Source organism: Saccoglossus kowalevskii, chromosome 17, assembly GCF_978046115.1.
Source record: "Saccoglossus kowalevskii chromosome 17, keSacKowa6.1, whole genome shotgun sequence".
NCBI classification, from domain to species: Eukaryota; Metazoa; Hemichordata; class Enteropneusta; family Harrimaniidae; genus Saccoglossus; species Saccoglossus kowalevskii.
Genome location: NC_140657.1, coordinates 9,304,528 through 9,592,885, shown reverse-complemented (window position 1 = coordinate 9,592,885; position 288,358 = coordinate 9,304,528). Strand labels below are relative to the sequence as shown.

The following is a 288,358-nucleotide window of genomic DNA, read 5'->3' as shown; positions in this document are numbered from 1 at the left end:
AACTATTTAATAATCTACGCTGATTGTTCTGTTATCACTTACACATTATTTGAAATTATCTTGCTTGTCCATTGGAATCATGCATTTCCCAAAAAATATTTCTAATTTAAAGCACTAGTACTCCAAAAGAATGTTCATTTTTTGGTTACACCACGTGACAACATTAACATTATTTTGATCGACACTTATCCTACAATTTGTCTTATTTTCTGTACAAATTATGAAATATTATTTTTTGAATATTTTCTTATACCTTCACCGATTGAGACATGATGATTAAGTTCAATCAACACTATCATCAATTATTGAACATAACCTTGTTCAGATTAACAAAACCTTGATATATTATGTCATCACATATCCAGTTATAAGATGTGGTGATAGGAATATAACTTAATTGGTCATCAGTTTTATATCGGATGCGAGTGCGAGTGAATCCTACATTGGGGGCGCTTTGTTTACCATTGTTCGCAAGATTGTTTGGCTGATCTGAATTATGATTGGTGGTCCCATACATCGTATCCATATAAAGCCAGTTTGTCCTGATGCTTGGCGTTCAGTTGCAGATTCTACAAAGTCGTCGCCCTGAACACGTGACAAGGGTATATTTGGCTGCTGTATCTCCCGCTCTTTACAGGTTTCAAGATTTGAAAGATTGCGAATTTCAAGATCTTAAAGACCCAAAGCGTGGTGTGTCCCAGTTCTGGTCCTCATTGCATCCCTCAAGGCATTGCCTGGTGCAGTCTGCCAGCATTTTCTTTTATTTCTTTTTTTTCGTTTTCATACCATGTGTTTTAGACAATTGACCTTTATTAAACTGCCTACATTGATGGATATCAGTCCAGCATTTGCAAATCTAGTGTTCTACAATATAACGTAACTATTTAATAATCTACACTGATTGTTCTGTTTTTACTTACACATTATTTGAAATTATCTTGCTTGTCCATTGGAATCATGCATTTCCCAAAAAATATTCCTAATTGAAAGCACGATTACTCCATAAGAATGTTCATTTTTTGGTTACACCACGTGACAACATTAACATTATTTTGATCGACACTTATCTTTCAATTTGTCTTATTTTCGTACAAATTATGAAATATGAATTTTTGAATATTTTCTTATACCTTCACCGATTGAGACATGATGATTAAGTCCAATAAACACTATCATCAATTATTGAACATAACCTTGTTCAGATTAACAAAACCTTGATATATTATGTCATCACATATCCTGTTATAAGATGTGGTGATAGGAATATAACTTAATTGGTCATCAGTTTTATATCGGATGCGAGTGCGAGTGAATTGTACCTTGGGGCGATTTGTCTACCATTGATCGCAAGTTTGTTTGGCTGATCTGAATTATGATTGGTGTTCCCGTACATCGTATCCATATAAAGCCAGTTTCTCCTGATGCTTGGCGCTCATGATCAGTTGCAGATTCTACAAAGTCACCGCCCTGAACACGTGACAAGGGTATTTTTGGCTGCTGTATCTCCCCCTCTCTACCGGTGTCATGATTTGAAAGATTGCGAATTTCAAGATCCTAAAGACCCAAAGCGTGGTGTGTCCCAGTTCTGGACCTAATTGCATCCCTCAATGCAATGCCTGGTGCAGCCTGCTAGCATTTTTATGTTATTTCTTCTTGTTTTTTTTTTTCATACCATGCGTTTTAGACAATTGACCTTTATTATACTGCCTACATTGATGAATATCAGTCCACCATTTGCAAATCAAGTGTTTTACAATATAACGTAACTATTTAATAATCTACACTGATTGTTCTGTTTTTACTTACACATTATTTGAAATTATCTTGCTTGTCCATTGCAATCATGCATTTCCCAAAAAATATTCCTAATTTAAAGAACGATTATTCCAAAAGAATGTTCATTTTTTGGTTACACCACGTGCCAACATAAACATTATTTTGATTGACACTTATCCTTCAATTTGTCTTATTTTCTGTACTAATTATGAAATCTTTATTTTTGAATAATTGCTCATACTTTCTCCGACTGAGACATGATGATTAAGTCCAATCAACACTATCATCAATTATTGAACATAACCTTGTTCAGATTAACAAAACCTTGATATATTATGTCATCACATATCCTGTTATAAGATGTGGTGATAGGAATATAACTTAATTGGTCATCAGTTTTATATCGGATGCGAGGGCGAGTGAATCGTACCTTGGGGGCGCTTTGTCTACCATTGATCGCAAGATTGTTTGGCTGATCTGAATTATGATTGGTGTTCCCGTACATCGTATCCATATAAAGCCAGTTTGTCCTGATGCTTGGCGCTCAGTTGCAGATCCTACAAAGTCGCCGCCCTGGACACGTGACAAGGGTATATTTGGCTGCTGTATCTCCCCCTCTCTACAGGTTTCAAGATTTGAAAGATTGCGAATTTCTAGATCCTAAAGACCCAAAGCGTGGTGTGTCCCAGTTCTGGTCCTAATTGCATCCCTCAATGCATTGCCTGGTGCAGCCTGCTAGCATTTTTCTGTTATTTCTTCTTCTTCTTTTTTTATTTTCATACTATGTGTTTTAGACAATTGACCTTTATTAAACTGCCTACATTGATGAATATCAGTCCACCATTTGCAAATCTAGTGTTCTACAATATAACGTAACTATTTAATAATCTACACTGATTGTTCTGTTTTTACTTACACATTATTTGAAATTATCTTGCTTGTCCATTGCAACCATGCATTTCCCAAAAAATATTCCTAATTTAAAGCACGATTACTTCAAAAGAATGTTCCTTTTTTGGTTACACCACGTGACAACATTAACATAATTTTGATCGACACTTATGCTTCAATTTGTGTTATTTTCCGTACAAATTATGAAATATTTATTTCCGAATATTTGCTTACACCTTCACCGACTGAGACATGATGATTAAGTCCAATCAACACTGTCATCAATTATTGAACTTAGCCTTGTTCGGATAAACGAAACCTTGATATATTATGTCACCACATATCCAGTTATAAGATGTGGTGATAAGAATATAACTTAATTAGTCATCAGTTTTATATCGGCTGCGAGTGTGAGTGAATCCTACATTGGGGGCGCTTTGTCTATCATTGATCGCAAGATTGTTTGGCTGATCTGAATTATGATTGGTGTTGCCAGCATAATTTACCCGTACATCGTATCCATATAAAGCCAGTTTCTCCTGATGCTTGGCGCTCAGTTGCAGATTCTACAAAGTCGCCGCCCTGAACACGTGACAAGGGTATATTTGGCTGCTGTATCTCCCGCTCTTTACAGGTTTCAAGATTTGAAAGATTGCGAATTTCAAGATCCTAAAGACTCAAAGCGTGGTGTGTCCCAGTTCTGGTCCTAATTGCATCCCTCAATGCAATGCCTGGTGCAGCCTGCTAGCATTTTTATGTTATTTCTTCTTCTTTTTTTTATTTTCATACCATGTGTTTTAGACAATTGACCTTTATTATACTGCCTACATTGATGAATATCAGTCCACCATTAGCAAATCTAGTGTTTTACAATATAACGTTACTATTTAATAATCTACACTGATTGTTCTGTTTTCACTTACACATTATTTGAAATTATCTTGCTTGTCCATTGGAATCATGCATTTCCCAAAAAATATTCCTAATTTAAAGCACGATTACTCCAAAAGAATGTTCATTTTTTGGTTACACCACTTGACAACATTAACATAATTTTGATCGACACTTATGCTTCAATTTGTGTTATTTTCCGTACTAATTATGAAATATTTATTTCCGAATATTTGCTTACACCTTCACCGACTGAGACATGATGATTAAGTCCAATCAACACTGTCATCAATTATTGAACTTAGCCTTGTTCGGATAAACGAAACCTTGATATATTATGTCACCACATATCCAGTTATAAGATGTGGTGATAAGAATATAACTTAATTAGTCATCAGTTTTATATCGGCTGCGAGTGTGAGTGAATCCTACATTGGGGGCGCTTTGTCTATCATTGATCGCAAGATTGTTTGGCTGATCTGAATTATGATTGGTGTTGCCAGCATAATTTACCCGTACATCGTATCCATATAAAGCCAGTTTCTCCTGATGCTTGGCGCTCAGTTGCAGATTCTACAAAGTCGCCGCCCTGAACACGTGACAAGGGTATATTTGGCTGCTGTATCTCCCGCTCTTTACAGGTTTCAAGATTTGAAAGATTGCGAATTTCAAGATCCTAAAGACTCAAAGCGTGGTGTGTCCCAGTTCTGGTCCTAATTGCATCCCTCAATGCAATGCCTGGTGCAGCCTGCTAGCATTTTTATGTTATTTCTTCTTCTTTTTTTTATTTTCATACCATGTGTTTTAGACAATTGACCTTTATTATACTGCCTACATTGATGAATATCAGTCCACCATTAGCAAATCTAGTGTTTTACAATATAACGTTACTATTTAATAATCTACACTGATTGTTCTGTTTTCACTTACACATTATTTGAAATTATCTTGCTTGTCCATTGGAATCATGCATTTCCCAAAAAATATTCCTAATTTAAAGCACGATTACTCCAAAAGAATGTTCATTTTTTGGTTACACCACTTGACAACATTAACATAATTTTGATCGACACTTATGCTTCAATTTGTGTTATTTTCCGTACTAATTATGAAATATTTATTTCCGAATATTTGCTTACACCTTCACCGACTGAGACATGATGATTAAGTCCAATCAACACTGTCATCAATTATTGAACTTAGCCTTGTTCGGATAAACGAAACCTTGATATATTATGTCACCACATATCCAGTTATAAGATGTGGTGATAAGAATATAACTTAATTAGTCATCAGTTTTATATCGGATGCGAGTGTGATTGAATCCTACATTGGGGGCGCTTTGTCTATCATTGATCGCAAGATTGTTTGGCTGATCTGAATTATGATTGGTGTTGCCAGCCAAATTTACCCGTACATCGTATCCATATAACTTGCTTGTCCATTGGAATTATGCATTTCCCAAAAAATATTCCTAATTTAAAGCACGATTATTCCAAAACAATGTTCATTTTTTGGTTACAGCACGTGACTACATAAACTTTATTTTGATTGACACTTATTCTTTCATTTGTCTTATTATCCGTACTAATTATGAAATCATTCTGTTTTCACTTACACATTGTTTGAAATTATCTTGCTTGTTCATTGTAATCATGCATTTCCCAAAAAATATTTCTAATTTTAAGCACGATTACTCTAACTGAATGTTCATTTTTTGGTTACACCACGTGACAACATCAACTTTATTTTCATTGACACTTATCCTTCAATTTGTCCTATTTTCTGTACTAATTATGAAATCTTTATTTTTGAATATTTGCTTATACCTTCACCGACTGAGATATGATGATTAAGTCCAATCAACACTGTCATCAATTATTGAGCATAGCCTTGTTCAGATAAACGAAACCTTGATATATTATGTCATCACATATCCAGTTATAAGATGTGGTGATAGGAATATAACTTAAATAGTCATCAGTTTTATATCGGAGGCGAGTGCGAGTGAATCCTACCTTGGGTGCGCTTTGTCTATCATTGATCGCAAGTTTGTTTGGCTGATCTGAATTATGATTGGTGTTCCCAGCAAAATTTAGCCGTACATCGTATCCATATAAAGCAAGTTTCTCCTGATGCTTGGCGTTCAGTTGCAGATTCTACAAAGTCACCTCCCTGAACACGTGACATGGGTATATTTGGCTGCTGTATCTCCCCTCTCTACAGGTTTCAAGATTTGAAATATTGCGAATTTCAAGATCCCAAAGAGTGGTGTGTCCCAGTTCAAAGCATTGCCTGGTGCACTGCATGAAAAATCGAATTTCCGTCGTAGCCGCTTGCCGGATTAGCAACGCGTTTTGCAGTAAATCCGTTGTTTATATTTGGGTGCGTAAACGTTCGAATTTCCCTCGCGTAACCGTCGAAACTGAAACGACGTAAATTTAGAAATTGCGCGTTTGATATGCCCAATGTAAACAGCGGAAATTCCCAAATTTGCTGTCGTTTTACGCTGAACTTAAAGAACTGATATACTACGTTGCCCGTTGTATATTTTCAACGTAAATTGACGGGCAACTCTGAGTTTGTCGTTGTTTTACGTTCAACTTATTAAGCGGAAATCACGCAGCTTGAACTGCTGCACTACTGGCTTGACATGGTAGAAATCATTCACTTTTCATATAAACCTGCTTAGGTGGCCAGGTCTAAAGACTATAGAAATATATTTCTAACTAATTCGTTTATAATTTACTAATTTATCGTCAACTATAATTTTTTTGTTTTACAATGGTATTGTTTGAACTAATACTCAATGATTCGATTGTGGCGAAGTGCTTAACTAGCGACTGTAACTGTACATTACATAAATATGCTATTATAGCGACATATAATAATTTATTACATACGAATCCGCAGTGACTAATAATAATATTACTTCTGTTATTGCGCCCTCGCCGATCTCAAATCCAGTTGAACTTTACAATTCATGCTAAGCAAAATAGCTCCTTATCATGGCTTATGCGATGGTTGTGCGCCCTCTGTAAATTGTGTATGTTTATCTATGGAATTAACACTTTAGCGACTATTGACATTTTGTGAAGTGGCCTTGGACCTTACATGGATATTGGTTTAACCCGCACCATCGCTAATCCTACGAGCACGAAATGTGTTTTGAGGTTAACCTGAATTCGAGATTTACTGGATTCCGGCAGAGCAAGATCCCGGCGGACATTATCTCAGAAAATATGTGTTTAGATAATGTAATTTTTAAGTTACTGCCAACACATTACAATAGAACAGGGTCGACGATGAACGTTGATGTACTGTGAAATACTTTATTTTAGCTGGAATTATTGTTTGCTGAAAAGTGTTTTTGAGTGTTTTGCATGGATTTTTTTTACTGATTTCTGACGAGTTGAATGTGACATATAGGAAAAAGGTATATTCGCGAAAATAAAGTATTTCACAGTAGATCTAAAAGGTCACCAATTTCAATCTTTATTTTAAAATACAAATAGTCCTATTGTTGCTTTATAAATCATAATATATAATATACAGCTAAAAAATAGGTGGTTTAACAATTAACGGATTATGGTACGCTCACATTAAATGCCATTGTCTCCATGCGATGTACTGTCTGGGAGTTTGTTCTACCCTGATTGTGTCTACAGGGAATGTTTTCTGTATCATCACTTATATTACAATTTTTAAACAAAATTCTATATTACTATGTAGTGTATTCCAATACTTGATGACCATGTAATTTTCAGGGAAAATGTTATGATCTTTTTTTATGAAGATGATGTCTACTCATGAGTTACTGTAGCACAATAATCTACAGGAGTGCTTTTTGTGAACGGCAGGTCGGCCCTGGGATTCTGGCCCGGATTCACGCGACTAATTGACGTAATTTTAAAACATACGACAATTCGTTCCACGCAAATAGCGTTATTTCAAACAACACCACTTAGCATTAAGTAGTAATTAACGAGGCGTTATATTCGGACAACTTGAAGCGGGTGAGCCAACAACCAACAGCCAACACAGCGACAGGCGTATTTATAACTGTTGTGACGTTGCTTCTCTTTCAAGGGCTAAAAATCGTTCTACGATTGCATCACTTCCGCTTTAGTATCTTGTAATCATGACAAGCACTACGGTTGACGCTGTGACATCACGTCTATTCAGTCTTCCTACTTAGAATTCATAATTGTGATTGTTCTAGCATTTACTAATATTTTACAAGATATTTTTTTTATTAGACGCATAAAATCCTTAGGAAAGGATAAAAAGGGTCTTACAGAAAGAAATTAAAAAAAACTACAATCTAAAAAATAAAACAAAAAATAAAAACTTTTCTAAAAAAAATAAAACAAGTCAAAAACAAAAAAAGACAATTTGCAGCCAATGGTGAATACAGAATATAGAATGAACACAGAATGTGGCCTAATACACTGATAGTTGTTGCTGTTTTGTTCCATAGCTGTTTTTTAAGAAGACAGCTAAGGCTGGTGCTAGAGTATGGTTTGCCATAATCAAAATGAATTTATTCTGACTATTTTCTTTATCAAAATTTGGAATTTTATTTTGTGCAGTCAGGAATAATTTGTCCCTATGGTGACTGCAAGCTGGACATTTCATTACAAAATGTTGCTCATCCTCAACTATATTTTAGCTGCACATATCACATGTTCTTTTATCCAGCGGCACATTATTATGTCTGCCTTTCTCAATTTTAAGGTCATGGTTGCTTGTCCTGAATTTTGCAATTAACCTTCTAAGACCATGGTTCTGCATATTAATTAGGTAATTTTCAATCTTTAAATCTGTATGTTCTTAGTTTGTTTTTAGCCAAAGTTTGTTTTCTATTATCATTATGCATATCTAAGATCCATTGGTTCTCAAATGATTTGTTTATTTTTTTATGAATAAAGTCTAAGTTTTTTTTAATTATTTTTTCACTTGAGTTTACAATGGTGACAACATCTAAATCTTGCATGAGGGTTTCTACACTTGTAGACCATTTACTTTTTACATTCTTATTTACTAAGTAGGCTTCTCTTAGTAATGTGTCATCAGTGTTTGTTACCCGGTTGAAATATTTAAGTTGTTGTTTCTTGATAAAACAGTCAATGGGGTACCTTCCTAGCTCACCATAAACAGCCATTTTTGGTGTGAATTTTGAGAGACCAAGAATGAACCGACAAAATGAAAGATGGACATCCTCAATTGCAGACTTAGTTGTGCTTTCATCACCCCAAACATCACTACCATATACAATAATTGGTCTTATCAGTTTGTCAAATAAAGATAGTTGGAGGGGTATGTTTAATGAGTTGTCATAACCGAGTTTGCATTTCAAAGCAAAAAGAGCTTTATTTTTTAAATTATTGATACCCTCTTTATGTTTGCCATTAGCACTTATAGTTATACCCAGGTAATTAATTTGCTTAACTATGGCAATTTCTTTTTCAGCGAAGAAGAATATATTATTGCTCAGGGCTCTGTTTGATTTATTGAATACAATAACCTTTGTTTTCTCTGTATTAACAGCAAGGCGCCATTTTGACGTATATATTTTTAAGTTGCCTAAACAGTTTTGTAGCCCCCTAGCAGATTTAGATAAAATGACAACATCATCTGCATATAGGAGACAACTTACTTTTAAATTATCAAGAACCGGGGAGTCACACTTTTCAGAGTTGAAACAGTCAGGTAGATCATTTAAGAAAATGTTAAAAAGAGTAGGGCTAAGATTGCACCCTTGTCTGACTCCAACTGTTGATTTAAAGCTCTCAGTTAAACCCTCTTTTGTTTTAATTCTGTACCTGTTGTTTTCGTACATGTTTTTTATTATATCAAACATTTTACCTGATATGCCATTTTTATGGAGTTTGAAATAGAGACCATTATGCCACACACTGTCAAACGCCTTTCTAAAATTTATGAAGCAAGCATAGATTTTGTTAGACTTTGAGGTTATGATATCTTTTGAATGGCTATTATTATAGAGATATTTTTGTACAATTGTTTTTAATATAAAGAGATTGTCTGTGGTCCTGCAGTTTTTCCTAAAACCGAATTGATGCTTTGAAATAGTATTTTGTTTGTCCAAGTATGCTATTAGCCTAGTGTTCAGGATACTGGTAAACAGTTTACCTAAGCAGCTAGATACTGCAATCCCTCTGTAGTTATTAGGAATTGTCTTGGACCCTGACTTGTGAATAGGAACGACTAAGCTCGTGTTCCTACTGGCTGGAAAAATGCCTGACTTATATATATGACTAAACAATTTTTGAAACCATTCAAGAATGTAGAATTCACCATATTTAAACATTTCATTACAGAGCTCGTCCTCCCCTGATGTTTTATTTAGTTTAAGTTGATTAATTGCTTTTTTTGATTTCAGGTATAGTGATTTGGGCATTTAAATCATTTTTGCTGTTTGTTTTGTTTTCAACAGTCCAATCAGTTTGACTAGTTTCATTTAAATTGTTTTTATTAAGGCGATTTGTTTCTAAATCAGTTGATAGACTGTTATTGTTTAAAAGCTTTTTAAAGTAAGACAGCCATTCATTGGGCTCAATTGAATTGTTGTTGTTATCTAAACAATCTGAGTTTAAGTCTCGTAACAGCTTCCAAAATTTTGATGGTTCACCTTCCGAATCACTTAGCTTTGATAACTGGTGCTGTTTTAAGTCATATTTTTTCCTTTTAATTAATTTTTTATATTTTTTTTTATGACAAAGTATTTCCCCTGGTGAACGGATCAAGGGGATATTGCTGAAACAATTTGCTAGCAGATTTAAGTTCATTTCGAATTTGCCAGCATTCTCTATCAAACCATAATTTGGTTTCTCTTTTTTTCTTTTTTCTAATTTTGGGTGTTATTTTTTTGACAGTTTTGTCCGCGACTGATGACAGCAAAGCACTAAATTCTGTAACAACATCATCACAATTGTTTGAATCAATTTTGTTTATAATGTCGCTAATTTCGTTTTCTTTAGCAATTTCAAGAAATTGCCTATATTTTAGTTTTGCTTCACTGTCCCAGATGTATTTTGCTGGTAGTGGTTTCATGTCCATTTTGACTTCACGTTTTTTTATGTTAATATTGTTAATATCAATTTTAAAAGACAGAGACAGTGATATGGGGCAGTGGTCTGAGATGCAGGTTAGGTCATGCACTTTGAGATACTGAACATTTTCAAAAATAAAAGTAGATGTGATTGCATAATCAACGGTACTGCACCCATTTGCTGTGTAGCAGGTGTATTTACCAGATGAATCACCAATGGTGCGCCCATTGAGAATAATCAAGTTACTGTCCATGCAAAGCTCAATTAATTTTTTACCAAATTTGTTAGTGTTTGTTTTTGCTTTGTTATCCTTGCTACGTCTTTCTCTAAAGTTGTCAGCGATATAGTTAAGAGGGAGGGGAATATGTTTATTATTTTCTTCATTTACTAAATCATTAATTAAGCCAACTCTAGAGTTGAAATCACCTAACAGGATAACATCTCCTTTAGCAGAGACATGTGCTATATCCCTCTCAAGCAGTAAGAATTTATCACTTTCATTATTTTTATAAATAGAAGAGTTTTCTGGAGGTATATATATGCAGCCAATATATAAATCACTGCTACGGTTAAATAGCTTTTTATCAATTTTACACCAGAGAATATCATTCATATTATTTTCTGTGTTAATTCTAGTGATGAAATGTTTAAATTTGTCCTTGAACAAAACAGCAACTCCACCTCTCCTACATTTTGATGTGTTATTTCCAGACTGTCTATCTTTACGGATTATTTCATAATTATCTAAGACAGCTGGGAGAGAAACTTGGGTTATATCACTATTCAACCAGGTCTCCTGAATACAAATAAAATCTAATGGAGAAATAAATTTAATAAACTCATGATCCTGGCTCTTATTTTGGATGCCATTTACATTCCAACTACCTAACTTAAAGTAGGGCAGTGCGTTGCTATGAAAATTTCTCATACTTTTTAAATCGAATTCAGGGGGACTAAAAGGAAAAAAAGCTTTAGTATATATAAAAAAAAATATTTCGGAAAACAATATTCAATGAGTGTTAGTATAGATATCAAAAAAAAATAGATAATACTAATAAAAAAACGCTAAGGACACAAGAGTATGTGAACTTGTTGTAGCAGTCAATAAAAAAAACTAAAGTGCAATCAAATGCATAAAAAAAAACTATTGGCGTGACAACTACACAGTCAGTTGTATATTGTTGACGTTTATTATTTGGGCTTAAATGTAATATTCAAGATAATAAATGTTGTTGGATATCGATAATAAGGTGGTTTCACATTGCAAAATAATGGAGGCTTTTGTGGAGGGGCTGTGGCTTAACTCAATTTCAAATCAAAATATTCGAGCGGTATAAATAAATCATAGCTTAGAAGAGGCCTTTGATGAAAGGGCGGTGGTCTTTGCCCAGTGCGTGTTTGAATTTTATGTAAGTAAACAATTACGTGTTGTATTACGTCGCTATGAGTCCATATCAAACACGACGCGGCGCGACAACCATTGTATTTTAATCCCAAGGTTATGTGGCCCATTGAGGTAAAAAGAGCCTCCATGGGTGGCCTAACTACAGTATGATCAAGTGCTAGATTGCGTAACCGCAACTATCATTGACCATGGAGGTATAAACAGATACCTCCATGCATTGACTAAATTAGGTTCGTGAAATTTGATTTTACAATTGCAACCAGGATGGCTGTGAGAGATGTCAATTAGCCTGCCGAGGAAACAAAACCAATGGTTGGTATATATTAAAGGAAAACTAATTTCTCAATGGTTATTCCAAAGACAGCATTGTAGAAACATAAAGCAGAGACTTCAATTTAAGACACTATTCCGATAATGCAGACTACCTTTTCGTCGAAATGTGCTACGTACATAAAGGAAAACACCGAGAAACAACGCGCTGAGGTCCGGCGTGTTGGACACTTCTGACGTAACCAAACTACGGCCTAAATAATAATGTGTGAAAGCGAAAAAAATAACTGACGTCGAGACACCGTATCCACTTCCTGTTATACTGTTATCTGCATTTTCTGAATTTGCTTTGGCATCGATTTATAACTATATATCGAACATGTATACCTTCCTTGTTACTTTACTGAGTAATTATATTTAAAATGACAGAAAATTGGGTTTGGGCGTTCCGGTGGACGGACGTTTCGGCCAAGGGTTTCAATATTTGAAATTTGCACCTATCGTTATGTGTAGGTATCAGGAACTAATATTTCAAACAATAAGTATGATTTTTGTGCCATTGAAAAAATAGTATATGCTTGTATTTTGTGCATGTATTTATGACCAGTTTCAAGAATAAGAGTCGTAACTTTCGTAGGTACAAGTATCGTGACTCTTCCATACATTTCACTTACGTTCATTACACTTGAATGAAGTCGCCGCTTGAAAAGAATGCTGTTTACGAAGTTTAAAATAGCCAAGCCTTCCGGATTCGAGCCTCTTGATTGATTCGACAACGGTAGCTATCATTTATTCTAAAAAGTTGAAGATCGGTAAACATAAAACTAATCTAAAATATCTCCTGCTTTTCACGTGCGACATGTTTATTAAAAAACGGAGTTAAGCGAATTTATTTAGATATTAATGCGTGAACTCTGGAGGTCATTGCCCATTGCTGCACATAATTCAAACACGTTGTAATAGAGTTCATATTCATATTCACTCCATTTCAAATAAACTAATTCACCATTGAAACATCGCCCAACAAAGATGTCGCTGATCACTCAGTTGTCGCAGCTTGTGTTGTACCATGATACACCCAGTTTCGACTTTTGTAAAATGCGATAGTAAAAATATACGTTTCACTTGGTATCACCATGGAGGTAACCTCCATGGTATCACATTAGGGTAAAGCTGTGGATGAGGCGCTAAACGGCGGGATTTTCGGTACCCTTGAACATGCAATAGAAATTACGTGTATACAGTACATTCTAATTATTCTTCGCAAATAAAACATCAATACAAATAAGAACTTTTCATTATCTAATTTACATAATACTGAACATAATAATGACCGAGAAGACTGGTTGTTACAGTTGTTGTCTATTGCACGATATAAGTGATCAGTTGTTCACAGAAATATTTAATACATAGTCAATTACGTGATATCGGTGATCAGTTGTTCACAGAAATGATGTCGTCATTCAGTTTACAAAAATATTACAACATACTAGTAGTCTATTCCGTTATTTCGGCGTACATGTTTAGTTGTTTACATAGATATTTAGTGTATAACCACTTTTAAAAGTTGAAAAGTTATTTTCCAAACTAAAGAACGCCAACGTCCTTTAAAATAGTATGATACAGGTACAAATTTGAAGAGCGCTGGTCGTTGCGCAGCGCGTTTTCGTACTTCATGTAATGAAGCAATGATTACACGTGTTGTATACGTCGCTATGAGTCCCCTATCCAACGGGACGCGATGACCACCGCCCTTTGAACAAAATATTTTTTTTATTTTATATGCTGACCAAAAGATATCAGAATAACAATGTTTTAAACGTTTGTAAAATTAACATCGCTAATTTTGAGAATGTGTTTAAGAGATGCCGCGGTGTAAATAAACATTGCAAACAGGGTCTGTTTCGTTCGTAGAATTTTTGTTTTGTTTATTTTGGCTCATAAAAAAACGTGCTGCATTTGTTTCTGTCTTTGACATATTTCAGAATGATAGATATTGTCCGGTCGTATTTTTACGTATTTAAGGATCTGTTTATACCAACCGAGTGCACAGTATTAATTTCACCCAACCTGTCTAATTTCCGCTTTATTTTGAAAATATCGCCCGCTGCGCGCATTTTAATTCGTGGTTTTGGCATCGTTATTTTTGGGAAAACACATTTTCTTCGTTTCTTTGCCCTAGGGAGTTAGCGTTGTCTTTATCAAGTAACTGTCTCGACAATCATTGATGAAAGGAGAGAGCAGTCCTGGATTCAAACGGAACACAGTTCGGCTCCTTCAGCATGTTAAACAAAAGGTCGTAGTTCAAGTTGCGTGCGCGAATGATACAAGAGGGCAAGGAGGGTTATTTTCGTTCAACGTAATTGCAATATTTTTTTGTTCGTACAACGGAAATTGGAAAAATAAATTCCGTAATTGTGTAATCACAGGCTAGACGTACGACGTAACCAATCAAATATTTTTTATCGTACACTGTAAAAATGTGTCATTTTTCTCGGTATGTACAAGAATTTACATCCAAATTAAAAAAAAAGTCGTAAAGAATAATCCAGCAAAATTACATTTTCAAAACTGTGAAATGACTAGATGACACAATTCATTGCAAAATTCAATTATCACTGTAAATTGTAAAAACGTATTTTTTTCCTTGTAAATTGTAAAAGGCCCTTTTTATTTCCCGTAAAACTGTACCAGCTACCCCTTTTGCCCCCCTCCATACCATGGAAGGTACTAACGGAAGGAGCCACGACGCCTATCAAGTGGCCACTTAAGCCTCTTAATTGGCTTATTTCCTTTTGTTTCAACCCAAATTAATCCTGATAAGGCCATTGTCTAGCTCATCTTTGATGTCCATGATAGTTTGCGATTGTTTACACAAGTAACGAGTTAGCGGAGTATGATACAACCCTGCCATTTTTTTAATGTGACTATGAAATATATGCGTATTAAGAAACTACGGTCATCACACATGCGCACTGGGTTTGTTTAGGTGTAAAAGGTCAAAATACGTATTTCACAACCGGAAATTCAACAGATGAACGTTTGACTACACAAATTTCCATGTTTTAAATATTAGCAACTGTAACTAGAACAAGATTTCGAGTGCATACAACAACAATTCCTAAGGACTCCTAAGAAATATTATCACAGATAAAGTGTCGAGGCATGCTCTTCTTTCGATACTATCTTTTCTGTTGGTGTTCGCCGATGTCCGGTGGTCAAACATTTCGACAGTTTCGGGCGCCAAACCCACTCACTGACAATGAATGGTACCATTGAATAATGCAATCGTCACAAGCAATCATTGATTAAGTCTCATTACCATTACAAATACAAAATTCACGATATTTCATCAGTTCTTCTTCAATCAATGTTATATCTGACAATTTTCCATTAAAGTTCGCCATTTTCAATATTGTAAATGCGAGGTACTATCGCTTCCGAACATGCTCCGAATATTACCGAATGCTCGAGATTAGCATAACCCATTGTACGAAGGTGTTAAAAGCTAACAAGAACAATGTTTGTGAACAAACATTGACAAACGATCATGGGGTAAAGCTAAAACAATAGCGTCGTGGCTCCTTCCGTTAGTACCTTCCATGTCCATACAAACACAGTCCCTCTATCCCCGGTCTGGAAACGACTAGCGTTTTTTTGTCTCGATCCGCGGTGCGGGTAAACAAACAGTTCACACCCAGGCCGAGGGAGTCAAGAAGTCAGACAGATTACATTACCGTCAAAATATTCATTAAAATCGGAAAATTTACCGTCATGCAAAGCGATACCTCATTGTATGACTTCACATTGACTTCAAAATCGGGCAACCACAACGTAAATAAACATGTAAATAAAATTATCACTATGAAATTTGAGTTTTTTTAACGGCGATGCGCATCAAAACTAGCCTACCAGCTCATAAACATCCAGTTCCTACAATGTAAAGATTAATATCGGGAATTATTTTCATCTTCAAGTTTTAATAGGGAAAAAACTTTGCGTGCCAATATGCTGACATCGCTAAACAAATCATGTCAAAATGGTGTCGTTCATGTTAACGTGAACGATCGAAAAACCTGTGATATTTCTGATTCTTGGGGGTTCATAACAGTTCAAGTCAACTATACAACAACTAATGACTTTATTCTATGCAAAAGTATATAACAATGCTTCAATGCTTGTATATAAATGATTTTTTTAGCACAGAATTGAGTACATTGTCATTTCAAAACGTCGCAATTTGCATTTACGATCTAAAAAGCATCCATAAAAGTCGCTCAATTTAACATTAATAAAATGCGGTGTGACAAATAACAAACCAGCCCACCAATTTTTAATGATATGTTTCGATCATAAAATGTCAAAATCGAAGACAAATTTAATTGGTTTCGCGCCGAGAAGTATGGTAAATAAAATAGAGTTCATTTCAATCACGCCAAAATCAGGGCTAATCTGCACTGGCTCGGAAGGTTGTAAATGATTAGCTAGTTTGAATTTGCATAACAATACTGACAATGAACGTGCATTCAACGCCACAAGTTTTTTTGTTTTTGTAGCCAATCAGAATTCATCTTCCGAGCCAGTGCAGATCAGCCGCAAAATCAAAAACGACAAAAATCTGCGTAAAAGTATGAAAATTTGTTGCGAAAATGTGTCGCTGCTGGTAAAATAAATGAATTGGAGAACTACTCGCCGGCTAAAATATGACCTTATACAGATATCCTGATTATAAAATTATGTAAAAAAGCACGAATTCTGGAATAAACAACTAAGTTGTAAAAAAATACATAACACTGACGATATAAAAGTAGTGGTCGGTTGCGTACTGATCACGTGACAATGCTTTGCCCAACCCCGCAATGCGCCTTTGCAAGGGAAGGAGGCCAATTCACACCTAATACAACGACCGTTTCCAGACCGGGGATAGAGGGACTGTGATACAAAGTATCATAGATTGTCGTTCGTCTGTATCGTGTCGTTCGGATTTTAATAGTAATTAATACTCTATTACTCGTTGTATCCGTAAACTTTACCATTGAAACAACAAATTCAACCACTCGTGTACCAGTGATCAGTGTTTGAGCCAGCGATTGGTGTTTTAAATAAGCGAGCGAGAAAAGAAAGTGATATAAATGTGGTAGTTTTTTCGGTCGGAAAAGATCCCGTTGTCGGATATTATGTGATAATTGGTTGCTTAAAACCGATAAAAGCGGGTGATTGGGCGAAATTAGTAGCGTGGCAAGTTTATAAACTGAGAAACGTCACCAAGTAAGGACACGGTAGAAAGAGTTGATAGTAAACGCGGGGGTTTACAGCGGGGGAGCAGCCACCACCCCTTTACCGTGAAAGCGTGAAATCGCGACAGATTTGTTTCGTTCTTATATATGCTGAGTCAAAAAAAGACTAAATGATCCAAAAAGAACGCGTTGGAGACATATGCTTATGCAGAATTTGGTTTGCCAGTACATAATCCATTTTAACACCTAGGCTACTCTATTGACAATGGCTGTTTATCCTGATTTGGCACTTGGGGTGACCGGTAATCAGTGTCCACAACGTGCTGTGCATGTTTTCGGCACGAATTCAGTTGTAAGCTGAAATTTTCATATGCGTGTTTGGTAGTCGTTAGCTAAACATTTTGGGGTTTTGTTTGCAAAGTTACTGAGTTTCGTCTAACTGTTTTTGCTGAAATACATTGTATACTGTATATATTTTTGTCTTATTCTCTCAAATGTGATGTGGTATTTAATCTGATAGGACTACAACTCTTAATTTAGCAAATCTTTGGAATGTTATTTTTATTGTTATAATCAAGAATATAAATTTGCCAAAAGTCGGGAGTTGTGAACAAATAAACTGTTAATAAAGAGCTTTGGTTATGTAAGATCCATGGTAAGATCTCCGTGATAAAGGGTGGATAGAAACGCAGTCTCTCAACCCCCGGTTGGGAAACGATAATACTTCTTTTGTCTCAATGCGTGTTACACGTTCGTCAAATTGTTTATTCGTTAACCCATGGAGGTCTCTTTTTACCTCCATGGTTAACCCAAGTGAACGCAAGCCTACTTTTCTATTACCATAAAATTAGCATATGGTATGACATATGACAACAGAAGCCTTCTTGAATCACATCTACGCATGCGTATACACTTCGTTTCGATTTTTGGCACAACGCGAGAGACTGTACATTATTTACCGAAATGTGGGAAAACAACGAGGATTTTGTCGATTTCGATATCGATTGGAATGATATATTGCAAGAGGACCCAGAGAATGTTGCTGCTGAATGCACGAAAGAAGGCTACGGAAACAGAGACATCGACGCAGCCATCCATTCTGTCAGGGCCGCAAAAAACGTATCGAACGTAGTTTATGTGTTAAAACACGATCTAAGTTTGATCGAAACAAACAGAACAGCCATTAAAACAGCATTGGGCACTTTTTGTAACTTCCACCTCAATATTAATAAAATAATAGCTCAAGTCGGAAAAGTGTGTTTGTTAAAATCAGACACTGTCACTATAACATCGAATTTGGTCATTCGAATCGCCATCTTGATATAACCATAGCTCCATGATATAACCATGGAGATAAATGATCAATCTGATTAAAATCTGATGTAGTGTACGGGCTTTAATTATTTTGGCTATAAACTTATTTTGATTTTATTTGTTATTACTTTTGTTATTAATGCATTTTTATTTTATTATTATTTTACTTTGATTTTGATTTTGTGTTGTTGTTTTTTTTTTAATTCCGCCCTACATACATCTGACCCGATGCCTATGTAACGAGATTTCAACGAGACCCACTATCGACGATTTTAGTCAACGAATCACATACCTCCTTCTATAGCGCACATGATGACGTCACCGGACAGAGTCATGTGGCAAACACACTCAATTAAAATGGCGGATTATACCGACGTTAGCAACCGAGAATAACACGGCTTTTCGGTAAGTTTATCATTGTCAAATGCAACGAAATTCATTTTTATGTTAATATTGTGGCTCGAATGGTTCGAGTTTAGATCTTTATTCCGCATCGTTATTCTGGGAGTGTTGATTTTGTTTCCACCGGTTAGACCGAACACCGGTGTCTTTTTCCAGTCGCTTTCCCTGGAGACGGTGATATTTTGTTGACGATCGGGCCAAAATCGTCCACGGTATTGAAACCGTAGCTGTAAATATTCATCAAAATGTATCAACATTTTGTACATTATACAATAACTCTTTATTAAAGTAATTGAGCTGATTTGGAACACATCAGAAATATTTGTTGGCTCCAATTTTCTGCGTCGATGCCGTGGGCCGGTGACCGTTATACAATTTAAAATCAGTTTGCATTGTTTACTTTAGCTGTTTGCAGTGTTCTAATCTTTACGATTTACTTATTTTTTTGCTTCCATTCTAGATAATTATGCTCAGTGTTTCATGTAAAATTGAAGCGATGACTGAATGAACGAACCTTGGCTGGCGAAGATGTATCAGCAAGTGTACACATTTGTTGGAAGTGAAAAAATATTCTATGTAATGACAAAAATTGTAAAATTCTGTGGAATTTCTTTTGTAAATAAAAAATATACTAGCAATTTTCTATTAATGGTTTATTCAAGTGGGCAAAATACTGTAAAATGACTAATTTTCACTGGGTTTAAATTTCACTGATTTACCATTTCAGGCATATTCAGTGGGTTTTAAATTCACGGTTTTATCATTTAGATAATGTGTTCTATGCTAAATTTTACATATTCACTGTGTTTTAATTTAGCGCATTTTTCCAGTCAGCGAAATAAGCTAAATTAAAACCCAATGAATAATTACCCCCTTTACAGTATAATGTACAGAAAGATTGCCTGTATACACTGAAAAGTAAGCAGCCGACAGCCTGTATAAAAGGGGGGCTGTGATTGGCTGTTACTTACGCGAGATTTGAACGGGACTTACATAGGCGTCGGATCAGATGTAGGTAGGGCGGAATTAAAATAAATCACACAATCAAAATCAAAGTAAAATAATAAAATATAAAAAGGCATTAATAACAAATATAATAGAAAATAAAATTAAAATAAGTTTTTAGCCAAAATAATTCAAGCCCGTACACTACATCAGATTTTAATCAGATTGATAAATGATATAACATGAACAAATTTTGTACACTCTAAATCAGGGAGCTGTTTAATTCAGTGATTTTCTGAGAAGAATATCGGAATCTGACTACACCAACATAATTCGGATATTTCTAAGATATATTTCAACGGTTCTTCAAAATTTTAGGCATCAATATAAAAAAAAACTTCGAACAGTCGTTTTCTTCGAACGATACTCGACGACCATCTTGGTTCGTGGGCGGATACAAGTATCTACGGGGGCAAAACTAACGGTAAAATGATCGACTGAAATGAACCCTTTAATACTGCTTCTACACAAAATAATCTATGTTGGGGAATAATTAAAATATTAAACAAAAATATGACGACTGTGATCGTTTTAGATGTAGGGACGCATTTTGATAGGGTGAAAACTTTTTGTACAGCGTCACCGTAACAAGGCACCCTGCAATGAACAGTGCTGGCTGTGATGGTCTGAAATTCTGGATTTTTGTTATGTCAATTAAATGAACATATCTTTTAAATTACACGTGCCTTATCAGGAAGCTTTTACGGACACAAATTACACACGCAACTCGGAATAATTTCGAAATAAGCTGTATAAAATGACAAAGATTCACAGGCGCAGAGCGGAAGACAGTGTAAATCTAGTCACCGGTTTCACTCCACAAGCATAACGCACACTATTACCAGCGATCGGGGGGGGGGGGATTAACATCTTAGAACAAAGGCGTTTCCCAACCGGGTGTTGAGGGACTGTGGTAGAAATAAGTACAGTCTCTTTAGAGTGGGACTATGTAGAGAGAAAAAGGAGTGCATTTTTTTAATAATTTCACTCGAGCGATGTCACAACTTTGGCGTCCCGGTCAGTTTGTATTGCTCATTGTCGCAGTGCCAGGGGTTGTTTTAGAGTTCCGATCTGTTTATAAATATTCATGAAGCAATCGCAGCTGTTCTGAGAATTATTCGGACAGTCATTTAATCCCCCCCACTCAGGATTCATAGGGGGCCGCATGCGCGTTCCCATTTTCTCGGGAAAGGGCGTACTTTTTGACGATCTGTCTCGGGAACATTTTCCCGAGAAAATCGTAGGAAAGGGGGTATTTTTTGCTTGTTTTCCCGAGATTCTCAAAATAGGGGGTGTATTTCAAAACACTTCCCGAGATATACAAAAAAAGGGGGGTTTAAAAGGAGTTCTATACTGAAAAGTTCCCTAGATAGGGGGCGAAATTCATCGGAAAAGCCCGTGAAAAGGGGGGGGGGGGTTAAATTTTCTTCTTTTCCCTAGATGGGGGGGGGGTCAAAAAAATGAGGGAACAAGCATAGCCCCCCCTTAATATAGGGAGTGGGGGGGGCATTTAACAATATATCTTGGAACTTTGCAAAACACTTGAGTCTTTTCCAATCTAGTCTTGATGGCGCCGTTGTGTTGGCACGCCCACAATTGGGACCATTTCATAATCTTGCTAGATGCGGGTAAAACGTTGTTTTCAAAACGTCACGCCTGATTACAATAAAATAACAGGTTATATGTTGCATATGCGTTCAAGTGTTATATTTTAATTTTAAATTGTTATAACTATATGAGTCCACTTGACATAACACAATTTACAAATCAACTCCCTAGTGTTGAGTAACCCCAGGTATTAATGAACTCATTGGCACCGCTGTAAAATTAGGTGCGTTCGGACGTTTAAACTCACACATTCACAAGATAATAACGGTGTGAAATATGTCTGTTTTTTTTTTTAGAAAATACTTTGTCACAGAATAATAGTCTGTGGAATAGTATGAAATAGTTATGGGACAAAAACAACAAACCTGCTTTGAAATCGAAAAAAAATGTTTTTTTTTTTATTTCCGGGGACACATTTCAATGAACTTAATCACGGGAAATGCATGGCGCAAATTTCAAGCGGAAATTCCGCTGTGAGCTCTCGCAATCGCGTCATTTTTACAAGGTTCGCCATTTTTTGTCACGTGGTAACAATGACTGTCTGGTTAGTGCGAACTTGTCCCTCTATATTTAGGCTTTTGAATCATAAATTCTAAAGTATGGTTCTGAATGAAACAACAGGCAGAGAACTCTTTATTCAAAAACGTCGTCAAACCCTTCTCACTACCTTAACGTTACCATGGAAGGTACTCCTTCCATGTCGTGACAATAGCATAACCCCAGACTAGTCATATTACGAGTCTGATGCATAACGGTCCAGTGGCCGACATCCTGTGTGTATTGCAAACAAATAGCATAGCGCCGGTCGGCAATTTTTTATTCTGGTCGGAAATTCTGAATGGCGGTTTCTAGCAGCGAGCGTGGGCAGATTTTTGAAAAACTAACGATAAAAGGTAAAAAGTTGTTTGAGTAATATTCTCAAACATAAAACGCAACTAGATGAGTTTTCAGTAGACCAATACACTCACGTTAAATACTGGGAAATGATAAATGAATTGAAAGGCAAGCAACAGGAAATAAATAACTCTGAAAATATTGAGGACCAAAAATGGTATGAACATTTCAAAAATCTAAATGAATCTAAATCTGACAACAGATACATTGAAGAAACTAGTTGCCTTCCAGACTACACATCATCCTCTGTAGACAGCCTGGATGGATTTATCTCTGAACTAGAAATCCAAAGGGCAATTAACAACTTAAAAAATGGTAAAGCTACAGGTACAGACAGGATTAAAAATGAAATGATTAAAACAGGGCGCAATGCATTAATTAAACCCCTGCAAAAACTATTCAATTTAATCTTAGCAAGTGGCAATTTTCCTACCAACTGGAACCATAGACCCTACTGGAGGGTCTATGCTGGAACATAGGTATTATCACACCTATACACAAAAAAGGTGACAAAGCCAACCCAGACAACTATAGGGGTATAACTCTGCTCAATACTCTGAGCAAACTGTTTACATCCATCATGAAACAAAGGCTTACAGTTTATCTACAAGAAAAGAACTATATAATTAAAGAACAAATTGGATTCATGCCAAAATTTGGCACAAGAGACCACATTTTTGTTCTTAAACAGCTGCTAACTAAATATCTTCAAAATAAAAAATATATATTTGCCTGTTTCATAGACTTCCAAAAGGCCTTTGATTCAGTTTGGCACCATGGCCTATTATACAAACTAAGACAAATTGGCATTTCTGGCAATTTCTATCAAGTAATTAAAAACATCTATCAAAACTCAACAAGTACAGTCAAAACCAAAAATGGCATGACTAAATGTTTCCCTGTTCAAAGAGGCATCAGACAAGGGGATGGCCTTAGCCCTCTCCTTTTTAATATATTCGTGAACGATATTAAATCACACATTGAATCTGGCAAAAATGACCCACCAATGTTACTAAACAATAGGCTCTCTTGCTTACTTTATGCTGATGACTTGGTTCTTTTGTCAGAAACAAGTAGTGGTTTACAAAACGCTATTAACAATCTACAGGATTACTGCAAACAATGGATGCTACATATAAACATTTCTAAATCTAAATCAATGATCTTCAATAAATCAGTCAAGCTTCTAAATAATTTCAAATTCCAAATCAATGGCTCTGAATTAGAGAGAGTCTCAGCATATAAATATCTTGGAATGAAACTAAATTTAACAGGGAAATTTGATGTAGCACAACAGGATCTGAAAAATAGGGCACTGAAGGCATGTTTCAAAATTAAACAGCTACTATATTCAGAAACATTAATCCCAATTAAAATATACTTAAAAATGTTTGACTCAATGATCAAACCAATTCTTTTATACTGTTGTGAAATTTGGGCGGGTGACATTGTGAATAATAAAAAATACTTTATGAATCTCATGTCACCCATGGAAAAAATGCACATTAAATATTGCAAATTCCTACTCAAGGTCAATAGTAGAGCAACAAACATTGCATGCTTAATTGAATTAGGGAGATACCCATTAATTATCACTGGCATCAAACAAATGTTAAAATATTGGCTTAGAATTAAAAAAATGCCTGATAATACACTAATATATGATGCGTACAAGCTTGGCATCGCTCTAGACAATTCTGGCACTCAAAACTGGGTATCCAGCATAAAAAATTGCCTAGAGTATACAAGCATGGAAAGTGCATGGAGTGATAAAAACATAGAAGATAACTTTATTGAACAAATAACTGACAAACTAATAACCAAATTTAAAGTACATGCCAGGAACACTCTAAACAACGATAATAAAGGCATCAACCACAAAAATAAACTTCGTACCTATAGGCAGCTAAAAAAGGACTTTACATTTGAAAAATACTTAGATATAATAAAAAACCCGCATCATCGATCTTCATTATCAAAATTTAGACTAAGTGCTCATGTTTTGCAGATTGAAATGGGAAGATACAGTAATGTAGAAATAAGTGACAGAAAATGTCCAGTCTGTGATGAAAATGAAATAGAGGATGAAGAACACTTCCTGCTCAAATGTAAACTCTACACAAATGTGAGAGAACCCCTAATTACCATGACAAAACATCTTAATAATATTACATCAAATGAAGAAAAAATGATAGCCATAATGACTAGTGATAATGAGTCAATTATAATAGAACTGTCGAAATATATTTACAACTGTTTCAATCTGAGAGAAGAAAATATTAAAAAAAACAGTATGTCATCTGCCTCAAAATCTAAATAGTTACATGTATTTTAATTTTATTTAATGTGTTTAATCTGATTTTTTTATTTTTACTTCTTTTTTTTTTCTATACTTTATTGTACACTTTTGTCAAGATCCTAATAAGGATACGATTACAATAAAGATTATTATTTACTCACGTGACACTACTTTCCCGAATTAGGTTCGTGCAGGGAGCTGGTTCGTGTAAACTACTTCCTTGGGGAAGCCCCTTTTGTTTTCGCACCCCAGGCCACGACACCAGATCTATTCACACTACCTGCCTAGACTTCGTACTTGATATGGTTGCACATTTGTCGTTATTTTGCGCAAAGTAATGACAAACGAAACAGCGTTAATTTTTGACATAGAACAAAGGGAGATAGAACAGTGGTGGACTAATCAGAATATCGGAATCAATCCTCGGTACTGACATTTTTGTGGTTCTTTGCTAAGACCGATATAAAAAATAAATGTAGTAGTCCAGATAATCGTGGTGTCGTAATTATTCAATATATACGTTAAGACAAAACATCCTTTCCCATTTATACTTGATATACATATATATAATTATATATTGTGCGTGGACGTTTTTGGACGAGGTGAACCTTTACATTCTCCTGATTGAATAGTGTAACGAAAGAGACGCTGGAAGCAATGTCAGAGTTGCTTCGTTCACTCGAAATGAGTTTGAGAACCTTCAAATCGTTTGGGTCCGCTTCTTGGCATATGCCAAGTTATGCCCGTCTAATCGTTTAACAGGGTTAAGAATTTACAAAAAAAGAATAGAAGACTGCATATAAAGTTGAAAAAAAACACGATTTTTTTCTCGATGTCAAACCGGTTGCTATGTTGTAACTGTATGGAACAATGCATTCTGGTTGTCCAACTATGGAATGCGGCCCAGATATACTATAAATACGGTCCTAAACAATAGGGATTATTTCCTTGCTTGTCACGCTGTAGTAAACAGCTCCAGCCAAGCCCCGGTAATAGCGCGTTTTCTCGAACTTACAGGTCGATTATGTCATGCCAAAGTGGATGCATGCGACTATGAATATCACAGCAGTGACTGTGTGTAGTATTTATGACAATAAATAGTGTACGAGCTGAGATTTTGGCGAATAAAAGTCAAAAACTCGAACCGGGGAAAGGGACGCGCTACTAATCTTGAATAATTAACTACTGTCAATCAAAGTCACGTGATGTTGGACCGCTGAAACAGGATGCGTCATAGGCTATGCAAGTGATTAACAACACTCATTAGCATAATCACACCTCCAATTCACACTTGCCCGGGGCAAGTGAATTGGGCCTTTAACTCTAGCTACTGTACACTATTGTCCGAGACTCATTCTCGCCGCCAGAGTTTATTTCCGCTTCGAGACTCGACGGAATAAATCTATTTAGGCTTGGCGTAAAAGAGGCCGGGCCATGGCGTACGATGATGTGGCGACTTGGATTCAGTAATACTCCACTATTTGCCTCAAACAGGCCTGTAAGGCTCCATGGAGCTCCATGGTTAAACGTACGATGTATAAAACGCGTCGACGTGCTCACAATACTAACTATTATCAGCTCATTACCGACTGTCACCGAACCAATTCTGTCTTCGTATAGCTTATTTGGAATAAAAGACTTGTTTTAAGAGCAGGTCAAAACTTCCACCAGTATTCGACTAAAGTCTGTCACATTGTATTGCTTAACTGAAAAATGACACCTCTTGTGTGTGTGAATTGAGTCTTATCCATTTAACATCAACAAACCACCAACTATTAATTGCAGCGAATTTCTTAATTTGTAATATTACAATAAATGCGGAGCAAAAAATGATATTATTATGGGGAGGGTGCTGCCAATTCACATCATACTTTTGACGAAATGGTCTCTCGACGAAATATGCATCGGGATAAAGCATTCTGTATGTAGTTTCTACCAACGAACATTTTAATTACAATTTTTCTATTCGTTTTTATCCTCAGACGGAAGTGGAATAGTCTCTCTCTTTCGGTTATAATTTGGTATAGTATACTGTTCTAGGCCAATCAGATCTTGGTTAGACCACACATATTTCATAGCAACAAACGTAGTTGACACTTGCATGTAGATCCACATCCTCTGATGGACCATTTTAGTTTTTATCAAGGTATCGGATGATTTTGAGCAGACTCATTACACTGACATTACAACAAATACACATTTTAAATTTAAATATTTTATTATATTATTAAGAGTTCCATAATGTCTCTCACACGGGCATAGCTGTGCCAAGGCAAGTATACAAACCAGTGCCGCTACACATTCATTGTGCATTTAATCAAAGTCCCTCTTCACTATACCGTGAAATATTTTCGCTGGAATTAATTTTCGCTGAAAAGGCTTTTTGGGCGTTTTGCTTGGAATTTATTTTCACTGATTTTTTCATGAGTTTAATGTGAAATATAGGAAAAAAAGTATATTCACTGGATTTTATTTTCAAGCGAAAATAAAATAGTTGTGCACTAGATATGAACTTCGAATATAATTTATTCCAGGGACGTAACGACCAACGTATTTTATTTACGAATTGTACAGCTACCAGTCTACAGCCTTTTCAACATCAGAATCCGTTACGTGCACATGTTGGAATCTCGGCACGTGCCGATATTTTAAGCCTTCATGTTTGGAGAGAATTACAGCACTGGGTTTACGTTTGTCCGGACCCACATCGGGACCCACTCGGCTCGTGCAGAAATCACGCTATCATTCGTGGATCTGTTAGTTGACCCAAACATGGAAAGCGATACACATATGATGAAAACAATAATTGATATATTGAAATTAATTCCTTTTGTTATAATAGTATTTATTACGAGTCATCATGCAATGTACGGCTTAGAAGATTCGATTTTTTTGTTTACGTCAATGTAGCATTGCAAGAAAATACCGGTTGCACCACATGAATATTCGTCGTCGACGACAGTTTGCATTCATTTCATTCATTACTATCCGATCATATATATATAGTTATGTGTTCTCTGAAAATTCACCACTGATTTCGGTTCGTGCCGAGCGTTCAAGTAGATCTCTCATGTGAACGCCACTAATGTGTACTCGAAAGTGACTTGGCTGAGAAATGATTACGTACTACAATATACTAACACTTACACTGTTTTTCTAACTTTCGAAAATAATGGTTTTAAGAAACATTCATTGTGTGTTTTAATCATAGGTTAATCAACAGTATGTTTATAAGTTCAGTCACGGTTTTAGTAACCGTGGTTCAGTCACATCAGACAACACAAATATCACTTGATGCCACTGTGACAGTGGTAACACCTCTTTTGTTGTAGAAGTAACACACGTGATTATAAACAATGTATTAACAAACAAGTGTGAGCTGTCTTGGCTGAGTTCAAGTGCAGCCCCTTACACGTTTTTTTTTCCAAAACGTAAAATATGACGGAACTTCGTTCTATCATACTAGACTTTTCTTTAGATTTTTGAAATGTCATGAAATTGAACTGATAAAGACGTACAAGAAGCGTTATACACACCATGTAAGGATAAATATTATAAGGCAGTTCCCGGAAAACGTCAAAATAAATGTAATTTACAATGGGCGTACTCTGCGTACATGACGTGGAAGAACACAAGAATACGCCGGAAACCGTTCACGTAATGATCGGTTACCCAGCTGTATATGTTGTTTCAGTTTCAACGTAAATTGGCGTATATTTTTGCATTTACGTTTCTTCCGTCCAACTTAATCAGCGGTTATTTAAAAGTATACGTTATAAACGTTGAACGGAAATCTGCGGTTTTTCAGAGATTACCGTTGATTTACGTTGGACTGAATGGACGACAAACGCAGCATTTCCGGCTGACGGTTACGCGACGGATATGCCACCCCCATAGTCCGACGGTTACGCGACGGTTACGCGGCGGATTTACTGCATAACCGCCATGTAACCGTTGTGTAACCGTACCGGAAACACGCGATTTCATGCCGTGATTGATCGCAAGATTGTTTGGCTGATCTGAATTATGATTGGCGTTCCCAGCAAAATTACCCGTACATCGTATCCATATAAAGCCAGTTTCTCCTGATGCTTGGCGCTCAGTTGCAGATTCCACAAAGTCACTGCCCTGAACACGTGACATGGGTATATTTGGCTGCTGTGTCTCCCCTCTCTACAGGTTTCAAGATTTGAAAGATTGGGAATTTCAAGATCCTAAAAACCCAAAGAGTGGTGTGTCCCAGTTCTGCTCCTAATTGCATACAACAAGGCATTGCCTGGTGCAGCTTGCTGGCATTTTTCTTTTTTCTTCTTCTTTTTTATTCATTTTCATACCATGTGTTTTAGACAATTGACCATTATTAAACTGCCTACATTGATGGATATCAATCCACCATTTGCAGATCTAGTGTTTTTACAATATAACGTAACTTTTTAATAATCTACACTGATTGTTCTGTTTTCATTTACACATTCTTTGAAATTATCTTGCTTGTCCATTGGAATCATGCATTTCCCAAAAAATATTCCTAATTTAAAGCACGATTACTCTAAAAAAATGTTCATTTTTTGGTTACACGTGACAACATAAACTTTATTTTGATTGACACTTATCCTTCAATTTGTCCTATTTTCTGTACTAATTATGAAATCTTTATTTTTGAATAATTGCTTATACCTTCACCGACTGAGACATGATGATTAAGTCCAATCAACACTATCATCAATTATTGAACATAACCTTGTTCAGATTAAAGAAACCTTGATATATTATGTCACCACATATCCAGTTATAAGATGTGGCGATAGGAATATAACTTAAATAGTCATCAGTTTTAGATTGGATGCGAGTGCGAGTGAATCCTACCTTGGGGGCGCTTTGTCTATCATTGATCACAATATTGTTTGGCAGATCTGAATTATGATTGGTGTTCCCAGCAAAATTACCCGTACATCGTATCCATATGAAGCCAGTTTCTCCTGATGCTTGGCGCTCCGTTGCAGATTCTACAAAGTCCCCGCGCTGAACACGTGACATGGTTATATTTGGCTGCTGTATCTCCTCTCTCTACAGGTTTCAAGATTTGAAAGATTGCGAATTTCAAGATCCTAAAGACCCAAAGATTGGTGTGTCCCAGTTCTGGTAGTAATTTCATCCATCAAGGCATTGCCTGGTAGCATTTTTCTTTTATTTCTTCTTTTTTTTCATTTCCATACCATGTGTTTTGAGCAATCGACCTTTATTAAACTGCCTACGTTGATGGATATCAGTCCACCATTTGCAGATCTAGTGTTTTACAATATAACGTAACGTTTTTATAATCTACACTGATTGTTCTGTTTTCATTCACACATTGTTTGATATTATCTTGCTTGTCCATTGTATTCATGCATTTCCCAAAAAATATTCCTAACTCTAAGCCCGATTACTCCAAAAGAATGTTCAGTTTTTGGTTACACCACGTTACAACATAAACTTTATTTTGATTGACACTTATCCTTCAATTTGTCCTATTTTCTGTACTAATTATGAAATCTTTATTTTTGAATAATTGCTTATAATTTCACCGACTGAGACATGATGATTAAGTCCAATCAACACTATCATCAATTATTGAACATAACCTTGTTCTGATTAACGAAACTTTGACATATTATGTCCCCACATTTCCAGTTATAAGATGTGGCGATAGGAATATAACTTAAATAGTCATCAGTTTTAGATCGAATGCGAGTGGGAGTGAATCCTACGTTGGGGGCTCTTTGTCTATCTTTGATTGCAAGATTGTTTGGCTGATCTGAATTATGATTAGTGTTACCAGCAAAATTATCCGTACATCGTATCCATATAAACCCAGTTTCTCCTGATGCTTTGCGTTTAGTTGTAGATTCTACAAAGTCACCGCCCTGAACATGTGACATGGGTATATTTGGCTGCTGTATCTCCTCTCTCTACAGATTTCAAGATTTGAAAGATTGCGAATTTCAATATCCTCAAGACCCAAAAAGTGGTGTGTCCCAGTTCTCGTCCTAATTATATCAATCAAGGCATTGCCTGGTGCAGCCTGCTAGCAGATTTCTTTTTTTCCTTCTTCTTTTTTTTCATTTTCATTTTCATACCATGTGTTTTAGACAATTGACCTTTATGAAACTGCCTACATTGATGGATATCAGTCCACCATTTGCAAATATAGTGTTTTACAATATAAATTAACTTTTTTAATAATCTACACTGATTGTCCTGTTTTCACTTATACATTGTTTGAAACAATCTTGCTTGACCATTGGAATCCTGAATTTCCCAAAAAATATTCCTAATTTAAAGCACGATTACTCCAAAAGAATGTTCATTTTTTGGTTACAACACGTGACAACATTAACATTATTTTGATCGACACTGATACTTCAATTTGTCTTATTTTCTGTACTAATTATGAAATCACTATTTTTGAATATTTGCTTATAACTCCACCGACTGAGACATGATGATTAAGTCCAATCATCACTATCATCAATTATTGAACATAGCCTTGTTCAGATAAACGAAACCTTGATATATTATGTCACCACATGTCCAGTTATAAGATGTGGTGATAGGAATATAACTTAAATAGTCATCTGTTTTATATCGGATGCGTGTGCGAGTGAATCCTACCTTGGGGGCGCTTTGTCTATCATTGATCGCAAGATTGTTTGGCTGATCTGAATTATGATTGGTGTTCCCAGCAAAATTTACCCGTACATCGTATCCATATAAAGCCAGTTTCTCCTGATGCTTGGCGCTCAGTTGCAGATTCTACAAAGTCACCGCCCTGAACACGTGACAAGGCTATATTTGGCTGCTGTATCTCCCCCTCTCTACAGGTTTCAAGATTTGAAAGATTGCGAATTTCAAGATCCTGAAGACCCAAAAGCGTGGTGTGTCCCAGTTCTGGTCCTAATTGCATCCCTCAATGCAATGCCTGGTGCAGCCTGCTAGCATTTTTATGTTATTTCTTCTTCTTTTTTTGTTTTCATACCATGTGTTTTAGACAATTGAGCTTCATTAAACTGCCTACATTGATGGATATCGTTCCACCATTTGGTAATCTAGTGTTTTACAATATAACGTAACTATTTAATAATCTACACTGATTGTTCTGTTTTCACTTACACATTATTTGAAATTATCTTGCTTGTCCATTGGAATCATGCATTTCCCAATAAATATTCCTAATTTAAAGCACTAGTACTCCAAAAGAATGTTCATTTTTTGGTTACACCACGTGACAACATTAACATTATTTTGATAGACACTTATCCTTCAATTTGTCTTATTTTCTGTACTAATTATGAAATCTTTATTTTTGAATAATTGCTTATACTTTCGCCGACTGAGACATGATGATTAAGTCCAATCATCACTATCATCAATTATTGAACATAGCATTGTTCAGATAAACGAAACCTTGATATATTATGTCACCACATGTCCAGTTATAAGATGTGGTGATAGGAATATAACTTAAATAGTCATCTGTTTTATATCGGATGCGTGTGCGAGTGAATCCTACCTTGGCGGCGCTTTGTCTATCATTGATCGCAAGATTGGTTGGCTGATCTGAATTATGATTGGTGTTCCCAGCAAAATTTACCCGTACATCGTATCCATATAAAGCCAGTTTCTCCTGATGCATGGCGCTCAGTTGCAGATTCTACAAAGTCACTGCCCTGAACACGTGACAAGGGTATATTTGGCTGCTGTATCTCCCCCTCTCTACAGGTTTCAAGATTTGAAAGATTGCGAATTTCAAGATCCTAAAGACCCAAAAGCGTGGTGTGTCCCAGTTCTGTTCCTCATTGCATCCTTCAAGGCATTGCCTGGTGCAGTCTGCCAGCATTTTCTTTTATTTCTTTTTTTTGTTTTCATACCATGTGTTTTAGACAATTGAGCTTCATTAAACTGCCTACATTGATGGATATCAGTCCACCATTTGGTAATCTAGTGTTTTACAATATAACGTAACTATTTAATAATCTACACTGATTGTTCTGTTTTCACTTACACATTATTTGAAATTATCTTGCTTGTCCATTGGAATCATGCATTTCCCAATAAATATTCCTAATTTAAAGCACTAGTACTCCAAAAGAATGTTCATTTTTTGGTTACACCACGTGACAACATTAACATTATTTTGATCGACACTTATCCTTCAATTTGTCTTATTTTCTGTACTAATTATGAAATCTTTATTTTTGAATAATTGCTTATACTTTCACCGACTGAGACATGATGATTAAGTCCAATCATCACTATCATCAATTATTGAACATAGCCTTGTTCAGATAAACGAAACCTTGATATATTATGTCACCACATGTCCAATTATAAGATGTGGTGATAGGAATATAACTTAAATAGTCATCTGTTTTATATCGGATGCGAGTGCGAGTGAATCCTACCTTGGCGGCGCTTTGTCTATCATTGATCGCAAGATTGGTTGGCTGATCTGAATTATGATTGGTGTTCCCAGCAAAATTTACCCGTACATCGTATCCATCTAAAGCCAGTTTCTCCTGATGCTTGGCGCTCAGTTGCAGATTCTACAAAGTCACTGCCCTGAACACGTGACAAGGGTATATTTGGCTGCTGTATCTCCCCCTCTCTACAGGTTTCAAGATTTGAAAGATTGCGAATTTCAAGATCCTAAAGACCCAAAAGCGTGGTGTGTCCCAGTTCTGGTCCTCATTGCATCCCTCAAGGCATTGCCTGGTGCAGTCTGCCAGCATTTTCTTTTATTTCTTTTTTTTGTTTTCATACCATGCGTTTTAGACAATTGACCTTTATTAAACTGCCTACATTGATGGATATCAGGCCACCATTTGATAATCTAGTGTTTTACAATATAACGTAACTATTTAATAATCTACACTGATTGTTCTGTTTTCACTTACACATTATTTGAAATTATCTTGCTTGTCCATTGGAATCATGCATTTCCCAAAAAATATTCCTAATTTAAAGCACTAGTACTCCAAAAGAATGTTCATTTTTTGATTACACCACGTGACAACATTAACATTATTTTGATAGACACTTATCCTTCAATTTGTCTTATTTTCTGTACTAATTATGAAATCTTTATTTTTGAATAATTGCTTATACTTTCGCCGACTGAGACATGATGATTAAGTCCAATCATCACTATCATCAATTATTGAACATAGCATTGTTCAGATAAACGAAACCTTGATATATTATGTCACCACATGTCCAGTTATAAGATGTGGTGATAGGAATATAACTTAAATAGTCATCTGTTTTATATCGGATGCGTGTGCGAGTGAATCCTACCTTGGCGGCGCTTTGTCTATCATTGATCGCAAGATTGGTTGGCTGATCTGAATTATGATTGGTGTTCCCAGCAAAATTTACCCGTACATCGTATCCATATAAAGCCAGTTGCTCCTGATGCATGGCGCTCAGTTGCAGATTCTACAAAGTCACTGCCCTGAACACGTGACAAGGGTATATTTGGCTGCTGTATCTCCCCCTCTCTACAGGTTTCAAGATTTGAAAGATTGCGAATTTCAAGATCCTAAAGACCCAAAAGCGTGGTGTGTCCCAGTTCTGGTCCTCATTGCATCCCTCAAGGCATTGCCTGGTGCAGTCTGCCAGCATTTTCTTTTATTTCTTTTTTTTGTTTTCATACCATGTGTTTTAGACAATTGAGCTTCATTAAACTGCCTACATTGATGGATATCAGTCCACCATTTGGTAATCTAGTGTTTTACAATATAACGTAACTATTTAATAATCTACACTGATTGTTCTGTTTTCACTTACACATTATTTGAAATTATCTTGCTTGTCCATTGGAATCATGCATTTCCCAATAAATATTCCTAATTTAAAGCACTAGTACTCCAAAAGAATGTTCATTTTTTGGTTACACCACGTGACAACATTAACATTATTTTGATCGACACTTATCCTTCAATTTGTCTTATTTTCTGTACTAATTATGAAATCTTTATTTTTGAATAATTGCTTATACTTTCACCGACTGAGACATGATGATTAAGTCCAATCATCACTATCATCAATTATTGAACATAGCCTTGTTCAGATAAACGAAACCTTGATATATTATGTCACCACATGTCCAGTTAAAAGATGTGGTGATAGGAATATAACTTAAATAGTCATCTGTTTTATATCGGATGCGTGTGCGAGTGAATCCTACCTTGGCGGCGCTTTGTCTATCATTGATCGCAAGATTGGTTGGCTGATCTGAATTATGATTGGTGTTCCCAGCAAAATTTACCCGTACATCGTATCCATCTAAAGCCAGTTTCTCCTGATGCTTGGCGCTCAGTTGCAGATTCTACAAAGTCACTGCCCTGAACACGTGACAAGGGTATATTTGCCTGCTGTATCTCCCCCTCTCTACAGGTTTCAAGATTTGAAAGATTGCGAATTTCAAGATCCTAAAGACCCAAAAGCGTGGTGTGTCCCAGTTTTGGTCCTCATTGCATCCCTCAAGGCATTGCCTGGTGCAGTCTGCCAGCAGTTTCTTTTATTTCTTTTTTTTTTGTTTTCATACCATGCGTTTTAGACAATTGACCTTTATTAAACTGCCTACATTGATGGATATCAGTCCACCATTTGGTAATCTAGTGTTTTACAATATAACGTAACTATTTAATAATCTACACTGATTGTTCTGTTTTCACTTACACATTATTTGAAATTATCTTGCTTGTTCATTGGAATCATGCATTTCCCAAAAAATATTCCTAATTTAAAGCACGATTATTCCAAAAGAATGTTCATTTTTTGGATACACCACGTGACAACATAAACTTTATTTTGATTGACACTTATCCTTCAATTTGTCTTATTTTCTGTACTAATTATGAAATCTTTATTTTTGAATAATTGCTTATACTTTCACCGACTGAGACATGATGATTAAGTCCAATCATCACTATCATCAATTATTGAACATAGCCTTGTTCAGATAAACGAAACCTTGATATATTATGTCACCACATGTCCAGTTATAAGATGTGGTGATAGGAATATAACTTAAATAGTCATCTATTTTATATCGGATGCGAGTGCGAGTGAATCCTACCTTGGGGCGCTTTGTCTATCATTGATCGCAAGATTGCTTGGCTGATCTGAATTATGATTGGTGTTCCCAGCAAAATTTACCCGTACATCGGATCTATATAAAGCCAGTTTTTCCTGAAGCTTGGCGCTCATGATCAGTTGCAGATTCTACAAAGTCACCGCCCTGAACACGTGACAAGGGTATATTTGGCTGCTGTATCTCCCCCTCTCTACAGGTTTCAAGATTTGAAAGATTGCGAATTTCAAGATCCTAAAGACCCAAAGCGTGGTGTGCCCCATTTCTGGTCCTCATTGCATCCCTCAAGGCATTGCCTGGTGCAGTCTGCCAGCATTTTCTTTTATTTCTTTTTTTTGTTTTCATACCATGTGTTTTAGACAATTGAGCTTCATTAAACTGCCTACATTGATGGATATCGCTCCACCATTTGGTAATCTAGTGTTTTACAATATAACGTAACTATTTAATAATCTACACTGATTGTTCTGTTTTCACTTACACATTATTTGAAATTATCTTGCTTGTCCATTGGAATCATGCATTTCCCAATAAATATTCCTCATTTAAAGCACTAGTACTCCAAAAGAATGTTCATTTTTTGGTTACACCACGTGACAACATTAACATTATTTTGATCGACACTTATCTTTCAATTTGTCTTATTTTCTGTACAAATTATGAAATATTAATTTTTGAATATTTTCTTATACCTTCACCGATTGAGACATGATGATTAAGTCCAATCAACACTATCATCAATTATTGAACATAACCTTGTTCAGATAAATGAAACCTTGATATATTATGTCACCACATGTCCAGTTATAAGATGTGGTGATAGGAATATAACTTAAATAGTCATCTGTTTTATATCGGATGCGTGTGCGAGTGAATCCTACCTTGGGGGCGCTTTGTCTATCATTGATCGCAAGATTGTTTGGCTGATCTGAATTATGATTGGTGTTCCCAGCAAAATTTACCCGTACATCGTATCCATATAAAGCCAGTTTCTCCTGATGCTTGGCGCTCAGTTGCAGATTCTACAAAGTCACCGCCCTGAACACGTGACAAGGCTATATTTGGCTGCTGTATTTCCGCCTCTCTACAGGTTTCAAGATTTGAAAGATTGCGAATTTCAAGATCCTAAAGACCCAAATGCGTGGTGTGTCCCGATTCTGGTCCTCATTGCATCCTTCAAGGCATTGCCTGGTGCAGTCTGCCAGCATTTTCTTTTATTTCTTTTTTTTGTTTTCATACCATGCGTTTTAGACAATTGACCTTTATTAAACTGCCTACATTGATGGATATCAGGCCACCATTTGATAATCTAGTGTTTTACAATATAACGTAACTATTTAATAATCTACACTGATTGTTCTGTTTTCACTTACACATTATTTGAAATTATCTTGCTTGTCCATTGGAATCATGCATTTCCCAATAAATATTCCTAATTTAAAGCACTAGTACTCCAAAAGAATGTTCATTTTTTGGTTACACCACGTGACAACATTAACATTATTTTGATCGACACTTATCCTTCAATTTGTCTTATTTTCTGTACTAATTATGAAATCTTTATTTTTGAATAATTGCTTATACTTTCACCGACTGAGACATGATGATTAAGTCCAATCATCACTATCATCAATTATTGAACATAGCCTTGTTCAGATAAACGAAACCTTGATATATTATGTCACCACATGTCCAGTTAAAAGATGTGGTGATAGGAATATAACTTAAATAGTCATCTGTTTTATATCGGATGCGTGTGCGAGTGAATCCTACCTTGGCGGCGCTTTGTCTATCATTGATCGCAAGATTGGTTGGCTGATCTGAATTATGATTGGTGTTCTCAGCAAAATTTACCCGTACATCGTATCCATCTAAAGCCAGTTTCTCCTGATGCTTGGCGCTCAGTTGCAGATTCTACAAAGTCACTGCCCTGAACACGTGACAAGGGTATATTTGGCTGCTGTATCTCCCCCTCTCTACAGGTTTCAAGATTTGAAAGATTGCGAATTTCAAGATCCTAAAGACCCAAAAGCGTGGTGTGTCCCAGTTTTGGTCCTCATTGCATCCCTCAAGGCATTGCCTGGTGCAGTCTGCCAGCAGTTTCTTTTATTTCTTTTTTTTTGTTTTCATACCATGCGTTTTAGACAATTGACCTTTATTAAACTGCCTACATTGATGGATATCAGTCCACCATTTGGTAATCTAGTGTTTTACAATATAACGTAACTATTTAATAATCTACACTGATTGTTCTGTTTTCACTTACACATTATTTGAAATTATCTTGCTTGTTCATTGGAATCATGCATTTCCCAAAAAATATTCCTAATTTAAAGCACGATTATTCCAAAAGAATGTTCATTTTTTGGATACACCACGTGACAACATAAACTTTATTTTGATTGACACTTATCCTTCAATTTGTCTTATTTTCTGTACTAATTATGAAATCTTTATTTTTGAATAATTGCTTATACTTTCACCGACTGAGACATGATGATTAAGTCCAATCATCACTATCATCAATTATTGAACATAGCCTTGTTCAGATAAACGAAACCTTGATATATTATGTCACCACATGTCCAGTTATAAGATGTGGTGATAGGAATATAACTTAAATAGTCATCTATTTTATATCGGATGCGAGTGCGAGTGAATCCTACCTTGGGGCGCTTTGTCTATCATTGATCGCAAGATTGTTTGGCTGATCTGAATTATGATTGGTGTTCCCAGCAAAATTTACCCGTACATCGGATCTATATAAAGCCAGTTTTTCCTGAAGCTTGGCGCTCATGATCAGTTGCAGATTCTACAAAGTCACCGCCCTGAACACGTGACAAGGGTATATTTGGCTGCTGTATCTCCCCCTCTCTACAGGTTTCAAGATTTGAAAGATTGCGAATTTCAAGATCCTAAAGACCCAAAGCGTGGTGTGCCCCATTTCTGGTCCTCATTGCATCCCTCAAGGCATTGCCTGGTGCAGTCTGCCAGCATTTTCTTTTATTTCTTTTTTTTGTTTTCATACCATGTGTTTTAGACAATTGAGCTTCATTAAACTGCCTACATTGATGGATATCGCTCCACCATTTGGTAATCTAGTGTTTTACAATATAACGTAACTATTTAATAATCTACACTGATTGTTCTGTTTTCACTTACACATTATTTGAAATTATCTTGCTTGTCCATTGGAATCATGCATTTCCCAATTAATATTCCTCATTTAAAGCACTAGTACTCCAAAAGAATGTTCATTTTTTGGTTACACCACGTGACAACATTAACATTATTTTGATCGACACTTATCTTTCAATTTGTCTTATTTTCTGTACAAATTATGAAATATTAATTTTTGAATATTTTCTTATACCTTCACCGATTGAGACATGATGATTAAGTCCAATCAACACTATCATCAATTATTGAACATAACCTTGTTCAGATAAATGAAACCTTGATATATTATGTCACCACATGTCCAGTTATAAGATGTGGTGATAGGAATATAACTTAAATAGTCATCTGTTTTATATCGGATGCGTGTGCGAGTGAATCCTACCTTGGGGGCGCTTTGTCTATCATTGATCGCAAGATTGTTTGGCTGATCTGAATTATGATTGGTGTTCCCAGCAAAATTTACCCGTACATCGTATCCATATAAAGCCAGTTTCTCCTGATGCTTGGCGCTCAGTTGCAGATTCTACAAAGTCACCGCCCTGAACACGTGACAAGGCTATATTTGGCTGCTGTATTTCCGCCTCTCTACAGGTTTCAAGATTTGAAAGATTGCGAATTTCAAGATCCTAAAGACCCAAATGCGTGGTGTGTCCCGATTCTGGTCCTCATTGCATCCTTCAAGGCATTGCCTGGTGCAGTCTGCCAGCATTTTCTTTTATTTCTTTTTTTTGTTTTCATACCATGCGTTTTAGACAATTGACCTTTATTAAACTGCCTACATTGATGGATATCAGGCCACCATTTGATAATCTAGTGTTTTACAATATAACGTAACTATTTAATAATCTACACTGATTGTTCTGTTTTCACTTACACATTATTTGAAATTATCTTGCTTGTCCATTGGAATCATGCATTTCCCAAAAAATATTCCTAATTTAAAGCACTAGTACTCCAAAAGAATGTTCATTTTTTGGTTACACCACGTGACAACATTAACATTATTTTGATAGACACTTATCCTTCAATTTGTCTTATTTTCTGTACTAATTATGAAATCTTTATTTTTGAATAATTGCTTATACTTTCGCCGACTGAGACATGATGATTAAGTCCAATCATCACTATCATCAATTATTGAACATAGCCTTGTTCAGATAAACGAAACCTTGATATATTATGTCACCACATGTCCAGTTATAAGATGTGGTGATAGGAATATAACTTAAATAGTCATCTGTTTTATATCGGATGCGTGTGCGAGTGAATCCTACCTTGGCGGCGCTTTGTCTATCATTGATCGCAAGATTGGTTGGCTGATCTGAATTATGATTTGTGTTCCCAGCAAAATTTACTCGTACATCGTATCCATATAAAGCCAGTTTCTCCTGATGCATGGCGCTCAGTTGCAGATTCTACAAAGTCACTGCCCTGAACACGTGACAAGGGTATATTTGGCTGCTGTATCTCCCCCTCTCTACAGGTTTCAAGATTTGAAAGATTGCGAATTTCAAGATCCTAAAGACCCAAAAGCGTGGTGTGTCCCAGTTCTGGTCCTCATTGCATCCCTCAAGGCATTGCCTGGTGCAGTCTGCCAGCATTTTCTTTTATTTCTTTTTTTTGTTTTCATACCATGTGTTTTAGACAATTGAGCTTCATTAAACTGCCTACATTGATGGATATCAGTCCACCATTTGGTAATCTAGTGTTTTACAATATAACGTAACTATTTAATAATCTACACTGATTGTTCTGTTTTCACTTACACATTATTTGAAATTATCTTGCTTGTCCATTGGAATCATGCATTTCCCAAAAAATATTCCTAATTTAAAGCACTAGTACTCCAAAAGAATGTTCATTTTTTGGTTACACCACGTGACAACATTAACATTATTTTGATAGACACTTATCCTTCAATTTGTCTTATTTTCTGTACTAATTATGAAATCTTTATTTTTGAATAATTGCTTATACTTTCGCCGACTGAGACATGATGATTAAGTCCAATCATCACTATCATCAATTATTGAACATAGCATTGTTCAGATAAACGAAACCTTGATATATTATGTCACCACATGTCCAGTTATAAGATGTGGTGATAGGAATATAACTTAAATAGTCATCTGTTTTATATCGGATGCGTGTGCGAGTGAATCCTACCTTGGCGGCGCTTTGTCTATCATTGATCGCAAGATTGGTTGGCTGATCTGAATTATGATTGGTGTTCCCAGCAAAATTTACCCGTACATCGTATCCATATAAAGCCAGTTTCTCCTGATGCATGGCGCTCAGTTGCAGATTCTACAAAGTCACTGCCCTGAACACGTGACAAGGGTATATTTGGCTGCTGTATCTCCCCCTCTCTACAGGTTTCAAGATTTGAAAGATTGCGAATTTCAAGATCCTAAAGACTCAAAAGCGTGGTGTGTCCCAGTTCTGGTCCTCATTGCATCCCTCAAGGCATTGCCTGGTGCAGTCTGCCAGCATTTTCTTTTATTTCTTTTTTTTGTTTTCATACCATGTGTTTTAGACAATTGAGCTTCATTAAACTGCCTACATTGATGGATATCAGTCCACCATTTGGTAATCTAGTGTTTTACAATATAACGTAACTATTTAATAATCTACACTGATTGTTCTGTTTTCACTTACACATTATTTGAAATTATCTTGCTTGTCCATTGGAATCATGCATTTCCCAATAAATATTCCTAATTTAAAGCACTAGTACTCCAAAAGAATGTTCATTTTTTGGTTACACCACGTGACAACATTAACATTATTTTGATAGACACTTATCCTTCAATTTGTCTTATTTTCTGTACTAATTATGAAATCTTTATTTTTGAATAATTGCTTATACTTTCGCCGACTGAGACATGATGATTAAGTCCAATCATCACTATCATCAATTATTGAACATAGCCTTGTTCAGATAAACGAAACCTTGATATATTATGTCACCACATTGACAGTTATAAGATGTGGTGATAGGAATATAACTTAAATAGTCATCTGTTTTATATCGGATGCGTGTGCGAGTGAATCCTACCTTGGGGGCGCTTTGTCTATCATTGATCGCAAGATTGTTTGGCTGATCTGAATTATGATTGGGTGTTCCCAGCAAAATTTACCCGTACATCGTATCCATATAAAGCCAGTTTCTCCTGATGCTTGGCGCTCAGTTGCAGATTCTACAAAGTCACCGCCCTGAACACGTGACAAGGGTATATTTGGCTGCTGTATCTCCCCCTCTCTACAGGTTTCAAGATTTGAAAGATTGCGAATTTCAAGATCCTAAAGACCCAAAAGCGTGGTGTGTCCCAGTTCTGGTCCTCATTGCATCCCTCAAGGCATTGCCTGGTGCAGTCTGCCAGCATTTTCTTTTATTTCTTTTTTTTCATTTTCATACCATGCGTTTTAGACAATTGACCTTTATTAAACTGCCTACATTGATGGATATCAGTCCACCATTTGGTAATCTAGTGTTTTACAATATAACGTAACTATTTAATAATCTACACTGATTGTTCTGTTTTCACTTACACATTATTTGAAATTATCTTGCTTGTCCATTGGAATCATGCATTTCCCAATAAATATTCCTAATTTAAAGCACTAGTACTCCAAAAGAATGTTCATTTTTTGGTTACACCACGTGACAACATTAACATTATTTTGATCGACACTTATCCTTCAATTTGTCTTATTTTCTGTACTAATTATAAAATCTTTATTTTTGAATAATTGCTTATACTTTCACCGACTGAGACATGATGATTAAGTCCAATCATCACTATCATCAATTATTGAACATAACCTTGTTCAGATTAACGAAACCTTGATATATTATTTCACCACATATCCAGTTATAGGATGTGGCGATAGGAATATAACTTAAATAGTCATCAGTTTTATATCGGATGCGAGTGCGAGTGAATCCTACCTTGGGGGCGCTTTGTCTATCATTGATCGCAAGATTGTTAGGCTGATCGGAATTGTGATTGGTGTTCCCAGCGAAATTTACCCATACATCGTATCCATATAAAGCCAGTTTCTCCTGATGCTTGGCGCTCAGTTGCAGATTCTACAATGTCACCTCACTGAACACGTGACAAGGGTATATTTGGCTCCTGTATCTCCCCTCTCTACAGGTTTCAAGATTTGAAAGATTGCGAATTTCAAGATCCTTAAGACCCAAAGCGTGGTGTGTCCCAGTTCTGGTCCTAATTGCATCCCTCAAGGCATTACCTGGTGCAGTCTGCCAGCATTTTCTTTCATTTCTTTTTTTTCGTTTTCATACCATGTGTTTTAGACAATTGACCTTTATTAAACTGCCTATATTGATGAATATCAGTCCACCATTTGTAAATCTAGTGTTTTACAATATAACGTAACTATTTAATAATCTACACTGATTGTTCTGTTTTCACTTACACATTATTTGAAATTATCTTGCTTGTCCATTGGAACCATGCATTTCCCAAAAAATATTCCTAATTTAAAGCACGATTACTCCAAAAGAATGTTCATTTTTTGGTTACACCACGTGACAACATTAACATTATTTTGATCGACACTTATCTTTCAATTTGTCTTATTTTCTGTACAAATTATGAAATATTAATTTTTGAATATTTTCTTATACCTTCACCGATTGAGACATGATGATTAAGTCCAATCAACACTATCATCAATTATTGAACATAACCTTGTTCAGATTAACAAAACCTTGATATATTATGTCATCACATATCCTGTTATAAGATGTGGTGATAGAAATATAACTTAATTGGTCATCAGTTTTAGATCGGATGAGAGTGCGAGTGAATCCTACCTTGGGGGCGCTTTGTCAACCATTGATCGCAAGATTGTTTGGCTGATCTGAATTATGATTGGTGTTCCCGTTCATCGTATCCATATAAAGCCAGTTTCTCCTGATGCTTGGCGCACAGTTGCAGATTCTACAAAGTCACCGCCCTGAACACGTGAGATGGGTATATTTGGCTCCTGTATCTCCCCTCTCTACAGGTTTCAAGATTTGAAAGATTGCGAATTTCAAGATACTAAAGACCCAAAGAGTGGTGTGTCCCAGTTCTGTTCCTAATTACATCCATCAAGGCATTGCCTGGTGCGGCCTGCTCGCATTTTCTTTTATTTCTTCTTCTTTTTTTTCATTTTTATTCCATGTGTTTTAAACAATTGACCTTTATTAAACTGCCTACATTGATGAATGTCCACCATTTGCAAATCTAGTGTTTTACAATATAACGTAACTTTTTTAATAATCTACACTGATCATTCTGTTTTCACTTACACATTGTTTGAAACTATCTTGCTTGTCCATTGTAATCATGCATTTCCCAAAGAATATTTCTAATTTTAAGCATGATTACTCCAAAAGAATGTTCATTTTTTGGTTACACCACGTGACAACATAAACTTTATTTTGATTGACACTTATCCTTCAATTTGCCCTATTTTCTGTACTAATTATGAAATCTTTACTTTTGAATAATTGTTTATACCTTCACCGACTGAGACATGATGATTAAGTCCAATCAACACTATCATCAATTATTGAACATAACCTTGTTCAGATTAACGAAACCTTGATATATTATTTCACCACATATCCAGTTATAGGATGTGGTGATAGGAATATAACTTAAATAGTCATCAGTTTTATATCGGATGCGAGTGTGAGTGAATCCTACCTTGGGGGCGCTTTGTCTATCATTGATCGCAAGATTGTTTGGCTGATCGGAATTGTGATTGGTGTTCCCAGCGAAATTTACCCGTACATCGTATCCATATAAAGCCAGTTTCTTCTGATGCTTGGCGCACAGTTGCAGATTCTACAATGTCACCTCACTGAACACGTGACAAGGGTATATTTGGCTCCTGTATCTCCCCTCTCTACAGGTTTCAAGATTTGAAAGATTGCGAATTTCAAGATCCTAAAGACCCAACAAGTGGTGTGTCCCAGTTCTGTTCCTAATTGCATCCATCAAAGCATTGCCTGGTGCAGCCTGCTAGCATTTTTCTTTTATTTCTTTTTTTTGTTTTCATACCATGCGTTTTAGACAATTGACCTTTATTAAACTGCCTACATTGATGGATATCAGGCCACCATTTGGTAATCTAGTGTTTTACAATATAACGTAACTATTTAATAATCTACACTGATTGTTCTGTTTTCACTTACACATTATTTGAAATTATCTTGCTTGTCCATTGGAATCATGCATTTCCCAAAAAATATTCCTAATTTAAAGCACTAGTACTCCAAAAGAATGTTCATTTTTTGGTTACTCCACGTGACAACATTAACATTATTTTGATAGACACTTATCCTTCAATTTGTCTTATTTTCTGTACTAATTATGACATCTTTATTTTTGAATAATTGCTTATACTTTCGCCGACTGAGACATGATGATTAAGTCCAATCATCACTATCATCAATTATTGAACATAGCCTTGTTCAGATAAACGAAACCTTGATATATTATGTCACCACATGTCCAGTTATAAGATGTGGTGATAGGAATATAACTTAAATAGTCATCTGTTTTATATCGGATGCGTGTGCGAGTGAATCCTACCTTGGGGGCGCTTTGTCAACCATTGATCGCAAGAATGTTTGGCTGATCTGAATTATGATTGGTGTTCCCGTACATCGTATCCATATAAAGCCAGTTTCTCCTGATGCTTGGCGCACAGTTGCAGATTCTACAAAGTCACCACCCTGAACACGTGAGATGGGTATATTTGGCTCCTGTATCTCCCCTCTCTACAGGTTTCAAGATTTGAAAGATTGCGAATTTCAAGATCCTAAAGACCCAAAGGGTGGTGTGTCCCAGTTCTGTTCCTAATTACATCCATCAAGGCATTGCCTGGTGCGGCCTGCTCGCATTTTTCTTTTATTTCTTCTTTTTTTTCATTTTTATTCCATGTGTTTTAAACAATTGACCTTTATTAAACTGCCTACATTGATGAATATCAGTCCACCATTTGCAAATCTAGTGTTTTACAATATAACGTAACTTTTTTAATAATCTACACTGATCATTCTGTTTTCACTTACACATTGTTTGAAACTATCTTGCTTGTCCATTGTAATCATGCATTTCCCAAAGAATATTTCTAATTTTAAGCATGATTACTCCAAAAGAATGTTCATTTTTTGGTTACACCACGTGACAACATAAACTTTATTTTGATTGACACTTATCCTTCAATTTGCCCTATTTTCTGTACTAATTATGAAATCTTTACTTTTGAATAATTGTTTATACCTTCACCGACTGAGACATGATGATTAAGACACTATCATCAATTATTGAACATAACCTTGTTCAGATTAACGAAACCTTGATATATTATTTCACCACATATCCAGTTATAGGATGTGGTGATAGGAATATAACTTAAATAGTCATCAGTTTTATATCGGATGCGAGTGTGAGTGAATCCTACCTTGGGGGCGCTTTGTCTATCATTGATCGCAAGATTGTTTGGCTGATCGGAATTGTGATTGGTGTTCCCAGCGAAATTTACCCGTACATCGTATCCATATAAAGCCAGTTTCTTCTGATGCTTGGCGCACAGTTGCAGATTCTACAATGTCACCTCACTGAACACGTGACAAGGGTATATTTGGCTCCTGTATCTCCCCTCTCTACAGGTTTCAAGATTTGAAAGATTGCGAATTTCAAGATCCTAAAGACCCAACAAGTGGTGTGTCCCAGTTCTGTTCCTAATTGCATCCATCAAAGCATTGCCTGGTGCAGCCTGCTAGCATTTTTCTTTTATTTCTTTTTTTTGTTTTCATACCATGCGTTTTAGACAATTGACCTTTATTAAACTGCCTACATTGATGGATATCAGGCCACCATTTGGTAATCTAGTGTTTTACAATATAACGTAACTATTTAATAATCTACACTGATTGTTCTGTTTTCACTTACACATTATTTGAAATTATCTTGCTTGTCCATTGGAATCATGCATTTCCCAAAAAATATTCCTAATTTAAAGCACTAGTACTCCAAAAGAATGTTCATTTTTTGGTTACACCACGTGACAACATTAACATTATTTTGATAGACACTTATCCTTCAATTTGTCTTATTTTCTGTACTAATTATGAAATCTTTATTTTTGAATAATTGCTTATACTTTCGCCGACTGAGACATGATGATTAAGTCCAATCATCACTATCATCAATTATTGAACATAGCCTTGTTCAGATAAACGAAACCTTGATATATTATGTCACCATATGTCCAGTTATAAGATGTGGTGATAGGAATATAACTTAAATAGTCATCTGTTTTATATCGGATGCGTGTGCGAGTGAATCCTACCTTGGGGGCGCTTTGTCTATCATTGATCGCAAGATTGTTTGGCTGATCTGAATTATGATTGGGTGTTCCCAGCAAAATTTACCCGTACATCGTATCAATATAAAGCCAGTTTCTCCTGATGCTTGGCGCTCAGTTGCAGATTCTACAAAGTCACCGCCCTGAACACGTGACAAGGGTATATTTGGCTGCTGTATCTCCCCCTCTCTACAGGTTTCAAGATTTGAAAGATTGCGAATTTCAAGATCCTAAAGACCCAAAAGCGTGGTGTGTCCCAGTTCTGGTCCTCATTGCATCCCTCAAGGCATTGCCTGGTGCAGTCTGCCAGCATTTTCTTTTATTTCTTTTTTTTGTTTTCATACCATGCGTTTTAGACAATTGACCTTTATTAAACTGCCTACATTGATGGATATCAGTCCACCATTTGGTAATCTAGTGTTTTACAATATAACGTAACTATTTAATAATCTACACTGATTGTTCTGTTTTCACTTACACATTATTTGAAATTATCTTGCTTGTCCATTGGAATCATGCATTTCCCAATAAATATTCCTAATTTAAAGCACTAGTACTCCAAAAGAATGTTCATTTTTTGGTTACACCACGTGACAACATTAACATTATTTTGATCGACACTTATCCTTCAATTTGTCTTATTTTCTGTACTAATTATAAAATCTTTATTTTTGAATAATTGCTTATACTTTCACCGACTGAGACATGATGATTAAGTCCAATCATCACTATCATCAATTATTGAACATAACCTTGTTCAGATTAACGAAACCTTGATATATTATTTCACCACATATCCAGTTATAGGATGTGGTGATAGAAATATAACTTAAATAGTCATCAGTTTTATATCGGATGCGAGTGCGAGTGAATCCTACCTTGGGGGCGCTTTGTCTATCATTGATCGCAAGATTGTTAGGCTGATCGGAATTGTGATTGGTGTTCCCAGCGAAATTTACCCGTACATCGTATCCATATAAAGCCAGTTTCTCCTGATGCTTGGCGCTCAGTTGCAGATTCTACAATGTCACCTCACTGAACACGTGACAAGGGTATATTTGGCTCCTGTATCTCCCCTCTCTACAGGTTTCAAGATTTAAAAGATTGCGAATTTCAAGATCCTAAAGACCCAAAGCGTGGTGTGTCCCAGTTCTGGTCCTAATTGCATCCCTCAAGGCATTGCCTGGTGCAGTCTGCCAGCATTTTCTTTCATTTCTTTTTTTTCGTTTTCATACCATGTGTTTTAGACAATTGACCTTTATTAAACTGCCTATATTGATGAATATCAGTCCACCATTTGTAAATCTAGTGTTTTACAATATAACGTAACTATTTAATAATCTACACTGATTGTTCTGTTTTCACTTACACATTATTTGAAATTATCTTGCTTGTCCATTGGAACCATGCATTTCCCAAAAAATATTCCTAATTTAAAGCACGATTACTCCAAAAGAATGTTCATTTTTTGGTTACACCACGTGACAACATTAACATTATTTTGATCGACACTTATCTTTCAATTTGTCTTATTTTCTGTACAAATTATGAAATATTAATTTTTGAATATTTTCTTATACCTTCACCGATTGAGACATGATGATTAAGTCCAATCAACACTATCATCAATTATTGAACATAACCTTGTTCAGATTAACAAAACCTTGATATATTATGTCATCACATATCCTGTTATAAGATGTGGTGATAGAAATATAACTTAATTGGTCATCAGTTTTAGATCGGATGAGAGTGCGAGTGAATCCTACCTTGGGGGCGCTTTGTCAACCATTGATCGCAAGATTGTTTGGCTGATCTGAATTATGATTGGTGTTCCCGTACATCGTATCCATATAAAGCCAGTTTCTCCTGATGCTTGGCGCACAGATGCAGATTCTACAAAGTCACCGCCCTGAACACGTGAGATGGGTATATTTGGCTCCTGTATCTCCCCTCTCTACAGGTTTCAAGATTTGAAAGATTGCGAATTTCAAGATCCTAAAGACCCAAAGAGTGGTGTGTCCCAGTTCTGTTCCTAATTACATCCATCAAGGCATTTCCTGGTGCGGCCTGCTCGCATTTTTCTTTTATTTCTTCTTCTTTTTTTTCATTTTTATTCCATGTGTTTTAAACAATTGACCTTTATTAAACTGCCTACATTGATGAATATCAGTCCACCATTTGCAAATCTAGTGTTTTACAATATAACGTAACTTTTTTAATAATCTACACTGATCATTCTGTTTTCACTTACACATTGTTTGAAACTATCTTGCTTGTCCATTGTAATCATGCATTTCCCAAAGAATATTTCTAATTTTAAGCATGATTACTCCAAAAGAATGTTCATTTTTTGGTTACACCACGTGACAACATAAACTTTATTTTGATTGACACTTATCCTTCAATTTGCCCTATTTTCTGTACTAATTATGAAATCTTTACTTTTGAATAATTGTTTATACCTTCACCGACTGAGACATGATGATTAAGTCCAATCAACACTATCATCAATTATTGAACATAACCTTGTTCAGATTAACGAAACCTTGATATATTATTTCACCACATATCCAGTTGTAGGATGTGGTGATAGGAATATAACTTAAATAGTCATCAGTTTTATATCGGATGCGAGTGTGAGTGAATCCTACCTTGGGGGCGCTTTGTCTATCATTGATCGCAAGATTGTTTGGCTGATCGGAATTGTGATTGGTGTTCCCAGCGAAATTTAATCGTACATCGTATCCATATAAAGCCAGTTTCTTCTGATGCTTGGCGCACAGTTGCAGATTCTACAATGTCACCTCACTGACCATGTGACAAGGGTATATTTGGCTCCTGTATCTCCCTTCTCTACAGGTTTCAAGATTTGAAAGATTGCGAATTTCAAGATCCTAAAGACCCAACAAGTGGTGTGTCCCAGTTCTGTTCCTAATTGCATCCATCAAAGCATTGCCTGGTGCAGCCTGCTAGCATTTTTCTTTTATTTCTTTTTTTTTTTTCATACCATGCGTTTTAGACAATTGACCTTTATTAAACTGCCTACATTGGTGGATATCAGGCCACCATTTGGTAATCTAGTGTTTTACAATATAACGTAACTATTTAATAATCTACACTGATTGTTCTGTTTTCACTTACACATTATTTGAAATTATCTTGCTTGTCCATTGGAATCATGCATTTCCCAAAAAATATTCCTAATTTAAAGCACAAGTACTCCAAAAGAATGTTCATTTTTTGGTTACACCACCTGACAACATTAACATTATTTTGATAGACACTTATCCTTCAATTTGTCTTATTTTCTGTACTAATTATGAAATCTTTATTTTTGAATAATTGCTTATACTTTCGCCGACTGAGACATGATGATTAAGTCCAATCATCACTATCATCAATTATTGAACATAGCCTTGTTCAGATAAACGAAACCTTGATATATTATGTCACCACATGTCCAGTTATAAGATGTGGTGATAGGAATATAACTTAAATAGTCATCTGTTTTATATCGGATGCGTGTGCGAGTGAATCCTACCTTGGGGGCGCTTTGTCTATCATTGATCGCAAGATTGTTTGGCTGATCTGAATTATGATTGGTGTTCCCAGCAAAATTTACCCGTACATCGTATCCATATAAAGCCAGTTTCTCCTGATGCTTGGCGCTCAGTTGCAGATTCTACAAAGTCACCGCCCTGAACACGTGACAAGGGTATATTTGGCTGCTGTATCTCCCCCCTCTCTACAGGTTTCAAGATTTGAAAGATTGCGAATTTCAAGATCCTAAAGACCCAAAAGCGTGGTGTGTCCCAGTTCTGGTCCTCATTGCATCCCTCAAGGCATTGCCTGGTGCAGTCTGCCAGCATTTTCTTTTATTTCTTTTTTTTTGTTTTCATACCATGCGTTTTAGACAATTGACCTTTATTAAACTGCCTACATTGATGGATATCAGTCCACCATTTGGTAATCTAGTGTTTTACAATATAACGTAACTATTTAATAATCTACACTGATTGTTCTGTTTTCACTTACACATTATTTGAAATTATCTTGCTTGTCCATTGGAATCATGCATTTCCCAATAAATATTCCTAATTTAAAGCACTAGTACTCCAAAAGAATGTTCATTTTTTGGTTTCACCACGTGACAACATTAACATTATTTTGATCGACACTTATCCTTCAATTTGTCTTATTTTCTGTACTAATTATAAAATCTTTATTTTTGAATAATTGCTTATACTTTCACCGACTGAGACATGATGATTAAGTCCAATCATCACTATCATCAATTATTGAACATAGCCTTGTTCAGATAAGCGAAACCTTGATATATTATGTCACCACATGTCCAGTTATAAGATGTGGTGATAGGAATATAACTTAAATAGTCATCTGTTTTATATCGTATGCGTGTGCGAGTGAATCCTACCTTGGGGGCGCTTTGTCTATCATTGATCGCAAGATTGTTTGGCTGATCTGAATTATGATTGGTGTTCCCAGCAAAATTTACCCGTACATCGTATCCATATTAAGCCAGTTTCTCCTGATGCTTGGCGCTCAGTTGCAGATTCTACAAAGTCACCGCCCTGAACACGTGACAAGGCTATATTTGGCTGCTCTATCTTCCCCCTCTCTACAGGTTTCAAGATTTGAAAGATTGCGAATTTCAAGATCCTAAAGACCCAAAAGCGTGGTGTGTCCCAGTTCTGGTCCTCATTGCATCCCTCAAGGCATTGCCTGGTGCAGTCTGCCAGCATTTTCTTTTATTTCTTTTTTTTGTTTTCATACCATGCGTTTTAGACAATTGACCTTTATTAAACTGCCTACATTGATGGATATCAGTCCACCATTTGGTAATCTGGTGTTTTACAATATAACGTAACTATTTAATAATCTACACTGATTGTTCTGTTTTCACTTACACATTATTTGAAATTATCTTGCTTGTCCATTGGAATCATGCATTTCCCAATAAATATTCCTAATTTAAAGCACTAGTACTCCAAAAGAATGTTCATTTTTTGGTTACACCACGTGACAACATTAACATTATTTTGATCGACACTTATCCTTCAATTTGTCTTATTTTCTGTACTAATTATAAAATCTTTATTTTTGAATAATTGCTTATACTTTCACCGACTGAGACATGATGATTAAGTCCAATCATCACTATCATCAATTATTGAACATAGCCTTGTTCAGATAAACGAAACCTTGATATATTATGTCACCACATGTCCAGTTATAAGATGTGGTGATAGGAATATAACTTAAATAGTCATCTGTTTTATATCGGATGCGTGTGCGAGTGAATCCTACCTTGGGGGCGCTTTGTCTATCATTGATCGCAAGATTGTTTGGCTGATCTGAATTATGATTTGTGTTCCCAGCAAAATTTACCCGTACATCGTATCCATATAAAGCCAGTTTCTCCTGATGCTTGGCGCTCAGTTGCAGATTCTACAAAGTCACCGCCCTGAACACGTGACAAGGCTATATTTGGCTGCTCTATCTCCCCCTCTCTACAGGTTTCAAGATTTGAAAGATTGCGAATTTCAAGATCCTAAAGACCCAAAAGCGTGGTGTGTCCCAGTTCTGGTCCTCATTGCATCCCTCAAGGCATTGCCTGGTGCAGTCTGCCAGCATTTTCTTTTATTTCTTTTTTTTTGTTTTCATACCATGCGTTTTAGACAATTGACCTTTATTAAACTGCCTACATTGATGGATATCAGTCCACCATTTGGTAATCTAGTGTTTTACAATATAACGTAACTATTTAATAATCTACACTGATTGTTCTGTTTTCACTTACACATTATTTGAAATTATCTTGCTTGTTCATTGGAATCATGCATTTCCCAAAAAATATTCCTAATTTAAAGCACGATTATTCCAAAAGAATGTTCATTTTTTGGTTACACCACGTGACAACATTAACATTATTTTGATCGACACTTATCTTTCAATTTGTCTTATTTTCTGTACAAATTATGAAATATTAATTTTTGAATATTTTCTTATACCTTCACCGATTGAGACATGATGATTAAGTCCAATCAACACTATCATCAATTATTGAACATAACCTTGTTCAGATTAACAAAACCTTGATATATTATGTCATCACATATCCTGTTATAAGATGTGGTGATAGAAATATAACTTAATTGGTCATCAGTTTTAGATCGGATGAGAGTGCGAGTGAATCCTACCTTGGGGGCGCTTTGTCAACCATTGATCGCAAGATTGTTTGGCTGATCTGAATTATGATTGGTGTTCCCGTACATCGTATCCATATAAAGCCAGTTTCTCCTGATGCTTGGCGCACAGATGCAGATTCTACAAAGTCACCGCCCTGAACACGTGAGATGGGTATATTTGGCTCCTGTATCTCCCCTCTCTACAGGTTTCAAGATTTGAAAGATTGCGAATTTCAAGATCCTAAAGACCCAAAGAGTGGTGTGTCCCAGTTCTGTTCCTAATTGCATCCCTCAAGGCATTGCCTGGTGCGGCCTGCTCGCATTTTTCTTTTATTTCTTCTTCTTTTTTTCATTTTTATTCCATGTGTTTTAAACAATTGACCTTTATTAAACTGCCTACATTGATGAATATCAGTCCACCATTTGCAAATCTAGTGTTTTACAATATAACGTAACTTTTTTAATAATCTACACTGATCATTCTGTTTTCACTTACACATTGTTTGAAACTATCTTGCTTGTCCATTGTAATCATGCATTTCCCAAAGAATATTTCTAATTTTAAGCATGATTACTCCAAAAGAATGTTCATTTTTTGGTTACACCACGTGACAACATAAACTTTATTTTGATTGACACTTATCCTTCAATTTGCCATATTTTCTGTACTAATTATGAAATCTTTACTTTTGAATAATTGTTTATACCTTCACCGACTGAGACATGATGATTAAGTCCAATCAACACTATCATCAATTATTGAACATAACCTTGTTCAGATTAACGAAACCTTGATATATTATTTCACCACATATCCAGTTATAGGATGTGGTGATAGGAATATAACTTAAATAGTCATCAGTTTTATATCGGATGCGAGTGTGAGTGAATCCTACCTTGGGGGCGCTTTGTCTATCATTGATCGCAAGATTGTTTGGCTGATCGGAATTGTGATTGGTGTTCCCAGCGAAATTTAATCGTACATCGTATCCATATAAAGCCAGTTTCTTCTGATGCTTGGCGCACAGTTGCAGATTCTACAATGTCACCTCACTGAACACGTGACAAGGGTATATTTGGCTCCTGTATCTCCCCTCTCTACAGGTTTCAAGATTTGAAAGATTGCGAATTTCAAGATCCTAAAGACCCAACAAGTGGTGTGTCCCAGTTCTGTTCCTAATTGCATCCATCAAAGCATTGCCTGGTGCAGCCTGCTAGCATTTTTCTTTTATTTCTTTTTTTTGTTTTCATACCATGCGTTTTAGACAATTGACCTTTATTAAACTGCCTACATTGATGGATATCAGGCCACCATTTGGTAATCTAGTGTTTTACAATATAACGTAACTATTTAATAATCTACACTGATTGTTCTGTTTTCACTTACACATTATTTGAAATTATCTTGCTTGTCCATTGGAATCATGCATTTCCCAAAAAATATTCCTAATTTAAAGCACTAGTACTCCAAAAGAATGTTCATTTTTTGGTTACACCACGTGACAACATTAACATTATTTTGATAGACACTTATCCTTCAATTTGTCTTATTTTCTGTACTAATTATGAAATCTTTATTTTTGAATAATTGCTTATACTTTCGCCGACTGAGACATGATGATTAAGTCCAATCATCACTATCATCAATTATTGAACATAGCCTTGTTCAGATAAACGAAACCTTGATATATTATGTCACCACATGTCCAGTTATAAGATGTGGTGATAGGAATATAACTTAAATAGTCATCTGTTTTATATCGGATGCGTGTGCTAGTGAATCCTACCTTGGGGGCGCTTTGTCTATCATTGATCGCAAGATTGTTTGGCTGATCTGAATTATGATTGGTGTTCCCAGCAAAATTTACCCGTACATCGTATCCATATCAAGCCAGTTTCTCCTGATGCTTGGCGCTCAGTTGCAGATTCTACAAAGTCACCGCTCTGAACACGTGACAAGGGTATATTTGTTTGCTGTATCTCCCCCTCTCTACAGGTTTCAAGATTTGAAAGATTGCGAATTTCAAGATCCTAAAGACCCAAAAGCGTGGTGTGTCCCAGTTCTGGTCCTCATTGCATCCCTCAAGGCATTGCCTGGTGCAGTCTGCCAGCATTTTCTGTTATTTCTTTTTTTTTTTCATACCATGCGTTTTAGACAATTGACCTTTATTAAACTGCCTACATTGATGGATATCAGTCCACCATTTGGTAATCTAGTGTTTTACAATATAACGTAACTATTTAATAATCTACACTGATTGTTCTGTTTTCACTTACACATTATTTGAAATTATCTTGCTTGTCCATTGGAATCATGCATTTCCCAATAAATATTCCTAATTTAAAGCACTAGTACTCCAAAAGAATGTTCATTTTTTGGTTACACCACGTGACAACATTAACATTATTTTGATCGACACTTATCCTTCAATTTGTCTTATTTTCTGTACTAATTATAAAATCTTTATTTTTGAATAATTGCTTATACTTTAACCGACTGAGACATGATGATTAAGTCCAATCATCACTATCATCAATTATTGAACATAGCCTTGTTCAGATAAACGAAACCTTGATATATTATGTCACCACATGTCCAGTTATAAGATGTGGTGATAGGAATATAACTTAAATAGTCATCTGTTTTATATCGGATGCGTGTGCGAGTGAATCCTACCTTGGGGGCGCTTTGTCTATCATTAATCGCAAGATTGTTTGGCTGATCTGAATTATGATTGGTGTTCCCAGCAAAATTTACCCGTACATCGTATCCATATAAAGCCAGTTTCTCCTGATGCTTGGCGCTCAGTTGCAGATTCTACAAAGTCACCGCCCTGAACACGTGACAAGGCTATATTTGGCTGCTCTATCTCCCCCTCTCTACAGGTTTCAAGATTTGAAAGATTGCGAATTTCAAGATCCTAAAGACCCAAAAGCGTGGTGTGTCCCAGTTCTGGTCCTCATTGCATCCCTCAAGGCATTGCCTGGTGCAGTCTGCCAGCATTTTCTTTTATTTCTTTTTTTTTGTTTTCATACCATGCGTTTTAGACAATTGACCTTTATTAAACTGCCTACATTGATGGATATCAGTCCACCATTTGGTAATCTAGTGTTTTACAATATAACGTAACTATTTAATAATCTACACTGATTGTTCTGTTTTCACTTACACATTATTTGAAATTATCTTGCTTCTTCATTGGAATCATGCATTTCCCAAAAAATATTCCTAATTTAAAGCACTAGTACTCCAAAAGAATGTTCATTTTTTGGTTACACCACGTGACAACATTAACATTATTTTGATAGACACTTATCCTTCAATTTGTCTTATTTTCTGTACTAATTATGAAATCTTTATTTTTGAATAATTGCTTATACTTTCGCCGACTGAGACATGATGATTAAGTCCAATCATCACTATCATCAATTATTGAACATAGCCTTGTTCAGATAAACGAAACCTTGATATATTATGTCACCACATGTCCAGTTATAAGATGTGGTGATAGGAATATAACTTAAATGGTCATCTGTTTTATATCGGATGCGTGTGCGAGTGAATCCTACCTTGGGGGCGCTTTGTCTATCATTGATCGCAAGATTGTTTGGCTGATCTGAATTATGATTGGTGTTCCCAGCAAAATTTACCCGTACATCGTATCCATATAAAGCCAGTTTCTCCTGATGCTTGGCGCTCAGTTGCAGATTCTACAAAGTCACCGCTCTGAACACGTGACAAGGGTATATTTGTTTGCTGTATCTCCCCCTCTCTACAGGTTTCAAGATTTGAAAGATTGCGAATTTCAAGATCCTAAAGACCCAAAAGCGTGGTGTGTCCCAGTTCTGGTCCTCATTGCATCCCTCAAGGCATTGCCTGGTGCAGTCTGCCAGCATTTTCTTTTATTTCTTTTTTTTGTTTTCATACCATGCGTTTTAGACAATTGACCTTTATTAAACTGCCTACATTGATGGATATCAGTCCACCATTTGGTAATCTGGTGTTTTACAATATAACGTAACTATTTAATAATCTACACTGATTGTTCTGTTTTCACTTACACATTATTTGAAATTATCTTGCTTGTCCATTGGAATCATGCATTTCCCAATAAATATTCCTAATTTAAAGCACTAGTACTCCAAAAGAATGTTCATTTTTTGGTTACACCACGTGACAACATTAACATTATTTTGATCGACACTTATCCTTCAATTTGTCTTATTTTCTGTACTAATTATAAAATCTTTATTTTTGAATAATTGCTTATACTTTCACCGACTGAGACATGATGATTAAGTCCAATCATCACTATCATCAATTATTGAACATAGCCTTGTTCAGATAAACGAAACCTTGATATATTATGTCACCACATGTCCAGTTATAAGATGTGGTGATAGGAATATAACTTAAATAGTCATCTGTTTTATATCGGATGCGTGTGCGAGTGAATCCTACCTTGGGGGCGCTTTGTCTATCATTGATCGCAAGATTGTTTGGCTGATCTGAATTATGATTGGTGTTCCCAGCAAAATTTACCCGTACATCGTATCCATATAAAGCCAGTTTCTCCTGATGCTTGGCGCTCAGTTGCAGATTCTACAAAGTCACCGCCCTGAACACGTGACAAGGCTATATTTGGCTGCTCTATCTCCCCCTCTCTACAGGTTTCAAGATTTGAAAGATTGCGAATTTCAAGATCCTAAAGACCCAAAAGCGTGGTGTGTCCCAGTTCTGGTCCTCATTGCATCCCTCAAGGCATTGCCTGGTGCAGTCTGCCAGCATTTTCTTTTATTTCTTTTTTTTGTTTTCATACCATGCGTTTTAGACAATTGACCTTTATTAAACTGCCTACATTGATGGATATCAGTCCACCATTTGGTAATCTAGTGTTTTACAATATAACGTAACTATTTAATAATCTACACTGATTGTTCTGTTTTCACTTACACATTATTTGAAATTATCTTGCTTGTCCATTGGAATCATGCATTTCCCAAAAAATATTCCTAATTTAAAGCACTAGTACTCCAAAAGAATGTTCATTTTTTGGTTACACCACGTGACAACATTAACATTATTTTGATAGACACTTATCCTTCAATTTGTCTTATTTTCTGTACTAATTATGAAATCTTTATTTTTGAATAATTGCTTATACTTTCGCCGACTGAGACATGATGATTAAGTCCAATCATCACTATCATCAATTATTGAACATAGCCTTGTTCAGATAAACGAAACCTTGATATATTATGTCACCCAATGTCCAGTTATAAGATGTGGTGATAGGAATATAACTTAAATAGTCATCTGTTTTATATCGGATGCGTGTGCGAGTGAATCCTACCTTGGGGGCGCTTTGTCTATCATTGATCGCAAGATTGTTTGGCTGATCTGAATTATGATTGGTGTTCCCAGCAAAATTTACCCGGACATCGTATCCATATAAAGCCAGTTTCTCCTGATGCTTGGCGCTCAGTTGCAGATTCTACAAAGTCACCGCCCTGAACACGTGACAAGGCTATATTTGGCTGCTCTATCTCCCCCTCTCTACAGGTTTCAAGATTTGAAAGATTGCGAATTTCAAGATCCTAAATACCCAAAAGCGTGGTGTGTCCCAGTTCTGGTCCTCATTGCATCCCTCAAGGCATTGCCTGGTGCAGTCTGCCAGCATTTTCTTTTATTTCTTTTTTTTTGTTTTCATACCATGCGTTTTAAACAATTGACCTTTATTAAACTGCCTACATTGATGGATATCAGTCCACCATTTGGTAATCTAGTGTTTTACAATATAACGTAACTATTTAATAATCTACACTGATTGTTCTGTTTTCACTTACACATTATTTGAAATTATCTTGCTTGTTCATTGGAATCATGCATTTCCCAAAAAATATTCCTAATTTAAAGCACGATTATTCCAAAAGAATGTTCATTTTTTGGTTACACCACGTGACAACATTAACATTATTTTGATCGACACTTATCTTTCAATTTGTCTTATTTTCTGTACAAATTATGAAATATTAATTTTTGAATATTTTCTTATACCTTCACCGATTGAGACATGATGATTAAGTCCAATCAACACTATCATCAATTATTGAACATAACCTTGTTCAGATTAACAAAACCTTGATATATTATGTCATCACATATCCTGTTATAAGATGTGGTGATAGAAATATAACTTAATTGGTCATCAGTTTTAGATCGGATGAGAGTGCGAGTGAATCCTACCTTGGGGGCGCTTTGTCAACCATTGATCGCAAGATTGTTTGGCTGATCTGAATTATGATTGGTGTTCCCGTACATCGTATCCATATAAAGCCAGTTTCTCCTGATGCTTGGCGCACAGATGCAGATTCTACAAAGTCACCGCCCTGAACACGTGAGATGGGTATATTTGGCTCCTGTATCTCCCCTCTCTACAGGTTTCAAGATTTGAAAGATTGCGAATTTCAAGATCCTAAAGACCCAAAGAGTGGTGTGTCCCAGTTCTGTTCCTAATTGCATCCCTCAAGGCATTGCCTGGTGCGGCCTGCTCGCATTTTTCTTTTATTTCTTCTTTTTTTTTCATTTTTATTTCATGTGTTTTAAACAATTGACCTTTATTAAACTGCCTACATTGATGAATATCAGTCCACCATTTGCAAATCTAGTGTTTTACAATATAACGTAACTTTTTTAATAATCTACACTGATCATTCTGTTTTCACTTACACATTGTTTGAAACTATCTTGCTTGTCCATTGTAATCATGCATTTCCCAAAGAATATTTCTAATTTTAAGCATGATTACTCCAAAAGAATGTTCATTTTTTGGTTACACCACGTGACAACATAAACTTTATTTTGATTGACACTTATCCTTCAATTTGCCCTATTTTCTGTACTAATTATGAAATCTTTACTTTTGAATAATTGTTTATACCTTCACCGACTGAGACATGATGATTAAGTCCAATCAACACTATCATCAATTATTGAACATAACCTTGTTCAGATTAACGAAACCTTGATATATTATTTCACCACATATCCAGTTATAGGATGTGGTGATAGGAATATAACTTAAATAGTCATCAGTTTTATATCGGATGCGAGTGTGAGTGAATCCTACCTTGGGGGCGCTTTGTCTATCATTGATCGCAAGATTGTTTGGCTGATCGGAATTGTGATTGGTGTTCCCAGCGAAATTTAATCGTACATCGTATCCATATAAAGCCAGTTTCTTCTGATGCTTGGCGCACAGTTGCAGATTCTACAATGTCACCTCACTGAACACGTGACAAGGGTATATTTGGCTCCTGTATCTCCCCTCTCTACAGGTTTCAAGATTTGAAAGATTGCGAATTTCAAGATCCTAAAGACCCAACAAGTGGTGTGTCCCAGTTCTGTTCCTAATTGCATCCATCAAAGCATTGCCTGGTGCAGCCTGCTAGCATTTTTCTTTTATTTCTTTTTTTTGTTTTCATACCATGCGTTTTAGACAATTGACCTTTATTAAACTGCCTACATTGATGGATATCAGGCCACCATTTGGTAATCTAGTGTTTTACAATATAACGTAACTATTTAATAATCTACACTGATTGTTCTGTTTTCACTTACACATTATTTGAAATTATCTTGCTTGTCCATTGGAATCATGCATTTCCCAAAAAATATTCCTAATTTAAAGCGCTAGTACTCCAATAGAATGTTCATTTTTTGGTTACACCACGTGACAACATTAACATTATTTTGATAGACACTTATCCTTCAATTTGTCTTATTTTCTGTACTAATTATGAAATCTTTATTTTTGAATAATTGCTTATACTTTCGCCGACTGAGACATGATGATTAAGTCCAATCATCACTATCATCAATTATTGAACATAGCCTTGTTCAGATAAACGAAACCTTGATATATTATGTCACCACATGTCCAGTTATAAGATGTGGTGATAGGAATATAACTTAAATAGTCATCTGTTTTATATCGGATGCGTGTGCGAGTGAATCCTACCTTGGGGGCGCTTTGTCTATCATTGATCGCAAGATTGTTTGGCTGATCTGAATTATGATTGGTGTTCCCAGCAAAATTTACCCGTACATCGTATCCATATAAAGCCAGTTTCTCCTGATGCTTGGCGCTCAGTTGCAGATTCTACAAAGTCACCGCTCTGAACACGTGACAAGGGTATATTTGTTTGCTGTATCTCCCCCTCTATACAGGTTTCAAGATTTGAAAGATTGCGAATTTCAAGATCCTAAAGACCCAAAAGCGTGGTGTGTCCCAGTTCTGGTCCTCATTGCATCCCTCAAGGCATTGCCTAGTGCAGTCTGCCAGCATTTTCTGTTATTTCTTTTTTTTGTTTTCATACCATGCGTTTTAGACAATTGACCTTTATTAAACTGCCTACATTGATGGATATCAGTCCACCATTTGGTAATCTAGTGTTTTACAATATAACGTAACTATTTAATAATCTACACTGATTGTTCTGTTTTCACTTACACATTATTTGAAATTATCTTGCTTGTCCATTGGAATCATGCATTTCCCAATAAATATTCCTAATTTAAAGCACTAGTACTCCAAAAGAATGTTCATTTTTTGGTTACACCACGTGACAACATTAACATTATTTTGATCGACACTTATCCTTCAATTTGTCTTATTTTCTGTACTAATTATAAAATCTTTATTTTTGAATAATTGCTTATACTTTCACCGACTGAGACATGATGATTAAGTCCAATCATCACTACCATCAATTATTGAACATAGCCTTGTTCAGATAAACGAAACCTTGATATATTATGTCACCACATGTCCAGTTATAAGATGTGGTGATAGGAATATAACTTAAATAGTCATCTGTTTTATATCGGATGCGTGTGCGAGTGAATCCTACCTTGGGGGCGCTTTGTCTATCATTGATCGCAAGATTGTTTGGCTGATCTGAATTATGATTGGTGTTCCCAGCAAAATTTACCCGTACATCGTATCCATATAAAGCCAGTTTCTCCTGATGCTTGGCGCTCAGTTGCAGATTCTACAAAGTCACCGCCCTGAACACGTGACAAGGCTATATTTGGCTGCTCTATCTCCCCCTCTCTACAGGTTTCAAGATTTGAAAGATTGCGAATTTCAAGATCCTAAAGACCCAAAAGCGTTGTGTGTCCCAGTTCTGGTCCTCATTGCATCCCTCAAGGCATTGCCTGGTGCAGTCTGCCAGCATTTTCTTTTATTTCTTTTTTTTTGTTTTCATACCATGCGTTTTAGACAATTGACCTTTATTAAACTGCCTACATTGATGGATATCAGTCCACCATTTGGTAATCTAGTGTTTTACAATATAACGTAACTATTTAATAATCTACACTGATTATTCTGTTTTCACTTACACATTATTTGAAATTATCTTGCTTGTCCATTGGAATCATGCATTTCCCAATAAATATTCCTAATTTAAAGCACTAGTACTCCAAAAGAATGTTCATTTTTTGGTTACACCACGTGACAACATTAACATTATTTTGATCGACACTTATCCTTCAATTTGTCTTATTTTCTGTACTAATTATAAAATCTTTATTTTTGAATAATTGCTTATACTTTCACCGACTGAGACATGATGATTAAGTCCAATCATCACTATCATCAATTATTGAACATAGCCTTGTTCAGATAAACGAAACCTTGATATATTATGTCACCACATGTCCAGTTATAAGATGTGGTGATAGGAATATAACTTAAATAGTCATCTGTTTTATATCGGATGCGTGTGCGAGTGAATCCTACCTTGGGGGCGCTTTGTCTATCATTGATCGCAAGATTGTTTGGCTGATCTGAATTATGATTGGTGTTCCCAGCAAAATTTACCCGTACATCGTATCCATATAAAGCCAGTTTCTCCTGATGCTTGGCGCTCAGTTGCAGATTCTACAAAGTCACCGCCCTGAACACGTGACAAGGCTATATTTGGCTGCTCTATCTCCCCCTCTCTACAGGTTTCAAGATTTGAAAGATTGCGAATTTCAAGATCCTAGAGACCCAAAAGCGTGGTGTGTCCCAGTTCTGGTCCTCATTGCATCCCTCAAGGCATTGCCTGGTGCAGTCTGCCAGCATTTTCTTTTATTTCTTTTTTTGTTTTCATACCATGCGTTTTAGACAATTGACCTTTATTAAACTCCCTACATTGATGGATATCAGTCCACCATTTGGTAATCTAGTGTTTTACAATATAACGTAACTATTTAATAATCTACACTGATTGTTCTGTTTTCACTTACACATTATTTGAAATTATCTTGCTTCTTCATTGGAATCATGCATTTCCCAAAAAATATTCCTAATTTAAAGCACGCTTATTCCAAAAGAATGTTCATTTTTTGGTTACACCACGTGACAACATTAACATTATTTTGATCGACACTTATCTTTCAATTTGTCTTATTTTCTGTACAAATTATGAAATATTAATTTTTGAATATTTTCTTATACCTTCACCGATTGAGACATGATGAATTAAGTCCAATCAACACTATCATCAATTATTGAACATAACCTTGTTCAGATTAACAAAACCTTGATATATTATGTCATCACATATCCTGTTATAAGATGTGGTGATAGAAATATAACTTAATTGGTCATCAGTTTTAGATCGGATGAGTGTGCGGGTGAATCCTACCTTGGGGGCGCTTTGTCAACCATTGATCGCAAGATTGTTTGGCTGATCTGAATTATGATTGGTGTTCCCGTACATCGTATCCATATAAAGCCAGTTTCTCCTGATGCTTGGCGCACAGTTGCAGATTCTACAAAGTCACCGCCCTGAACACGTGAGATGGGTATATTTGGCTCCTGTATCTCCCCTCTCTACAGGTTTCAAGATTTGAAAGATTGCGAATTTCAAGATCCTAAAGACCCAAAGAGTGGTGTGTCCCAGTTCTGTTCCTAATTACATCCATCAAGGCATTGCCTGGTGCGGCCTGCTCGCATTTTTCTTTTATTTCTTCTTCTTTTTTTTCATTTTTATTCCATGTGTTTTAAACAATTGACCTTTATTAAACTGCCTACATTGATGAATATCAGTCCACCATTTGCAAATCTAGTGTTTTACAATATAACGTAACTTTTTTAATAATCTACACTGATCATTCTGTTTTCACTTACACATTGTTTGAAACTATCTTGCTTGTCCATTGTAATCATGCATTTCCCAAAGAATATTTCTAATTTTAAGCATGATTACTCCAAAAGAATGTACATTTTTTGGTTACACCACGTGACAACATAAACTTTATTTTGATTGACACTTATCCTTCAATTTGTCCTATTTTCTGTACTAATTATGAAATCTTTACTTTTGAATAATTGTTTGTACCTTCACCGACTGAGACATGATGATTAAGTCCAATCAACACAATCATCAATTATTGAACATAACCTTGTTCAGATTAACGAAACCTTGATATATTATTTCACCACATATCCAGTTATAGGATGTGGTGATAGGAATATAACTTAAATAGTCATCAGTTTTATATCGGATGCGAGTGCGAGTGAATCCTACCTTGGGGGCGCTTTGTCTATAATTGATCGCAAGATTGTTTGGCTGATCGGAATTGTGATTGGTGTTCCCAGCGAAATTTACCCGTACATCGTATCCATATTAAGCCAGTTTCTCCTGATGCTTGGCGCTCAGTTGCAGATTCTACAATGTCACCTCACTGAACACGTGACAAGGGTATATTTGGCTCCTGTATCTCCCCTCTCTACAGGTTTCAAGATTTGAAAGATTGCGAATTTCAACATCCTAAAGACCCAAAGCGTGGTGTGTCCCAGTTCTGGTCCTAATTGCATCCCTCAAGGCATTGCCTGGTGCAGTCTGCCAGCATTTTCTTTCATTTCTTTTTTTTCGTTTTCATACCATGTGTTTTAGACAATTGACCTTTATTAAACTGCCTATATTGATGAATATCAGTCCACCATTTGTAAATCTAGTGTTTTACAATATAACGTAACTATTTAATAATCTACACTGATTGTTCTGTTTTCACTTACACATTATTTGAAATTATCTTGCTTGTCCATTGGAACCATGTATTTCCCAAAAAAAATTCCTAATTTAAAGCACGATTACTCCAAAAGAATGTTCATTTTTTGGTTACACCACGTGACAACATTAACATTATTTTGATCGACACTTATCTTTCAATTTGTCTTATTTTCTGTACAAATTATGCAATATTAATTTTTGAATATTTTCTTATACCTTCACCGATTGAGACATGATGATTAAGTCCAATCAACACTATCATCAATTATTGAACATAACCTTGTTCAGATTAACAAAACCTTGATATATTATGTCATCACATATCCTGTTATAAGATGTGGTGATAGAAATATAACTTAATTGGTCATCAGTTTTAGATCGGATGAGAGTGAGAGTGAATCCTACCTTGGGGGCGCTTTGTCAACCATTGATCGCAAGATTGTTTGGCTGATCTGAATTATGATTGGTGTTCCCGTACATCGTATCCATATAAAGCCAGTTTCTCCTGATGCTTGGCGCACAGTTGCAGATTCTACAAAGTCACCGCCCTGAACACGTGAGATGGGTATATTTGGCTCCTGTATCTCCCCTCTCTACAGGTTTCAAGATTTGAAAGATTGCGAATTTCAAGATCCTAAAGACCCAAAGAGTGGTGTGTCCCATTTCTGTTCCTAATTACATCCATCAAGGCATTGCCTGGTGCGGCCTGCTCGCATTTTTCTTTTATTTCTTCTTCTTTTTTTCATTTTTATTCCATGTGTTTTAAACAATTGACCTTTATTAAACTGCCTACATTGATGAATATCAGTCCACCATTTGCAAATCTAGTGTTTTACAATATAACGTAACTTTTTTAATAATCTACACTGATCATTCTGTTTTCACTTACACATTGTTTGAAACTATCTTGCTTGTCCATTGTAATCATGCATTTCCCAAAGAAAATTTCTAATATTAAGCATGATTACTCCAAAAGAATGTTCATTTTTTGGTTACACCACGTGACAACATAAACTTTATTTTGATTGACACTTATCCTTCAATTTGTTTTAGACAATTGACCTTTATTAAACTGCCTACATTGATGGATATCAGGCCACCATTTGGTAATCTAGTGTTTTACAATATAACGTAACTATTTAATAATCTACACTGATTGTTCTGTTTTCACTTACACATTATTTGAAATTATCTTGCTTGTCCATTGGAATCATGCATTTCCCAATAAATATTCCTAATTTAAAGCACTAGTACTCCAAAAGAATGTTCATTTTTTGGTTACACCACGTGACAACATTAACATTATTTTGATCGACACTTATCCTTCAATTTGTCTTATTTTCTGTACTAATTATAAAATCTTTATTTTTGAATAATTGCTTATACTTTCACCGACTGAGACATGATGATTAAGTCCAATCATCACTATCATCAATTATTGAACATAGCCTTGTTCAGATAAACGAAACCTTGATATATTATGTCACCACATGTCCAGTTATAAGATGTGGTGATAGGAATATAACTTAAATAGTCATCTGTTTTATATCGGATGCGTGTGCAAGTGAATACTACCTTGGGGGCGCTTTGTCTATCATTGATCGCAAGATTGTTTGGCTGATCTGAATTATGATTGGTGTTCCCAGCAAAATTTACCCGTACATCGTATCCATCTAAAGCCAGTTTCTCCTGATGCTTGGCACTCAGTTGCAGATTCTACAAAGTCACCGCCCTGAACACGTGACAAGGGTATATTTGGCTGCTGTATCTCCCCCTCTCTACAGGTTTCAAGATTTGAAAGATTGCGAATTTCAAGATCCTAAAGACCCAAAAGCGTGGTGTGTCCCAGTTCTGGTCCTCATTGCATCCCTCAAGGCATTGCCTGGTGCAGTCTGCCAGCATTTTCTTTCATTTCTTTTTTTTTGTTTTCATACCATGCGTTTTAAACAATTGACCTTTATTAAACTGCCTACATTGATGGATATCAGTCCACCATTTGGTAATCTAGTGTTTTACAATATAACGTAACTATTTAATAATCTACACTGATTGTTCTGTTTTCACTTACACATTATTTGAAATTATCTTGCTTGTTCATTGGAATCATGCATTTCCCAAAAAATATTCCTAATTTAAAGCACGATTATTCCAAAAGAATGTTCATTTTTTGGATACACCACGTGACAACATAAACTTTATTTTGATTGACACTTATCCTTCAATTTGTCTTATTTTCTGTACTAATTATGAAATCTTTATTTTTGAATAATTGCTTATACTTTCACCGACTGAGACATGATGATTAAGTCCAATCATCACTATCATCAATTATTGAACATAGCCTTGTTCAGATAAACGAAACCTTGATATATTATGTCACCACATGTCCAGTTATAAGATGTGGTGATAGGAATATAACTTAAATACTGTAGTCATCTGTTTTATATTGGATGCGTGTGCGAGTGAATCCTACCTTGGGGGCGCTTTGTCTATCATTGATCACAAGATTGTTTGGCTGATCTGAATTATGATTGGTGTTCCCAGCAAAATTTACCCGTACATCGTATCCATATAAAGCCAGTTTCTCCTGATGCTTGGCGCACAGTTGCAGATTCTACAAAGTCACCGCCCTGAACACGTGAGATGGGTATATTTGGCTCCTGTATCTCCCCTCTCTACAGGTTTCAAGATTTGAAAGATTGCGAATTTCAAGATCTTAAAGACCCAAAGAGTGGTGTGTCCCAGTTCTGTTCCTAATTACATCCCTCAAGGCATTGCCTGGTGCGGCCTGCTCGCATTTTTCTTTTATTTCTTCTTCTTTTTTTCATTTTTATTCCATGTGTTTTAAACAATTGACCTTTATTAAACTGCCTACATTGATGAATATCAGTCCACCATTTGCAAATCTAGTGTTTTACAATATAACGTAACTTTTTTAATAATCTACACTGATCATTCTGTTTTCACTTACACATTGTTTGAAACTATTTTGCTTGTCCATTGTAATCATGCATTTCCCAAAGAATATTTCTAATTTTAAGCATGATTACTCCAAAAGAATGTTCATTTTTTGGTTACACCACGTGACAACATAAACTTTATTTTGATTGACACTTATCCTTCAATTTGTCCTATTTTCTGTACTAATTATGAAATCTTTACTTTTGAATAATTGTTTATACCTTCACCGACTGAGACATGATGATTAAGTCCAATCAACACTATCATCAATTATTGAACATAACCTTGTTCAGATTAACGAAACCTTGATATATTATTTCACCACATATCCAGTTATAGGATGTGGTGATAGTAATATAACTTAAATAGTCATCAGTTTTATATCGGATGCGAGTGCGAGTGAATCCTACCTTGGGGGCGCTTTGTCTATCATTGATCGCAAGATTCTTTGGCTGATCGGAATTGTGACTGGTGTTCCCAGCGAAATTTACACGTACATCGTATCCATATAAAGCCAGTTTCTCCTGATGCTTGGCGCACAGTTGCAGATTCTACAATGTCACCTCACTGAACACGTGACAAGGGTATATTTGGCTCCTGTATCTCCCCTCTCTACAGGTTTCAAGATTTGAAAGATTGCGAATTTCAAGATCCTAAAGAACCAAAGCGTGGTGTGTCCCAGTTCTGTTCCTAATTGCATCCATCAAAGCATTGCCTGGTGCAGCCTGCTAGCATTTTTCTTTTATTTCTTCTTTTTTTTTCATTTTCATACCATGTGTTTTAGACAATTGACCTTTATTAAACTGCCTAAATTGATGGATATCAGTCCACCATTTGCAGATCTAGTATTTTTACAATATAACGTAACTTTTTAATAATCTACACTGATTGTTCTGTTTTCATTTACACATTGTTTGAAATTATCTTGCTTGTCCATTGGAATCATGCATCTCCCAAAAATATTCCTAATTGAATGCACGATTACTCTAAAAGAATGTTCATTTTTTGGTTACACCACGTGACAACATGAACTATATTTTGATTGACACTTATCCTTCAATTTGTCCTATTTTCTGTACTAATGAAATCTTTATTTTTGAATAATTGCTTATACCTTCACCGACTGAGACATGATGATTAAGTCCAATCAACACTATCATCAATTATTGAACATAACCTTGTTCAGATTAACGAAATCTTGATATATTATGTCACCACATATCCAGTTATAAGATGTAGTGATAGGAATATAACTTAAATAGTCATCTGGTTTATATCGGTGTCACACGCAACGTAATATTACCGAAATTGGTATAGTACAGGTGTGATGGTTCAAATACCAAAATGGCAACAGTAACAAAGACTTCCCTGGCGGCGATGATAACATACGAACACGGAGTCAACAGATGAGGTTTCAACTGGTACTGGTATTATTATACTCTGCAAACATCAAGTACAATAACTCGGTAAAACTCCAAACCTCCAATAACTAGATACTTAAACTCCAATACAATTCAACGAGATCTCCGATCTGATCTCAGTGCTGAACAACTCCCCTATATATACCCACACTGTCTATAAATAGACCATTACATCAGCATACATAATGAGTCTGGAACTTACTACAAATTTCTAGAATGTCCCATTACCTATTCAACCAGTTTCTAAAAATTCCACCCAGACACAGTACGGTTCCAGAACATTCTCAGTCACACGGAAGTGGTAAACAAGTCGTATGCGACAATCTGATGCGTGTGCGAGTGAATTCTACCTTGGGGGCGCTTTGTCTATCATTGATCGCAAGATTGCTTGGCTGATCTGAATTATGATTGGTGCTCCCGTACATCGTATCCATATAAAGCAAGTTTCTCCTGATGCTTGGCGTTCAGTTGCAGATTCTACAAAGTTACCGCCCTGAACACGTGACAAGGGCATATTTGGCTGCTGTATCTCCCCTTCTCTACAGGTTTCAAGATTTGAAAGATTGCGAATTTCAAGATTCCAAAGAGTGGTGTGTCCCAGTTCTGGTCCTAATTGCATCCATCAAAGCATTGCCTGGTGCACTGCATGAAAATTCGAATTTCTGTCGTAGCCGCTTGCCGGATTAGCAACGTGTTTTGCAGTAAATCCGTTGTTTATATTTGGGAACTCATAGTTGCTGTCGACATAGGAAGTAAAGTAAGCAAATAACACCGAATAAACGGCAAGGTAAAGACTATGTCTAATTATCACGCACGCAGTACGTATTTACTATAATTAGACATATAATTACTATAATTAGATGCTTAGTTTATATTTGGGTGCGTAAACGTTCGAATTTCCCTCGCGTAACCGTCGAAACTGAAACGACGTAAATTTAGAAATTGCGCGTTTGATATGCCCAATGTAAACAGCGGAAATTCCCAAATTTGCTGTCGTTTTACGCTGAACTTAAAGAACTGATATACTACGTTGCCCGTTGTATATTTTCAACGTAAATTGACGGGCAACTCTGAGTTTGTCGTTGTTTTACGTTCAACTTATTAAGCGGAAATCACGCAGCTTGAACTGCTGCACTACTGGCTTGACATGGTAGAAATCATTCACTTTTCATATAAACCTGCTTAGGTGGCCAGGTCTAAAGACTATAGAAATATATTTCTAACTAATCCGTTTATAATTTACTAATTTATCGTCAACTATAATTTTTTTGTTTTACAATGGTATTGTTTGAACTAATACTCAATGATTCGATTGTGGCGAAGTGCTTAACTAGCGACTGTAACTGTACATTACATAAATATGCTATTATAGCGACATATAATAATTTATTACATACGAATCCGCAGTGACTAATAATAATATTACTTCTGTTATTGCGCCCTCGCCGATCTCAAATCCAGTTGAACTTTACAATTCATGCTAAGCAAAATAGCTCCTTATCATGGCTTATGCGATGGTTGTGCGCCCTCTGTAAATTGTGTATGTTTATCTATGGAATTAACACTTTAGCGACTATTGACATTTTGTGAAGTGGCCTTGGACCATACATGGATATTGGTTTAACCCGCACCATCGCTAATCCTACGAGCACGAAATGTGTTTTGAGGTTAACCTGAATTCGAGATTTACTGGATTCCGGCAGAGCAAGATCCCGGCGGACATTATCTCAGAAAACATGTGTTTAGATAATGTAATTTTTAAGTTACTGCCAACACATTACAATAGAACAGGGTCGACGATGAACGTTGATGTACTGTGAAATACTTTATTTTAGCTGGAATTATTGTTTGCTGAAAAGTGTTTTTGAGTGTTTTGCATGGATTTTTTTTACTGATTTCTGACGAGTTGAATGTGACATATAGGAAAAAGGTATATTCGCGAAAATAAAGTATTTCACAGTAGATCTAAAAGGTCACCAATTTCAATCTTTATTTTAAAATACAAATAGTCCTATTGTTGCTTTATAAATCATAATATATAATATACAGCTAAAAAATAGGTGGTTTAACAATTAACGGATTATGGTACGCTCACATTAAATGCCATTGTCTCCATGCGATGTACTGTCTGGGAGTTTGTTCTACCCTGATTGTGTCTACAGGGAATGTTTTCTGTATCATCACTTATATTACAATTTTTAAACAAAATTCTATATTACTATGTAGTGTATTCCAATACTTGATGACCATGTAATTTTCAGGGAAAATGTTATGATCTTTTTTTATGAAGATGATGTCTACTCATGAGTTACTGTAGCACAATAATCTACAGGAGTGCTTTTTGTGAACGGCAGGTCGGCCCTGGGATTCTGGCCCGGATTCACGCGACTAATTGACGTAATTTTAAAACATACGACAATTCGTTCCACGCAAATAGCGTTATTTCAAACAACACCACTTAGCATTAAGTAGTAATTAACGAGGCGTTATATTCGGACAACTTGAAGCGGGTGAGCCAACAACCAACAGCCAACACAGCGACAGGCGTATTTATAACTGTTGTGACGTTGCTTCTCTTTCAAGGGCTAAAAATCGTTCTACGATTGCATCACTTCCGCTTTAGTATCTTGTAATCATGACAAGCACTACGGTTGACGCTGTGACATCACGTCTATTCAGTCTTCCTACTTAGAATTCATAATTGTGATTGTTCTAGCATTTACTAATATTTTACAAGATATTTTTTTTATTAGACGCATAAAATCCTTAGGAAAGGATAAAAAGGGTCTTACAGAAAGAAATTAAAAAAACAAACTACAATCTAAAAAAGAAAACAAAAAATAAAAACTTTTCTAAAAAAAAATAAAACAAGTCAAAAACAAAAAAAGACAATTTGCAGCCAATGGTGAATACAGAATATAGAATGAACACAGAATGTGGCCTAATACACTGATAGTTGTTGCTGTTTTGTTCCATAGCTGTTTTTTAAGAAGACAGCTAAGGCTGGTGCTAGAGTATGGTTTGCCATAATCAAAATGAATTTATTCTGACTATTTTCTTTATCAAAATTTGGAATTTTATTTTGTGCAGTCAGGAATAATTTGTCCCTATGGTGACTGCAAGCTGGACATTTCATTACAAAATGTTGCTCATCCTCAACTATATTTTGGCTGCACATATCATATGTTCTTTTATCCAGCGGCACATTATTATGTCTGCCTTTCTCAATTTTAAGGTCATGGGTGTTTGTCCTGAATTTTGCAATTAACCTTCTAAGACCATGGTTCTGCATATTAATTAGGTAATTTTCAATTTTTAAATCTTGTTTGAAAAGTCTGTATGTTCTTAGTTTGTTTTTAGCCAAAGTTTGTTTTCTATTATCATTATGCATATCTAAGATCCATTGGTTCTCAAATGATTTGTTTATTTTTTTATGAATAAAGTCTAAGTTTTTCTTAATTATTTTTTCACTTGAGTTTACAATGGTGACAACATCTAAATCTTGCATGAGGGTTTCTACACTTGTAAACCATTTACTTTTTACATTCTTATTTACTAAGTAGGCTTCTCTTAGTAATGTGTTATCAGAGTTTGTTACCCGGTTGAAATATTTAAGTTGTTGTTTCTTGATAAAACAGTCAATGGGGTACCTTCCTAGCTCACCATAAACAGCCATTTTTGGTGTGAATTTTGAGAGACCAAGAATGAACCGACAAAATGAAAGATGGACATCCTCAATTGCAGACTTAGTTGTGCTTTCATCACCCCAAACATCACTACCATATACAATAATTGGTCTTATCAGTTTGTCAAATAAAGATAGTTGGAGGGGTATGTTTAATGAGTTGTCATAACCGAGTTTGCATTTCAAAGCAAAAAGAGCTTTATTTTTTAAATTATTGATACTCTCTTTATGTTTGCCATTAGCACTTATAGTTATACCCAGGTAATTAATTTGCTTAACTATGGCAATTTCTTTTTCAGCGAAGAAGAATATATTATTGCTCAGGGCTCTGTTTGATTTATTGAATACAATAATCTTTGTTTTCTCTGTATTAACAGCAAGGCGCCATTTTGACGTATATATTTTTAAGTTGTCTAAACAGTTTTGTAGCCCCCAAGCAGATTTAGATAAAATGACAACATCATCTGCATATAGGAGACAACTTACTTTTAAATTATCAAGAACCGGGGAGTCACACTTTTCAGAGTTGAAACAGTCAGGTAGATCATTTAAGAAAATGTTAAAAAGAGTAGGGCTAAGATTGCACCCTTGTCTGACTCCAACTGTTGATTTAAAGCTCTCAGTTAAACCCTCTTTTGTTTTAATTCTGTACCTGTTGTTTTCGTACATGTTTTTTATTATATCAAACATTTTACCTGATATGCCATTTTTATGGAGTTTGAAATAGAGACCATTATGCCACACACTGTCAAACGCCTTTCTAAAATTTATGAAGCAAGCATAGATTTTGTTAGACTTTGAGGTTATGATATCTTTTGAATGGCTATTATTATAGAGATATTTTTGTACAATTGTTTTTATTATAAAGAGATTGTCTGTGGTCCTGCAGTTTTTCCTAAAACCGAATTGATGCTTTGAAATAATATTTTGTTTGTCCAAGTATGCTATTAGCCTAGTGTTCAGGATACTGGTAAACAGTTTACCTAAGCAGCTAGATACTGCAATCCCTCTGTAGTTATTAGGAATTGTCTTGGACCCTGACTTGTGAATAGGAACGACTAAGCTCGTGTTCCAACTGGCTGGAAAAATGCCTGACTTATATATATGACTAAACAATTTTTGAAACCATTCAAGAATGTAGAATTCACCATATTTAAACATTTCATTACAGAGCTCGTCCTCCCCTGATGTTTTATTTAGTTTAAGTTGATTAATTGCTTTTTTGATTTCAGGTATAGTGATTTGGGCATTTAAAGCATTTTTGCTGTTTGTTTTGTTTTCAACAGTCCAATCAGTTTGACTAGTTTCATTTAAATTGTTTTTATTAAGGCGATTTGTTTCTAAATCAGTTGATAGACTGTTATTGTTTAAAAGCTTTTTAAAGTAAGACAGCCATTCATTGGGCTCAATTGAATTGTTGTTGTTATCTAAACAATCTGAGTTTAAGTCTCGTAACAGCTTCCAAAATTTTGATGGTTCACCTTCCGAATCACTTAGCTTTGATAACTGGTGCTGTTTTAAGTCATATTTTTTCCTTTTAATTAATTTTTTATATTTTTTTTATGACAAAGTATTTTCCCCTGGTGAACGGATCAAGGGGATATTGCTGAAACAATTTGCTAGCAGATTTAAGTTCATTTCGAATTTGCCAGCATTCTCTATCAAACCATAATTTGGTTTCTCTTTTTTTCTTTTTTCTAATTTTGGGTGTTATTTTTTTGACAGTTTTGTCCGCGACTGATGACAGCAAAGCACTAAATTCTGTAACAACATCATCACAATTGTTTGAATCAATTTTGTTTATAATGTCGCTAATTTCGTTTTCTTTAGCAATTTCAAGAAATTGCCTATATTTTAGTTTTGCTTCACTGTCCCAGATGTATTTTGCTGGTAGTGGTTTCATGTCCATTTTGACTTCACGTTTGTTTATGTTAATATTGTTAATATCAATTTTAAAAGACAGAGACAGTGATATGGGGCAGTGGTCTGAGATGCAGGTTAGGTCATGCACTTTGAGATACTGAACATTTTCAAAAATAAAAGTAGATGTGATTGCATAATCAACGGTACTGCACCCATTTGCTGTGTAGCAGGTGTATTTACCAGATGAATCACCAATGGTGCGCCCATTGAGAATAATCAAGTTACTGTCCATGCAAAGCTCAATTAATTTTTTACCAAATTTGTTAGTGTTTGTTTTTGCTTTGTTATCCTTGCTACGTCTTTCTCTAAAGTTGTCAGCGATATAGTTAAGAGGGAGGGGAATATGTTTATTATTTTCTTCATTTACTAAATCATTAATTAAGCAAACTCTAGAGTTGAAATCACCTAACAGGATAACATCTCCTTTAGCAGAGACATGTGCTATATCCCTCTCAAGCAGTAAGAATTTATCACTTTCATTATTTTTATAAATAGAAGAGTTTTCTGGAGGTATATATATGCAGCCAATATATAAATCACTGCTACGGTTAAATAGCTTTTTATCAATTTTACACCAGAGAATATCATTCATATTATTTTCTGTGTTAATTCTAGTGATGAAATGTTTAAATTTGTCCTTGAACAAAACAGCAACTCCACCTCTCCTACATTTTGATGTGTTATTTCCAGACTGTCTATCTTTACGGATTATTTCATAATTATCTAAGACAGCTGGGAGAGAAACTTGGGTTATATCACTATTCAACCAGGTCTCCTGAATACAAATAAAATCTAATGGAGAAATAAATTTAATAAACTCATGATCCTGGCTCTTATTTTGGATGCCATTTACATTCCAACTACCTAACTTAAAGTAGGGCAGTGCGTTGCTATGAAAATTTCTCATACTTTTTAAATCGAATTCAGGGGGACTAAAAGGAAAAAAAGCTTTAGTATATATAAAAAAAAATATTTCGGAAAACAATATTCAATGAGTGTTAGTATAGATATTAAAAAAAAATAGATAATACTAATAAAAAAAATGCTAAGGACACAAGAGTATGTGAACTTGTCGTAGCAGTCAATAAAAAAACTAAAGTGCAATCAAATGCATAAAAAAAACTATTGGCGTGACAACTACACAGTCAGTTGTATATTGTTGACGTTTATTATTTGGGCTTAAATGTAATATTCAAGATAATAAATGTTGTTGGATATCGATAATAAGGTGGTTTCACATTGCAAAATAATGGAGGCTTTTGTGGAGGGGCTGTGGCTTAACTCAATTTCAAATCAAAATATTCGGGCGGTATAAATAAATCATAGCTTAGAAGAGGCCTTTGATGAAAGGGCGGTGGTCTTTGCCCAGTGCGTGTTTGAATTTTATGTAAGTAAACAATTACGTGTTGTATTACGTCGCTATGAGTCCATATCAAACACGACGCGGCGCGACAACCATTGTATTTTAATCCCAAGGTTATGTGGCCCATTGAGGTAAAAAGAGCCTCCACGGGTGGCCTAACTACAGTATGATCAAGTGCTAGATTGCGTAACCGCAACTATCATTGACCATGGAGGTATAAACAGATACCTCCATGCATTGACTAAATTAGGTTCGTGAAATTTGATTTTACAATTGCAACCAGGATGGCTGTGAGAGATGTCAATTAGCCTGCCGAGGAAACAAAACCAATGGTTGGTATATATTAAAGGAAAACTAATTTCTCAATGGTTATTCCAAAGACAGCATTGTAGAAACATAAAGCAGAGACTTCAATTTAAGACACTATTCCGATAATGCAGACTACCTTTTCGTCGAAATGTGCTACGTACATAAAGGAAAACACCGAGAAACAACGCGCTGAGGTCCGGCGTGTTGGACACTTCTGACGTAACCAAACTACGGCCTAAATAATAATGTGTGAAAGCGAAAAAAATAACTGACGTCGAGACACCGTATCCACTTCCTGTTATACTGTTATCTGCATTTTCTGAATTTGCTTTGGCATCGATTTATAACTATATATCAAACATGTATACCTTCCTTGTTACTTTACTGAGTAATTATATTTAAAATGACAGAAAATTGGGTTTGGGCGTTCCGGTGGACGGACGTTTCGGCCAAGGGTTTCAATATTTGAAATTTGCACCTATCGTTATGTGTAGGTATCAGTTACTAATATTTCAAACAATAAGTATGATTTTTGTGCCATTGAAAAAATAGTATATGCTTGTATTTTGTGCATGTATTTATGACCAATTTCAAGAATAAGAGTCGTAACTTTCGTAGGTACAAGTATCGTGACTCTTCCATACATTTCACTTACGTTCATTACACTTGAATGAAGTCGCCGCTTGAAAAGAATGCTGTTTACGAAGTTTAAAATAGCCAAGCCTTCCGGATTCGAGCCTCTTGATTGATTCGACAACGGTAGCTATCATTTATTCTAAAAAGTTGAAGATCGGTAAACATAAAACTAATCTAAAATATCTCCTGCTTTTCACGTGCGACATGTTTATTAAAAAACGGAGTTAAGCGAATTTATTTAGATATTAATGCGTGAACTCTGGAGGTCATTGCCCATTGCTGCACATAATTCAAACACGTTGTAATAGAGTTCATATTCATATTCACTCCATTTCAAATAAACTAATTCAACATTGAAACATCGCCCAACAAAGATGTCGCTGATCACTCAGTTGTCGCAGCGTGTGTTGTACCATGATACACCCAGTTTCGACTTTTGTAAAATGCGATAGTAAAAATATACGTTTCACTTGGTATCACCATGGAGGTAACCTCCATGGTATCACATTAGGGTAAAGCTGTGGATGAGGCGCTAAACGGCGGGATTTTCGGTACCCTTGAACATGCAATAGAAATTACGTGTATACAGTACATTCTAATTATTCTTCGCAAATAAAACATCAATACAAATAAGAACTTTTCATTATCTAATTTACATAATACTGAACATAATAATGACCGAGAAGACTGGTTGTTACAGTTGTTGTCTATTGTACGATATAAGTGATCAGTTGTTCACAGAAATATTTAATACATACTCTATTACGTGATATCGGTGATCAGTTGTTCACAGAAATGATGTCGTCATTCAGTTTACAAAAATATTACAACATACTAGTAGTCTATTCCGTTATTTCGGCGTACATGTTTAGTTGTTTACATAGATATTTAGTGTATAACCACTTTTAAAAGTTGAAAAGTTATTTTCCAAACTAAAGAACGCCAACGTCCTTTAAAATAGTATGATACAGGTACAAATTTGAAGAGCGCTGGTCGTTGCGCAGCGCGTTTTCGTACTTCATGTAATGAAGCAATGATTACACGTGTTGTATACGTCGCTATGAGTCCCCTATCCAACGGGACGCGATGACCACCGCCCTTTGAACAAAATATTTTTTTTATTTTATATGCTGACCAAAAAATATCAGAATAACAATGTTTTAAACGTTTGTAAAATTAACATCGCTAATTTTGAGAATGTGTTTAAGAGATGCCGCGGTGTAAATAAACATTGCAAACAGGGTCTGTTTCGTTCGTAGAATTTTTGTTTTGTTTATTTTAGCTCATAAAAAAACGTGCTGCATTTGTTTCTGTCTTTGACATATTTCAGAATGATAGATATTGTCCGGTCGTATTTTTACGTATTTAAGGATCTGTTTATACCAACCGAGTGCACAGTATTAATTTCACCCAACCTGTCTAATTTCCGCTTTATTTTGAAAATATCGCCCGCTGCGCGCATTTTAATTCGTGGTTTTGGCATCGTTATTTTTGGGAAAACACATCAATATTTTCTTCGTTTCTTTGCCCTAGGGAGTTAGCGTTGTCTTTATCAAGTAACTGTCTCGACAATCATTGATGAAAGGAGAGAGCAGTCCTGGATTCAAACGGAACACAGTTCGGCTCCTTCAGCATGTTAAACAAAAGGTCGTAGTTCAAGTTGCGTGCGCGAATGATACAAGAGGGCAAGGAGGGTTATTTTCGTTCAACGTAATTGCAATATTTTTTTGTTCGTACAACGGAAATTGGAAAAATAAATTCCGTAATTGTGTAATCACAGGCTAGACGTACGACGTAACCAATCAAATATTTTTATCGTACACTGTAAAAATGTGTCATTTTTCTCGGTACGTACAAGAATTTACATCCAAATTAAAAAAAAAGTCGTAAAGAATAATCCAGCAAAATTACATTTTCAAAACTGTGAAATGACTAGATGACACAATTCATTGCAAAATTCAATTATCACTGTAAATTGTAAAAACGTATTTTTTTACTTGTAAATTGTAAAAGGCCTTTTTTATTTCCCGTAAAACTGTACCAGCTACCCCTTTTGCCCCCCTCCATACCATGGAAGGTACTAACGGAAGGAGCCACGACGCCTATCAAGTGGCCACTTAAGCCTCTTAATTGGCTTATTTCCTTTTGTTTCAACCCAAATTAATCCTGATAAGGCCATTGTCTAGCTCATCTTTGATGTCCATGATAGTTTGCGATTGTTTACACAAGTAACGAGTTAGCGGAGTATGATACAACCCTGCCATTTTTTTAATGTGACTATGAAATATATGCGTATTAAGAAACTACGGTCATCACACATGCGCACTGGGTTTGTTTAGGTGTAAAAGGTCAAAATACGTATTTCACAACCGGAAATTCAACAGATGAACGTTTGACTACACAAATTTCCATGTTTTAAATATTAGCAACTGTAACTAGAACAAGATTTCGAGTGCATACAACAACAATTCCTAAGGACTCCTAAGAAATATTATCACAGATAAAGTGTCGAGGCATGCTCTTCTTTCGATACTATCTTACAAATACAAAATTCACGATATTTCATCAGTTCTTCTTCAATCAATGTTATATCTGACAATTTTCCATTAAAGTTCGCCATTTTCAATATTGTAAATGCGAGGTACTATCGCTTCCGAACATGCTCCGAATATTACCGAATGCTCGAGATTAGCATAACCCATTGTACGAAGGTGTTAAAAGCTAACAAGAACAATGTTTGTGAACAAACATTGACAAACGATCATGGAGTAAAGCTAAAACAATAGCGTCGTGGCTCCTTCCGTTAGTACCTTCTATGTCCATACAAACACAGTCCCTCTATCCCCGGTCTGGAAACGACTAGCGTTTTTTTGTCTCGATCCGCGGTGCGGGTAAACAAACAGTTCACACCCAGGCCGAGGGAGTCAGGAAGTCAGACAGATTACATTACCGTCAAAATATTCATTAAAATCGGAAAATTTACCGTCATGCAAAGCGATACCTCATTGTATGACTTCACATTGACTTCAAAATCGGGCAACCACAACAAACATGTAAACAAAATTATCACTATAAAATCTGAGTTTTTTTTAACGGTGATGCGCATCAAAACTAGCCTACCAGCTCATAAACATCCAGTTCCTACAATGTAAAGATTAATATCGGGAATTATTTTCATCTTCAAGTTTTAATAGGGAAAAAACTTCGCGTGCCAACATGCTGACATCGCTAAACAAATCTTGTCAAAATGACGTCGTTCATGTTAACGTGAACGATCGAAAAACCTGTGATATTTCTGATTCTTGGGGGTTCATAACAGTTCAAGTCAACTATACAACAACTAATGACTTTATTCTATGCAAAAGTATATAACAATGCTTCAATGCTTGTATATAAATGATTTTTTTAGCACAGAATTGAGTACATTGTCATTTCAAAACGTCGCAATTTGCATTTACGATCTAAAAAGCATCCATAAAAGTCGCTCAATTTAACATTAATAAAATCCGGTGTGACAAATAACAAACCAGCCCACCAATTTTTAATGATATGTTTCGATCATAAAATGTCAAAATCGAAGACAAATATAATTGGTTTCGCGCCGAGAAGTATGGTAAATAAAATAGAGTTCATTTCAATCACCCCAAAATCAGGGCTAATCTGCACTGGCTCGGAAGGTTGTAAATGATTAGCTAGTTTGAATTTGCATAACAATACTGACAATGAACGTGCATTCAACGCCACAAGTTTTTTTGTTTTTGTAGCCAATCAGAATTCATCTTCCCAGCCAGTGCAGATCAGCCGCAAAATCAAAAACGACAAAAATCTGGGTAAAAGTATGAAAATTTGTTGCGAAAATGTGTCGCTGCTGGTAAAATAAATGAATTGGAGAACTACTCGCCGGCTAAAATATGACCTTATACAGATATCCTGATTATAAAATTATGTAAAAAAGCACGAATTCTGGAATAAACAACTAAGTTGTAAAAAAATACATAACACTGACGATGTAAAAGTAGTGGTCGGTTGCGTACTGATCACGTGACAATGCTTTGCCCAACCCCGCAATGCGCCTTTGCCAGGGAAGGAAGCCAATTCACACCTAATACAACGACCGTTTCCAGACCGGGGATAGAGGGACTGTGATACAAAGTATCATAGATTGTCGTTCGTCCGTATCGTGTCGTTCGGATTTTAATAGTAATTAATACTCTATTACTCGTTGTATCCGTAAACTTTACCATTGAAACAACAAATTCAACCACTCGTGTACCAGTGATCAGTGTTTGAGCCAGCGATTGGTGTTTTAAATAAGCGAGCGAGAAAAGAAAGTGATATAAATGTGGTAGTTTTTTCGGTCGGAAAAGATCCCGTGGTCGGATATTATGTGATAATTGGTTGCTTAAAACCGATAAAAGCGGGTGATTGGGCGAAATTAGTAGCGTGGCAAGTTTATAAATTGAGAAACGTCACCAAGTAAGGACACGGTAGAAAGAGTTGATAGTAAACGCGGGGGTTTACAGCGGGGGAGCAGCCACCACCCCTTTACCGTGAAAGCGTAAAATCGCGACAGATTTGTTTCGTTCTTATATATGCTGAGTCAAAAAAAAGACTAAATGATCCAAAAAGAACGCGTTGGAGACATATGCCTATGCAGAATTTGGTTTGCCAGTACATAATCCATTTTAACACCTAGGCTACTCTATTGACAATGGCTGTTTATCCTGATTTGGCACTTGGGGTGACCGGTAATCAGTGTCCACAACGTGCTGTGCATGTTTTCGGCACGAATTCAGTTGTAAGCTGAAATTTTCATATGCGTGTTTGGTAGTCGTTAGCTAAACATTTTGGGGTTTCGTTTGCAAAGTTACAGAGTTTCGTCTAACTGTTTTTGCTGAAATACATTGTATACTGTATATATTTTTGTCTTATTCTCTCAACTGTGATGTGGTATTTAATCTGATAGGACTACAACTCTTAATTTAGCAAATCTTTGGAATGTTATTTTTATTGTTATAATCAAGAATATAAATTTGCCAAAAGTCGGGAGTTGTGAACAAATAAACTGTTAATAAAGAGCTTTGGTTATGTAAGATCCATGGTAAGATCTCCGTGATAGCAATTTAGCAATTTCAAGTTGTTTAGGTAAATTATTTAATAGTATTTTAAACACAAGACTAGTTTCATATCTAGAAAAAAATAATATCCTCTCTAATAAACAATTTGGATTCAGGAAAGACTGTCGGACAACAGACAATCTGTTTATCCTGAAAACTATTATTAATAAATACCTCCATCAGGACAAGGAGATCATCCATCAGGCAAATGATAAAAATAAATTGAAAACATCAAATAAAATTTATGCCTGCTTTGTAGACCTCAAAAAAGCCTTTGATAGTGTTTGGCATGAAGGTCTTTTTTATAAATTGTTGAAAAATGGTGTAAATGGTAATATGTACAAAATTATAAAAGATATGTATGGTGATGTGAAATATAAGGTAAAAACAAGAAATGGTTTAACAGAATCATTTTGTTCAAATATAGGAGTAAAACAAGGATGCAACCTTAGCCCAAGTCTGTTTAATTTATTTATTAATGACCTGCCTGATATTTTTGATAATGATCATTGTGACCCTACACTGTTACACAACACACCCATTAATTGCCTTCTTTATGCAGATGATATTGTGATTCTTTCAAAATCCAAAAGGGGATTACAAAACTGTTTGGATAAACTATCAGCCTACACATCAAAATGGCAGTTGTCTGTCAACACAGATAAAACAAAAATAATGATATTCAATAAGTGTAACAGACTCCTTAACAAGGAAATATTCTTTTATGAAGGAAAAGAAATCAATATAGTTAAAGATTTCAATTATCTTGGCTTAACTATGAGTCCAAATGGTAAATTTAAAGATACAATGAAAAACCTAAAAAGAAAAGGAATAAAAGCCTTATTCTCATTAAAGACCAAAATTGGATCTGGTAATCTGGACATGTCCATACTACTGTCACTATTTGATAAACTTATCAGACCAGTTATTGTGTATGGGAGTGACATTTGGGGAGAAGAAAGCTCTACAAAATCAATTGTAGAGGATGTTCAGCTTACATACTATCGGTACATTCTTGGTATCTCAAAAAATACACCAATCATGGCAATATATAGTGAATTGGGAAAATTACCTCTTGACTCTTTTATTAAGAAACAAATGATAAAATATGCCAATCGTATTGCAAATTCCACAAATACTCTACTTCAAGAAGCATACTATGTCAATAAAATTATTAAAAGTAAATGGTTTAAAAAACTTGATCTGATATTAAATAATATTAACCATTCTTATCTTTTAAATGAAACAAATATTATCTCATTATCAAAATTAAAAACAATTGATGAGAAATTAAAAGAAGAGTTTACAACTGAGTGGAAAAATGAAATAAATAATGACAATAGGAAAAAATCAAATTCTAAAAATAAACTAAGAACCTACAAACTTTTTAAAACCAAAATAGAACAAGAAAACTACTTAACAATTATGAAAAACAGTGAACTTCGCAAATCCTTAACAAAATTTAGACTTGGCAACCACTGTCTGAAAATTGAAACAGGCCGGCATACAGGATTGGATTTTAAAGACAGAGTCTGCAATATGTGCGACAATGACCATGTTGAAGATGAACAACATTTTGTCACAAATTGTCCTCATTACAATGAAATAAGATCAAAACTTTACATTGTAGCTAATGAACGTATACCAAATTTTGACAAATTTAGTAATGAAAATAAATTCATATCATTACTAAGTGACGAGAAAATGTCAATTCCTTTAGCGCAATATTTAAAAAACTGTTTTAATACAAGACAGCAGCACCTGCATAAACTAAGCCAGTAATACATTCCTTGTATTCAACTTATTATCTTTTTTTTTTTTTTATGCCTTTTTGTTCCCTTACTCTTTATGTGGTTATTTTTCTTTTACTAATATCTGATTTGTAACCCTTTTCATCCCCTCCGGGGGATGTTGTGTGTTAATAAATAAATAAATAAATAAATAAATAAAAGATAAGGGGTGGATAGAAACGCAGTCTCTCAACCCCCGGTTGGGAAACGATAATACTTCTTTTGTCTCAATGCGTGTTACACGTTCGTCAAATTGTTTATTCGTTAACCCATGGAGGTCTCTTTTTACCTCCATGGTTAACCCAAGTGAACGCAAGCCTACTTTTCTATTAACATAAAATTAGCATATGGTATGACATATGACAACAGAAGCCTTCTTGAATCACATCTACGCATGCGTATACACTTCGTTTCGATTTTTGGCACAACGCGAGAGACGGTACATTATTTACCGAAATGTGGGAAAACTACGAGGATTTTGTCGATTTCGATATCGATTGGAATGATATATTGCAAGAGGGCCCAGAGAATGTTGCTGCTGAATGCACGAAAGAAGGCTACGGAAACAGAGACATCGACGCAGCCATCCATTCTGTCAGGGCCGCAAAAAACGTATCGAACGTAGTTTATGTGTTAAAACACGATCTAAGTTTGATCGAAACAAACAGAACAGCCATTAAAACAGCATTGGGCACTTTTTGTAACTTCCACCTCAATATTAATAAAATAATAGCTCAAGTCGGAAAAGTGTGTTTGTTAAAATCAGATACTGTCACTATAACATCGAATTTGGTCATTCGAATCGCCATCTTGATATAACCATAGCTCCATGATATAACCATGGAGATAAATGATATAACATGAACAAATTTTGTACACTCTAAATCAGGGAGCTGTTTAATTCAGTGATTTTCTGAGAAGAATATCAGAAACTGACTACACCAACATAATTCGGATATTTCTAAGATATATTTCAACGGTTCTTCAAAATTTTAGGCATCAATATAAAAAAAAACTTCGAACAGTCGTTTTCTTCGAACGATACTCGACGACCATCTTGGTTCGTGGGCGGATACAAGTATCTACGGGGGCAAAACTAACGGTAAAATGATTGACTGAAATGAACACTTTAATACTGCTTCTACACAAAATAATCTATGTTGGGGAATAATTAAAATATTAAACAAAAATATGACGACTGTGATCGTTTTAGATGTAGGGACGCATTTTCATAGGGTGAAAACTTTTTGTACAGCGTCACCGTAACAAAGCACCCTGCAATGAACAGTGCTGGCTGTGATGGTCTGAAATTCTGGATTTTTGTTATGTCAATTAAATGAACATATCTTTTAAATTACACGTGCCTTATCAGGAAGCTTTTACGGACACAAATTACACACGCAACTCGGAATAATTTCGAAATAAGCTGTATAAAATGACAAAGATTCACAGGCGCAGAGCGGAAGACAGTGTAAATCTAGTCACCGGTTTCACTCCACAAGCATAACGCGCACTATTACCAGCGATCGGGGGGGGGGGGGATTAACATCTTAGAACAAAGGCGTTTCCCAACCGGGTGTTGAGGGACTGTGGTAGAAATAAGTACAGTCTCTTTAGAGTGGAACTATGTAGAGAGAAAAAGGAGTGCATTTTTTTAATAATTTCACTCGAGTGATGTCACAACTTTGGCGTCCCGGTCAGTTTGTATTGCTCATTGTCGCAGTGCCAGGGGTTGTTTTAGAGTTCCGATCTGTTTATAAATATTCATGAAGCAATCGCAGCTGTTCTGAGAATTATTCGGACAGTCATTTAACCCCCCCCCCCACTCAGGATTCATAGGGGGCCGCATGCGCATTCCCATTTTCTCGGGAAAAGGGGTACTTTTTGACGATCTGTCTCGGGAACATTTTCCCGAGAAAATCGTAGGAAAGGGGGTATTTTTTGCTTGTTTTCCCGAGATTCTCAAAATAGGGGGTGTATTTCAAAACACTTCCCGAGATATACAAAAAAGGGGGGTTTAAAAGGAGTTCTAGACTGAAAAGTTCCCTAGATAGGGGGTGAAATTCATCGGAAAAGCCCGTGAAAGGGGGGGTTAAATTTTCTTCTTTTCCCTAGATAGGGGGGGGGCAAAAAAATGAGGGAACAAGCATAGCCCCCCCCCCCCCTTAATATAGGGAGTGGGGGGCATTTAACAATATATCTTGGAACTTTGCAAAACACTTGAGTCTTTTCCAATCTAGTCTTAATGGCGCCGTTGTGTTGGCACGCCCACAATTGGGACCATTTCATAATCTTGCTAGATGCGGGTAAAACGTTGTTTTCAAAACGTCACGCCTGATTACAATAAAATAACAGGTTATATGTTGCATATGCGTTCAAGTGTTATATTTTAATTTTAAATTGTTATAACTATATGAGTCCACTTGACATAACACAATTTACAAATCAACTCCCTAGTGTTGAGTAACCCCAGGTATTAATGAACTCATTGGCACCGCTGTAAAATTAGGTGCGTTCGGACGTTTAAACTCACACATTCACAAGATAATAACGGTGTGAAATATGTCTGTTTTTTTTTTTTTAGAAAATGCTTTGTCACAGAATAATAGTCTGTGGAATAGTATGAAATAGTTATGGGACAAAAACAACAAACCTGCTTTGAAATCGAAAAAAAAATGTTTTTTTTTTATTTCCGGGGACACATTTCAATGAACTTAATCACGGGAAATGCATGGCGCAAATTTCAAGCGGAAATTCCGCTGTGAGCTCTCGCAATCGCGTCATTTTTACAAGGTTCGCCATTTTTTGTCACGTGGTAATAATGACTGTCTGGTTGGTGCGAACTTGTCCCTCTATATTTAGGCTTTTGAATCATAAATTCTAAAGTATGGTTCTGAATGAAACAACAGGCAGAGAACTCTTTATTCAAAAACGTCGTCAAACCCTTTTCACTACCTTAACGTTACCATGGAAGGTACTCCTTCCATGTCGTGACAATAGCATAACCCCAGACTAGTAATATTACGAGTCTGATGCATAACGGTCCAGTGGCCGACACCCTGTGTGTATTGCAAACAAATAGCATAGCGCCGGTCGGCATTTTTTTATTCTGGTCGGAAATTCTGAATGGCGGTTTCTAGCAGCGAGCGTGGGCAGATTTTTGAAAAAATAACGATAAAAGGTAAAAAGTTGTTTGAGTAATATTCTCAAACATAAAACGCAACTAGATGAGTTTTCAGTAGACCAATACACTCACGTGACACTACTTTCCCGAATGCAGGGAGCTGATTCGTGTAAACTACTTCCTTGGGGAAGCCCCTTTCGAATTCGTTTTCGCACCCCAGGCCACGACACCAGATCTATTCACACTACCTGCCTAACTTCGTACTTGATATGGTTGCACATTTGTCGTTATTTTGTGCAAAGTAATAACAAACGAAACAGCGTTAATTTTTGACATAGAACAAAGGGAGATAGAACAGTGGTGGACTAATCAGAATATCGGAATCAATCCTCGGTACTGACATTTTTGTGGTTCTTTGCTAAGACCGATATAAAAAATAAATGTAGTAGTCCAGATAATCGTGGTGTCGTAATTATTCAATATATACGTTAAGACAAAACATCCTTTCCCATTTATACTTGATATACATATATATAATTATATATTGTGCGTGTACGTTTTTGGACGAGGTGAAACTTCACATTCTCCTGATTGAATAGTGTAACGAAAGAGACGCTGGAAGCAATGTCAGAGTTGCTTCGTTCACTCGAAATGAGTTTGAGAACCTTCAAATCGTTTGGGTCCGCTTCTTGGCATATGCCAAGTTATGCCCGTCTAATCGTTTAACAGGGTTAAGAATTTACAAAAAAAAGAATAGAAGACTGAATAGAGAGTTGAAAAAAAAAAAGATTTTTTTCTCGATGTCAAGCCGGTTGCTATGTTGTAACTGTATGGAACAATGCATTCTTGTTGTCCAACTATGGAATGCGGCCCAGATATACTATAAATACGGTCCTAAACAATAGGGATTATTTCCTTGCTTGTCACGCTGTAGTAAACAGCTCCAGCCAAGCCCCGGTAATAGCGCGTTTTCTCGAACTTACAGGTCGATTATGTCATGCCAAAGTGGATGCATGCGACTATGAATATCACAGCAGTGACTGTGTGTAGTATTTATGACAATAAATAGTGTACGAGCTGAGATTTTGGCGGATAAAAGTCAAAAACTCGAACCGGGAAAAGGGACGCGCTACTAATCTTGAATAATTAACTACTGTCAATCAAAGTCACGTGATGTTGGACCGCTGAAACAGGATGCGTCATAGGCTATGCAAGTGATTAACAACACTCATTAGCATAATCACACCTCCAATTCACACTTGCCCGGGGCAAGTGAATTGGGCCTTTAACTCTAGCTACTGTACACTATTGTCCGAGACTCATTCTCGCCGCCACAGTTTATTTCCGCTTCGAGACTCGACGGAATAAATCTATTTAGGCTTGGCGTAAAAGAGGCCGGGCCATGGCGTACGATGATGTGGCGACTTGGATTCAGTAATACTCCACTATTTGGCTCAAACAGGCCTGTAAGGCTCCATGGAGCTCCATGGTTAAACGTACGATGTATAAAACGCGTCGACGTGCTCACAATACTAACTATTATCAGCTCATTACCGACTGTCACCGAACCAATTCTGTCTTCGTATAGCTTATTTGGAATAAAAGACTTGTTTTAAGAGCAGTTCAAAACTTCCACCAGTATTCGACTGAAGTTTGTCACATTGTATTGCTTAACTGAAAAATGACACCTCTTGTGTGTGTGAATTGAGTCTTATCCATTTAACATCAACAAACCACCAACTATTAATTGCAGCGAATTTCTTAATTTGTAATATTACAATAAATGCGGAGCAAAAAATGATATTATTATGGAGAGGTTGCTGCCAATTCACACCACACTTTTGACGAAATGGTCTCTCGACGAAATATGCATCGGGATAAAGCATTCTGTATGTAGTTTCTACCAACGAACATTTTAATTACAATTTTTCTATTCGTTTTTATCATCAGACGGAAGTGGAATAGTCTCTCTCTTTCGGTTATAATTTGGTATAGTATACTGTTCTAGGCCAATCAGATCTTGGTTAGACCACACATATTTCATAGCAACAAACGTAGTTGACACTTGCATGTAGATCCACATCCTCTGATGGACCATTATAGTTTTTATCAAGGTATCGGATGATTTTGAGCAGACACATTACACTGACATTACAACAAATACACATTTTAAATTTAAATATTTTATTATATTATTAAGAGTTCCATAATGTCTCTCACACGGGCATAGCTGTGCCAAGGCAAGTATACAAACCAGTGCCGCTACACATTCATTGTGCATTTAATCAAAGTCCCTCTTCACTATACTGTGAAATACTTTATTTTCGCTGGAATTAATTTTCGCTGAAAAGGCTTTTTGGGCGTTTTGCTTGGAATTTATTTTCACTGATTTTTTCATGAGTTTAATGTGAAATATAGGAAAAAAAGTATATTCACTGGATTTTATTTTCAAGCGAAAATAAAATAGTTGTGCACTAGATATGAACTTCGAATATAATTTATTCCAGGGACGTAACGACCAACGTATTTTATTTACGAATTGTACAGCTACCAGTCTACAGCCTTTTCAACATCAGCATCCGTTACGTGCACATGTTGGGATCTCAGCACGTGCCGATATTTTAAGCCTTCATGTTTGGAGAGAATTACAGCACTGGGTTTACGTTTGTCCGGACCCACATCGGGACCCACTCGGCTCGTGCAGAAATCACGCTATCATTCGTCGATCTGTTAGTTGACCCAAACATGGAAAGCGATAAACATATGATGAAAACAATAATTGATATATTGAAATTAATTCCTTTTGTTATTATAGTATTTATTACGAGTCATCATGCAATTTACGGCTTAGAAGATTCGATTTTTTTGTTTACGTCAATGTAGCATTGCAAGAAAATACCGGTTGCAGCACATGAATATTCGTCGCCGACGACAGTTTGCATTCATTTCATTCATTACTATCCGATCATATATATATAGTTATGTATTCTCTGAAAATTCACCACTGATTTCGGTTCGTGCCGAGCGTTCAAGTAGATCTCTAATGTGAACGCCACTAATGTGTACTCGAAAGTGACTTGGCTGAGAAATGATTACGTACTACAATATACTAACACTTACACTGTTTTTCTAACTTTCGAAAATAATGGTTTTAAGAAACATTCATTGTGTGTTTTAATCATAGGTTAATCAACAGTATGTTTATAAGTTCAGTCACGGTTTTACTAGTAACCCTGGTTCAGTCACATCAGACAAAACAAATATCACTTGATGCCACAGTGGTAACACCTCTTTTGTTGTAGAAGTAACACACGTGATTATAAACAATGTATTAACAAACAAGTGTGAGCTGTTTTGGCTGAGTTCAAGTGCAGCCCCTTACACGTTTTTTTTCCAAAACGTAAAATATGACGGAACTTCGTTCTATCATACTAGACTTTTCTTTAGATTTTTGAAATGTCATGAAATTGAACTGATAAAGACGTACAAGAAGCGTTATTCACACCATGTAAGGATAAATATTATAAGGCAGTTCCTGGAAAACGTCAAAATAAATGTAATTTACAATGGGCGTACTCTGCGTACATGACGTGGAAGAACACAAGAATACGCCGGAAACCGTTCACGTAATGATCGGTTACCCAGCTGTATATGTTGTTTCAGTTTCAACGTAAATTGGCGTATATTTTTGCATTTACGTTTCTTCCGTCCAACTTAATCAGCGGTTATTTAAAAGTATACGTTATAAACGTTGAACGGAAATCTGCGGTTTTTCAGAGATTACCGTTGATTTACGTTGGACTGAATGGACGACAAACGTAGCATTTCCGGCTGACGGTTACGCGACGGATATGCCACCCCCATAGTCCGACGGTTACGCGACGGTTACGCGGCGGATTTACTGCATAACCGCCATGTAACCGTTGTGTAACCGTACCGGAAACACGCGATTTCATGCCGTGATTGATCGCAAGATTGTTTGGCTGATCTAAATTATGATTGGTGTTCCCAGCAAAATTCCCCGTACATCGTATCCATATAAAGCCAGTTTCTCCTGATGCTTGGCGCTCAGTTGCAGATTCTACAAAGTCACTGCCCTGAACACGTGACATGGGTATATTTGGCTGCTGTATCTCCCCTCTCTACAGGTTTCAAGATTTGAAAGATTGCGAATTACAAGATCCTAAAGACCCAAAGCGTGGTGTGTCCCAGTTCTGGTCCTAATTGCATCCATCAAGGCATTGCCTGGTGCAGCCTGCTGGCATTTTTTTCTTTTTTTCTTCCTCTTTTTTTTCATTTTTATTCCATGTGTTTTAGACAATTGACCTTTATTAAACTGCCTACATTGATGAATATCAGTCCACCATTTGCAAATCTACTGTTTTACAATATAACGTAAATTTTTAATAATCTACACTGATTGTTCATTTTGCATTTACACATTGTTTGAAATTATCTTGCCTATCCTTTGGAATCATGCATATCCCAAACAAATTCCTAATTTAAAGCACGATTACTCCAAAAGAATGTTCATTTTTTTGGTTACACCACGTGACAACATAAACTTTATTTTGATTGACACTTATTCTTTAATTTGTCTTATTTTCCGTGCTAATTATGAAATCTTTATTTTCGAATATTTGCTTATACCTTCACCGACTGAGACATGATGATTAAGTTAAATCAACACTGTGATCAATTATTGAACATAGCCTTGTTCAGATAAACGAAACCTTGATATATTATGTCACCACATATTCAGTTATAAGATGTGGTGATAGGAATATAACTTAATTAGTCATCAGTTTTATAACGGATGCGAGTGCGAGTGTGAGTGAATCCTACCTTGGGGCGCTTTGTCTATCATTGATCGCAAGATTGTTTGGCTGATCTGAATTATGATTGGTGTTCCCAGCAAAATTTACCCGTACATCGTATCCATATAAAGCCAGATTCATTCTCATGCTTGGCGCTCAGTTGCAGATTCTACAAAGTTATCGCCCTGATCACGTGACAAGGGTATATTTGGCTCCTGTATCTCCCCTTCTCTACAGGTTTCAAGATTTGAAAGATTGCGAATTTCAAGATCCTAAAGACCCAACGAGTGGTGTGTCCCAGTTCTGTTCCTAATTGCACCATCACGGCATTGTCTGGCGCAGCCTGCTAGCATTTTTTCTTTTATTTCTACTTTTTTTTATTTTCATACCATGTGTTTTAGACAATTGACCTTTATTAAACTGCCTACATTGATGAATATCAGTCCACCATTTGCAAATCTAGTGTTTTACAATATAACGTAACTATTTAATAATCTACACTGATTGTTCTGTTTTCATTTATACATTGTGTGAAATGATCTTGCTTGTCCATTGAAATCATGCATTTCCCAAAAAATATTCCTAATTTGAAGCACGATTACTCCAAAAGAATGTTCATTTTTTGGTTACACCACGTGACAACATAAACATAATTTTGATCGACACTTATCCTCCAATTTGTCTTATTTTCTGTACAAATTATGAAATCTTTACTTTTGAATATTTGCTTATACCTCCACCGACTGAGACATGATGATTAAGTGCAATCGACACTATCATCAATTATTGAACATAACCTTGTTCAGATTAACAAAAACATGATATATTATGTCACCACATATCCAGTTATAAGATGTGGTGATAGGAATATAACTTAAATAGTCATCAGTTTAATATCGGATGCGAGTGCGAGTGAATCCTGCCTTGGGGGCGCTTTGTCTATCATTGATCGCAAGATTGTTTGACTGATCTGAATTATGATTGGTGTTCCCAGCAAAATTACCCGTACATCGTATCCATATAAAGCCAGTTTCTCCTGATGCTTGGCGCTCAGTTGCAGATTCTACAATGTCACCGCCCTGAACACGTGACAAGGATATATTTGGCTGCTGTATCTCCCCTCTCTACAGGTTTGAAAGATTGCGAATTTCAAGATCCTAAAGACCCAAAGAGTGGTGTGTCCCAGTTCTGGTCCTAATTACATCCATCAAAGCATTGCCTGGCGCAGCCTGCTAGCATTTTTCTTTTTTCTTCTTCTTTTTTTTTTATTTTCATACCATGTGTTTTGGAAAATTGACCTTTAATAAACTGCCTACATTGATGGATATCAGTCCACCATTTGGTAATCTAGTGTTTTACAATATAACGTAACTATTTAATAATCTACACTGATTGTTCTGTTTTCACTTACACATTATTTGAAATTATCTTGCTTGTCCATTGGAATCATGCATTTCCCAAAAAATATTCCTAATTTTAAGCACGATTACTCCAAAAGAATGTTCATTTTTTTGGGTTACACCACGTGACAACATAAACTTTATATTGATTGACACTTATCCTTCAATTTGTCCTATTTTCTGTACTAATTATGAAATCTTTATTTTTGAATAATTGCTTATTCCTTCACCGACTGAGACATGATGATTAAGTCCAATCAACACTATCATCAATTATTGAACATTAGCTTGTTCAGATTAACGGAACCTTGATATATTATGTCACCACATATCCAGTTATAAGATGTGGTGATAGGAATATAACTTAAATTGTCATCAGTTTTAGATCTGATGCGTGTACGAGTGAATCCTACCTTGGGGCGCTTTGTCTATCATTGATCGCAAGATTGTTTGGCTGATCTGAATTATGATTGGTGTTCCCAGCAAAATTACCCGTACATCGTATTTATATAAAGCCAGTTTCTCCTGATGCTTGGCGCTCAGTTGCAGATTCTACAAAGTCACCGCCCTGAACACGTGACATGGGTATATTTGGTTGCTGTGTCTCCCCTCTCTACAGGTTTGAAGATTTGAATGATTAAGAATTTCAAGATCCTAAAGACAAAATGAGTGGTGTGTCCCAGTTCTGGTCCAAATTCCATCCATCAAGGCATTGCCTGGTGCAGCCTGTTAGAATTTTTGTTTTATTTCTTCTTCTTTTTTTCATTTTTATTCCATGTGTTTTGGACAATTGACCTTTATTAAACTGCCTACACTGATGGATACCAGTCCACATTTTGCAAATCTAGTGTTTTACAATATAACGTAACTTTTTTAATAATCTACACTAATTGTTCTGTTTTCACTTACACATTGTTTGAAATTATCTTGCTTGTCCGTTGTATTCATACATTTCCCAAAAAATATTCCTAATTCTAAGCACGATTACTCCAAAAGAATGTTCATTTTTGGATACACCACGTAACAACATGAACTTTATTTTGATTAACACTTATCCTTCAATTTGTCCTATTTTCTGTACTAATTATGAAATCTTTATTTTTGAATAATTGCTTATAACGTCACCGACTGAGACATGATGATTAAGTCCAATCAACACTATCATCAATTATTGAACATAGCCTTGTTCAGATTAACGGAAGCTTGATATATTATGTCACCACATATCCAGTTATAAGATGTGGTGATAGGAATATAAATTAAATAGTCATCAGTTTTAGATCTGATGCGAGTGCGAGTAAATCCTGCCATGGGGCGCTTTGTGTATCATTGATCGCAAGATTGTTTGGCTGATCTGAATTATGATTGGTGTTCCCAGCAAAATTATCCGTACATCGTATCCATATACAACCAGTTTCTCGTGATGCTTGGCGCTCAGTTGCAGATTCTACAAATTCACCGCCTTGAACACGTGACATGAGTATATTCTGCTGCTGTATCTGCCCTCTCTGCAGTTTTCAAGATTTGAAAATTTGCGAATTTCAAGATCCTAAAGACCCAAAGAGGGGTGTGTCCCAGTTCTGGTTCTAATTGCATCCCTCAAGGCATTGCCAGGTGCAGCCTGCTAGCATTTTTCTGTTATTTCTTCTTCTTTTTATTTTCATACCATGACTTTTAGACAATTGACCTTTATTATACTGCCTACATTGATGAATATCAGTCCACCATTTGCAAATCTAGTGTTTTACAATATAACGTAACTATTTAATTATCTACATTGATTGTTCTGTTTTCACTTACACATTATTTGAAATTATCTTGCTTGTCCATTGGAATCATGCATTTCCCAAAAATATTCCTAATTTAAAGTACGATTATTCCAAAAGAATGTTCATTTTTGGTTACACCACGTGACAACATAAACTTTATTTTGATTAACACTTATCCTTCAATTTGTCCTATTTTCTGTACTAATTATGAAATCTTTATTTTTTGAATAATTGCTTATACTTTCACCGACTGAGACATGATGATTAAGTCCAATCAACACTATCATCAATTATTGGACACAACCTTGTTCGGATAAACGAAACCTTAATATATTATGTCACCACATATCCAGTTATAAGATGTGGTGATAGGAATATAACTTAAATCGTCAGCAGTTTTATATCGGATGCGAGTGCGTGTGAATCTTACCTTGGGGGCGCTTTGTCTTTCATTGATCGCAAGATTGTTTGGCTGATTTGAATTATGATTGGTGTTCCCAGCAAAATTTACCCGTACATCGTATCTATATAAAGCCAGTTTCTCCTGATGCTTGGCGCTCAGTTGCAGATTCTACAAATTCACCGCCATGAACACGTGACAAGGGTATAATTGGCTGCTGTATCTCCCCCTCTCTACAGGTTTCAAGATTTGAAAGATTGCGAATTTCAAGATCCTAAAGACCCAAAGCGTGGTGTGTCCCAGTTCTGGTCCTCATTGCATCCCTCAAGGCATTGCCTGGTGCAGTCTGCCAGCATTTCCTTTTATTTCTTTTTTTTTCGTTTTCATACCATGTGTTTTAGACAATTGACCTTTATTATCTGCCTACATTGATGGATATCAGACCACCATTTGGTAATGTAGTGTTTTACAATATAACGTAACTATTTAATAATCTACACTGATTGTTCTGTTTTAACTTACACATTATTTAAAATTATCTTGCTTGTCCATTGGAATCATGCATTTCCCAAAAAATATTCCTAATTTAAAGCAGATTACTCCAAAAGAATGTTCATTTTTTGGTTACAATACGTGAAAACATTAACATTATTTTGATCGACACTTATCTTTCAATTTGTCTTATTTTCTGTACAAATTATGAAATATTAATTTTTGAATATTTTCTTATACCTTCACCGATTGAGACATGATGATTAAGTCCAATCAACACTATCATCAATTATTGACCATAACCTTGTTCAGATTAACAAAACCTTGATATATTATGACATCACATATCTTGTTATAAGATGTGGTGATAGGAATATAACTTAATTGGTCATCAGTTTTATATCGGATGCGTGTGCGAGTGAATCCTACATTGGGAGCGCTTTGTCTACCATTGATCGCAAGATTGTTTGGCTGATCTGAATTATGATTGGTGTTCCCGTACATCGTATCCATATAAAGCCAGTTTCGCCTGATGCTTGGCGCTCAGTTGCAGATTCTACAAAGTCACCGCCCTGAACACGTGACAAGGGTATATTTGGCTGCTTATTCCCCCTCTCTACAGGTTTCAAGATTTGAAAGATTGCGAATTTCATGATCCTAAAGACCCAAAGCGTGGTGTGTCCCAGTTCTGGTCCTCATTGCATCCCTCAAGGCATTGCCTGGTGCAGTCTGCCAGCATTTTCTTTTATTTCTTTTTTTTTTCGTTTTCATACCATGTGTTTTAGACAATTGACCTTTATTATACTGCCTACATTGATGAATATCAGTCCACCATTTGGTAATCTAGTGTTTTACAATATAACGTAACTATTTAATAATCTACACTGATTGTTCTGTTTTCACTTACACATTATTTGAAATTATCTTGCTTGTCCATTGGAATCATGCATTTCCCAAAAAATATTCCTAATTTAAAGTAGATTACTCCAAAAGAATGTTCATTTTTTGGTTACAATACGTGAAAACATTAACATTATTTTGATCGACACTTATCTTTCAATTTGTCTTATTTTCTGTACAAATTATGAAATATTAATTTTTGAATATTTTCTTATACCTTCACCGATTGAGACATGATGATTAAGTCCAATCAACACTATCATCAATTATTGACCATAACCTTGTTCAGATTAACAAAACCTTGATATATTATGTCATCACATATCCTGTTATAAGATGTGGTGATAGGAATATAACATAATTGGTCATCAGTTTTATATCGGATGCCAGTGCGAGTGAATCGTACCTTGGAGGCGCATTGTCTACCATTGATCGCAAGATTGATTGGCTGATCTGAATTATGATTGGTGTTCCCGTACATCGTATCCATATAAAGCCAGTTTCTCCTGATGCTTGGCGCTCAGTTGCAGATTCTACAAAGTCACTGCCCTGAACACGTGACAAGGGTGTATTTGGCTGCTGTATCTCCCCCTCTTTACAGGTTTCAAGATTTGAAAGATTGCGAATTTCAAGATCCAAAAGACCCAAAGCGTGATGTGTCCCAGTTCTGGTCCTAATTGCATCCCTCAAGGCAATGCCTGGTGCAGCCTGCTAGCATTTTTCTGTTATTTCTTCTACTTTTTTATTTTCATACCATGTGTTTTAGACAATTGACCTTTATTATACTGCCTACATTGATGAATATCAGTCCACCATTTGCAAATCTAGTGTTTTACAATATAACGTAACTATTTAATTATCTACACTGATTGTTCTGTTTTCACTTACACATTATTTGAAATTATCTTGCTTGTCCATTGGAATCATGCATTTCCCAAAAATATTCCTAATTTAAAGTACGATTATTCCAAAAGAATGTTCATTTTTGGTTACACCACGTGACAACATAAACTTTATTTTGATTAACACTTATCCTTCAATTTGTCCTATTTTCTGTACTAATTATGAAATCTTTATTTTTTGAATAATTGCTTATATTTCACCGACTGAGACATGATGATTAAGTCCAATCAACACTATCATCAATTTTTGAACACAGCCTTTTTCAGATAAACGAAACCTTGATATATTATGTCACCACATATCCAGTTATAAGATGTGGTGATAGGAATATAAGTTAAATAGTCATCAGCTTTAGATCGGATGCGAGTGCGAGTGAATCCTACCTTGGGGCGCTTTGTCTTTCATTGATCGCAAGATTGTTTGGCTGATCTGAATTATGATTGGTGTTCCCAGCAAAATTTACCCGTACATCGTATCCATGTCAAGCCAGTTTCTCCTGATGCTTGGCGCTCAGTTGCAGATTCTACAAAGTCACCGCCCTGAACACGTGACAAGGGTATATTTGGCTGCTGTATCTCCCCCTCTCTACAGGTTTCAAGATTTGAAAGATTGCGAATTTCAAGATCCTAACGACCCAAAGCGTGGTGTGTCCCAGTTCTGGTCTCATTGCATCCCTCAAGGCATCGCCTGGTGCAGTCTGCCAGCATTTTCTTTTATTTCTTTTTTTTCTTTTTCATACCATGTGTTTTAGACAATTGACCTTTATTAATCTGCCTACATTGATGGATATCAGTCCACCATTTGGTAATGTAGTGTTTTACAATATAACGTAACTATTTAATAATCTACACTGATTGTTCTGTTTTCACTTACACATTATTTGAAATTATCGTGCTTGTCCATTGGAATCATGCATTTCCCAAAAAATATTCCTAATTTAAAGCAGATTACTCCAAAAGAATGTTCATTTTTTGGTTACAATACGTGAAAACATTAACATTATTTTGATCGACACTTATCTTTCAATTTGTCTTATTTTCTGTACAAATTATGAAATATTAATTTTTGAATATTTTCTTATACCTTCACCGATTGAGACATGATGATTAAGTCCAATCAACACTATCATCAATTATTGACCATAACCTTGTTCAGATTAACAAAACCTTGATATATTATGACATCACATATCCTGTTATAAGATGTGGTGATAGGAATATAACTTAATTGGTCATCAGTTTTATATCGGATGCGTGTGCGAGTGAATCCTACATTGGGGGCGCTTTGTCTACCATTGATCGCAAGATTGTTTGGCTGATCTGAATTATGATTGGTGTTCCCAGCAAAATTTACCCGTACATCGTATCCATATAAAGCCAGTTTCTCCTGATGCTTGGCGCTCAGTTGCAGATTCTACAAAGTCACCGCCCTGAACACGTGACAATGTTATATTTGGCTGCTGTATCTCCCCCTCTCTACAGGTTTCAAGATTTGAAAGATTGCGAATTTCAAGATCCTAAAGACCCAAAGCGTGGTGTGTCCCAGTTCTGGCCCTCATTGCATCCCTCAAGGCATTGCCTGGTGCAGTCTGCCAGCATTTTCTTTTATTTTATTTTTTTTTTCGTTTTCATACCATGTGTTTTAGACAATTGACCTTTATTATACTGCCTACATTGACGAATATCAGTCCACCATTTGCAAATCTAGTGTTTTACAATATAACGTAACTATTTAATAATCTACACTGATTGTTCTGTTTTCACTTACACATTATTTGAAATTATCTTGCTTGTCCATTGGAATCATGCATTTCCCAAAAAAATATTCCTAATTTAAAGTAGATTACTCCAAAAGAATGTTCATTTTTTGGTTACAATACGTGAAAACATTAACATTATTTTGATCGACACTTATCTTTCAATTTGTCTTATTTTCTGTACTAATTATGAAATCTTTATTTTTGAATAATTGCTTATAATTTCACCGACCGAGACATGATGATTAAGTCCAATCATCACTATCATCAATTATTGAACATAGCCTTGTTCAGATAAACGAAACCTTGATATATTATGTCACCACATGTCCAGTTATAAGATGTGGTGATAGGAATATAAATTAAATAGTCATCTGTTTTATATCGGATGCGTGTGCGAGTGAATCCTACCTTGGGGCGCCTTGTCTATCATTGATCGCAAGATTGTTTGGCTGATCTGAATTATGATTGGTGTTCCCAGCAAAATTTACCCGTACATCGTATCCATATAAAACCATTTTCTCCTGATGCTTGGCGCTCAGTTGCAGATTCTACAAAGTCACCGCCTTGAACACGTGACAATGGTATATTTGGCTGCTGTATCTCCCCCTCTCTACAGGTTTCAAGATTTGAAAGATTGCGAATTTAAAGATCCTAAAGACCCAAAAGCGTGGTGTGTCCCAGTTCTGGTCCTCATTGCATCCTTCAAGGCATTGCCTGGTGCAGTCTGCCAGCATTTTCTTTTATTTCTTTTTTTTGTTTTCATACCATGTGTTTTAGACAATTGACCTTTATTAAACTGCCTACATTGATGGATATCAGTCCACCATTTGCTAATCTAGTGTTTTACAATATAACGTAACTATTTAATAATCTACAATGATTGTTCTGTTTTCACTTACACATTATTTGAAATTATCTTGCTTGTCCATTGGAATCATGCATTTCCCAAAAAATATTCCTAATTTAAAGCTCTAGTACTCCAAAAGAATGTTCATTTTTTGGTTACACCACGTGACAACATTAACATTATTTTGATCGACACTTATCCTTCAATTTGTCTTATTTTCTGTACTAATTATGAAATCTTTATTTTTGAATATTTTCTTATACATTCACCGATTGAGACATGATGATTAAGTCCAATCAACACTATCATCAATTACTGAACATAGCCTTGTTCGGATAAACGAAACCTTGATATATTATGTCACCACTTATCCAGTTATAAGATGTGGTGATAGGAATATAACTTAATTGGTCATCAGTTTTATATCTGATGCGAGGTCGAGTGAATCCTACATTGGGGGCGCTTTGTCTGCCATTGTTCGCAAGATTGTTTGGCTGATCTGAATTATGATTGGTGTTCCCGTACATCGTATCCATATAAATCCAGGTTCTCCTGACGCTTGGCGCTCAGTTGCAGATTCTACAAAATCACCGCCCTGAACACGTGACAAGGGTATATTTGGCTGCTGTATCTCCCCCTCTTTACAGGTTTCAAGATTTGAAAGATTGCGAAATTCAAGATCCTAAAGACCCAAAGCGTGGTGTGTCCCAGTTCTGGTCCTAATTGATTCCCTCAAGGCAATGCCTGGCGCAGCCTGCTAGCATTTTTCTGTTATTTCTTCTTCTTTTTTTATTTTCATACCGTGTGTTTTAGACAATTGACCTTTATTATACTGCCTACATTGATGAATATCAGTCCACCATTTGCAAATCTAGTGTTTTACAATATAACGTAACTATTTAATAATCTACACTGATTGTTCTGTTTTCACTTACACATTATTTGAAATTATCTTGCTTGTCCATTGGAATCATGCATTTCCCAAAAAATATTCCTAATTTAAAGCAGATTACTCCAAAAGAATGTTCATTTTTTGGTTACAATACGTGAAAACATTAACATTATATTGATCGACACTTATCTTTCAATTTGTCTTATTTTCTGTACAAATTATGAAATATTAATTTTTGAATATTTTCTTATACCTTCACCGATTGAGACATGATGATTAAGTCCAATCAACACTATCATCAATTATTGACCATAACCTTGTTCAGATTAACAAAACCTTGATATATTATGACATCACATATCCTGTTATAAGATGTGGTGATAGGAATATAACTTAATTGGTCATCAGTTTTATATCGGATGCGTGTGCGAGTGAATCCTACATTGGGGGCGCTTTGTCTACCATTGATCGCAAGATTGTTTGGCTGATCTGAATTATGATTGGTGTTCCCAGCAAAATTTACCCGTACATCGTATCCATATAAAGCCAGTTTCTCCTGATGCTTGGCGCTCAGTTGCAGATTCTACAAAGTCACCGCCCTGAACACGTGACAATGGTATATTTGGCTGCTGTATCTCCCCCTCTCTACAGGTTTCAAGATTTGAAAGATTGCGAATTTCAAGATCCTAAAGACCCAAAGCGTGGTGTGTCCCAGTTCTGGCCCTCATTGCATCCCTCAAGGCATTGCCTGGTGCAGTCTGCCAGCATTTTCTTTTATTTTATTTTTTTTTCGTTTTCATACCATGTGTTTTAGACAATTGACCTTTATTATACTGCCTACATTGACGAATATCAGTCCACCATTTGCAAATCTAGTGTTTTACAATATAACGTAACTATTTAATAATCTACACTGATTGTTCTGTTTTCACTTACACATTATTTGAAATTATCTTGCTTGTCCATTGGAATCATGCATTTCCCAAAAAATATTCCTAATTTAAAGTAGATTACTCCAAAAGAATGTTCATTTTTTGGTTACAATACGTGAAAACATTAACATTATTTTGATCGACACTTATCTTTCAATATGTCTTATTTTCTGTACTAATTATGAAATCTTTATTTTTGAATAATTGCTTATAATTTCACCGACCGAGACATGATGATTAAGTCCAATCATCACTATCATCAATTATTGAACATAGCCTTGTTCAGATAAACGAAACCTTGATATATTATGTCACCACATGTCCAGTTATAAGATGTGGTGATAGGAATATAAATTAAATAGTCATCTGTTTTATATCGGATGCGTGTGCGAGTGAATCCTACCTTGGGGCGCCTTGTCTATCATTGATCGCAAGATTGTTTGGCTGATCTGAATTATGATTGGTGTTCCCAGTAAAATTTACCCGTACATCGTATCCATATAAAACCATTTTCTCCTGATGCTTGGCGCTCAGTTGCAGATTCTACAAAGTCACCGCCTTGAACACGTGACAATGGTATATTTGGCTGCTGTATCTCCCCCTCTCTACAGGTTTCAAGATTTGAAAGATTGCGAATTTAAAGATCCTAAAGACCCAAAAGCGTGGTGTGTCCCAGTTCTGGTCCTCATTGCATCCTTCAAGGCATTGCCTGGTGCAGTCTGCCAGCATTTTCTTTTATTTCTTTTTTTGTTTTCATACCATGTGTTTTAGACAATTGACCTTTATTAAACTGCCTACATTGATGGATATCAGTCCACCATTTGCTAATCTAGTGTTTTACAATATAACGTAACTATTTAATAATCTACAATGATTGTTCTGTTTTCACTTACACATTATTTGAAATTATCTTGCTTGTCCATTGGAATCATGCATTTCCCAAAAAATATTCCTAATTTAAAGCTCTAGTACTCCAAAAGAATGTTCATTTTTTGGTTACACCACGTGACAACATTAACATTATTTTGATCGACACTTATCCTTCAATTTGTCTTATTTTCTGTACTAATTATGAAATCTTTATTTTTGAATATTTTCTTATACCTTCACCGATTGAGACATGATGATTAAGTCCAATCAACACTATCATCAATTATTGAACATAGCCTTGTTCAGATAAACGAAACCTTGATATATTATGTCACCACTTATCCAGTTATAAGATGTGGTGATAGGAATATAACTTAATTGGTCATCAGTTTTATATCGGATGCGAGTGCGAGTGAATCCTACACTGGGGGCGCTTTGTCTGCCATTGTTCGCAAGATTGTTTGGCTGATCTGAATTATGATTGGTGTTCCCGTACATCGTATCCATATAAAGCCAGGTTCTCCTGACGCTTGGCGCTCAGTTGCAGATTCTACAAAATCACCGCCCTGAACACGTGACAAGGGTATATTTGGCTGCTGTATCTCCCCCACTTTACAGGTTTCAAGATTTGAAAGATTGCGAATTTCCAGATCCTAAAGACCCAAAACGTGGTGTGTCCCAGTTCTGGTCCTAATTGATTCCCTCAAGGCAATGCCTGGCGCAGCCTGCTAGCATTTTTCTGTTATTTCTTCTTCTTTTTTTATTTTCATACCGTGTGTTTTAGACAATTGACCTTTATTATACTGCCTACATTGATGAATATCAGTCCACCATTTGCAAATCTAGTGTTTTACAATATAACGTAACTATTTAATAATCTACACTGATTGTTCTGTTTTCACTTACACATTATTTGAAATTATCTTGCTTGTCCATTGGAATCATGCATTTCCCAAAAAATATTCCTAATTTAAAGCACGATTATTCCAAAAGAATGTTCATTTTTTGGATACACCACGTGACAACATAAACTTTGTTTTGATTGACACTTATCCTTCAATTTGTCTTATTTTCTGTACTAATTATGAAATCTTTATTTTTGAATAATTGCTTATACTTTCACCGACTGAGACATGATGATTAAGTCCAATCATCACTATCATCAATTATTGAACATAGCCTTGTTCAGATAAACGAAACCTTGATATATTATGTCACCACATGTCCAGTTATAAGATGTGGCGATAGGAATATAACTTAAATAGTCATCTGTTTTATATCGGATGCGTGTGCGAGTGAATCCTACCTTGGGGGCGCCTTGTCTATCATTGATCGCAGAATTGTTTGGCTGATCTGAATTATGATTGGTGTTCCCAGCAAAATTTATCCGTACATCGTATCCATATAAAGCCAGTTTCTCCTGATGCTTGGCGCTCAGTTGCAGATTCTACAAAGTCACCGCCCTGAACACATGACAAGGGCATATTTGGCTGCTGTATCTCCCCCTCTTTACAGGTTTCAAGATTTGAAAGATTGCGAATTTCAATATCCTAAAGACCCAAAAGCGTGGTGTGTTCCAGTTCTGGTTCTCATTGCATCCCTCAAGGCATTGCCTGGTGCAGTCTGCCAGCATTTTCTTTTATTTCTTTTTTTGTTTTCATACCATGTGTTTTAGACAATTGACCTTCATTAAACAGCCTACATTGATGGATATCAGTCCACCATTTGGTAATCTAGTGTTTTACAATATAACGTAACTATTTAATAATCTACACTGATTGTTCTGTTTTCACTTACACATTATTTGAAATTATCTTGCTTGTCCATTGGAATCATGCATTTCCCAAAAAATATTCCTAATTTAAAGTTCTAGTACTCCAAAAGAATGTTCATTTGTTGGTTACACCACGTGACAACATTAACATTATTTTGATCGACACTTATCCTTCAATTTGTCTTATTTTCTGTACTAATTATGAAATCTTTATTTTTGAATATTTTCTTATACCTTCACCGATTGAGACATGATGATTAAGTCCAATCAACACTATCATCAATTATAGAACATAACCTTGTTCAGATTAACAAAACCTTGATATATTATGTCATCACATATCCAGATATAAGATGTGGTGATAGGAATATAACTTAATTGGTCATCAGTTTTATATCGGATGCGATTGCGAGTGAATCCTACATTGGGGGCGCTTTGTGTACCATTGTTCGCAAGATTGTTTGGCTGATCTGAATTATGATTGGTGTTCTCGTACATCGTATCCATATAAAGCCAGTTTCTCCTGATGCTTGGCGCTCAGTTGCAGATTCTACAAACTCACCGCCCTGAACACGTGACAAGGGTATATTTGGCTTCTGTATCTTCTCCTCTTTACAGGTTTCAAGATTTGAAAGATTGCGAATTTCAAGATCCTAAAGACCCAAAAGCGTGGTGTGTCCCAGTTCTGGTCCTCATTGCATCCTTCAAGGCATTGCCTGGTGCAGTCTGCCAGCATTTTCTTTTATTTCTTTTTTTTGTTTTCATACCATGTGTTTTAGACAATTGACCTTTATTAAACTGCCTACATTGATGGATATCAGTCCACCATTTGGTAATCTAGTGTTTTACAATATAACGTAACTATTTAATAATCTACACTGATTGTTCTGTTTTCACTTACACATTATTTGAAATTATCTTGCTTGTCCATTGGAATCATGCATTTCCCAAAAAATATTCCTAATTTAAAGCACGATTATTCCAAAAGAATGTTCATTTTTTGGATACACCACGTGACAACATAATCTTTATTTTGATTGACACTTATCCTTCAATTTGTCTTATTTTCTGTACTAATTATGAAATCTTTATTTTTGAATAATTGCTTATACTTTCACCGACTGAGACATGATGATTAAGTCCAATCAACACTATCATCAATTATAGAACATAACCTTGTTCAGATTAACAAAACCTTGATATATTATGTCATCACATATCCAGATATAAGATGCTGTGATAGGAATATAACTTAATTGGTCATCAGTTTTATATCGGATGCGAGTGCGAGTGAATCCTACATTGGGGGCGCTTTGTGTACCATTGTTCGCAAGATTGTTTGGCTGATCTGAATTATGATTGGTGTTCCCGTACATCGTATCCATATAAAGCCAGTTTCTCCTGATGCTTGGCGCTCAGTTGCAGATTCTACAAAGTCACCGCCCTGAACACGTGACAAGGGTATATTTGGCTGCTGTATCTTCTCCTCTTTACAGATTTCAAGATTTGAAAGATTGCGAATTTCAAGATCCTAAAGACCCAAAGCGTGGTGTGTCCCAGTTCTGGTCCTAATTGCATCCCTCAAGGCAATGCCTGGTGCAGCCTGCTAGCATTTTTCTGTTATTTCTTCTTCTTTTTTATTTTCATACCATGTGTTTTAGACAATTGACCTTTATTATACTGCCTACATTGATGAATATCAGTCCACCATTTGCAAATCTAGTGTTTTACAATATAACGTAACTATTTAATAATCTACACTGATTGATCTGTTTTCACTTACACATTATTTGAAATTATCTTGCTTGTCCATTGGAATCATGCATTTCCCAAAAAATATTCCTAATTTAAAGCACGATTATTCCATAAGAATGTTCATATTTTGGATACACCACGTGACAACATAAACTTTATTTTGATTGACACTTATCCTTCAATTTGTCTTATTTTCTGTACTAATTATGAAATCTTTATTTTTGAATAATTGCTTATACTTTCACCGACTGAGACATGATGATTAAGTCCAATCATCACTATCATCAATTATTGAACATAGCCTTGTTCAGATAAACGAAACCTTGATATATTATGTCACCACATGTCCAGTTATAAGATGTGGTGATAGGAATATAACTTAAATAGTCATCTGTTTTATACTGGATGCGTGTGCTAGTGAATCCTACCTTGGCGGCGCTTTGTCTATCATTGATCGCAAGATTGTTTGGCTGATCTGAATTATGATTGGTGTTCCCAGCAAAATTTACCCGTACATCGTATCCATATAAAGCCAGTTTCTCCTGATGCTTGGCGCTCAGTTGCAGATTCTACAAAGTCACTGCCCTGAACACGTGACAAGGGTATATTTGGCTGCTGTATCTCCCCCTCTCTACAGGTTTCAAGATTTGAAAGATTGCGAATTTCAAGATCCTAAAGACCCAAAAGCGTGGTGTGTCCCAGTTCTGGTCCTCAAGGCATTGCCTGGTGCAGTCTGCCAGCATTTTCTTTTATTTCTTTTTTTGTTTTCATACCATGTGTTTTAGACAATTGACCTTCATTAAACTGCCTACATTGATGGATATCAGTCCACCATTTGGTAATCTAGTGTTTTACAATATAACGTAACTATTTAATAATCTACACTGATTGTTTTGTTTTCACTTACACATTATTTGAAATTATCTTGCTTGTCCATTGGAATCATGCATTTCCCAAAAAATATTCCTAATTTAAAGCACTAGTACTCCAAAAGAATGTTCATTTTTTGGTTACACCACGTGACAACATTAACATTATTTTGATAGACACTTATCCTTCAATTTGTCTTATTTTCTGTACTAATTATGAAATCTTTATTTTTGAATAATTGCTTATACTTTCACCGACTGAGACATGATGATTAAGTCCAATCATCACTATCATCAATTATTGAACATAGCCTTGTTCAGATAAACGAAACCTTGATATATTATGTCACCACATGTCCAGTTATAAGATGTGGTGATAGGAATATAACTTAAATAGTCATCTGTTTTATGGCGGATGCGTGTGCGAGTGAATTCTACCTTGGGGGCGCTTTGTCTATCATTGATCGCAAGATTGTTTGGCTGATCTGAATTATGATTGGTGTTCCCAGCAAAATTACCCGTACATCGTATCCATATAAAGTCAGTTTCTCCTGATGCTTGGCGCTCAGTTGCAGATTCTACAAAGTCACCACCCTGAACACGTGACAAGGGTATATTTGGCTGCTGTATCTCCCCCTCTCTACAGGTTTCAAGATTTGAAAGATTGCGAAATTCAAGATCCTAAAGACCCAAAAGCGTGGTGTGTCCCAGTTCTGGTCCTCAGCGCATCCCTCAAGGCATTGCCTGGTGCAGTCTGCCAGCATTTTCTTTTATTTCTTTTTTTTGTTTTCATACCATGTGTTTTAGACAATTGACCTTTATTAAACTGCCTACATTGATGGATATCAGTCCACCATTTGGTAATCTAGTGTTTTACAATATAACGTAACTATTTAATAATCTACACTGATTGTTCAGTTTTCACTTACACATTATTTGAAATTATCTTGCTTGTCTATTGGAATCATGCATTTCCCAAAACATATTCCTAATTTAAAGCACTAGTACTCCAAAAGAATGTTCATTTTTTGGTTACACCACGTGACAACATTAACATTATTTTGATCGACACTTATCCTTCAATTTGTCTTATTTTCTGTACTAATTATGAAATCTTTATTTTTGAATATTTTCTTATACCTTCACGGATTGAGACATGATGATGAAGTCCAATCAACACTGTCATCAATTATAGAACATAACCTTGTTCAGATTAACAAAACCTTGATATATTATGTCATCACATATCCAGTTATAAGATGTGGTGATAGGAATATAGCTTAATTGGTCATCAGTTTTATATCGGATGCGAGTGCGAGTGAATCCTACATTGGGGGCGCTTTGTGTACCATTGTTCGCAAGATTGTTTGGCTGATCTGAATTATGATTGGTGTTCCCGTACATCGTATCCATATAAAGCCAGTTTCTCCTGGCGCTCAGTTGCAGACTCTACAAAGTCACCGCCCTGAACACGTGACAAGGGTATATTTGGCTGCTGTATCTTCTCCTCTTTACAGATTTCAAGATTTGAAAGATTGCGAATTTCAAGATCCTAAAGATCCAAAGCGTGGTGTGTCCCAGTTCTGGTCCTAATTGCATCCCTCAAGGCAATGCCTGGTGCAGCCTGCTAGCATTTTTCTGTTATTTCTTCTTCTTTTTTATTTTCATACCATGTGTTTTAGACAATTGACCTTTATTATACTGCCTACATTGATGAATATCAGTCCACCATTTGCAAATCTAGTGTTTTACAATATAACGTAACTATTTAATAATCTACACTGATTGTTCTGTTTTCACTTACACATTATTTGAAATTATCTTGCTTGTCCATTGGAATCATGCATTTCCCAAAAATATTCCTAATTTAAAGCACGATTATTCCATAAGAATGTTCATATTTTGGATACACCACGTGACAACATAAACTTTATTTTGATTGACACTTATCCTTCAATTTGTCTTATTTTCTGTACTAATTATGAAATCTTTATTTTTGAATAATTGCTTATACTTTCACCGACTGAGACATGATGATTAAGTCCAATCATCACTATCATCAATTATTGAACATAGCCTTGTTCAGATAAACGAAACCTTGATATATTATGTCACCACATGTCCAGTTATAAGATGTGGTGATAGGAATGTAACTTAAATAGTCATCTGTTTTATACTGGATGCGTGTGCTAGTGAATCCTACCGTGGGGGCGCTTTGTCTATCATTGATCGCAAGATTGTTTGGCTGATCTGAATTATGATTGGTGTTCCCAGCATAATTTACCCGTACATCGTATCCATATAAAGCCAGTTTATCCTGATGCTTGGCGCTCAGTTGCAGATTCTACAAAGTCACTGCCCTGAACACGTGACAAGGGTATATTTGGCTGCTGTATCTCCCCCTCTCTATAGGTTTCAAGATTTGAAAGATTGCGAATTTCAAGATCATAAAGACCCAAACGCGTGGTGTGTCCCAGTTCTGGTCCTCAGTGCATCCCTCAAGGCATTGCCTGGTGCAGTCTGCCAGCATTTTCGTTTATTTCTTTTTTTGTTTTCATACCATGTGTTTTAGAAAATTGACCTTCATTAAACTGCCTACATTGATGGATATCAGTCCACCATTTGGTAATCTAGTGTTTTACAATATAACGTAACTATTTAATAATCTACACTGATTGTTCTGTTTTCACTTACACATTATTTGAAATTATCTTGCTTGTCCATTGGAATCATGCATTTCCCAAAAAATATTCCTAATTTAATGCACTAGTACTCCAAAAGAATGTTCATTTTTTGGTTACACCACGTGACAACATTAACATTATTTTGATTGACACTTATCCTTCAATTTGTCTTATTTTCTGTACTAATTATGAAATCTTTATTTTTGAATAATTGCTTATACTTTCACCGACTGAGACATGATGATTAAGTCCAATCATCACTATCATCAATTATTGAACATAGCCTTGTTCAGATAAACGAAACCTTGATATATTATGTCACCACATGTCCAGTTATAAGATGTGGTGATAGGAATATAACTTAAATAGTCATCAGTTTAATATCGGATGCGAGTGCCAGTGAATCCTACCTTGGGGGCGCTTTATCTATCATTGATCGCAAGATTGTTTGGCTGATCTGAATTTTGATTGGTGTTCCCAGCAAAATTTACCCGTACATCGTATCCATATAAAGCCAGTTTCTCCTGATGCTTGGCGCTCAGTTGCAGATTCTACAAAGTCACCGCCCTGAACACGTGACAAGGCTATATTTGGCTGCTGTATCTCCCCCTCTCTACAGGTTTCAAGATTTGAAAGATTGCGAATTTCAAGATCCTAAAGACCCAAAAGCGTGGTGTGTCCCAGTTCTGGTCCTCATTGCATCCCCCAAGGCATTGCCTGGTGCAGTCTGCCAGCATTTTCTTTTATTTATTTTTTTGTTTTCATACCATGCGTTTTAGACAATTGACCTTTATTAAACTGCCTACATTGATGGATATCAGTCCACCATTTGGTAATCTAGTGTTTTACAATATAACGTAACTATTTAATAATCTACACTGATTGTTCTGTTTTCACTTACACATTATTTGAAATTATCTTGCTTGTCCATTGGAATCATGCATTTCCCAAAAAATATTCCTAATTTAAAGCACTAGTACTCCAAAAGAATGTTCATTTTTTGGTTAACCCACGTGACAACATTAACATTATTTTGATAGACACTTATCCTTCAATTTGTCTTATTTTCTGTACTAATTATGAAATCTTTATTTTTGAATAATTGCTTATACTTTCACCGACTGAGACATGATGATTAAGTCCAATCATCACTATCATCAATTATTGAACATAGCCTTGTTCAGATAAACGAAACCTTGATATATTATGTCACCACATGTCCAGTTATAAGATGTGGTGATAGGAATATAACTTAAATAGTCATCTGTTTTATTTCGGATGCGTGTGCGAGTGAATCCTACCTTGGGGGCGCTTTGTCTATCATTGATCGCAAGATTGTTTGGCTGGTCTGAATTATGATTGGAGTTCCCAGCAAAATTTACCCGTATATCGTATCCATATAAAGCCAGTTTCTCCTGATGCTTGGCATTCAGTTGCAGATTCTACAAAGTCACCGCCCTGAACACGTGACAAGGGTATATTTGGCTGCTGTATCTCCCCCTCTCTACAGGTTTCAAGATTTGAAAGATTGCGAATTTCAAGATCCTAAAGACCCAAAAGCGTGGTGTGTCCCAGTTCTGGTCCTCATTGCATCCCTCAAGGCATTGCCTGGTGCAGTCTGCCAGCATTTTCTTTTATTTCTTTTTTTGTTTTCATACCATGTGTTTTAGACAATTGACCTTCATTAAACTGCCTACATTGATGGATATCAGTCCACCATTTGGTAATCTAGTGTTTTACAATATAACGTAACTATTTAATAATCTACACTGATTGTTCTGTTTTCACTTACACATTATTTGAAATTATCTTGCTTGTCCATTGGAATCATGCATTTCCCAAAAAATATTCCTAATTTAAAGCACTCGTACTCCAAAAGAATGTTCATTTTTTGGTTACACCACGTGACAACATTAACATTATTTTGATAGACACTTATCCTTCAATTTGTCTTATTTTCTGTACTAATTATGAAATCTTTATTTTTGAATAATTGCTTATACTTTCACCGACTGAGACATGATGATTAAGTCCAATCATCACTGTCATCAATTATTGAACATAGCCTTGTTCAGATAAACGAAACCTTGATATATTATGTCACCACATGTCCAGTTATAAGATGTGGTGATAGGAATATAACTTAAATAGTCATCAGTTTTATATCGGATGCGAGTGCCAGTGAATCCTACCTTGGGGGCGCTTTATCTATCATTGATCGCAAGATCGTTTGGCTGATCTGAATTATGATTGGTGTTCCCGTACATCGTATCCGTATAAAGCCAGTTTCTCCTGACGCTTGGCGCTCAGTTGCAGGTTCTACAAAGTCACCGCCCTGAACACGTGACAAGGGTATATTTGGCTGCTGTATCTTCTCCTCTTTACAGATTTCAAGATTTGAAAGATTGCGAATTTCAAGATCCTAAAGACCCAAAGCGTGGTGTGTCCCAGTTCTGGTCCTAATTGCATCCCTCAAGGCAATGCCTGGTGCAGCCTGCTAGCATTTTTCTGTTATTTCTTCTTCTTTTTCATTTTCATACCATGTGTTTTAGACAATTGACCTTTATTATACTGCCTACATTGATGAATATCAGTCCACCATTTGCAAATCTAGTGTTTTACAATATAACGTAACTATTTAATAATCTACACTGATTGTTCTGTTTTCACTTACGCATTATTTGAAATTATCTTGCTTGTCCATTGCAATCATGCATTTCCCAAAAAATATTCCTAATTTAAAGCACTAGTACTCCAAAAGAATGTTCATTTTTTGGTTACACCACGTGACAACATTAACATTATTTTGATAGACACTTATCCTTCAATTTGTCTTATTTTCTGTACTAATTATGAAATCTTTATTTTTGAATATTTTCTTATACCTTCATCGATTGAGACATGATGATTAAGTCCAATCAACACTATCATCAATTATAGAACATAACCTTGTTCAGATTAACAAAACCTTGATATATTATGTCATCACATATCCAGATATAAGATGTGGTGATAGGAATATAACTTAATTGGTCATCAGTTTTATATCGGATGCGAGTGCGAGTGAATCCTACATTGGGGGCGCTTTGTGTACCATTGTTCGCAAGATTGTTTGGCTGATCTGAATTATGATTGGTGTTCCCGTACATCGTATCCATATAAAGCCAGTTTCTCCTGATGCTTGGCGCTCAGTTGCAGATTCTACAAAGTCACCGCCCTGAACACGTGACAAGGGTATATTTGGCTTCTGTATCTTCTCCTCTTTACAGGTTTCAAGATTTGAAAGATTGCGAATTTCAAGATCCTAAAGACCCAAAAGCGTGGTGTGTCCCAGTTCTGGTCCTAATTGCATCCCTCAAGGCAATGCCTGGTGCAGCCTGCTAGCATTTTTCTGTTATTTCTTCTTCTTTTTCATTTTCATACCATGTGTTTTAGACAATTGACCTTTATTATACTGCCTACATTGATGAATATCAGTCCACCATTTGCAAATCTAGTGTTTTACAATATAACGTAACTATTTAATAATCTACACTGATTGTTCTGTTTTCACTTACGCATTATTTGAAATTATCTTGCTTGTCCATTGCAATCATGCATTTCCCAAAAAATATTCCTAATTTAAAGCACTAGTACTCCAAAAGAATGTTCATTTTTTGGTTACACCACGTGACAACATTAACATTATTTTGATAGACACTTATCCTTCAATTTGTCTTATTTTCTGTACTAATTATGAAATCTTTATTTTTGAATAATTGCTTATACTTTCACCGACTGAGACATGATGATTAAGTCCAATCATCACTATCGTCAATTATTGAACATAGCCTTGTTCAGATAAACGAAACCTTGATATATTATGTCACCACATGTCCAGTTATAAGATGTGGTGATAGGAATATAACTTAAATAGTCATCTGCTTTATGTCGGATGTGTGTGCGAGTGAATCATACCTTGGGGGCGCTTTGTCTATCATTGATCGCAAGATTGTTTGGCTTGTCTGAATTATGATTGGTGTTCCCAGCAAAATTTACCCGTATATCGTATCCATATAAAGCCAGTTTCTCCTGATTCTTGGCATTCAGTTGCAGATTCTACAAAGTCACCGCCCTGAACACGTGACAAGGGTATATTTGGCTGCTGTATCTCCCCCTCTCTACAGGTTTCAAGATTTGAAAGATTGCGAATTTCAAGATCCTAAAGACCCAAAAGCGTGGTGTGTCCCAGTTCTGGTCCCCATTGCATCCCTCAAGGCATTGCCTGGTGCAGTCTGCCAGCATTTTCTTTTAATTCTTTTTTTGTTTTCATACCATGTGTTTTAGACAATTGACCTTCATTAAACTGCCTACATTGATGGATATCAGTCCACCATTTGGTAATCTAGTGTTTTACAATATAACGTAACTATTTAATAATCTACACTGATTGTTCTGTTTTCACTTACACATTATTTGAAATTATCTTGCTTGTCCATTGGAATCATGCATTTCCCAAAAAATATTCCTAATTTAAAGCACTAGTACTCCAAAAGAATGTTCATTTTTTGGTTACACCACGTGACAACATTAACATTATTTTGATAGACACTTATCCTTCAATTTGTCTTATTTTCTGTACTAATTATGAAATCTTTATTTTTGAATAATTGCTTATACTTTCACCGACTGAGACATGATGATTAAGTCCAATCATCACTATCATCAATTATTGAACATAGCCTTGTTCAGATAAACGAAACCTTGATATATTATGTCACCACATGTCCAGTTATAAGATGTGGTGATAGGAATATAACTTAAATAGTCATCTGGTTTATGTCGGATGCGTGTGCGAGTGAATCCTACCTTGGGGGCGCTTTGTCTATCATTGATCGCAAGATTGTTTGGCTGATCTGAATTATGATTGGTGTTCCCGTACATCGTATCCGTATAAAGCCAGTTTCTCCTGACGCTTGGCGCTCAGTTGCAGATTCTACAAAGTCACCGCCCTGAACACGTGACAAGGGTATATTTGGCTGCTGTATCTTCTCCTCTTTACAGATTTCAACATTTGAAAGATTGCGAATTTCAAGATCCTAAAGACCCAAAGCGTGGTGTGTCCCAGTTCTGGTAATAATTGCATCCATCAAATCATTGCCTGGTGCATCCTGCAAGGATTTTTCATTTTATTTCTTCTTTATTTTCATTTTCATACCAAGAGTTTTAGACAATTGACCTTTATTAAACTGCCTGCATTGATGGATATCAGTCCACCATTTGTAAATCTAGTGTTTTACAATATAACGTAACTTTTTAATAATCTACATTGATTGTTCTGTTTTCACTTACACATTATTTGAAATTATCTTGCTTGCCCATTGAAATCATGCATTTCCCTAAAAATATTCCTAATTGTAAGCACGATTACTCCAAAAGAATGTTCATTTTTAGGTTACACCACGTGACAACATGAACTGTATTTTGATTGACACTTATCCTTCAATTTGTCCTATTTTCTGTACTAATTATGAAATCTTTATTTTTGAATAATTGCTTATACCTTCACCGACTGAGACATGATGATTAAGTCCAATCAACACTATCATCAATTATTGAACATAACCTTGTTCAGATTAACGAAACATTGATATATTATGTCACCACGTATCCAGTTATAAGATGTGGTGATAGGAATATAACTTAAATAGTCATCAGTTTTAGATCGGATGCTAGTGCGAGTGAATCCTACCTTGGGCCGCTTTGTCTATCATTGATCGCAATATTGTTTGGCTGATCTGAATTATGATTGGTGTTCCCAGCAAAATTACCCGTACATCGTATTCATATAAAGCCAGTTTCTCCGGACGCTTGGCGCTCAGTTGCAGATTCTACAAAGTCACCGCCCTGAACACGTGACATGGGTATATTTGGCTGCTGTATTTTCCCCACTCTACAGGTTTCAAGATTTGAAAGATTGCGAATTTCAAGATAATAATGACCCAAAGAGTGGTGTGTCCCTGTTCTGGTCCTAATTACATCCATCAAGGCATTGCCTGGTGCAGCCTGCTAGCATTTTTCTTTTATTTCTTCTTCTTATTTTTTCATTTTTATTCCATGTGTTTTAGACAATTGACTTTTATTAAACTGCCTACATTGATGAATATCAGTCCACCATTTTCAAATCTAGTGTTTTACAATATAACGTAACTCTTTAATAATCTACACTGATTGTTCATTTTGCATTTACACATTGTTTGAAATTATCTTGCTTGTCCATTGGAATCATGCATCTCCCAAAAAATATTCCTAATTTAAAGCACGATTACTCCAAAAGAATGTTCATTTTTTTGGTTACACCTCGTGACAACATAAACTTTATTTTGATTGACACTTATTCTTTAATTTGTCTTATTTTCCGTACTAATTATGAAATCTTTATTTTCGAATATTTGCTTATACCTTCACCGACTGAGACATGATGATTAAGTCTAATCAACACTGTCATCAATTATTGAACATAGCCTTGTTTGGATAAACGAATCCTTGATATATTATGTCACCACATATCCAGTTATAAGATGTGGTGATAAGAATATAACTTAATTAGTCATCAGTTTTATATCGGATGCGAGTGCGAGTGAATCCTTCGTTGGGGGCGCTTTGTCTATCATTGATCGCAAGATTGTTTGGCTGATCTGAATTATGATTGGTGTTCCCAGCAAAATTACCCGTACATCGTATCCATATAAAGCCAGTTTCTCCTGATGCTTGGCGCTCAGTTGCAGATTCTACAAAGTCACCGCCCTGAACACGTGACAAGGGTATGTTTGGCTGCTGTATCTCTCCTCTCTACAGGTTTCAAGATCCTAAAGACCCAAAGAGTGGTGTGTCCCAGTTCTGGTCCTAATTACATCCATCAAGGCATTGCCTGGTGCAGCCTGCTAGCAATTTTCTTTTATTTCTTCTTCTTATTTTTCATTTTTATTCCATGTGTTTTAGAGAATTGACCTTTATTATACTGCCTACTATGATGGATATCAGTTCACCATTTGCAAATCTAGTGTTTTACAATATAACGTAACTTTTTTAATAATCTACACTGATCATTCTGTTTTCACTTACACATTGTTTCAAATTATCTTGCTTATCCATTGTAGTCATGCATTTCCCAAAAAACATTCCTAATTTAAAGCACAATTATTCCAAAGAAATGTTAATTTTTTTGTTACACCACGTGATAACATAAACTTTATTTTGATTGACACTTATCCTTCAATTTGACCTATTTCCGTACTAATTATGAAATGTTTACTTTTGAATAATTGCTTATACCTTCATCGACTGAGACATGTTGATTACGTCCAATCAACACTGTTATCAATTACTGAACATAGCCTTGTTCAGATTAACGAAACCTTGATATATTATTTCACCACATATCCAGATAAAAGATGTGGTGATAGGAATATAACTTAAATAGTCATCAGTTTTAGATCGGATGCGAGTGCGAGTGAATCCTACCTTGTGGCGCTTTGACTATCATTGATTGCAAGATTGTTCGGCTTATCTGAATTAGGATTGGTGTTCCCAGCAAAATTACCCGTACATCTTATCCCGTATAAAGCCAGTTTCTCCTGACGCTTGGCGCTCAGTTGAAGATTCTGCAAAGTCACCGCCCTGAACACGTGACATGGGTATATTTGGCTGCTGTATTTCCCCACTCTACAGGTTTCAAGATTTGAAAGATTGCGAATTTCAAGATCCTAAAGACCCAAAGAGTGGTGTGTCCCAGTTATGGTGCTAATTACATCCATCAAGGCATTGCCTGGTGCAGCTTGCTAGCATTTTTGTTTTATTTCTTCTTCTTTTTTTATTTTCATACCATGTGTTTTAGACAATTGACCTTTATTAAACTGCCTACATTGATGAATATCAGTCCACCATTTGCAAATCTAGTGTTTTACAATATAAAGTAACTATTTAATAATCTACACTGATTGATCTGTTTTCACTTACACATTATTTGAAATTATCTTGCTTGTCCATTGAAATCATGCATTTCCCTAAAAATATTCCTAATTTAAAGCACGATTACTCCAAAAGAATGTCCATTTTTTGGTTACACTACGTGACAACATTAACATTATTTTGATCGACACTTATCCTTCAATTTGTCTTATTTTCTGTACAAGTTATGAAATCTTAATTTTTGAATATTTGCTTATACCTCCAACGACTGAGACATGATGATTAAGTGCAATCAACACTGTCATCAATTATTGAACATAAACTTGTTCAGATTAACAAAACCTTGATATATTATGTCACCACATATCCAGTTATAAGATGTGGTGATAGGAATATAACTTAAATAGTCATCAGTTTTATATCGGATGCGAGTGCGAGTGAATCCTACCTTGGGGGCGCTTTGACTATCATTGATCGCAAGATTGTTTGGCTGATCTGAATTGTGATTGGTGTTCCCAGCGAAATTTACCCGTACATCGTATCCATATAAAGCCAGTTTCTCCTGATGCTTGGCGCTCAGTTGCAGATTCTACAATGTCACCGCCCTGAACACGTGACAAGGGTGTATCTGGCTGCTGTATTTCCCCTCTCTACAGGTTTGAAAGATTGCGAATTTCAAGATCCTAAAAACCCAAAGAGTGGTGTGTCCCAGTTCTGGTCCTAATTGCATCCATCAAAGCATTGCCTGGTGCAGCCTGCTTGCATTTTTCTTTTATTTCTTCTTCTTTTTTTCATTTTTATTCCATGTGTTTTAGACAATTGACCTTTATTAAACTGCCTACATTGATGAATATCAGTCCACCATTTGCAAATCTAGTGTTTTACAATATAACGTAACTTTTTAATAATCTACACTGATTGTTCATTTTGCATTTACACATTGTTTCAAATTATCTTGCTTGTCCATTGGAGTCATGCATCTCCCAAAAAATATTCCTAATTTAAAGCACGATTACTCCAAAAGAATGTTCATTTTTTTGGTTACACCACGTGACAACATGAACTTTATTTTGATTGACACATAGTCTTTAATTTGTTTTATTTTCCGTACTCATTATGAAATCTTTATTTTCGAATATTTGCTTATACCTTCACAACTGAGACATAATGATTAAGTCCAATCAACACTGTCATCAATTATTGAACATAGCCTTGTTCGGATAAACGAAACCTTGATATATTATGTCACCACTTATCCAGTTATAAGATGTGGTGATAAGAATATAACTTAATTAGTCATCAGTTTTATATCGGATGCGAGTGTGAGTGAATCCTACGTTGGGGGCGCTTTGTCTATCATTGATCGCAAGATTGTTTGGCTGATCTGAATTATGATTGGTGTTCCCAGCAAAATTTACCCGTACATTGTATCCATATAAAGCCAGTTTCTCCTGATGCTTGGCGCTCAGTTGCAGATTCTACAAAGTCACCTCCCTGAACACGTGACATGGGTATATTTGGCTGCTGTATCTCCACTCTCTACAAGTTTCAAGATTTGAAAGATTGCGAATTTCAAGATCTTAAAGACCCAAAGAGTGGTGTGTTCTTGTTCTGGTCCTAATTGCATCCATCAAGGCATTGCCTGGTGCAGCCTGCTAGCATTTTTCTTTTATTTCTTCTTTTTTTTGATTTTCATACCATGTGTTTTAGACAATTGTCCTTTATTAAACTGCCTACATTGATGGATATCAGTCCACCATTTGCAAATCTACTGTTTTACAATATAACGTAAATTTTTAATAATCTACACTGATTGTTTATTTTGCATTTACACATTGTTTGAAATTATCTTGCTTGTCCATTCTAATCGTGCATTTCCCAAAAAATATTTCTAATTTTATGCACGATTACTCCAAAAGAATGCTCATTTTTGGATTACACCACGTGACAACATCAACTTTATTTTGATTGACACTTATCCTTCAATTTGTCATATTTTCCGTACTAATTATGAAATCTTTATTTTGAATATTTGCTTATACCTTCACCTACTGAGACATGATGATTAAGTCCAATCAACACTATCATCAATTATTGAACATAACCTTGTTCAGATTAACGAAACCTTGATATATTATGTCACCACATATCCAGTTATAAGATGTGGTGATAGGAATATAACTTAAATAGTCATCAGTTTTATATCGGATGCGAGTGCGAGTGAATCTTACCTTGGGGGCGCTTTGACTATCATTGATCGCAAGATTGTTTGGCTGATCTGAATTATGATTGGTGTTCCCAGCAAAATTACCCGTACCTCGTATCCATATAAAGCCAGTTTCTCCTGATGCTTGGCGCTCAGTTGCAGATTCTACAAAGTCACCTCCCTGAACACGTGACATGAGTATATTTGGCTGCTGTATCTCCACTCTCTACAAGTTTCAAGATTTGAAAGATTGCGAATTTCAAGATCTTAAAGACCCAAAGAGTGGTGTGTTCTTGTTCTGGTCCTAATGGCATCCATCAAGGCATTGCCTGGTGCAGCCTGCTAGCATTTTTTCTTTTATTTCTTCTTCTTTTTTTCGTTGTCATATCAAGTGTTTTAGACAATTGACCTTTATTAAACTGCCTACCTTGATGGATATCAGTCCACCATTTGCAAATCTAGTGTTTTACAATATAACGTAACTTTTTAATAATCTACACTGATTGTTCATTTTGCATTTACACATTGTTTGAAATTATCTTGCTTGTCCATTGGAATCATGCATCTCCCAAAAAATATTCCTAATTTAAAGCACGATTACTCCAAAAGAATGTTCATTTTTTGGTTATACCACGTGACAACATTAACATTATTTTGATCGACACTTATCCTTCAATTTGTCTTATTTTCTGTACAAATTATGAAATCTTTACTTTTGAATATTTGCTTATACCTCCACCGACTGAGACATGATGATTAAGTGCAATCGACACTATCATCAATTATTGAACATAACCTTGTTCAGATTAACAAAACCTTGATATATTATGTCACCACATACCCAGTTATAAGATGTGGTGATAGGAATATAACTTAAATAGTCGTCAGTTTTATATCGGATGCGAGTGCGAGCGAATCCTACTTTGGGGGCGCTTTGTCTGTCATTGATCACAAGATTGTTTGGCTGATCTGAATTATGATTGGTGTTCCCAGCAAAATTTACCCGTACATCGTATCCATATAAAGCCAGTTTCTCCTGATGCTTGACGCTCAGTTGCAGATTCTACAATGTCACCGCTCTGAACAAGAGACATGGGTATATTTGGCTGCTGTATCTCCCCTCTCTACAGGTTTCAAGATTTGAAAGATTGCGAATTTCAAGATCCTGAAGACCAACGAGTGGTGTGTTATTGTTCTGGTCCTAATTGCATCCATCAAAGCATTGCCTGGCGCAGCCTGCTAGCATTTTTCCTTTTTCTTCTTCTTTTTTTTTATTTTCATACCATGTGTTTTGGACAATTGACCTTTATTAAACTGCCTACATTGATGGATATCAGTCCACCATTTGCAAATCTAGTGTTTTACAATATAACGTAACTTTTCAATTATCTACACTGATTGTTCTGTTATCACTTACACATTGTTTGAAATTATCTTGCTTGTCCATTGTAATCATGCATTTCCCAAAAAATATTTCTAATTTTAAGCACGATTACTCCAACAGAATGTTCATTTTTTGGTTACACCGCGTGACAACATAAACTTTATTTTGACTGACACTTATTCTTCAATTTGTCTTATTTTCCGTACTAATTATGAAATCTTTATTTTGAATATTTGCTTATACCTTCACAGACTGAGACATGATGATTAAATCCAATCAACACTATCATCAATTATTGAACATAACCTTCTTCAGATTAAGAAAACCTTGATATATTATGTCACCACATATCCAGTTATAAGATGTGGTGATAGGAATATAACTTAAATAGTCATCAGTTTAATATCGGATGCGAGTGCGAGTGAATCCTGCCTTGGGGGCGCTTTGTCTATCATTGATCGCAAGATTGTTTGGCTGATCTGAATTATGATTGGTGTTCCCAGCAAAATTTACCCGTACATTGTATCCATATAAAGCCAGTTTCTCCTGATGCTTGGCGCTCAATTGCAGATTCTACAAAGTCACCTCCCTGAACACGTGACATGGGTATATTTGGCTGCTGTATCTCCACTCTCTACAAGTTTCAAGATTTGAAAGATTGCGAATTTCAAGATCTTAAAGACCTAAAGAGCGGTGTGTCCCAGTTCAGGTCCTAATTGCATCAAGCTGCCTGGTGCAGCCTGCTAGCATTTTTTCTTTTATTTCTTCTTTCTATCATTTTCATACCATGTGTTTTAGCCAATTGACATTTATTAAACTGCCTACATTGATGGATATCAGTCCACCATTTGCAGATCTAGTGTTTTACAATATAACGTAACGTTTTTATAATCTACACTAATTGTTCTGTTTTCATTTACACATTGTTTGAAATTATATTGCTTGTCCAGTGTATTCATGCATTTCCCAAAAAATATTCCTAATTCTAAGCACGATTACTCCAAAAGAATGTTCATTTTTTGGTTACACCACGTGACAACATGAACTTTATTTTGATTAACACTTATCCTTCATATTTTCCTATTTTCTGTACTAATTATGAAATCTTTATTTTTGAATAATTGCTTATACCTACACCGACTGAGACATGATGATTAAGTCCAATCAACACTATCATCAATTATTGAACATAACCTTGTTCAGATTAACGAAACCTTGATATATTATGTCACCACATATCCAGTTATAAGATGTGGTGATAGGAATATAAATTAAATAGTCATCAGTTTAATATCGGATGCGAGTGCGAGTGAATCCTGCCTTGGGGGCGCTTTGTCTATCATTGATCGCAAGATTGTTTGGCTGATCTGAATTATGATTGGTGTTCCCAGCAAAATTTACCCGTACATTGTATCCATATAAAGCCAGTTTCTCCTGATGCTTGGCGCTCAGTTGCAGATTCTACAAAGTCACCGCCCTGAACACGAGACATGGGTATATTTGGCTGCTGTATATCCCCTCTCTACAGGTTTCAAGATTTGAAAGATTGTGAATTTCAAGATCCCAAAGAGTGGTGTGTCCCAGTTCTGGTCCTAGTTACATCCATCAAGGCATTGCCTGGAGCAGCCTGCTAGAATTTTTCTTTTATTTCTTCTTTTTTTTTCATTTTCATACCATCTGTTTTAGACATCGACCTTTATTAAACTGCCTACATTGATGGATATCAGTCCACCATTTGCACATCTAGTGTTTTACAATATAATGTAACGTTTTTATAATCTACACTGATTGTTCTGTTTTCATTTATACATTGTTTGAAATTATCTTGCTTGTCCATTGTATTCATGCATTTCCCAAAAAATATTCCTAATTCTAAGCACGATTACTCCAAAAGAATGTTCATTTTTGGTTACACTACGTGACAACATGAACTTTATTTTGATTAACACTTAACCTTCATATTTTCCTATTTTCTGTACTAATTATGAAATCCTTATTTTTGAATAATTGCTTATACCTACACCGACTGAGACATGATGATTAAGTCCAATCAACACTGTCATCAATTATTGAACATAACCTTGTTCAGATTAACGAAACCTTGATATATTATGTCACCACATATCCAGTTATAAGATGTGGTGATAGGAATATAACTTTAATAGTCATCAGTTTTAGATCGGATGCGAGTGCGAGTGAATCCTACCTTGGGGTGCTTTGTCTATCATTGATCGCAAGATTGTTTGGCTGATCTGAATTATGATTGGTGTTCCCGTACATCGTATCCATATAAAGCCAGTTTCTCCTGATGCATGGCGCTCAGTTGCAGATTCTACAAAGTCACTGCCCTGAACACGTGACATGGGTATATTTGGCTGCTGTATCTCCCCTCTCCACAGGTTTCAAGATTTGAAAGATTGCAAATTTCAAGATCTTAAAGACCCAAGGAGTGGTGTGTCCCAGTTCTGGTCCTAATTGCATCCATCAAGGCATTGCCTGGTGCAGCCTGCTAGCATTTTTCTTTTTTCTTTCTTCTTTTTTTTTATTTTTATTCCATGTATTTTGGACAATTGACCTTTATTAAACTGCGTACATTAATGGATATCAGTCCACCTTTTGCAAATCTAGTGTTTTATAATATAACATAACTAATTCTAAGCACGATTACTCCAAAAGAATGTACATTTTTGGTTACACCACGTGACAACATAAACTTTATTTTGATTGACACTTATCCTTCAATTTGTCCTATTTTCTGTACTAATTATGAAATCTTTATTTTTGAATTGCTTATACCTTCACAGACTGAGACATGATGATTAAGTCCAATCAACACTATCATCAATTATTGAACGTAACCTTGTTCAGATTAACGAAGCCTTGATATATTATGTCACCACATATCCAGTTATAAGATGTGGTGATAGGAATATAACTTAAATAGTCATCAGTTTTAGATCGGATGCGAGTGCGAGTGAATCCTGCCTTGGGGCGCTTTGTCTATCATTGATCGCAAGATTGTTTGGCTGATCTGAATTATGATTGGTGTTCCCTGCAAAATTACCCGTACATCGTATCCATATAAAGCCAGTTTCTCCTGATGCTTGGCGCTCAGTTGCAGATTCTACAAAGTCACCGCCCTGAACACGTGACAAGGCTATATTTGGCTGCTGTATCTCCCCCTCTCTACAGGTTTCAAGATTTGAAAGATTGCGAATTTCAAGATCCTAAAGACCCAAAGAGTGGTGTGTCCCAGTTCTTGTCATAATTACATCCATCAATGCATTGCCTGATGCAGCCTGCTAGCATTTTTCTTTTATTTCTTCTTTTTTTCATTTTCATACCATCTGTTTTAGACAATCGACCTTTATTATACTGCCTACATTGATGGATATCAGTCCACTATTTGCAGATCTAGTGTTTTACAATATAACGTAACGTTTTAATAATCTACACTGATTGTTCTTTTTTCATTTACACATTGTTTGAAATTATCTTGCTTGTCCCTTGGAATCATATCATGCATTTCCCAAAAAAAATATTCCTAATTTAAAGCACGATTACTCCAAAAGAATGTTCATTTTTTGTTACACAACGTGACAACATCAACTTTATTTTGATTGACACTTATTCTTCAATTTGTCTTATTTTCCGTACTAATTATGAAATCTTTATTTTGAATATTTGCTTATACCTTCACCTACTGAGACATGATGATTAAGTCCAATCAACACTATCATCAATTATTGAACATAACCTTGTTCAGATTAACAAAACCTTGATATATTATGTCACCACATATCCAGTTATAAGATGTGGTGATAGGAATATAACTTAAATAGTCATCAGTTTTAGATCAGATGCGTGTGTGAGTGAATCCTACCTTGGGGCGCTTTGTCTATCATTGATCGGAAGATTGTTTGGCTCATCTGAATTATGATTGGTGTTCCCAGCAAAATTACCCGTACATCGTATCCATATAAAGCCAGTTTCTCCTGATGCTTGGCGCTCAGTTGCAGATTCTTTAAAGTCACCGCCCTGAACACGTGACATGGGTATATTTGGCTGCTGTATCTTCCCTCTCTACAGGTATCAAGATTTGAAAGATTGCAAATTTCAAGATCCTAAAGACCCAAAGAGTGGTGTGTCCCAGTTCTGGTCCTAATTGCATCCATTAAGGCATTGCCTGGTTCAGCCTGCTAGCATTTGTCTTTTATTTCTTCTCTTTTTTTTCATTTTCATACCATGTGTTTTAGACAATTGACCTTTATTAAACTGCCTACATTGGTGGATATCAGTCCACCACTTGCAAATCTAGTGTTTTATAATATAACGCACATAAGTTGTTCTATAAAATTAATACACTACATGTTCCGCAATACATTCCCTGAAATTAATCCCCCACTAATCTCGAAAAATTACATAAAATCACCAAAATAAAATATCCCACCGTAAGAATATGTTATGGCCTGAAAAAAGGAGATGAACAAGCACGACTTGTAAATGCATAAAATAAAATAACATGAAAAAAATGCCTGTTACTACTTTCTTAATAATAATAGGAAGGTATACTATGATATTTCATGTAAGGTGTATATCATTAGTATTTAGGTATATATCTTTAGTATTGTGGTGTATATCACATGTATTGAGGTGTATGTCATGGGTATTGAGGTGTATATCATGAATATTGGGGTCACAAAAACCCTTGTCTGAACTATGCAAATGTTCATCTCATAATAGGCTAAAAACAATTAAAGAGAAATATTTGTTGTAAAATGCTGTGACTTTTTATTATAGAAATAAACAATCTATAAACAATAAACAGTTTGACACCATGTGAAACATTATCAATAAATAGTTAATGAATAATCAATATGATAAATGAACTAAAAATATTTATTAAATATTACATCTAGTGATATGAAGCAATTGACAATCAATTCAATCATTTCCTTTCTGGGAAAATATTTCTGTAATATTAAGTGACAGAATTTAAAACTGTGCACGATTTGTTTTGTTCATCCATATATATATATATATATATATATATATATCTATTCCTTAGTTGAAATGACTTGCATACACATAATGAAATTGGCAGGGCATCAAATAATCTAGTCTGAATGAAAGTATTTTTGGCTAGTCAATGCAAGTTGCAAATAGCTGTCATTGACTAATCAATGGGGGGTACATACAAACTCATCTGCTGAATGGCTAATTAAGACATGGTGATTCATTTAAATATTTGTCTGTTTGTCATCTCCATCGATGAGAAACAGAATTCAAATGTAAGACAGTGATTGGAAAATTTAGGCACAAATAGAATAGACCGAAGTATGTGCCATTAAAATAAACACTGAGTTTATATGAAATTTAACACTTTAACTTTGATGAACGCTTTTGATAAAAGGATTTCCTGAAATGTTGTCAATTAATGGATATTTTTAATTTTGAAACTACTAGATTGTTCAATTCTGAACTTCAGTTGGATTTACAATTCAAAAAAATGGTGTAAATTGTCAAAAATTTAGTAAAAAAATCTAATTTCTATATATTTAATAGCATGACAGGTTGCATGATTATACGAAAAATGCTTCTTAAATGACGATGCTAGTATGGTTGCTCAGCAACCTAAAAAACAAATAATGAGAGTATGATAAAGTGCCTATGTGAAAAAGATAATTTAGTTATGAAACAATAACCTGATATCACCAAATGTCAAGTAATGAAAAACACTGACTTGGGTTTATGCTCAACAAATAATACAAAAACCAGTACAAAAAATGTACAGTTATAATAAAAATTTAAAAAGTGTTTGATAAATAAGTAAAAAATATAAGCAGACGAGTACGACCTGAATGAAAGACACTGTATACATAATAAATATCATTTACATACAAAAATGTCTCTAAAAACTAAACAAATTATCAAAATATTGCACATGTAGTATGAGGAAGTTGTCAAAAAACATGAAATCATTGTTTTTATCAATCACAACCAATTAAATATTATCAATAATTTGTACTACGAACCTACTGTCTTTTGGAAAAATATAAATTGTTGTCGATCTCAGTTGAATTTTGAACATGGCTGATCATATTTCAAATCAATTTTTGCCTTTACATGATAGTTTGTTTACAGTAATCAATATTATAAATTACTTCCCTGCTCTTCATAATATTATATATATATATATATATAATAGCACATATAACAAATACTATTACAGTTATTAATATCAAGGACATTTAAAAACTGACAAAACACAAAGACGTTGAGTTGAATAGTACAAAACAGCAAAACCATTCATATTCTGGTTGCAGTTATTTTTGTAATTAGTGCAATTAAATTTGGCAAAAATATATACAATCATTTTTGTATTCCGTGACTTGTAAATCGTATAAATATTAAAAATACATCAAGAGGTTGCCACAGAGTTTATTACATTGTCATTCAGATTTATGCTAATTATTACAGAAATGTGGTCATCACATAGCGTGTGTTCAAATTTTATGTGAACAAATGATGTATTTTACACACATTGTATATACCACTATTAGAACAAATGATGTATTTTTCACACATTGCATATACCACTATGTGAACAAATGATGTATTTTTCACACATTGTATATACCACTATGTGAACAAATGATGTATTTTTCACACATTGTATATACCACTATGTGAACAAATGATGTATTTTTCATTCATTGTATATACCACTATGAAAACAAATGATGTATTTTACACACATTGTATATACCACTATGTGAACAAATGATGTATTTTTCACACATTGAATATACCACTATTGGAACAAATGATGTATTTTACACACATTATATACACCACTACAGTGTATGTGAATAAATAATGTATTTTACACACATTTTATGTACCACTATGTGAACAAATGATGTATTTTTCACACATTGTATATACCACTATGTGAACAAATGATGTATTTTTCACACATTGAATATACCACTATGTGAACAAATGATGTACTTTTCACACATTGTATATACCACTGTGTGAACAAATGATGTATTTTACACACATTGTATATACCGCTATGTGAACAAATGATGTATTTTACACACATCGTATATACCACTGTGAACAAATGATGTATTTTTCACACATTGAATATACCACTATGTGAACAAATGATGTATTTTACACACATTGTATATACCACTATGTGAACAAATGATGTATTTTACACACATTGTATATACCACTGTGAACAAACGATGTATTTTTCACACATTGTATATACCACTATGTGAACAAATGATGTATTTTACACACATTGTATATACCACTGTGAACAAACGATGTATTTTTCACACATTGTATATACCACTATGTGAACAAATGATGTATTTTACACACATTGTATATATCACTATGGGATCCACATCAAACACAATGTGGTATTCATGAGACTCATTTTCTTTTAGTGTAGACTGCGACATCACTCTTACATTGTCTCTTTCAGAAAGATGTTATCACATGATTACTAAAGAAACTAACTAATTAGATTAGATTCCATCACTTGGGTTACAAGATGTTAGTCCCAAATAGTCCATCACATGGTTGTTAAGAAACTGAATAAGAATCACCTATGGCAAGTTAATAATCATTTTCATAAAATCAACTCATCTGAACTGTTATTTTAAAGTCACTTAGGGATACTCAAATGGACTGTTATTTTAAAGTCACTTGGCGATACTAAAATGAACTGTTATTTTATAGTCACTTGGGGGTACTCAAATGAACTGTTATTTTCAAGTCACTTGGAGTTACTCAAATTCACTGTTATTTTAAAGTCACTTAGGGATACTCAAATGAACTGTTATTTTAAAGTTACTTAGGGATGCTCAAATCAATTGATATTTTAAAGTCACCCAAAAATACTCATGCAACTTTATATCTATATAAAAGTTTGATAAACAGTTTCATTGGCATGTTAATACATTTTAAGTTTTTTTGTGTGTGTAAATATCCATCAATTTATCATTCTAAATGTGGATTATTATAATATTACGATACAAATCAAATGATCCTTGTAAACAAGTTGGTTTGACAGAAATAGTTTTAAACTCACATACAAAATTGAATCCAACTATTCTTCATTCATGATTAACAAAACACCCCATAAAAAGAAAATCATGATTCATGGCTTTGTGGTTTCTATGACAGTGTTGCCCCCTCACATACCCCTGCATTCATGCAATAATGGTAAAACCCATTAATTGGTAGAAATCTTTAACAATATGAAGGGCAATTATATCATGATTCGTGTATTTTCACGATATGCTTCTATATACTGGGCTTTACAGTTTAGTATCCATGCTTCCTGGTGGATCCTCTCTCTTTTCACCCTCAGTTTTAGGTCTTCTAGTGCTGTATTTACGCCTAGGAGGCATTGGAGATGAAGCATTTGGTCCACCAGCTGGTCGAATAATAAAACTACAAATTAAACAAAAGTGTTAATTGGTAAAAAAAAAAAGACATAGTTTGATACAAATAATGTTATAAATATTTTAGGCGTCAGTGTCAAAGTGTTCTCTAGAACTGCTACATCAACCAATGCAAACTGTGATTAATTGTCAATGACATGGCATCGTCAAGACTAGATTGGACAAAACCCAAGTGTTTTGCAAAGTTGCAGCCGTCTTGCTAACTGACTTTCCAAAATACTCTCAGAATGGCTGTAAAAAAAGCTTGTGATGCAGCGACTACTTCCCACATAGCAGAGTTACCAGGAATCCTTCCATGCATAGAAGTGGTGCTGTGACTACTTCCACACATAGCAGAGTTCCCTGGAATTCTTCTATGCATAGAAGTGGTGCTGCGACTACTTCCACACATAGCAGAGTTCCCTGGAATTCTTCTATGCATAGAAGTGGTGCTGCGACTACTTCCACACATAGCAGAGTTCCCTGGAATTCTTCTATGCATAGAAGTGGTGCTGCGACTACTTCCACACATAGCAGAGTTCCCTGGAATTCTTCTATGCATAGAAGTGGTGCTGCGACTTCTTCCACACATAGCAGAGTTCCCTGGAATTCTTCTATGCATAGAAGTGGTGCTGCGACTACTTCCACACATAGCAGAGTTCCCTGGAATTCTTCTATGCATAGAAGTGGTGCTGCGACTACTTCCACACATAGCAGAGTTCCCTGGAATTCTTCTATGCATAGAAGTGGTGCTGCGACTACTTCCACACATAGCAGAGTTCCCTGGAATTCTTCCATGCATAGAAGTGGTGCTGCGACTACTTCCACACATAGCAGAGTTACCAGGAATCCGTCCATGCATAGAAGTGGTGCTGTGACTACTTCCACACATAACAGAGTTCCCTGGAATTCTTCTATGCATAGAAGTGGTGCTGCGACTACTTCCACACATAGCAGAGTTCCTTGGAATTCTTCCATGCAAGAAGTGGTGCTGCGACTACTTCCACACATAGCAGAGTTCTCTGGAATTCTTCTATGCATAGAAGTGGTGCTGCAACTTTTTCCACATAAGGCAGGGATTCTGTGAAGTCTTTCATGCATAGAAGTGGTGTTGCGACTACTTCCACACATAGCAGAGTTCCCTGGAATTCTTCCATGCATAGAAGTGGTGCTGCAACTTTTTCCACATAAGGCAGGGGTTCTGTGAAGTCTTCCATGCATAGAAGTGGTGCTGTGACTACTTCCACACATAGCAGAGTTCCCTGGAATTCTTCCATGCATAGAAGTGGTGCTGCGACTACTTCCACACATAACAGAGTTCCCTGGAATTCTTCCATGCATAGAAGTGGTGCTGCAACTTTTTCCACATAAGGCAGGGGTTCTGTGAAGTCTTCCATGCATAGAAGTGGTGCTGCGACGACTTCCACACATAGCAGAGTTCCCTGGAATTCTTCCATGCATAGAAGTTGTGCTGCGACTTCTTCCACACATAGCAGAGTTCCCTGGAATTCTTCCATGCATAGAAGTGGTGCTGCGACTTCTTCCACACATAGCAGAGTTCCCTGGAATTCTTCCATGCATAGAAGTGGTGCTGCAACTTTTTCCACATAAGGCAGGGGTTCTGTGAAGTCTTCCATGCATAGAAGTGGTGCTGCGACTACTTCCACACATAGCAGAGTTCCCTGGAATTCTTCCATGCATAGAAGTGGTGCTGCGACTACTTCCACACATAGCAGAGTTCCCTGGAATTCTTCCATGCATAGAAGTGGTGCTGCAACTTTTTCCACATAAGGCAGGGGTTCTGTGAAGTCTTTCATGCATAGAAGTGGTGCTGCAACTACTTCCACACATAGCAGAGTTCCCTGGAATTCTTCCATGCATAGAAGTGGTGCTGCAACTTTTTCCACATCAGGCAGGGGTTCTGTGAAGTCTTCCATGCATACAAGTGGTGCTGTGACTACTTCCAAATATGGCAAGGGTTCTGTGAAGTCTTCCATGCATAGAAGTGGTGCTGTGACTACTTCCAAATATGGCAGGGGTTCTGTGAAGTCTTCCATGCATAGAAGTGGTGCTGTGACTACTTCCAAATATGGCAGGGGTTCTGTGAAGTCTTCCATGCATAGAAGTGGTGCTGTGACTACTTCCAAATATGGCAGTGGTTCTGTGAAGTCTTTCATGCATAGAAGTGGTGCTGTGACTACTTCCAAATATGGCAGGGGTTCTGTGAAGTCTTCCATGCATAGAAGTGGTGCTGTGACTACTTTCAAATATGGCAGGGGTTCTGTGAAGTCTTCCATGCATAGAAGTGGTGCTGTGACTACTTCCAAATATGGCAAGGGTTCTGTGAAGTCTTCCTTGCATAGAAGTGGTGCTGTGACTACTTCCAAATATGGCAGGGGTTCTGTGAAGTCTTCCATGCATAGAAGTGGTGCTGTGACTACTTCCAAATATGGCAAGGGTTCTGTGAAGTCTTCCATGCATAGAAGTGGTGCTGTGACTACTTCCAAATATGGCAGGGGTTCTGTGAAGTCTTCCATGCATAGAAGTGGTGCTGTGACTACTTCCAAATATGGCAAGGGTTCTGTGATGTCTTCCATGCATAGAAGTGGTGCTGTGACTACTTCCAAATATGGCAATGGTTCTGTGAAGTCTTCCATGCATAGAAGTGGTGCTGTGACTACTTCCAAATATGGCAAGGGTTCTGTGAAGTCTTCCATGCATAGAAGTGGTGCTGTGACTACTTCCAAATATGGCAAGGGTTCTGTGAAGTCTTCCATGCATAGAAGTGGTGCTGTGACTACTTCCAAATATGGCAGGGGTTCTGTGAAGTCTTCCATGCATAGAAGTGGTGCTGTGACTACTTCCAAATATGGCAGGGGTTCTGTGAAGTCTTCCATGCATAGAAGTGGTGCTGTGACTACTTCCAAATATGGCAGGGGTTCTGTGAAGTCTTTCATGCATAGAAGTGGTGCTGTGACTACTTCCAAATATGGCAAGGGTTCTGTGAAGTCTTCCATGCATAGAAGTGGTGCTGTGACTACTTCCAAATATGGCAGGGGTTCTGTGAAGTCTTCCATGCATAGAAGTGGTGCTGTGACTACTTACAAATATGGCAAGGGTTCTGTGAAGTCTTCCATGCATAGAAGTGGTGCTGTGACTACTTCCAAATATGGCAGGGGTTCTGTGAAGTCTTCCATGCATTGAAGTGGTGCTGTGACTACTTCCAAATATGGCAGGGGTTCTGTGAAGTCTTCCATGCATAGAAGTGGTGCTGTGACTACTACCAAATATGGCAGGGGTTCTGTGAAGTCTTCCATGCATAGAAGTGGTGCTGTGGCTACTTCCAAATATGGCAGGGGTTCTGTGAAGTCTTCCATGCATAGAAGTGGTGCTGTGACTACTTCCAAATATGGCAAGGGTTCTGTGAAGTCTTCCATGCATAGAAGTGGTGCTGTGACTACTTCCAAATATGGCAAGGGTTCTGTGAAGTCTTCCATGCATAGAAGTGGTGCTGTGACTACTTCTAAATATGGCAAGGGTTCTGTGAAGTCTTCCATGCATAGAAGTGGTGCTGTGACTACTTCCAAATATGGCAGGGGTTCTGTGAAGTCTTCTATGCATAGAAGTGGTGCTGTGACTACTTCCAAATATGGCAAGGGTTCTGTGAAGTCTTCCATGCATAGAAGTGGTGCTGTGACTACTTCCAAATATGGCAAGGGTTCTGTGAAGTCTTCCATGCATAGAAGTGGTGCTGTGACTACTTCCAAATATGGCAAGGGTTCTGTGAAGTCTTCCATGCATAGAAGTGGTGCTGTGACTACTTCCAAATATGGCAGGGGTTCTGTGAAGTCTTCCATGCATAGAAGTGGTGCTGTGACTACTTCCAAATATGGCAGGGGTTCTGTAACACCACTTTCACACATTACAGGAGTCTCGAAGCGTCATTTTTCATAAGCATTTTTATATCATAATGTGCATATACTTACATGACATCATCAAGTTCTAATTTAGTATCCACTGCTGGGTTCATTAGTACATAAGACAATGCATGTCTCTTCTCACTGGCTTCAGCATCTACATATTATATCATAGTAATAAAATGTCAACGAATGTATAGTGACTCACCAGTCAATATAGCCACGATTTTGCATAATAGTGAAAATATGAAAGTATAGCTTAGCTCCTATGACAATATATATCAAATACAGTAAATTTCATGAAAGCATGAATGTATTTTTATGAAATATTTATAATGTTTCATGAGTTTAGAATAATGATTGAAAACAACTTATTAATGATTGAAGGGAACCCACAAAGTGAAAATTTATTTTTTGTATTTGAATTAAACTTGAGGGTCTTCCAGTATAAATGTTTTATGAATATTTTATAAATTTTCCTCAAGAAAAACCATTCATGCTTTGATGAAATGGCCGATATAGAAAAATTCTTAAAAACACTGAAGCTTGTGTTTGTGCCAATAAAACAATGAAATTGGAGAAATGTGTCAGCATACTTAAAAAAAAACTTTGCTTATATCACTCACCATAATCCGATTCTGGGAGTCCTAATTTTTTCATTTTGTTTCGTACTAATTCAGCCAAAGTAGCCCTTTCTTCTGATAAACAAGTAGATGATTGGTCATCATCGTCAATGGTCAGGGACATCTGAAATAATATAAGACATCTATCAATAAAACAAATCTGCTGAATCAAACTGAGATGACATATCAAGTCTGCTGAATCAAACTGAGATGACATATCAAGTCTGCTGAATCAAACTGAGATGATAAAGACATGTCATGTCAAGTCAAGTCTGCTGAATTAAACTGAAATGACATATCAAGTCTGCTGAATCAAACTGAGATGACATGACAAGGCTGCTGAATCAAATTGAGATGACATGTCAAGTCTGCTAAATCAAACAGAGATGACATGTCAAGTCTGCTGAATCAAACTGATATGACATGTCAAGTCAAGTCTGCTGAATCAAAGTGAGATGATATGTCAAGTCTGGTGAATCAAACAGAGATGACATGTATGACATGTCAAGTCTGCTAAATCAAACTGATATAACATGTCAAGTCTGCTAAATCAAACAGAGATGATGTCAAGTCTGCTGAATCAAACAGAGATGACATGTCAAGTCTGCTGAATCAAACTGATACCGGTATGACATGTCAAGTCTGTTGAATCAAACAGAGATCAACCAGATTGTGTGTATATCCACTACAGATTTGCTACTAAACAAATTGCATTATATACACCACAAATAATACACAAATTGTGTATATACTCACCTCAGATTTGCTATCTGACTGCGACTGGGTTCTATAGATGCCTACTGGTATCTCATAGGTTGTAGAACAAAGCTTTTGGTATAATCTGCCATAAGTCCTAATCCAGAGATCATCCGTTGTAATCTTCATTTCACATAAATATCCTGATCCTTCAGCTTGATCTAATCCTAGTAGTAATCTTGTAAAAGTAATCATGTATTCTTTGACAAATGACTGCAAAACAAAAACAAACTATTTTAATGAACTGAAGCATTTCAATGTGCACTGAAAGATGCGGATGTGGTTGGTTTTATATGTAAACTTTTGTAATTCAAAATGAATGATGAGTATACCGATAAATTAATATTAATGAGTTAGTTCAACATCATCTAAACAGCATACAATTTAATTTGAATAAGTGGGTGGTTACACACTCTACATAACATTCAGATAATTGAATAAAGACATGTACATACCTGGTATAGCAATGTATCCAACATACTAGCAGTGAACACATTACCAGCTGCAAACGGTAATCTAAACATATAAGAGAGATTAGCACCTCTCTCTTTTTCTTTCTGTAAAGAAAACAAACAAATTTCTCAGATTACCTTTAAAAGTTCAGTTATATACTGTAAAACATGTTGAAAAAGCGACATGCAATTTTAGATAATTGTGGTAAAATGATGTAATAGCAAAATGTCATTGTTGATTTCCTGTTTTCACAATTCCTATCTGTCGCGTGCCAAAACAAATGCGCAGTTATCATCTCCATAAAAACAAAGAAAAACTGTCAAAACTGCCTCAGATTTTTATGTTGCGGATTACTGTACACAAATCCCCAAGCCTTGGACATTTTGAGTTTATAATGAGTCATTGGCGACATCTTGAATTAGCGAATCAGTTCTCTCGCTAAAAGACATGCTCGAGATCAATATTGTACGTATGATGATACAAGAATTTTGTAACCTATTTTTGTAATGGATCAGATTATTTCATTACTTCCAAAGGTTGTTATGCATCATTACTATAAATGATGTAAATACCAAGTTTGAATAAAATTCGTCCAGACACACCAGAGAAAAAATTGATGACAAATTTTTAAATGTTGTTTTGAAAACAAAAAAAGGCTAAACAATTGTTTGAATAATGCAACCAGAAGAAGAAAATACTTCTAAATAAAATTTAACTAATTTCTTGAAAAATATACATAGAACACACACTCAAATCAAACTTAGTCAAGATCTCAAACTGGTTAGTGTAATATTCAAGTTGAAATGAAATCACATGAAAACTGTTTGGGTTTTATGATAATTATAATGACAACAACAACATCAAGGACAGACATATGCCCCTCATATACTTTGCCCTTCATATATGTATGTTACAGTTTACAAACCATTAACATGTAAGACAATAACAATATGAGATTCTGGAACATCATTTTATAGTGTTTTCAAACAGCAAACTCAACAAGGTAATTTCTACAACAAATTATAGATATTAAAAGCACTTTGACTCACAACACCAATGATTATGGCAAGCATGGACCAACCCATGAAGGTTAATTCACCTTCACTGATGACACAAGCTCATATAACAAGGAAGCACTTTTTTTGTGCTGTCAATTCACACATCCAACAAGCAGCCTCTCGACTCAGATAGCTACCATCACATAATGAACAAATCTGAGAGAGACCAACCTGTATTACCTTTATGTATGATATTGAATAAATAAGACATGCAGTTTTTAACAAAAAGTCAAAAATATCACTTTTTGTAGTTTTCAAAAGAAGTTGAAAAAATAAAAAGTCAACATGGACGACAGACAATCACTCATATGATAAAATATTCACACAAACTACACACCTTCTGTTTTTGAGCCAGCTTCAAAGCGTAATAGTCCTTAGCTCTAAACTGCATGAATCTCATATTGGATGGATGTGTTAACTCAGTAATAATAGTAGAACTAGGAAACAACCTACAACAAAGAATATACACTCATTACATAATCCCACCATCACAAAATCTGATTTTTTTTCAAGAACGATGTTGATCAGAGTTTATTATCATATTTTAAGTTGGAGCCAATCATGGAATACCCTTATAGACCAATTTAATTTTGCAAGTTGATGAAAATCATGTAAATTCGTAGAGTGAAAATTTCTATGATAAACAATGTCAGTGACTTTCAAAACATTGTCTTTACAAATGTCATAAAAACTAATTAATTTCTCAAAATGTTTGTAGTTTTTCTTCTTGCAAGTGAAGTCAGCACTTTAGATTATTTCTACAGCTAGCTGTATTAGAGTCTTGAAACTATTATGTGAAATATTTGATGTATGAACATGTATGAATTGCAGGAAATATGTAATCAAATTTCAATAATTTTCAGCAAGTCAGAATGTTGTGACCATTTCACCTTTTAATTTGGTTGTGACTTTGAATTCATTTAGATGGTAGATTTCCTAGCATTTTTGCATGATGAGTGTGTAAAGAACAGTGTTTTGATTGAAGGACTCTGGTGTACTAGTTTCTGTAACTGGACATGGTAAGCAGCAGGTAAGGTTAGGGTTAGCTAATCAGAATGGAATTTACACATCCTGTTTTCACCAAACCAACATGACAATATGAGATTCCAAATTTTTAACAAAACCAGTATTTACACACTACATATGACACACCTAAGTGATGAGTATAATCTTTTAGGAATATAGCGCCGCAAAGTGGCAAGTATAATCTTTTAGGAATATAGCGCCACCTAGTGGTGAGTATAATTTTTCAGGAATATAGCGCCACCAAGTGGTGAATATAATCTTTTTAGGAATATAGCGCCACCAAGTGGTGAGTATTTAAAATAATTTTAAGGTAAACTGTGTCACTAAGTGGGCTCTATATTTTTCTTACTTAAACATAGTCTGTACAGCAACAACCTGACAAGCGTCAGCCATGTAATCTTCTTCTGCAAGCTTACTACTCTCTCTGTCTACCACAACAACATTATCAGCCTGCAGGATACCAGCCCGCAATAAATCATCCAAACTGAAATACAACAAATAAGTCATACCTATTCAATTATTAAGTGGTGGAAATCAGGGATTTTTTAGAAAAAAATTGTTAAAAGGGAGCACACCTTTGTTACCATTAGTACAGAGGGAGTGTTGACCAACGCGCAGCGAGGTCGATGCAATGGCGTACTGTCTGAGTGCATACTTTTCAGTATCCTTGTAATAACCTTATTATTATACATCTTCTCCTTCCAAGGATACATCATGGGAATGCCAAAAACCAAAAAGCTTAGAACAGAATCAGCGAACTTCTTTTTGTGGAGTCCAGTCAAAGCCATGTTTGTTTTTATTATTAGAGGATGCATACGCACAAAATCATTCCATATTTGGAATTTGCATTTCTTTATATGGTATATGGTTCTGGCACACTGTAACCTATGGCGTTACAGTGACAGATGTATAATAATACCTTTTAATAATCAGGCATTTGAATTAACAGTGAATGTGTCATATATTCTCTAATGAAAAGATTTACTATTTTAATTAAAGTTAATTTCTGATGTAAATGATGGGTACAAAAAATTTCAACATGTAAACAATGCAGTAATTTGCAATGATTGATTCCTTCACACTATGGGATCTCAGCACAGCCATAATGTTTAATATTTTGTGTTTGCAGAGGGATTACAGCAGCAGTGTTCACATTAGTCAGGACAAACTCAACTGTGCTGAAATTCCACCATCATTCATTGATCTGTTATTTGACCCCAACATGGAAAACGATATGTATATGATGATAATAATATTTTTTATACTGCAATTATATCCATTTGCTGTTGGGATTTATCATGAGTCATTGTGCGCATGAATGACTAATAAGATTCGAAAAATAATTATTTTTCCCGTTGATGTAGCATTGCAAGAAAAAAATGGTTGCAGCAGCACATAAATATGCATCGCTGGCGATGGTTTGAATTCATTTCATTCATTACTACAGCATATGACCATATATAGCTTCACTTCACCATCGTCATGTCATACTAGTATGAAACAGTATATGTTCTCTTAAATTCAGCACTGAGAGCGTGATTTTGGTTTGTGTCGAGCATTTGGCAGCAAATCTTGGCACATGCTGACTCGGTCCCAACCATTGACACACATGTTTTGGTATGTGACAACTCGGTCCCCAGTCTCAGCACATGTCAAGATCTCTAACGTGAACACCACTAATGTTATGCTGTGAATAAAACCTCCTGAGATATAATGCCTACAATTTTAGCCTATATAATGTGTGTTTATTCAAATACCAAGTTCAATAACTCTTTGCATATTAGTACTTACCTTTCTACAGACCCTATTGTATAATGCACTAAAGGAAATGCTGCAATACATTCCAGAAATACTGTGTCTGGCCTACAGAATATATGACAGGTATATATAGTACAGACAGAACAAGGTATTGCATAATTTGGTATTTCATTGCAAAAGCAGAAGATAAGTATACTAATAATAGTTGACTCATTTGTCACAAATAATCCTTCAGAAAATATTTGGTATTTGAAGTCTTTGACAGTGTACTTTTTTAAAAATATGTACAAAGAGCAATACTGACAACACACTGCTGAAGGTCTAATATAGCCATCAAGACTGAGAAATAAACAGCAACAGTAGGCAATGTATTAAAAGCAGACCTCACCTTTTTTCAGATATAATAACTATAGGTTTTAGAGTGTGTTTTGGCCTCCAGTGAGCACGAAGTGGTACAATAAAATTATACAATCCTGGTGAGATAGACTCCACTGCCAATATAATACAGTTATTTGGCCAGTTGTAATCGCGTGCACATCGATGACTTGAGTGAGAACATGGCTGAAATAACAACAAATAATTACTCTGACAGGACAATATAAACTAACACAAAAGTAATTTATCTCACATGGATTACAAATATGAAACAAATGACAAAACACAGCTCATGATTAGAACTGTCATCTGAAACAAAAATGTTCAATGAAAAAATAGAGATCGAAAATTGAGTTGAGTTCTTGAAGCAGTATATCAATGACTAAAGCCACACACAGAGTTTTAAGAACAGTATATCAATGACTAAAGCCTAGAACAGAGTTCTGGGAACAGTATATCAATGACAAAAGCCACATAGAGAGTTCTTGAAGCAGTATATCAATGACTAAAGCCACATAGAGAGTTTTAGGAACAGTATATCAATGACTAAAGCCTAGCACAGAGTTCTGGGAACAGTATGTCAATGACTAAAGCCACATAGAGAGTTTTAGGAACAGTATATCAATGACTAAAGCCGAGCACAGAGTTCTGGGAACAGTATGTCAATGACTAAAGCCACATAGAGAGTTTTAGGAACAGTATATCAATGACTAAAGCCACACACAGAGTTTTAAGAACAGTATATCAATGACTAAAGCCTAGCACAGAGTTCTAGGAACAGTATGCCAATGACTAAAGCCACATAGAGAGTTTTAGGAACAGTATATCAATGACTAAAGCCTAGCACAGAGTTCTGGGAACAGTATGTCAATGACTAAAGCCACATAGAGAGTTTTAGGAACAGTATATCAATGACTAAAGCCACACACAGAGTTTTAAGAACAGTATGTCAATGACTAAAGCCACACACAGAGTTCTTGGAGCAGTATATCAATGAATAAAGCCACACACAGAGTTCTAGGAGTAGTATATCAACGACTGCAGCCACATACATGTAGAGAGTTGTTGGATCAGTATATCAATGACTAAAGCCACACACAGAGTTCTATGAACAGTATACATGTATCAATGACTAAAGCCACACACAAGAGTTCTTGGAGCAGTATATCAATGTCTAAAGCCACATAGACAGTTATTGGAGCAGTCAGCTAAAGAGGTGGTAAGCCTTGGGTTTGTAAAGAAGCTTTGAGTACCAGGGGCAGATTAGGGGACTCTTATAAAAACTGGATTTGATGAGTTAAAAACCCATGGAGTGGCTGTAGAATATAATTTTGGCAACAGAAAATGCAATAACACCAAAGTACTATGATTGTTTTATCAGTACATGTATACCATATGAAAGTATAATGTCACCACAAACCTGATCTAACTCAAGACAACATAGCTTCCTGTCTTTAGAAAGCAGATGTGTGAACATTGGTGTATATCCAATATATGGAGCAGTGGGAGGATAGCCTTTCATCCAACTATAATAGATAACAAAATATGAGTTAACATTCAAAACACATTGACAGATATAATAGTAGTAATATTTAGGTAAAATATTAGTTGCCATGGTGGCTAATACAACATTGTCTTTCTTAGTCATAAGCAAGGAACAATATAACATTATGAAAACCCAATATTCTCTGAGGAAGAAACAATTTTGGAGAACTAAACACACGCAATTCTAGAAGCCAATAAATTATAGAAATCTGCCAAATAATTAAGTGGTTGAATTTCTGGATCAGGCAAAAATGAGAATTTGCTATAGGCATAGTGGAAGATAAAAATTGCCATGTGTGTACAGTGTTATACTGAGATATGGTGGAAGTGTATGGAAAGCACTGCCATGTTATTGAATAGTTGAGAAATTACACAAACTGTTACATATTTTGATATTATTCCAACTGTCATGTTGCTATGAATACAAATTTTCTCATCAAATTCTTTTGTGGTATATATCAACACCAAATAGTGAATTTTAACAATAGCCAAGTAGATTTTTTTTAAAAATACAAATTAAATAAAAAACTGGTTGCCATGGTACTTACTCATTTTCATTCTGAGCATCCCATACTTTGATATCTTCAATGTCGTTATCTACCTCATCTTTACAGCTTGTAAACCTAATACCACAATCCTCATCTTCAGGATCTGAGGAAACCACTTCCAAAACAGGGAGAATGCTTGGACGTCGCCTTTGGGGAATTCTTCCTCCTTCTTCACCAGCAGGTGGAGACAGAAGATTCCTTCGTGCACTCGTGGAAGGCACAAGGGCTTCCTTGGCTGGATCAGCAGCACGTCTGTCCTGAAGTTCGATAGCCATAGAACCTATCAGGAAAACAGAGTTTTACAACAAATACAGCATAAATTTTGACAACATATGATAATCACTTCACTACCTGCCAATCAGTTTGCTGGATAAAAATATTTGAAATTTTGATTTTATTTGTACTTGAAAAATTAATTAACACACTTTTACTGCCATTACTGCTGTAACAAAATATCTTGATTTCAAAAATGTTATGATTTTAAACAGATTAGCAGGTAAAAGCTGTCATGATTCACTCATAATTGACAATGGTCACGAAAATCCTCATAGGTGACAATGTAATGTAACATTTTGGTTTGTTCTCACTCATTTCCGGTTTTGCCAGAATCCAGTTAGAAACCACTCTGCAGAGATCCTGCCCATCAACATCTCCACCTGGTGAATTCTCCACACTCTCACTGGCTTCTTCAATTGGACTTAAATTCAATTTGGTTCTAGTGTCTGTTGAGAAGAATAAGTTGTCATATTTGGCTACACTATTCCCAGAGACACTATTCCCAGGGACACTATTCCCAGAGATACAATTCCCAGGGACACTATTCCCAGAGATACTATTCCCAGGGACACTATTCCCAGGGACACTATTCCCAGGGACACTATTCCCAGAGATACTATTCCCAGGGACACTATTCCCAGAGACACTATTCCCAGGGACACTATTCCCAGAGACACTATTCTCAGGGACACTATTCCCAGGGACACTATTCCCAGAGATACTATTCCCAGGGACACTATTCCCAGAGACACTATTCCCAGGGACACTATTCCCAGAGACACTATTCTCAGGGACACTATTCCCAGAGATACTATTCCCAGGGACACTATTCCCAGAGACATTATTCTCAGGGACACTATTCCCAGGGACACTATTCCCAGGGACACTATTCCCAGAGATACTATTCCCAGAGATACTATTCCCAGAGACACTATTCCCAGGGACACTATTCCCAGAGATACTATTCCCAGGGACACTATTCCCAGAGATACTATTCCCAGGGACACTATTCCCAGAGACACTATTCCCAGGGACACTATTCCCAGGGACACTATTCCCAGAGATACTATTCCCAGGGACACTATTCCCAGAGACACTATTCCCAGGGACACTATTCCCAGAGACACTATTCTCAGGGACACTATTCCCAGAGACACTATTCCCAGAGATACTATTCCCAGAGATACTATTCTCAGAGACACTATTCCCAGGGACACTATTCCCAGAGATACTATTCCCAGGGACACTATTCCCAGAGATACTATTCCCAGGGACACTATTCCCAGGGACACTATTCCCAGAGATACTATTCCCAGGGACACTATTCCCAGAGACACTATTCCCAGGGACACTATTCCCAGAGACACTATTCCCAGAGACACTATTCTCAGGGACACTATTCTCAGGGATACTATTCCCAGGGATACTATTCCCAGAGACACTATTCCCAGAGACACTATTCCCAGAGACACTATTCCCAGAGACACTATTCTCAGGGACACTATTCCCAGGGATACTATTCCCAGAGACACTATTCCCAGAGACACTATTCCCAGGGACACTATTCTCAGGGACACTATTCTCAGGGATACTATTCCCAGGGATACTATTCCCAGAGACACTATTCCCAGAGACACTATTCTCAGGGACAATATTCCCAGGGATACTATTCCCAGAGACACTATTCCCAGAGACACTATTCCCAGAGACACTATTCCCAGAGACACTATTCTCAGGGACACTATTCTCAGGGATACTATTCCCAGGGATACTATTCTCAGGGATACTATTCCCAGGGATACTATTCCCAGGGATACTATTCCCAGGGATACTTTTACAAATATCAAAGAAACAAAAGTGAACATGTTTTTCTGCATGTGTTTGCATACAAATTAACTAATTTGCATACTCATTACCTAATTTTATAGAACCAATTACAAGTTGCTCAAATCAAACTTGTTTATTAATAATAATTTGTGCATGTTACCTGGCTGTGCATATTAACAAATTTGTGCATTTTAATTACATAATTTGTGCATGTTATTTTACTAATTTGTGCATATAATTTAACTAATCCATACATTATAATTAACTAATTTGTGCATATTAATTAACAAATTGGTGTTTATCAATTAAATTATCTGTGCATACTAATTAACTACATTTAAATTTGGGAATAGCAAATAACAGTTTAGTCACATATCTAATATTAATTTGGAATTAATTTGTGGATGACACTGGATACATCAAAATGTTTGATATAATCAATTAACACTGAATTCACATCACAAAAGTTGTACTTAATTCTTTCCTCAATTTCCTTTAATGTTTTTTTTCCTGGGATGTTTATTAGCAATTTTGAGATTAATTTTAAATTATTTATTTCCGTTTTGTTTTTGATGCAAAACGCTATTATGAAAAACATGGTAACTGATTGTCCATGTATTCAAATGAAGCCAACTGACAGCTGCCTGATGTGTTATGCAGCATCAAAACAGTAGTAAACAGTTTTTAAAAGCCACTTAATGTGTGACTCACACTTTGATATTTTTGGTGGGATAGCCACTATGTGATCTTGGGTACTGATCTGAGCCATTGTGTGCAAACAATTGTGGTTTCATTGTTCCTGGGTTTGAATGTGTTGAATATCACCGGTGTATGGTCAAAATGGCCAAGATGCAAAATAATAACAGTATTTCAGAGATTTCGTTGAGATTTGTTAAATATGTGAATTTACTGCTAAACTTCTACTTTATCAAACAATTTTAGAATTGATTTTCGGCAACTTTTACTATTTAATGTGATGTATAGAGTTTCAGTATCAATGGAGTTTTGAAATCTAATAGGTGTTTTGCAATATACATGTACTGTGCAAACTGCAATGAACCGCATTTTTCTTGTCCACCAGAAGTTAGAAGAAGAAGGAGTGAGATACATATATAATATATTTTTGTATAATATATAAACGGTATCATAGAACAATAGATTAAAGCGCGGTAGTCGTCGCGCAGCATGTGTTCGAATTTCATGTAAATAAACAATGTATTTTACACGCGTTGTATACGTCGCTATGAGTCCCATATTGAACAGGACGCGGCACGACGACTGCCACCCTTTAAGTGATTTAAGATTATTTTATTTTATATAAAGGTTGCTGAATGTGAAGGTGTATATTTTTTGTAACCCTTATCTAATAATTGTGAATAAATGAAGAGAAAATAATGCCAGCCTTCATGAGATGTTGATGAGAAAGGAAATCAGAAAAGCATTCATTTGATAAAAACTATGGCTGTCCAGTCAATGTGAATATAGTTGCATACATTGTCACCTATGATGGAAGAAAAGCCCATATAACGTAATGAAACATCAAATCACCTGACAAAATGAAATAAAAGTTAAATAGCAGTATTAAAATAAACATTATAAATTTTTAAATTAAAAAAGAAAAAAGAAAAAAAAATCATTTGAGTAACACATGAGAGTAAGTGGCATAATACAAAGTGTGTAGAAGCATAGAAGAACTCAGTGTTTATAGAAAGCTGCAAAGAAAGTCAGTGCACAGGTTAGAATAAGAGGAATGAATGCTATGTGCAAAATGGCTAAAAAATTCAAGTTAAAAAAGAAATATGTCCATCATGACCGACAACAAATTAAATTGGAAACGCATATATTCATATAATGTACTTTATTCTTCATGGTTTTCTGAGCATTATTCACAAAAAATTGTCGGCCATCTTGGAAATGTGTTAGTCTACTGGTAGTATGGGAAGTGTCTCAGATAACTTTGGGATGATCAAAATCAGAGGAGGGAAGGGGTGGGGGGAGAAGGGTGTCTACAATAAAGAAAGCCCATGCATTAATCAGTAATATCTACAGAATATATAAAATGATTAGTATTAAGAAAAAAGTATGTTGCTTGTCTGGCTTCACTCATACGCAGATAACAATTTCTCTCTTTATTTTATTTTTAATGATGTGCACAATTTTAACAGAAATAAAATCTAGAGTTTGAATTACTTTGCAGACATTTAGGACAAATAATTCTAAAAAGTCAATGAGACAACATTGTGACTTGAGAAGTTTATACAAAGAGATAGATTAAATGACACAATATGCAATTAACAATTATAGTAGTGCCAAAATTAAGCCCACATACACACCAAATATCCAATGAACATATAAAAGTGGGAACAGTGATTTGACAGTAATAGATGTCTTCTAGGGCGAATGGTTTTCCCAGTGCCACTCCAGCGGGTAATTTCAATGAAGAAAAGCACTACAGTTATAGTGCTCTTTTTATTATTTAAATTGTCAAAATACAAAAATTAAAAAACACAAAAATTATATTTTCAAGTTTAATAAAATTATGAGGTATTTAAGACTTCATAATTAAGAAGAATTCCAATTAAAAATTATTTTCTAGCATTTCTAATTATTGTAAAATGACATAACCAATGTATACTGCCTGCGTGAATCTATGGTACCAGTAGTAATATAATGACACTTGTATAGAAGTGAATGTGAAGCCACACAAGTAAACTATTAAACAGGATTAGTCACTAATATCATCATGCTGAACCAACAAGAATACACTCAAGAACCAAGCATGCTAAAAATCACTCTGATCAAAATAATAAAAGATGTAAAATCAAAGAAGTCAAAATAAGTATATTAGCATAGAACTCAAGACCCAAGAGAGGGTGACGTTTTACCTTGTTGATTTGGATGAACAAGAAGGTCGGCACGGCTATCGGTTGGTGCCCCATGTGGTCGAGTTGCCCCATGGTGGTAGTATTCTATAGCTATTGTGCCTTATGGAAGTATAATCAAAGACACTAAATCATTGATTTATTCATACTAGATTATAATTATTCCTAAAACTTGTATTCAAAACCATATTACACTTTCTAATTTGTTAATGAAAACAAGGCTAAGGACTATGTCAGTTGGCTTGTCACCGAGATCTGACCTGATGCGATTTGTATATTAATTTGACCTGAGTTGGATTGTAGATGCATTTTTATATTAATTTGACCTGACCTGACCCATAGATGCATTCTGATATCAATTTGACCTGACCTGACTTTTAGATGCATATTATTATCAATTTGACCTGACCTATAGATGCATTCTGATATCAATTTGACTTGACCTGACCTATAGATGCATTCTGATATCAATTTGATCTTACCTGACCTGACCTATAGATGCATTCTGATATCAATTTAACCTAATCTGACCTATAGATGCATTCTGACATTAATTTGACCTGACCTATAGATGCATTCTGATATCAATTTGATCTTACCTGACCTGACCTGACCTATAGATGCATTCTGATATCAATTTGATCTTACCTGACCTGACCTATATATGCATTCTGATATCAATTTGACCTGACCTGACCTATAGATGCATTCAATATCAATTTGACCTGACCTGACCTATAGATGCATTCTGATATCAATTTGACCTGACCTGGCCTATAGATGCATTCTGATATCAATTTGACCTGACCTGACCTATAGATGCATTCTGATATCAATTTGACCTGACCTGACCTATAAATGCATTCAATATCAATTTGACCTGACCTGACCTATAGATGCATTCTGATATCAATTTGATCTGACCTGACCTATAGATGCATTCTGATATCAATTTGACCTGACCTGACCTATAGATGCATTCTGATATCAATTTGACCTGACATGCCCTATAGATGCATTCTAATATCAATTTGACCTAATCTGATCTATGAATGCATTCTGATATTAATTTGACCTGACCTGACTTTTAGATGCATTCTGATATCAATTTGACTGTGAAAGTGATAACAATGATCCAATGAAAAAGATGTTTGTGAACATGAATTTAATAATTTAGTGAATAAACTTGATTTGAAACATGTGCATATGAATTCATGCTAAAGACACACTCTGAATGCAATTACCAACATACAATCATTATTCTAACATTCCCTGTCATACATTAATTTATTTCAATCCATGAAAAGAAACATGCCAGAATATTTGAGTAGAAAACTGCAGCCATTTTCTGTTTGCATTGCAGGGTCAAAGGTTACTACAGGGGTCCAGGTTGTCTATATAGTATTATAGATATATAATACTGAGAAGGGGAAAGATCAACTAACATATATTTCATATCTATTCTGTTTATTTATGCATACTAAAGATGCAATATACTGTAGAATACTTTATTTTTGCTTGGAATTTATTTTCGCTATTTTCGCTGAAGGGATGATTCCGTGAAAATAAAATCCAGCGAATATACTTTTTTTTCTATATTTCACATTAAACTCATCAAAAAACAGTGAAAATAAATTCCAAGCAAAATGCCCAAAAAGCCTTTTCAGCGAAAATTAATTCCAGCGAAAATAAAGTATTCCACAGTAGATGACAATCTATAATTTATAATATTGTTTGATGCTATATAATGATGATTTCATTGATTTATGGTTTAACACAAACTGGTTAAAATCTGGTGTATTGTGTATTTTTTGATATTTTGTATATTTTACTTCATTAATTCAATATTTTTGTTGTTTTTTTCATTATGTCCAACTTATTAAATATTATTTTAACTATCGCAATGTGGGATTTTTCAATAACAAAAACTTAAATAAATCTTAATCTTCTCACCACCACTTCCCTCTTTTCATCACAAATTCACAAAATAGTCCTGTTTATAGTCTGCACTGTCCTTAAAAAGATTGGGACAAAAATGGCCAAAAACTGAAAATTAATTCAAATTTTGTCTGTTGGCTCCAAAATTAGGGTTCATTTCTGGAAATATTGAAGAATATATGCAAAAAAGTTTGGGTTTACCAACAACTACAAAATCTTGTAGCACACAACAATTCATTCAATGAATCAATAACATTCTTTAATATGTGCACTGAATGTCCAATCACTTCACATGCTTCTTACTGTTTTTAGTTCCAAATTCTGCACAGTTTGCTACAAATCCAACAATATTTAGCCAATCAAAATTCATCATCATTATACAGCAGCATACAATGTTAAATACAATGTTTACATCCATATTGCATCTTTTATATTTCATACTCTTAGATGGAAGGTTAATCACAAAACAAAAACAGGTTTTTCAGAATTAAACAGTCATGTCTTTGTAATGTAGTACACCATGCCAAAATGTACAGATGATGTCGGATTACTTTAGAAAGTGATAGAACACTGTGTGATTATTAAAGTTGAAAGTTTGTGAGAATGTAGTTTTCTCTGACCCATAACACAATATTCAGGTATAAATAAAGGTTAAGACATAATAAACACAAAGATATCAATAGAACAGCATTACTGTTAATGAAACACAAGAGATAAAATCAGATACAAAATATTAGTATATAGTATGAGTCAAAATAAGAATACTACAGATATCGTAGACAAATGATTTAAGTTAAGGTAGAATACTACTCAGAAGTTTTTAACATGTGAACATATTTCAGCGCATATAGCAGTGAGAATATTTCATGTCAAAATCTGTATACAATTATTTGTCTTAGAATTCATCAATAGTATGTGAACATTTTTGGTATGCATAAATGCCATTTTAGCAGCAGTTCATTTCCTCAATAAAAAAGGAATAAAAAAATTGTCAATTTTTGATTACTTCTAAACATCAATTTGTACTTTCTAAGACAATATATACATTTTTTTTTACCATATGTCATCAAGCAAAATTTTGAGATACAAGGAAACAATAATTATGGTGAAATTTCCTAAAACAGACAAAATATGCTATTTTCACTGTATTTTATTGATAGATTTTCTCCACACTGAGCACATTGATCTCATATTCATTTTCTTCATCCTTGTAAGACAATGTATCAATTTTTTTAAAATAACGAAAAACAAAAATATTTTCACTTTTGTGCAGCATTCTACCTTAAATATGTTTAACCAGTTGGAAAAAACATTTTCTATTGTTATTTAATTCACATACATTCAGTTGTTACTAACATGCATTTTCACAGCAAAATGTTGCCCTCTATCAACCAAAAATAAATTATCTTGATTTTATTTAATCATCCCATAAAAACAAAAGTAAAAACACTTACCGACACTGGCAATGATATTATGAATTTTTGAAGTGTTTGGTTCATTATGAAGGGAACCTTTGCTGTCTTTTCTTTTAAATTCACGTTCTTTTTCTTGGTCGGTATTAGCAAAGATGAAAGCTGAGTTTTCTTCTTTTGTAATGTTGAAGTAAAAACATGTATCAGAGGCTCGCATGACGTGCTTAGGTCCGGGATTCAGCTGGATTTCGGAATCCTCCTCATCTTTCCGAACACCGACTAATGCAACACCATATCTACAAAGAGGAAAACATCTACTGATCAGCAACTCTGTGGTTGCACAACATCCAGAATTCACAGGATTAGTCAACCAATAGGAAAGTGTCTTACTAAAAAGTGAACCATACTATGCATAAGCATTTGTAACAAGGTTACTGATTAGTTGCTGAATCAAATCTGAATGATTTCCATTTCTACTGTGTTAGATGTACTGTAAAACATGTCTTTTTCGCGAGCATGTCTTTTTCACGAATTTAGTGAGAGAACTGATTCACTAATTCAAGATGTCGCTGAAGACTTTATTATCAATTCAAAATGGCCGTCAAACAAAGAAATCAAAAATGACAAGAGAGATTTGCTAAATCAACATTTCACTATTATGTCATTTTACCACAATTCGCTAAAATTGCATGCCGCTTTTTCAACATGTTTTACAGTATACAACCAACCAGATCAAATATGTAAACAAATGATATTGTGGTTCTAATAGGGATTATATAAAATGCCTCTAGACTAACTTATACCAGACTATAGCATGTTTGTCTCACACAACAATGAGGTAGTGGTTTTGATTCCACCAGCCAACTGCAGCTAGTATGTACATAGACCACCAACCAATTGTTAATAGCTTTGGGGCTTCCATACCTGTGTAGCTTTTAGGCTGTTTGAGAAAGAAATACATTCTGATGTAATTAATTTCATTTTGTGACTTACTTTTTATGTGCATGGAATGAAGCATAAGTGAAACTTTTGTTTTCAAATTCTCCAAAAAACTTGCTGTCACCAAGAATTATATGGTAGACCTCATTACCAGAGGAGCGGCCATATAAACGCATCCACAGAGAGTCAGAATCACTACCTTCACTGCAAAGTCAAAACAGCATATATTAATAATCAGTCAAGAGTCAAGTCAAAGTGATTTAAAAGATTGTGTCTGATTGGCTACACCAGCTAACAGTGAAGCCAATCAAGAAGCAGCTTGTTAATTGACAGGATCATTCAACAAATGAAATCATGTCTTGTATAAATGCTTTAACTCAACTGCAATAGGACTATAGTAACTACTGCAGTACTATATTTATAAATATACAATGTATAAATGATAGAAACCATCAAAACCAACTCAGCTACTGATATTATTAACAATACCCCTGATATCTTGATATATTTGCAGTGATGTCATAAGCTGTATTTCAAACTCTTCAAAGAAATTACCAGTTGACAATTATATTTACTCCCCCCCCCCCCCCCCCCCGAGTATTCCAAACAAGTGTGAGATCATCGCTTTGTCACCCAAATTTTTCTGTATTTTTTTTTCTTATATTCTTTATTATTTCTGGAAATGAACTATAATTTAGGAGCCAACAGACATAATTTGAGTCAATTTTCAGTTTTTACTCAAAAAATTCGGTTATTTTTGTCCCAATATTCTGAAGGAAAGTGCAGACTATATTTTGTGAATTTGTGATAAAATGAGAGCTGGTGGTGAAAAGGTTAAAACGCTAAAGTTGAAGTTTGTGAATGAATAAAAAATGCATTTTACATCTGACCCATATAGATGACAAAACTTACTGTCCTCTCAGAGTATGAATAAGCAATGTAACAAATGTTGATGTGCCAGGAGTCAGACAATTATTCGCCAGCAATGCATACTTGAATTCATCTTCACATACAACATGGTCTGAAAAAAAATTAAATCAAACAATCTCCAAAAATTCATTCATTTTCTACACAGCAGAGATGAAAATGATATTAAACATATAAGAGAATATATACACAAAAAACTAACTTTTATTTGTTATGATGGGCTGTTACACAGATAAGGCCAGGAAAAAAAAATTCTAAGTTTCTCGTTTCATGGAAATTTTAAAATGAGGCGGCGGGGTGATTTTTTTTTTTTTTTTTGGAATACTGAGGGGGAAAATTTGAGACAAGTACGAGTACAAGTGCATTTTGGAATGCTTTAGAAGGAAAAAAAGCGTCTGAGGCGCATAGAAACGAGAAAGGGAGATATTTTTTTTCTCAGCCTAAAACCCTGAACAACTGAGTTATTGAATTCCTATAGAGGTACTCGGCAAATACATTAGAATGTTTTTTCAATGTCACATAATATGTATTGAATTATTAAAAAGCAAATGTTGCAATAGATATTCTGCATTTATGTAAATTAATTTTAGCTGCTCACCAAACTATACAAGGTAATTGCTTACTGAATTTTTAATTGATATCAACATTATTGTGGTATAAGCCAGGAATTACAACTTTTTATTGTATCTGATGACTGTAAACGCAATTGACAATCGGCTCTTGTGCTCACAAGATGTTGATAACAATTGTGACATTTACAATCAATAAATAAACTCACACTAACTCGTGTGAGTACATAACTCTACCTGCAAACTTGACATGAAACTTGTTTTCTGGCTTTAGAATTTGTACAAAGAGTGGAATATTTGGTGCAAAATCTTTCACTGCCCATGTACGTAGAATAGTTTGTTGATCCTGGCAACAAGAAAACAATTACAAAGCAAATTATTTATGATACACAAACAAATGTTGAAGACAGTGAAAATATTGAAAGAAAAGTAGTAAAAAAGTCAAGCAGAGTATTAGTCAAGCATGAAGCAAACACAGAATAAGATCTTGGATGCTGACATGGTTATCAAAATGCAGGCAGAACAAGAGCAAGTCAGTCAGTTTCACAAAGTAATACTTTCCCTAGTAACATAAACAGTGAAGAATATAATACTGCTTTGGTCCTGTGGTGCCCTCTAGTGCCAGGAATTCACTAGTCACTATCACAAAATGTTAAGCAATACATTAAAGCATTTAGACAAGTTTGGAATCAGTTTAGGTTATACAACTTCATCTGGGAGGTTATTTGTAACCATGACAACCATATGGAGGATGTCATGCCTGATGAAAAGTAGTCTATTGCACAGGAATTCCAAAGCAGCCTATTTCTGTTTACACATCAATTTCTATCACATACAACATAGTCTACTCATGTTTAACATAACTATGTTTAACATTAATGTTCCATGCATTATAATATAGTTACACAGATGTACTGGGAATAAACACATAACCTGAAAGCTGTGGAACCAAAAATCAGTTTATTTTAACATATTTTTATTAATATTCAGTATTTAACAATATTAATCATACCCAACAAGAATAACACAGTTATAATTTAATATTGCATTTTCATAATTCCAGTATTACAAAAGCAGAGTTCAAGTCAGTGTGTATTACCCTCGGTAATCAGTGTCAAAATAATGAACTAAAGTGACAACCTTCAACATTATTTCTGCTTCTAGTATTTGGAATTTGTTTAACCTCTACACCACCAGACTTTCTCACCCAAATTGTTCTGCACATTTTTTCTTATATTCTTCAATATTTCTGGAAATGAACCCTAATTTTGTAGCCAACAGATGAAATTTGAATAAATTTTTAGTTTCCACTCAATAAAAATTTGGCTATTTTTGTCCCAATCTTCTGAAGAAAAGTGCAGACTATAAACAGAACAATTTTATAAATTTGTGATGAAAAGAGGAACCTGGTAGTGAAAAGGTTAACGGATGTGGTAAGCAGCCACTGATTAATAACTGTTATGATTTTCCTCAAAACATCAACAAATTTCATCATTGCACTACAGAGCAGTTTTATCAGCTGAGATGCTAGACCAAAATGTCTTTGTATTCAAATCAGGTTTCTAAAACCAATTCTAGTTATATTCCATGATTTTCTCACTAATTGAGAGACTCTAATGTGAGATTGTAAAATAAATAAAAGTTGAGTTCAAGAGTCTCACTTAAGAATTCAGAATATCAGTATTTTAATAATTCATAAAGAGCTAAAATTTATTCCATATTTTTGAAGCCACCCCTAGTTAGCACCACAGATTTACACATGCTCTGATATAACCATCAACTCCTAGAATCTGGAAGCTACACAATCAACAGCCAACATGAATTAGATTTTAAGTGCTAAAGAGTTTAATGAATTGTTTAAGTTATAAAAACAGAAATGAAGACGCCATAGCGATGATTACCAAATTTGAATAAATATAGCATTCATTACTAGAAACATGTGGTTCAAGAGAAGTTGTTTAATAATCATGATTATAAAAATAAAAGATGAACTCATATAATGTAAGTATCTATGTTTTTCATAATTTACTAGTCTATAGCTGTTAGCAATGCACATTTCAATTAAAGAACTGAAGATATCATTAGAAAATGAACAATATGTATAGTATCAAAGCAACGGACCTTGCTGTTTTCAACAAGAATTCAAAAATATCACTTTTCACCAAAAATGACAAAAATAATCATCAAAATTAAGTAATTGAAGATATCACCACGAAATTAACAAGGTCCACATGTAATACCTATATATGTAATATAAAAGCAATCAGACTTGCAGTTTTTAACAAGAAGTCGAAAATATCACTTTTTACCAAAAATGACAAAAATATTCACCAAAATTAGAGAATTAAAAATATCATTACAAAATGAACAAATCTGAGAGAGGTCCACATATAGTACCTATATATGTAATATCAAAGCAATTGGACTTGCGGTTTTTAACAAGAAGTTGAAAATTTCACTTTTTACCAAAAATGACAAAAATATTCACCCAAATTAGAGAATTGAAGATATCATTACAAAATGAACAAATTTGAGAGAGGTCCAAATGTAGTACCTATATATGTAATATCAAAGCAATTGGACTTGCGGTTTTTAACAAGAAGTCGAAAATATCACTTTTTACCAAAAATGACAAAAATATTCACCAAAATTAGAGAATTGAAGATATGATCATGAAATGAAAAAATCTGAGAGAGATCTACCCAAGGTACATATACACCAAGTATCAAAGCATTCAGGCTTGTAGTTTTCAAGAAGTCGAAAAAGTAAAACATTGACACGGACGACGGATGACGACGGACAATCACTTATATGATAAGCTCCGCTCGACAAAGTCGACAGCGGAGCTAAAAATTAATATATTTGTTTCTAGCGCCTATGAATCAACCAATCAGGATATGTTATATTTTGATTATTCATATGACATCATTGATGGAAATGTTTCTAGCGCCTATGAATCAACCAATCAGGATATGTTATATTTTGATTATTCATATGACATCATTGATGGAAATGTTTCTAGCGCCTATGAATCAACCAATCAGGATATGTTATATTTTGATTATTCATATGACATCATTGACGGAAATGTTTCTAGCGCCTATGAATCAACCAATCAGGATATGTTATATTTTGATTATTCATATGACATCATTGACGGAAATGTTTCTAGCGCCTATGAATCAACCAATCAGGATATGTTATATTTTGATTATTCATATGACATCATTGACGGAAATGTTTCTAGCGCCTATGAATCAACCAATCAGGATATGTTATATTTTGATTATTCATATGACATCATTGACGGAAATGTTTCTAGCGCCTATGAATCAACCAATCAGGATATGTTATATTTTGATTATTCATATGACATCATTGACGGAAATGACCAATCAATGTACTGTATTTGCTGTATTAGAAACACATGCATTGTCAAAATCTGGCAGCCATATTGAGATAGTAAGAATACATGCAGAGCTGCATGCACCTGCATTTCTAACAGAGCAAATATGATTCTGATTTTATCTTTAACATTCATGATGTTTGACATTACTGAGTTGAATAACCAATCAAAATACAGCATAAATTTGAATACCACTCCAAACACCAATCACAATCCAGTTTTAAGATCATGTGACTAGCATAACATAAAAAGATGGGACCACAGACATTCAGGATAGGACAAAACTGAAATACAAAATGTTACATGCATATATAATAAAAAATAAAAAGCCAAATAAAATAGTACAGCCTTTAGCCCACTAGCCAAAAATAAAATAAATGTTTGGATGATCATACTATTGAATCTCGAATGGAATATTGGTGTTTTATGTCTTCCCTACTGCTTCCTTTTCCTTTTCTGTTATCCCTAATTTTACCAATGTCAGCCTGGAAAATTGGAAAAATCAACGCCATTCCAATTAATATCATCTCCCCCCTGTGGATGAGTTTTGAAAGCATGCAATGACTGACGATTACATGTATTTTCATGCCAGGCTAGCAGGCTTCTCTTTACTTGGCTTTAATGAACGAAGCCAAAAATAATCATGATAGGAATACAATAAACATTATGAGAATTCATAACTCCATTTTATATCAATTACTAATTTTTTAAGTTAGGTCTAGTTATATAAGTTTGGAAATAATTTCTTATTAAATATTAGCAACATAAAATTTTTTTTTTTTTTTTATAAAATAAACTTATATGGTATGTCTTACTATGAATAAATAAAGAGAACTCTAAAAACCACTGACATAAATATGATTTTATGTTGAAGTATGTAAAAATAATGAACATAAATTCATGCTCATGTTTTTTCATTACATATGTATTACTAGAACTGCCTTTATTTTTACAAAAAAGTAGCACTCATAATGTTGACTATTCCATGCGGGGGAAAACTGACAGACATGCATTTTTTAAGTTTTAGAAATATTTTTTTATACAAAATAATAACTTACTGCTTCAATTCTGTCCATGACATTTCTTGGTGAGAGGATGAAACATGCTTCAGCATCATCCATCCTGGAGTAAACAAACAATGATATTACCCAACAGACTACTGATAGAACCATACTAGCAACTGATGTAATCAGACTGGATACTAACGTAATCAGACTGGCTACTGATGGAACTATACTAGCTACTGATGGAACCATACTAGCTACTGATGGAACCATACTAGCAACTGATGTAATCAGACTGGATACTAATGTAATCAGACTGGCTACTGATGGAACTATACTAGCTACTGATGGAACCATACTAGAAACTGATGTAATCAGACTGGATACTAACGTAATCAGGCTGGCTACTGACAGAACTATACTAGCAACTGATGTAATCAGATTGGATACTAATGTAATCAGGCTGGCTACTGATAGAACCATACTAGCAACTGATGTAATCAGATTGGATACTAACATAATCAGGCTGGCTACTAACGTAATCAGGCTGCCTAATGATGTAACCATACTGACTGATGATGTAATCAGACTGGATACTGATGTAACCAGACTGGCTACTGATACAAACATACTGGCTACTGATGTAACCATATTGGTAACTTATGTAACCATACTGGCTGATGGTGTAATCAGACTGGATACTGTTGTAACCAGACTGGCTACTGATACAAACATACTGGCTACTGATGTAACCATATTGGTAACTGATGTAACAATACTGGCTACTGATGTAACCATAATGGCTACTGATGTAACCATACTGGCTACTGATGTAACCAATAATGGCTACTGATGTAACCATACTGGCTACTGATGTAACCATGATGGCTACTGATGTAACCATAATGGCTAGTGATGTAACCACACTGGCTAGTGATGTAACCAATAATGGCTACTTATGTAACCATAACTGCTACTGATGTAACCATAATGACCTTTGAAACTGACCACCTACCGAACTCTCTGTAAGTCTTGATCCCGCAGTGCTGACCCCTGTACATATATAACTCTCTGTGCCCATATTGGTATCTGTAACAACAGTCGCATAGTACTGTCTAACTCACAAGGTGATAGTAACACAACAAAATAATCCTAGAAAAAAAGGAAAAAAAGTGATGTATATACACAAAGTCATCAAAACTATAAACTATTTGGGTTTGATAACAGTATATTTTATAATATGTTCCTATAATCTTAAAGAAATTCATATAAGAAGTAATAATGTGAGTATGGTGTCTCTTGTGTTATCTAAAATGTGTGTTCAATAACAGAATAAGTAAGTATCACATGCAACCGGAGGCTGTGTGCATAAAGGATGGAGTTAAACTGGCTGTATATTTGTACAAAATCTGAAAATCCAATGTACGCTATGAAAATTGGATGACAAGTGTGATGATTATACCTGTAGATGATTGTGAGCATAAAATTCATTGAGAAAGTCCATGATGAGATCAGCCTGAATAACAGTAGAACATACTACAACGTGTTTCTCTGTCTGGGCTCTGTGCTTGCTATAAGATGCTCCCTGCTTCTGTCTTTCCATCAAGTAAAATGCTAACTGCTCTAACTGTGTAAAAGACATTATGCAGTGATTATAAGTATGTTATATATTGTAGACAATATCAAATAATACAGGTGTATGAAGTTATCATTCACCAGGAATTAAACAATTAAATTAATTAATCAGATAGACAACTATGATCCACTATGCAGTAACACATGTACTCAATCCTGTCAATACATTAACCAGATAGCCATATAACAAATCAAAGTCACCCAGTGAAGATATTATGATGTATAAGAAAAAAATGTTTTAATTATGCATAAATCAATGTGCCAAGTATGTTGCCCAAAACACTAACTCCTATGTCTTCTAGGCGCATTGTTAATCGCTGATTTCACAAAAACACATATTAAAAAATTTAAATTCATCTAAATTTTATTTTGGTTCATCACAGTTTTTCATTATATGGTCAAGAACAAATTTTTATTTGCATCTTGATTTGATTTGATTTGATTTTGATTTTGATTTTGATTTTGATTTTGATTTTGATTTTGATTTTGATTTGATCTTCTTTCAAAAATTCAAAACCAACTAAAATGCGTTTCTTAACTTTCCTGTTCTCTACTAACAACACACAATCAATGGTTGACTAAATAACGAATAAACTGACCTGTATAGGAACTACGATCAATGCCGCTATAATCATAATAGATACATATAGTTGTGATGGCCACACATGTACATGTATCTCACCGTAACCCACGGTAGAGAAAGTGACCACAATGAAATACACAGCCTCAAACAAACTCATCTTGTCTGGTGATGCCCTCTCCAAATGTTCCACTCCACATATGCTAATAACAGTAAATAGAATTGTAATTAGAATACAACACTGAATAAATGCACACACTACATTATAATATTCTCAATACTTACCATGGAGACTCCTTAAACATATGTCCTCTCAAATTTGATGATACAATCTAAAATGCAACTCAGATAGGATAAATATGTATTTTTCCCCTGAAATATTGTCTAATTTTGTTGCAAAATTCATTAAGTGAAGGCCAAAATGACTATAATGGAAAAGTCATCATAGTTATGCGATGATAAAATAAAGGTGAAACTTGTTTAAAGTACGACTTGAATGTTATGAATTAGTCGTATCCAAATAGAAAACATCAAATTCAAGGTACTGATCAAGAAGTAACAGATCTTAAATTGAAAATGGATTGAAAATATCTGCATCCCAACAAAAACATTTTATTTCATAGTAATAATGTAAAAAAAACTTTGAATCATTTAAGCAGAGAGCTCGCAGTGCCGAAAAATAAGTTGTAAATAAAACTGGTCACTTAAGTTGCATATTCAAATTCAACATTGGCCTGAACTGGTCGACTCCCAACTTTCGAAGAGTGTGCCACATACTCTCAATCCACTGGCTGAGACTCATTCACTAACGAAAGTCATTATGAAGGAACCTTGATTAAGGTGCTTGTGTTTAACTGGGACTGGTTGACACCAGGACAGTGCATTGAGTTGCCATTCAATAGAGAAAATGCCAAACAGCCTTGTCATGTACTTCGAAATATGAATATGGTCTCTGTGGTGAAATGTCAGCACTTGCAATTTGTACATAAGAAAATTCAGGAGAGACAGTGACATTCAATGTCTGGAAATAAAAACATATTCATTCAAAAATGTAAAATACTGGTAATCAAACAAAATATGCAAAGATACAGGAATCTATGCATAAGTTAGTACAGCCAGGCAGGCTATATGCAAATGGTACTCAAGAATATACATGTACTTAAGGCGATTTCAGCCAAATTCAGTTTTTGCACTACTGAGCATGTTATTGCACATATACGCAATGCATTATGGGAAAGAACTTCCCATTGTATATAATGGAAAACACTCTCTAAATTACATGTCATCTTCACCAAAATTTGAATTCATATTTTATACAAAACTTGTTCAATCCCATGTCATTAATGTTCATTGGGTATATGGACATTAATATTCATGAGGTATATGGACATTAGTATTCATGAGGTACTTGGACATTAATATTCATGAAGTTGACAGGTAGTCTTCTATCTGATGATGACTCTTAATGAAATGTCACAGTATAACAGTTCATTGGTTACAATCCCAATCCTGCTCACCTGGTGAAAGCAAGGCAAATCAGAGTACAACAGAGCATTACAAGAAGTTGGCCAAGGGCAGATTGCAACTGCTGCCATGCACGATTTAGATCATTCTATGAAAACAAAGACAAAACATAATTATATGAATGTATATGATAAATACCAACATACTCAGAGAAAACACATGTATTGGGTAATCAAGTATGAATAATTTGATGACTTCACTAGATTACAAGTCAAGTCTAATAATCAAATAAATTTGGCAATACTCAATTTGATAAGAAGCTTATGTATTCTATTCTACGATTGTATTTTTTATTTCAAATATTAATTTTAGTCAACTATATTTTATTATTTATTCATATATTTTATTTTGTTTATACAAGGGTTGTTTGCAAATGCCAAAACTTAAAACAAGTATCATAAAACAATATTAATTGAAATAAAATATAATTTTGAAAATAATACCGAAATTAATTTGAAAATTTGATAATGTTAGAAGAGCATCTCCAATAGAATGGCATGTAAAACAACTATTGCATGTATTGTATACGTGATTAATAAAATGTGACCATCGACACACCTCTATCCTTGAGTGAAAATTAAAACTAAGCTCTAATCACATTCTGCATTACTCAGTCAATATCATCAAGACATATTGTTTGATTTCATTAATATGATGTTTCTGTCAACATGATAACCGGTAATCTAATTTTAACGAGTTACCCCCTTATTAGGTGATCAAAAATTAATAAGAGGTAAAACACCTAACAAATTTTAGTTAATTAGTTATTTTGTTTAATACCTGATCATCCAATCAGTTCTGTCAAATATATCACCAGGGTGAATCAATATTTCAGTACAAGTAGCGACCCTCTTGACATGTGTGTTCTCTTGTTTTGTTGGTATCCATGACAACAATGTGACAATCTCACCTTGTGAACATTAAACACAGTAGCATGGAACACAAAATAATTACTTGTTGTGAAAAGGCTGTTTGTATCTTCTGAAGTGCTCGGTTCAAGTCATTCTGTAACAATTTTTAGCAGATTGTTAGTCAGGCATAGATTATAGAAAGTCAGAGTAAACAAATATTTTAATAGTATTGAATATGTGTGTATATATTAAGAAAAAAATCTTTTGAAAATGTGAACAAAAGGTGCTCAGAAAGTCTGGGAGTGCAAAGTTTTTGATTGCACGTTGAAAATTAATTCAGAGTTAGTTATAAGCAAGAGAGTGAGGCTCAATTCTAAGATGTGTAGACACATAGTAGTGGTAATGGCATAAAAGATATGTTACAGAACTCCCTGAACTCAAACTTAAACTAGTCCATGAGATGACCTTTGTGTAATTTAACACTTGTCATTGAGTTGACATTTGTGTAATTCAACACTTGTCATTGATTTTACCTTTGTGTAATTCAACTTGTTATTGAGTTGACCTTTGTGTAATTCAACTTGTAATTGAGTTGACCTTTGTGTAATTTAACACCTGTCATTGAGTTGACCTTTGTGTAATTCAACACTTGTCATTGAGTTGACCTTTGTGTAATTTAACACTTGTCATTGAGTTGACCTATGTGTAATTCAGCACTTGTCATTGAGTTGACCTTTGTGCAATTCAAAACTTGTCATTGAGTTGACCTTTGTGTAATTTAACACTTGTCACTGAGTTGACCTTTGTGTAATTTAATACTTGTCATTGAGTTGACCTTTGTGTAATTCATCACTTATCATTGAGATGACCTTTGTGTAATTTACTTGTCATTGAGTTGACCTTTGTGTAATTCAACACTTGTCATTGAGTTGACCTATGTGTAATTCAGCACTTGTCATTGAGTTGACCTTTGTGCAATTCAACACTTGTCATTGAGTTGACCTTTGTGTAATTCAACACTTGTCATTGAGTTGACCTTTGTGTAATTCAACTTGTAATTGAGTTGACCTTTGTGTAATTTAACACCTGTCATTGAGTTGACCTTTGTGAAATTCAACACTTGTCATTGAGTTGACCTTTGTGCAATTCAAAACTTGTCATTGAGTTGACCTTTGTGTAATTTAACACTTGTCACTGAGTTGACCTTTGTGTAATTTAATACTTGTCATTGAGTTGACCTTTGTGTAATTCATCACTTATCATTGAGATGACCTTTGTGTAATTTAATACTTGTTATTGAGTTGACCTTTGTGTAATTCAACACTTGTAATTGAGTTGACCTTTGTGTAATTTAACACTTGTCATTGAGTTGACCTATGTGTAATTCAGCACTTGTCATTGAGTTGACCTTTGTGCAATTCAACACTTGTCATTGAGTTGACCTTTGTGTAATTCAACACTTGTCATTGAGTTGACCTTTGTGTAATTCAACACTTGTCATTGAGTTGACCTTTGTGTAATTTAACACTTGTCACTGAGTTGACCTTTGTGTAATTCAGCACTTGTCATTGAGTTGACCTTTGTGCAATTCAAAACTTGTCATTGAGTTGACCTTTGTGTAATTTAACACTTGTCACTGAGTTGACCTTTGTGTAATTTAATACTTGTCATTAAGTTGACCTTTGTGTAATTCATCACTTATCATTGAGATGACCTTTGTGTAATTTAATACTTGTCATTGAGTTGACCTTTGTGTAATTCAACACTTGTAATTGAGTTGACCTTTGTGTAATTTAACACTTGTCATTGAGTTGACCTATGTGTAATTCAGCACTTGTCATTGAGTTGACCTTTGTGCAATTCAACACTTGTCATTGAGTTGACCTTTGTGTAATTCAACACTTGTCATTGAGTTGACCTTTGTGTAATTCAACACTTGTCATTGAGTTGACCTTTGTATAATTCAACACTTGTCATTGAGTTGATCTTTGTGTAATTCAGCACTTGTCATTGAGTTGACCTTTGTGTAATTCAAACTTACATTTCCAGTAACTATGTCCATGACCTATGTGTGATTCAATCAACATTAGACAAAACAAATTTCTGATTATTAAAATAGAAATGGTTATTGATTTTAGTATTCATTATACACCATCCTGCAGTAATCTTTCTATTCAACACCATTTACTCTACACTGAAAAATGAAACAATAAGGAACTCCCATATGAAAGAAATATTTAAATGAGAAAACTATTTAAATGAGAAAACACTATTTCACATATAAAAACAGGTACACTAGGTAGAAATGTCTATCATGTATAATCAATTCCAGATAAACTAGTCTGTTTCAACCAATGTATATCCCACTAAAATGTTCATGCAAAATGTTCTGTTGTGTGTGTGGTGCCTTCAAAATATGAGAAAAAAAGTGAGAAATTCAACTAAAACCTCCTTCTCCAAAAAAATGTTGCACTTTCTGAGCATCTGTGACAATGCGAGACCATTTCTAATAAACTAGTATTCAGCAACAAACGAAGAGTTCAATTGCTGATAAATGACTTACCAGCATATTTTTCAGGATAGCATGTGCCAACCAACAATTCAGAAATACAGGTATGAAAAGGTTCCGCAAAGGTGGCCAAAACAGCTGTGAAAAATATTTAAATATTTTAAAATGAAAACTTATTAAAGTTATACATAACAATTTACTGCTCATTCATAAACTCAATTGCATCACATCAAAAATTAGGAAACAAACACATCGCCAACTCAGTAATGATCATAACAAACCAATTGTAAGTCAATTGAATGAAAATTACTGAAAACATTCAAATTACAAATAATAATGAATAATTATTACACTTCATGAGACTCGTCACTTTCCATATTACAGGCATAGTAATGATTAAAAATCATGAAAATAATTATCCTTCTTATTTCACTCACATCAACAATCAACTCACCCAAAATAGTTGTGTTCTAAAATCATTCATTTCCACATTTTTAACATTGAGAATTTACAGAAAACATTATATAAAAATGTTCAAATTGAAAAGTACAAGTTAATCTGATAAAAATAAGATCTTTTGTTGGGAAAATTTTTTTTATTTTATTTTTCCTTTATTAAATTATTTTAGATATTTGTTTACTGTTTTTGCACGTTTCAACTTTGTTCTGATCACAAAGTAGGCTTTTGTGGTTACCAAAACTTAAAAAAAACAACAATGGGAAATAAATAATAAAAAAGTAAAAAATAATTAAAATTAAAGAATCTCCAAACTACATGTAGTTTTTAGTTTCAATAATATTTAGTTATTAAGTAATACCATGATTGGGGATACTTACAGTGATAATAAAAGGTATTGTGTTTAAAAATTCCAAAAAACGGGTTATACTCATCAACTGCTGACATATATTACCCTAAAAAAAGAAAAAATGTTCATTTAGTTCATTTTAATAACATATAAAAGCATTATATCCCTTCTTCTACTTATACTAGACTATGTGCATTATGTTGAATTGTGGGATAGACTGATGCACACTTGAATTATGGGTTAAACTGGTGAACACTTGCATTGTGGGATAGACTGATGCACACTTGAATTATGGGATAAACTGGTGAACACTTGCATTGTGGGATAGACTAATGCACACTTGCATTGTGGGATAAACTGGTGAACACTTGCATTGTGGGATAAACTGGTGAACACTTGCATTGTGGGATAGACTAATGCACACTTGCATTGTGGGATAGACTCACAAACACTTGCATTGTGGGATAGACTGATGAACAATTGCACTTAAATGCTATGATGAAACAACAAAGAACGCACAATAAATGTCTTTAATTTTTCCATAATTTCTAAAGATGTTGATTTTTATTTTAGAGTCAAAGGTTAAAACAGATATACTTGAATGGTACAAATAATATTTCTTGTATTTGATTTGATAGTGTATGAGATCATTCCTACCTTGTACTGCAAATACAGCATTAGTACAGTTTGTAACAACATAATAATCGCTATGGTAACTTGCAATGCCCACAACCACACAGGACGATTCACCCATAGTATAGCTATCCTGTAATGAAAAATTTTACATTTTCAAAGTCTTGTCTTTTCTCTCATATGATATAAAATATCTTTTCAAATAATGTACATGTATTGCTACACCAGTTCTGTATACTATATACTAATAGGTGGAACAGATTTAGAAGAAAATAAAACAGCATGGCAAATTTCAAGATACATACATGGGTATACTAGCTTCATAATGATGGCAAGGAAGGAAGATATTTACTATCTCAAATATTTCTTTCCAAATCAGTCATCTCTACTCTACTAAAGAATTGAAAATTACTACACTCATTGAATAAATCAGATATTCACGGGCGAAGCTACGTCCCAGAACGTTCTACATTGCTAAGACATGCACCGCTGTCCTATGTATTTCTATGGGCTTTGTGTAAGCTGCTGTAGCACGCCGGTCGAAGAGCTGATGAAAACAGCTAAATTCGAGGAAACCGCACAAACCCAAATTTGAGGTAATTCTGAGCAACCAAATTTATATATTTTGCACATGTAAGAATAATCTAGTTACACAGTTTTGGAGGGTTGCAACAACTATCCCAAAGTACAGTTTTCTGGGAGTTTTCTGTTTTTTTGTTTTCACCATGATTGGTTTCCAGGTGATGAAAATGCCCGGATGTCCACCCCCGAGAATTGTAGGGTCACTCATGAGATATATCCTCTAGGTTCAATATTACAATGAAATGTAAAATTCTCTAACTTTATTATAATTCTTGCTTACCAGTTTGGCTCATCTGTGTCAGTCTCATTGTCTGGAGTGCATCCATGACTGAAAAGCAACACGAAGCATCATTAGTAAGACGCAGCTGTTGGCAGATGTCTCAGAAAAATCAATTTTGTTAGATTTTAAAGTAGGATATGGTATTTGTCCATGCTACATATTTGAGTCCTATAATAGCAGATTACTCTGTCCAACTTAGATACTGTAAAATACTTTATGTTCGCTTGGAATTAATTTTCGCTATTTTCGCTGAAGGAATGATTCAGTGAAAATAAAATCCTGTGAATATACCTTTTTTCGTATATTTTACATTCAACTTGTCAAAAATCAGTATAAATAAATTCCATACAAAACACTCAAAATGTCTTTTCGGCGAAAATTAATTCCAGCTAAAATAAAGTATTCTACAGTATACAGTCCTTCAGAATTTTCCTTCAGAATATTAGGACAAAAATAGCAAAATTTTTTCAGTAAAAACTAAAAATTGATTCAAATTTTGTCTGTTGGCTCCAAAATTGGGGTTCATTTCCAGAAATATTGAAGAATATAAGAAAAAAAGTACAGAAAAATTTGGGCAAGGAAGTCTGGTGGTGAAAACAGTATATATCACATCACACAAGAAGGTACACATAAAAATATTCATGTTGTTTCCTAATACTTACCAAGTTGCATTGGTATGATCATCTAATATAACTCGTACACAGTAAAGTGTGCATGATACAGCCATAAGAAAAAAGTTAAAAATTCTAATACGCAAACCTGAAAGAGAAAAACAACTTAGATTGACAAGTTCGTTATTCAAAAAAATTCGTAATAATTTGATAATGTTGGAACAAGATGTGTTTTTTCAATATTTATTCAAATTCGTCAGCATGTCAGGAAGAGGTCAAGTTTAATTAGATTCAGATAGTGCATCATGTCAACCATGTGTCCTGTCAGGTTACTTCCTCCTCAAAATATCCTTGGTAATTAAATTGCATTCAGTATGGCTCCCATGTGACCTATAGTATGAATCTCTTGTGACTTATAAATAAATTGTTTATACTCGATTAAATGCTTCATGTTGATTGTATATAGCACTTTCACAATAGGTGATTTTCCGAACAATTGCGAGATCTCGCGAGATGCATGAAAGACGCGCGTCGAACGTCTGCCGCAAAAATCGAACGATTTGATTTTGAACTAGAATTTCTTTATTTCGCAGCTTACATTGACCGGCCGATCTTCGACAGAGGAATATTGCTTCTGAATACCCTTACTTAATCGAAATTGCCTATCATCAAATGTATACAGCACATTATTAAGCATGGAAATGTCCCCAAAATACTTTCGCGTTTGTCGAATCCCACGCGATGTTTGACGCGACTACGACGCTATGACCTTTGTTTGTCCTGTTTTTACGTTCGATTTCACGCATAACGCGTGATTCTCGCAGTGTACGGAAAATGGTCTATTTGCACATGTTTGGAAAGTAATAGTCTTACTTGATCTCTGGTTTTTAATAAAATAAAGCTGTAATCGTTCCTTGAAAGATCTTTCATTGATGTAAAACTCAACTCTCACCCTGCAGAAAAGAAAAGTTAAAAATAGTTATATTATATTTCACATGACATCAACGTTCAGTATGTGGGTTGTTTACTATAAAGTATGCATGGAAATATAATTTTATCTCATATACACTGTATCATGGCAGTCAAATTTAACATAGTTGAACTCTGGTGACCTTGCCCTTTGTTATATAATATAATTCCCTTTATCATAGTTTGTTTCAATATAAATATGCATTGTCATAATTAATTTTGAATACAAAAGTTTTGGGGAATCAGTCTACCGAATGTCCTTAAAAAATGTAAATATCTTACAAAAAAATTAGTGCCTTAATTGTTTAATTATTTTAAGAGACATAATTTCCAGCTTTATTCAAAGTAATTCAGATATTTTAGTATAAAAACAAATGCCTCATCGCAGAAAAAAAGTGCTGCATTTAGACGTGAATTGATTCATAAAACATGCAAGAGAACAGAATATTTTAGTCTGTCAAAAATTTATGATTCACTGAGACAAATATGAACTGCCTCATTGTGTATTATATGAAAAGTAAAAAAAAAACACCCTTTATGAATAGTTATCATGTTGCAAGCTCTGCTTTGTATGCAAATCAACTTAAATAGTTAGTTGGTGTCCAGTGAAGGGGGAAGTCAACAGTACTGGTGCCTCCTGAGAATCTACATATCCAACCACTGCAATCTTTGTTTTTGAAGTATGTTTTCAACTATTATTATAAAAACTCTATCATTCTGTTCTAATAGCTGAAACATATTCTTGTGAGTTTTCATTTGTCGAATGAACTGTTTGTCAAATACAGAATACATTTATTTTAGTACAATTTTCTTTTCAAAATGTGGATGCAACGTTTTGCTCTTTATGTATTGTTTTTGATTTGATAACTTTGAACTAAACAGATTTTCTATTAGCTTCAGATCTTGATCAAAGTTTGGCACCCAGTTCATAGGAGTGCTTATATTGATTTTCTGACATCTTGTTTTCTGTAAAGATTTTATTGGTAGGTTTGCAAATGTGTATCAGACTGTGCAAAAAAATCTCTCCATGAGTTGGGTTTGAAACCCAGTATAGTATTCCCATGGGATTTGGGGGATGCATTACCAAGGATATTATTACAAGATAAATGATTTGCTTCATTGAACACATAGAACAATGCATATTTCCACTGAGATCAGTGACCTTTGATGTGTATCACCAGTGATTAGTCAAGTAGAAACAGTCAAAATATTTTATCAGATTTTTATCAATTTATCAATATCAATTTTTGCATGATACTTTCATACAGGACATCTGTTGTTCAAACTCAGGGAAGACTTTATACTGATGAATAAGGTGACTAAGTTTGATGAAGTTTGGAATAGAATTAGTAAAGTTATTATGCACACAATAACAATTATTAACGACGACGACATGATGACGACGACAACGCCAAACAAAATTTTTCCCTTAATATACCTTTCCCTTCCATCTTTGATGGTACGGGCAAGGTAAAAAAAAAGCAGTGAAACAGTTATATTTAAATTTCTACTTTTATGAGATGGCTTTATGCTATATAGTTGACAGTTTCTAGACAAACAAACCATAACCTGTCATAACCCTGCATGTACATAAGATCAATTATAGTTATGTTTACTATATGCACTTAACTTGATTGATATTACAGCAAACAAAATTACTCCACATATAACCAAAGATAACCAAAGAAAACATCATTTCATCACCATTTTTGAATAAAAATTACCATAATGTACCTAACATACTTTCCAAAAGTGCATGGATCACCATAAAATGTTACTACTAGATTATGTATTCTTTGACTATTATAATCTATATTTCAACCAATTTTGAATAAAATTTCTCAATGCATTGCCATGTGCCAGAGAGAACTGTTATCAGTACATTGTTTAAGACCAACAAATTACCATTTTTCGCCCAAAAACCTAGTTAACGTGGATGAATCAAAATAAAATTTCAAAGTGCACATTCTAACTATACGACATTGCCATGTACGACAATTCAATGAAATCAATCTGTGAACAGATGGAAGGACAAACAAACGAAGTCCAAATAAATTTTTAATTTATAAAAAAAAAACTTCTCTTTACACATACATGTATATGTGTCAAACATCCATAAAAATGGTGAACTATTTAAATTACTCTTTGTAAAAATGTATCCTAACTCAAAATGTTGTTAAAATACATATAGGGATAAAATTATATGTACATTAGATGTCTACTTACGGTTGCTCCAAATCATTGAGAAATTTTGCTGAATACTATTTATTTTTCATTAAAACATGAATTCCTATGAAGATAGTTCGAAAAAGCCCATTTTTGCATGTTTACAGACAATTTCTCTCCATGAAAAATATTTCATACTGGAGGCAAACTTCAAAAAGTTAATGATTCAAGTCTAAATAATAATTATGCAACAAAAAACATATTTGTTTCTCTTTTATTTAATAGTGTGTATAACCTAAAAATCTATGGTCAACACATCAAAATCAACACATCTATGATCAACACATCAAAATCAACACATCAAAACTGTATTGTAAAAACAATGTAATTCCACACAACTTTGAAAACCATTGATCCCCCTGCAGAACGAATGCATCTTGTAATTAACCAATCAATCTTGGAATTTCCCATTAAATTATTAACCATAATGTACTCAATATGATTTATCACCCCAGTTTGACATCTTTTAGACAAGAACCTATATTATTAATAACAATATGCATCACCTTATGAGCAAATCATGTAATAGCTGTTTGCTTATGGATTGAGATATGTATAATTTAGAAGAACAGGGTTTGTGTGTTAACTGCTCTCTATTTTACAAGGCGACACATTAAATATCCTGTTTAACACCTGTTTTAGATATAATTTTTTTTATATTTTCTTTGGAGATGTTGAGAGAAATTGTATATACAACCGAAATGTTGGAAAATATGGTTTATTAGAACTCAATATATTTCGTCCAGTGTTCTCTGAAGAATTCTAAGCATGCTGACAAACATATGGTTTTCTTCATGAATCCTCTAATGAGATACAGTACCATTTTAATACTTAGTGGCTAATCAGATTCATGTAGACACACTACATCTTCTTCCCTCTCATGGCTATAATGTACGGAGGATACAGTTGTACCTGCATACATTGGTGACTCATTAATTTTAGTTGACACTTTGCACAGACAGGACATTAGACAATTTTAAGAATCATGCACAAAATACTATCCTTAGTAAAAAAAAATTGCAATAAGCTGTGAATCCAAACATACTACAACATAATACATAAGAATGGTTCTATGACTACAAGGCTAGTTGTTTAAGATTTCTGTCAGCAACATATGTGTGGGATACATGCATATTAAATAATGTAGACTGAAAGGCAAAAAAATATATTAAAAACTAGACTGAGCACATACTATAAAATTTAAAACTAATGAATTTGATATGACTATGGCTTCCCGTTCTTATCCTAATTGTGTAATAACAAATATTTCTAAAAATATTGGTAAAAAATTGTAAATGTCATAATTTGTATTATCTTCTATAATAATAATTTTGAAAATAAAATAGAATTATCATTTGAAGAAAGTAACCAGAAATGATATGTGTATAGTGTGGAAATTTACAAGGTGCCATATACTGTAAAATACTTTTAGCTGGAATTAATCATCGTGGAAAAGACGTTTTGCGTGTTCAGTCAGGAATTTATTTTCACTGATTTTTGGTGAGTTGAATGTAAAATATAGGAAAAAAAGGTATATTCAATGGATGTTATTTTCACTGAATCTTTCCTTCAGCGAAAATAGCAAAAATAAACTATTTTAGAGTAGATGGAATGTTGCATCACATAGATGGACTATTCCATCACACAGAAAAATGTTACATCACATAAATAAAACAATCCTAATTTGTAGTAATTGTGTACCTTTCATAACAGGGAGACATGGTCACACGTGGTTGATGTACATGTACCTCCATTATCCTAGACTAAAAATGGCAATATTTTTAATAGTGCATAATTTATGATAATATTAGGTTAATTAATACAAGTTTTCAAATAATACAATTTGCATATTGTACTATTTTAGTCCAGGCAGGAGATATGATGGCAGTCATGGAACACTGTGAATTACAACTGTCCTTACTTAGGTATTATGGAGTACAGCTATGTGATACTCACATGATAAAATAAAGCTTGTTAAGTAAACTATATATGAAAGTCTGTCTGTTTTAAGTAGAATAATGTTGCACTAAAAGAGCATGTCTTAAGCTATACTACCAGTAGCACTAGAATCTTGTGTCAACTTGTACTATTAAATATATAATTGTCTGAATTTATGTAAATAGCCAAAAAATTAATGTTAATGACCAATATTCAATGATATCAGTTTTTCTGATTGTATCATCTTCCCAGTTATTGTCAGAATTTTCTTTAGTTATGAATAGTGATGCAACATGGATTCACAAAGATTTGCCTTCATTCTAAATTACTGCATGCTATGTACATTGTATATGTACTTTGGATAGGGTGAGTGAATAAAGAAATTTCATGAACAGTCCAGCCCAATTATAAACTTTATGAATTGTCTTGCGGTGTAACTTTAAAGAAAAAGCATCATGGAATCATGGGACACTATTGCTTAATTTTATTCATGATCTGAAACCCAATCAAATGCAGGTTTATCAAGTAGTGTTTAAATCTCCATTAGAAACTGTGGCTTCTATTAAAATGGTACAATGCAATAGAGAGGATGTGGTTTCTATTAGAGCATCTACACATATGAAGAATGGTGATTTTTTGGTTCTCAATTGTTCAAAAATATTGGGTGTGACTTTCATTAGGGATGCGGATTCTAATACAGATTTTACAGTAGTGTTGAAACATTATTCTGTTTAACGATAATTTCACTCAATATACATGTAGGTAATATCAAAGATATATAAGACAAGAACCAATGCATCTATGGTGTATGTGATAAAGACTCAATTTCATGTGTATGTCAATCAAATACATTTCTAACCATTAGCATCACAGAACACAGTGGACACTTGAAAATGTTCAAATGCATCAACAGAAATGAGCAAGATATTAAAAAGTGCATTATGTCAGTAATGCACACTTTAACATTAAGTACACTAGAAAAACAACCCAATACAAAACTAACCACCTATTTCAGAAAGGCACTCATTTACATTTCTAGAAATACAGAATGTTTGCCATGTGACTTTGTGATCATATCGCAATCAGCATTTATTTCTTCTTAAATTCATGTGTCATCTTCAGCATATACACGTATCATATCATTGCATATCCTTATATTATGAATTCTTGATAATATCTATAATCACTTGTCAATCAGCAATATATAATAATAATAATAATAATAATAATAATAATAATAATAATAATAATAATAATAATAATAATAATAATAAAGTTTTATTACACCATATTGGAAGTAATGAATAGAAGGGTAACGAGTAAAAAAACAGAATGTAAAAATAACCAAAGATCAGACAGTGAAAATTAATACAATAGTTTGTGTTTTTCAAAACAGACTTTCAGATACTATGTCACGTGTTAGTTCAGGGTGGTTAGTATTAATAAGGATAATGAACTTATTGATATTGTTTTGATACTGGAAAGTCAGATATCTTTGGTAAATTCATAGTACATAGTATAGCTTTCATCATTGTAATAGCTACAGTCTGTAACACTTATCACAAATCATTTATATATGATCACTTTATGTGTGATATAGCTAGATAGAATAATCTCAGTGATGACGACACCTTCTTGCAGTAATGAGTATTGATTGGTGTATATTATTCAGTTCACAGGGTAAACAAGTTTATGTAAAGTAGTAAAAATTATACAAATCACTTGGCACCACTGAGCCTGCATGATCTGACTACCAATGAGTTAGCATTCTGATCCCTCGGGTCCAGATTAGTACAACATGCTACATTTCTATATTAAATGCATAATGTATATTGGGCACCAAGGTTCGGAAAGGTGTTTACAAATACCGATAAGCATAACTCAAAAGCATTACATTTGAATTTGGTTGTCAATCATAATTGGTTACACAAATTTTATAATAATTACAATTTATTAAATTCAATTCAAGAGTACTTAATGGTCAATAAGTTCAGTTAACTTGTATGACAATTCATCACACTCAGATAGGAAAAAATAGATTTCATCTTGAATGATAATATATTAACAAGCTTTATTTTATTTCCCAGCTACATTAAATATGGAACACAGTTATAGAATTTTCAAAGGGAAAAAAAATTTAGATAAATTATTAGACTTGTAGGATTTTGAAATATGATATTAGATATAAAATATGGGTGCACATAACAAAAAGCCTTTAAAGTTTATTAAAAAAAAGTCTTTTTCAGTGAATTGACCTATTCTTCCTGCCTGATTGGTGCTTGGCATAAGTCATGTTAACCCTGTCAACAGTACTTTCAATGCACTGATATAATTTCATTATGATTAAAAATTAAAAAACATTTTAATTATACAAAGACAATTGACTAAGACTAAGTATTGACCAACAAAATTGTGAATGCCTCAATATCAAAATAATAATAAGGTATTTATGAAAAATATGATAATGTTGAACAAGAACCCCACTCTACACATGTACATGTATGATTAAAACAACTCAGTGCCTCCCACACATGGTGTCAGCGGTGGAATTCAACACTGCATGGAATAGAATACCTATCATGATCGATGCATGAATACTAGTAGCCAACCGACCAGTCAATAACAACGTTTTACCTTGCAGACATATAATACTGAAGTATAAGTGAATTGATTTGAAATAAAAACACCACAAAACCTTACTTAAATTGTAAAAGCTATTGATAAAAAGATATTTATTACTAGACCTGCGGGAAAGGCACAGCTAATTAGTACAAAGTGTCAACCCTCCCTATTATAGGTGTAAGACGCAGGTTGTATTATTTATCAACATCAAATAAGAGTGTCAACTCTCACCTTCCATCACTGTACTTCTTTTTTACAAAATCCATGACAACCGTGATACACAACAACAGATCAACACAACTGACACACAGAAGTGAGCAGGCAATGACTGCTTTACGATGACTGCATCTTAATGTACGTATTCTGCATGTTAATGAAGTAGGGTGAGGTAATCACAGCAACATGACTTAAACTAATATGACACAGTGCTAATGGACAGAGATATAATCGGCAATCTAGCTTATATTCATGCCTTAGAAAACTAAAAGCTATCTCAAAAAACTTTCACTGTAAATATGCAAAGATTGTGAATGAACTTGATTGTCTTGGAGATAGACAAGAAGGGGCAACTGAAGTGAACTAAAAGGACTAGACCATTGTAACTGAAGGGGTGAGCATTGATCCTCAATGTGTAGAAGTAGAAACTGAAGTAAACTCAAAGGACTAGACCATTATAAATGAAGGGGTGGATATTGACCCTCAATGTGTAGAAGTGGCAACTGAAGTGAACTAAAAGGACTAGACCATTATAAATGAAGGGGTGGATATTGACCCTCAATGTGTAGAAGTGGCAACTGAAGTAAAAACTCAAAGGACTAGACCATTATAAATGAAGGGGTGGATATTGACCCTCAATGTGTAGAAGTGGCAACTGAAGTAAAAACTCAAAGAACTAGACCATTATAATTAAAAAGGTGTAACATTGCCCTTCAGTGTGTAGAAGTAGAAACTGAAGTAAACTCAAAGAACTAGACCATTATAATTAAAGGGGTGTAACATTGCCCTTCAGTGTGTAGAAGTGGCAACTGAAGTGAACTAAAAAGACTAGACCATTGTAACTGAAGAGGTGAGCATTGATCCTCAATGTGTAGAAGTAGAAACTGAAGTAAACTCAAAGGACTAGACCATTATAAATGAAGGGGTGGATATTGACCCTCAATGTGTAGAAGTGGCAACTGAAGTAAAAACTCAAAGGACTAGACCATTATAAATGAAGGGGTGTAACATTGCCCTTCAGTGTGTAGAAGTAGAAACTGAAGTAAACTCAAAGAACTAGACCATTATAAATGAAGGGGTGAGCATTGATCCTCAATGTGTAGAAGTAGAAACTGAAGTAAACTCAAAGGACTAGACCATTATAATTAAAGGGGTGTAACATTGATCTTCAATGTGTAGAAGTGGAAACTGAAGTAAACACAAAGGACTAGACCATTATAAATGAAGGGGTGGATATTGATCCTCAATGTGTAGAAGTGGCAACTGAAGTAAACTCAAAGGACAAGACCATTATAATTAAAGGGGTGTAACATTGATCTTCAATATGTAGAAGTGGAAACTGAAGTAAACACAAAGGACTAGACCATTAAAAATGAAGGGGTGGATATTGACCCTCAATGTGTAGAAGTGGCAACTGAAGTGAACTAAAAGGACTAGACCATGACAAATGAAGGGGTGGATATTGACCCTCAATGTGTAGAAGTGGCAACTGAAGTAAACTCAAAGGACTAAACCATTATATTTAAAGGGGTATAACATTGCCCTTCAATGTGTAGAAGTGGCAACTCAAGTAAATTCAAAAGACTAGACCACTATAATTGAAGGGGTGGAAGGGGTGAAGAAATGTTATCCTCAATTTGAGTTATGATTTTCACATAATGTTACATGATGATTGATTTTGATTTTCCATGATTACTTCAGATTTTACAACATTTTGTTCCCCTTTAACAGCATTATACTTAATAAATCCAGCTTTTGTTATTTTCTCAAATATTAAATTTATTTTCTATTACAAGTATAAGTGTGAAGTTAACACAAAAAAATATTTTAAAAAAAAAGTGTGAAGTTAACTGAATGGCTGCAGCTACTGTAAAACAGATAATAATAAAATACAGCTGACATTCCAATAAACTACCGTAGATAACAAAGTGAAATAACAACACAGCAGAGAGTAATTTTCACCACTCCTGAGATAAAGGCAAAACACTTCAATTGATATGTTTTATGAGAACTGAAAAAATATAAATCAAAAAATAAATCTGAAATAAATATTACTAATTTTACTAAAGCTAAAAAACTTAATAATGAACGTTAAACATATTCCAACTGATCATAATTAATAAGTTGCAATATGTAATGATTAAGAAGTCTAAATAACTCCTCCTAATGTTCATGTTTGTTAAAAACAAAATTTTATTGTCAGTCTCGCATAAACAAAACAAATTTCACCAGTAACATTAAAACTTGACGTAAATTTGCAAATCTGCAGGAATCTTTAGTATAAAACCTACAAGTACTAAGACGTTAAGCATGTAATAGAGTTGGTATGGCCTGGAAATAAAGCTTGTTTGATTAAAAACCTTCCAATTGGAACTCAAGATGAGTGATGAATGATGCAGATAGGATAAGAAGATACATGTAATAAAACCTAATGGAAATCATTGTAATTGATAAATGAATAAAAATAAATTATAAACTGCAAATATATGTGCAATAACAATTTCACACAAATATGTTTTAACTGATGACATTTTGATAAGTTTTCTTTCAGATTGCATCAAAGATTTGTACTAGTAATTTGTAGATAAAACGTGATTAGGGAGCTGACTACATGTAACTAATTTTGTAAAGGTTCTGCAATAAAACAATTACCATGGTGATATGCATTACTCAGTGGACATAAATATTGAAAAGTTATTTACATTTTCACAATGTCTAGTTTAATCAACTTTACTTGGCTGTGAATGTGTTCAGACCAAGTTGTCAATAACCTAATACTGCCCTCACAGTTCATTCATAACTGCTTAATTCATGTACTGTAAAATCTGTATTAGAAGCTGCGACTTCTATTAAAATAGTACAATGCAGCAGAGGCGATGCGGCTTCAATTAGAGCATCTACACATATGAGAAATGGTAAATTTTTGGTACCCCATTGCTCAAAAAGAATGGGTGTGACTTATATTAGAGATGCGGCTTCTAATACAGATTTTATGATGATCTATTAGGAAACTTGAGTTGCATTCCCTCTTGTTGAAATTGTAAATGGGTAATGAGAAATCACATTCAGAATATGAATTTAAGCAGGCATATTGAATTATTTGTGAACAGGAATTTAGAAGGCTTTATTTGTCCTAGAAGATTAGTTACATTGTAGATACATACATGTTTGACCAAAAGAAAAGCCCCTGCAGTACTTTGAAATTGAAATGGGCAGAAAGTGACAATAGGATATTAATACATTATTTTTTTTAGCTGAAACCAGCACCATATAAATACATTTTATGTTACCTTGTTCTGAGATTGATGTTTTACTTACAGTGGAAAAGCCATTTTCAATGTTTCCTACATCTATCAAGGTGTACAAATGTATTCTATTATAATTTTATTAATTGTCTGATCTATTTCAAAAATGTTAACATTATGTAGACAAGACTGTCTGAACTGGAAAATCAACATTTTATTTTCCTTTAAGGTTCTACGACCTCGCATTCACAATATTTTGTCAGATTTCATATCAAGGGTATAATGATAGTTTATGATAGCAAAGGTAGTATATATCCATCAGATTTCATATCAAGGGTATAATGATAGTTTATGATAGCAAAGGTAGTATATATCCATCAGATTTCATATCAAGAGTATAATAATAGTTTATGATAGCAAAGGTAGTATATATCCATCAGATTTCATATCAAGGGTATAATGATAGTTTATGATAGCAATGGTAATATATATCCATCAGATTTCATATCAAGGGTATAATGATAGTTTATGATAGCAAAGGTAGTATTTATCCATCAGATTTCATACCAAGAGTATAATGATAGTTTATGATAGCAAAGGTAGTATATATCTATCAGATTTCATATCAAGATATTAATAATAGTTTATGATAGCAAAGGTAGTATTTATCCATCAGATTTCATTTCAAGAGTATAATGATAGTTTATGATAGCAAAGGTAGTATTTATCCATCAGATTTCATACCAAGAGTATAATGATAGTTTATGATAGCAAAGGTAGTATATATCCATCAGATTTCATATCAAGGGTATAATGATAGTTTATGATAGCAAAGGTAGTATATATCCATCAGATTTCATATCAAGGGTATAATGATAGTTTATGATAGCAAAGGTAGTATTTATCTATCAGATTTCATATCAAGGGTATAATGATAGTTTATGATAGCAAAGGTAGTATTTATCCATCAGATTTCATACCAAGAGTATAATGATAGTTTATGATAGCAAAGGTAGTATTTATCTATCAGATTTCATATCTAGAGTATAATGATAGTTTATGATAGCAAAGGTAGTATATACATTGTATCCATCAGATTTCATAGCAAGAGTATAATGATAGTTTATGATAGCAAAAGTAGTATATATCTTTCAGATTTCATATCAAGAGTATAATAATAGTTTATCATAGCAAAGGTAGTATATATCCATCAGATTTCATATCAAGAGTATAATGATAGTTTATGATAGCAAAAGTAGTATATATCTTTCAGATTTCATATCAAGAGTATAATAATAGTTTATGATAGCGAAGGTAGTATATATCCATTAGATTTCATATCAAGAGTATAATGATAGTTTATGATAGCAAAGGTAGTATATATCTATCAGATTACATATCAAGATATTAATACTAGTTTATGATAGCAAAGGTAGTATATATCTATCAGATTTCATATCAAGATATTAATACTAGTTTATGATAGCAAAGGTAGTATATATCCATCAGATTTCATATCAAGATATTAATACTAGTTTATGATAGCAAAGGTAGTATATATCTATCTGATTTCATATCAAGATATTAATACTAGTTTATGATAGCAAAGGTAGTATATATCTATCAGATTTCATATCAAGATATTAATACTAGTTTATGATAGCAAAGGTAGTATATATCTATCAGATTTCATATCAAGATATTAATACTAGTTTATGATAGCAAAGGTAGTATATATCTATCAGATTTCATATCAAGATATTAATACTAGTTTATGATAGCAAAGGTAGTATATATCTATAAGATTTCATATCAAGATATTAATACTAGTTTATGATAGCAAAGGTAGTATATATTTATCAGATTTCATATCAAGATATTAATACTAGTTTATGATAGCAAAGGTAGTATATATCTATCTGATTTCATATCAAGATATTAATACTAGTTTATGATAGCAAAGGTAGTATATATCCATCAGATTTCATATCAAGATATTAATACTAGTTTATGATAGCAAAGGTAGTATATATCTATCAGATTTCATATCAAGATATTAATACTAGTTTATGATAGCAAAGGTAGTATATATCTATAAGATTTCATATCAAGATATTAATACTAGTTTATGATAGCAAAGGTAGTATATATCTATCAGATTTCATATCAAGATATTAATACTAGTTTATGATAGCAAAGGTAGTATATATCTATCAGATTTCATATCAAGATATTAATACTAGTTTATGATAGCAAAGGTAGTATATATCTATCAGATTTCATATCAAGATATTAATACTAGTTTATGATAGCAAAGGTAGTATATATCTATCAGATTTCATATCAAGATATTAATACTAGTTTATGATAGCAAAGGTAGTATATATCTTTCAGATTTCATATCAAGTGTATAATAATAGTTTATGATAGCAAAGGTAGTATATATCTATCTATCAGATTTCATATCAAGATATTAATACTAGTTTATGATAGCAAAGGTAGTATATATCCATCAGATTTCATATCAAGATATTAATACTAGTTTATGATAGCAAAGGTAGTATATATCTATCAGATTTCATATCAAGATATTAATACTAGTTTATGATAGCAAAGGTAGTATATATCTATCAGATTTCATATCAAGATATTAATACTAGTTTATGATAGCAAAGGTAGTATATATCTATCTGATTTCATATCAAGATATTAATACTAGTTTATGATAGCAAAGGTAGTATATATCCATCAGATTTCATATCAAGATATTAATACTAGTTTATGATAGCAAAGGTAGTATATATCTATCAGATTTCATATCAAGATATTAATACTAGTTTATGATAGCAAAGGTAGTATATATCTATCAGATTTCATGTCCTGAGTATAATGATAGTTTATGAAAGTGAATTGTCATTATTTATATACCGGTATATATTTACAAGCAATTCTGTTGCTACAAATTACCTGACATGCTAAGCTAGGTTATCAGATGCCTTGAGCCGTTAAGTCATGCCATAAATATTTGAAGAGGTCAGGAAGGGGAGCTTTACACAGGTAATGTGGGAGTGATGACATGAACATGCACATTTATTAAAGATACATGTTCATGGCAGACCATAATACTCAACAACATACGGATATCCGCATATACTTATGGTTAGTCAGCCGATTTTTTACAATCAATCAATATAAGGCGAAGATCGAAAGCTCTCATATCCAGATACTTTTTTTATATAAAATTTAAAACATACTCAAACATAAAATAAAAGGGTTCATACCTGATGGTTGCAAAGATTTCTTACGAGTAATGGCATAATTGAAAATAATGTATGAGTTATCTTATGAATCCTAAGATCTAGTGATCACGTGACTTCAAAGTTTACAGTATCTACATAATTATAGAATGTGTGTTGTCATGGTAACAATATATGTGCTATGTGCTAAATACAACTGTCACACTACTCCAATTTTATTGTTCATACATGTAGCTGCATGGTCTTGGCATGAAACACACACATTCAAATGCAATGGCTGCAAAGTTGTATTTTAAATACTGTACAAGCCATGTCTTTTTAGCTAGCATGCTATTATAGTTAATCTTTAATTACCAGTACACTAATTAAATACATAGCTAATTTAAAAGAAAGTATATTCCCACAATAAAATTGTTGAACCTGTAGCTAAAATAAAAATTAAAATTCAATATGCATAGAGTAAAAGTCGTTAAATTTGCAGGTGCTTATTTAAAAATGTTTTTTCGTATCAGCCGAAAAATTAAAACACATAATTTTGTTGTGTCATATTTACTAGCTTGCACTTCTCAAAATGAGATGTTATGCTAAGATTTCTATTTGTGGGCATCCAGGCATCATCACGGTGAAAACAAAGGCAGAAACCCTCTGAAAACTGTAATTTGGGATAGTTGTTGAAACACCCCTGAACGGGGTAACAAGATGTGCAACATATATAAATTTAGTTGCTCAGGATTACTTCAAAGTTGAGTTTTTGCTGTTTCCTCATCTTTAGCTGTATTCACTGGCTCTTAAGCAGGGTTCCACACCAGCTTGGACAGAGCCCATAAAATACATGGTACAGTGGTACACTTCTTCATATTTCCTCATCTTTAGCCGTATTCACTGGCTCTTAAGCAGGGTTCCACACCAGCTTGGGCAGAGCCCATAAAAATACATGGTACAGTGGTACACTTCTTCATATTTCCTCAACTTTAGCTGTATTCACTGGCTCTTAACCAGGGTTCCACACCAGCTTGGACAGAGCCCATAAAATACATGGTACAGTGGTACACTTCTTCATATTTCCTCAACTTTAGCCGTATTCACTGGCTCTTAAGCAGGGTTCCACACCAGCTTGGACAGAGCCCATAAAATACATGGTACAGTGGTACACTTCTTCATATTTCCTCATCTTTAGCCGTATTCACTGGCTCTTAAGCAGGGTTCCACACCAGCTTGGACAGAGCCCATAAAATACATGGTACAGTGGTACACTTCTTCATATTTCCTCATCTTTAGCCGTATTCACTGGCTCTTAAGCAGGGTTCCACACCAGCTTGGACAGAGCCCATAAAAATACATGGTACAGTGGTACACTTCTTCATATTTCCTCAACTTTAGCTGTATTCACTGGCTCTTAAGCAGGGTTCCACACCAGCTTGGACAGAGCCCATAAAATACATGGTACAGTGGTACACTTCTTCATATTTCCTCATCTTTAGCTGTACTCACTGGCTCTTAAGCAGGGTTCCACACCAGCTTGGACAGAGCCCATAAAATACATGGTACAGTGGTACACTTCTTCATATTTCCTCATCTTTAGCTGTATTCACTGGCTCTTAAGCAGGGTTCCACACCAGCTTGGGCAGAGCCCATAAAATACATGGTACAGTGGTACACTTCTTCATATTTCCTCATCTTTAGCTGTATTCACTGGCTCTTAAGCAGGGTTCCACACCAGCTTGGGCAGAGCCCATAAAATACATGGTACAGTGGTACACTTCTTCATATTTCCTCATCTTTAGCCGTACTCACTGGCTCTTAAGCAGGGTTCCACACCAGCTTGGACAGAGCCCATAAAATACATGGTACAGTGGTACACTTCTTCATATTTCCTCATCTTTAGCCGTATTCACTGGCTCTTAAGCAGGGTTCCACACCAGCTTGGACAGAGCCCATAAAATACATGGTACAGTGGTACACTTCTTCATATTTCCTCATCTTTAGCTGTATTCACTGGCTCTTAAGCAGGGTTCCACACCAGCTTGGGCAGAGCCCATAAAATACATGGTACAGTGGTACACTTCTTCATATTTCCTCATCTTTAGCTGTATTCACTGGCTCTTAAGCAGGGTTCCACACCAGCTTGGGCAGAGCCCATAAAATACATGGTACAGTGGTACACTTCTTCATATTTCCTCATCTTTAGCCGTACTCACTGGCTCTTAAGCAGGGTTCCACACCAGCTTGGACAGAGCCCATAAAATACATGGTACAGTGGTACACTTCTTCATATTTCCTCATCTTTAGCTGTATTCACTGGCTCTTAAGCAGGGTTCCACACCAGCTTGGGCAGAGCCCATAAAATACATGGTACAGTGGTACACTTCTTCATATTTCCTCATCTTTAGCTGTATTCACTGGCTCTTAAGCAGGGTTCCACACCAGCTTGGGCAGAGCCCATAAAATACATGGTACAGTGGTACACTTCTTCATATTTCCTCATCTTTAGCTGTATTCACTGGCTCTTAAGCAGGGTTCCACACCAGCTTGGACAGAGCCCATAAAATACATGGTACAGTGGTACACATCTTCATATTTCCTCAACTTTAGCTGTATTCACTGGCTCTTAAGCAGGGTTCCACACCAGCTTGGACAGAGCCCATAAAATACATGGTACAGTGGTACACTTCTTCATATTTCCTCAACTTTAGCTGTATTCACTGGCTCTTAACCAGGGTTCCACACCAGCTTGGACAGAGCCCATAAAATACATGGTACAGTGGTACACTTCTTCATATTTCCTCATCTTTAGCTGTATTCACTGGCTCTTAAGCAGGGTTCCACACCAGCTTGGACAGAGCCCATAAAATACATGGTACAGTGGTACACTTCTTCATATTTCCTCAACTTTAGCTGTATTCACTGGCTCTTAAGCAGGGTTCCACACCAGCTTGGACAGAGCCCATAAAATACATGGTACAGTGGTACACTTCTTCATATTTCCTCAACTTTAGCTGTATTCACTGGCTCTTAAGCAGGGTTCCACACCAGCTTGGACAGAGCCCATAAAATACATGGTACAGTGGTACACTTCTTCATATTTCCTCAACTTTAGCTGTATTCACTGGCTCTTAACCAGGGTTCCACACCAGCTTGGACAGAGCCCATAAAAATACATGGTACAGTGGTACACTTCTTCATATTTCCTCAACCTTAGCCGTATTCACTGGCTCTTAAGCAGGGTTCCACACCAGCTTGGGCAGAGCCCATGAAATACATGGTACAGTGGTACACTTCTTCATATTTCCTCAACCTTAGCTGTATTCACTGGCTCTTAACCAGGGTTCCACACCAGCTTGGGCAGAGCCCATAAAATACATGGTACAGTGGTACACTTCTTCATATTTCCTCAACTTTAGCCGTATTCACTGGCTCTTAACCAGGGTTCCACACCAGCTTGGGCAGAGCCCATAAAAATACATGGTACAGTGGTACACTTCTTCATATTTCCTCAACTTTAGCTGTATTCACTGGCTCTTAACCAGGGTTCCACACCAGCTTGGACAGAGCCCATAAAATACATGGTACAGTGGTACACTTCTTCATATTTCCTCAACTTTAGCCGTATTCACTGGCTCTTAAGCAGGGTTCCACACCAGCTTGGATAGAGCCCATAAAATACATGGTACAGTGGTACACTTCTTCATATTTCCTCATCTTTAGCTGTATTCACTGGCTCTTAAGCAGGGTTCCACACCAGCTTGGGCAGAGCCCATAAAAATACATGGTACAGTGGTACACTTCTTCATATTTCCTCAACTTTAGCCGTATTCACTGGCTCTTAAGCAGGGTTCCACACCAGCTTGGATAGAGCCCATAAAATACATGGTACAGTGGTACACTTCTTCATATTTCCTCATCTTTAGCTGTATTCACTGGCTCTTAAGCAGGGTTCCACACCAGCTTGGGCAGAGCCCATAAAAATACATGGTACAGTGGTACACTTCTTCATATTTCCTCGACTTTAGCCGTATTCACTGGCTCTTAAGCAGGGTTCCACACCAGCTTGGACAGAGCCCATAAAAATACATGGTACAGTGGTACACTTCTTCATATTTCCTCATCTTTAGCCGTATTCACTGGCTCTTAACCAGGGTTCCACACCAGCTTGGACAGAGCCCATAAAATACATGGTACAGTGGTACACTTCTTCATATTTCCTCAACTTTAGTTGTTTTCATTGGCACTTCAACCGGTGTTCAACATCAACTCACGCAGAACCCATAAAAATACATGATACAGTGCTACACATTTTAGAAGCATAGGACATTCAGTGAAATAGCTCCATATCATCCCCCATACATGTACACATGTACAGCTATGTTGCCAGTGTCTACTATGTTAAATTCTGTACATCTTCTGTAAACTGTGTACACATTTTCGGGATTCAAAGATTTGATGGCTCTCATAAAGACAAAATTTTCGAAAGTTACCAACACTCAATTTCCACTGCTACAAAATTCAGTGACTCACAAATATGTCTCTTGTAAAAAATGAAAGCGATGTATAATATTCTAACACAGGAATTTATTTTCAGTCGTGTCAAAAATCTTACATGCATTCATTATTACAGTTATAGTAAAAATAGAGAAATTTACAAGAATCAATAATATATATTCAGAAAATTATCAAGTTGCCTGTAATTACTCAAATTTTAATATCTTAAAATATAATAATGAGTGCATTAGAATTGAAGAAATGACTGAAAAGTGAAGATATATTTTGGAACTTATTTCTACATATTATATTACTTTTAGATGAGTGAATATGGATGGTGAAATTAAGTTCAGAAATGTGTGAGTTGTTTTACTCATTGTGTAATGATAATTAACACTAGCATTCCTTGTTGCGTTTGACATGTGATGTAAACCTTATATGAAATCATTTACAGTGATTGACAACCAACGTGTTAACATCCTCTAACCCACAAATCAATCACGGTACACCTTATGTTCATTTCATGTGTTATGATAGTATTATTCAGACTGAAGGTGAGACAGGTTACTGTTATTATGATATACAGGTTGTATACTCACTTAGGGACGACGTCAAAAGATCGATGTCGGATAAAAAACTTAATTCATTTAGTTTTTTTCAAAAACCCCCCACCCCCCACTGAAACTTAATTGATAAATATTGGTCATGGCGTCGGCTACATTCACCATTAAATACAAATTGATAATTGGACAGTAGTATTGCATAGCAGTTGGTTGTCAGGTGGGTGTAAGAAGACTTTACAAATGCACTTCATTTGACGCACATATTTACACCCGGACCAAATCATTTTCTCGTCTTGGATGTGTTTTTTTTCATTTTCTGTTATTTCTGTCCATGATTGGATAGAAAAAAAAAACGAACTACAAATAGATTTTTTTGACTTCATTAAAAAATAAAATCGTTTTTGTAGGATGGAAACTTTTTGAGGTCAAGGATTACATATGTAACTATTGGTTGTTAACGATAAAAAACAATCAAATGTTATTGTGTAACATTAGGCAACGTGAAAATTGAAATCAAGGAAAATAAAATAAAATAAACAATAAATAAACAAACAAACAAACAAAAAAATACAATTAACAAAAACAAAAATAACAACAAATAATTACATATTAAGTTATGTAACTGTTGGTTGGTAACAATAACAAAATCACGAAAAATATTATTGTGTAACATTTGGTATGATGAAAGTTCAATAAAAATAAAATAAACAACAAAACAGAAATATACAATTAACACAAAAAAAAACAGCAACAAAAGAAGTCATAATTATGTAACTGTTATTTGGGAAAGATAACAGAGGGAATATGATATAACCTACGCAGACTGTAACTAATTACACGACAATCACAATTCAACACAACAAAATGTTTTTGTATTCCTTATACATAAACATGTATATTTAAAGATATGCATACCTAGTGCCTAGATATATACCTGCTCTGTACTAGTGTATGCACTTATTTAAATGAGTGAGGTGTGTCTATGGTCATAATAATTCATATTTTAATGACATATAATTAATGCAACAATTTTTTGGTTATGTATGCTTCTATTAAAAATGTACTAATAAGATCAAATACATTTTTATATTATTTATATTTCAACGATAACACCCTATACAATTAACGTACAATATGTATTCAATGGTATAAACTGTTTTTATATGCTATGATGAGTAAGCATTAAGTACATTAACACACAACTAAACCATCATTGAGACAGTATAGGAGTCTTAAGGGAGGAAAATGCAGACATACTACAGTTTTAACAATTTCGTTGAATGCATATATGAATAATGTTGTCTAGCAATTGCACCGTGTGCAATTTGTAATGTGTTAAGTAAGTCTCAGACACAAATTGGTAATTGCTTTCAATTGTTTTTCGAAGTAATTTATTATGGATGGTTCTAAGATTTCAGAGTGTACACAAATAATGCAATACACCCTGATGAATACATGTACACAAATAATGTAATACACCCTGATGAATACATGTACACAAATAATGCAATACACCCTGATGAATACATGTACACAAATAATGTAATACACCCTGATGAATACATGTAAACAAATAATGTAATACACCCTGATGAATACATGTACACAAATAATGTAATACACCCTGATGAATACATGTAAACAAATAATGTAATACACACTGATGAATACATGTACACAAATAATGTAATACACCCTGATGAATACATGTACACAAATAATGTAATACACACTGATGAATACATGTACACAAATAATGTAATACACCCTGATGAATACATGTACACAAATAACGTAATACACCCTGATGAATACATGTAAACAAATAATGTAATACACACTGATGAATACATGTACACAAATAATGTAATACACCCTGATGAATACATGTACACAATAATGTAATACACCCTGATGAATACATGTACACAAATAATGTAATACACCCTGATGAATACATGTACACAAATAATGTAATACACCCTGATGAATACATGTACACAAATAATGTAACACACACTGATGAATACATGTACACAAATATTGTAATACACCCTGATGAATACATGTACACAAATAATGTAATACACACTGATGAATACATGTACACAAATAATGTAATACACACTGATGAATACATGTAAACAAATAATGTAATACACCCTGATGAATACATGTACACAAATAATGTAATACACACTGATGAATACATGTAAACAAATAATGTAATACATACTGATGAATACATGTAAACAAATAATGTAATACACCCTGATGAATACATGTACACAAATAATGTAATACACACTGATGAATACATGTAAACAAATAATGTAATACACCATGATGAATACATGTACACAAATAATGTAATACATACTGATGAATACATGTAAACAAATAATGTAATACACCCTGATGAATACATGTACACAAATAATGTAATACACACTGATGAATACATGTAAACAAATAATGTAATACACACTGATGAATACATGTATACAAATAATGTAATACACACTGTTGAATAAATGTAAACAAATAATGTAATACACCCTGATGAATACATGTAAACAAATAATGTAATACACACTGATGAATACATTTACACAAATAATGTAATACACACTGATGAATACATGTAAACAAATAATGTAATACACCCTGATGAATACATGTACACAAATAATGTAATACATACTGATGAATACATGTACACAAATAATGTAATACACACTGATGAATACATGTAAACAAATAATGTAATACACCCTGATGAATACATGTACACAAATAATGTAATACAACCTGATGAATACATGTACACAAATAATGTAATACACCCTGATGAATACATGTAAACAAATAATGTAATACACACTGATGAATACATGTACACAAATAATGTAATACACACTGATGAATACATGTAAACAAATAATGTAATACACCCTGATGAATACATGTACACAAATAATGTAATACATACTGATGAATACATGTACACAAATAATGTAATACACACTGATGAATACATGTACACAAATAATGTAACACACCCTGATGAATACATGTAAACAAATAATGTAATACACCATGATGAATACATGTACACAAATAATGTAATACATACTGATGAATACATGTAAACAAATAATGTAATACACCCTGATGAATACATGTAAACAAATAATGTAATACACCCTGATGAATACATGTACACAAATAATGCAATACACTCTAATGAATACATGTACACAAATAATGTAATACATACTGATGAATACATGTACACAAATAATGTAACACACACTGATGAATACATGTACACAAATAATGTAATACACACTGATGAATACATGTAAACAAATAATGTAATACACCCTGATTAATACATGTAAACAAATAATGTAATACACACTGATGAATACATGTACACAAATAATGTAATACACACTGATGAATACATGTAAACAAATAATGTAATACACCCTGATGAATACATGTACACAAATAATGTAATACATACTGATGAATACATGTACACAAATAATGTAATACACACCGATGAATACATGTACACAAATAATGTAACACACCCTGATGAATACATGTAAACAAATAATGTAATACATACTGATGAATACATGTACACAAATAATGTAATACACACTGATGAATACATGTAAACAAATAATGTAATACACCCTGATGAATACATGTACACAAATAATGTAATACAACCTGATGAATACATGTACACAAATAATGTAATACACCCTGATGAATACATGTAAACAAATAATGTAATACACACTGATGAATACATGTACACAAATAATGTAATACACACTGATGAATACATGTAAACAAATAATGTAATACACCCTGATGAATACATGTACACAAATAATGTAATACATACTGATGAATACATGTACACAAATAATGTAATACACACTGATGAATACATGTACACAAATAATGTAACACACCCTGATGAATACATGTAAACAAATAATGTAATACATACTAATGAATACATGTACACAAATAATGTAATACACACTGATGAATACATGTAAACAAATAATGTAATACACCCTGATGAATACATGTACACAAATAATGTAATACAACCTGATGAATACATGTACACAAATAATGTAATACACCCTGATGAATACATGTAAACAAATAATGTAATACACACTGATGAATACATGTACACAAATAATGTAATACACACTGATGAATACATGTAAACAAATAATGTAATACACCCTGATGAATACATGTACACAAATAATGTAATACATACTGATGAATACATGTACACAAATAATGTAATACACACTGATGAATACATGTACACAAATAATGTAATACATACTGATGAATACATGTACACAAATAATGTAATACACCCTGATGAATACATGTACACAAATAATGTAATACACACTGATGAACAAATTTACACTACATCTCATATTGATATGTTTTTTATATTACTTGCATCTTCATTAGCTGAATGATATAGGGGATAATATATATAATTACACTCTGATGAACACATGCACCTTAATTAACAATATTGCATAATTGTATTCAGATTGTGAGTTAATCCAAGTTACCAGTGTTGTGTTCTTTTGTTTTGCATTAAATTTAAATTTATCTGCTCTGTATATAATGGGACATAAAATTCTAGACCTAACTAACTATTAAAATCATTAAAGAGATACATGTAACAGATTTTATTGCCCACTCAGCAGGAAAAAAAGGAAATTCTGTCCATGCACCTGTCATTAGTAGATTTATGGTGTTTCTAGTTTGAATAACAGTGTGGCAATCTGATGGAACATGAAACTGATGGTCCTGTGTTTTGTTTCTGTCGTCAGCCGAGAACATATAAGCAACATTATTGCACATATTTGTGAATTTGACTTAATGCAGTACATGTATATCACCTCAAATTTAATAGTAACCTTAGCGATAGTAAAGTACAGAAAATGTGCATACAAGCAGTTTTTGAGACATGTTTAAGGTATTTCCTAACTCTATGCAGCTATATACAGGATTCTTTGTTGAACCATCAACAAGTAATTGATTTTTAAAACAGCAAACTTGACAATGAGCAAGTACAATTGTTGTTTTTAATAAACACCACATATTGCACATTCAAAAAGCACTGAATAATATTTTGTAAATGTTAGACGTGATTTGATATTAAAAGACAATTCTCACTAAATTGTTTTTTGTCACAATTAATATTTTCCATAAAAATATTGATGAAATCTCAATTGGCCCCAAATGTTACTCACAAATCTCCTCCTATGACCTCTAGCCTTGATCTGTTTGGTAGTATTGTCCTTCTATTAAACATCTGGTTTAGGAACAGTAACATTATGAAGCAATATTACAGCGAAGTCTAATGTATGTGGCTATCAGTAAGAAATCGTCCTAACTGTATGAAGACACAATCACACAATATAATGATTTCATAGCAAACAGTGCACTTAATATTTTAGTTTAATAATTTTCTCAACCATTAAATTTTGTGAGAATAGACAGCTATCAATATTTTAAGAAAAGGTTTTGTTCAGTTGGGAAGATGAATTAAAAAATTACAACAAGCTCATCAGACAATCCTTAAATGAATAAAGTATTCATGCAAAATTTCATGCTATTAAAATTATTATTATTAGAACAGTTCCAAGTAAACACAAGAACAAGCCTCTATAGTTTTCATTATGGGAATATTTTGTGTATTCTTGATTAAATCAACAGATGCTACACAGTTAGGGGTTGGTCATTAGAAACTCTGAGAAGATAGAGATATTGTCAGGATAATATTGCTGTAAATGTTTTTCTTGCTCTCCCCTGTCAAATGTGTTACTGTAAAATCTGCATTAGGGGCAGTGGCTTCTATTAAAATAGTACAATGCAACAGAGGGAATGCGGCTTATATTACAGCATCTTCACATATGAGAAATGATGAGGTTTTGGTTCTCAATTATTCAATAAGAATGGGTGCGACTTATACTGTGGAATACTTTATTTTCGCTGGAATTAATTTTCGCTGAAAAGGCTTTTTGGGCGTTTTGCTTGGAATTTATTTTCACTGATTTTTCATGAGTTTAATGTGAAATATAGGAAAAAAAGTATATTCACTGGATTTTATTTTCACGGAATCATCCCTTCAGCGAAAATAGCGAAAATAAATTCCAAGCAAAAATAAAGTATTCTACAGTACTAGGGATGCGGCTTCTAATACAGATTTTACGGTAGTATTCAATTTTTTATAAAAATAGTTTGTTTGTTTTTCCCTATAGAATTTGTTATATTCAATTTTATCTCAAAGCCTAATTCCACCCAGCCCCAACTCATCCACCAAAGTTGCTCATGGTCAACCCCTTACTCAAACTATATGTTAATGAAAGTTCAATATTTATATACACAGTAGATATATATCACTATTTGTATAAACAATGCATTTCATAGGCCATATACAATGACATCTCATGAGACTCTTCACTGTGGTGAAGCAGAAAAGAATCCATGAATGTAATTAAATAAACTGAAAACATCTTTTATATACAGCAGAAGTGAATTATATTAATCTCCAAGTCAATCTGTTGGAATTGATTTCAGTGGAAAAATGGCATGGATTTTTCTTAAAGGTAAAATGACTATGAAGTATTTACTGTCTTTCACGGCTGTTAACAGGTGATTGTCGAAGCGTAGTTTATGCACAGTGACCATTGTCTACACATTCACAACATATTATTCATGGCGGTTAATATTTATACTGCGTTAAATAAATTTGATTACGGTTATTCAGAAATGACAAACAATGATCAAAGAACAAGTTTTATGATTAGACAGTCAAATTTGAACATTTTAGAGAGGTTGGAGGAGAGCGCTTCGCCGAGCATGTACACTAAGTCAGAAGAGTACGGTAGTTACATGTATTACTCCTGTCCTGTCACTACATAACTGAGTAGCATTGTGATTGTGGTTTTGAACATTGTGAAAGGAACAGATGTAGACGAATATAAACACTGTAACAAACAATAACAACTTGCCCCTCCTTTAGTAGGTAGACCCACCTATGCCATAATGGAATATATTAGAAACATTTCTGATTAATCCTTGGCAGGAATCTACTTTTATGACTAGTAATATCCATCTTTGTTTAGATTGTGTAAAAGTAATGTTCATTTGTAATTGCAACAAATTGATCTTCCAAATGTCTGAGAATGATTGGGATCATCAAGACTGACTTTGTGCAGCAGTATATCTCTCTTTTCAGCACAAATTAACAAAATAGTCTCTTTAATAGTTTGCAATTTCCTTCAAAGGCTTGGGACAAAAATAGCCAAATTTTTTGAGTAATTGACTCAAATTTTGTCTGTTGGCTTCAAAATTAGGATTCGTTACTAAAAATACTGAAGAATATAAAAAAATGTACAGACAAAGTTGGGCGAGAAAGTCTGGTGGTGAAAAGAATTGGAGTATAATTGGCTTCGATCATTACTAATTTCATATTATTATTATAGCATCCCTTTATTTTACTGGTAATTTATATCACTCGACAACATCAGTTTTGTGGCCTACTGTTATAATTCCCACACTTTTTTTATATACATTTGTAATTTTTTACAGAGTAATTTTTTTTTATACTTATTTATTTGATTAAACCATTTATTGCCATATATATTCTTAACTTTCAACTAATGCAATTTTTTTACTACTTTGTGATTACACGTATATCCTTATATATAATACAAGATTCTGTGTGGTTCTTGCATAATCAGCCAACAAGGCAATCACACTTTAATAACATAGTGTAACTGTTAAATAGATAATAATAATAACAAATAGGAAATTCAATTTTAGAATATTGTCTTTTTAAACCTTTTCACCACCAGACTTTCTGGCCAAAATTTTTCTGTACTTTTTTCTTATATTCTTAAATATTCCTGGAAATGAACTCTAATTTTGGGACGGATAGACAAAATTTGTAGCAATTTTCAGTTTTTACTCAAAAAATTAGGCTATTTTTGTCCCAATCTTCTAAAGGAAAGTGCTGACTATAAACGGGACTATTTTGTGAATTTGTGATGACGAGAGGGATCTGGTGGTGAAAAGGCTAAGAAAGTGTTAAGGATAGTGGAGGAAACAAAACATCACTCATAAACTATCAGCTAGATCATACATGTACACCCAAAAATAATTTACTTTTTTGCAGTTCTACCAACAAGGCTTATTCAATCATCATTATTATGATTTGTTATGAAGTATGTGCAAAATTTTTATCAGCACACTCGAGTAATTTTCATAAGAAAAACTACAAGCCATATCTATTTGCCAGAAAAATATTATCTTTGATGAGAAGTATGATTTACACTACATGTAGGACTACTGCACTATCTAGTATCGGATCTTGGAGAAACATTATACTACAAACATTTGGTTCTTATGGTCAGCAGTACAGGAATGTCTTGTTTTCATCCTATTCAAGGTCTTGTTTTCATTCCTTTCAAGTTCAGTGAATGCTTATTTTTGTCTTCATAAACAGAATGAAATAACAAGCCTGTGACCTTAATAAAAAAAAACTTCCCTGTTATGAGTGAACTTGAGTATAAACACAAAAACCCACATGCAGAGTGTAATGACAGCAATGAAAATACTGAATAGATGTTTTTTTTCTGACCAAAAATAAAGAACATCAATATTGTTATCAAAATTCTAAAAATATTTACCCAAAACAGAATCGGAGTTATAACAAAATGAATAAAACTGATATAGGTACAGCCAAGTCACCTACATGTGTACAGTAGATTACCACTGTGAAGCTACTGTAATGGCAGAGTTTTTATATAAATTAATTTGCATTAATTAGGTGAATTAAAAAATGTAAAAATTCAAAAGTCTATGATGAACAGACAAATATTAACAGATGCCGATCCAATAAGCTAATAAAACCAATTCTAATCATCAGTGTGATGAAAATAAATAAAAACATTGATACATATTAAATTATAATAAATACGAATTTTGGAAACAAAAGGTAAGGAATTAAAGGCACAAACATTTTCCAGTTTGGGATATAATTTGATGAATAGCCAAGAAACCTGAAAAAATGAATGATTTTGTTTGCACAGGGCAAAGCATCCATTAGTGCAGGCTCTCAAAAACAGATGTTTCAGTCAAATACAAATAAATCAATACCTGTCCACATCACTACTTCAGAACAAATCTACAGTGAACAGATTTGTGTGAGAATACTGAATTAATAGCATAGAATTATCCCACTCACAAACTCATTTAACCTTTTCATATTACAGATTTTCATGTACAAAAAATATTGTCAACTCTCACACTTTTTTTTTATATTTTTTATATCATTTTTTAAACACATTTTGAAATTTTCTATAAATATAGATCAAAAATATTTTAAAAGCCACAAATAAAATATGAAATTTTGAGTAACCAGTGAAAATTGTGCAATGTGCGAACAATGATGGAATTGTTGAAGTTGTTTTTTATACGAATGCTGAACTGCCAAATACGAAACAAAAATCGACAATAAAAGAAGTTTAAGCAGAGTTGAAACACATAGAACATACAGTACAGAAGGTACATCACAAGATTGTTGCTGACTCTACATTATACCTTCTTTAGTTCTGCCTAATCTGAGAAGCACCCCTTGCATCAGAATACTCTGCTGTAGTTCATTCATGATGATAGCAATTACCAGCTATTTGATGCGATGATTGAATTATGGATATACAGAAAAATGGCCATGAAAAATAAAACATCCAGCTCTGGCATAAACTAATTTCCTTGTACATGTTACTAGAAGAAAAAGTGTGTGCGTCCCAGAAGCGTCAATTAGAAGAAGAAGAAAATTATCCAAACATATACTTACGGTGCGACTGAAGTTTTACGACTGCTGTAATTCATAGTCATGTTTTCAAGCTGAGTTTATACGCAGCTATCAGATTTGAAAAAAAACACACACACAAATAGCGAAAACTGAAGCTCCAATAGGACTTCACTTGGTTGAAGAGTCATTTGATGAAAGTGCTCAAATTATAATATTTCATAATATTTGCATCGCTGAGTTGAATACAATCCTGGTTAAATTACTGACGTGATGATATTTTCAGAGTTCCGGATGTGCAGATGTCGACATTAACTACAAACAAGCCATAGGCAGGCAGATTTGTATATAGTCTACAGGAATGTTTAAGCACGAGTAGGTAGGCAGATCCAGTGTAGTGTTAGCACTGAATGAATTCTGAAGGTGAGAAATTACTGGATACAGAGATGTCAAAGGAGACATATTACAAATACTGTGTTATACATGGCTGTGGTAGATAGAAAATACCAATATACTGAATGTCTGTAGACATCATTAGCATCATTACTCACATATCAATACTTGGGGAATGGTCGATGGTGACACAAACAGTTATGTTGCCATGGTGATGCTATAAATCTCAAGCAGATGTGTTTCCGTACAAGAAGCCCTGGCAATTGGTGATGGATGAGAGTTGATGCAGGAAACTGAGCTTGGCAAAATAATAAACAGTATTAAACTTGAAATAAACATGTTCTGTAGTCACAGCTGGGTCTACATGTACATCACTCGTAAACTAACACACACATCTAAAGAATGACTAACCCACAAATGTGTCAGCTCACAATCTTCTTCTAATTATCTGACGACATGGTTATAACGTCTGATAAAACACTCATTCAGTGTTCACAGCTGACTTTATTACCCATAATTTTCAAAGATTAGGTTATATTTATAAGAAATGAAACTATTTAGGGCAGGAAACTGTAAAGGACATTTGGGACTACCAAATGTTGAATTGAACATTAGACACAATGTGATTATGGCTGTTACAATCCCTGGTGCATAAGAGATAATATGCTGTATGTATATCCATGACTACTGCAGCACAATTGGGAATACAAGACTTACATGTATCTATTTCTCTACTATATTTGTCTCAAGGTTTTTTTTTATCATGCAGTCATCTGTACGCAAGATATATGCAAATGAAATAGAAGATATACCCTAGTTGGGTCAAACCAGACAAATAAAACAAAACCAGTAATCACAATCAGGACACACAATCAGCAAACCAAGCAGAACTCAACCAGCAAACCAGTTAGGACACTCAACCACCAAACCAATGGGAATTAAACCACCAAACAAATCAGGACTCACAACCAGCAAACCAATCAGGACTCAACCAGCAAACCAGTTAGGACAAACAACCACCAAACCAATGGGAATTAAACCACCAAACAAATCAGGACACACAACCAGCAAACCAATTGGAACTCAATCAGCAAACCAGTTAGGACACACAACCACCAAACCAATGATAATTAAACCAGCAAACCAATCAGGACACAACCACCAAACCAGTCAGGACACAACCACCAAACCAGTCAGGACACAACCACCAAACCAGTCAGGACACAACCACCAAACCAGTCAGGACACAACCACCAAACCAGTCAGGACACAACCACCAAACCAGTCAGGACACAACCACCAAACCAGTCAGGACACAACCACCAAACCAGTCAGGACACAACCACCAAACCAGTCAGGACACAACCACCAAACCAGTCAGGACACAACCACCAAACCAGTCAGGACACAACCACCAAACCAGTCAGGACACAACCACCAAACCAGTCAGGACACAACCACCAAACCAGTCAGGACACAACCACCAAACCAGTCAGGACACAACCACCAAACCAGTCAGGACACAACCAAGTATCTGCCATATTTAATTGAATTAAAAAATAAATTGATGTGTAGGGTATGGTAATTGTGTCAAGTTCAAGAGAACTGAATGCATGCCTGAAAAATTGCTCTGAATATTATATTATTTAACAGATAATATTTTAGGCAATGATATAAGGCAATGTGTATATAAGCATCTTCTACTGAGTCAGATTCTGACCACGTTGGAAACCATTTTTCTAAATCCAGCATGATCCTCGGCTTATATTAATTCTCCCAGTAGAAAACTCCTTAGCATCAATGGTTAGCATGGGTCATTTAGAACATTACAGATTTAGCACAGGCCCTGAACATGTATAATGTTGTCTCTTTAGATATTACAGACTTAGACTAGCAAAGGACCCGAACATGTATAATGTTGTTTTTTGAGACATTACAGATTTAAACTAGCAGAGGCCCTGAACATGTATAATGTTGTTTTTTAAGACATTACAGATTTAAATTAGCACAGGCCCTGAACATGTATAATGTTTAAGTATTAAATGTGCCAACAATTACTCACAATGAAAAACTTCAGGGCAGTGATTTGGAAAATTTGAGAATTGTGAATAGTGGAAGATTTGTCTAATCTATGAGTCTACAACTATAAATAGTAGATCATGCCATTGTTATGCAAATCAACTAAGTGGTGAACCTACCAGTGTTGTGATGTAAATACCCAAATAGTATAATCTTAATATTAGATCATGACACTCTTATGGAAATTATCTAAGTACAAGCAGTGGGTCTACCAGTGCTGTGATGTAATTACCCAAATAGTATAATCTTAATATTAGATCATGGCATTATCATGCAAATTACCTATGTGCTGAATGTGCCCATTAGCAGATGTACTAGTATATTCAGAAGAGTTATATTAACATAAAAATCAAATATCTGTAATATCAGCAAATATTTACTGAATATTATTACTTAGAAATAACAAAACTAAGCGAGGTCTTCAAATAACAAGAAGCTTACTAACAATATTTCCAACTGCTGCCAAAAGGTGGCAGAAATACATCTATAAAGCAAAGTTGAATATGATTGGGTTATTCAACACTTCATGAGTTCACCATAGAGGGCACACTGCTAAAATAAAACAAACTGAAGACATGTTCATGTGAATTTCACAGAGCATGTCTTTCACTAATGTATTTCTGTTTGTCTTTCTCATTTGCAGACTACCAGATTGTAGATACATAATCCTTAATTTCCTTACTGCTACCAAACAGGAACTGCCTCAGTGGCACCCCAAATGATGCCTATAACATAAAATATTATTATACATCTGTCACTGTAACACCATAAGTTGCAGCATGTCGTAATTTTGTGGTTTCTTACGAGGTATTTTCATCCTACTATATTAGGAAATGCGGATTCAAAATATGGAACGATTATGCGCGTAAACGTTCTCTAATAATAAAACATGGCAGCCCTGAGGGTTTGACCGAACCCCATACAAAAATTTGCGTGTCAATCGATACTCCTGCTGTACTGTCTTCATGCATACTTTTAGGTATCCTCATGATAACCTCATATTAATATAGATTAGAATGAAAAAAAACAGGAATTGAATAGAATAACAAAAATACATTTCTCATTCTGATAAAAAGCAATATAATTTTCACAAGGGTTATAAAACCACAGTATCACAAATTATATAATATTATTTGTACATTTAGGAGTACAATTTGCAATCAAATGCATTTAAGGGAATGAATTACTGGGTTAAAAATATCTAGAAAGCCCAAGAAATATGTTTACGGCATGAATGCAATTTTTCCTTCTGTGCTTTTGTAACTTTCAAGGTACTACCTAGACTGACACAGTCAATGTTTTCAATGTGTTTACAAAACCCCTGTAACCGCAAAAGAAATCTTGGGACACATGTAGAAACATTCAGTCAGGATTTTGTACATGGTCACAGGGGTTTCCAGATAAACTAGAAATAGAGAAAATTTACCATTTTTTTTTTATAAAACAACAAAAAAGTCTTGGTTGTGCCAGTAAAGGTAATACAACCCTCAGTTAAACTGGATTCTGGATATTTGAAATGCTGCCACCAACGACTCATTAGCATTAAACAATAAATCTCACAACAGCCTCTGGAGGGTTACTATCAGAGAGAATTATTTGCAATGAGCTAGGGAGCATCATAAAATGGTTCACACGTGCCTGGTATTATATTTTCACATTTACTGCACATAAATGCAGCAGTTTAACTGAAGTAATTGAATATTATGGAGATTTAAGGGTCAGCTGTCATAGAACTTAAGAACCAATTATTTAATGGCATATTCCACTTAGAACCTACTAATGTAAAATGTGCGTGACTGATGAAATACAAACAGTCGCCATGGTAACTGTCAACTGGGAATGAAAAAAAAATGATGGGTAATGACAACTCTGAAAAGAACTGTAATGCAAGGCTGCATGGACAGTGAAAATAAAGGTGAATTGGATTTAATCATCTATGAACAACACGGTAGTCATATCTGAAACCAGGAAGAAGCAGAAAAAACCTGCAGTGTATATGTGTTAAGGAGATAATTAATAAGCCATCAGTTTGAATTTGACATTCACCTTTAACCCTAATAAGTTTGAAATTTAGTAAACAATTATTGGAGTTAGATATATCACTATTATGCAGTTAAAATAATTACCTCACCTGAGGTCTATATAAGGATTATCAACCACAAGTGAGTATAATAGCCTAATAACAACCTCTTGGGGCAGAATAATTCTTGATATTGGCCAAAGCCATAGAAATAATTTTTTATTATCCCAAAGAAGAACAACTAGGTAGTAAGCAAGGTGAAACGATGAGCCAAAATTGAATTTAGTTTAAAAAATATTAATACAACTAATTTATTTACCTTTTATATTTTCTCATTTATGGCATAATCACTCTACTCAATTATAAACATGGCAATGTAAAATTAATTTTGATAATTGCACCAAGTTGTAATACCCGGTATCACCCCAATTTGTGATATCGTACCAATTTATGGTATCACCCCAATTTGTGATATCGTACCAATTTATGGTATCACTGCAATTTGTGATACCAAACCAATTTATGGTATCACTCCAATTTGTGATATCGTACCAATTTATGGTATCACCCCAATTTGTGATACCACACCAATTTATGGTATCACTCCAATTTGTGATACCACACCAATTTATGGTATCACCCCAATTTGTGATACCACACCAATTTATGGTATCACTCCAATTTGTGATATCGTACCAATTCATGGTATCACTCCAATTTGTGATACCAAACCAATTTATGGTATCACCCCAATTTGTGATATCGTACCAATTTATGGTATCACCCCGATTTGTGATACCACACCAATTTATGGTATCACCCCCAATTTGTGATACCACACCAATTTATGGTATCACTCCAATTTGTGATGTCGTACCAATTTGTGGTATCACCCCAATTTGTGATACCACACCAATTTATGGTATCACTCCAATTTGTGATACCATACCAATTTATGGTATCACCCCAATTTGTGATACCACACCAATTTATGGTATCACTCCAATTTGTGATACCATACCAATTTATGGTATCACCCCAATTTGTGATACCACACCAATTTATGGTATCACTCCAATTTGTGATATCGTACCAATTCATGGTATCACTCCAATTTGTTATACCAAACCAATTTATGGTATCACCCCAATTTGTGATATCGTACCAATTTATGGTATCACCCCGATTTGTGATACCACACCAATTTATGGTATCACCCCCAATTTGTGATACCACACCAATTTATGGTATCACCCCAATTTGTGATATCGTACCAATTTATGGTATCACCCCAATTTGTGATACCACACCAATTTATGGTATCACCCCAATTTGTGATACCAAACCAATTTATGGTATCACTCCAATTTGTGATATCGTACCAATTTATGGTATCACCCCAATTTGTGATACCACACCAATTTATGGTATCACTCCAATTTGTGATACCACACCAATTTATGGTATCACCCCAATTTGTGATACCACACCAATTTATGGTATCACTCCAATTTGTGATATCGTACCAATTCATGGTATCACTCCAATTTGTGATACCAAACCAATTTATGGTATCACCCCAATTTGTGATATCGTACCAATTTATGGTATCACCCCGATTTGTGATACCACACCAATTTATGGTATCACCCCCAATTTGTGATACCACACCAATTTATGGTATCACCCCAATTTGTGATATCGTACCAATTTATGGTATCACCCCGATTTGTGATACCACACCAATTTATGGTATCACCCCCAATTTGTGATACCACACCAATTTATGGTATCACTCCAATTTGTGATATCGTACCAATTCATGGTATCACTCCAATTTGTGATACCAAACCAATTTATGGTATCACCCCAATTTGTGATATCGTACCAATATATGGTATCACCCCGATTTGTGATACCACACCAATTTATGGTATCACCCCCAATTTGTGATACCACACCAATTTATGGTATCACCCCAATTTGTGATATCGTACCAATTTATGGTATCACCCCAATTTGTGATACCACACCAATTTATGGTATCACCCCAATTTGTGATACCAAACCAATTTATGGTATCACTCCAATTTGTGATATCGTACCAATTTATGGTATCACCCCAATTTGTGATACCACACCAATTTATGGTATCACCCCCAATTTGTGATACCACACCAATTTATGGTATCACCCCAATTTGTGATATCGTACCAATTTATGGTATCACCCCAATTTGTGATACCAAACCAATTTATGGTATCACTCCAATTTGTGATATCGTACCAATTTATGGTATCACCCCAATTTGTGATACCACACCAATTTATGGTATCACTCCAATTTGTGATACCACACCAATTTATGGTATCACCCCATATTGTGATACCACACCAATTTATGGTATCACTCCAATTTGTGATATCGTACCAATTCATGGTATCACTCCAATTTGTGATACCAAACCAATTTATGGTATCACCCCAATTTATGATATCGTACCAATTTATGGTATCACCCCGATTTGTGATACCACACCAATTTATGGTATCACCCCCAATTTGTGATACCACACCAATTTATGGTATCACCCCAATTTGTGATATCGTACCAATTTATGGTATCACCCCGATTTGTGATACCACACCAATTTATGGTATCACCCCCAATTTGTGATACCACACCAATTTATGGTATCACCCCAATTTGTGATACCACACCAATTTATGGTATCACTCCAATTTGTGATATCGTACCAATTCATGGTATCACTCCAATTTGTGATACCAAACCAATTTATGGTATCACCCCAATTTGTGATATCGTACCAATTTATGGTATCACCCCGATTTGTGATACCACACCAATTTATGGTATCACCCCCAATTTGTGATACCACACCAATTTATGGTATCACCCCAATTTGTGATATCGTACCAATTTATGGTATCACCCCAATTTGTGATACCACACCAATTTATGGTATCACCCCAATTTGTGATACCACACCAATTTATGGTATCACCCCAATTTGTGATATCGTACCAATTTATGGTATCACCCCAATTTGTGATACCACACCAATTTATGGTATCACCCCAATTTGTGATACCAAACCAATTTATGGTATCACTCCAATTTGTGATATCGTACCAATTTATGGTATCACCCCAATTTGATATTGCACCAATTTATGATATTGCACCAATTTGTGATACCACACCAATTTGTGATACCACACCAATTTGTGATATCGCACTAGTACTTTGTGATTGATAGCACAGCAATTTGTGATATTACACCAATTTGTGATATTGCACCAATTTGTGATATTGCACCAATTTATGATATTGCACCAATTTGTGATACCACACCAATTTGTGATATTGCATCACTTTATGATATTGCACCAATTTGTGATACCACACCAATTTGTGATACCACACCAATTTGTGATATTGCACCAATTTGTGATATTGCACCAATTTATGATATTGCACCAATTTGTGATACCACACCAATTTGTGATACCACACCAATTTGTGATACCGCACCAATTTGTGATATTGCACTACTTTGTGATATCAAACTAATATGAGGTTATTTTAAGAACACTCGAAGTAAATTGTATGCATGAAGGCAATATGATGATTGTATCAATCAACGTGTAGAAGACGTTGATGTGATCTGTATTTATTATTATACATCTTTTTCTTGCTAATATTAATAATTTATTGAGAGATTATAGCCAGTAATAAAAAAACGTTTTACGTCGAGCGAACGTTCTATTTTCATTGTGCGCTATAGCACATCTGCGATCAATGTAAACAAAGAAAAGTGTTTGAATGTGACGTTAAAAACCTGGAACAAGTCAATGTTGGTGACGTAGTTCACCTCATATAAAGAAAAACTTTATTTGTGATATCGCACTAATTTCAGTATCTATTAAAAGCAAAATAACTACAATATGATATATACACATAATTATGGTAATGGAAGCTAGTTGCAAAGAACAATAATTTGACATGGATAAATGATTATGTGATACAATGTATAAATTTATTATTATTACTAGATAATGTGTAAATACTGGTATACCAGTCATATTATTAACATAATATAGGCAAAAGTCAATATAATTAATATCAGCAGAAAAAGATTCTTAATTTTTATATATAGTTAATACTAACTGTAAATGCATTGATTATTCACTGTGTTTTCATTTCACTATTTTTGTTGATAAGTCAATTAAATCTATGTGAACATGTAAAATAACAATAAAACTAATTTGTTTCTTTGACAAATTTGTGAAATTAAAACACAGCAAATATGCTCAAAACATCAAAATCGTGAAATTAATTTCAGTGAAAATAATTGGTTTTATAGTTCTCAGTTATTTTTTACATAAGTATCAGAAAAAAGGAATAATCATGAAAAGATTTAACAATAAATTTGTTAACTTCACATTTCTTTTTGTTTTATAAGGGATGCTATTCCTCAAGTGAGGTAATGAAATATGAATGTATCTAATTTGTATACAGGTATTTATTACAAGCGAGCTGTAGTGTAATAAATGGTGCTATGCCAAGCATGCACAGTGCTGCGTACAAGGTATTGACATAACATGACTTACTGGAAGAAGACTGTAAATATTGACTAAATTCAATGTACTGAACTACGTACTCAGAATATATACACTCAGGATGTTGATCATAAAGATATATATAAATAAGTTATTATCATCAAACTAAAAACTAATGAACACTCAGACAGTGCATGGTTGCATCTGTAATTATTCTTGAAATAAACCTAAATAATTGCAATGAGAACATTTTTGACATATTTTTTATTTTATGTTCAAACACAAAATATTTCCAACACTATTAACATTTTTTGTGTGCGAGTTTTAATGTTGACATTACCAATCTATGATGTCTATAGCTGACAAATATCATAGTGAAACGTGACCAATCAAATAAAATCCAATGTAATTATCATTGTTCGTTTTATACAATGTCATGGTTTTTACATCGCCAATACAGAATTATTCCATTCACAAATTAGAATACATATTTGTCTTTTGAATGAAATCACGACCGCTAAACTGATATTTTAAACAGGATATTAATCTCCATCACATCACGGTATCCTGATTTCTCATTTCAGTTATTACAATAACATTACTATGCTGACATATAATGAACGGCATTCACCAAGAATGTAATGAGATTGCAGGGTTTATCAGTTTTTACTACACAAGATGACCTAGATACATCAAGATATACTCATTCGTTATCTCCTTGATGATACAAGGTGAAATCTGCATGCAAATCTTAATTACTTTTAAATTAGCAGGTCATTCAATGCCTTTTATGACTACAATAATGTTACTGGTGCAGATTTTTGTGAAATAAAATGATACGATAGTACATTATTCATACATCATTAAATATTCTGAAATCAGACATACATGAGTTCTACTAAACAGATGAGAATGTCTATTAACATACATTGTAGGAAGTCAAATAGTGGTTCAGCAATTCACATTTTTTACAATATATGGAATATTTATTTGTTGTATATTTCACACTTTCTCAAGTTTGTCATCAGTTTAATATACATGTATTCCTTCACAACATTAGTGAATTTAACACTAATATAAAAGAGATGTTTCATCACAAAGTCAAACTTGTCCTTGACTACTGTTATAATTATTTACAGGGATATGAAAATGGAAGTTAATAAGAGGAAAATCACAGAAAATATGATTTATTTATCAATGAATAAAGAAATTGTGCTGACATGGATTTGTAGGTACTCAAATTTGAGTTTCTGTTACAAACTTGTTATTATAACAACAGATACTGCAAGTTACTGCTTTATTCTATTCTATTCTATTCTATTCTATTCTATTCTATTCTATTCTATTCTATTCTATTCTATTCTATTCTATTCTATTCTATTCTATTCTATTCTATTCTATTCTGGCAATATAAAAGCAAAGTAACAAATATAAATTAGAGCCAAAATAACTTGCAAGCTGGACAAAAAGAATCAGTATGATATTATTACGGTATTGCAATAAACTATTTTTACCCAAACTAAGATTTAAAACATGTGGATGTCCATGTAAGTATTTATTGGTAATGATGTTTACAGGTGTGTACGGTATGATCTGTCTACACCTACCATTAGCTATTAACAAAAATAAATACTTTATTTTAGCTGGAATTAATTGGAAAAAGCATTTTGGATGTTTTGTATGGAGTTTATTTTCCATGATTTTTGATTAGTTAAATGTTAATAAATATAGGAAAATGGGTATTACCGGTATACTAGTACCCCGGTATTTGTTGAATTTTATTTTCACTGAATCATTCCTTCAGTGAAATAGCGAAAATAAATTTCGAGCGGAAATAAAGTATTTTACAGTACTTTATTAATAGCATGCACTTATTTGTAAATGAAAGAAGTGTGTCTATGGTCATAATAAGTCACATTTCATTGATTCAGCATATAATAAATGCAATTTTTAATTGAAGCATATTTCAATTAGAGTAGCACTTCAATTAGAGACGTGCATCTGAAAGAGTAAATACGGTCATTGTGATTCATAATCCATGTACACGTGTGTGAGTTACAAAGGAACAAGAAATCACTTTGTAGAATTCCCAATAGTAGCAATCTGTTAAGTTATTACAACATGATTCACAGTTCACAGAGTGATTATTATTGGATCTGGGGAATTGAGTAATGAACCAAAGAGTTTGTACTCCACCTGGGTACTCCGTTTTATAATAATAACTTCATAATAACTATATTACTGAACAACTACCATCTAAGGGTGCATACTGTATGGTAAATACAAGTCCTAATGATGAATGATCAATAAATAGAGATAAAATCAGGTCAATCTAAAATGATAGAATCCTATGCCATCAGTATAAATTACAGATATTTTTCTATGGTTAAAGTGAGTATTACATTTAAATATTTTAATGATTCATTATACAGCCAATATTGTTTTGGGTTTATATGTACATGTACTTCTATTGATGATGAGCTTTTAATAGAATAAAATTAGGTTTGTCTGGTGAATACACAACCCCCATGATAGTTTTATTCTTTTTTGTACATCAATTTTACAGTGTACAGAGATCACATATTTTTATTTCAAATCGTCAATCCTGGTAAAATAAAAATGTCATATGTAAAAATACTGAAACTGATGTCATTGTTACTTTTGAGAAGCATTAGTCTACCATTTTATCAGTTTTATTGAAAAGTCCTGATCACATATAGCATCAATATCAATAGCTTTGTCATTCTATTCTCAGTAGCGAACATCCAGGTATTTACACTGCCTGGCAACCAAGCCAGTAAAAACGGTTGAAAACTCTCAATAAACCATGCTTTGAGCTAGTTGTTGAGATTCTCCTGAAAATTGCCATTTCAAGATATTATCTCTTATTAAATTATTTTATCTAAAAATTGTAAAATGTAAATGTCACAAAAATATACAGGGTTTGATTGATCTCAGCTATGCAATGGTCAATATAATTACTACACTGGCTTCGTGCATACTTTGCAGTATTCTCACGATAACCTCATATCATTATTTGGCCCTGAATAATCTTTATATATTTCATACTAGCAGCACTACTAAGATTGCTAAAAATAACCCAGTATAAGTGTTTGCTACTAAAGTCAAAAGATTGATGGCCTACAGGGCCTGAGAACTTGCTGGCTCTGTTTGAATAATATTGGCCTGAAGGCTAAATATTTAAACACGAAAAAAAAATGGAAAAATGCCTTGATGACACACAGAGGAGTTTGTCATTAAAATTTTTTGTCATATTGAACAATTTTAGCTTTTATAATTTGTTTACAGTCATAAAAACAGGAGCAGCCTTGCAGGGCCAGGTAAGTTCTACCGGTAATCTCTTTTTATCAGAAATTCAGAAAATAATCCTGTTTATAGTCTGCACTTTTCTTATGAAGATTAGGTCAAAAATAGCCAAATTTTTCAAGCAAAAACTAAAAATTGACTAAAATTTAGGCAAAAACATCTGGGAGTGAAAAGCTGCTTAGCCTATGACTCATTGGTCTGCCTTAGTTTTGAACATTGCCCAGCATTTTTCTATAGCTTACGCATTTTGTGTCCATGAAACAAATTTCCTTCTGTAATTGATAAGTTTTATTCGTTTGGTGAAAGTAATGTGCCGTTTAATTTCCTGCTACTATTTGTATCAGTTTGTATGAAACTAAACCATAAAAGATGTTTAAATGAAGGTTTTGAAAGTGCAGATAATGAGTTAGAAATCCTACACTATACAGTGATATGCATACTGTAGTGTAACTGAATGGAAAAACAGCAAATGAATGAAATGTCATCTTTTTGTTACATATTCAATAACTGAATGTCTGTGAGTGACACATGAGAGATGAAAAAAAAATTTCACATACATTCTCAAAATTGTGAAGGTTTTGGTCATATATACTCTGAGGGCTTTATTTTTATCCGGCATCAATAGCAATTGCTGTTGCCAGTTGTTCCACGTACAAAAAAAAGATCCTGGACTTGCTCTAGCTAGCTAGCAGAATAAAAGTGAACTGAAAAACCAAAAATTCCTTTCATATATACTGGCTCATAAAAAATAAACTTTGATTGATCATAGATACAAGATATTTATTAAAGTGCATGTGCTACTAATAAAACACTACTCCCAACATGATTATTCTTACAGGGCATTTTATTATCCTTCAAGTAATAGACAGTCAATATGATTGGCCAAAACAGTCACATGATCATTTGATGAATATTGATATTGGCCTTACCCTTAGTATTTCCCGAAGCACTTGCAAATAAAATATCAAGGCTATCAGGCAAGCCCTTTTCAATAAAACAATAGGAACAAAACTGACTGAGGTCTATCCAAATTGTCTACACATAAAACATAAAATCAGAATTGTACTTTTCTGGTTAACACTCACGATGGACAATCAGTAATATGACTAGCTCCACACGATGAAGTTAACAGCAGAGCTAGGAAACCTTTTATGCAATGGATACAGCTTTAGTGGCCTTTGGCCATATAGTCAATGCATCCTCGGAAGCTCAGGTGTTTCTGCCATACGATCAGTTCATAACAAATATTACTGATCTCCGATATCATAACACTCAAGTCGTTGCAGATTATAAGATTGGTGATAATGTGTTTCTCCACAGAAGGTTAATTTTAATATTAAAATAATTTCAACAAATACCGTCTCATTGTTATTGGACAGTTATTGGACATGGTTTTGGCCAATACCAAGGAATTATCGTCTCCCAAGTGGCTGATTATCGGCCTTTTTCCTTTCAGTCAACAACAGTCACTTAGGAGATGATAATTATTGGCCTCAAGTGAGGTCAATAACTGTACAAATTTGGCTGTAAATGTACATGCAGGTGTTCTGAAGACCTGCAAGTCCTCAGTAAAAATGCATCAAAACCTTCAAAAAACATCCAGATTAAATTTGGCACATAGAGGCAATATTGTAAGGCAGTATGTTATAAATGGTTTCCAATTGTTAATGCATAACAGGTGTACAAATAAAATGTGGGAGTTATAAGTGTATTTTGAGGCTAGTGAAAGTAGTCGAGTAATTACCGTGAAGTGCACCCATGCCTCCATACAATCACATGAAGTGCAAATCATACTGGAAAACTGCTTGCGGCAACCGCACCATTCCATTTACTCATTAAAATTAGTGAATAAAACTGCAGGAAGTATTTAATAATTTGACATCCTGCATTGAAGGTGAATTGCTTTTAAGCCGAAAATAAAAATTAGACATGCACTTTTGAAAATCATATAATTAGTGTTTTATTCTTCAATTTAAATTATGTTATATAACAATGCACACAATTGGTTTTTTGAAAATAATATTTTTTTTAAATAAACATAGTAGGAGAAACATTGTCTGCTGTTAGTCTCCATCGACAATTATTGTCTTCATATCAGAACCCCTTAACTTGATGGTTATTATCACCAACTCTGATTGCAACCTAATTTAATCCCAGTTATGCCTTATAGACATTACATCAAATCACAATCTATTCATGAAGGCATCTAGGGATGTATTCTATATAGATTAGAATCGTATTCTTTTCAAAAGTCACATATATTATGGGATATAGTCATATCTGAACTGCAAAAAAAATACTTTCCATTCATAGCAGATTAAATACAATGTACAGGGAATTATTCATAATTAAGCAATCCAGTGCTATATGATTTACAACAGATTATCTAATCAAATGTATGGTCAATATAATACTGTTGTTGTGTTCATTGACTCCTAATGCTATCATGCACGAGTTGTATTCTCCTTCTAGGTTGATTATTCCCTTTATATATGAGTACTTTACAAACTTCATTTTCAAGGTCATTCCAACACAGAAATAACTTTAAAGCATCAAAAACAATGTTCAAATGTAATACATCATCTAAAACATTAAATGAAACTAGCCCTGGTACTACATGTAGCATACAGTGATTATGGAAACATGTAAGACCTCCTGTATATCGAGCGGTGATGCAAAATTCACAACCGTATTTCGGCTTTGGGTTTATTCGTGTAGTTGCTTGTTAGCAGCAACGTTATAAATATATATGTAAAATATCCTCTCAATTATCATAATTTAAAAAAAAAAGATGCTGATTAGGATGCAATTTACAGTTTTTTTTATATTACTTTTTGTTCTCTAGATATTGAACTTTTCATTAATATTATGTAGTGCACCATCTTGATTCTCCAACAAAGGATTATGGGTATAGCATGACATCATGACTGAAAAAGTGAGAAACTTATTGCATCTATAACTTCCAAAGTATGACTTCAAATTGGTTGAATGTTTAGAACATGGTAGCATATCAGTGCTAACCATACATATAAACTGTCTGTCAAGGCAACAGAACTGAAAATAGTCATTTTTGCTTTTTTCAACCAAATGCTCAATTCTCAGAATATTTTTTACAATTTATCGAGTATTTATAATGCAGGTTTTATATAACCTGTTGATCACAAAAAAAGTCTCATTTATATACTACGGTATTTTTAACAACTGAAATAACAATTTGTATATATTTACCCTTTTGGGCAAAATCTTTACTTTTTGTGGCTTTCCATTATTATAATTTCCATTAATATAATAATATACACAAGTAATATGCTCATTGAAAATTTGAACTAATTATAGTTATAGATGAAATCATTTTTTCAATTTTTCACGAAAGTGTCTGATAAATTTATTGATTGATATTCCCATATATTTGATACTTTAAGTCCAATTTACAATTGTTAATAACTTTTTTACTTTATTCGATAGACAGGATATTGTGTCATTCATTTTTTTTTTTATTTCAATCAAATTGCTAATTTGCATAATTGTTCCTTCAGTATGAACAACAAATGCATCTTAATTTACTTCCTTGTTTCAGGTTCTTTTCAATTATTTACATGCTACATACTTGAACTTAATGTCAGTACATAACCTGATATATATTTGTGAACCACAGCTGTGCAATTAAAATCGTTTGTATCGGCCAGAGCAGTTGCCCATGACAACAATGGTAGATAGGGATAGATGATTTACTAAGAAGACTTCCCCAGAGACTGCATGTGATCTATTATTGTGTTTGATGATTCATTTGAACTAAATAAATAACTTTTCTTGTTGTTATTATTAATTGGACCATGATCAAATAATTAGTTTTTGGTGTAGCTGAGTTATTTGAAGAAAAATTATATTTGTTTTGCATGGATGAGTTATTCAAGTTATTAGAATTATTATTCAATTGTACGATGACTTCAAAACATACCAGAAAAAGGAAAAAATATAACTTTAAAACAATATACAATTGTAGTATTGCATTATTTGAAAAAATACAATTTTGGAGGGATTGTAGTATTAGCATATCAATGGAGGTCATACCTAAACAGAGAAAATGTAAAACTTAGAATCAAACTCAGAAAAGTTTTATTTCATGTCAAAGAGATTAAAGGTGATTAATATATCATCTGAATTTCAAAATATTATGAGTTTAAGCCCCCTCCCCCTACAAAAAAGAAAAAGTAAAAAAAAAATACAAATACAAAAAATTGGTATGGTGGTAATTGTACATTACATACCATGTCTAGTTTATCCAGGTACAATTACTGTATTTACTCCATTTAGAAGTGCATATAAACCAATATAACTAAATCATTAAATAATAATAATTTACCTCAGGGCCATATGCACTATTATAATAGAACGTATATATTTAAAGCGGAGGAGTCATCACCTGCGCACATGCGGGAATTGAGTCCCAAGCAATGATAACAACACATGCTAAAAACGCAAAGGCTCACGGGTAGATGCTTGTTTGTAAACAATGACACACTATGGCCATCTGACGCATGCGCAGGTGACGACTCCCTCGCTTTAATCAGTGTGTATTGTGTTACACTATGGTCATCTTCACCAGCCAAGTTACAGTGTATATTTATTTAGTCTTTGCCTCACTATTATATACCTTGACAGAATTCTCACTGTAAAACTGTATTTACTGTTGACGAAATCAAACACATCAGTGACAGCTCTGACGCGTTTCATGGCAAAAACAACACAAAGTCATGTGTTTTACGCATTTCCATGCATGGTAAATCAGATGCATGTTCTTGTCACTCAAGCTATGACGTTATATAACACGATGCAATACAATCGTGTTGTTACAGGGACGCATATTGATGGATTCAGCTATTGGATGCATCAATCAAATCACTCAATTTAAATGAGGTCAAATACAGCTTTTCCTGACCTGATCAAGCACAGGTTCTTAATGATGGCCATGGATGGTTGGCTTCAGCAAAACCATGTGAATCGGTCGATGCACAATGATGTGCATGTATAAAGATCAAAATGTCAAGTGCAATATATAACCCTTGTAATTTCAAATAAGTCTATAGCCAAATTAATACCATGGCTCAAATGAACAACACTCACATATGTCAGATACCATGACAACTGAGATAGTTAATAAGCAAACAGTCTATACTATGTTTCCAAAGGTTAAAAAATATAGTTTATAAGTCATATTTCAGTTAAATGATGTTATTTCCCTAAATATACAAACAAATATTTGCATGTATTTAGCTTTAAAAGATCAGGTCAAAAATGCAAATTATTCATTCATCATAAGCTGGAACCTTAAAATAAATACTTTAACCACAGACACAGTTTGTAGGTGTGTTTTATAGTGAAATAAACTAAATAAAATGTATTCATTCATTCATTCATTCATTCATTCAACATAAATGCATACACTAGTGAAATAAACTAATTCATTCATTCATTCATTCATTCATTCAACATAAATGCATACACTAGTGAAATAAACTTCATTCATTCGTTAACTCATTCATTCATTCATTCACTAGTAAATACTGGTTGTAAGTGTTGTAACCAAGACGCTGAACACACAACACTGACTGCATGAGTTCATTTTTCACTGCTAGGCATGATTTGAGATTGTATGATATCTGTGAAGACAACATTTTGTGAGACGCTGAAACTCAAGATTCAAAGAATTACAAAATTGTGAAAAATTTATAGTACATCATCTACTTATAAGAGATCCGAATTTAATGAAACGTTTAAAATCTCAACATTTTTAAGAAAAAGGATTTTTCAATGAGCTATTCAAACTAATATCATCACTATGGAAACTGGTTACATAAAAAGATCACAAAGAGATGCGAGTTGCGAGTGTTAGTAATCTATCACATTTAGCATCAGCGATAATCAAGATACTTCCATTTTACCTTGGTTGCCTAGCAACCTACATCCTGAAATGATCAAGATACAGGAAGTTGCCAGATTTTTTCCTCTTGCAACAAGTAAACTGAACATTATAACTCCTTTTGTACTGAATATATTTCATTAGCCTGACATTTAAAAAGTGCAAGATAATATAATATTATAGAAATAAAGACCACAACTATATGCTGAAAAAAATAAATCGAAAATAAAATTTTAATATAGCTGATATAAGAAAATCAATCGTCATTAAATTTTCATGTATAAATAATACAATAAAAATAAAAAAATCATAAAAATATTATATTTAGACTAAATTACTATAGATAATTACATAATAGTTGGATGGTGATTTTGAATTTATTTAAATATTATTAACAAATTAATATTGAGATGAGCTTCTAATGGAACAAATACTATTTTCTTAACTGACTAAGACTTCTGCTCTCGCGAACTACGGATGCCATCAGGGGATCAGGTGTCAGAAAAAATAACTGTACAAAAATTGAGAGTGGCAGAAACATGATGGAAAAAAAGGGTACAAGAATCATGGCAATTAATTAGCTGAGAAGCCAGACAAGTATGCATTTGGAATGCAGTGAACATATTAGGAAATTGTCCATGCATTAATATGGGATACAGCCATAAACATGTCTGACTTTTTATTCACAAGTGAGAATTGGCTGGATGGATATAATGCATAAGTGATGAATCTGATGTAGGTAGGACGCAATAAAACAGTCACATGGGAACTATAATTGTCAGTGATTCATGCAGTATTTTTTCGAATATATTAGAAGACTGATATTTTAATTCAACACAACACCTGATCACTGGCAGTCAGTCATTTTCAACTTTGTACAGGCAGATTGTCCCAGCAGCGTGCCTCCCTTTGATGCCAAATAAAGTTCAGTTTACAATATTGAGTGTGTCATAAATGTACTACTGTAGAATACTTTATTTTCGCTTGGAATTTATTTTCGCTATTTTCGCTGAAGGGATGATTCCGTGAAAGTAAAATCCAGCCAATATACTTTTTTCCCTATATTTCACATTAAACTCATCAAAAATCAGTGAAAATAAATTCCATACAAAACGCCCAAAAAGCCTTTTCAGCGAAAATTAATTCCAGCGAAAATAAAGTATTCCACAGTATATAAGCTATGAGATGAATGAAGCTTTGACATTACATCAAATTGTATTAGAGGTCAATTCAGACCATATTGTTTATGTCTTATGTTATTATATACAACATATTAGTACATGTATGAAATTGGTTATATACTCCACAGACATACTGACGCAGGATTTGAATTATTCAAATAGTGTTCTGCAACTGGCTGCAAATGAGCATAAACATGTACATCGTGAAATCATTCAAAGAGGAGAGAGTTCATGAATAAAAATGCATATCCACCTGTTGGCAATATATATGTTACCATGCTTCATGACCATGATGGCCAATCAGATTTGCACATTATCGGTACAGGTATTATGTTACCATGCTTCATGACCATGATGGCCAATCAGATTTGCACATTATCGGTACAGGTATTATGTTACCATGCTTCATGACCATGATGGCCAATCAGATTTGCACATTATCGGTACAGATAGACATATTCCTGTATCGACCTGCTGACATATTCCTAGGTTTACCTCCTCCCGAATATACCGGATTTGCGCCAATAACTTGTCAAGGGAATACGATACGCGGCAATATTCATGAATTGGTTAGTTTGCCAGGTTTGCGTTCACTATTTGACTATCTTATTGGAAGATAACTAGGATGTTGTAGTGATTTTTAGTCACGCTTGCCATTAGTTTGGCCAGAACACTTTGCCTTGGTTGACAATGTGCTCTTCAGGTCACTAAAACTGTATGTCCAACTCTGTTAGGATGAACATTTGTATAATATTACAAATGCATGTATAATGCACAGATGACATTTATTTTTTATTTTTGTATTAAACAAAAAAGAAATAGGCATGCATGAACACAAAAATAACAAATCTAAAAGTAAATGGTGTACATTTACCAACCTGTAGATAATCCATATGTACTACCATCAATGAATGAAATTGGGTGGATAAAAATTGTTGCCATATAACTTAAATAAAAGTTTGTGAAAGTGGCCATCTGATGGCCATATCTTTGTTAGCGTACAGAACACTACGAGGATAATTTAACATTAATAGCATAGGTAATATTAGCTTACTTTATAAACCATAAAATTGTGTAGAGTATTGTGCCAAAATATGTCCTACACTAGTAACATAAGTTAAAATTTTTGATGAAAAGGCAGAGCCAGCCAATATCCGCCAGGCAGCTTAACATTAAATCGAGGGAGTCATCACCTGCACATGCATCAGATGGCCATAGCATGTCATTGTTTACAAACAAGCGTCTACCCATGAGCCTTTGCATTTTTAGCGTGTGTTGTTATTGTCGCTTGGGACTCAATTCCCGCACGTGCGCAGGTGACGACTCTCTCGCTTTAAGTTAAGTTTGAAGCTTGACTGTACAATGTATATGTAATACACGTAACATGTACATTGTACATGTATAGTATGTGAATAGTAGTTACAAGGTTGACAAAATCCAATTACCACACATGTCTGTGTTCATACATGTTTACCCATAAATAAGGAAACATAATTTATTGTATTTGGTCTATTAGTGGTGCATCTCCAATTAACAAATAACCAAAACATGCATTGTATAATGTATAACAGTCTATCAAAATGTGACTTATTTTTCCTACAGACACACCTCTGTCATTTGCATTTAAGTGCATCATGCACAACTTAATAGGATATTACATCTCAGCCTAAATTGATCTGTCTTATTGAAATATGGTATAATAAAATATTTAATATTATTATATATCAAAGCACTCAATTATTCAAATGTAATATATCTTACTATTATAAAATATTATTCAAAATTTGCTATAAAATCCAAACCAAGCTATAAAAGATAGTACAGCACATTTTGTGATGTTTAACAATTAGGAAATTAACATTTGCATACAGCACGCATACATGTACTGCTCCCAAGTCCACCATTGATAGTAGGTGATAGAATAAAATAGTAGTGAAATGAGATAACACCTACAATTCCCTATAGGTATTGCTTTTCATTACAACTAAACACATAGGTGAGTAATCGTTTACTCGTTTTGCATACTCATATGGAACTGCATAGCTAATCAATCAAGGGGTTACTATGCACTGATGACCGTTTGAAACGCAGACAGTGATGACATTTATAAGCAATTTTGCTATTAAAAAAAATACTACTTATGCATTATGATTATGATTAGAATCCATTAAGTTGTAAATTACAGTCACCACAGGAGGTATTTTTAATAAAAACCTGTAGTTTCATTTTAGTTAAGTAAGTGTTCTTCTGGAACTTTATGACTTTGTTTTTTTTTTTTGTAAAAATAGAAGTGTGAATTGATGTTAGCAATCTGACATTAAATTTACCATTGAAATGGAATCTAGTCAAATTATAGTATATAATTAAAAGAAATAAGTCTAATTGAATAATATTATTTAGTGAAAATAAAACAAAGCCTGGGGACTGCAATAAATGTAATTTACATATGTATGTACATACTGAAGAGCCATCAGAAATTAATATTGGTCGATACATGTATGTTATTTCAGACTAATTTCAGACAATATTTCTTGTGGCAACCATAATATAAATTGTGATTATAATCTATATTTTTTTAACTTGCATTACATCTAAATGGCCAACACAGCAATTTAGAAACTGTTGAAAACTGTATTCAGATTAAAAATCATAATGTCTTAGTGTTAATACCGGTAATACATTTGTATAATCTTTTGATCTGATACAGGAAGTATGTCTGCATTCCAGACAACTTATATTTTAATATTCACATTTAGTGAAAATTCTCTCAGAAGATATTTGAATGAAATAAATTGAGAATTATTTTCAATGTAGGTTGACATTTAGTATAGATAACACTTGGGATAGTAATCACCATAACAATGTAAATGTAATGTCAATTCTATAAATAGCATCAATGACCCTTAAACTCTGTGTTTTGATGGGGAACAATATTATCTACCTTCAATTTTATTTTAATATAATTATATTTTTTCTACATTATGTCTTTCAACTACAGTGAACATTATTGCTGTAAAAATGTGTAATATGGCAAAAATAATTTTTATTGAAACTGTAATCCAGTGTCAATTCTTGGTACATTAACAAAATGAAGAAAATTTCTTCCTGTAATTTCTTAGAAACCACATATGAATGAAAAACTGAGGTCCAGATACTTGAATATATTATGAGTTCAAAATAAGACATCAATAAGACAAACTGGTGAATATTTATATAAAATATTTGAAATCAGAAATAACAATAACTGAAATTTTACTTTTAGTATATGTATTGTATTTTAGCACTAACAGTTTATTGCTGTCAACCAATGGAAATTATTTCTAATGATGCAATAAATGTATTATTATCATATTATTATTATTATTATTATTATTATTATTATTATTATTATTATTATTATTATTATTATTATTATTATTATTATTATCATTATTACTACATGTATTATTAATGATTGTAGAGCAGCAAGAACAACTAAGCTGAAAAGATATTTCTACTTATAAAATTGATGATTTAATTGCCAGGCTTAGAAGTTACCCAGGGTATTCATGCATATGCTATAACTAGTATGACATAATCCATGGCCGCATTATAAAAAATGCAATTATTTAATTTGTATAATGTGTGTATAATGTTATGTATGAGATTTTCACAAGAATATCATAAAGTATTCACAAAGGCAGTATGGCGATTGCATCAACCTACATGCATTAGATCTTGATATGACTACCTATTCTCAGGGCGGAACTACGTCACAAAATGTTCTATGTTGCTAAGATGTGCACCACAGTAACATGTATTTCTATGGGCACTGCGCAAGCTGCTGTGGAACACCGGTTGAAGAGCCGGTGAAAACAGCTCAAACTAAACTATATTACAATCCTGAACAACCAAATTTACATATATTGCACATGTAGGGACAATCTTCACTGTTTAGAGAGTCTCAACAACTAGCCCAATGTAGTGTTTTGAGAGTTTTTGTCATTTGTTTTCACCGTGATGGTTGCCAGGTGATACAAATGCCTGGTTGTTTGCTTCTGAGAATTGCTAGAGTTCTGTTTACTGTTGATGACGTGTAGGAGGAAATGTTTCAACAAATGCAAATATGGCTTTCATGAAATAGTAAAAATTTAAATTAAATAAATTTATTGAAACAAAGCAGGCATGTTTCTTAAGCAAATGAAAATATATATATTTTTTGTTTAAATAGTTTTTTGTGCCAGGCGACAGTTCCGGACATTGAATGTCACTGTTGTCTCTCCTAACTTTTTTTTTGTATGTGCAAATTGCAAGTGCTAGTGTTGACACATAGCGCATTTTTGCCACAGAAGTCATATTCATGTTTGGGAATACATGACAGGGTATCTCTCTGTCAAATGGCAATTTTAATGCACTATCTTGGCGTAAACCAGGTTCGGTCGAACACAAGCACCTGCAGACCTTAACTTAGGCTACCCCAAAGTCGCATTCGTTAGTGAATGAATCTCGGCCAGTGGAATTGGCCTTCCCATTGAGTCTGTGGCACACTCACCCTGGGTAGGGGGTCAACCATTTTTTGGTGTTCAGCCTAAGGAAGGATTAAAACTAGGTTCTACCGATCATGAGTTTGATGATGAAAATATATTTTACATTATGACTATATTTATAGTGCAATCTCTACATGACTTTATTTATAATACTATAATCTCGTAGATGTAAAATATACGTAATGTGACATATGTTACTCACATGGGTAAATGGATGTCTTCTCAATTCCATAATGCACACTCCAGAATAGGTTGTAATTATGCGAGAAATAAACAGAACATGTTACCATGGCAACAATAAGTAGAAAGTATTTTCCATTTGTCTCCTACTTAAAGTACTATTAAGGAATGGAGAGTCTTGTTTAAGATGACAATTACCAGAATTCATTGTCATAACTTAACTTGATCTCATTATATGGCACTGATTTTTACACTGCCAGTTATTTTCCTTACAGGTGGTGATCATTTTTTCCCGACCGAAAAGTAAACTTGATTTACAGTTTATATTTCTAACCATATACTTCGAACAAAACATAATTAAGGTAGCAAATATCATTTTCAATTGAGTGCATGCATGAGAAGGAATGACATTAAAATGACCAATCTAGTAATATACTAATAAGCCTAAAAGTAGTTTGCTTCCATTAAAATAGATCATCAGATTTCCATAACATTCACAATGTAGGTTTTTTTATGCAAAATCAGGACAAAGTCACTAAACTTATTACAGACCTCCTAGCTGGAAATCCCAGGTTAGTACAAACCACTCATTTCCAGCCTTTGAGAAAGAAATACCACATGACATTTCAGTCCCTCTAGCTGTAAATCACTCATTCCAGCTTGCAGGCCCCCTGGTTGTAAACCTCTTATTTCCAGCCCTCTAGTAAGAAATATAACTCATTTCAGTTTTCTCATTTCATGCAAAGATTTTCAGGTCACAAGACATTCATTGTTTAACAATAATATAAGGTTATTACGAGAATACCTCAAAGTATGCACGAAGTCATTACAGCTGTAGTATCGACTGACGTGCAGCCGAGGTCGATGCGCAGCATACTGTCTGAGTACTTCCAAGGGTACATAATGGGAATACCGAAATCCAAAAAGTTTAGAACAGAATCAGCAAACTGCTTTGCGTGGAGTGGAGTCCAGTCAAACCCTGACGGCAGCCATGTTTGTTTTTGTTATTAGAGAACACTTACATGTGTAATCATTCCATATTTGGAATTCGCATTTCCTTATATGGTAGGATGAAAATACCTTGTAAAATACCACAAAATTACAGCACGCTGTAACTTATGGCGTTACGGTGACAGATGTATAATAATTATAAATTATTTAATATTAAACATGTACTTGTACCTTGAATACTTATTGATTTGGTTTATGTCATATACACATGTACCTGTATATCATAGTAATGCAACTCCAGTATCTTATAGTGTTAGCTTACAGTGATTCATCCACATTATGCAACACTACTCAGCAAGATATTACATTTACTATTTACTCGTATTCTTTATATGTCTATAGCCTCCACATTCAGTTCACATATCCCATCTGCTAGACTCTGACTCACCTCAATTACTGGAAATAATCACATATCATTGAGTGTGCTAACAAATCAATACAAAGTAGGCATCTAGTATGGATTAATCACAAATCACAGTGTGCTTTATTTGTTTTCTCTTGATATCTAGAGGTATTGCTCATGAATGCCGTATTCATAAATGCATCAGCTGTTTCAGCCACAATGGACTTAACAACTACAAGGTACATGTGCATGTATATATTAGAAACAGAGATGTATAAATAAACATGCTGAGGTGCTTACAGAATAACACTGCGGTCAATATTTTTAATTTAATACCAGGGTAGTTTCATTAACCTAATTAATTCTAAAAATTTTAAACAGGATTGTGTATGAAGTTTTTTTGAAAAAACAATAGTGGTCAATATTTTCAATTTCTTGTAGTTTCAATTCTCAAAACATGTGGACCTGTCAAATGCATTAACCCTGTAATACATGTACATGTATTTGCAATTTCAAGTAGAATTTCTTGCAAGTCAGTGTAGCTACTACATTTCACTGTAAATAATACCTTACGTTATCACAAAAGAAATTAAACAAAAAATTGAATGAGAAGTTGAAACAAATCAGTGTAGCTGCTACATTCCACTCACTGTAAATAATACCTCATGTTATCACACACAAAAAATGATAGTTAAAACAATTGCCAACATTTTCTGAAAATCACTGATATTGGAATGTTGGGAAGATATTTCCCCTCAAGCAATCAAATAGAATTGTTATATAATAGAGTCCCAAATCACCAATAAATCATAGTGTAACTTTAAAGAGTGTATACTAAATGAGCTGATGTCTGTAGAAGATTACTGAAAGTTACAGGCAGGTGTTGCTTCTTTTTTTATCTATTGCAATGCTTAATCACTGCATCCAGACTGATGTATATGACTCCATTCCTAAAGGTTAGATTCTACTAGAGGGGGGGGTCACTTAATGCAAATCCCATTATGGGGACGTGCCACCCTTTGGGGGTCATAATTTTTAGCTGTTTGGTCTAGAATGGGGTATAATTTTCTTGCCTTTTTGTTCAATATCAGGTTTGCCGGTCTAGAATGGGGTCTGTTCTTATTTCCCTTGGATTGATCATTCATTCAGATTGATGAGTCCGGGTGATGAGTAGATTCAACCTATAACTGAATAAATTTAGTGATAATTTGATCCCTGATGGGATTTACAAAATCATAATTTGGTCTATAATGAGGTATGGTTTTTGAGGTGAAAATAATCTATGATGGGGCCTGGGGTTTTACTTCCTGGCCGTACAACCCTATAAAACTGAAAGCCCACTGCCTCCCCTGTGATGTTGAAAGATAAATTCAGCATATTGTGCTTTGGTATTCCGGAAATGGAATGTCTGATTCTGACATCAAGATGCACAATGCCATATGCGGCTTATACATAGTCATGTACATTACATGATGTCTGTGTTATTCACCAGGGTAAAAACTCAACATAAACCATATTTGTTTTACAAAAAACATGAAACTTTGTGAGACATATTTTTAAAGTCTTACTTGTTGAGATGTTTTTTTGTTATTTAGGCAATCAAACCTCTTCAATCATCAAAGGTACGTAATCTGATGCCCTGATTGGTGAGTTTGATTGATGCACTCATAATCTTCATGGAATATAAATTAAAAATATTCTACATTTGAAATGAGGCACTGCAAACATCAAGTAAATTAAATATAAACTGAAAAAATTATTTAAAGAGACAAATACAACTTTTCTGAACACTACAGAATCAAATTATGATAGCAGTGTTGAATAAAGCAATATAGCAGTTAAAACAAATTGCAAAATATCCACATAACTATTCAGTGAACACAATATTAACAAGTACTTGTCCATATTGAGAGATATTGCTCTGGAACAGCATTTAAAATCATCCATTTTGAATATATGTATACCGGTATATATAACATGATGTATAATGAATATATAAAATTTAAATATAATAACTCAAAGCATTTAAGAGATTTTGCCATTTCAGCCATTTTGAATCCAATCTGAAAAATAAAATGTCGAGCATCAGGAACCCGTAATGTCTAATGTATGTACCAAGTTTGAACGAAATCCATCCATAAATGCTTGATATTTGATGATTGTTTAGCACAAAAAAGGCCACCATTTGGCCATTTAGAATAGGGTCGTCAAACCAATATATTTGTCTATCTATGACATGATGTATAATGAATATTTAAAATTTTAACATAATCAGTGAAAGCAAGGCAGAGATATGGCACGAGAACCACATTCATTAATACAAAATGGCGGCCAGTCGGCCATTTTGAATCTGATCTAAAAAACAAAATTATTTGCATCAAGGTCCCATAATGTATAATGTATATACCAAGTTTGAACAAAATCCATCTGTAAACTGCTGAGAAATGGTTGATATTTTGGATTTTTTAGCACAAAAATGACCGCCATTCGGCCATCTTGAATCAGATCGTAAAACAAAATGACGTGCATCGAGGTCCTATAATGTCTAATGTATATACCAAGTTTGAACAAAATCCATCTGTAAAAAGCCGAGAAATGCTTGATTTTGATGATTTTTAGCACAAAAATGGCCGCCATTCGGCCATCTTGAATCAGATCGTGAAACAAATTGACGTGCATATGTATAATATCATGTATGATGTATGTGTGAAGTTTAATTGTGATCAGTCCAGGCATTTTTAAGACACAGGTCCGGACTGCGTCCGAACGGGGACTAATAATGACCAGCTGCAAAATAAGGCCAAATATTCTACTTTAAATTTATTTTGTTGCTGCTGTATAATTTTCTTGATGGTTATTCATGTCAATTGAATCCTTTATTGTACTTTTCAAATCGTCATCCTAATAAAAATACGATTACGATAAAGACATGCAATGTACATGCAATTAAACTATCTATTCAGATCATCATTACACCTTTAACAAATCTCTTTAACAAGACCTGTAACACAGGGTATTATATTGCCATTAATGTACCAGATAATTAAGTTACTGTTACTCCAACCTTCAAACTGTGTAAAACTGACAAACAAGACTTTACATGTAATATCCCAGCCTTCCCACAACTTCATACTGGTAAAATAGTCAGCAGACAACTTTAACCTTTTCACCACTAGTTCCCTCTTTTCATCACAAATTCAGCATTTATAGTCTGCACTTTATACATGTAGTCTGCACAACTGAATTTTTTGGCTTTAAAATTATAGGGTTCACTTCCAGAAATATTGAATAAAATAAGAAAAAGTGCAGAAGAATTTGGTCGGAAAAGTCTGGTGGTGTAAAGGTTAATGTGCATTTGCTGAACACAAATTCTTCATCCAACATTCTCTGGTTTCTGACCTAAACACTCCACTGATACTCTACTGCACCGTTTTACTTACATCTTCCATAGTGTACCATCTTTGATAATATTGTGCTTTTTTACGTTAGACCTATACAAAGCAAACAAAATACACTTCTCTGCAAACTTCAATGCTATAACTTCCATTTCACAATGCTACAATAGTTCAAAATTCATCCTAATGTATAAAGATTGGTGACCACTATTCAGATATCATTGATGTGAAAGTTGGGGTTCTGCAGGTGGTATATGTGCACCAGTATTATTTCCATATACATCAATGATGTTCCCGTATGGCTGCAATCTTTATCACCAATCAATTGCTATGACATTAACATTCAAAAATTGCTTCCATTAACAAATCCCATTGTACATAATGAACTTGAATGAGAAAATAATTGTCTGTACTTATGGTTTTGGTCAAACTATTTCAACTTAATCTCATGTTCAAATACAACAAGACAATCACATCAAAAGTCCTAAATTCAAGATCAAACCATACATTTAATCTCAACTGCAACCTGTCTTGGTCTAAGATTAGATCCTGAGCTGAAATTATCCAACTATGTGTCTTATCAACTTTGGGCTTGAGGCTTAATCTACTTATCATATCTGGCAAGATGCCAAGCTCTTATCCAGAGAAAGTTCCATGCTTGGGTCGTAAACAATAAAACTAGTCACCAAATAAAAGCAGCATTTGGCCCTACCTTATTTATTTTATATATTAATGATTTCCCAAACTCTACAAATTTTTTTAACTTTAGACTCTTTGCTGATGACTCCAATTTGTTTCATTCTTTTTCACCAGGGGCAGATATTGATTTGCGTATTATTAACAAACATTTAAACAGTGTTGTACACTGGTCTGATGCAAATAAGTTGACTATCAATTGTTCAAAAACAAAATATATGATCATCAGTGGTAGGCGTATGTGTGTGACAGTAAGAGGTGCCCTGTCCATAAAAAACAACGAAGTATATGAGACTGAATCAGCAACTTTCGTAGGGGTGGAAATTGATAAATATCTGACCTGGGATAATCGCATTTCAAAGATCAATAAAACTATTAGGAAAAAGACGGGTATTCTTTTAAAATTAAGACATTATGTCTCATGGCATATTCTCCTTTTGTTATACAAAACATTGATTCAGCCTCATATCACCTATGGTTTAGAAGTTTGGGGTAGTACATACCCGTCAAATCTTAAAGTTATACATACCGCACAAAAAATGATAGCCAGAATTATAACGTTTTCCGACTTTACTGCGCATGCTCCACCAATTTTTAATACTCTCCAAATTCTTGATATTTTTAAACTTCATAAGTCATTACTTTTAAGTTTTATGTATGATATAACTCATGAGAATCTCCCACAATCAATGTCAACATATAATTTGCAGTATTTACATCACAAATATAGAACACGACAAAGATGTCGAAATGATTTACTTGTACCGAGAATGAACACAGTAGCGGGGACATTCGCAATATCTTATTTAGGGGCCAAACTTTGGAACAGCATATCAATTTCTTTAAGGTCTAAACAAAAACTTACATTCAAAAATACTATACGGGAAAATTTAATGTCAGAGTATATAGAATAGAACTAATATTTATTATAAATGTATGTATATACATATATATATATATTATTATATTATCATATTTGTTTATTTGAAATATACTGAGGTGTAACCTACTGTCAGTCTTAACTTAAGTCATTAAATTCAAGTTATGTCAGGGATCTGACTCGACTAGCTTTTAAGCTATTTCAGATTCCATTTTACCTAGACTGCATGTACAATTTTGAGTATTGTATGAAATATTTTCTAGGTAAATAAATTATTATTATTATTATTATTAAATTATTATTATTATTATTTGATCCCTCACTATCTTTCAGAATTACTGACTACAATATGAGCAACCAGCACTGCAACTATCACATTCCTAACACTTATGTGCTGTCATTCAAATATCGTGCAAATATCAATTAACACAATTTTATATCATGTTACATGTACTTTATTTTGTACTATATTGTGTTATATTGTGCTTGTTACATGCATTGTATTCAGTAAATGGAAATTAATTTATGGATGTGCTGTTTTTAAATGAATAATGTACAAATTTATTATATGACTTTATTATATATCAATCCATACTTAGAAGTTATTTGTAGCATTTAAATCCTCGACTGTCACTAGGCAACAACGTTGCAGAGGGTCTGTGGAATAGACACATAGGACAGGTGTTTGGGAAAACAATAGGGGTAAATGTAGTTTATTCCATTGGTATCACTACTAGTACTACTAAAACCCAGGTTCCAAAAGCAAGGAGCGCTGGTACACTACTAAAATTCTAAATTGGTATATACTGGACCAAAGTTACCCAAACACCTGTAAACGTAATGAGGTAGAGTAGGTTCAGCTTAGAGCTGCGCCGTGGGGCGGTTGAGATGCGAAGCGATGGGCAGTGTTAATATGTAAGGGCAGGAAAGGATGTAGATACCTCCGAAAAGCTTCACTTTTCCAGTCCCCCATCAATTTAATCAACTCTGTTGGTATCCCACAATGCATTGGTCCTGAATACCCTATTCATCATAAGTAAGCATTAGCACAGAAAGCATAAAACTGCATACATGTATCCATAGTGGAGGAGTAAGAAAATTAGAGGAAATGAGCCTTGCAGCACAACACTTATACTTTGAGATGCATAGACAATATTGTTGTGTAATACACAAACTTTATGTAGAAATTTCTGTCAACATCACACAATTTAATTTGCTGAATTACTTACTCAACATATCGGGTTTCTGGCGAAGTAAATTTGAAGCTGTATGCTAATTACTTGTTGTTAATTTACTTAATTAATGGTAATTACTTTTAGTACAGAACATTCACATGTCCAGTATGTGAGAAAGGTAGAAAATGGTTTGTACTGGTCGTTTTAAAATTCTCAAAATGTCAGTTTTAATGAGTTTTGTCACCCTCATTAGTGACTTCTATCATAAAAGGGATACACACATAATGTCAGGACATTCTACACATGCATGGATAGATCACTATTAATATTTCAGTAGACTCATTCACTAGAGATTACAGAAACTTTCAGCATTCTGTCTAGTATGTGAAAATATTGACAACTATCAATTACTAATGTAAATGTTCAATATATAGTACATGGAAGATATTCTGTTCTATTCTATTCTATTCTATTCTATTCTATTCTTCTATTCTATTCTATTCTATTCTATTCTATTCTATTCTATTCTATTCTATTCTATGTGACCTTCACTAAATCCATTTTATATACATACATGTAATGGCTTTGTGCAGGAAATGTAATCTACTCTTTAACCATGACAACCAGGCAAATTTGATGTTAAACAAGTGACAATTATCTCTAAAACACAGATAGAGACTACAGCTGACTACAACAACATAACGGTTTGTTACCCTGGATACCAAATTTTTTATTTTCACGACTGTGGTTATTTATCAATCAACAATATTTTGGTTGTAATCTGATGAAAACTGTGTAAATTAGTATTCAACAGGTGCCTTGGGTATGCAGTTGTTATGCATTGATCTTAATACATTTATGTGATAAGATGAATGAGAATTGTCTTAAAACATGGCAAACCTTTCAGAGCTAAATGATAACAAAAATTATTATCTTCATCAGTATGTAGTAATTTTGCTGTATTGCATCATGGGATATGCATTCTACCATATTATTAACATGAGTACCATGAGTTCAAGTTGAACATGTCAGACACTGTGTGTCCTAAAGATGACTACCTAGGTTGGTGATAATAATTCACAGGGACATTTCAAGTTGAGCATGTCAGACACTATGTGTCCTAAAGATGAGTACCTAGGTTGGTGATAATAATTCACAAGGACATTTCAAGTTGAGCATGTCAGACACTGGGTGTCCTAAAGATCAGTACCTAGGTTGGTGATAATAATTCACAGGGACATTTCAAGTTGAGCATGTTAGACACTGTGTGTCCTAAAGATGAGTACCTAGGTTGGTGATAATAATTCACAGGAACATTTCAAGTTGAGCATGTCAGACACTGTGTGTTCTAAAGATGAGTACCTAGGTTGGTGATAATAATTAACAAGGACATAAGCAGACATAAGTCTGAACTGAAAAAGCCATGAAATGTACAGTAAGCAGTGTAACTTCATTAAGAAGTGAAAGTGTACACCATTAATTGCCACAATTTAATAAAGACATCTACCGTAATTCAATTCTGTCAGTTTTCAGTATCAAAACACTGATACTAGTTTTCACAAAGGCTTCACACCAACATTTCTTTGCATGGATGTTCAGAATAAGATGAATTGTACATGAAAGATTTTTTTTAATTTTGCAAATGCATGCTAGCCAATCGATCAGGATGTTCAAATTATAGTATAGCAAAGCTACAGCAACCTTGTCTTTTGGTTTTTAGCTGTTAAATAATAAATATAATCAAGTATAATAACCAATTTCTAAAATAATATATATTTATTTTCAGGAAATATTTAGTAGTTTGGTTTTTCGTTCTATGACAAACTTAATTGTTTTACCAATTTTAATCCAACTAACTGGTATTTACATTTTATGAATCTCTAATTCCTCTGCAATTTGACCCTTGACCCCATGTAATAATGTTGCCTATAGTAACGGTATTTCTTTGCTACATTTGGTGGGAGAATCACTGATGTACATTGATGAGAATTCTTTATTTATTGCATTCACAATAAAAGTATTTACGAGAAGACATAGACAGCGGTGATGGGAAAGCCATATATTATTCCTTCAGTATTAATCTGTAGTATGATGCAATAAAATTAAACAAACAAAGACAATCAAATATCAAACTGTGTCTAGAAAATTCACTGTACCAAATTGTATGTTAAGGTAGTTGGCTACTATCAAAACAAATGATATTGACTTTACAATATGGGTTCATTTAATGCAGATTATTACAAAACCCAGATTAGAATATCGTATATGGTAACTAAATTTTACACCAAAACAGGTCAAACATCCATGATTTGGGTTAATTTTACCATTAGTTTTTGATAAAAATGTTTCATCACCACAAAATGTTATTCGGTTATATATATGGTTGTCATGAATTATTAGAAAATTATGATAAATACTAATAATTTTTTTTGGGGGGTGGGGGGTAATGCTTTACATGGATATCAACGGAATTTGACAGTTTGCCTGTAAAAATATATTTCTTACCAGGTAAAAATAATAAAAATTGACATGTGTCACTTTCAGAACAAAACATTGTGATAGTTTTTTCTTCCCTATTTATTAAGCAAAAAAATTTTCATTTTATTTAGGAAATAACGAATTCACACATGAATAAATGCCATTGCAGTTTACAATGTTCTGGAAACGTATCCTTGCATCAGAATGGAATAATATGGGTAGAGATTCAAAACTAAAATAAAAACGATAAGTTTCTCTGACGAGTACATTTAACAAATACAGGTCATCGCTATGGAAACGAGGTCATTGCTATAGAAACTCTAACTACACCCACCTAGACAACCTATACCAATAGATTGATTCTCCAACTTAATCATAAAATAATTAATTTCAAATGAATTCAAGAATTGAGAATTGTTCTTATTGCAGAGCTCCATTATGCTTATTGACAAATTGAAGATAAAAAACTAAATGACATAGATTCCAAGAAATTTTGCGAGAAATTGTTGTCAATGCAAAGCACTGAACAACTGGTGACATCAATCACTGTACAATAGGATTATATGAAATAGCAGATAAGAACCAACGAAATGATGCGAACATTTCATCATGGTTTGTTACCAGAAAATGCATGCCTGATTTTCATGACTATACACAAACACTAATGGAGCAGAACAATTTGTTTGCATTTGCATTCTTTTTTTCTTTCACCTCAGTTGACGTGTGACATACACAGACATCAATCACATGAACTGCTATGTGTCGTATTATTATATAGATGCCTTTGCTGTTTTGTACAATGTACAGTAAAGCGTGTATTCAACGATAAGTTTTTAAACCACTGCAACACAGAGTATGGATTTCCAAGATGGCAGCATGCAAATATATATTCTGTTTAAAACTATTAATGTGTTGTTTTTGAGAGTGAACTTCATTCATCAGCTTAGCAACATGAAATATATTACATCATGTATACTGCACAGAGAAAAGAAAATGTGGAAAATATTTTCCCTCCTAAAATTGGGAGAATATTGTCCCTCCAAAAATGAGAAGAATATTGACCCTCCTAAAATGAGAAGAATATTGTCCCTCCTAAAATGGGGAGAATATTGACTCTCCTAAAATGGGGAGAATATTGTCTCTCCTAAAATGGGGAGAATATTGTCTCTCCTAAAATGAGAAGAATAATGTCCCTCCTAAAGTGGGGAGAATATTGTCCCTCCTAAAATGGGGAGAAAATTGTCCCTCCAAAATGGGGAGAATATTGTCCCTCCTAAAATGGGGAGAATATTGTCCCACCTAAAATGTGGAGAAAATTTGCTCTCCTAAAATGTGGGGAATACTTGTCCTCCTAACATTTGGCAAATATATTCTCATGTTTTGGAGCAATATTTAGTAAATTATACTGGTATACAACAAAAACTGATGAAAAAATTATTGAACATTTGTTATAATTCACCTAATTTATTAATCTTTACATAAGCTGTATAGTGCTGCATACTTGTATTTTAAATTTATTCAATTTTTAGTGACAATAATGATATAAGGCTTGCACCTGTCAATCATTTTAGCAAACCTGCCCGTAAGTTCCTTTATTGTATGTAAACAAACATTCCACAACATGCAACAATTATGAATTCAATATGCAACAACAAATATAATTTATTTATTTTTTATAATTGCTGATGTATACCATTTAATATTAAATTACAAATATTGTATTCATTAATGATAAAATACAATTATCTCAGATATTAATCTATAACTGGTTTCTGCTTAGTTTATACTGGATTATACATACTGCAACAGATGGTGGGACTGATAAATATTACAAATATAATACTATTGTATTACAATCACAGTTTCCATGACAAAGTGTGGGTTGTTCATTTCTATTTTTTAATACTACATAGTTTACATTGTAATGCGGAAATACATGTACATTGTATGTTTTATTGGTGTTTCCACTTTTTGTTAAATTTAACATAAACAATTCACTGATTCCATCCTACAGGATACTTGTATGTGATATAATCATGTAACAACTTTCAATATTACATAAATCTCTGTAATCTGAATGACCCTAATAATGCAGTCTGAACATTCGCTGACTGGAAATCTCCAAATATGCCAAAAGTTTTGACAGATTGATTGGCAATGTTAGATTTCTTGTAGTTTTAGATATCAGTGCAAATTTATATAATATATTAAACTAGCTCAGAAAAGCACATGTGAGTATAGAGAGAGAAAAAAAAATAAAAACGTTTACATATTGATAACAGCCAATTTTTTTAGGAGAATTTAGCCAGTAAAGCTATTTAAATTCAAAACTATATATCATGCTTTGTTAAAAATTTTAGGTGACGACAAGGTACTAATTTCAACTGCGAGTGGTGTGTATTGCATTGAAATATACTGTGACTAGCATGCATGATGTACACTGTAGATAAAGACTATACAATAGAACAGAATAGAACACAATAATGGAACAGTCTAACAATGTTCACATGCATGCACAGTTGGAAACCATAAAAACCATAAACCATAAATGCACATACTAGGTACATATACTGTAAAATACTTTGTTTTACTGGAATTAGTTTTCACTGAATAGACTTTTTGGGTATTTTGTATGGAATTTATTTTCACCAATTTTAGATGAGTTGAATGTAAACTATAGGAAAATGGCATATCCACTGGATTTTAATTTCACTGAATCATCTCTCAGGGAAATAAGCAAAAAAAAAAATTCAAAGTGAAAATAAAGTATTTTGCAGAATGTTAAATCTCAATTTCAAAATATAAATTACCCGGTACTTCTTATTGCAAAATATTGAGTGTGTAATTTTTTAATTTTATACTACTACGGTAACTACGGTAAAATAACCAAATTCGTTTAACACAAAATCTTACTAGTAAAGAGATAAATACAATTTTTAGATGCATAATGGTCTATTAGTGGCAGTCAAAGCAATTGGATTAACACTATTACTTGTACATGAGCTAACAACAAGCATAATGAGAAATCAAACTCACATAATTCACTAAAAAGAAGAGAGGTGATTTACAGAATGCAGAATTTAATAGCATTATCGGACATGATATTCACTAAAATAAAAAATGTTCTAACAGCATCAAAAGAACAACCAAGGTACTTACATATTCAACATCAAAGCAACTTGGTTGGTAGTTTTTTTAGAAAAAAAAAATATTAAAACATTTTGATATCAACGCAATGAGCAAATTAGACTGAGATCACCACAAGGTACATGTACATGTACAGTACCTATAGGCACCAAATATATGGAAGCAATTTGAATAACAATTTTCAAAATGAAAGTTGATAAATTATATCATATTGAGCTCACTAAATTTTACCATACCATATGTATATTTCATAAACTAAATATTTGTTAAAATTTTAGCTGATCAATAACAAAAACAATACAAGTCAAGGTACTTTGAATTATTGAAGACAGCTAAAAAATGAGTTCACTGGCAATCTAAAAGTAACTCAAAATGATTGAATATAGAAACATATCAACTACCAGGATTAGTACAGGTAGCCACAAATGTATTGTGTAGTGTATGATACTGTGACATTTCTGAAGGGTATTCAGACATCACACACAACGCTATACAGTAATGTAAAACCTTGTGTGTGATATATTCATGACATTATATGCTCTCACTAGAATAAAAGCAAATATAGTATTCCAATAAATATATTTATTGGATCACAAAAAAATGCTTATCAAAAGATTATTCAGAATATTAGATGGTTTGTTTTTATTCTTATCACATGCAGTGTTAATTCTCACCAGGAATTAAATATGTGGAGTGGAATTGTTCCATCAGTTTACAAAGTATGAGACAATGTGGAACTACAGACAGAAATGAAGTATTCTGTTCCCTTTATAGTGGAGACAGTGTACTAACACGTTAATTATGCCCAAATTTTATTTTACAGTTCTAAATTATCACTATTATTATCATTAAATTATTATTTTAATACATTTTTGTGAAACAATTTGTTTTATTAGTGTAAAAAACCTGGGACAAAAAATTACACAATACAAGTCAAGGTACTTTGAATTATTGAAGACAGCTAAAAAATGAGTTCACTGGCAATCTAAAAGTAACTCAAAATGATTGAATATAGAAACATATCAACTACCAGGATTATTACAGGTAGCCACAAATGTATTGTGTAGTGTATGATACTGTGACATTTCTGAAGGGTATTCAGACATCACACACAACGCTATACAGTAATGTAAAACCTTGTGTGTGATATATTCATGACATTATATGCTCTCACTAGAATAAAAGCAAATATAGTATTCCAATAAATATATTTATTGGATCACAAAATAATACTTATCAAAAGATTATTCAGAATATTAGATGGTTTGTTTTTATTCTTATCACATGCAGTGTTAATTCTCACCAGGAATTAAATATGTGGAGTGGAATTGTTCCATCAGTTTACAAAGTATGAGACAATGTGGAACTACAGACAGAAATGAAGTATTCTGTTCCCTTTATAGTGGAGACAGTGTACTAACACGTTAATTATGCCCAAATTTTATTTTACAGTTCTAAATTATCACTATTATTATCATTAAATTATTATTTTAATACATTTTTGTGAAACAATTTGTTTTATTAGTGTAAAAAACCTGGGACAAAAAATTACACTTTATGGAAAATGTTTCATTTCTCAACACTGCACATGACAACATGTAATAAGAAACACATAGCAATGAACTTGAACAAATTCACCCAAAGAATTTGGCAATAGCTAAAATGGTGTAAATCTAAAGAAATTTATTCAACCACAATAAATATACTGCATACAAGAGTTTTTTGTATAATATATACAAACACTGTATGAAACAATTAGTAATGATGTAAGAATGTCACGGTATATGATGGGACATCTATATCACAATTGACACATTTAAGCATTTTTAGGTTTGTATAAAGCATGCACACCCACATTCAAAATAATGTAAACTGAATACTCACATGCTTGCCATATGAGAACATATCGGATAAATTATCATAGCTGACTATAATTACATATTTAATTTCAATATTATTATTTCAAAAATTATCATATACATGTATTCTTTTATGTTTTTGAAATTACATTTAAATAATTTGACCTAATCTCAGCATATGATTAATCTTTAACTTTTTCTTTATAATTTTAGGCAGAAATACAAGCTGAAAGAGATGAAAAGCCACTTTTTACATTTACCGGTACAATGTAAATCCCACTTGATAGGATTAACCTAGAGAACAATGTACATGCAGCAAATTTACAACATAGGGCTGTTAAATTTCCAATTAGACTTAATGATATAGTGATTCCACCAAATCATGCTAATTCTACACATCATTATAAACTCAAACTATTATAATTGGTGCCGCTATTTTTGCCGCTATCAAATGCCTCAATCAAATTGAGTTACCGGTACATACACAGTGAATAATTTTAATAAATATGTTGGAACTATAATAATAATTTGAAAATCTTAATGGACAGTGGTTGTCGTGCAGCACAAGCTCAAATTTCATGTAAACAAACAATGTATTTTATGCACATTGTATATGTCACTATGGGTCCTACATGTATATTGAACACAACATGGCGTGATGACCACTGTCCTACGAGAATTCAGAATTGTTAGAAATGGTGATTGAGTAGCTCTGTCCTCATTGGCTGACTTGAAAGCTGCTCTGTCTCCTTTGGCTGACTGAGAAACTAGTTCTGTCCTCAATGGCTGGCAAAGAAACAAGCTCTGTCTTCATTGGCTGACTGAGAAACTACAATGTAGCTCTGTCCTCATTGGCTGAGGACAAAGAAACTAGCTCTGTCTTCATTGGCTGACTGAGAAACTAGCTCTGTCTTCATTGGCTGACTGAGAAACTAGCTCTGTCTTCATTGGCTGAGGGCAAAGAAACTAGCTCTGTCTTCATTGGCTGACTGAGAAACTAGCTCTGTCTTCATTGGCTGACTGAGAAACTAGCTCTGTCCTCATTGGCTGACTGAGAAACTAGCTCTGTCTTCATTGGCTGACTGAGAAACTAGCTCTGTCCTCATTGGCTGACTGAGAAACTAGCTCTGTCTTCATTGGCTGACTGAGAAAATACAATGTAGCTCTGTCCTCATTGGCTGAGGACAAAGAAACTAGCTCTGTCTTCATTGGCTGACTGAGAAACTAGCTCTGTCTTCATTGGCTGACTGAGAAACTAGCTCTGTCCTCATTGGCTGAGGACAAAGAAACTAGCTTTGTCTTCATTGGCTGACTGAGAAACTAGCTCTGTCTTCATTGGCTGACTGAGAAACTAGCTCTGTCCTCATTGGCTGACTGAGAAACTAGCTCTGTCTTCATTGGCTGACTGAGAAACTAGCTCTGTCCTCATTGGCTGACTGAGAAACTAGCTCTGTCTTCATTGGCTGACTGAGAAACTACAATGTAGCTCTGTCCTCATTGGCTGAGGACAAAGAAACTAGCTCTGTCTTCATTGGCTGACTGAGAAACTAGCTCTGTCTTCATTGGCTGACTGAGAAACTAGCTCTGTCCTCATTGGCTGAGGACAAAGAAACTAGCTCTGTCTTCATTGGCTGACTGAGAAACTAGCTCTGTCTTCATTGGCTGACTGAGAAACTAGCTCTGTCCTCATTGGCTGACTGAGAAACTAGCTCTGTCTTCATTGGCTGACTGAGAAACTAGCTCTGTCCTCATTGGCTGACTGAGAAACTAGCTCTGTCTTCATTGGCTGACTGAGAAACTACAATGTAGCTCTGTCCTCATTGGCTGAGGACAAAGAAACTAGCTCTGTCTTCATTGGCTGACTGAGAAACTAGCTCTGTCTTCATTGGCTGACTGAGAAACTAGCTCTGTCCTCATTGGCTGAGGACAAAGAAACTAGCTCTGTCTTCATTGGCTGACTGAGAAACTAGCTCTGTCTTCATTGGCTGACTGAGAAACTAGCTCTGTCCTCATTGGCTGACTGAGAAACTAGCTCTGTCTTCATTGGCTGACTGAGAAACTAGCTCTGTCCTCATTGGCTGACTGAGAAACTAGCTCTGTCTTCATTGGCTGACTGAGAAACTAGCTCTGTCCTCATTGGCTGACTGAGAAACTAGCTCTGTCTTCATTGGCTGACTGAGAAACTAGCTCTGTCCTCATTGGCTGACTGAGAAACTAGCTCTGTCTTCATTGGCTGACTGAGAAAATACAATGTAGCTCTGTCCTCATTGGCTGAGGACAAAGAAACTAGCTCTGTCTTCATTGGCTGACTGAGAAACTAGCTCTGTCTTCATTGGCTGACTGAGAAACTAGCTCTGTCCCCATTGGCTGAGGACAAAGAAACTAGCTCTGTCTTCATTGGCTGACTGAGAAACTAGCTCTGTCTTCATTGGCTGACTGAGAAACTAGCTCTGTCCTCATTGGCTGACTGAGAAACTAGCTCTGTCTTCATTGGCTGACTGAGAAACTAGCTCTGTCCTCATTGGCTGACTGAGAAACTAGCTCTGTCTTCATTGGCTGACTGAGAAACTACAATGTAGCTCTGTCCTCATTGGCTGAGGACAAAGAAACTAGCTCTGTCTTCATTGGCTGACTGAGAAACTAGCTCTGTCTTCATTGGCTGACTGAGAAACTAGCTCTGTCCTCATTGGCTGAGGACAAAGAAACTAGCTCTGTCTTCATTGGCTGACTGAGAAACTAGCTCTGTCTTCATTGGCTGACTGAGAAACTAGCTCTGTCCTCATTGGCTGACTGAGAAACTAGCTCTGTCTTCATTGGCTGACTGAGAAACTAGCTCTGTCCTCATTGGCTGACTGAGAAACTAGCTCTGTCTTCATTGGCTGACTGAGAAACTACAATGTAGCTCTGTCCTCATTGGCTGAGGACAAAGAAACTAGCTCTGTCTTCATTGGCTGACTGAGAAACTAGCTCTGTCTTCATTGGCTGACTGAGAAACTAGCTCTGTCCTCATTGGCTGAGGACAAAGAAACTAGCTCTGTCTTCATTGGCTGACTGAGAAACTAGCTCTGTCTTCATTGGCTGACTGAGAAACTAGCTCTGTCCTCATTGGCTGACTGAGAAACTAGCTCTGTCTTCATTGGCTGACTGAGAAACTAGCTCTGTCCTCATTGGCTGACTGAGAAACTATCTCTGTCTTCATTGGCTGACTGAGAAACTAGCTCTGTCCTCATTGGCTGAGGACAAAGATGTCACTATATTCTCACAATGAGCTTCTTGACACATTAGCTAAATTAAGATTCAGAATCTGTTAATTTGTGAATTCAACCAAATTTGATAAAATTGAGTGTTTTACAGTAATCGAGTACGAAAATTAGTCAATTAAGAACTTTAATCGCCAGTGATGTATTAACACTGTTGTTGAGGCAAGAAAAAATTAAAAGAAAGTGTATTTTGAATTTATAACTTTATTTCAAGCAATTGATCAAAGACAGTTAACATGGATATTAGGTGTTGACATCACCCAGCTATGCAAATATTGATTATACACCCCATCGCCAGATAAGATGGATATATATAAAGTCTTGATTACATATTGATTTGTAATATTGCATTGACATAGTCACTACTGACTGACTACAAACTCTCTAGTATTAACAAACTCATTCATGTATGTTTTGCATAAATCTACTGAGCATATTATCGCTATGCATTATGGGAAAAAAATCATTGAGTTCATGTCAATGACAGCATATCAGTTTTTCAGTTTATGTTACCTAAAATTATTTGAAAGTACATTGAATAATGAAATATTATCACCATGGAAACAATGAAAAAACAAAATAAATTGAATATTACATTTCTCACATAATAGTACTGGTACTGTTTACACTACAAAAAGTATGAGATAAAATTTAAGCTAATCTTATATGTTTGCATATCGGATAGACCCAATTGCGTTCATGCACAGGATGAAACATGGTCAAAACAGGCTAAGGAATGCCCAATCTTGCTACGAATATACAAAAATCTTCTTAAAATTACTCTGTATACTAGGAAAGTATACATGTCAATTCTAAGGTTATAAAAAAATACCAAAGCAAATTCAGAAAGAACGAATTGCATTGATGCATGTTTTCGTAGCACAGGCTAAGGTATTTGACCTCGTAGCCCATGCTAAAGACTTGTGCATGAACGCTACTAATGTAGAATCTACTGATTATTCACAATAGTGCCTGATGACACCGACAATATTTACTAAATACCCATATTTCTGAAGGTTGAAACTAATTCGAATTTTTCAATTCAGTCTGTGCCTCTGTAAAAACTAATGATAGAAATGTATTTGATTATACCAATTATGAAGTTTTATTTTAACAAAATTTGGTTCTAAATCAGTTTATTTCAATCATTACAGTATGATAAAGTTGATATTGATATTGGTCAATAAATATGTTGACACCACTCTGCACACTGTTCCATTCATTCATAAAAAAAAAGCATTAGCTCGGTCTGTCAATCTAACTACATGAAGACTCACTTCTGAAATATATGAAGTCTGAAATATATATTGTTTAAAAGGCAATTTTACTTGTCCTAGGCTGTAGGAATACCCTTAGTGTCAAGTCCTGACTAAATTGCTACAAGAATGCTCATAGTACATACATGTAAATGTACATGTACTATCATCTGTCAATCACATGTCATGTAATAACATTCCAATTCAATTATGATAGATAATACAATATTACACAAAATAATTATAAAAGGGGCATACTAAACTAAAATATAGTTTATCTTCCATGTACCCAATATAAAAAATGAGCTATACTATAATACAAATTAGTTTGCCTTTACTATAGGTTCATATGGCAGAGATATTTACAATATTTCAAATTGTGGACTCATAGCATGAGGTGAACAAAATTATTATATTGTTAATGATTGGTTACTTATTGTTCTTTTGAATTATTTGAAAAATGTAGGTTTTAATTAAAAAGTGTTAAAAAATGCTATTTTTCTTTACCATTGTGTTCTATGGAATTGTTCTAAAAATAGTGATTTTTGAAAATATTGAGACAAGTTTCCCAAAATACATCACTGGAACACATAAGGGACAACATCAAAAGTTCAATGTAGGATAACAAACTTAATTCATTTAGTTTTTCCCAAACCCCCCTACCCCCCACTGAAACTTAATTGATAAATATTGACCATGGTGTCAGACTAGATTCACCATTAAATACAAATTGATAATCCGACAGTAGTATGACATAGCAGTTGGTTGTCGGGTGGTGTAAAAATACTTTACACTCGGACCAAACCATTTTCTCGTCTTGAATGTTTGTTTTTTTCATTTTCTGTTATTTTGTCCATGATTGGATAGAAAAAAAAATAAAAATTACAAATACTCCAAAAATTTGTTGACTTCATTAAAAAATAAAATCGTTTTTGTAGGATAGAAACTTTTTGAGGTCAAAACCCCCCACCCCCAAACTAAAGCAAATAAGTTTTTTATCCGACATCAATCTTTTGACGTCGTCCCGTCGTCCCTAAAAGAATGTTATATCTATTGGTGCCATGGGATATTGGCATATTAAACCAATAAACAATATCCTGCAATTTTCGCAAAAATTATGATATAGGCTTCTTTCTACCTCATTAAGATGCTGACTCATGACATTAGATGAAATACAAGCATGACACTAGTGTAACCCTATAGCTTCTATATACAGTAATGTCTAACTAAAATGATAATATAATTTGCATATAATCAGGATAACAAATGAATTTTTGTTCACCCATTTAAACGTATTACAATTGAGGGTATCCCCAGGTACACACTCAGGGCTTTTTTACAGGGCTTCAACAAGAGGTGTGTGGTGGCCCTGAAAAGGACTATTTAGTTTGTGCTCACTCACATTAATTTCACTGTTCATGGCAAACATCACAGTATGTTTCACTCTTTCTGTTTGGGTATTACTCATGATGAAGTCAATGTTGCATTATTGAAGTAACTCATATCTTTTTTGTCATGAAACCTTGTCAACTGTCATTTTATTTTTCTGAATAATCATTGTGTCCATTGTGACCACTATACCACTAGAAGTGTACAAATTGGTGGTCCATCCAGACTACTAGAAGTTTACAAGTTGGTAGTCGATCTAGACTACTAGCACTTTACAAATTGCTAGTCCATCTACATTACTAGAATTCACAAATTGGTAGTCCATCTAGACTTACTAGTCGTTTACAAATTGGTAGTCTATCTAGACTTACTAGTCGTTTACAAATTGGTAGTCTATCTAGACTTACTAGTTGTTTACAAATTGGTAGTCCATCTAGACTAGTTTACAAATTAGTAATCCATCTAGACTAGTTTACAAATTGGTAATCCATTTAGACTAGTTTACAAATTGGTAGTCCATCTAGACTACTGAAAGTTTACAAATTGGTAGCCCATTTAGACTAGTTTACAAATTAGTAGTCCAAAGTTTACAAAAAATAATAAGTTAATCTCTATATTGTTATAGCAGTCTGATGTAGGGATAGAGATAATCTGTTTCATCTTATTTTAATCTATAGTTCCCTTGTTACCTCAAACAACATAAGCGGTAATCCTATGATGATTGAATCCACAGGTGAACGTGACGAGGGAAATGAGCATCTAGTAGATTGGTTACCTCAATAACCACAAGATAAAATTGAGAAGATCAAGTTCCAATCCTGTGGGTTGTGCATGATAATTAAACATGGTATTGCTTAGCAACCAGAATATTATAGTCATATGAGTAAACCAGGTAAATTGCTATGCTCATTTGCATAGTATAGATCCTCATCAATTAACCCTCCCACCCCCACCTCCAATGTTTAGCTAGACAAAAAACAACAGCAGGGTTAATTAGATATATTCTCAAGTAGCCACAAATCATAATGGAGTTGTTATTCAAAAGGCAAATATCGGTATGAATTATTTATCAGTTTGTGAATGTGTACATGTAATATTACCATGGTGATTGCAATGTGTTTTTTTGTATCAGTAGCGTATTTTAAATAATGTAACTTGGTATTTATTATAAATGTATGAAGATATAGAATCTACAACAGTAAGGTGTTGTAATTTAACAAAGCAAAAAAATATATATTTTTTTTAAATTATAAAATATTTTTCATGATTGAAAATATTATACATGTATTTTATGTATCATACAGCGAAAAATACGCAGTTGTAATAATCCAGTAATGTATTGTATATATAGCGTACGGGATCTATTATATAAATTTCCGGCGAAATGCGCTGACGGTGATATTTAAATTTTCATAGTAATGATACGGCACTGTCAAACACTTGCTATAAACGGCTGAGTATTGCATCAGGAAACTCATTATTTGGTGGATAAACATCAATATAGTTTAAAATGTACGGTTGTTGCCTTCGTTGAAAAATCTGTAGAAATGTCACATACACTTCGTGTCATGTTATTATCAGGAATTTCAGTCACGGTTTTAGCGTGATCGTAAAACGGTGGACAAGATACGAGAAGATAATTGTCACTAACACAGGAGTACTAGACACAAAACAATTGTCTTACCTGTCTTCACCGTCTGCAAAATGATCGCCTAATACTAGGTCTCTAAATCGATACCTTGGGGGCAAAGGAGGCACTGCCCCATCGACTAGAACCTCCGCCATGATGACCACAACAGTGACGATATCTTATGTCACTCTCACCGTCGACGGTGTCACTCAGTCGTTTACTAAACCCCAAAGAATGCCAACTATAACGCCGTCACTAATCTCGTTGACATCAGAGTATCTTCCCAAGCTTGGTAACTGTTCTAGTATAACATCATTCTACAAAATCTACAACTCGGCGTATCGTCACATTAAATAGGTTTGACGACGAAACTGTTGCTGACGATTACGGCCGCGATTTGCAGATAATAAATAATTTCTATAAACTTAGGGGGTCTCTTTGTTTTTTTAATGGTTATACGTTTGGTGTCAAGTTCTTGGTCAAAATCACCTACACAGTATCGCCATGCCTCGCCGATATCGGGCTTTCCCTAATTCCTAGATATCGGAAATAGCCCTTTTTTCATAGTTCAGGGTGTGATTTAATTATATTCAAGTTATTGTGTAGTATACTAGTATTGTGTTGTATTGTAATATGTGCTTCGCATTTTGTTTAGCCTTCACCGTGACGGTCTTCCATTTCATGAAGGACCAGACTTAATATAGTAAATTACAAAACAACTCTAATATAAATTAAACAAATAACTTACCTTTTTACCTTACCTTTTATTACTTTCAACCAAAAATGAATTTGTAATTTCATTACGGTGTAATAAATCTGTATTATTATTAATATTATTATTAATAACAACATATGAAATTCACAGATACAAATTTTAAATACTATTAATACAACTTAAAAGTCCATTCAAAATGTTCAAAGCATCCAAGAATTTTCTGCAACTCTACCATACCTAGGACGATTTTGTTTCCCTGTCCCTGGAAGATCGGAGTGATCTACTGGTACTAGCTGGCCCCTAGCTGGTTAAATATAGAAGTGACCCGCGTGCCGAGTATTGTCATTATTGTTTGTTTTTCGTTTGTTTTTGTTTTAATCTAATATAGGCAGTTGCTAAGTCAATACTCGACCATATAAAGTCGAGTACAATGTTGCATGCTGGTTATGTTTTTTTTTTTACTGACGGAGTCCAATTTAACTTGGCAAGTAACGTATTGGTTAAATCATGGTCATGTGTTCGTTACGGCATATGTGAATAAAGCACGAGCCCCGGACGCGAGCTCGAAGCGTGTGTGGTGCTGTAACCACCAAGTGAAAAGAATTCGACTAATTCTTCCTATGATTGTCGCGAAATATCGTTTAGCCAATTCACCGTTGACGGGCGGTGGCCAACTGAATTCAATTATCGTTGTGAATACGCATAGCTCATTTTCTAAATTTGTTGCATATACCGACGATACTTTTCACGTTTTCATATATCGTTCCATAATCAGCACATTAGGCCAAAAACAACAACTTATGTTGCCCTCAAGTCAGAAAATTGAAAAAAGGGTGTCGTAAATAGCCGAGTTATATGGGAAAAAACGCGACCCGATATTTCAAATTTTTCGGTCGGTCGCTGAGGGCAACAAAACATTTTTTTTTGGCCTTATAGTTTAAAAGAGAAGACCGGGAAAACAACATGTTATTTCCTGATCACAATAACACAATGTCTATTATGACAATTGTACTGCATAACACAACAATGTGATTATGATAATTAGACTACATAACATAGCAATGTGATTATGACAATTGTACTGCATAACATAACAATGTGATTATGATAATTGTACTGCATAACATAACAATGTGATTATGATAATTGTACTGCATAACATAACAATGTGATTATGATAATTGTACTGCATAAAATAACAATGTGATTATGATAATTGTACTGCATAACATAACAATGTGATTATGATAATTAGACTGCATAACTTAACAATGTGATTATGATAATTAGACTGCATAACATAACAATGTGATTATGATAATTGTACTGCATAACATAACAATGTGATTATGATAATTAGACTGCATAACATAAGAATGTGATTATGATAATTAGACTGCATAACATAACAATGTGATTATGATAATTGTACTGCATAACATAACAATGTGATTATGATAATTGTACTGCATAACATAACAATGTGATTATGATAATTGTACTGCATAACATAACAATGTGTATTATGATAATTAGACTGCATAACATAACAATGTGATTATGATAATTAGACTGCATAACATAACAATGTGATTATGATAATTAGACTGCATAACATAACAATGTGATTATGATAATTAGACTGCATAACATAACAATGTGATTATGATAATTATACTGCATAACATAACAATGTGATTATGATAATTAGACTGCATAACATAACAATGTGTATTATGATAATTAGACTGCATAACATAACAATGTGATTATGATAATTGTACTGCATAACATAACAATGTGATTATGATAATTAGACTGCATAACTTAACAATGTGATTATGATAATTAGACTGCATATCATAACAAGGTGATTATGATAATTAGACTGCATAACATAACAATGTGTATTATGATAATTGTACTGCATAACATAACAATGTGATTATGATAATTGTACTGCATAAAATAACAATGTGATTATGATAATTGTACTGCATAACATAACAATGTGATTATGATAATTAGACTGCATAACTTAACAATGTGATTATGATAATTAGACTACATAACATAACAATGTGATTATGATAATTGTACTGCATAACATAACAATGTGATTATGATAATTAGACTGCATAAAATAACAATGTGATTATGATAATTGTACTGCATAACATAACAATGTGATTATGATAATTGTACTGCATAACATAACAATGTGATTATGATAATTGTACTGCATAACATAACAATGTGATTATGATAATTGTACTGCATAACATAACAATGTGATTATGATAATTGTACTGCATAACATAACAATGTGATTATGATAATTAGACTGCATAACTTAACAATGTGATTATGATAATTAGATTGCATAACTTAACAATGTGATTATGACAATTAGACTGCATAACATAACAATGTGATTATGATAATTGTACTGCATAACATAAGAATGTGATTATGATAATTAGACTGCATAACATAAGAATGTGATTATGATAATTAGACTGCATAACATAACAATGTGATTATGATAATTGTACTGCATAACATAACAATGTGATTATGATAATTATACTGCATAACATAACAATGTGATTATGATAATTGTACTGCATAACATAACAATGTGATTATGATAATTAGACTGCATAACTTAACAATGTGATTATGACAATTGTACTGCATAACATAACAATGTGATTATGACAATTGTACTGCATAACATAACAATGTGATTATGATAATTGTACTGCATAACATAACAATGTGATTATGATAATTGTACTGCATAACATAACAATGTGATTATGATAATTAGACTGCATAATTTAACAATGTGATTATGATAATTAGATTGCATAACTTAACAATGTGATTATGACAATTAGACTGCATAACATAACAATGTGATTATGATAATTGTACTGCATAACATAACAATGTGATTATGATAATTGTACTGCATAACATAACAATGTGATTATGATAATTAGACTGCATAACATAACAATGTGATTATGATAATTGTACTGCATAACATAACAATGTGATTATGATAATTATACTGCATAACATAACAATGTGATTATGATAATTGTACTGCATAACATAACAATGTGATTATGATAATTGTACTGCATAACATAACAATGTGATTATGATAATTAGACTGCATAACTTAACAATGTGATTATGACAATTGTACTGCATAACATAACAATGTGATTATGACAATTGTACTGCATAACATAACAATGTGATTATGATAATTAGACTGCATAACATAACAATGTGATTATGATAATTAGACTTCATAACATAACAATGTGATTATGATAATTAGACTGCATAACATAACAATGCGATTATGATAATTAGACTGCATAACATAACAATGTGATTATGATAATTAGACTGCATAACATAACAATGTGATTATGATAATTAGACTGCATAACATAACAATGTGTATTATGATAATTAGACTGCATAACATAACAATGTGATTATGATAATTGTACTGCATAACATAACAATGTGATTATGATAATTAGACTGCATAACATAACAATGTGATTATGATAATTAGACTGCATAACATAACAATGTGATTATGATAATTAAACTGCATAACATAACAATGTGATTATGATAATTCGACTGCATAACATAACAATGTGATTATGATAATTAGACTGTATAACATAACAATGTGATTATGATAATTAGACTGCATAACATAACAATGTGATTATGATAATTAGACTGCATAACATAACAATGTGTATTATGATAATTAGACTGCATAACATAACAATGTGATTATGATAATTGTACTGCATAACATAACAATGTGATTATGATAATTAGACTGCATAACATAGCAATGTGATTATGATAATTAGACTGCATAACATAACAATGTGATTATGATAATTAGACTGCATAACATAACAATGTGATTATGATAATTCGACTGCATAACATAACAATGTGATTATGATAATTAGACTGCATAACATAACAATGTGTATTATGATAATTACACTATATAAAATAACAATGCGTATGTAACGTTTTTGAAAAAAAAATGTTTTATAACTGTCATAGGAATGTTTTTGTTATTTCATTAAACGCAATTGTGAACAATTCATAATCCATTCATTAAATGCAAGTTTGTTTGTTTGTTATTACATATTTATTTTTATTCTATTACACTGAATTGTGTTTCGCGTAATAAACATTTTATTTATGACAAAAACAAATTTACATTATTTCTTTTTCTCGCTTACATGTGCATGCACGATAGCGGAACTACGCGTTGAGAAGGGTGTATTAACTAAACAAAAGTGTTGCTGCTCTATGACGTTAGAGGGCGTCAGTCATAGAACATATACTAGTATTTGCACCTCTGTCACTTGAAAATGTCAAACTACAATCACAGATGCTCCCGATGTTATGCACTGTTTTCATGTGATAACATTAAGTAAATGATTTGAATAATATATTTACTTGAATTGTCGGCAAAGTTTTAAGTTAAAGTTGTAAAAAGAAAATTAAATAGTATAGAACTTATTCATTAAGTATAACATTTCAGGAACACAGTGATAAATCAAGCTCTGAATTTAGATTTGAAGAAGTTATAACTCATTTTTTTTAGTAATGTGATAATACATTCGGGCGCTGTGTATAATTTTGCTTAACATACGTATGTAACGTATGTACTTCTATCACATTAAATAAATCCTGGAGTTTAAAATTGTACTCATGGCTCATTCGTAGCCATATCCCATTGGTATGGTGCAGTGTGTCTCCATATACCATTTCATTCATAGAAATGACAGATTTCGATCGGATACGAGACCACGTGCTCAGCAGGATGGTTTGCCACGAGCTTGAGACTTGATATAAGTATCAAATTGGAACTGGTAATCGATTGACGTTTCAAGTTGCAATATAACACCTATTGTCTGTATTTATGTTATTTGTGTGTTCCATTTAATTTTAGTTTGTTTCGTTTTATTGTGTATTCCATATTAATCTATAGAATGACGTGTATTTTAAATGAAGGTCGTCGCACTCAGTGTCTAGTGTCTTTTACCTCTATGGTCAGTCGGAGCTAACCGTCGAGCAGGATAACAATATTCCAATCAGGTTATGAGTGCAACTCGATCAGGATATATATCTCAGTCAAAATAAGCGTATTAATTCCGTTCGGTGGTTAGTCCTGACTGACTGTGTTGTGATATGTTGTGTTAAAGGGCGGTGGTCGTCGTGCTGCGGATGTACGACATTTGTGTTGATAAACATTGATTTTCCCACAAACCAATGCACTCTTCTATAGGAAAACGGAAGTACGAGTTTTGAACTGGGCGCGACGTGAACTAATTGCCACCAGTGACTCTTTGATACCTTCCAATAACCAAAGAAATTGCCTAGTTAAAGTGGGGGGGTCGTCACCTGCACACACGCGGGAATTGAGTCCCAATCGATGAAAATAACACACGATAAAAACGCAAGGACTCATGGGTAGACGCTTGTTTGTAAACAATGACACGCTATGGCCATCTGACGCATGCGCGGATGACGACTCCCCGCTTTAAGCTTAATAACGTCTCAGTTTGTGCTCGTTGGTCTGCACAACAACCAAAGTCACCATCTAGCATCTTTGTTCATATGAGACCCATATCTCACGCATGCGTGGCGCGACGACCACTGCCCTTTAATATAAACATTCAAATTAAACTGAATCTATGAATTATTGTTATATAAGAAGGTGGCACAGTTGATTTATATTAGTTATCTATTTGGATTTTCTAAAGGCATTTGATTTTGTCCCACACAAACGTCTTTTAATTAAGCAGTCTCAAGCTATTTGCTGACAACGCTAAACTATATGCTAATACTTATTGTTCTACACAACTTGATATTATGAAAGCCCGATCCTGGGCTGATACTTGGCAAATGAGATTTAATCTAAGCAAATGTAAAGTCATTCAAATAGGCAAATGTAATCCTGGACATCTATATACCATGAGAGGCAATAATACCACCATTACTTTGGAGGTTACAAACTGTGAGATAGACCCCGGTGTACTTGCGGATAATAGTTTGTCTTTTAATCAACATATTGACTATATGGCGCAGATACTGTAAAATATGTTGAAAAAGCGACATGCAATTTTAGCGAATTGTAGTAAAATGACGTAATAGCGAAATGTTGATTTAGCGAATCTCTCTTGTCATTGTTGAGTTCCTGTTTTCACAACACTTGTCTGTCGCGCTCTGAAACAAATGCGCAATTATCACCTCCAAAAAAACAAAGAAAGTGTAATTTGATTCTGTTCGCAATGACAAAAAACTGATTCAACGGGGATTTCAACTACTAATTTCCGTAATAATATATCAGTATCACTTCATTTATTTATTTTCATTGAAATAATGACCACAATGAATACGTTTATTTTTGCTGTGTTAATTTACTTTTCAATAAAGTGTATCTATCATGTCAGTGCATTTTTGTGTGTTGTTTACAGAGTGTGTGTGGAGAAAAAAGATGTTGTTTGGCGGCCATTTTGAATTTATAATAAAGACATTAGCGACATCTTGAATTAGCGAATCAGTTCTCTCGCTAAATTCGCTAAAAAGACATGCTCGCGAATTAGACATGTTTCACAGTAATATTTTTGGTGTTATACGTCGTTCCTTTAGTTACTTGGACGCAGAGTCACTTGTCTTGCTATATTTAGTTAGGCCTCATCTCGAATACAATAATCAACTGAAGTATGGCACCATACAAAGTCCGTCATATGGATATCCTTGAAGCAGTTCAACGTAGAGCAACTAAACTTGTTCCAGGTATAAACTCTTTGCCATATGACACCAGGTTTAAGTTTCTTAAATTGCTTACTTTTATTTAGTGTATAGACGGTTACGTGGAGACATGATACAAACTTATAATTATCCTAATCACAAATATACAACCCACCAAGATTTAGTTATGGACCATCTATAACTAGAGGCTATGACTTTAAAATTAAAAAAATAATGGGTCACGTCTGGATGTCAGAAAATACTTTTTCAGTAATAGAGTTGTAAATAGTTGAAACACTTTACCCAACAATGTTGTTTTAGCACCAACAGTGGACTCTTTTAAACTTGAAACAAGATTGGATAGACATGGAGTAATTTACGATTGAAATACAATTACCGTGCTGATTACTTTTCCTTCATGTAATGCGCAGTCTCAGACAGTAATAGTAACATTCTACTACACAACAAATAGACTTTAAGTGTCCTCAAATGTTGTATTATATAAGTATATAAAGGTATATATCAGAAACCACTTGAAACCAATATTGAATTTAAATATAATATAATATTATGACTTTAAATCGGTTCAAAATAAACTGCATGATTTTACAAAGTCAATTATAACTAGCTAGGCTAGTTGAAATGTAATAGTAGTTTATAAATAAATAAACGCTGATCGGACTGATAAATATGATATATAGAAGATAATATTTGGTAATAGTAGTCATAAATAACTATTAAAAATAGCTAGACGTTTCGAGCAATGGCTCTTTATCGATAGCATAGGAGAAAATGTTAATACAGTTTTAACATTTTCTCCTATGCTATCGATAAAGAGCCATTGCTCGAAACGTCTAGCTATTTTTAATAGTTATTTAGGACTACGATTACCAAATATTATCTTCTATATATCATCTTAGTTGAAATGTAGACCCTCTGAAACGATATTTCCTGCATTTTGAGGGGCAAATTTTGCTGACATAAAGGGTTTCAGCTTGATTTTGGAGTGGAGACGCCGTAAAAATTTTTTTCGATGTCTCCGTGCCGCCACCACTGAAGCAAACATGGTACAGAATGGTAAACTCTGTGTGGGCCAATAGACGGGCCAATCTGTTTCAGTTCCTTTACTAGTACTGCACAGCACCCTTTTTTGACAAATTGATTAAAGCGCGGTGGTCGTCGCGCAGCGCGTGTTTGAATAAACAATGTATTTTACACGCGTTGTATACGTCTCTAAGAGTCTCATACCGAACAGGACGCGGCACGGCGACTAACGCCCTTTAAACAAATACAATTTGTGTGCCGTCCAAAATGTTGTCCCACTTCCCTAAAAAAAATATCTAAAACATCAACTTGGATCTTATTTTAATCAGAATATGTATAAACAGAGAATTTCACTTTTTGTTTTGTTACCCTTATTTTTTTAGTGACCTTGCTGCTGACAAGTGCTGTGTCAAATAAAGATGCACCCTTGCGTTGTGTCGTCAGAGACGCACAGTTTCGGACACCATATCGTCAATAGAAGTATTTCTAATGCCTCAGCGTCAATGTACTCCTTTGTAGTCAACGATACGACCTTTGACGTTAGGTCATGCAACGCCGGAAGTAATTGTTCAATTCTTACATTTGACCACCGTGTTGAGAGACGGTGATCTGACGTACTGGAGGCGGACAATTTCAATTCTCGCAATGTCATCGAGTATACAAAAACAATTAATTTTTGTTACTGGAAATGTGAACAAACTCAAAGAGGTATGTAATCATAGTCAGTTTGTGTGTGTTCTGGGCTGTAGGGAACACATGTCATCTAAACCCAAGGCTCGGAAGTGTGCTTTTCCCACAGTCACGTGTTTCTGTACTGCATTTGTCGCCCAAACTCTTCAAATGTCCGTGGTACAGTGAGCGTCAGAAATCCGCACCTAAGTTAATGATTGCATTTGTAAATACTGGCTTCAGCTTTCATCCCCCTATCCAGCATGACAGACAACGAACTCAAGAATAAATGTGTAATACCGTCAAATTACCTGACTTGGGCCTCTAACAGTTTATAAAACACCATACATCATACCAAAAAAACATATAAATGACATATAAATTCAATACACTAGAATAGCCGTGGCGTTTACATTAAAGTCTACGATATAAAACATAAGCAGTGGCAGATCTAGGGGTTGGGGGGGGGGGGGGGGGGTTCTTGAGGTCCGGACACCACCACGTTGAAAAATTTATTATTTATTATTTATTTACCCTATATATATATATATATATATATATATATATATATATATATATATATATATATATATATATATATATATATATATAATATGTTTTTGAAATTCAGTCCCTCACCTCCTTGGCTATTATCGCTGATTTTTCGTCGCCGGAGTGATTTACATTGTCAATTTTGGTTCCCTGAGTGTCTATTATAAATAACCTATCTAACCGCTGGACTGAATTAATGATTTGGCGTCGACGCATTTTTTCGCTCAGAAACGCAAGGGCGATAAGACTTGATTTTCAAGGAGGCAGGTTGTTTGGATTGGACTTATTTCTTTTGTTTCAATTTCGTTGTAAGTATAGAGACGTAACAGCGTTGTTTTTTAGTGAATACAAAATATGTTCTGTTTCAATACAGGATTTTGATATGGGCGATTTTAACAATTTCTCACTGGAGCCTCCCCCTGTATAAATAGTCCTCTACTCTCCAAAAAATGACAATGGTACTTTTGTAAGTGTACATGTATGCAGTAAAATATGTATACCCATTAAAATTATCAAAACTTCAAATGTAATCATAAAAAAATCCTGTATCCGCCCCTGATAAGCTTGGAACACAAATGCATGTCACATGATAAAAGCACTACAATGACACTACTGTCACTCAAAAGCATGTTTCGTCTACAAGTGTCTCTAATGTTCACTGTATATGCAATGACAAAATTAAGAATCAGTACGCACGTTTTACAGATAGAAACAGGAAGACACAATAACATAGATATACATGTATCAAACCGAAAATGTCCTATTTGTAAAACTAATGAAGTAGAGGATGAAATACACTTTCTTCTAAACTGTAAATTATACATAAATGAAAGAAACGATATACATGTATTCAAAGAATTAAAAATACACCCTAACAATACCAATAGACAGAAATTAGAAACTCTTCTAAATAACAAAGATGAAAAACTGATTCTCAAAATATCAAAATACATTCACAAATGCTTCCTTTGAGAAAAGAAAATATATAGAGATTGCCAGCTGCCCTGAAAATTTAATGCATTATTACATTTATATGTAAACTATTTACTTTAATACTACTTTGTAAAAGACTTTTTTTTACTGTTATTTTTGACTCCCATGTGCGAAGCACAAAATGGGAGTCTTTGCAGTTAGTGTGTCTGTATGTGTGTATGTGTGTATGTGTGTATGTGTGTATGTGTGTGTGTATGTGTGTCCGACTGTTCCACTGCTATCTCAAGAACCATACATCGGTTTTTGATGAAACTTGGTGCATAGATGCTCTGGGCCAATGCGCAGATTTGATTAGGTTTTGGTAAAAATCCATGCTCGTTAATTACCTAATTTGCATGATAATTAGCTAATTTTTAGCTGTTCTATGACTGTTCCACTGATATTTAAAGAACCACTCATTGGATTTTGATGAAACTTGGTACATAGATGCTCTGAACATATGCGCAGATTTGATTAATTTTTGGTAAAAATCCGTGCATATTAATTACCTAATTTGCATGATAATTAGCTATTTTTTAGTGGTTCCATGACTGTTCCACTGATATCTAAACAACCACTCATTGGATTTTGATGAAACTTGGTACATAGATGCTCTGAACTAATGCTAGGTTTTGATTAGTTTTTGGTAATAATCCGTGGATACTAATTACCTAATTTGCATAATGATTAGTCAATTTTCGGTTTTTCCACTGATATCTCAAGTACTAATCATCACATTTCAATGAAACTTGGTACATAGATGTCATACGACACTGCACAGACCTGATAGTTTTTATGGTAATATCAGTACATATTAATTACCTAATTTGCATAATTAATTAATTTTCAGCATTTGATATAAGTAGTTAGCATTACATTTCAATGAAACTTGGTACTTACATACTCAAGGACTATGCAGAGATTGATTGTTTTCGATAAATATTTGTGCATATTAATCACCTAATTTGCATAATTAGTTAATTTTCAGCTTTTCCACGGGTATCTCAAGTACTAATCATCGCATTTCAATGAAACTTGGTACATAGATCCTTTAGGACTATGCAGAGACCTGATTAGTTTTAGGGTAAATAATTGTGCATATTAATTACCTAATTTGCATAATTAATTTTCAGCTTTTCTACTGATATCTAAAGTACTAATCATCATATTTCAATGAATCTAGAATTATGCAGACCCAATTAGTTTCCGGTAAATATTTGTGCATATTAATCACCTAATTTGCATAATTAACCAACTTTCACACTGATATCTCAGGTACTATACATCACATATCAATGAATGTACATGGATGCTGTAGGACAATAGACAGACCTGAATAATTGTGGGTTAAAATCTGTACATATTAATTACCTAATTTGCATAATTAACCAATTTTAATCTTTCACACTGATATCTAAAGTACCGTAAAAACTCCAAAATTTCGACTGGTTTTAAATAATTTGTGTTAGAAATGTGACGTGTTTTTAGAGTCAAAATTAAGGTGCATTTTCGGACGGTCGAATTTTTCAGAATAGAAATCAGCAAAAAAAAATGGGGATGATAGACAGTGTGCTTCATTAGTTTTTAAAAAATGCAATGTCCGTCAATTGACGTAAACTTCCTCATGTTTCACGGTAAAAGCAAAGGTCGTGGCCGAGTTGTAACTCAAAATCTAAACAAAGTCATCAATCAGTGAGTATTATGACAAGCAAAACAAAACATCAAGACGCCGAGAAGAGGTCAGCACAAAACTAATAGGTCAAAAGACAAAGCTGTCTCGCACTACCTAGGAAAACTTGCGAATGTTCGAAGTACAGGTACCCATTGGACAAAAGATACATGGAAGTTTAGCAAACGATCTCCCCGACCCAGTGCAATGTATCCGGTTAGAATCAAAGCTCACGTGTCCCTTATTTGAGCACCGTACCGGTGATTTGAGGGACCAAATTCTGCCGTAAATTCGCCCTTGGATTAAAAAATATAATGGGATTTAAGAAAATAAAATGGGACTTTTAAGGTGTATTTTGGCGTCATTTTTCGGACATTTCAATCAATCCTGCCGGCTAAAATAGAGTCTAAGTTTTACCGTAGTCATTGACGTCTGTCTATTCAAGAGTACACGTGTATGATTTTTATCGTGACTAGCGTGAGCGGGTAAGCTTCCTTTCGAGAATGAGCTGTTATCACTGTGAACAATGTTAAATTATTCTTCAGATGACCAGTTTATTTTTTAAAAACAACTAATTTTTTTATTTAAAAAAAATCATGCCGTTTTCGCATCATCCAGCTTTTTGATTGGTTAATTAGCGATTTGACCTATTTGACCTAAGAGAACATGGCGGATATCCTACAGCATCAAACGTTTATACGAGACCGGAATCATTCACTTACGATGAAACTAAGTTGACTTTTATTTGTATTTCATAACCATTCAACAAATTTATTTTGTGTACATTATTATAATCACTACTGAGTACAGTAATAATCAACAATTCAGAAACGCAGCATGCCGAGATTTTTGTGTTCGTTTTTATTTGAAACTTCGTTTATTTAGAATATATTTTCGTTACCAATAAAATAAAAATCTCTCAGTCAATCAGAAACCCGGATTCATGCCTTTGAGGAAGGTCCCGTTTGAACGCTCACATCGGTTTTTTTTTCGTTTGGGGGAAAACTAAAACTGGTCGCAATTTTCGAATAAGAATGAGTCGGCAATTTTTAGTGGAGTCGAAAATTTGGAGGTAAATAAAACACCGAAACCCGGCAAATAAATAGGCGGTCAAATTTTTAGAGGGGTCGAAATTTTGGAGTTTTCACGGTGCTAATTATTCCATTTCAATGAAACTTAGTACAAAGATGCTCTAGGACAATGTACAAACCTAATTAGTTTGGGGTAAAAATCTGTTCATATTAATTCCCTAATAAGCATAATAATTCATAATTTTTTGGTTCTAATCACATTTCAATTAAACTTGGAGACATAGATTTTCTGTTACATTGCGCAGACCTCATTAGTTTTACACTCAAATCTGGTCATATTAATTTTCTGATTTGCATAATTAGTTTTCAGCTAAGTAATTTCGAATTATATTTAATGTGTCTCCAATACTCTCAGCACATGGGAGTTCTTTCTAAGCTTTCTTTGATTTCTCTTTCTCTTTCTGTTATACTTTTATTTTTTTATTTTTGTTTGTTTGTTTGTTTGTATTTTATATAGATATTTTCTGTATCATTTAATCTTTAGTGTATGTTAGTCCAGATCTCAATGGAGATAGGTTGATAATACAGTTATTATTATTATTATTATAGCTACTAACTATGGAGGGTGATATTTGAAAACAGATAACCATGCATCCGAGCTGAATTATTCAAAATATGGGTCGATATACATGTATATAAAATAAAAAAGTCAGGGAAATATGATCATCTGTTTTTTTTCAGATTAAGGAGATTTTATCAGATACCTTTACTGTAGTTTCAAGAAAAATTGATTGTAAGTTACAAACATACATAGATAGTGATTCATTTATCAGATCAGGCAGAACAAAATGTATACATCTCCATGGTTACTACCAGGCATCTCCTGGTACCGGGTATTCACCTTTCATCACATAGTTTGTTCAATACTGAATGCTCTTAAATTTAAATTATATTTTGAGAGTTATTTTTAAATCATTTCAAAAAATGTTCCAAAATATCATGATATTTAAATAGCATACCCGGTACTTATAATTGCACATCCATTGGATTTCTCAACCTATAATTTTACACCCATGGGATTTATCAATCCATAATTGCACACTCATGGGATATCTCAACCCATAATTGCACGTCCATATGATTACTCAACCCATAATTGCACGTCCATATGATTACTCAACCCATAATTGCACGTCCATATGATTACTCAACCCATAATTGCACACCCATAGGATTTCTCAACCCATGATATCATACCCATAGGATTTCTCAACCCATAATTGCATAACCATAGGATTTCTCAACCCATAATTGCACAACAATAGGATTTCTCAGCCCATGATAGCATACCCAGAGGATTTCTCAACCCATGATTGCATTCATAAGATTTCTCAACCTGTGATTGCAAGCCCATAGGATTTCTCAACCCATAATAGCACACCATAGGATTTCTCAACCCATAATAGCACACCATAGGATTTCTCAACTCATATTTGCAGATTCATTAGATTTCTCAACCTGTGATTGCATGCCATAGGATTTCCCAACTCAAAATTGCATAGCCCATAGCTGCACATGTATAGGATTTCCCAAACTGTGGCTGTACATGTGCAGGATTCTCTGCCCATAGTTGCACATCCATAGCATTTCCCAATTCCTGGCTGCACATCTACAGGATCTCTCAACCCATAGCTGTATATATATGGTACGTATAGGGTTACTCTACCTTTACATACCCATAGGGCAGCTCACAACTCATAGAAACATAGATGTTGGATTTCTGTAATCTAACAACTCTCTTTCTTTTTGCAGTAGTAATCACAACTAATCTTTATTGCTATTAACTAATAGAAACATTGTATTTCTAAGGATGCAATAAAGTTATTATTATTATTATTATTATTGGTTTTTTACATTGCAGTACCAGAATTCCAGGATGAACCAGATAATATATCAGCAGCAAAGTGTCGAGAAGCAGCGAAACATGCAAGTATCATTTATTGACATGCATACATTCTTTCTATTTACGTGATCATACATTTCTGTGCATTTGGGGAGAATTTAAGAATGTAAAATAGGAAATTATTATTTTTGAGCCAATTTCATGATTTTATTTTTCAGATTAAGGGGCCAGTTTTGACAGAGGATACATGTCTGTGCTTCAATGCATTAGATGGATTACCAGGTCCCTATATGTAAGTTAATCTCCAGGTGAGAGAATTTAGGTGGGTGTGTCGTTATAGCAACCAGAACCATGTTCTTAGCAATGACACCGTATATGTGTGTAGTGTTATTGTTCTATCTACTATTTTTTACCAACTCAATATTGTGTTGTGTTTTATTTGTAAAATCAACCAAGCTGTTCTGATAGTCAACTTGGTTTTCTTCATATTTTCATTAGTTATCAGTGCATACTATTAAATACAGCACATTTTAATTGTGATCACTTTAAACTGTTAAATACCATGATTCATGTTATGATTACTAAGGTTCATAATCTTTTAACAGAAAATGGTTTCTTAAGAAGCTTGGACCTTCAGGTAAATATTAAATGAAAAGATATTTAGAATTGTTAAATTCACTGTGCAACTTGATATACAGGGAATGTAAGTCATTCTATTTGTTTGGGGGGGGGGTTATCATGAGATGCATGTCATTATATTTGTGGGGGGGTGAAGGCTAATTTCAAATTGTGTGCATTAAAATTGAAGTTTAAACGTTTTTTTTATTGTATGGAAAGTTGTATGAGGGGGAAATGTTGGTCTTTGTTGTTTCGTCTCTGGCACGAGTCGGCTGTTTCTTGTGGACACAGTTTTTATTAAACAGATTTTATCCTATATGTTTCAAACTTGGTTATTTTAGTAACTAATTTAGATTTTGTGTTGTTTGTATATTTTTCTTAATATTGGTTAACGTTGCATCCCGTTCATCTAAATAGTATGTTTGTATGCCAGTTCACACCTCTCCCTCTTTTGGTTTTATCTCTAATACATATAAAACATGCAAAGTGTTCATTTCATTAGGTTTATACAAACTACTCACTGCTTGGGAAGATAAATCTGCCTATGCACTTTGTACATTTGCATATTCTACTGGTAATCCAGATGATCCTGTTAAACTGTTCCATGGAAAAACTACAGTAAGTCAGCATACAATGATGTGAATACATTGCTGGGAAATGATTGTTGGTGCATGGAATTCAGAACAGATATATTGTCTTAATATTAGTGATATATTAGTTATTGGTATACATCTGTCTCCGCAACGCCAGCCAGCCAGTTACAGCGTGTCATAATTTTGCAGTATTGCACTGGATGTTTTTGCATCCTACCATATTAGGAGATGCAAATTCCAAATATGGATTATGCACATAAGCATCCTCTAATAATAAAAAAAAAACATGCAGCCCCCAGGGTTTGACCAGACTCCACACAATGAAGTTCGGTAAATCTGGATTTCGGCATTCCCATAATGTATCCTTGGAGTCGGACAGTACGCTGCATGTCAGTCAGTTGGTACTCCCGTAGTACTGTCTTCATGCATACTTTTAGGTATCCTTGTAATACCCTGATAGTACATGTATTAGTGATATTTTATTATGTACAGTTCTTCAATGGCTGTAACCCTTATTTTTATATTACTATTCTACTATTATAGTTTGATCCTTGTTTGATGTCTTTATGTTGCAGGGCACAATAGTTCCTCCAAGAGGCCCTCCTGATTTTGGATGGGATCCATGTTTTCAACCTGATGGTTTTGAACAAACGTAAGTGAAATTTTATACGGTTATCAGCCTGGTATATTTCATTCGTACAGTCATTTGATATGAGTGACATAAAGGCCTAGACCTGTAGCTCAATTTGATGGTGTTACGGGTAAAAATTTTCCTGAGTTTGTTTCCCTGTTGGAAACACTTATCAACCAGGGCGAGGAATCTTCTCCTGACGCTGTTGGTGACATTTTTACTGAAGGGGGGGGGGGGGTGTTGTTACGGGGTCTGTTTGCCCGTCTTCTTTCCGTGAGGGGGTTCGAATTTAAGGTGATAATCATATCCACTTTGATTTAGAGCTGTCTGGTAGTGTGGCGCGGCTAGATCAAAGTGCTTTCCGTCTGATGAAAGATATGACAATCGTTTGTTGATTCCTGCCAGTACACATGTATATTCTTTGTGATGGAGGGTGGGTGGTTGCTCTCTCTATGTACGTATAGTGGGTGGCTGTTGGGTTTAATATATGGATTGTAAGAGCTGTCAGTGAGGTTGAATGTGACGTCCAGGAAGTTGACAATATTTTTATTAGCTTCAATTGTGACTTTCAGACCGTGTAGTTTGAAAATACAACAGATGGCTTTTTTTATTTTTTCAGTTTCTTTGGGTGTGTTGTCTACAGCGGCTAAGTCATCATCTTTGTACAGGCCGATCTTTTTCCCGCAAATATTATGTAGCTGTGACAATAAAAAGCATCCAACTAATTCACACGTCTCTGCGCCATCGAAACTGCCCATAGTTACGTCGAATGAGCTTGTGCTCTTCTTCTGCCAGTAGTGGCCATCATGTGATAACAGGGACTTTTTTGAATGTTGATTAATATTTATTTCTTCTTCCGAAATATGGTCGTATGATGAAGCGAAGTGTAACGCATTGAGAAGAATATCTTGGTTAATGGATGGGTAGAATTCTACTATATCAAAGCAAATAAAACGATGTTTTTCTTTGTGTTCGATTTTGTTGAACCATTCTATTACAGATGCGGTGTTTTTCCATTGCTCTTGTTTCTGTAATAATTTTCTTATTGATCCCGTCTAAAATTTATTTACTTACTTTGCCGATTTCTGGTTTGGTAGGGTTGATCAATCTGCACGCAGGATTATTTGTAAAGTTTGGTTTGTGTTCTTTCAAGGTGATGAAGGCCTCTCTATTTGCGGTGACGTTGACGCGGTCATCGATGTTTAATTTCACGGCAATATTCTTGTCTTCTTGTCTTATTTTTCTAGCCGTATCTTCTGTGGTTTTTTTGTAGGACTAAGTTATGTTTTTCTTCAGTAGTTTGCTGTACATATATAGTGTAGATACGAAAGTCGATTATTCCAAAACAAAAGTGCTCAATACAAAGTATATGTAGAGTGGGTGAATATGGTGATAGAGAATTAATACGCAACTACATGAATATTGAAACTCGACAGCACGGTTTCGTAAGGTACAAGGAGCTTTATGTTTTAAAGCTACTGATGAGTGAGATATTGTACCTTACGAAACAGTGCTGTCGAGTTTCAATATTCATGTAGTTGCGTATTAATTCCTCTATCACCATATATATATATATATATATAAATTAATAATTGATTATTATTCATATTTGAATTTGTTGGGTATAACCACCCCAACTATAATTGAATTTGTAGGTATAAAGTTGTAACGTTTAAATCATAGATGATGGGAATTGTATGTGAGAGAAAAATGTCTGTCCTTGTCATTGTTGTTTCCATCGATATAAAATCTGATTATTGTTGTTACAATAAATAGACAAGTTTTCATCCTATCATTTGGATAATTTGTGATCTTGACCATGCTCAATTTTGGGATGGATTGCATGGATATTTTTCAATATATTGGTAAAATTCACTTAAAATGGTCTTCTTTTTGTTACAATAACAATTTTTATTTGCTCATCTTCAAACTTCTCATCAGTCACTATCAAATGTTCAATTTTGGTTTGACTAGCAGCATGTACATTTTCAAGATATGGGTTAAAATTTGTTAGACCTAAAATTAAGTGGACAAAATGAAAACTGACTGATCATGAGAACCTGATAGTAATATGTCTCCAAAATCTGTTAATTAGATATTACAGTATCCCGATATATATTATTTTCAATATGTGGTATAAATTATTTTTGCTACGAAAAATTGACAAGCAATAGCCCTGCCAAAACATGAGATGTTGAATTTTTTGAGTTCTCTACATTGAGTGATTACGCCCTCTTTTGAGAAATCTTGCAACTCAATTGTAACTCAATGTTTAATTAACAATTATCCGAACTAATGCTTTATATATTTCTATTTCAGATATGCAGAAATGAGTAATTCTGTGAAGAATACCATCTCACATCGTTATAAAGCGTTACAAGCGGTCTCTGAATTCTTCTCGCAGAATCCACTGTGAACTTACAATAGAGCTCACTGTTTTACTAAAAAATCTATAAATCTCAATTTGTGTCAATATGCTTAAAATATGAAAACAGTAAATAATAAATCCAAAAGAAAATAAAAGCATATCAATTTTATGTTCTCTTCACGATACATCCAAAATAAAGATTATTTTATAATATCTTTCCATTTCTGAAATGTCTATCACCCTTTCTCTGTTCAATACAATATGATGTATAGCCCTCTCTCTGTTCAATGCAATAGTATATATAGTCCTCTCTCTGTTCAATACAATATGATGTATAGCCCTCTCTCTGTTCAATACAATATTATATATAGCCCCCTCTCTGTTCAATGCAATATGATATAGTCCTTTCTCTGTTCAATACAATATGATGTATAGCCGTTTTACGTTCAATACAATATGATTTATTATTACATATATACTGCAGTTTATTTTGATTCGTCCCTGAAATCAAAATCGGTATTTCCATACCTCATATGCATATGAGTTTGAAAGCAAACAAAGTAGTCCCTTTAGGAGTACCGTTTTTCGAAACAGCAGAAATAAACGATATTTAAGAAGCGCGATATTTTTCTCTTGGGGTACATGAATATACTTGCCGAGTGGAATGAAATTTGAACAACAGTAACGGTTCTCTTTGGCAGTCACTTATTTTGACAAAAACTAATTTGCATATCACCCATGCAATAATGTTTTCGGTATTTTCACGGTCGATATGCAAATGAACATGGTATTTCCATTGGCTACCGAACTATTTTTATTTTGTAAACACATTTTCGTCTGCTATTTTTGTAAGATTCAAATCGTTCAGCAACGTTTTTGGCATGTTAGGTGTACATCTCATGGAATACTATGATTGGGAGAACTTAATGTATGTTGACCACCTGGAAACTGAGTTTTATAAACGTTGAACGGCGATTACACATGTACTATTGAGCCACAATCATCAACATCGAGATACTAGGAAGTTTCTGCTGACGACGTTGCGGCGTTACTCAGTTCCAAATAAAGATTACCAATGCCAAATGAGCAACATTTTAACCGGTAACCAAGACTCGGTCAATCCACGACTAGCAAGCAATATCACACACGAAGTTGTAGCGTGCAGCTCAGCGACGACCGCTGTCGACGAAAGTCACCTCGTCAGTGGAGTACAGTTGCACAGCATGTTTACCAATGCACAATTCTGTGGAGGAACTTTTAACTTCAACATAAGCTGTGTATCATAGTCGTCCAGTTCAAATTCTGGTTCTGTCGTGGTCCCAAATAAACGTCCACGAATTATTCATTCGGACAGTGACTCAGATTAGACGTCTGATTATATTAATTTCAAACAAACAGTGACACGCGTTCTCCGGGCGCGTTCTACACTGACACGCGTTGCTTGGGCGTAACACTATACTCAGTATTTGAACATATTAATGGGCAATGGGGTATCCGACCTAAATTCCATGCCGGTTTGTTGCACGTTCTTTCTTTGATATGAAATGATCAAACATGGAACATATGTAATAATAACAGAACCCCACACCCTGCCCGTGGCTTTCGTTGCGTATGGAAGTTATTTTCACTCGAGATGCGGTGTATGCAATATGATTAATAGCCCTCTCTCTGTTCAATACAATATGATGTATAGCCCTCTCTCTGTTCAATGCAATATGATATATAGCCCTCTCTCTGTTCAATACAATATGATGTATAGCCCTCTCTCTGTTCAATGCAATATGATATATAGCCCTCTCTCTGTTCAATACAATACGATATATAGTTCTCTCTCTGTTCAATGCAATATGATATATAGCCCCCTCTCTGTTCAATGCAATATGATTAATAGCCCTCTCTCTGTTCAATACAATATGATATATAGCCCTCTCTCTGTTCAATGCAATATGATATATAGCCCTCTCTCTGTTCAATGCAATATGATATATAGCCTCTCTCTGTTCAATGCAATATGATTAATAGCCCTCTCTCTGTTCAATACAATATGATGTATAGCCCTCTCTCTGTTCAATGCAATATGATATATAGCCCTCTCTCTGTTCAATGCAATATGATATATAGCCTCTCTCTGTTCAATACAATATGATGTATAGCCCTCTCTCTGTTCAATACAATATGATGTATAGCCCTCTCTCTGTTCAATACAATATGATGTATAGCCCTCTCTCTGTTCAATGCAATATGATATATAGCCCTCTCTCTGTTCAATACAATATGATGTATAGCCCTCTCTCTGTTCAATACAATATGATGTATAGCCCTCTCTCTGTTCAATACAATATTATATATAGCCCCCTCTCTGTTCAATGCAATATGATATAGCCCTCTCTCTGTTCAATGCAATATGATATATAGCCCTCTCTTTGTTCAATACAATATGATGTATAGCCCTCTCTCTGTTCAATGCAATATGATTAATAGCCATCTCTCTGTTCAATACAATATGATGTATAGCCCTCTCTCTGTTCAATGCAATATGATATATATAGCCCTCTCTCTGTTCAATACAATATTATATATAGCCCCCTCTCTGTTCAATGCAATATGATATATTCCTCTCTCTGTTCAATGCAATATGATATATAGCCCTCTCTCTGTTCAATGCAATATGATTAATAGCCCTCTGTTCAATACAATATGATGTATAGCCCTCTCTCTGTTCAATGCAATATGATATATAGCCCTCTCTCTGTTCAATACAATATGATGTATAGCCCTCTCTCTGTTTAATGCAATATGATATATATAGCCCTCTCTCTGTTCAATACAATACGATATATAACCCTCTCTCTGTTGAATACAATTTGACGTATAGCCTCTCTCTGCTCAATACAATATATAGCCCTCTCTCTGTTCAATACAATATTATATATAGCCCCCTCTCTGTTCAATGCAATATGATATATTCCTCTCTCTGTTCAATGCAATATGATATATAGCCCTCTCTCTGTTCAATGCAATATGATTAATAGCCCTCTGTTCAATACAATATGATGTATAGCCCTCTCTCTGTTCAATGCAATATGATATATAGCCTCTCTCTGTTCAATGCAATATGATATATAGCCCTCTCTCTGTTCAATGCAATATGATATATAGCCCTCTCTCTGTTCAATGCAATATGATATATAGCCCTCTCTCTGTTCAATGCAATATGATATATAGCCCTCTCTCTGTTCAATGCAATATGATGTATAGCCCCCTCTCTCTGTTCAATGCAATATGATATATAGCCCTCTCTGTGTTCAATGCAATATGATATATAGCCCCCTCTCTGTTCAATACAATATGATATATAGCCCTCTCTCTGTTCAATACAATATGATGTATAGCCCCCTCTCTCTGTTCAATGCAATATGATGTATAGCCCTCTCTCTGTTCAATGCAATATGATATATAGCCCTCTCTCTGTTCAATACAATATGATGTATAGCCCCCTCTCTCTGTTCAATGCAATATGATATATAGCCCTCTCTCTGTTCAATACAATATAATGTATAGCCGTTTCTCTGTTCAATACATTATGATATACAGCCCTCTCTCTGTTCAATAAAATATGATACATAGCCCCCTCTCTGTTCAATACAATATAATGTATAGCTCTTTCGCTGATTAATACAATATGATGTATAGCCCTCTCTCTGTTCAATACAATATGATGTATAGCCCTCTCTCTGTTCAATACAATATGATGTATAGCCCTCTCTCTGTTCAATGCAATATGATATATAGCCCTCTCTCTGTTCAATACAATATGATGTATAGCCCTCTCTCTGTTCAATACAATATGATGTATAGCCCTCTCTCTGTTCAATACAATATTATATATAGCCCCCTCTCTGTTCAATGCAATATGATATAGCCCTCTCTCTGTTCAATGCAATATGATATATAGCCCTCTCTTTGTTCAATACAATATGATGTATAGCCCTCTCTCTGTTCAATGCAATATGATTAATAGCCATCTCTCTGTTCAATACAATATGATGTATAGCCCTCTCTCTGTTCAATGCAATATGATATATATAGCCCTCTCTCTGTTCAATACAATATTATATATAGCCCCCTCTCTGTTCAATGCAATATGATATATTCCTCTCTCTGTTCAATGCATTATGATATATAGCCCTCTCTCTGTTCAATGCAATATGATTAATAGCCCTCTGTTCAATACAATATGATGTATAGCCCTCTCTCTGTTCAATGCAATATGATATATAGCCCTCTCTCTGTTCAATACAATATGATGTATAGCCCTCTCTCTGTTTAATGCAATATGATATATATAGCCCTCTCTCTGTTCAATACAATACGATATATAGCCCTCTCTCTGTTGAATACAATTTGACGTATAGCCTCTCTCTGCTCAATACAATATATAGCCCTCTCTCTGTTCAATACAATATTATATATAGCCCCCTCTCTGTTCAATGCAATATGATATATTCCTCTCTCTGTTCAATGCAATATGATATATAGCCCTCTCTCTGTTCAATGCAATATGATTAATAGCCCTCTGTTCAATACAATATGATGTATAGCCCTCTCTCTGTTCAATGCAATATGATATATAGCCTCTCTCTGTTCAATGCAATATGATATATAGCCCTCTCTCTGTTCAATGCAATATGATATATAGCCCTCTCTCTGTTCAATGCAATATGATATATAGCCCTCTCTCTGTTCAATGCAATATGATATATAGCCCTCTCTCTGTTCAATGCAATATGATGTATAGCCCCCTCTCTCTGTTCAATGCAATATGATATATAGCCCTCTCTCTGTTCAATGCAATATGATATATAGCCCCCTCTCTGTTCAATACAATATGATATATAGCCCTCTCTCTGTTCAATACAATATGATGTATAGCCCCCTCTCTCTGTTCAATGCAATATGATGTATAGCCCTCTCTCTGTTCAATGCAATATGATATATAGCCCTCTCTCTGTTCAATACAATATGATGTATAGCCCCCTCTCTCTGTTCAATGCAATATGATATATAGCCCTCTCTCTGTTCAATACAATATAATGTATAGCCGTTTCTCTGTTCAATACATTATGATATACAGCCCTCTCTCTGTTCAATAAAATATGATACATAGCCCCCTCTCTGTTCAATACAATATAATGTATAGCTCTTTCGCTGATTAATACAATATGATATATAGCTCTCTCCCTGTTCAGTACAACGTGATATATAGCCCTTTCTTCATTCAGTATAACATGATATTCAGTGCAACATACTGGTTCTGGTAGCATAGTGGTTGTCGCATCAGACTCATGAGCGGTAGACCTAAGTTCAAATCCTATCTTTGGCTGAACATCAAAGGATCGACCCCTACCCTGAGTGAGTGTGCCACAGACTCAATGGGAAGGCCAATTCCACTGGCCGAGATTCGCTAACGAATGCGAATTTAGGGGAACCTTGGTTAAGGTTCGCAGGTGTTTGTGTTCGACCGAGCCTGGTTGACGCCAGGATACCGCATTAAAATTGCCATTTAATAGGGAGATGGCCACACAGCTCTGTCATGTAGTCCCAAACAGGAAATGACTTCTGTGGCAAAATGCACTATGTGTCAGCACTAGCACTTGCAATTTGCACTTACAAAAAAAAAGACAACAGTGACATTCAATGTCCAGAACTGTCGCCTGACACAAATACATGTTGTCATTAACATGATATATAGCTATTTCACCATTCAGTACAACATGATATATATCCATTTCACCATTCAGTACAACATGATATATATCCATTTCACCATTCAGTACAACATGATATATATCCATTTCACCATTCAGTATAACATGATATATATCCATTTCACCATTCAGTACAACATGATATATATCCATTTCACCATTCAGTATAACATGATATATATCCATTTCACCATTCAGTATAACATGATATATATCCATTTCACCATTCAGTATAACATGATATATATCCATTTCACCATTCAGTACAACATGATATATATCCATTTCACCATTCAGTATAACATGATATATATCCATTTCACCATTCAGTACAACATGATATATAGCTCTTTCTCCATTCAGTATAACATGATATATAGCCCTTTCCCCATTCAGTACAACATGATATATAGCCCTTTCCCCATTCAGTACAACATGATATATATCCATTTCACCATTCAGTATAACATGATATATATCCATTTCACCATTCAGTACAACATGATATATATCCATTTCACCATTCAGTATAACATGATATATATCCATTTCACCATTCAGTACAACATGATATATAGCTCTTTCTCCATTCAGTATAACATGATATATAGCCCTTTCCCCATTCAGTACAACATGATATATAGCCCTTTCCCCATTCAGTACAACATGATATATATCCATTTCACCATTCAGTACAACATGATATATAGCTCTTTCTCCATTCAGTATAACATGATATATAGCCCTTTCCCCATTCAGTATAACATGATATATAGCCCTTTCCCCATTCAGTACAACATGATATATATCCATTTCACCATTCAGTACAACATGATATATAGCCCTTTCCCCATTCAGTACAACATGATATATAGCTATTTCCCCATTCAGTACAACATGATATATATCCATTTCACCATTCAGTACAACATGATATATAGCTCTTTCTCCATTCAGTATAACATGATATATAGCCCTTTCCCCATTCAGTACAACATGATATATAGCAATTTCTGCATTCAGTTCAACATGATATATAGCCCTTTCCCCATTCAGTACAACATGATATATAGCTCTTTCTCCATTCAGTATAACATGATATATAGCCCTTTCCCCATTCAGTACAACATGATATATAGCAATTTCTGCATTCAGTTCAACATGATATATAGCCCTTTCCCCATTCAGTACAACATGATATATAGCTCTTTCTCCATTCAGTATAACATGATATATAGCCCTTTTCCCGTTCAGTACAAGATGATATATAACCCTTTCTCCATTCAGTACAACATGATATATAGCCATTACTGCTTTCAGTACAACATGATATATAGCCCTTTCCCTATTCAGTACAACATGATATATAGCCCTTTTCCCGTTCAGTACAACATGATATATAGCCATTTCTGCATTCAGTATAACATGATATATAGCCCTTTCCCCATTCAGTACAACATGATATATAGCCCTTTCTCCATTCAGTACAACATGATATATAGCCATTTCTGCATTCAGTATAACATGATATATAGCCCTTTCCCTATTCAGTACAACATGATATATAGCCCTTTCTGCATTCAGTACAACATGATATATAGCCCTTTCCCCATTCAGTACAACATGATATATAACAATTTCTCCATTCAGTACAACATGATATATAGCCCTTTCCCTATTCAGTACAACATGATATATAGCCCTTTTCCCGTTCAGTACAACATGATATATAGCCCTTTCTCCATTCAGTATAACATGATATATAGCCATTTCTGCATTCAGTACAACATGATATATAGCCCTTTCTGCATTCAGTACAACATGATATATAGCCCTTTCCCCATTCAGTACAACATGATATATAGCCCTTTCTGCATTCAGTACAACATGATATATAGCCCTTTCCCCATTCAGTACAACATGATATATAGCAATTTCTCCATTCAGTACAACATGATATATAGCCCTTTTCCCATTCAGTATAACATGATATATAGCCCTTTCACCATTCAGTATAACATGATATATAGCCCTTTCACCATTCGGTATAACCCCCCTCTCGGTTCAATACAATATATTGTATAGCTTTTTCGCTGTTAAATACAATTTGATATATAGCCTCCCTCTGATTAATATAAAATAACCCTCCCTCTAATACAATTTGATGTATAGCCCTCTCTCAGTTCATTACAATATGATATATAGCCCTCTCACTGTTCAATACAACATGATGTATAGCCCTCCTCTTTAATACAACTTGATGTATAGTCCTCTCTTTGTTCACTACTAAAAAGGCTAAAATGGCTATTTAATGGCCAGAACATGATCCAATTAATTACATTTTTTTTATTTTCTTGGGGTAAATATAATCGTTGCTGTATTTAATTTGGCAACAAGCAATGTTCTTTTTCATTTTTTTTTTCGTTTGTGATGACAATAATTTAGTCAATCCCAGGGAGATTTGATCACTACAAATTTGCAATTTTGTGATATTTAATGATTGACAATTATTTACTTTTTGTGAAAGTAAAGCTGTTTATAGTACAATGAATATTATGAAGGCATGATTTGTTTTTCATATAAATTATTCATAAAATTTAAAATGGCAGTTGAATTAATCATGGCCAATCACGGCACGATTACCGGTATATTGTAGTAAATCGACCAATGAATGGAGGACATCTGAAAGACTCTTGGGTAATTGATGTCACCAAATGGCTCCTATAGCAAATGACAGCGCCATCTTTTTATTGCAATAAAGTTGGAGGGTCTTTCAGAATAAAAGTTTTATCAATTTTCATGAAAATCATAGATGCCTTTATAACATTCACTGTATATTTAATGATATTGATAACCACATTTTGTTGTGAAAGAAACTTGGATACACTTTTAATTCTACATTAGTATAAACTACAATGTATATCGGCTGATAATCGATAAAATTATGTTGTCAATGTTCTACATCGAGGTCTTTGTAACGACTAGAACGCACAACCATTGCCGGTCTCTGCACATATACACGCCTGTTGAGCAGCAGGGTCAGTTATCTTGAAGCAGTCTAGCAGACCACGCTCTTCCTGGCTTGCAGTATTTTCTCCATTCGCTTCTCTGGTGGCAATATTATCAACAGTACTGGATACAACCAGACCAATCAACAACAGGCTTACAACAAGTGTGAAAGTAACACGCATTATGATTGGTGTAGGTTTGTTTTACTGAAACTGACAGAGAAGAATATATCATTATTGATATTTCGCTTATCTTTAAAATGACACCCTTGTCATGGAATGTGAGTGAAGTGTCCATCATGTGCATGTAAACTGAGGGTCGGCAAGGGGTATTTCGTTAGCTGTAATCAATTTTATTTTCGTATTAATGTTATTTAAATAAATAAAAAACGTAAATTCGTAGACATGGGTAAGATGTAAAATGTAATGTAATTTATTTGTCTGTAATTTGTACAAAGATCTTATTTTTTGTAAGCGTATAAAGCATTTTCCACATTAAATGTCGTAATTCGTACACAATTCCCAATTTTGACTCTTAAACACAAATTATCAAAAATATTATACAAATATAAAGTGTAAAAATCTATTTTTATTGTAAATGGAACTTTCATTTTATTTCCTGTAAAAACGTAGAATGCCGTTGTTATGTCAGTATCCTATACCAGCCACCCGCTTCCCTCGCCCAACCCATTTCATCGTCTTCAAATTTGTGAATCACTATGAAATGTCAACCAAGTTCAATTTTGGTGTAATTAGCAAGTGCAGTTTGGTTTAAATAAAACATTTGTTATACCTAGAAATAAGTTGACAGAATGAAGACACTTCTACTGGTCATAATGAGAACCATTTGTTAGTAGTGTGCTGTCCAAGATCAATCAATTAGATAAATGTAATAAACAATACGCTATTATTGTACAGTTTAATGACTTTTATACTAAATTTTACCAAGCAAAAAAAATTGTACATCATTTGTTTGTATCCATCCATCCATTTTTTATTTAATATAGATTCTCAATGAGTAGGGTTGTAATAGTTACGCTATGTTTTTTTTTTCACGGGTTTTGTTGATAAATTGAAATCTGCTAAATTAACTCAATCTATGTTGTGCATACAAATACAATCTATTTATTTATCAGATTAAGACGTATAAGGCATATCGAAACAGAAGAAACTTCTTCCAAAAAAAATGTACATATATGTCAACAAGTGTCAAACAATTAGCGTAATATTAAACTAAACTTAGGTAGGTGATTTATCAGAAACAACTACCATTCACTTCTCTACTAAAAAAGTACACAATTGAAATGAGTAAGTTGGTGAGAGAGCGCCACCTGCGCACGCGCGGGAATCGAGTCCCAAGCGACAATAACAACATCAGCTAAAAACGCAAAGGGTCATGGGTAGACGCGTGTTTGTAAACAATGACACGCTTTGGCATTCTGACGCATGCGTAGGTGACGACTCCCCCGTTTTAATTTCAGCTTTTAGAAAAAATACCACTTGACATTGAAACACGAAAAATTTGATTTTGTTTAAAGAGTTTGCTTTCAAAAAATCGATTCAATATTTTTAGTTTTTTTGAGAATGTATACATATGTTAATAGGCATGTGTTCTAAAGTTAGGAAATATTAGTTGCATGTGGACAACTTTGAATATGTTTAAATAATTCTGTTATTCTGATATTGTATCTTAATAAACATATCTGGATGTTATTATACATCTATCATCGTAACGCCATCAGCTACTACAGCTTGCATACTTTCCGGTATCCTCGAAATAATCTCATATTATTTATCGTGGAATAAAACTGATGTTCAAACAGAGCATTATTCTTCGGCATCAAATATTTCAGATTGTAAACTAGTTGTTGACATATGGCAAGATATATTAATATGTCACCGGAATGTCTCACGTGTATAAAATAAATTTCTTTTTACTATGACCGCAAATAAGAATGAAACCACAATACTGCAGTATGATAGACTGTATTTCTAATGAAACCGTGTTCACACGTCTGTCAAAAGCCGGAATATAGCTGATATATTGCTCACAGTGTAGCCATTGCTTCCTGTGGCAACACTTTGTGTAATGTAGCTATTTGGTGGGCAAAACAGTGTCACATAGTGCAATAATCTCGTTCAATTCTTTCTTACGGTCACAGTAAATTGGAATTTAGGAATGTTGAAACACCAATGTTTGTTCTAATAATGTTTTAACGCTAACGATCTCAATTGTCACTTGTCGCACGTTCAATTCTAATTTGCTTCGTTTCAGTAGAATGTGAAAACAGAAATCAGAAAAACACCTGATATCACCCATTAGCACTATGCACAGAGGTCCATCTACCTTTCTCTGGTTCAATAAAATAATGGGCTTTGTTTTGTTCTGTATTTTTAGTAACGACCGTCGAAACATTTTGATATTTGTTGCTCCTATAGTGAAAACTATACAAGTAACTCACTGGCAGCTGAGCCTGCTGGGCCATTTCACAAACGTGTGCGTTTTATCAGAATATATATGGTTAAACAATCGTTATACAGTCCCTCAACGGACTGTGTACAGTATCACCTCGAATATAACTCCGCATATAGCGTAAAGACCTTTAAAAGCACTGGAAAAGAGCGCTTCGTGATTTGAAACATTAGTAGTCAACAATATGTGCTAATAGCCAGCTCGGAATATGACGAGAAAAAAAAAATATTCCTTGTGAAATTGCGCAAAAAAATTCAATATTATGACAAATACCGAAAGGAAACTGTAACTTACCAGCTGTAAATTGAACAGGCTCTAGGAATGCAATGTTGTGTGTTATTCAGTTGTCACAACCGGTTTTTATACTGGTTTTTAAACACCATCCATTGTGAAGCACTACTTTATCCGGTCATTATCTTGAGCATATTTATGCTATTAAAATGTTTATACTAATTGTAACATTATCTATTATACGTTTTACAAACGATTTAATTCAATTCATGTATAGAATTTACCATACGCACTGTAAATGTATCTTTACAACTTTACAAACTCTTTTTTTAGTTGTATTTGTCGTGGTGACAGCTGGGTAAAATAAACCGGTGACTGACTGCCCATTTAGACGAACCATGACATGATATAAAGGAAAATTGAAATTGCCAAGGGTGCTACAATTGCACTAATCAAAATCTGGACAGACAGGATCCAGAATATCACATTGAAGACAAAGCTGAGTTTACTGAACTCCCTAGTGTTCTCAATTGCATCATACGCATCTGAATGCTGGGTACTCAAAAACTCGGACAAAAAGAAAATACAGAGCTTTGAACTATAAGCAAATACTACGCATACGCTGGACAGAAAATATAACTAATGAAGAAGTACTGCAAAGAATAAATTGTGTAAACAGACTGTTCAACATCATGAATAAAAGGATCACTTGGTAAGAAGTGATAGTTTGGACAAGAGAATGTTGATGGGCATGGTAATGGGAAACAGAGGAAGGGGAAGACCGAAGATGAGACTGAGTGATAATATTAAAGGAAATATGTGGGCTCACAATGGTTGTGGCACAAGGAGCCCAGGAACTATGATCTGAACTATGAGGGGGGAGTCATAGGGACTGCGTACGGTTGATTATAGTTCCTGGGCTCCCTGTGGTTGAGGCTGAATGATTGGCACATGGTCGAGATCGGTGGAGACTACATGTATTTGAGGGCCACGGATGTTCAAGTATGAACAATCTGTTGTTGATGATGATGGCATGACATGACGCCACAGATGAAGAATTAAACTGGCTTGATTTTGTAGCAATATATTCATGGAAAGTGGCGTTTTATGATGCACTAATACGTAAAATATGAAATTCTGCCAGTTACTGAAAATACTACAGTGTTAGTGCATCAGTGTTGGTATGCTGACTACATTATTAATTAATAATAATAACCGTAAAAATGCGTAAAATGAGTTTGCCCTCAAATTATGTGTTAAACTTTACGATAGAAAGACAAAAACAATGAAAATAGACAACGTTTTTTGTAAAAACTTTGACTAATGTTATCAGAAACACTGTCCACATTATAAGAACGTTGCGAGCCCTGGTAAACAGTTTTCACCAACAATACATTTAATTTAAAAAAACAGATTCCAGCATCAGTTTTACGTTATGTTTTGCACATTTTGAATGATAATTTCGCAGTAATATGTGCCTTAATATTTAGTAATTTCCAAATGACCTATTATTCTAAATATATCACAGAATTGAATACGACCAGTATGTTGATGATGATGTACAACAAATCGCAGTATTTGTTTTAGAAAGGAGTTCAATGTTAATACGTTGTAATATGGAAAGAAGTACACGTTTAAAGTACTGAATAACCACTATAAATTGTCTATGTGTATGTATATAAGTACCATTCTGATATGTGTCTTGTCAAATAATAGCAGCAATTTTCTGTTCAAGGACAATCTATTTAGTTTCATCAGTTTTAACACTTGAACCTGTCAAACCAACCTCGCTGTATTCTGTGTTTTTTTTATGTTAACCAATAATTGGACTCTTGTATACATCACTATTACAGAAAATGCTGGGCACACTGTAATTGAACCATATATTACAAATATACTAAATACAGTTAAATTGCCACTGAAGGGGAGATTTTCTCCTTCCCTTGAATGTAAAGATTATTCTCCGAGGTGTAGGCCATGTTTGCATTAATAACTAACTTGCCATCGCGTGTTATGTGTTTGGTTCGGAGTCTCTATTTGCTTATTCATACAGAGATTTCAATCGAGACAGTACACTCGGTGTTTTGTATTTTCTTGGACGTTTTTGTCAAGAAATGTCTAAATTATTCACTCAACGTTAACAATTCGTCTCCCTCGTTACGTCAGTTTCCAAACGATCTGTTTCTGACTTCATTAACATTGAATATCGGTTAGAACTGCATACAGAGATTATAGGTTTCACGCCATAATTTGATTTTGTAATTTTCATCAACAAATAACAACCCTCGCAGGGGCTGAACAAAAGTTAAAAATGAGATGAATAAAAAAAGTACACAAGCTACAGTTAAACAAATATAACAATTAATGTGCATATATGTTGCATACATATTGGTATGAACTGTGCAAGTGGTATGTCATCGCTGCTCATGGGAAATTGAAATTTATTTTTAATTTAATACAATTGATCATTATTTTTTCAGCTTCTGAAACTTTGTTAAATCTCTGCGTCTGTTAGAAGATGGTAAGAAATGTTGTTCATCTTCAATGCCGTTGCCACCACAGTTTTCATAAATAACGACGGTTACTCAGCCAGGATCTGGTGTGAGACTCACGCAAATCATTAGTTTTTTTAACCAGTTAAAACTTTCTTTATTTTATTGTAAAGTTCTTAATTTATTTTCAGCATGCAGATTTGCTCTGTTGACATTATTATTTTTTTGCGTCCAATATTTATTGAAATGTTTGAAGCCGTAGTTATTATGTTTGCGTTTATCTGTAATAAAGGTGTCTGAATGAACCAAAGAGTGAACAAATCAAAAAGTATTCATCGTTAATATCTTACAAGTTGCAAAGAGTGCAAAATCTGTCAGTATGTTCCAAATCAAGTATGCAGCTGAGCCAGTCTCAATACTTCGAGAATGAATTGAACAGTGTAGACGGGATATCATTTTTCCTATGTGATTGTATAGTAATTAATGAAATGCATTTTTCTTTAAGATGTTTTGTAATTACGGTAAGTGTCTAGTCTATCGACGCAGCCCAGCAATCTTCCATAAAACACCTATTTGAGAACAATTCGACAAATGTTTCTATATTTCCTACTTACTGGTTGTTCCATGCATCGTGCAAATGTGTAATATTAATATACAATTGGTTTTTATTTCATTAACCCAGGCGTGCTTCAGTCGCTCACCTAAACAATCAATAAAGTATATTGTAACATTTCTGAGGAGAAGGACTGTTAGATAATACAATAATTTAACCAAATATTTAACACACAATTTCACATTTCTTTGATACTGTCATGAATTTGTTTTCGCGTACCTGTTGACCGACTTGGTTGGCTGTGTTACTAGCGAATGACTGTGTTATGTCCGTCATCGTTTAGACCCCAGTGGCGCCATGGACGGAATTGAAATCATTGACTGAAACTATTTCTGACAGTTTGGTATTTGTAGTTTATTAATATAGCGGATGATTAATCCATAAGATATGACGTATTCAGTACTTAGTGTGATTGGCTGCATGATTGAAGGTTACGCCCTAGAGTCTTTATACTGCTTTGTAATTGGTTAAGTTTTGGTACGTAATAAACGGTCTAAGTCTTTGGTCACAGAGAGAACTAACGTGCTGGACAGTCCCGGGCAGAGTCTCCGACGAGGCAGTTTGCCTTGAGGCGTTCTTGATGTGGCTAAAAACTAGCTATTGAAACGTATTTCGTTGTGTGTGTCTTATTTGACTGTAAAGTTTAAGTGACTTTTCCGATCCCGTACCTCAAGCAGACGTGACGTAGAGACACGACGATAATTCCCCCATGACAGTACACCTATACATTTCGATATGCTAATAACCGAATACGTTACAAATTTATATTTAGTATTGCGAAGTTTCCAATTATGTGTATTATGGAGCCATCGATATATTATTTGCGTTTATTTGTCACCAAATTTCGAAGAAATTAATGCACGATCGGGTCTTCACACACATCCCATTCCAGATCGTCAAGAATCCTGCCGCGTAGAATCGAATTTCAGATGTTGTCATTAACAAATAAAAATGTCCTGCCGGAAATATTTTTAATTCAGTCTCCGTGATTCAACCCGTTAAATTACCAAGCGTATCTGTTGTCATCTTTTGATGACGATGACAATAACAAATTTAAATATTTTCATTGTTATTTAATGTCTGAGCAAGTCACAAAACCAATATTAGTTCGAACCAAAACATGTCACCACAACACTGTGAGTGGCACAGCTTTTATTTCTTGTTACCATGTTATTAATAATTAGTTATATCCAAGAATTTATGTTTCATCTTTAGTATTGTACCTACCTACATTTTCTCTATAGGCCATCGCACTTATCTACGGTTTTTGCGCGAAACTGGTTAGCAAGAACCGGTCGTTCGCACCCGAAAATAATATAACAGCGTTGTTCTCTGCTATTGGTATTAAATATACAGCTCTTTCAACACCAGTGTCCACATTGCTACCTTGACAGATATAAAATCTGATAAGAGTTTCTAGTAGAATAAACTAATCATTGTGAATATCAATGTGTACTCAATAGTGACTTGGCTGAGAAGGGATTACACACAACATAAACTCGCACATAACCACCCAACACTGACACATTTTTCAAGTTAAGTTAAATTAATGGCTTTTACAAACATTCATTGTGTGTTTTAATCATAGGTTGATCAACAGTATGTTTACATGATAAGTTCAGTTACCTCAGACAAAATAATTCTCACTTGGTGCCACAGTGGTAACGCCTCTTTTTTTATACATGTTATCTACGTGGTTAGATACAATGAATGGATCAACATAAAAATGTGAACTGTCTTGGCTACAATGCGGATCTTATTGCTGAAGGAGCTGTAAATGTACGTGTTTCTGTTAATAACACATCTTAGGGACAACGGTGTCATGGAAGATCGCGGGCTAGTGTTGAACAGAGAGCGATATATGTAAACTGACATTCACGTGCTGGCTCAGACTCGCGCGAATTTTGCAGATGCCTATCAAGTATGTACCCGATGTTACAATCTGATTATCCAACACTCCATATGTTGACAGCTTGACTGAATTTCTTCAGCTTGCAACCTTATACTCAATCTCAATTTGTCAATGAACAATAGAATTAGCGACGTGAAGTCGCTATCATAAGAATTTACTGCAACGTTGAAAAAAAAATCATTTTAACATTACATGTTTCACATTGTAATTCAGAAGTATTTTTTTCAAAATAATAGATTGAAACACGTTACAGTGAATTTCTGAAATTATGGAAAAATAGATACAAAAATATGGGAGGAAATGCACGAAACTAAAATCCAGTTTTAATCTGGTTAGGGAACAGTTTACTGAGCGCAACAGCGCATACAGGACCTTAAACATAAAACCAATTACTTCTCTAAATGTATTCTGTACAGAAATTTATTTTCACTCAAGCAAGAATTAACAATATTCAATATATTTATTGTCTTAATGTAAGTATGTTCATTCATGTTGCTTTAGATAAACACTAAATGCATTTTTTTTATTGAAAACACCATTTCTGCATACAGGGACGCTAGTATTAATATATCCAGCCCAACAGGACAGTAGAAGTAGACAAATAAAGACAACATCAGCGTTAAAATGGTAATCCACAATCATATCTTTACCCCAAGACACCCCCGGGGTGTGTATATTTGTATACATTTAAAAACATCATTTTCTAAGTTTTCCCTTTCAACGAAACAAAGACCAAACAACGGAAAAATACAAATTAGTATTCCCTTCTCGAAGTCATAATAATAGTAATCAATTTATAAATTTGTAGTATAGATTTTTTGTGTTTCTGTAATTCCCAAGGCCCCGATGTCCGAAGTTTCCGGGGATTTCAATGTTTCTGTGATTTCCAGAAAGTCATACTTCATACTACATATGATATATCTGTGGTTATATTGGACAAACATCAATATAAACTCAAATTTAATCTCTTGAAACTCACAGATATACGAAGTCGGAAGCTTTGAAGTCAGAACAGGGGAACCAATAATTTGTAATTTGATTTATTACCCATGTTTATATATTCCCAGTTTATGTTTGACAAACCCTTGATGAAATGTGTATGATGATGGATGCCTTGCATATTCATTCAATAACATAAATGCAAAATCATAAGCTCGAAAATTTGTAGTGCTATTTATATTTGTCATAAATTGTGGCGAATATTTGAATATATTTCTTTTCCCATAGTCATTAAAGCTGTGGTTTTCACTGTGAAATGTGGTTTTGCTTCTCAAAAAAATCCAATGTTCAAATAGCGAGGGGAATGATTTATTAGCGATATATAATTATATTAGGACTTAATTTCACTCATACATACAAGCAGCTGAAAGGATTTGGTCTGCCTGCGAGGCTGTTACGGTAGTTGTTGTTGAAAATGGAGTTCTATATCCATATCCTGATCAGAGCAATTCCCCACCATATATGTCACGACACGTTGAGAATTGTGCAACTTACACTGAACGTAAACTTTACAATTATGATTGATCAAAGCAAAGAGCGGCGCCTTTGAAGTTGCCAGAATATTTTATTCTGAGCATGATTAGTGTACCTCCTTGTGTGCGTTATTGAAATATTTTGTAATTATCAACGCGTTTAACAGCATTTAATAACAGAGCATTTTGATCTATTCACAGTACGACTGAACGCCATGCATCATATTTTAAGGTTTCACAGTACATTGTAGGTACAATTGAACTAAACATATTGCAGCATATAATATCTGTATTTACCGGATAATTTAACACTTCAAGTTAAATACATACATGATAAACTTATCAATAACGGCATTGAAGTGGATGTCCTCGGAATTGTGGATGCTATATAAGACACCCGTAACACAGTATGGGTAACACAAGACATTTTCCGACCTGAAACTCACTACTCGCATTGCTCGCAGTACGCCACACAATCGGTAAGTTTTCATATTTTCTGTTTGCATAAAAATCTGCGTTGCTCATTTATTTGCCTGGAATTTATAATTATATTCCTCAACGATACAATATAAACGAGAACATGTAGTTTTTATTATTATTGTTGTTGTTTGATGCAGCATAATGATGTTTACACTGGGCTGGGATTTATCATAAATCGAAAACTTGGTTCTTGTAGCACAAGTATATTTATGGGAAACAATATAATTCTTTAATACGCAAACCCACTGGTTGTTTTGGTACGTGAAATAGCAGTCACTTGTACATGCGCACTAGTGGTTTTTAATTTTCATCTAACTATTAATTAATATTTGTAGTATATGATGAATCATAATCAGATATGGTCTACAGTATGGAACACCTAGAAACAATTTTCAAATAAATACATGTTTTCCTTCATGATGCATCTTTGAAGAAAAATGTGACGAATTCAAACGAAATGCAATAGATTCGAATCAAACACACAACCAGGTTGTATAAGAATTCAAAAAAAATCAATAAACGCAATTGGATATAATGTTAATATAATGGATATATTTAAACAGGCAAATCGATATTTTTGTTGATACGAAAAGCAATTTTTGATATTGTTGTCTGATACTGAATATTGAGAATTAAATTGGATTACGATTTATCGTAAACTCACAACTCACAGCATTATTTCGATGAAAAATTGAAAAGCCCTAATATACATTAAAGCAGGGAATCGTCACCTGCGCTTGCGTCAGATGGCCATAGCGTGTCATTGTTTACAAACAAGCGTCTACCCATGAGCTTTTGCGTTTTAGCGTGTGTTGTTATCATCGCCTGGAACTCAATTCCCGCGCGTGCGCAGGTGACGACCCCCCCCCCCCCGCTTTCACATTGATTACAATGCCCATACGTATTAGAGAATTCAGTCGAACACTCATGATAAATTATAAGTAAATGTATTCATCAACAGATAATATTAAACAACATTATTAAAAAGTATATACTGTCATCCACATTGCTTTTTAATATTGGACCAGTTATTTGTTACGTTACGGTGAAGGTGTGCCTGAGAAATAGGTAGAACACACGAGAAAAACAACATGGCATTTTGAATCAAGTCGAAATGTCTTGCACAAGTAACGTACCATGAATGAGGGCACGCAGACAGAAACCATAACATATGTCCCGTGTCGGTCTACGTTCAACGGACAGAAATAAATATAATCACCTACACACAAAATTTATATGAATGTGAAAGTAAAACTGTCTCCCTTGTTTACAGTCGAGAAACTGACCTATCATGATGCGTGTTACTATCACACTTGTTGTAAGCCTGCTGTTGATTGGCCTGGTTGCTTCGAGAACTGTTGAGAATATTGTCACCAGAGATTTGACTGAAAAAGCCGCAGTGAACCAGGAAGAGCGTGGCTTGGGCCAATGTTTCAAGATAACTGACCCCGCCGCCAAACAGGCGTGTATATGTGCAGAGACTGGCAATGGATGTGCGTATTAGCACTAAGAAACAAACCACATACTCGAAGATCTGAGATGAGCGTCTTATTCAGTTTTAAGTTTGGATACATTATAGTAGTTATTTAGAAAATAAAATTGATAATAAATAATGCAATATTACAATAAATTGTCTAAATGTATACAACACACACATAACCCTAATAACCAAACTATTCATAGACTATTCATATTAGAGAACCCTGTGTCTAAAACATATCGAACAACTCATTTGGTTGTTCAAATCGTTCATCATAAAGTAAGTCACTGTGCGATTACCTAAGAACACCACTTTTACAAAACCACCGTTTAACTGAAATCGTAAAATACATTGTTTGTTTACGTGAAATTCGAGCATGCACTGTGGGACGACCACCGCCCTTTAATGAAATTCTGGTCTGTGATCATTGTTGCGTCGATGAAGGAGACAAGCAAGGAGGTATCTGATCCAATATAACAGACAATAACCTCATCCGTACTAGAACCGAATCGAATCTGCGTTAACTAATTCGGTTCAACTTACTGTAGATTAGAACTACTTTCTGTCCCACTGTAATTCCCAACAGGTTCAGCAGGAACTGTGACTTGACCCACTCAACTTGAGTCTTTGATGACGTGTCCAGAGAAAATGTTAGGGATGATGTCAGATCGGGGTGTCGGCTTTCCTTTTATAACAAAGTTCATCCGTTCCACAAATAGAATACTACGATAACCAGTTTCTTATTTCTGTTGGCGATTTTTCTGGCGAGAGATCGGATCAAATGCTTGATTTTTGTTTTACATAACAAAGCCAAACGCACTTTCTGCAATCTGATTCCGTTATCCGTTTAGTTCTAGTTCAAACTGAACGCTTTCAAATTGTGTCTATGTGATTGAGTGGACACGTGTGTTGTGAACCAAAACTATATTTGTAGACTGTCTAGAGTCAGTTATTGTGTTCACATCTGTTTGTTGTGACCTGTTATGCGGTGTGCCTCTTTAATGGCGTACAAGAACTCAATAACATGTAAACCAAGTCAAACCTAAACCATAGACTTTTAAGGTCTATGCCTAAACCTGCCATGGTATAGCAAAAATATTCGCGGCCCTGGATCGAAGCGAATGTACATCCGTCGTCTACTTTGGTCATCTACTATATCCTCGACATTTAATTTTCGCGACTATTGTTGGCGAAATTCCAGGGAAATGGATTCGATTCGAACCGAATTCGGTTAGCTGTCCACATGGGCCAATAATCCGCGTTAATTCGGATTAGTTTAATTTGGTTTGCTTCGACCCGAATTAGTTAACGCGGTTTCGAATAAAATATGCTCAGATGGGGACAACTGAGCGGAGTTCATTTCGAATCGAATCAGAGTGATCTTGTTCTCACATAATCTAAGTCGATAATAAAGCATTCCCTTCACTATTTGAACATAGGACGTGTTTTGAGCAGCAAAACCATGGATTTGAACCAACAAATTCCATATCTACGACCTATGTGGTCTGCATAGTCAGCCTTGGCTTCACATTTCACAGCGAAAACGACAGTTTTAATGACTATGGCAAAAAAATATATTCAAATATTCGCTACAATTTATGACAAATATAAACAGCACTACACATTTTCGAGCATATAAATTTGCATTTATGTTATTGAAGGAAAATGCAAAGCATCCGTCATCATACACATTTCATCAAGGTTTTGTCAAACATAAACTGGGAATATATCCAAGGGAAATTCTATCAATCCTGTAAACAGTATAAAAAACTAATCAAACATAAAAGTAATCAGAAAATGATTGCACAAATCAAAGAATTGGAAAATTCAAAAGCAGACACATCTAAATTCTCGAAGATTCTCCGTGATCTTAATGGCGAAAACCCCAGCAATAATAATTGCAATGTTCAACCTGGTGATTGGTTGGTTTACTTTAAGAACCTACTTAATACTGATAGCAGTACATCAAACTCTGAGATTGCGAATGAACTGGAGAATAGTGAAAAGAGTGCAAGTAGCAGCCCCTATTTAGACAGACCAATCTTAAAAAATGAAACCACAAAAGCCATTAGACTTCTTAAAAGTAACAAGGCTTCGGCAGAAGATAGAATTTGCAATGAATTGTTAAAATACGGTGAACATCACTTATTAGATGCAATACATAAACTCTTTAATATTGTTTATAGTTCAAATAACTATCCACATTCTTGGAGCACTAGTCTGTTGGTACCAATCCACAAATCTGGGTCGAAAAATAACCCGGCCAACTACAGGGGAATTGCCATCTCTAGCTGTCTTGGCAAGTTATTCAATAGTATTCTAAATATTAGGCTGACATCATTTTTAGACTCTAATAACATTCTTTCCGGTCAACAGTTCAGATTAGGCATGATTGTCGAACTACAGACAATATTTTCATACTAAAAACCCTGGTAAATAAATATCTCTACAGTGGTAAGTCAGAGAGCGCCAATAAACAAAATAACACAAATATTAAAAAAATCAAGTAAATTATATGCCTGCTTTATTGACCTTAGAAAGACCTTTGACAGTGTCTGGCATGATGGTCTATTAAAAAAATAATCAAATATGGTATAACAGGGAAATGTATAAAAATATCAAAAACATGTACAGTAAAGTAAAGTAAAATATAAAGTTAAATGTAAAGAAGGTTTAACAAAACAATTTCAGTCCAATATTGGTGTTAAACAGGGATGTAATCTTAGTCCAACTCTCTTCAATCTTTTTTTAAATGACCTGTCCACTATTTTCAATCCTAATACATGTGATCCTCCTTATTTAGAAAACTCGCATGTCAGCTGTCTACTCTATGCCGATGATATTGTGATACTTTCTAAAACTAAACAGGGATTACAGACATATCTTGATAGTTTGGCATTGTATGCTAAAACATGTAAGCTCTCTATCAACACTGACAAAACCAAAATTTTAATTTTCAATAAATCAAACAGACGTTTGAATAATGATTCATTTGTTCTTGGAGGTAACGAACTTGATACAGTTAAATCTTATAACTATCTGGGACTAGTCATTAGTGCCAATAGTAGGTTTAAGGATGGCCTAAAAAGCCTTAAATGTAAGGCTCAAAAAGCTTTGTTTTCAATGAAAGCAAAGCTTGGCTCAATTCGAAACATAAAAGTATAAAAGTTTCAATTTCCCTTTTTGACAAACTCATCATACCTATCCTTGTTTATGGTTGTGATGTTTGGGGTGATGAGTTCTCCACTAAATCACCTATCGAGGACGTTCAATTAAGTTATTGTCGGTATTAATAGGTGTGTCACAACGCACACCAATTATGGCCGAGTTAGACAGATACCCCCTAGATGTATTTATAAAAAAAAAAATATTACAGTCGGGCCATGAATTCTAATAATGTGTTACTCAAGGAAGCTTTTGTGGTTAACCAAAACATTAAAAGTAAATGATATCTGGAAGTAACATCGTTATTAAACAATATTCAACAATATCATTCCCTTAACAACTGTGATAAATTAACCTCGGCAAAAATGAAACAAAGTGAGTTAGGCATCAAGGATTTATTCCTAACAAGATGGAATGGTGAGGTTTATATTGATAACCGCACCAAAGCAAATGGGAAAAACAAACATATCGGCTAATCAAATCAGATTTAAACCTTGAGCCATATTTAGTCAAGCTAAAAAACTTTGAACTGCGTAGTGTGCTTACCAACTTTCGTGATCGTCTTAGTGATCATAGTCTCAAAATTGGAATGGGTCGTCATAAAAAATCCTATTAAACAGCAGGGTTTGTGACATGTATAAAAAGGTCTAATTGAGGATGAAATGCATTTTCTGATGGAATGCAACAAATATAATGAGTTGCGTACCAAACTGTTCAATAAAGCTAAGGATATGATCCCAGCATTTGAAAATAAACCTGCTGAAAGATATTATGGAATTGTTACAGAATGAAAACATTATTATACTAGTAGCACAGTTC

At 34.4% G+C, this 288,358-nt stretch overlaps 2 protein-coding genes and 1 long non-coding RNA gene across 3 annotated transcripts; 2 read left to right on the top strand and 1 right to left on the bottom strand.

Annotated features, from left to right (window-relative positions):
• Positions 1–127,759: 127,759 nt before the first annotated feature.
• On the bottom strand, positions 127,760–245,087 carry LOC102802676 (potassium channel subfamily T member 2-like). The gene is made up of 28 exons (XM_085492395.1): positions 244,907–245,087; positions 169,589–169,668; positions 168,767–168,863; positions 168,105–168,152; positions 167,267–167,375; positions 166,641–166,715; positions 165,859–165,942; positions 163,355–163,449; positions 160,940–161,123; positions 160,168–160,332; positions 159,721–159,857; positions 158,760–158,823; positions 154,533–154,641; positions 153,712–153,820; positions 152,854–153,003; positions 151,903–152,156; positions 144,113–144,247; positions 143,526–143,805; positions 142,853–142,958; positions 141,446–141,618; positions 141,091–141,162; positions 139,649–139,783; positions 138,611–138,722; positions 137,218–137,319; positions 136,763–136,975; positions 136,010–136,130; positions 135,453–135,540; positions 127,760–131,476 (listed from the first exon to the last, which is right to left on the bottom strand). The coding sequence occupies exons 1-28, from the start codon at positions 245,005–245,007 to the stop codon at positions 131,341–131,343; spliced, it is 3,534 nt and encodes a 1,177-aa protein (XP_085348521.1). The 5' UTR covers positions 245,008–245,087; the 3' UTR covers positions 127,760–131,340.
• Positions 245,088–253,995: 8,908 nt separating this feature from the next.
• Positions 253,996–264,658, top strand: LOC102802438 (inosine triphosphate pyrophosphatase-like). Its single transcript, XM_085492483.1, has 8 exons — positions 253,996–254,147; positions 259,074–259,125; positions 260,254–260,318; positions 260,454–260,527; positions 260,841–260,872; positions 261,356–261,471; positions 262,022–262,098; positions 264,397–264,658. Exons 1-8 carry the CDS (start codon positions 254,085–254,087, stop codon positions 264,491–264,493), a joined length of 576 nt encoding a protein of 191 aa, XP_085348609.1. The 5' UTR covers positions 253,996–254,084; the 3' UTR covers positions 264,494–264,658.
• Positions 264,659–282,829: 18,171 nt separating this feature from the next.
• Positions 282,830–284,524, top strand: LOC102807474 (uncharacterized). Its single transcript, XR_438647.2, has 2 exons — positions 282,830–282,893; positions 284,168–284,524. It is a non-coding gene; the product is annotated as an uncharacterized LOC102807474 (long non-coding RNA).
• Positions 284,525–288,358: the final 3,834 nt, after the last annotated feature.

Bases quoted from the DNA above. Each gene is read 5' to 3' on its own strand.
- LOC102802676 (XM_085492395.1), bottom strand. From the start codon at position 245,007: ATGGCGGAGGTTCTAGTCGATGGGGCAGTGCCTCCTTTGCCCCCAAGG. The intron at 153,821-154,532 runs GTAGAGTTATGT...ATTTTTTTTCAG, and splicing joins GTTTCATGTCAAGTTTGCAG to ACCATGTTGTATGTGAAGAT. The intron at 143,806-144,112 runs GTGAGAACAAAC...TTTTCCTGATAG, and splicing joins TCTGGCAAAACCGGAAATGA to GTTCTATGGCTATCGAACTT.
- LOC102802438 (XM_085492483.1), top strand. From the start codon at position 254,085: ATGTCATCGAGTATACAAAAACAATTAATTTTTGTTACTGGAAATGTG. The intron at 254,148-259,073 runs GTATGTAATCAT...GTTTTTTTTCAG, and splicing joins ATGTGAACAAACTCAAAGAG to ATTAAGGAGATTTTATCAGA. The intron at 260,319-260,453 runs GCAAGTATCATT...TTTATTTTTCAG, and splicing joins GTCGAGAAGCAGCGAAACAT to ATTAAGGGGCCAGTTTTGAC.